The sequence below is a fragment of the Macaca fascicularis genome, chromosome 4 (genome assembly GCF_037993035.2).
Source record: "Macaca fascicularis isolate 582-1 chromosome 4, T2T-MFA8v1.1".
Taxonomy (NCBI): Eukaryota; Metazoa; Chordata; class Mammalia; order Primates; family Cercopithecidae; genus Macaca; species Macaca fascicularis.
This window is the reverse complement of record NC_088378.1, coordinates 7,532,479-7,810,390: the sequence shown is the minus strand read 5'-3', so window position 1 is coordinate 7,810,390 and position 277,912 is coordinate 7,532,479. Positions and strand designations below refer to the sequence as shown.

General features: G+C 40.4%; 1 protein-coding gene, 2 long non-coding RNA genes and 1 pseudogene across 21 annotated transcripts; 2 read left to right on the top strand and 2 right to left on the bottom strand.

The window, feature by feature from the left end:
* The first annotated feature begins 36,351 nt into the window (after positions 1 to 36,351).
* LOC123573120 (uncharacterized) lies at positions 36,352 to 40,983 on the top strand (annotated as a pseudogene).
* A 17,020-nt stretch (positions 40,984 to 58,003) lies between these two features.
* LOC135970503 (uncharacterized) lies at positions 58,004 to 62,235 on the bottom strand. Its single transcript, XR_010586173.2, has 2 exons — positions 62,095 to 62,235; positions 58,004 to 59,614 (listed from the first exon to the last, which is right to left on the bottom strand). It is a non-coding gene; the product is annotated as an uncharacterized lncRNA (long non-coding RNA).
* A 13,905-nt stretch (positions 62,236 to 76,140) lies between these two features.
* Positions 76,141 to 79,336, bottom strand: LOC135970502 (uncharacterized). 2 transcript variants are annotated; one of them, XR_012433283.1, is made up of 3 exons: positions 79,071 to 79,336; positions 78,563 to 78,647; positions 76,141 to 76,507 (listed from the first exon to the last, which is right to left on the bottom strand). It is a non-coding gene; the product is annotated as an uncharacterized lncRNA (long non-coding RNA). The 2 variants fall into 2 exon arrangements; XR_010586172.2 differs by lacking the exon at positions 79,071 to 79,336 and having other exon boundaries at positions 78,563 to 78,698.
* A 14,431-nt stretch (positions 79,337 to 93,767) lies between these two features.
* On the top strand, positions 93,768 to 256,348 carry QKI (QKI, KH domain containing RNA binding). Of its 18 annotated transcripts, none has more exons than XR_012433282.1 (8): positions 93,768 to 94,388; positions 133,026 to 133,168; positions 156,574 to 156,690; positions 214,069 to 214,212; positions 244,420 to 244,507; positions 245,896 to 246,171; positions 247,114 to 249,252; positions 253,172 to 254,275. XR_012433282.1 is itself a non-coding variant. In XM_045390386.3 (8 exons), the coding sequence occupies exons 1-8, from the start codon at positions 94,247 to 94,249 to the stop codon at positions 253,186 to 253,188; spliced, it is 1,002 nt and encodes a 333-aa protein (XP_045246321.1). In that variant the 5' UTR covers positions 93,768 to 94,246; the 3' UTR covers positions 253,189 to 256,348. The 18 variants fall into 18 exon arrangements, 16 of the variants coding, with proteins under 16 accessions (XP_045246321.1, XP_045246319.1, XP_045246320.1 ...); XR_012433281.1 differs by having other exon boundaries at positions 245,872 to 246,171; positions 248,402 to 249,252; XM_045390386.3 differs by having other exon boundaries at positions 249,178 to 249,252; positions 253,172 to 256,348.
* The last annotated feature ends 21,564 nt before the right edge of the window (positions 256,349 to 277,912 follow it).

Below are 277,912 nucleotides of genomic sequence, written 5' to 3'. Positions count from 1 at the left end.
CATGAAAGCAACCTACAGCCAAAAGTATGTCCACATACAGCAAACCCACATGCCACTTGATTTCATTAAATGCATAATAGGGGCATTCTAGAACCAGAGCTTTAAATGGCCTTTTTGTCTCCTTCCTCATACATCTGGGGCAGTGAACATGACATTAAAATGCAGCCAGAAAAATGTCCCATAAAGAACTTTATTGACAAAAAGGTAAATTTTTAATAACCCTTCAGTAGGCTTCATTCAAGAGGGGGTAATATGTCATATGAGTAGGATTTTTACAGCTCTCGTAGGAATTCCCTGTATTAAAAGAATGTTTGCAGTTTAGAGAGAACCCAACTGCAAAACATTCCTGAACGGTGACAATATTTGTCTCCATCTAATATTATGTGGTGGATCTTTGTTTGTGGAGAGTGGAGAGGCTATGTCCTGCTAGAGTGATTTTTCCCTCAATTCAGGACTCAGCAAATATGACCCAAACAAACAACCCAATTGATTAAAATGCTTTATTGGGAAGGAGGAGATTGAGTCTTGGGGACATGCTTCAATAGCTACTCCCGTCACCAAGACGGCAAAGGCCGCATCGCTGACAAATACCACCACGACTCACGGAAGAGGCTGAGGAGTCCTGGCCGAATAATGCTTTATTCTGGAAAAGATCTGTACGAATCTGCACAGCAGTGAAAATGTGTGGACGGCTTCTGTCTCTTCAGCCGCAAGGGAGGCCGCCCTTCATCGCAGGAGGGAGGCCCGCCCTCCCCGCTGTGGTTGCTGTGGAGCTCAGAGGGGTGAAGGCATGTGGAAATTCACAGCACCATGCCAGCCTGCAGGACTGGGAGTGTAGTTCCCACTAAAGAGCAAATACTGTACTGTTTTTCCAAAAAAAAAAAAAAATTAAAATCTGAATCCCAATGTTTGTTCACAGCAGGGCTGTAAAACAAGTAGACAAAGATCTCAGGGGGCTTTGTGACAGCATGGTGGATTGGAGTTAAAAGAGGTGGTGTCATTTGGATGCACAGATAGTCTAGGCGAGCCTTGTGAGCAGAGAAACAGGACTCCAATCTAAAACACAAAATGAGGGCTAGAGACGGGTTCAAGGCGGAGAGTAAAACCCTTTGGTTAGGATTCCAGGCCAACTAAACTGCAGCTCTGCCTCTTACTCTCCAGCCTCACTTTCTCCATCTGAAAAATGGGAGGGAGGCATTGGAGGTATTTTGTGAAAATCACTTAATACTGTGCTGACACTTAATCTTTCAATAGAAGATATGCGAAACGTATGAATATAAAATACGATATAAACAGAGAATAAACAAGATGAACAGAGGCCAGGCACAGTGGCTCATGCCTGTAATCCCAGCACTTTGGGAGGCCAAGGCGAGTGGCTAGCTTGAGGCCAGGAGTTCGAGACCAGCCTGGTCAACAGGGTGAAATCCCCGTCTCTACTAAAAATACAAAAATTAACCGGGAATGGTGGCACGCACCTGTAATCCCAGCTACTTGGGAGGCTGAGGCACAAGAATTACTTGAACCCAGGAGGCAGAGGTTGCAGTGAGCACTCTAGCCTGGGCGACAGAGCAAGACTCCATCTCAAACAAAAACAGAAACAAAACAATGTGAACAGACACCTATACACACCACTCTGAAATCCCAGACAAGCTCATCTTAGACGATGTGGCCATTCGGATCATCCGGGGGAACAATGCTGTGACCAGCCTGCCTTCTGTGACATGGCGCCAGTTTCCAGTGTCATGCAGTTGTCACAGCCCTGACCAGGTCCCATGCACACCATGGTGGCCAGGCCCGTTTGTTTATGGCTCTGAAAACCAAGGCATGAAACTTTATGTTTTCCACATTACACACCTGAGAAGAGATGTTGGGTGTTAGTACAGAATACCAGAAAGCATTTCGTTTTAGCCACAGTGAACGTAGACTCTATTACTTTGAAGTTTGTTTCCTCCGCATTTTATTGATGAAAATGTCAGCTTGGTTCAGTCCACCCTTCAAAGACGTGTGACTTCTTTTATTCACAAACACCCCCCATCTCCTTGCTGCCGTCAGCCACACTGACTATCTTCTGTTTCCTGTGTTCCAATGTTACATTCTTTTTTCAGAGACCTCTCAGTTCCTCCTGGTTTTTAAAACCTGATTGATCGTCAGTGGCTGGACAAACACTTTTTAATTTCCCAAGAACCACAGACAAAAACCAGGGTGAGAGGTCACTGGGATTTAATCACAGATGAGATTTAATCTGTTTATTTTTAGCTTCTTTATGAAAGTTGTCATTTTTTTTCCTTCAAAGCTACACAAGGAACCCTACCTGTGTGGTTGGAGTGTGTTGAGAATGCCACTTGTCCTGTGCTTAGAGGGTTATGATGAGGTTGGCTCACATTTCCTTGACCTGACTCGGGATAGAAGCTCACCATGGCCATGCCAGCCATCTTCCCCTCCCCAGAAGTGAGGTGATATCATTTGGAGATTTATCCCCACCCAGTCTCATGTTGAGATATAACCCCCAGTGTTGGAGGCGGGGCCTGGTGGGAGGTGCTTGCATCACAGGGGCGGATCCTTCATGGCTTGGTGCTGTCCTCACCATGGTGAGTGAGTTCTGGAAAGATCTGGTCCTTTAAGTGTGTAGCCCCTCCCTGTCTTGCACCTGCCCCCACCATGTGACCTGCCTGCTCCCACTTCCCCTCCTGCTGTGAGTAAAAGCTCCCTGAGGCCTCCCCAGAAGCCCAGCAGATGCCGGCGCCATACTTCCTGCACAGCCTGCAGAACCGCAAGCCAATTAAACCTCTTCTCTTTGTAAATTAGCCTGTTTCAGGTGTTTCTGTACAGCAGTGTGAGATAGGTGCAACATATGAGGACACCCTCCTGAGCAGTGCCCTCAGGGAGGGAAGGACACAGGGAGTGCCCAGCCTGTGCACCCTACCCACAGGCCACAGTCATGGCTCTGTCATGGCGGCCTCTTTGTGGTTGGGTATCTGGGTCTTCCTTGCTCTCCCATTTCCTCTTCTGCTGGGTTTGAGCCTCCTGGTTGCTCGCAGGGCCACTGCCCCAAGGCAGTGGGAGAGGAGCCTAAAGCAGCCTCAGGAGCAACCAAGGGCCTGGGACATGTGGGTGGACAGGGTGAGCAGAGGCCAGAGGCCAACATGAAGCTCTGGGCTCTCTGTGGAGATTGTTATGGCTGCTCACAACAGCCTGTTGAAGCAGCTACGTTGTCTGGGGTAAATACCCGGGGTTCATTGTCTCACACCAGGAAAACTGAGGACACAGACACACATGAGGAGTTTAGGAATGGAGGTTTAATAGGCAAAGGAGAGAGAAAGAAAGAGAAAGGAAAACAGCTTTCTCTCTAGTGAGAGAGAGGGGACTTCTCAGAGGAAAAGGCTGGCCAGCAGATGCTCTGGATTTTACAGTCAGGTTTGAGGAGGTGGTGTCTGGTTTACACTAGGGCTTACAGATGGGTCCCATCAGGTATGACGTTTATATAGCACAGGGGTAAGGCTGGCCACCCCACCCTAATCTTATGCAAATGAACTTTCCCGTTGGCCAGGCCATCTTGTCTGCCCCTTACTGTACACATGGCTGACAAAGAGAAGGGAAGATGGAGCCACCATCTCAAATGTGATTGGCACAACTGCAGGCATCTATGTCTGCAGCTCGATTTTACAGGCTGCTCTTATTAGAAAGGAAAAGAATTTGGGCCTGCTTTTCATGAAAAGGAAAACCATACTGAGGACTTCCGTACCCTCACTATCTGCCTAAGTAATTTCTTCTTCACTCCTGTATCACTGTAAGGCAGACATCACTTCCATCCTAGAAGAGAAAGCCTGCATGCGGGGAAGTGAAGTACTTTGCCCGCTCCATCTGTCCGCCACACACCAGCCTAGAGCTGGTGCAGCAAGGCCAGGCATGTTCTGCGGGCTCCAGGAACAGAATCCCACCCGCAGCTGCAGGGCGCACACCCAAGGTCCTGTGTGACAGTGAAGCCCGACTCAGGGCTGCTTCAGTGCCTAGGACCAGGGAGACGTTCCTGCTCTCCAGAAGCTTCAAGAGGAGTGAATGGCCACAGTCAGAAATGCTCAGGGACTTCCATACTGGGCAGGAAGTTGGCCCACCCAACCCCAGAGTCCCTTACAACCCTAACATTCCCTGAGTGCACGCAAGCAAATCGAACAGTTCAATAAGTTGGCTGAACTGCACCAGGCGCAGTGGCTCACACCTGTAATCCCAGCACTTCGGGAGGCCAAGGTGGGTGGATCACTTGAGGTCAGGAGTTTGAGACCAGCCTAGCCAACATGGCAAAATCCCATCTCTACAAAAAATACAAAAATTAGCCAAGCATGGTGGCGCATGACTGTAATCCCAGCTACTCAGGAGGCTGAGGCATGGGAATTACTTAAGCCGGAGAGGCAGAGATTACAATGAGCCAAGATGGCACCACTGCACTCCAGCCTGGGCAACAGCGTGAGACTCTGTCTCAAAAGAAAAAAAAAAAAAGTTAGCAAAACTGTAAAGAGCAGTTTATCCAAAGGCCGAAGCACAGGGAGGCAAGGACACCTTCAGCTCCCACTCCCCCTGAAGTCAGCATACCCCGTCGCCACGCCATCCAGCACTCTGCATCCCTCCCCTACTCCACCCTGCAGTCAGCATCCATCCCCACTCCCCTGCAGCCAGAATCCCTCCCCACTCCCCCTGCAGTCAGCATCCCCCTCCCCCTGCACTCAGCATCCCTCCCCCACTCCCCCTGCACTCAGCATCCCTCCCCGACTCCCCCTTTCAGTCAGCATCCCGCCTCCACTCCCCCTTTCAGTCAGCATCCCGCCTCCACTCCCCCTGCAGTCTGCATCCCTCCCCCACTCCGCCCTTCAGTCAACATCCCTCCTTGGCACTTTCCTTTCTCCCTTTCCCCACCATTCCCAGAAAAGCAGGACAGCACTGTCCTGGCTCAGAAGTGTCCCCTGGTTCCCATCTCTCTGTGTCCCTTTCCTTCCAGGTGGTGTGAGGGTCCCACTCTGAGCTAGGATCTAGGAAGCAAGAGTTTCCAGACAGGCACTGCCACCGAACAGCTGGGAGGTCTTGGCCAAGTAACTTCGACTCTCTGGGCCCCTGTTTCCCCGTCTGTAAAATGAATAGTGGGGCCAGGCTTGATCTCTGAAGTTTCCCCCAAGTGCTGGAGTTCGGACTCTGATCTGTGATCTAGAGAATCGGATGCTACTTCTCCCACGTAGCATTTTACTACCATCTGCCTCCGCGGGCCTTTGGAGAGGAGGAAACACAGCCAAGGCGACTCCAAATCTGGGGCACTCTCCGCAGGGGAGGGAGCTGACTCCTGGAGTGGGATCGCCCCGCTGAGATGCTGCAGGTCGCCTCCCTCCCCTGGCTAAAGCCTTTCTCAGGGAGGAAATGGGATTTGGCCCAAGGTTGTCCGCGGGGGCCTGGGAATGAGTCACTCCAGAGTGTGGCCCTTGTGGAGAGAACCTGTGCCAGCCTCGCCCCCTCCCAGTGTTCTGGGCCCCTCTGTCAAGGCGGCTTTCTCCCAGGCTGAAAGGGCCCTGGCACTTTCTCACAGCTCCTCTCTGCTGGGAGCCCCGCTTGCCATGGCCACCACGCCAGGAGGCTTTCCATGTTTACTCGCTTTCTAGCCCAGGAGACCTTTCTCTTCTCCCTCTAATCCTTTCTGGCCTATGCAGGCATCCCTGAGAGGCCTCAGCTCTGTCCTTAACGACCCTGCAGTGTGGGACCCCATGCTGGCTCTGTCACACTGAGTGGCCTCCCATCTTCCTCATTATTTTCCTTGCATTTTCCAACTTATTTTCTCCGGAAAATCTTAAAATTTGAAATGCTGCTTTGTGGGGACAGTTTCAAGTTTGGGTCAGGCAGGAGCAGAGCACCTTATTCTTATTTGAATATGATAAATCTTTATTATGACTTTTATTTTAGTGTCGGGGTACCTGTGCAGGTTTGCTCTGTTGGTTAACTGCATGGCACAGGGGTTTGGTGCACAGGTAATTTCATCATCCAGGTAATAAGCCTAGTACCCAATAGATAGCTCTTCTGATCCTCTCCCCTCTTCCCACTCTCTGCCCTAAAGTAGCCCTGGTGTCTGCTATTCCCATCTCCACGTCCATGTGTTCTCATCATTTAGCTCCCACTTATAAGTGAGAACATGTGGTATTTGGTTTCTGTTCCTGCATTAGTTTGCTAAGAATAATGGCCTCCAGCTCCATCCACGTCCCTGCAAAAGGCACCATCTCATTTTTTTATGACTGGTAAGGATTCCATGGCATATGTAAACCACATTTTCTTTATCCAAGTCTACCACTGATGGCCATTTAGGTTCATTCCCTGTCTTTGACGGCACCTGATTCTAAAGGAATAAGGAGAGTAGTTTGATCCAGTGAGAAATGAGACAAATGTGGGGGACATTTTTTCCACATGTTGTCCCCGCCGCATAAGCAGAGCTGTGCTGCAAGAGATCTCTTTGGATTGTAAGTTCCTGTTTTCATCGTATCCCCTCACGTGCTGACCAGGTGCTGCCTGCCCGGCATGCTGTGAACCTGCACTGAGAGGGAAGGCGTTGTCTCCAGGGAGTGGGAAGCAGCAGCTTCACTTTGCTCGCAGGGTCCTGAGCACCTAACCCAGGGAGGAGCGCCTAACCCAGGGAGGAGCGCCTAACCCAGGGAGGAGCGCCTAAACCAAGAGGGAGCACGTAAACCAGGGAGGAGCGCCTAACCTAGGGAAGAGTGCCTAACCTGGGAGGAGAACCTAACCCAGGAAGGAGCACCTCACCCGGGGGGAGCACCTAACCCAGCGGTGGAAGCAGACGCCTCTCACGGGTGCTACCCCAAACTCTGCAGAAATCATCTGAGCCCCTTTCTTCCTCGCCTTCTCATTCACCCCTTCTTCCTGACCCTTTTCTTAATCCAGCTTCTTTTTATCTCCTTTTCCTCTTTCTCTGTCTCCATGGCCTAGTCCAAGGATTTCTAGTGAAATTCCGGGGCAGCTATCGGTCCACAGAAACAGAGCAGTGAAGTCCTCCAACAATGCAATGAGTTGCTGCAAATGAAGTGAAGCGCGTGGGTGGGAACAGGCAGGGGCGACCCAGGGAAGGATAGAAATGGGGTTGATAAAGGAAGAAGAAGGCCACGCGTGGTGGCTCATGCCTGTAATCCCAGCACTTTGGGAGGCTGAGATGGGCAGATCACTTGAGTACAGGAGTTTGAGACCAGCCTGGGCAACATGGCGAAACCTTGTCTTTACAAAAAATACATAAAATTAGCCAGGCGTGGCGATGTGCACCTGTGGTTCTAGCTACTTGGAGGCCAAGGTGGAAGGATCACTTGAGCCTGGGAGGCAAAGGCTGTAGTGAGCTGAAATCACATCACTATACTGTAGCCTGGGCAACAGAGCAAGACTCTGTCTCGAAAATTTGTTTTCAAATAATAATAATAATAGAAACTGAGTCTGAGTGTCCATAAGCACTGTGAAGTGGCATTGCACTTAGTCAAACAGGCATTCAACACATGAATTGAATTTCTTCTCCTCCCTAGGGCAGGGAGAGGGGACGCAGGGCCAGGCCATGCTGAACCCAGGCCATGAATGCCCCTGGGTACCTGGTGGCTCTGCATGGTTGTCTTGTAAACCATCTGAGCTGGCTCAAAGGAGCCTCTGCTAAGTGGGGTGACAAATGTCATTCTCCATTGAAAGAACAAGATCCTCTGCCTGACACCTAAAGAAGCTCCCTGGCGTCACGATTTCCCTGTAGCCACTAATCCAACTCTGGAGGCCACTAATCCAACTCTGGAGGCTGTGCTTCATTTCCTCCCTGGCCTCAGCTGTGATCCCCGCACTTCCACTCCCTTCCCCACCAAAACCCATAAGCTGAGCTCTTTAGAGCAAAGGGCTATTTTTTGCCCTTTCCCCCACGTCCAGTATGCCCATCCCCTGATGCATCAGCATCCCCCCAACCTTACTTAGAGGACATCGTGCACACTGCACAGGCCAGCAGCGCCTCACCGCCTGGCCTCCCACATCTGCTTCATGATGAGGCTACCAGCGTCCCAGAGAGTGGAACTCAGGTATGACATGATCAAGGGGCCTGACTCAGCTTTTTCTCAAAGAGTTCTCTTTGTATTGGTTTGCATATCTTGGACAGTCTTCACTGAAAGGTAAGGATGGGGAAGAAATTCAATTCATGTGTTAAATGCCTATTTGCCTAAGTGCAATGCCACTTCACAGTGCTTATTAAGGAAGAGAAATAAAAATTAATTTTAAAAAGTTAGGGTCACAAAAGAATATATACAAATGACCAAAAAGCATACTAAACAAGTTCTTGTTTTCATAATTCATCAGGAAAATGCAAGTCAACCACATTAACATACACCACACGTTCACCAGAAAGGCAACAAATAGACTAGGTCACACCAGGACTCAGACGTTGTCGTGGGGGAGTGAAAGGCTACAACCATTTCAACTATGACCCACTCATTTCACTCCTGGATATTTACCCAAGAGAAAGGAAAACATTCATACACAAAATTACTTGTGCAAAAATGTTCAAACAGCCAAAGTGTCCGTCAATAGGAGAATGAATGAAGAAACCACAGTATGTCCCCACAATAAAGGAATAAAAGGCAGCAAGCTAGGCCAGGGGTGCAGTGGCTCACGCCTGTAATCCCAGCACTTTGAGACTGAAGAGCTCGGATAATTTGAGGTCAGGAGTTCGAGACCAGCCTGATCAACATGGTGAAACATCGTCTCTACTAAAATTACAAAATTAGCCGGGTATGGTGGTGCGTGCCTGTAGTCCCAGCCACTTGGAAGGCTGAGGCAGGAGAATCGCTTGAACCAAGGAGGCAGAGGTTACAGTGAGCCAAGATTGCACCATTGCACTTCAGCCTGGGCAACAAGAGCGAAACTCCATCTCAAAAAAAAAAAACAAAAAAAAAAACGAAAGAAAGAAAAAGAAAGGTGGCAAGCTATGGACATCTGCACCACTGTGGATGAAACCCAGAACTTCACTGAGTAAGACAGCGTGCTGCAGATTCCATCTACACAAAGTTCTAGAAAAGACAAAATAGTCTATGGTGGAAGAAAACAGGAACGGTGATGATGTTGCTTCTGCATGGTCAGAGATTGACTGGGGAGGGGCCCCCGGGAACTTTATGGAGTGATAACTTTATGGGGTGATGGGAATGTTCTAGATCTTGACAGAAGTTTGGGTTATAAAAGTGTTTGCATTTGTCAAATCATCAGCAAATATACACATGAAATTTGTGTTTCTTCATAAATTGTTCCTCCAACGAAAAATAAACCATAAAATGTTGGATTAAAAAAGTCATGGTCCTTCCCGGAAGCGGTGTAGGAGGGAAGACAGGCGAGTGTGCAGCTGATCCCATGTGATCGCAGCCTGTGGTGTTTGAGACACAGGTACAGTGAGGAAAGCACGTGCCCCTCACTCCACATTTGTGGACAAAATGTCAGGAATCCAAGGAACGCGCTTCTGAGAACTGGACATCTTGGGACAGCCCCTCGGTGTAATCCTCAAGGGCAGTAGCGTGGGCCGATCCACAGACCCTGCCACGCCCCCTCTCCCAGTGCTGCTGCCACCAGAAAAGACAACTATCAGAAACTTCCGAGCTGCAAAACCTCAGTGTTGCCAGGGCCAGTCGAGGTCATCTTGTCCCACTTCCCACCCAGTGCAGGAACGCCCGGACCTGGCAAAACCCTGACACAGGTCAACCAGATGTTTCGTGTCTTCTGGCCCGCAGCAAGTAGAAGTCCCTGCAATGCTTTCTGTCCAGCAACATTTAACTCGAGGCCATTAGGTTTAGCTATGAGCCCCAGTTTACAGGCAACCCAGCGGTTGTGCAGCACAGTTGGCCCAAAATAAGCCAATACCATGAAAAGAGGACTTCAGGGACACAACCACCAGTTAACGAGCATGTCCCCGGACTGGTTATTGGTTTGAATGAGGCTGCTAGAAAGAACACACAATTTGAACACAGACCAGGTTCTAAATTTGGCAAACTAGAAAGATGGAGATCGTTGTGTAAAGCAGGCTACCCAACAGGATACACATTCTGTCGCATTCTGAGACACGGTTTTTTTCAGGAGGATGTGCCCTGAGCTAGTCACAGTGATGATCTCTGAGCCGTAGAAACGTAGAGTTTTTACTCCTTCGTTTTCTGATCATCTCTATTTTCTAAGTTTCAACCATCCATATGCGCCACATCTGTCGTAGGTTGAACTGTGTCCCCCAAATTCATATGTTGATGTCCTAACTCCCAGGACCCCATAAGGTGACCCAATTGGGAAAGAGGGTTGTCGCAGGTGTAATTAGTCGAGTTAGGATGAGGTCATACAGTAGGGGGGGCCCCTAATCCGATATACCTGGTGTCTCTATAGAAAGAAGGAATGTGGACACAGACCCGCATGCAGGGAGATGCTGTGTGAAGAGGAAGGCAGAGACCAGGATGATGCTTCTGTGAGCCAAGGAAAGCCGAAGATCACCGGCCACCTCCAGGTGTCTGGCAGAGGCCTGGGCCCCGCCTCCCTCGGGGCCTCAGCAGGACCCAGCCCCACCCTCACCTTGGCCTACGACTTCCAGCCTCCAGACCCTGCGCGGTGCATTCTTGTTACTTAAGCACCCAGTCTGTGGTAATTTATGTTGACCCAGCAAATTAATACAAACTAACACTAATATCTATAATCATAAAAATTACTTGAATTTTAAAAATGAAGTGGCCTGAGTGGGGCCTGCATGGGGGGCCTGGAAGACAGAGAGCAAACCCTCCCCTGCCAGGGGCTCCTACCTCCCAGGACAGTGGCTGCCACACCAGTCACCAGAACCTTCTTCCTCCCACACTGGGAAGCTGTGGCCCGGCTCTCCCCACATGGCTTTCCCAGGTCAGTCTCCTGGGAGTTGCTTTTTTCTGGGAGCTGCGTGAGGAGCTGCAGTTCATGGAGGGCCCTGGGGTGTGGCAGGGACACGGAAGGGGCGCTCATGGGGCACTCCAGGTCCTGTGGGACACTGAGCCAGGGTGGCCCAATGTCCTCAAGGAGCCGCCAGCCTGGCCCAGGGAGCCTGAGTCTATTATTATAAAGCAAAGCCTCGCCCTCCCATGACGTGACCGGCCCGGGCGCAGAAACCTGAGCTGCTCTGGGCCCAGCAGATGGAAATAACCTCCAAGAATAACCGGCCCGCACCGCACGCCTCTCCTGCCACCACGGCCGGGCCTGCACTTCCTTCCTAAACTCCCCGGGACAGCAATCCCGCCTCACAGACTGAAATGCCATCAGCGGGAACAATGGGAGGAAGTGTGGCGCTTTCTCCACGCAGGGAGTGAAACGGGGACCCCGCTTATCAAAATGACAAGATTTATTCAGTTGCTACAAACTACCAAAGACTTCCTTTCCCAAAAGAAAGGCCGGTGGGGAAGGTCATGTCCTTCGGCCACCTCCATTGAGCCAAGAGCACCATCTGCTTTGCTTCAAGCACATCGCGGGCTGACTCCCCGTCCCCCAGCTCTGCCTGCCTGGAGGCAGGTTTGCAGTCTCTCAAAGCAGGGCTGTGCAGGAAGGAGCAGCCAGCTCTCAGACCCCGAGCACGGGAGGCCAGCACCACAGGAGCCCAACACGCCTGGGAAGGGCAGGGAGAGAGGGAAAGGAGGGGAGGGAGGCCTGGCCAGGGAGGGGGAGTTCCGCAGCAGCCCTCACCTGAGGTCCTGGTGGCCTCTGGTATGAACCCCCAGCATGGAGCCAGCACCCTCAACCCAAGAGTCACCCCCTTCTGGATGGTTCTCTGCCTCTCTGGATTCCCTCCTCTCCCACCCATCCCCAGCAGCCACAGGAGTCTTCCTAAAGTCTCATTTTCCTCAAGTCCTCAACCTCCTCCTCCCCTTCCCTACATCTCACCCCTGAGTAGAACGCAGACCCTCGGCCGGGCAAATGATGCCTTGGTCACCAGGCCCCAAGCAGGCCCTACATCCTGCCTTTCTTTCAGGCCACTCCCCTTACTTGGGGTTCCTTCCCCTTTCCTGTCCCCAAATGGCCAGGCAGAGCCACCCACCAAACCCTTCTAGGCCCAGTCCTGTCCTTCTCCAAGCGAGCCTCTGCTTCTTGGCTCTGCAGACGGCACTCTTCATTTTGTGATGTTTATCCTGTGTGCACCCAACAGAGTCCAGGTGGGCAGAGAGCATTCCTAGGCCCAGAGGGATTAAAGGAAACCATTCCCTAATCAGAACCAGCAACTCCACAGCACGTGCAGCAGATCTGCAGGGGGCCCTTCATTCTGCATGGGAGACGTGGGTCCCAAGACAGCGTTCCCCAGGGTCACGGCACCACGTCTGTGCACCTGGCCCTGTGCCATGCTCTGCATGCATTAGGCTGAGGAGCCAAGTGCCAAGCAGAAAGGTCACACTCTTCCTCACGGGATCCAAAAAAGGAGACGTGTCTGAGATTGCTCACCACCATCCAAGGAAGAGCTGAGGGTCCATCGAGTGCCCAGGAGACCAGCTGGTGTTCCTGGCACCAGCTTGTTAGTTGACAGAGGGAGACAGCTTCGGATAGCACCACTCATCCTCAGAGGGTGCCTGTCCTCAGCCTCAGAGACCTATTTATTTAGTTATTTAGTTATTTATGATTCTTTATTATTATTATCTTTTTTTTTTTTTGAGACGGAGTCTCGCTCTGTCGCCCAGGCTGGAGTGCAGTGGCGCGATCTCAGCTCACTGCAAGCTCCGCCTCCCGGGTTTACGCCATTCTCCTGCCTCAGCCTCCCGAGTAGCTGGGACTACAGGTGTCCGCCACCTCGCCCGGCTAGTTTTTTTGTATTTTTTAGTAGAGACGGGCTTTCACCATGTTCGCCAGGATGGTCTCGATCTCCTGACCTCGTGATCCACCCGTCTCGGCCTCCCAAATTATCATTATTTTTTTTAACAAAACCTCACTCTGTCATCCAGGCTGGAGTGCAAGTGGCATGATCTCAGCTCACTGCAGCCTTGACCTCCGGGGCCAGGTGATCCTTCCACCTCAGCCTCCCAAGTAGCTGGGACTACAGGCTTGTACTACCATACCTGACTAATTGTTTTTAGTTTTTTGTAGTGACAAGGGTCTCACCATATTGCCCAGGCTGGTCTCAAACTCCTGGGCTGAAGGGATCCGCCTGTCTCAACCTCCCAAAGTGCTGGAATTAGAGGCGTGAGCCACTGTGCTCAGTCAGAAGACATTTTTGAGCAGAACAGTCTATCAGAGGGAGTGGGGCATTTTTCAGGAGACAGATGAACCCACTTTTGAAGTGGGTCTCTACTCTGAAGGGGCTCCCTGAGTCTCCCGATCTAAAAAGCCGAGAACCAGACCCTAGACAGGGGGGATGAATCACTGGCATGAATGCCTCAGTTCTTTCCATTTGTATCCATGGGACACTTAACTAATAATCAAGGCACAGTTTCCAGCTAAATATGGACACAGCTTCAGAATCCTTCTTAACACCACAGCTCAGCCAGAGTGGGTGCAAAAGCTTAAGTCCATCTACTCTACAGGCCCTTGATGAAGAGGATTCTCTCCTGTCTACCGAGTGAAGCAACACCCACACAAACAGCCAGCTGATCCCCTCTCGGGAGTCTCCCTGAGCATGACACTCTCAAGACCTCGCTTGGTGTAACATCCAGCCCTCTCTGAGTTGCTCTCCCACGCCTGGCAGCACTGGGCAGTGGACTTGAGTGGGAGAACAACACACCCCAGTTGGCCAACCTCCTCTAGACAAGCCTGGCAAGCTCCCTTGGCACCTGGATGACTCAGAGGCACTTCCAGCGATTCTCTGTGTGCCAATCAACCAATCCACATTTAATTGGGCACCTTTTATGGGCATCCTTAAGCCTGAGAAGAGACTCGGGTCCTGTGGAACACCTGATGAGACTCTAAAATGCTGCACTCATGTTAAAAGTGCCTTAAGAAATAGGACATTTATTATATCATGTAACTAGAAGCGAACAAATCAGGACTGGTTAGGACAGTGCTTGGTCAAAGAGGAAGGCCTAGATGCTCCTCACTTCTTCCTCCACCCTCTTGTCCCATTATCAGCCTTGGCCTCTGGTCCTGGAAGGGCTGTGTCTGCTCTAGGCAGCATTCATGTGAGAGCCGTGGCGTTTGATGAAAAAGAGGGCTCCCTACCAAATCAGAAGAAGAGCCCTCCTTCCCAGAAATGCCCAGCAAACTTCCCTTTGGATCCCATGGTCTGCACCATGTTGAGCCAAAGCCGAAACTAATCACTCTAGAGGGAAGGAGACTGCCATGATTCACTCAAATCCGCAGGAGGCTTCTAGAAGAAAGCAGCCGCAGAGTCCCCGCTGTCAACAGGCAACGGCGCACACAAATTTTGCCTACAATTTTGGGGATTCATATACCTGCTAAAGTCTCTCCACAGACCACCCATTAAAATCCCCTGAGGGCCTGTGGGGCAGGCATTGTTAACATGATGAACTTAGCCCATGGAGAAGCTGCATCCAGCTGGGCGCGGTGGCTCAAGCTTGTAATCCCAGCACTTTGGGAGGCCGAGACGGGCGGATCACGAGGTCAGGAGATCGAGACCATCCTGGCTAACATGGTGAAACCCTGTCTCTACTAAAAAATACAAAAAACTAGCCGGGCGAGGTGGCGGGCACCTGTGGTCCCAGCTACTCGGGAGGCTGAGGCAGGAGAATGGCGTGAACCCGGGAGGCGGAGCTTGCAGTGAGCTGAGATCCGGCCACTGCACTCCAGCCTGGGCGACAGAGCCAGACTCCGTCTCAACAAAAAAAAAAAAAAAAAGAAGCTACATCCACCTAGGGAAAGACATCACACAGGTGCCGGTCGATTCTGTAGAAGCTGACCCGCTAAACATGATCACGGTGTAAAAGCACAAAGAGCCAGCCCACCACTGCCATGCAGATCAGGCGGAGGTATGAGGCCTGGAAGATGCGGAAAAACTGAGTTGACTGAAAGGATGGGCACGATTCCAGGAGGAGGAAAGGCAGGCGGAGCTGGGACCAACAGGCACTCCACACCCGGAAAAAGCCCAAAGGTTTTCACATGACAGAAGAGTTTGCAGCTGCGGTCACAGCTAAGCCATGGCAGGCTGGCTGCAGTGTTTGTATTGAGTCCTTTTGATGACAGCATGAATTCTGAGAACAAAGCTTCCAGGCTGTGGATGTGTAACTGGAACCCAGAGACAAAAATAGCTTCTCTTCTCATGCATATGTGAGGTCTGATCTGTAACTTTGAGAAAGAGTTTTTGCCATTTATAAAACTTAGAAGATTCCTCAACAACCGCAAATCCCATGAATGACTGAACATTTTTATTTGGCTGGATCCATCAGATTTAATATTCTTTCAGCTATTTGGTAGCTGCCTAACTTTTCCTTCTCATTGAAAAATCCAGTGACTTTTGAAGCTGTTTTTGAGATATAAGAATAATAGAGAGTGATTTAGCAGATTAAAAGATTAGAGTTCTTATAATAACATTAAAGAGAGTATCAGGGAACCAAGTAGTCTGGAGAGAATAAAGCTTTCCTCAAAGAGACGACTCTACATGCTCAGCTGATATTTCTAAATTGAGTCAGGAAATGTTCCAGGGAGGACACAGCTAGCTTGTGCCTTGATTCAGTGCCTGATTTAGATTTGTATACCCTCGTATAGGTCAGTACAAAATGAATCACGAGGAGTCATGTATTCATAACTAGTGACAGAGAAATTAAGATAATTTAGTTACATGTCTTTTAATATACTTATTAATAAAATGACACACATAGTTGTATCTAAGTTCCTCTACCTACATCAAATAAATTGCATTAACTGATAGCTTCATCTCATCTTTAACCACATATTTTAAAAATACCTGTCATTAATTATTTCAATAAATTGTATTGCACTTAACATTATTTTATATACACCTTCATTTTAATCACCATGTAATATGTTATAGAATTAGGATTCTTATGACAAAGTAACCATTTCTGTATTATGGGGTGCTAACCTATTTTTATTCTCATAATTCTAACTACATGTCTCATTATAAGTATAGCTTTCTCTTAATTTGAATTATTTCATTCTCAGGAAGAGAATGATGGGATCAAAGTGTGGCATATTATGGCTTTGGATGAGAATTACCAAATGGTCTTCCAAAGTAATCAGACACATTTGCACTATCGTCAGGAACTCCTACCGTCAGGATACTCCTGCTTAACCACCAGAGCCAGCGTCAGTCTTTACAATGTTTCTCAATTCTCGATTTCTCAAGCGTTGTCAAAATGGTGTTGGATACTTGCATTTCTTTGTGCTTCGTCACTAGTTAGTAACGGTTTTCTTCCCCTAATATTCATTGAATTCATTCATTTCCTTTTTTCCCATTTCTGTGAACTGTGAACCCTTCGCCATTTGTCTTTTAGGGACTTTTATGTGCTTGGAGATTTGTAAGAACCCTTTCTATACTTTTCACATTGAGTCTCTGTCCCTTCTCACAATGATGTCCACTGTTACCATATTATTATTATCCACCACTCATTATGACCACATGCCAAGCTCTGTGCCAAGTAACTTCATACCACAACCCTGTAAGGAAGTACTGTCACCCCCATTTTACAGTAGAGAACATAGAGGCTCACCACTCACACATTTTGCTGGCATCACAAGGCTAATGGCCTTGGACCTGACTCGATGGCTCCTCCCGCCCTCCAGTCCCACTCCACAACCGCCCCAGCATTGTCTGTATGGCTGCTGTCTACGCTGATGCATTCTGTGTCCTGGGGTTTTATGACATGGTGGGTTTTCAATCTATGTAACCATATATGTTCATATTGTTTTAAGTTTTCTCTTTCTCTGCAACCATAATTACCACTAAGTATATATTTGTTGACTTTTCTTAGTGTGGCATTTTCATGAGCCCTATTGGTTCCTATTCTTTTTTTATAGAGCGATTTTGACGTTCTTGGCGTCACTCAAAGTAGACCGTCACCTCAGACATGGAGACCCTTTTGTCACAGGCAGAATTTTGCTGTATGGGGATTTTTTCATCAATCTATCTATCGTCATTTTTAAATTTAAGCAATATGATTTTCCACGTGGGAGAAGAAAAATGAGGCTTTAAACAGTGGTGCTTTGGTCAAAAGAGTCGAAGTGAGGCAAATGTGAGGGGACCTGGGCTGCTTCTCCCTGCCTATAGTGCTAGGTGGCTGCTGCCAACGCCAGACAGAAAGCCCTGCCTTGGAAGCTGATGCTCTTGGGGGTCGGTCCTCCAATATTGCTGTTCATAGGAATGAGACACTCTTGCCCTCTTGTGCTCCAGGATTTTGTCTGCTGTTTACCTCCTGTCAAATTCGGACACTACCCTGAGACAGTGACTGGGGTTTGTCCTGCCCATTGGAACTGTGCCATCTCATCCCTACTGGGCCACTGGCTCCATCCACTCTTGCCACATGAACCCCATCCTGGTGTCCTGCGCCCCTCTTAGCTGCCCGCCAAGCCTCTCTTTTAGCTACATTCTGTAGCCCTAGGCCTGGCAACCCAACCAACCACAAGCGATGAGAGCCATGGCTCTTGGCTGCCATGTCTCCAAGGTGACCAAGAGTACTGTCGCTGTGGAATGCAGACTGTTGGATTTTCAACCTCGCTGCTGCTCCCACTGCTGCAGCTGTTATCATTTGAACAATTCTAATGAGGGAGGTGCTCATTAAAAAGTCGGTTCTTTCAGTCAGCCAACAGGTGAGAAAAAAAAAAAAAGTCAGTTCCTACAATTATCCTAAATAAGACACCAGATTCCGAACAGCTGGTTCGAAGAAGGAGGTGACCGAGGATGCTGACACTCCTCAGGTCCCCCTTGCCCCGCATGATGCTGCCTCTGGAGACTTCTGGCCACTCCCTGCGGTCTTCGGGAGCCCAGCACACACAGTGCCCGCGCTCTCATATCCTGCTTCAACTTCTTGGACCCCAAGCCTGAGCCTGCCTTTTATTTCAGACTTCGCTACTTTTCAGGAGCTCTCGCATCTGCTGATTTACAGGCCTTGTGCGCTCTTTTCTTTTATTGCTGCCGGCATTTCCCTGGCCATCCACGTTGGTCATTTCCACTGCAAGTCTATTTATTTCCCAGTGGTGCACATACGTGTCCAGCTCCAGGCAATTTCACTTTGTCTGCCTACCTGGTTCTGCAGTCTCTGACTGGCACAGCCAGCCCCTCCTGGGGACCTCATATGAATGTTCTTTTTCTGGCCTGCAGTTTATTCTGTGGCTGTTAAGATCTCCAGCACATCCAATATATGACAGTCATCATCTATGATATTTATCATAATGAGTGAAACTGGCAAGGGCTTCCTAGGGCTGCCTTTACAATGTACTATAAGCTGGAGGGCTTAAAACAATAGACAATTATTCTCTCACCGTTTAGGGGCTACAGGTCTGAAATCAAGGTGTTGACAGAGCCATACTCTCTCCAAAGCCTTTAGGGGATGGCCCCTCCTCACCTCTTCCAGTTCCTGGTAACCCCGGTGTTCCTTGGCCTGTGGTAGCGTCGCTCCAGCTTCTGCCTCCTTCATCACGTGGCCTTCTCCCATGTGTCCCTGTCTTCTCTTCTTAAAAGGACATCAATCCTATTACATTAAGGCTCACACTAGTGACCTCATCGTGACTTGATTCCATCTGCAAAAACTCTATTCCCAAATAAGGTCACATTCACAGGCAGCTGGGGTTAGGACTCCCTATCTTTTGTGGGAACACAGTTCAGCCCATCCTACAGACAAAGGTGGTCCTTGGCCTCCTTTCCCGTCACCCCACCTGACATCTCCCTCCCCAGCTTCCTGGAACCCTTCCTTTCTCTGACTCCTTTCCCTGCTCCCAATCCTATTTAAAATCTACCCCAGTATGAGGCCAGGGAAGAACCAGTACCAGCTCCTGTTGGGGTGGAATGAAACGCTACTGATGGAGCTGCAGGCATCAGTGGAGAAGGCTGGAGGGGGAGGTAGGCGTTTGGGGGGACCTGGAGACCATTTCGGGGAGGCATTTTCTTGGTTTGCTGACACAAAGGCCGGCTTCTACCGGAAAGCCCAAAGACCTCCAGGATCTGGGCTGGGGTTGCCCCTCCTTGCGTGATCAGCTCCCAAGGCAGCATCATCTCCCCTCCCGACAGTGGCTCACCCCTCCAGAGGGAATCGATCATCAGGGGTAGAAGATATCTGAGCAGGAAATGACCCCAGACTTGGGGAGCACAGGTGATGGGGAGGTCAAAGGTCACTGAAGGACCAGTGGCAGGCCCAGATGGCGTCGCCCCCATGCTCCCAGAGGAACACACTGGGGCTGCAGTGCAGACAGGAAGTGAGAGGGTCCCAGCCAGGAGGACGACAGAGGATGCTCCTGCGCTTCGGGTCCCCCCAGCACCACGGCTGAAGTGACTGATGCATCCATCAGGGGTGGCCGGGGGCAGCCTTGAAATCCTCCCCCGACAGTGCTCAGGGTAGCACCTGCGGTCAAAAGACGATGCAGGAATGAAATCTGTGCCATCCCTTCTCTGGACCTGGAAGGATAAACATCCGCACATTCTCAACAGAGCTGCCTTTGACCTCCATGGCCGACCTGACTGACAGATCTCCTGTCCTTCCCACTTCCGGTGACTGGGGTGAGAATGACTCCGAGAAGCGCCTGAACCACACTACTCTGGGCATGTGGAAACCTTCCTGAGCCTCCTGCAGATGGGGTCAGTGAGGCCGGCCAAGGGCAGGCTGGATGGCATCATTCCATGGCCTTTGTCCTCTCCTTACAGTTAAAATAAAATTCTGTTGGTTTGAAGTCTTGGCTTGAAAGGCTACTGGCCAGAGGAGGAAGTTGGGAGCTCTCACAGGACCATTTGGGAAGTATTTATCATTGGAGGATGTCATCATACCTGCAATATTTTGGAATATGCCATCTCTCTCCAAATTACATGTGCATCCTGTCTTTAAAAATATGTTGCATCAGGCCAGGTGCAGTGGCTCATGGCTGTAATCCCAGCACTTTGGGAGGCCAAGGTGAGTGGATAACCTAAGGTCAGGAGTCCAAGACCAGCCTGGCTAACATGGTGAAAACCCGTCTCTATAAAAATACAAAAATTAGCCAGGCATGATGGTGGGTGCCTGTAATCCTAGCTACTCAGGAGGCTGAGGCAGGAGAATCGCTTGAACCTGGGAGGCAGAAGTTGCAGTGAGCCAGGAGGCAGAATTTGCAGTGAGCCGAGATTGCACCACTGCACTCCAGGCTGGGCAACAGAGCAAGACTCCCCCTCAAAAAAAAAAAAAAAAAAAAAATGCTGCATCAAAATTCAAAGTTTTGATGCCTCCTTCAGAATTTTACTTTCTAAAAAGAATCACTGTTTGTCTTTAAATAACTATCTTCCAGCACATCTGTAAAGTGTATTGATAGCTGCTGGTTACTACACAAGTTGCACAGAGTAAGCAACACCTGCATACGAGGCCATCGGGTGTATACAGAAATAACATCGCTTGCCATATCGAGGAAATTGTTTGCTCTTCTGTATTAATCACGCACCATTTATCAGACATAGAAAGAAACATGTGATGACTAAAAATAAAGCTGTGCCTAGGCATAGTCTACGTGCAGCCTCCTGGACCTGCCGCCAGCCCCAGCTCCTCCAAATGCCTGCCCCTGCTGGCACTACCCCTCCAGGCAGAGCTCCTGGAGCAAACTCAGCAACTGCCTGGTTGACTTGCGTCCCCAAAGCCAGGTGGGAAATAGAGCAGCCCACTGCATATTCAGACCCCCGGCTTGAACATATGTTTGGAAAAAAGGCAGGGAAAGTTTCCCCGCGTTTGGTGTTTGGGTTTCTTCAGGTTCCAGCCTGGGGCCGGCTGATTGCTCCCCACCTCCTCTGTGGGGCAAGACGGCCTCTTTCCTTGTGGGCCCAGCCGCCCACCTCCCATCCCAAGGTCGGGCCTGGAGTTCCATAGAGAATTCAGAAGCTTTCTCCATCTGTAATACACTCAGGGCCCAGAAATCACTCTGGTCATTTAGAATTTCCAAGCTCATTCCCACCTGCATTGGCGTGTCCATCAAAGGACAGCGTGGGAAGCGGCTGCCCGTGCAGAAGGGGAGGGCAAGAGACTTCCTGGGGGACAACACCTGTAAGAGACGAAGGGGAGGATCGGGCAAGGAAAGCCTAAAAGTGCGGTGCAGATCCGACCAAGCCTCGGCCAACCCAGTGAGGGGACCTGGAGCAAGATGGCCCATCGGAGGAATCCAGGGATGAGCTGGGGCATCCAGGTCCCCAGACCTCGTGGCTCCACTGAGCTCCATCTGACAGGGGCAGCCCAGGAAGAGTGTGGCCATGGCCTAGAGCTGAGCAGGTTGTAGAGGTGCCAGCAGCATTTTGAAGGATGACGGGGCCATCCCAGGGGCGTAGGTCCACAGTCGCCACAGCCAAGACACTTTGGTGGGGGTGTGCTTGTGTTTTGTTTTGCTGCTTTTTAAGCTTCTTTCTAAAAAGGAACCATCTTCTGCCCTCCTTGCCTTTGGCCATTAATGGGAGCCAATGCAACCCAGGTGTCCCTCCTCGGGGGCATCCAGTCGGTGCCACTTCTGCTTCAAAGTACAGACAGGATCAAACTACGTTGAAAATTAGGCTCAAAGCCAGGTGTGGTGGCTCATGCCTGTAATCCCAGCACTTTGGGAGGCCAAGGCGGGTGGACTGCCTGAGCTTAAGAGTTCGAGACCAGCCTGGCCAACATGGCGAAACCCTGTCTATATTAAAAATACAAAAACTTAGCCAGGCGTGGTGGCGGGTGCCTGTAATCTCAGCTACTCGGGAGGCTGAGGCACGAAAATTGCTTGAACCCAGGAGGAAGAGGTTTCAGTGAGCCGAGAATGCGCCACTACACTCCAGCCTGGGCGACTGAGTGAGACTCTGTCTCAAAAAAATAAAAAAGAAAGAAAGAAAAGTAAGTTCAACTTCTAATTGCATCCAGGGAGAGAATCCCAGTCAGCTTCAGAGGTGATGGGCTCCTCCCCAGTGGACAAAAGCCCCTACGTCAGCCCAGACGATAGAAAGGAGAGGAGAGCAGGAACTCTGGGAATCTTTCTTAGTGTGCAAAAGGGGCCACCTCCATGCAATTCAGGCATGGGCGCCAGGCCACGTCCACAAAGCCTTGGCTTCCTGTGAAGACTAGAAGCCCTGGCCTCGCTGGGGCCACTGAGCCAGACTCATGGCCCTTGCCCCATTCCCCTCCAGCAGCCCTGTGGCTCCACCTCCAGCCCGCCATTGTTGAGCCACAAGGACAGGGATCCACACCATGAATCGGCTCAAGGGCTTCTTGGCTGCACAGGCCGAACCCTCAGGTCTGAACATCCCTGAAAATAAGGGCTGGCAGAGAGAAACCCTGACATGGACACAGAAAGGAAAAGCACAGCCCAGGAGCCCTGGTCACATCAAAGCTTCTTTTTCTGGGGACGCCGAGGAACAGAGTACAAGCAAACGGTGCCCTTCACCTTCAGAAATACCCTGATATGCCTACTTTCCAGTTCAGATGACACAGCAGGAAACTTTGGTTTCTTCCCATTGGAAGGCTCCTCCCGGCCTCACACCCGCCCTCCAGTTCCCACTCCCTCAGTGCTAGGTGGTCCAGAGGCTCCGGGGGTTCGGCTCAGACATAACCAGAGTTCCTCTGACACCCCAGGCAAGCACTCTGTCATTATCTTCCAGACTGTTCTCACAGATGCCCCGCGAAGGAGCACAAAAGCAGCCGCCAGAGGTCTGGAGCCCCGCCGAGAGGACCGGGCCCCTGGGACAGAGGGACAGAGGGGGGTTGTGACCAGGTGGCCCCGAAGCTGCTCCTGCCGCTCACTGGCTCCTGCCGCTCCGTCCACACAGCAGACAGAGAAGCTTCCAGTCCGCAAAGGCCTGGGAATGCTGCAGCGCCAGCGCTCGGAATATTTTGATTTTCTGAATGTTAACACACTGGAAGCTCCTAAGGCAGCCAAGAGGCCATGAGCTCAAAAGCTTTGTGAGAGCTTTTCTCTGAGGGCTCGTGAATGTGGTCATTTAATGACATAGTCCCTAATCCGAATCCTTAACTGGAGCTTTAAATAGGACTGATAAGTGCTCCACAGGCTTTGGGGAAGCGGATCGGGTCCGTGTGCCCTCCTCGTCCAGGGGCGCTGTTTGCAAAGACCGCAGGTGGGGCTGGGGCGCAGGAGGAGGAGACCCACAGGCCAGGGCTGGGCAATGCGGATCTTGGCATTAAAAGCACAGGCCTAGTGGGATGACTCCGTGTCCAGAGAGCAGCTTAATGGAGTGGTAAGAGGCACATTCCGATTGCCTCGCTCCCTGGGGCTGCCTCCAGCACTACCATTAACTTGGATAAATCCCATAAATTCACCCGACCATGAGCACACGCGCTGCCCAACCCACCCAGCCACCCCACCCGAAGGCCAAAAATACGCGGCAGCACTTGCCTGGTGACTCACATCCTCTGCCTGGGCCCCGCCCCTCCTGCCTATAGTCCTGTTTCGTGCGACCTTCAGGGAATATATAGAGTTGGGGGAGATTTCTCGGGATATATTTGGGAGACAGCTGTTTGTGATTCAACTTGACAGTTATGCGTGGCTATAGCAAAAATGGGGCTGGGCGCGGGAAATAGAGCTGGTGAACGTGGACAGGGAACCTGTGGACATGGAATTCCCAGTATAATGTTGCCTTATACACACTTACTAAGCGCATGGACGGGTGAATGAATAAGTGAGGGACTGACTTCTCTATCTGCCTTGGAGGGTGCAATTGAGGTCAACCAAATCCTACTTAGAAATTTCAGACATGAAATATCGGATCCTAAATGAAGAATTCCTCTTCCCCAGTGCTCACCGCACCGCACCGCACGGCACGTGGTGGCCAGGGGAGGACGATTCTCCCCTGTAATCTGTTTCATCCCCAAACCTTGGTGAGATGTAAACCTGCTCCTCCAGGCCTCGACTTCCACAGTGGGGCCAAAATGTGTTCCCTGAGACTGTGTCCCCACTCGATCCTGAAATGTCTGTTGGTTTCACGGGGGGAAATGAAGGAGGGGGGGATCTTGTTCAAACAAGATTGGGAAAAACTATATACTCCGTTTCCCTCTTGGATTTTATAACATTCATTAACACTGAAAACTAAAAAGTCCTGCAGTGAAGAAACCTGGTTTGTTTGTTTGTTTTTTATTTAACCCAACATGTTCAAAATTCACTTGTCCAAGAAGAATATGTTTTTGCAAAGTGTCGGTGTGGTAGAGAGAACAATGTCCCCTCCTCCACCAAAGACGTCCACGTCCTAATCCCCAGAACCTGTGAATATGTTACCTTACTTGGCAAAAGGAATTTTGTTGGCTTGATTCCGTTAAGGATTTGGGGATAGAGGGATTGTCCTAGATGATTCCGATGGGCCTAATCTACTCACAAGGATCTTTAAGAGAGAGGCGTGAAGATTAAAGTCAAAAAAGACAGGACAATGACTACAGGATGAGTTTTGAAGGTGGAGAAAGAGGCCACAAGTCAAAGAATGTGGGTGGCCTCCAGAAGCTGGAGAAATCAGGGAAATGGGTTCTCCTTTGGCATCTCTGTGAGGAACACAGCCCTGCTGACACCTTGATTTTAGGACCTGTTTTAGAGTTCTGGCCTCCAGAACGCTAAGAAAACCCATTTGTGTTGGTCTGAGCTGCTATGTTTGTGGCGATTTGTTACGGCAGCCATAGGAAATACGTATTGATTACTAGAATTTGGGAAGTGAGGACACCCCTGCTTAATGATCACACACCGTGAATATGTGTCCTAAGCAGCCCATCTGCTTCTCAGCTTCAGGGCCTCCTGGTGTTGGTGTTTGTGGATACGGTAAAAGCTGTTGAAGGATCGCATCCTTGAATAAACCAGTGTCTATTATTACCTCTTTTTCTCAAACGCTCGTCCCATAGAGCTGAGACTAAGGGGCTGAGCTCTTGTTTTCATGGCTGGCCCAAAACAAAACTATGAAAAGTCTTCTCCCAGGGGACACAGCTGGGAAGAGCACGTGCCAGTGTTCTGCCCAGGAGTGATGAATCTCTAAGAGGTAAGGGCCCTGCCGTGAACATCCTGGCCTTCTCATAGTTCAGGGGCAAATCTAATTAAAGAGACACTGTCACACTTCTCAGCCTTCTCCAGACAATCCTTTGGGAAACCAGTTCTGTGTCGGTGTTTGGGGCCAAGAATCAAAGTGACCAAGATTCTCAGAACAAGCCCCTGATGGCTGTTTTCATGTAAAGGTCAGAGAGGTTGAAAAATAAATGTAAGAAGCATAAAACCATCCTGCCAAAAGTTCTGCAAAGGAGACCTGCATCAGAAATGAAATTGCTGAGTCAGAATACCTCCACGTTCTTTATTCTTCACCTGTTGGGTCTTTAATACAGAAATTCAGCAGTTTGTTGAAACCCATAGTTCACTTGCTTTGGAAGCAGTTACAATGTACTGTTCTGCAGGGACCATCCACCCGAGTGACACAGTGCGCAGTGTCACACACTGGCCCCATTGTGCGCCTGCCCCCAAGTCTCTGGGCTCATTGTTCCCTTTGGAACACTCGCCCCAACCTCCCCCCATCCAAGGCCTGCCGTCTCCAACGCCTGTGCCTCCAACAGGCCGCCCCGGCTCAACCAGTAACAATCTTTGGTTCCCTGGAGCAGTGAGTCACCACAGGCCCTGGTCTCTCTGGGGGTGCCTCAGTTACGTGCATGCCCTGCCTCCTTCCTCCGGTCCTATGTCCAGGGAGGGTTTGTCCTCATCAGGGTCCTTTGCATTGCGCCTGCCAGGAACACAGTCTACCTTACGAAGGAAACATGCTCAAAGCATTCCGGTTCTTTCCGAGGCCCAGCGTGGACTTCACTGCCTGGTTGCGCAGCGTCTCTCATGCTTGTCTTCCTGAGTGCATTGGTTTCCTGGGGCTGTCCTAGCAAAGTACCCTGGACTCAGTGGTTTAAATGACAGAACTCTCCCGGGTCTGGAGGCTGGAAGCCCCAGGCCAAAGTGCAAGTGGGGCTGGCACCTGCTGAGGCCCCGAGGAAGGTGCGGCCCAGGCCTCCGCCTGGCTCCTAGGGGTGACCAGCAGTCTTCGGCATTCCTTGGCTCATAGAAGCGTCACCCTGGGGTCTGTCTTTCTTTTCACACATCATCTCCCCGCATGCGGATCTGTGTCCACATTTCTTCTTTCTATAGGACACCAGGCATAGTGGATTAGGGGCCCACCCTACTCCTGCATGACCTCATCCTAACTTAACTAATTACACCTGCAGCAGCCCTAGATCCCCATAAGGTCACCATTTGAGGTACTGGGGGTTAGGACAACATGCGCATTTGGCAGAGGGCAGGAAGCGGAACATAATTCAATCCGTGACACTTTGTAACAGAACCTTCTTTTTGATTGAGGTGGCATTGTGGCCACCCAGAAATGCTTCTCAAAACTCAGCTCTGGCTGGGCATCGTGGTTCATGCCTGTAATCTCAGCACTTTGGGAGGCCAAGGCAGGCGGATCACTTGAAGCCAGGAGTTCGAGACCAGCCTGGGCAACATGACAAAACCCCATGGTTTACAAGAACTGGCCAGACATCATGGCCACACGCCTGTGGTCCTAGCTACTTAGAGGCTGAAGTGGGATAATTGCTTGAGCCCAGGAGGGTGAGGCTGCAATGAGCTGTAATTTCACCACTACGCTGCAGCCTGGGTGACAGAGTGAGACCCTGTCTCAAAAAAAAAATAAAATAAAATAAAAAAGAACCCAGCTCTAACAAATGAGATGTAAGTGAAATGCTATTGGGTGGGGCTTCTGGATAAAAAAAAAACTCGTGTACCTCTTCCCCTTGCCCCTTCCTCCCTCCCCAGCATGGATGTGAGACAGGAGGCAGAGCAGCCACAATGAGGCTGAAGCCACAAGCTATAAATGGAAGCGAAGCCAGAAGGAATCCAGGCTCAGGATGACTTTTTTGAGCCACTACACTATCTCTAAACTAATTCCTTTTCACCTGAGAAGAATAAACTGTTCTTCATTTAAGTCAGTGGTTGTCAACCAGGAACAATCTCCCGCCCCCAGGAGATATGTGGAATGTATGGAGACATTTTTGGTTGTCACTATCAGGGACGGTCCTACTGGTATCTAGTAGGTGGAGGCAGGGATGCTCCTTAATGCCCTGTGGCACACAGGACAGCCCCCAGAACAAAGAATTATCCAGCCCCACATGCAATCGTGCTGCGGTGGGGAGACCCTGGCTGAAGTCACCGCTGACAGGTTTTTATACATGAAATCCAAACAGGGAGAGGGAGTACAGCAGGGCCAAAAGAAGAAGTGGCAGCAGGAGCTGGAGGCATTGGGAATGAAACTGGATTTTCTCCTGTTCTCCAGGGTCATCCAGCCTCCCCTTTTCATTTCTCTCTGCAAGCCTATGCTATTCTTTTCTCTGCTGACCAGGGCTCTTTGCTCCTCAGTAAGTCCGTAGCCAAATGCAATGTTCCTGCATCCCTTGAGTGTATGTGTCCTCCGTTGAAACTGCAGTTGAAACTGACTTGTATCTCTGAATCCAGATGCCTAAATCCTGGAATACAGAGTTTGATTGGCTCATCTTGAGTCAGGCAAATTAACTTTGCTTGGGGAAGCAGGTCATGTAGCTAAATGTGACTGCTATGTCCCTGGCTTAGGGGATGGAAGGAGAGGCTAGGAGAAGGAGTTTGCTAAACATGGGGGTCACTGGCTGAGAAGGCTGCCCAGTAGGTGTCTTGTTCAAGGGGGGACACATTTTCTCCGTTTTTATTCTTCCTAGCACCCAGCACAGTGCCTTGCAAACTGTAAGTGCTCAGTGAACAATTGAGGGGTGGTTAAGATGAGGAGAAAATAGCAAAATGCTCTGTATCTGAGGACCTGTGACATCATATCATTTATCCAGGAGCCCCAGGTGCTGGATGGTTAGCAAGGCCCCTCTTCCCTATCAATCTACAAATATCGGTCCAGTACCATATGGTAAGTGCCTTCCACTCACACCTGCTCTAGACATATTTACTACTTTTTCTTTTCTGGGTTTCCAGAATTATTTGACACCTGTAGCATATTTACTGTACTTTTTTTTTTTTCACGCTAACATTTGGACCTATTGCTTCAAATGTAAATTTCCTTACCTAGAAAGTTATCAGAAGTTAAATAAAAATACAGGCTGAGCTCAGTGACTTTCGCCTGTAATCCCAGCACTTTCAGAGGCCAAGGCGGGTGGATCACTTGATCAGGAGTTCAGCCTACGTAAAAACTATGTCTCTACAAAAAATACAAAAATTAGCTGGGTGTGGTGGTGCATGCCTGTAATCCCAGCTACTCGGGAGGCTGAGGCAGGAGGATTGCTCAAACCCAGGAGGCTGAGGTTGCACAGTGCAACCAGGAGGTTGCACTGACCCAGATCAGCCACTGCACTCCCGTCTGGGTGACAGAGCAAGATCCTGACTCCAAAAGCGAAGAATACAATGATCTTATTATTTGCAAACAACTGACATTGTTTAAAGATAAACGTGTCCCCTGTCTCTCAGCTCTTTGGGCACTGTATTTTGTAATTTAGTATTTAAAACCCTACCCCCTGCTCACTTCCACCTGCCCAGCCCATGCCGGGCCAGGCCTCTTCCTTTCTGTTCTCACACCACCCCTCCAAACTGGTCTGTCAGTCTGTCCAGTTGTCAGGGCTGACTGGCTGACTTGATAAACTTGTTCCACCAAAGGCCTTTCCCCCCGGGCAATTCGTTTCTTTCCCGGCCCTCTCCCCCCAGCCCCTGGAGGATGGTTTGTGTCTTAACAGGAGCATTCCTAGGACAAAATCTAATGACCCAGTGGTGGCAGGAGTTTCCTTCACGGACACAGGTCAGTGGGGAAGATCGTTTTAATATGGGGCCTTGGCCGGGCGCGGTGGCTCACGCCTGTAATCCCAGCACTTTGGGAGGCCGAGATGGGTGGATCACGAGGTCAGGAGATCGAGACCATCCTGACTAACACGGTGAAACCCCGTCTCTACTAAAAATACAAAAAAAAAAAAAAAAAAAAAATAGCCGGGCGCGGTGGCGGGCGCCTGTAGTCCCAGCCACACGGGAGGCTGAGGCAGGAGAATGGCGTGAACCCGGGAGGCGGAGCTTGCAGTGAGCCGAGATCGCGCCACTGCACTCCAGCCTAGGCGACAGTGTGAGACTCTGTCTCAAAAAAAAAAAAACAAAAACAAAAACAAAAAAGAAATATGGGGCCTTACCCAGGACTCACCAAATCTTCATAGTAATCCCCACGTGTTGAGCACCTCTGTGTGCCAGACCCCATGATATGCATGTACAGTGGCACAGCCTCACAAAGACCCTAAAAGATGGACATTAGCATCTGCATTTTGCAAATTAGGAGCAGAGGGTCACAGAAGTTAAACAATTTTCTTCCTCAAGGCAGCAAAACAAACAAGAACCAGCCCTGAGGTCCAAACCTGGAGTCTCCTCTTTTACCCCATGCAACCTCCCTACCCCTCCTTATATCCTACTGGCCTCTCACCATGTTCTAGGGGACCACAGCCCTTGGAGAGTAGACATGCATGTCCCCAGCCAGCCCAGGAGGAGATCACAGTAGCTACTTCCAGGTTGCGGAAGAAGGGCCCTGTCAGCCACAGGCCCCCCTTCTGCAGTCTCCCTCCTTGTCTCTCATGGACAGTCCCTGGAGGAAATGCTGCGTCCGTAGCCACATCCCAATGTCCCAGCTGCAGTTACTAAGAGAAGACTTGCTAAGATGTTCAGGGAAGAAAGGACACCATTCAGTGCTAGAACAGATTCGCCAGCACCACAGCTCTTCTGCCTCTACATCTCAACATTCAGACTGAAACTCTGAGTTCTGCAGCCCAGGAAGAGGCTCCAGGAAACTAGGGGACCACTGTGCCTGCAGGCTCCTTTTCAGTCCCACCCCTCAGCCCTCCCAAGAAAATCCATAGAGAGTATCCTTCAGCATTTGTGACAGGGGAACCAGGGGACCCTCAGAATCAAAAACCCGTGGCCAGGCTGTAACCTCACGCTTCACTTTCCCTAGAAATATCTACAGTGAAAGAAGTTTTGCAAATCAAATCATAAGTACATTGGAATTAATGATATACTCTTAAGTCCACTGTGGTGTCAAACTCTTGGAAAATGAACTTTGTGTAATTTTTAAAAACACACTTCAGCTCACCTCTTTCTTTTCTTTCTTTTTTTTTATCTTTTTTTTTTTTTTTTAAACAGTGTCTTGCTGTCATCCAAGCTGCAGTGCACTGACACAATCTCATCTCACTGCAACCTCTACCGCCCGGGTTCAAGCAATTCTCCTGCCTCATCCTCCCCAGTAGCTGGGATTACAGGCGCACGCCACCACGCCTGGCTAATTTTTGTATTTTTAATAGAGAGGGTTTTGCCACGTTGGCCAGGCTGATCTTGAACTCCTGACCTCAGGTGATCTGCCCACCGTGGCCTCCCAAAGTGCTTGGATTACAGGCATGAACCACTGCACCGGGCCCTCACCTCATTCTCCATGCTTTCTGTACCATCCTTTGAATGTTTGAAGGTGAGGCACATTCTCAGACCAAAAATCTTTGCCAAACCCAAATTTTAAAAAATCTAAGAAAAATCTGGTAAACTGGAATTCCTGACCTTTCCTAAACATCGTCGGCAACGAGTCTCAGCCCTTATTTTTCTGCCTGAAGAACTCAGGGCTCTTCAGGGTCAGGAGTGAGGAAACCGGAAGAGGATGAAGCATGTGGGGTGCTAATGAGATCATCTCTGTCCTGTAGTTGGAAATCCAGCAAGAGTCAGAGGATCTGGGGCAAGAAATGAACCGAAGTCTTCACTGAGTGCGGCAGCAACAAGCTTGACGACAGAGCCCGTGCATTTCACTCCAAGGCTGCACGTGTCTGTAAGAACGGGCCTCGCCAAGCTTGACGACAGAGCCTGTGCATTTCACTCCAAGGCTGCACGTGTCTGTAAGAACGGGCCTCGCCAAGCTTGACGACAGAGCCCGTGCATTTCACTCCAAGGCTGCACGTGTCTGTAAGAACGGGCCTCGCCAAGCTTGACGACAGAGCCTGTGCATTTCACTCCAAGGCTGCACGTGTCTGTCTGTAAGAACGGGCCTCGCCAAGCTTGACGACAGAGCCCGTGCATTTCACTCCAAGGCTGCACGTGTCTGTAAGAACGGGCCTCGCCAAGCTTGACGACAGAGCCCGTGCATTTCACTCCAAGGCTGCACGTGTCTGTAAGAACGGGCCTCGCCAAGCTTGACGACAGAGCCTGTGCATTTCACTCCAAGGCTGCACGTGTCTGTCTGTAAGAACGGGCCTCGCCAAGCTTGACGACAGAGCCTGTGCATTTCACTCCAAGGCTGCACGTGTCTGTCTGTAAGAACGGGCCTCGCCAAGCTTGACGACAGAGCCCGTGCATTTCACTCCAAGGCTGCACGTGTCTGTAAGAACGGGCCTCGCCAAGCTTGACGACAGAGCCCGTGCATTTCACTCCAAGGCTGCACGTGTCTGTAAGAACGGGCCTCGCCCATCTTATACAACTTGCATAGGAATCTAAGGAATATCAGCAACTCCATACAATAACTAAGGAATTTTTTTTCAGAGTAAAAATGTGTTGTGGAGCTTAAGTAAAGACTGACAAAACATTGCATTCCCTTTTCCTTGAATTTCTTTCAGACTAGTAGGCATCGACATGTAGAATAATGGAGCTCTCTTTGGAAAATGGTGACGAGGCTGAGGTTTCTGATTATAGCTACACATGCTTTAAATAGAGATCATAATTAATTATTAAGACACGTAGTCTTCCTTTACGTGTAGAGACTAAAACCATAAGGAAAAAAATAGGAGATGTCGGTGCGTGATATCTTCTAAGGCACTGGAGCTTTAAATGGGATTAATGTCGGTCAGCGTTTTAGGAATGGAGATGTCACTTTTGAGGAAGTGTCTCCAGGAGACGTTGTTGCTCTCACAAAGTCATGAAGAAGGAAATGCTGTGCTTTTCTTTGAACTGGTGCTGCCCAATGCTGGGGGAAGAGGAGGAAGATCAGACACTTGCTCCGTGTATCTCCTCACTGTGGTTTGCAGAAAACATGTGCCAGACACGGGAGAAACTGTCTCCTCATTAGCAGAGACGCTAAAGGGTCTAGACGGTGCCCAAAAGGGGTGGCATGCGGTGTATGAAGGGGTGAAGAAAGGAATGCAGCTTGCTAGATTCATTTCCCTTTTTGATTTTCGGCAGGCCGACTCTCATTTCCCCAAAGGACATGCAGAGTTGGCATGGAGGTTCCCGGCCTGGCCAGCCCCTGGCAGGAGCTGTGGACAAAACTCTGAGATTTGGGGCTAAATGTGCAGAAACAGCAAATGCTGATAACTCCTCCAGACCTGCTGGCATTCTGCCTCCCGGCCACTCACTCCAACAGCGTGAGAGGACCGGGTCGGGGATAGACTGAAGGAAGCCCGTGCGGGCATGCATGTGTGCAGAAGTGCTGGGCGTGTGGCTGTGTAAGCCGTGCTCTGTGAGCAAGAAGAAAGAAGATCACGGAGAGCATTCAGATGCCCTTCAGCCGGATATGCAGCTTTTTCTTTTTCTTTTTCTTCTTCTTCGTGTTCTTCTTCTTCTTCTTTTTTGCCTGCTTGGCTACAAAAGTCCAGAGGAAGTGAATCCACACTTGCTGATGACCTCATTTCCACCGCTTCCCAGCAACTCGGCCGGCCTCTCAGGGGGAGGCTTACTCAGCCAGCCACTGGGGACTGATGGGAATGGAGAGTGGGGAGAGCAGGCCTGCAGCTGCACCCCAATTCCACTCTGCCAACACCCACTCCCACCTCTCCCATCACGGACTGCAGCTGCCCTCGTCATTCTTAAGACGAGAGACTCAGGTGATAGTCAGCCCGAGTAATGAGGGGCCTAAGCAGAGAGGATCCAGCCAACAGGCTGGGGTCGTAAGTTCTATGCAGGGAGACTGGACTGTGACGGGAACAAGTTCCCCGTGAGCATGCCATGGAAATTAGTCACCCAACAGAATCAGCAAAACATCTATTACTGATGACATTCGCCAAACTGGAGATAAATTGAGTGCTTTGTCCTGAACCAGGGACGATGATATGTGACTTTTATTAAATCAATAGATCAATTTAAAGCCAGTAAGTGAACTTCCAGAGATTGATCAAAGCCATGGATAACCCAGGGAGCTGAAAGGTCAACTCCCCACGAAACGGCAGCTTGCGACCAGCGGGGGCAGCCTGTGAATTTGCAGAAAGTTAAACACCACATTCTTTTCCTTTCTCCTCTCATTCCTTCAGTTTCAGAGAAACGTAGAAACACGCTGTATTGTGCAGCTAACTATGTGCACATCCGTTGTTTAAAGATGTCATAGGCACTGCTGGATCCTGGGGAGAGAAGCTCTCCATGAAGTTCAAGTGCTTTACACCAGCAACGCCCCTCCAGGCACATTCCCACCTCCTTCAATATTCACATTTGTGATTTGTCACCCTTATACAGATTAGAAAGTTGAGGATCCTGGAGGGGCTAAGTGACCATACTTGAAATGGGAGGAAGAAACGTGAAGCACAAATGTGGGCATGAATCACAAACTTCCAGCCAAGGAAGGCCGCAGTGTTGCACGCAGGCAGGAGTAACCCACCGCGCCGCACTGGATCGGAAGCTGCAGACTCAGAATCGCCTCCGGGTTGGCCCCGCCACCTCCCGCTCCCCGCCTGGTGCCACCCTCCTCCCCAGGCCTCTAGGGTAGAGCCAGCTGGGAACTGTTTCTCTACATACACACAGCACATGTGTGCACACACACAGAAACACACGCTCACACACACATAGACGTACACACATGCACACACACAAACACACACTCCCACACGTAATCACACGCTCACATGCATCATCACACACTCCCATACATAATGTGATCCATACATAATCACACACACACACACAAAACCACATAAAAACACACACACACACACAAAACACATAAAAACACACACACACACAAAACCACATAAAAACACACATACACACACACACAAAACCACATAAAAACACACATACACACACACACAAATCATATTCACACACCACAGACATATACACTAACACACACACAAATACATAACGCACAATCATACATTCACAGACATCATCACACACATACACACTAACATATACATAAACACGCACACATACACACACACATAAAAACATACACTCACACATACATAAACATACACACAGAGACACTCATAGACACATAAACACACACTCACAGACACACACAAACACACACAGAGACACACTCATACACTCACACAAACACAGACACTCATGCACACTCACAATAAACACGCCCATACACACAGACACGGACACACTCTCTCACACACAGAGGACACAGGGCCATTCCAGCAGCACTCAGTGAAGGCTGCGGGGCTGCATCCCGCTCCTCAGCTCACCCCATCCCGCCCTCCTGCGCAGCAGTCTCAGGTCACAATGCAGAGATTGAAAAACGCCATTTTCATGTGAACATGCAGAGAGGAACAGAGAATGTTAGTACAGGATACACAGTGGCAATATTGAAATAAGAAAAAGTACTAGATTCTGCTGGGCGTGGTGGCTCATGCCTGTAATCCCAGCCCTTTGGAAGGCCGAGGTGGGTGGATCACTTCAGGTCAGGAGTTCGAGAGCAGCCTGGCCAACATGGAAAAACCCCAGGCGAGGTGGCGCATGCCTGTAATCCCAGCTACTAGGGAGGCTGAGGCAGGAGAATCGCTTGAACCCGGGGGGTGGAGGTTGCAGTGAGCCGAGATTACACCGCTGCACCCCAGCCTGGGTGACAGGAGCGAGATACCGTTTCAAAAATAAATAAATAAATAGATAAATAAATAAATAAATAAATAAATAAATAAATGAAAAAGTACTAGATTCTGAGAATGGCCTTTCTGTGTATTAAAGGAAAAGACATTGCTTGAGGGAGCTTGGTAAGAGTGGTGACCAATCGTCAAGAAGAAAAGGAAATACCATGACAGCTTCTTTTTTCGAGACAGAGTCTCGTTCTGTCACCCAGGCTGGAGTGCAGTGGCGCCATCTCGGCTCACTGCAACTTCTGCCTCCCGGGTTCTAGCGATTCTCCTGCCTCACCCTCCTGAGTAGCTGGGATTACAGGTGCCCGCCACCATACCCGACTAATTTTTGTATTTTTAGTAGAGACGAGATTTCACCATGTTGACCTGGCTGGTCTTGAACTCCTGACCTCAGGCGATCCACCCACCTCGGCCTTCCAAAGTGCTAGGATTACAGGCATGAACCACTGTGCCCGGCCAGACAGTTTCTTTTAAAGCTTGTATCTGGAGAAGGGTAGATCTTTGAAGTGTGGATTGGGTTTACCAAGCACAAACTGTGCTCTGAAAACTTAAAGGCTTTTTTGATAGTGTTATAGAATTCACAGATCAAGGGAACAATGTCGATATTCTATTTTATACTTCTTCATCAGGGCCTCTCCTATAGGACCTTGTGGGGCTCCCTTTGCACAGTTAGCTCACATTGGCTTAGGTGCATCTCAGGCTGGTGGATCAGGCCCTCAGGTGAGAGGAGGTCACGTGGCTGTTGATCACACAGATGGTGTGAGTCCTGGTATCCTAAAGAGGTGGCTCCAGGGGCACCGCCGGGTCTGCGTTTGAAACTGTCAACTGTAGAGAAAGATCAAATCCTGATTAGGCAGCGCCAACTTTCAGTTAGTCCACCGTGAAGGTTGCACGTTTAACAAACTGAAAAGCTAACATCTTTAACTGGACACTCATTGTGTTCAAGTAACACTTTATCAAGCCTTGTGTTTAGAAAAAAAGTTGTTCAAATAACACTTTACCAAACTCCATGTGTAGAAATAAGGAGCTGGTAGAGGATGCAAAGCCTGAACTCAAAAAGCTTACATTCAAATAAGGTACTGAAAACAAGAATTACAGAAACAGAAGAAATATATTCTTTATGGCTGTTCAGAAATGTCAAGGAGTCGCTAAAATAGCTGGGGTGACGTGGAGGCCTCAAGACAATTTGAATCAAAAGCCTCTTCAAGGAGTGTGAAGAAGAGTGGGAGGGATGTGGGTTTGTGTCCAGAAAGGAGGGAATGCCAAATAGAACATCTTGCATGAAGCAAGCTGAGAGGCAAGAGTGGCCAGGGCCCCATGACAGGACGCGTTTGGGGAGAAGACAGAAGAGCGAGCTTGGACTTCATCTGCACCTTAGGCGGGAAGGGAACCCAGTGGAAAGTTGTGGAGGTCTGGGCCAAGAGCTGCAGGTTTTATTTCAGTGGAAATGACAGACATTGAGGCTTCCAAGGAAAATGGTCCAAGGGCCAGGGAAGTTCTGTGGACACAGGATGGGGGAGGGCGTCACCTTCGGAAGTTCTGGAAGTGGAATCACCTGCTGTGCGAATGGGAGATGGAAACAGGTGACAGGAAGCAGCTTCACAGGTGGGTCAGAGATGGGCTGAATCCTGGGGACAAAAGAAACTCGCAGATAGCCCGGAAGTTATTAATCCAGACTTCGGGGGTGGCAGGAGTCTGGTAACAGGGACACAGAGAAAAGATGGGCACACGAAGGCAGCCTAATGTGGATCTTGGATTTAGATGTGTATAGCTTGAAATGCGAATGGATTTCTAAGTGGAGATTTCCTACCCACCCCTGCAAAAAAAAAAAAAAAGTTATAAATTACGGCTGGGCTCAATGTAGATGAGTAGAGTAGAAACCAAGGCCTTGGAAGTACCAGGCTCTGGCACTGCATTTGCCCTCACACTGTGGCAAAAGAGACTTGGGTACCCAAGACACAGCTTCGACAGCTGGAGAAGCCCAGCCTGGGGGGTTGTCTAGCCCACAAGTAGGAAGATCCATGGTTGGTCCAATTCAGTGGAAGAATGCTGATTATTGCATTGATCCCTACTGACAGAGGTCACTAGTAGAATTCCACTGGATTCTTGCTCTTGTCCTACGGGACACTTTTTGTGGGGAAAAAATTTATATATATGTATATGCTCTTTATGCTCCCTTCTCTCTCTCTCTCTCTTTTTGAGGCAGGGTCTCACTCTGTTGTCCAGGCTGGAGTGCAATGGCACCATCTCGGCTCACTGTAACCTCAAACTCCTGGGCTCAAGTGATCCTCCCACCTCAGCCTCCCAAGTAGTTGGGACTACAGGTGTGCATCACTACACCTGGCTAATTTTTTAAATTGTTGTAGAGACAGGGTCTCCCTGTGTGGCCCACACTCGAACCCTTGGGCTCAAGTGATCTTTCCACCTCAGCCTCCCAAAGTGCTGGGATTATACACATGAGCCACTGCACCCAGCTTCTTTTTATTTTTAATCATTTTGGGGGGAATAATCTTAGATATACAGAATAATCATGAACATTCATTTGTTGTCATGTTTCCATAGTCTCCCCTGCTCTGTGACTTCTCAACTGCCCTTGTTTTTGATGACTTTGACAGTCTTGAGCACTACTGGTCAGTTACCGTGTAGAATGTGCCTCAACTTGTTTTTCTTTTCTGATGTTTTTCTCATGAATAGACTGCAGGAAATGGGTTTGGGGGAAGATGCAGAGGTAAAGTGTCATTCTTGTCAAGTCACACCAAGGGTACATGCTCTCTGTGTGGTTGGCCACTGATGACATGGGCCTTGGTCCTCTGGCTGAGGAAGTGTTTGCCAGGTTTGTCCAGAGTAGCCGCTTTCTTCCTCCTCCCTCCGCTATCTTTGGAAGCAAGTCACTAAGTCCAGCCACCCTCAGGACACAGGTAAGATGGCGGGTGAAATCACACTCCACAACTTGGACAGGGAAATATCTATGTAAATAATTTGGAATTCTATTATAAGAAATATGTGTTCCTTCTCTCCCATTTATGTATTCAATCATGTATTTATGTCAATGTGAGCTCATGTATTTGTTGTATTCTTTACGTTACGACACAGTACTACGTTAGTTACCTTTGTGCTCAAATTCTTAGTGTTGGCCATAGGGAGATTTTTCAGGTTGGCTCTTGCGCCCCTGTGACGTGCCCCCATCCTCGTATTATTTGAGGGCTTTCTTGCTTTTTGCCACTTCAAGATCCTGCAGGCTCATTCTGTATTTTCCCTGACCCAGCCCTAGAATGAGCCATTTCTCCAAACAACCCTGGTTCCTTTCACTGGAGAATTGTGTTTGGAAACCAAGATGTGGACTCAAGATGTGCTTGAAGCGGCTGCAGCTTCTTTGCTTCCAGGCCCTCTGGGCAGACAGAGCTGGACATCGATTCTGCACACCCATCGGTGTATACACACCGCTTCAACTATTTGTGTGTTCTTCCCTGGCGTCTATACTAAGATACACTTGAGTTCACCCTGATGTCTCTGACTTCAATCCAGCAGCCTCTCCCCTTCTGCATCTGTAACTTCCCTCTCCAGTGGGGAGAAACTGGCTTCCAGCATCTGCCACTCACTTACTTCTTTGCTTGACCTCAGTGTATATGTCAAGCTGACGCGGAATTGCTAACCTGTACCCCATTGAGCACTTTCATCTGCGCTTTTGACACACAAAATGTTCACATATTAATTTGTACACAATAAAAGCGTGAAGTCAGCATAAATGCACATGAAAGAATCAGGATTCAAAAGAATTCCAGTGATCGGCTAGAATAATGAATCCAAGTAAAAATACAAATAAACACAAGATGCAAGAGTTCAAAAATAACTAAATGACACAGGCAGAAGAGAATAGAGACCAAGCGAAAGGGGGAGAAGGGTGGAGGAATTTTGTTGACCCCAAGCTCAAGGTATGAGTTACTGCTAAAGACAGCCAAGGATCTGAGTCTGCACTGATGAAAATAGAATATTCCAGTAAAGGAAAGAAAATGCCCCACTGGCCTGCGTACAGGTCAGACAACATCTCTACCGATACATTTATATCCATCCTTTGAAAGAGTGCGTAGGAGGCCAGGCGCGGTGGCTCACGTCTATAATCCCAGCATTTTCGGAGGCCGGGGAGGGCAGATCCCCTGAGGTCAGGAGTTCGAGACCAGCCTGGCTAACATGATGAAACCCCATCTCTACCAAAAAAAAAAAAAAATTAGCCAGATGTAGTGGTGGGTGCCTGTAGTCCCAGTTACTCGGGAGGCTGAGGCAGGAGAATTGCTTGAATCTGGGAAGTGAGGATTGCAGTGAGCCAAGATCACACCACTGCACTCCAGCCTGGACTACAGAGTGAGACCCTGTCTCAAAAGAAAAGAAAAGAAAAGAAAAGAAAAGAAAAGAAAAGAAAAGAGAAAAGAAAAGAAAAGAGAAAAGAAAAGAAAAAAGAAAGGGTGTGTAGGAGAGAGCGAAGAACCGTCAGGAGGGACAGGACCACACTCTGAAAAGACTAGCAGTGGTGAGATGTACCCTACCTCGCTCCAGAGAACAGAACTGAGGCCAGCGAGCCGAAGGGTCACTCCCTACCTGATGGGGCTGAGCAAGGATGTGGCAACTGACCAGTCCCATTCACTCCTGATTGCGGGGACAGCCCACTGTCTGCACAATTAAGATTCACAAGACCAGAGGGCAACACTGGGAGTCATACCCTAGAGAAAGCTTCAAGAAAAAGCTACAGAAGACAGTCCATCGAGGTGGTGAATGACAAAGTTTCAGTGACAATGCAAATGAAGTGAGGAACCAAAATAAGGCAGGTCAAGGGACTAGGAAAGCTGAGATCAAGGGTCAGGGGGAGAAGTGGCCAGGAGGAGATGCCTGAGGATAAAAATCCCACCTTCTGTTCAATGCCAGTTATAGTTTGCCCTCGAGCTGTGTCTGCTTGAAGGGCACAGAGCAAAATGGGCATAATGAGGATGATGAGAAGACAGAGCTTGTTTGATTAGAAGATAAATTTTCTAACAAGTACAGTTGTCAAAAACTAAAATCTAACCCCTATCCAGAGAGCGTTTCAAACGGAGTGGGACAGGCAGCGCTAGCAGTGGTGACGGCCAGTGACTGTCTGGTGCAGACACGGCGTGACTGTAAGAGATCAGCACATCCTGGCTGGAGCCACTCTGGGCTTTGTTGGGTTTAGAGGGCAACTAAAACAGGCTGAACAGAGAGGGTCCCCCGAGGAAGTAAATAATAATAGAGATTCAAGATGCCTGGGATGAATTAGCATGCTCAGATGCCATACGACACTGGAAACATGTATGATTTGACTTGACGTTAGAAGTTGCTTTTGTTCTTTCTTTGACATACACATTTTTAATTTAAAAAGATAACCTTGGCCGGGCGCGGTGGCTCAAGCCTGTAATCTCAGCACTTTGGGAGGCCGAGACGGGCGGGTCACGAGGTCAGGAGATGGAGACCATCCTGGCTAACCCGGTGAAACCCTGGCTCTACTAAAAAAATACAAAAAAAGCTAGCTGGGCGAGGTGGCGGGCACCTGTTGTCCCAGCTACTCGGGAGGCTGAGGCAGGAGAATGGCGTGAACCCGGGAGATGGAGCTTGCAGTGAACTGAGATCCGGCCACTGCACTCCAGCCTGGGCGACAGAGCGAGACTCTGTCTCAAAAAAAAAAAAAAAAAAAAGATAACCTCAGCTCTCCGGGTTCGAACCTAGTTGGCCGTAACATAGTTGAATGCACCAAGAGAGTTGGAATGGTTGGTAAATACGGGACCTGCTAGAGTGCCTCCCTCCGGAAGACGGCGAAGAAAATTGAAATCAGCCAGCACGCCAAGTACACTTGCTCTTTCCGTGATAAAACTGAGATGAAGAGATGAGCTGTGGGGATCTGCACTGTGGTCCCTGCATGAAGACAGCAGCTGGCAGTGCCTGGACTTCTAACACCACTTCTGCTGTCACAAGAAAATCCACCATCAGATGACTAAAGGATAAAAGACCAGTAGACGCTCCTCTCCTCTTTGAGGCATCACTAGCCTATAATAAATGGGTTAATTTATGTGAATAAATAAGTAACTGGCTGGGCACTGTGGCTCATGCCTGTAATCCCAGCACGTTGGGAGGCTGAGACAGTGGATCACCTGAGGTCAGGAGTTCAAGACCAGCCTGGCCAACATGGTGAAACCCTGTCTCTACTAAAAACACAAAAAATTAGCTGGGCATGGTAGTGTGCAGCTGTAATCCCAGCTACTCGGAAGGTTGAGGCAAGAGAATTGCTTGAAACCAGCAGGTGGAGGTTGCAGTGAGCCGAGATGAAGCAGTTGCACTCTAGCCTGGGCAACAAGAGTGAAACTCCATCTCAAAAAACAAACAAACAACAAAAACCCTATAAAAACCCACACACTAAGTTGAGGCCAGGAGCCTAGAATTCTTTTTATTTATTATGTTTTTAGTTTTTATTTTGAGAGACAGGCCTTGCTGTGTCACCCAGGCTGGACTGCAGTGGCACCATCACAGCTCACTGTAGCCTGGAACTCCTTGCCTCAAGCAATCCTCCCACCTCAGCCTCCTGAGTAGCTAGGACTACAGGTGTGCGACACCGTGCCCAGTTAATTTTTTTTATTTTTATTTTTGTAGAGCCAGGGTCTCACTATGTTGCCCAGGCTGGTGATTCAAACTCCTGGCCTCAAGCAGTCCTCCCACCTCAACCTCCCGAAGTGTCAGGATTATAGGCATGAGCCACCTCGCCCAATTAGGAGTCCAGAATTATAATTCTGACTCAGGATTAGACTCCTCTTGAGATCTCAAGCCAATTGCTTGCTTCTCTGAACCTTGACTTCTTACGCTGTAAACTAAAGGGCCTGGACCAGGAGATTTCTAAGGTCTCATCTTGTTTTGAAATTTTTTGAGGAGACAGTCCGCCACCCAAGACAAGACTACATCGTGTTATTTTCCTAGAATGTAATGGAGCCCCTTTTCCAACCCTGGCTATAGTTCCTTAAATATCTTTTTTAGCAAAAGGAAAAGGGATTGAAAAACACAAGACAGCCGTCCACATCTGACTCCCCACCAGGGACAGAGTTCAAATAGCGATGAGGAGAAAAAATATGAATGGATTCAAAGCTTACAAATAAAGGAGCCAAAAAAGTCACCTTAGATCTCTCACAGTCCTTCACAGTGTGTGCCATAAAGAGGCCGGGATGGACGAGAGGTGAGACTAGACATGATGTCAGTGTGCATTTAGAAAGGAACATGGCACACAGAGGCTGGTGCTATTTTGGTTTGCACGTGGAGAGACATCCTGTCACGGGATATTATATTCTGTGTGGGCACCTCTGAGTGCAGGAGCCAGAAGGACTCCTGAGGGGTGACAAAAGGACAGAAAGCCAAGAACCAGCACAGGGGCTGACGTATGAGGAGGGTGAGCCCAAGCCTGGCGCTTCAGAGGTGTGCAGCCAGAATAAGTAACTCAGAATGAACGGTGGACAGGAGTGACTGGCAGGTGAGGAAATGCTTACTTTGTGAAATGTGACTACACATATGTCCAGGGTGAGACCAGCCCGGTCAACAGAAACACATTAGTCACTGGGAAACTGTAAGGCCAACTCCTGGACCAAGATTCTGAACAAAAGATTTTAGATCGGCCAGGCGTGGTGGCTCAAGCCTGTAATCCCAGCACTTTGGGAGGCCGAGACGGGCGGATCACGAGGTCAGGAGATCGAGGCCATCCTGGCTAACCCAGTGAAACCCCGTCTCTCCTAAAAAATACAAAAAACTAGCTGGGCGAGGTGGCGGGTGCCTGTAGTCCCAGCTACTCGGGAGGCTGAGGCAGGAGAATGGCGTAGACCCGGGAGGCGGAGCTTGCAGTGAGCTGAGATCCGGCCACTTCACTCCAGCCTGGGCGACAGAGCGAGACTCCGTCTCAAAAAAAAAAAAAAAAAAAGATTTTAGATAAAAGTAAATGTATCCAGAATCACAAACAGAAAGAGCACACTGGTTACCGGGGAATGGTGAGATGATCTGCCAGAAGGATTACCAACAGCACCATCAAAAACCATTCCATTTGCACGTGGTGGGAATCATCCTTCTCAAACCCAGGAGTTTGGCCAGAGCTGCTTCGTGGTCCTTCCTGGTCTCCATAGGTCTATGATGTTGACCTCTGTGTGATCAGGCTGTGGCAATGAGCAAGGAGGCGTTGGTGACCTCAACAGCTCCTTCCTGACCTTGCAACTCTAGCATTTGGGGAAGGAGTGAAAGGAAAGGCTTAGGTTTGGGAAATTTTGATCATTCTGTTAGTCTGTCAGCAAACTTCTTGAGCTTTTAAGGTGGACAAAATACTGAATTAATGAAGGGGTTGAAAAAAGAAAAGTCATGTTCTTTTGAAACTCAAATCACAACATAATTAGTTAAAATGATAAAACAAAGCGATATACAGAACTGATTTGCAAACATGGTACATGCTTATTGGACATTCTGGGGTGCCCAGGGTGAGTTCAAACACAATGGAAGAGTTTTCATTGGGAAGGAATTTGGAAGCAGGGCTTTGTCAAGCACCTTGCAAGACCAGATGTCCTGTGTGTGATCTTTTATAACCCCAGGAGTCCTGGAAGCAAGGTAAGTAGGATCAGTCCTGGTTTGCAGATGAGGGAGCAGTCCAGAGAAGTTAGCCACTTGCTCACATTACAGCTAATGAGTGAAGGGGCACAGATTCAAATCCAGACTGGCTTCTCAGGGCAAGCCCCTCCCACCAATCTCCATGGCCACATGATGCACCTAAATGATGGGGTCAAATAGAAACCGATTTCAGAATGTGCCAGCTGTGGACAATGGTAAATGAGAAGCTGTGAGATGTAACCTAAGAAAGCTTCCCATGGGAAGTCGATTTCAAATGCAGCATTCGGGGAGCTCTGCCCATGGGCTGCGAGTTCACTGGCAGATTAGCCCTGATTCTTTTTAATTTTAATTTTTAAAAATTTGACAAATAATCCTTGTACATATTCATGGGGGGACATAGTGGTATTTCAATACCTCTCATGCATAGTGATCAGATCAGGGTAATTAGCGTATGCACCATCTCAAACTTTTATCTTTTTTTGTGTTGAGAGTGGTCAATATTCTTCTTCCAGCTGCTTGCAAGTACATAATATATTATTGTTGACTCTAGTCATCCTGCAGTAAGACAGAGCACTAGCCCTGGTCTGCAGGAGGGCTTTCTTTTACTGCAGCGTCCTCAAGCAAGATCCACCTGAGGACCCAGGGGAAGCCTGGTGGGAAACACTGCAGGTGCACTGGTCACAATGGGTTTGAACAGGGAAGACAGCACACCCTGGGGGGTTCCTCCTATTCCACTTTCCAAAGATTCTGCCCATGAATCGGAGATTGGAATCCCAGAAGCAAAAATGTTTTAAAGGCTTTCTTTACTCTGTTAATTTGGGACTAAAACAGTTGTCAGAACCCAAGGGCTATTGCCTGGTGTCCCTGCTCCCAGAGAGGGAAAGTCTGAGGCTTCTGGTAGACCTGTTTTCCTCTCTCCGGCTCCATTTTGGTTTCCATTGCCATTTCTCCTTTCCCAAGGAGAACAGGGCAGCCTGGGTTATTAGTTCCAGAGATGAAAATTTGTATCTTCTCCCAGTGAGAACTTGCTGCAGGAAGGGTTCAACTGGAGTTGATTCTGAATGCGAAAGTCATGTTTAAGAGTCTTGAAGGTTCTGCTAACACTATATATTTCCACATTGTAATATCAAATTCTAGAAGTAAAAAATGGGTCAAAATGCAACTCTTCAATATCATGATTCCCACGGGAACCCTATACTTTAGGCCCTCGAGCCTTTCACAGGCCTTGACTCACCAGCCCTAACCTGGCCGGGGGTGCCAGGTCTGACTGCCAGCCTCGACTGTATGTCACAATGTGACATGGGAAAAGTCACTTAGCCTCTCTGTGCCTCTCAGTTCCAGATCTAAAATCTGGAAATTCCGTTAGCCAACCTCCAGAGCTCCAGCTACAATGCTTTAAATATGGCATTCTGCATTAGACATGGACATGGGTAATGAAACACCTCATTACATATCTGTAGAAAGAAAGAAAGAAAGAAAGAAAGAAAGAAAGAAAGAAAGAAAGAAAGAAAGCCAGTCAAGGCTCCAAAAACCATTCCCTTTCCTTGAAAACTTTGAAAGAACAATCAGAGGCAAAGTTCAGCAACTAAAAGCTGGAGACTTTGATTTGCAGTCACTGAACAAGTCGAAAAATCTTAGTAAGAGACACTCGAACATTTTAAGTATCATCTTGTGGTAATAATGACCTCTCATGCATATTTATGTACTTAGCTTTATAATAACCACTTGAAAGACTAGGTTTCTCCCCCCCAGGGAATGAAGCTATGTGAAGTGTAACAAAATATTTCAAGTTCAAAGGTCCAAATATGTAAAATGTAAAATGCTAGAATTCCTTCCTCAAGTAGAAAGCACCTTGGTGCTCAAGCCAGCCCAAGGACTTGTTGATTCGGGGAGCGTGTGGACACTCAACTAAGCCTGGAAAGTCCTCAAACGCATGTCTCCCTCCACACCCAGTGTTCTTCGTAAGGAGCACTGGCCGGCCTTGCCGACGTGTGTGCCCTTAGTCTGAGTCAAGACAGGGGAGGTTTGCATGGGAGAAACCTGGTTCTCAGTCAGGCGTTCAACAGAGAATTCCAAACAGGTTCCACCGCCACAGCGGCTCTGCAAAACCCTACTGTTACAGTTACTCAATGTCATCCATTACCCTCCCAAAGTAAAATCATATGACCCCATTTCCTCAGTAAGTTAATTATTTTATTCCTTCGTATGAGGCAAAACACTACTTTTATCGTTAATTAATATACTAAAATTAGGTTATACCATTCTGGACATGTGAAATTGAGTTTAGTACTTTCGAATATATTTTTTTAAAGGCGGCTAAAAATAAATGGCTTAGATGTCTTTTCTTTTTCCAACTGAGCATAAATTTCCTTCCTGTGAAACCCCATCTCTTCCTGCTGTTATAAATGACATAATGCCGTTTATTTTTCAAAGGGAGGGGAAATCATAATAATGAGACCTTCAGTTCACATTTCAAAATTCAGATATTTACTAGTTGAGAAAAAATAAAAAACAAAAACTACAACGAAAGAGCATCATCCATAGGTCTCAGGAACAAAATCATTAAATGGAAAAATGAGAAGAATTCTTTATATTTGGACTAAGTGTAGGCACTTAAGATTTTTCTTTTCTTCTTTTCCCCTTGATCAAAGTGAAGATATGATAGGGAATTCAGAAATTTCTCTTCTTGAAGAAAAGCAGAGATAGCGTGTCCATCCTAGCAGAAGAAAGCACGAACGGTTCGTCTGACAGTGGACACAAAATGATTTCTTGATTCTCTCAGTTCTTTCTGCTATAATGAAATTCCACCTGATACATCCAGCCATAGCACACGGTTAATTACTTTTCTGTTTATTCAGTAGCTCTACAAGTGGAAAGCAATCTATTGCCAGGGAATTGTTTGACTCTTATGTTAAGTAGAAGGCATTCCGATCCTAGGAGGTTGAAGACAGCCAAAGCCTAACTTTATCCCATTGCCAGGTCAAATTAGCACCTAGCAGGCCCTAAGGGATTTTTTTTTTTTTCCTTCACTGCAAAAGACCAATAGTCCTTAGAAGTCAATAAACTGACCCTGGGCCTTCTCTGCTTGTGATGGAAGGAAGGAGTAAATGTAGAGTTACCTGGCGTGGGTGAGGGCTTTATGCTAGATCTAATGGTAAGGTATTAGCCTTTCAATCCGAGATGCAAGATGCACTTTAAAAAAAAATGTGCTGTTTCTCCCAGAGATGAACAAAAGCGTGAGTTCACATCCAAATAACTAGGAGGTTTACAAGTCCGCAATATGACTTTATTCCTTTGCACCAGGTTTTCATCAAGCAAATGTGTGAATCTGTGGCCACACTAATAGGAGCCTGATGTGTCTTCTTCACTCTGGGCTCATGTGGTGGTCAACTCAAAGGAAAACTGAGGCAGAGATAAGACTTATCTTTGCAACCCCCTTAGGGTTTTCCAGGAGCTGGAGAAGCAGCAGCAGACGCTGCGGAAGTCCAGCTAAAGGCAGTTACTTAAGCTAAGAGGAAGAAGCACAAATCTGATGACAATGAAAGAGTAACCCACATTTCTCTTCCCTCTAACAACAGGGTGAGGTCTTTTAGGTGTGGGTGTCTCACTCTACAGAGTAGAAAAGAAGACCCCGTCTCCATGTCAGTCTTCTCTCATCTTGCTCTGCTTTTTCTGTTTTGTTTGTTGTTTGTTTTCCAGGAAGATTGCGAGACACCTGGTCTTTTTCCGGAAGAGTAAAATAAGCCCTGAGAAGAGGGGCAGGTATAGGAGAGCAAGAGAAACACAAGCTAGCATCGAACACTCCACTTCTCGTTTCCACCTTTTGGTTAGACTCACTCCTTTATTTGAGTCATCGGGTCCACCGAGTGCCTGTTTTATACAAATGACGACCTAAGCATACAGGGACCTCTCTAATGGAAGCCTAGAAGTTCAGGGGTGCCCTCACCCTGGCCATCTAGGGCCTGCCTCAGTCCAGCTCTGTCCCCCCTCCAAGCCTTCTGGAACCCGCCCAGCCTCTGAGCCCCAGCTATGGCCCTATCGCTGTGTGGCAGTGGCTTCCCTGCCACGTGCTCACACAAGGCCTCCATTCCCTCCAGCCTGCTAGGTGATGCCCTTGCTCCTCTGCCTTGAGAAAGGCCTGCCCTGCCATCGTTCCTAGCATGTGTCTGGTCTCCTGCCAGACCTGGTGTGACACCCTGTGACCCATAACCTCAGCAAGAGAAAGGGGGGCCAGGGGACTCGTTCTCTCTTTAAGCTCCCTGTCACCAGATGTCAAGCCCTCACCCCATCCCACTGCTCTGTGGATTCCCTTTCTATTTCCTTCCACTTGCTATGTGGCGGGGAACCTTCCTGTCCTCTTTCTTTCTTCTTCCTTCCACTTCCTGTATGGTGGGGACCTTCCTGTCCTCTTTCTTTCCTCTTCCTTCCACTTCCTGTATGGTGGGGACCTTCCTGTCCTCTTTCTTTCCTCTTCCTTCCACTTCCTGTATGGTGGGAACCTTCCTGTCCTCTTTCTTTCCTCTTCCTTCCACTTCCTGTATGGTGGGGACCTTCCTGTCCTCTTTCTTTCCTCTTCCTTCCACTTCCTGTATGGTGGGGACCTTCCTGTCCTCTTTCTTTCCTATTCCTAGCTCCCTTGCTCCCTGCTGTGGAACTGGATCCCATCCAGTTCTGCAATAAAGCCTATCTTTTAGGGTGTCCACTGAAGCCTCTAAATGATGGGACATGTCCCATCGACTTTCTCAGACTCCCTTCCCCGGGGCTGACTCCTCATCCGTCTCCCCTTCTCTCCTGACTTGGTGGTGCTAGCCATTCTCCCCTATCCCTGACTCAGTCAATATGAACAGACACCATCTCTTTATGGGAATGTTACTTTTGCCAGGGCTACGATTAGACTCTCTTTCTCTCTCTTTTTTTTTTTTTTTTTTCCTCCTGGTGGGAGAGTCAATTATGCATCAGAGTCTATTAATCTTATAAACAGTTATGGAGCTGAAGAGGCTGAATCAAACAGCTGAGGCTTTCAAGAAGTTGGAGTACCAGGGCCATTATTATAATGAAGTTGGGTGATGTATAATCATGTCTCTGGGTGACCAGGCACAATTCTTTAAGTTTGAGAAATTGTAAATGATATGAATTTTTTACAAAGTTTACAAAGCAGCCTCTTCAAAGCTTGTGCGGCATGACCCCCAGGTCCCCTCTCTGCGGGGAGTACTTCCCTAAGCCTGATCATCCAGTCTCTGGCACTCTTATCCCTGACGGGCTGGCAAATTCCATGGACTACAAGGCACTTCCTCCTCCTCCTCTTCCTCCTCCTCCTCCTCCTGTCCTGCGCACACAGGGACTGGGAAAGAGGACAGCTGGGCTGTGGATGTGATGCTATCCTCTTCCACTGAGACCTGTTTGTTTGTCTGTCTCTTAAATTTGGTTCAGTGGCATAAAAAAAGGGAATTTATCTTTCTCCCCAGATGCAACAAACAGATGCTGGGGAGCAGAGACCTTGCATAGTCAATAAAAGATAAGTTATAAAATCTATAAAACTGCTGAAAGAAATCAGAATTTCAGCAAATTCTGGTTTTTTTTCAGGCTACTCCTTTTGATCAACAATGGGGAGAGGGGGAAAAGCTAGTCGTGCATAAACTTCCATCTGTTATTACAGCATGGAATGAATGTGGTTAGAAGAGGAACAGAGGACAGAGTGATATTTGAGCTGTGATATTGACAGAGTGGAAATGGAGAATGGTGCCAGTGATAAAGACAAAGCTGTCATAATCAATTAGCATTTAACTTTTTGTAAGGATCTTGGAGGAGATGGGTTCTTTAGATTTTAATGTGCATCTTCAAAGTAATTTTGTAAGCTATTTAAATGATGCTCCCTTTTTACAACTCTACATAATTTGATTATACAAACCATCCTGCAATCCTTGGATATGCAAATGCGACATCAAAATGATTTTTTCCCATATTTTGATAGAATTTTATGTGCGTTGCAGTGATAAGAAGTGACACAAATTGCAGCAAAGCATCAGTAACCCATTCATCTGGCACATTTTGGACATTCAGATTTTCAATGCCTGCTTGTTGAGAATCATCCTTAAGAATAAAAATTTAAGCCAGGCGCCGTGGCTCATGCCTGTAATCCCAGCACTTTGGTAGGCCAAGGCAGGCAGATCACTAGGTCAGGAAATCGAGACCATCCTGGCCAACATGGTGAAATCCCATCTCTACTAAAAATACAAAAATCAGCTGGGTGTGGTGGCACGTGCCTGTAATCTCAGCTACTCAGAAGGCTGAGGCAGGAGAATCTCTTGAACCAGGGAGTAGGAGGTTGCAGTGAGCCGAGACAGCGCCACTGCACTCCAGCCTGAAGAAAGAGTGAGTCTCCGTCTCAAAAATAAATAAATAAATACATACATAAATAAATAAAAAGAATAAAAGTTTAGAAACCGAAGGCAGGGTGGTAACTTGTGTTTGGAGAAAATTGCCTTCCATTCTGATCCAAAGGCTACCAAAATGCTGAGCTTGTAAATGAGACTCTCAGAGCCTCCGTTTCCCCACCTGTAAAATGGAAGTAATAAGCTGTAGCTCACAGAAGAGTGGTGAGGATTAGCAGTTAGAGTGAAAACACCTGGCAGGATACGGCAAAGACGCTCATATGGCCCCCGCGGCTGTTGTTACTCTAACACTACTACTATGCTTACAACCACTAATAAAAATCTGGGTTATTTCCTTGGAAATTCCTTGGCAAAGTTAGGTTTCTTTTTTTTCTTCTTTTTTTTTTCAAGCAGAGTTTCACTCTCATTGCCCAGGCTGGAGTGCAGTGGCGCGATCTCGGCTCACTGCAACCTTCGCCTCCTGGGTTCGAGCGATTCTCCTGTCTCAGCCTCCCAAGTAGCTGAGATTACACGCCTGAGCCACCACACCCAGCTAATTTTTGTATTTTTAGTAGAGACAGGGTTTCACCATGTTGGCCAGGCTGGTCTTGAACTCCTGACCTCAGGTGATCCACCCGCCTCAGCCTCCCAAAGTGCTGGGATTACAGGCGTGAGCCACTGCACCTGGCCAGCAAAGTTAGGTTTCAAATAAGTATCACGTGGTGTAGTGATGCTGAGATTATGACAGTGGCTGAACTCTTGGGTGATCTGAGAGGACGGGACAATCGTGATGCTTCTTTGAGGAGCCCTCGCTGGGAGAATCCCAGCCTCCAATGGCCGATCACCCATTCACCCATTCTTTCTGCATTTCCTCAGCTCCTTCAGTGGATCAGACAGTGTGCCAAGTGCTGAGGATGGAAGCATGTACAATTGCAGGCATACTCCTTGACCTCTAGGCATTCATAATCTAATGGGGGTGGACAAACAAATTACGTTCCCATGAACAAGCACCAAATGGGTGCAAACCAATCAAGTTCCATAGCTGGCAGGGCGAGGACAATTAACCTGTCTGGGGCAGTCACAGAAAACCTGACAGGGGAGGTGATGTTTGCGCTGAGGCATAAAAGAGGAGTCAGGTCACTAGACAGAGAGCCTCAAGAAGCCTGTCCCCACCCGAGCAGGGCTAGAGACAGGGGCAGTTTGACCACAGGGGACATTTGGCATTGTCTACAGACATTTTTGATTGTCCCGACTTGGGGGTGCTACTGGCCTCTAGTGAGTCAAGGCCAGTCAGGGACATGGCTGCAATGCACAGGACGGCCCCTGTGCGAGAAGAGTCATCCAGCCCCAATGTCAACAGTGCCCAGGCAGAGACACCCTGAGTTACAGAAGCCAGGCGTGCAGGAGCCAAGCCGCAGGTCCGAGGGCGCACAGGACATCTCAGGGACTCAGTGTGGCCCCGAGGCCTTCCAGTGCAGGGAGAGGAGGCTGTGCCAGGCGTGCAGGAGCCGCAGGTCCGAGGGCACACAGGACATCTCAGGGACTCAGTGTGGCCCCGAGGCCTTCCAGTGCAGGGAGAGGAGGCTGTGCATGTGGCAAGGTCAAACCTTGGAGGGCCTGGAGGCCATCAGGAGTGAAGGTTTTGTCCTGTTTCTCCTTACACTTCCCCTAAAGGAACCCCATTGTTAGAGGATACTAAACTTGGTCCCCCTTAACGGTTAGCAATAACACGAAGAGCCAGAGTTCCTGTATTATCCTAGAATTCAAGGACATTTTGCTTTTTTCATAATTAAAATGAAAACGGTGTAGTCTTTTTCCACTAGAAGTTTAAATAAAATCCACCTTTCAGGAAGACAAGTGCTCACGTGGAACCCAGGATGAGATGCGTGAACAGGCACAGAAAAGCCCAGAAGGGTTTGGAACAAGGGGCTGGCCTGAGCAGATGTGTGGGTTCGTGTCCTTCTTCCCACAGGCGGCACCAGAGTGGGCCAGCTCAGGAGAGCTGACAAAACCCATGTCCCCCAAGGACTGACTCGTGGTTGGGCGCCTTTGAGATCCATGGTCACAGCTCCACCCTTGAGCTGTTCCCAGCAGCAGTGGGACCATAGGAGTGGGTGCATTTCTAGAAAGAACACTGTGCTGAGATGCCGGGAGCTCTGAAGACCTGGGTGCGGAGGACCCCGAGGCTCCTGGTTCTGAGCCTTTCCGGTAGGTGGTCACATGATGGTGTCAGCTCGGGAGTCCACCGAGCCCTGGCCGGCACACCAACAGCACAGTTCTGGGCTGGAAGGAGGTCTGGTGGAATTGAACAGCAGTGAGTTTGACTTTCCACTTCCTCAAGTTCATTCCTTTGAGTCTTGGCAGCTGTTTTGGCCTTCAAGAATCCCTTATGATACAGACCTCCCAAATCCCTTATCAGGCAACATTTTAGGCCTCAGAGAACCCTCTAATATGGGTTAACAAAAATGAACCTAGAACAGAAGAGAAAAGGCAGTTTGCTTTACAAAAGTACAAATACCATTAGTATCTCTACAAATATCTTTATTTACCTATTTATTCAGGTAAGGCTTTTTCTCTGGGCTTCTAAGGCATTTTACTTGATGAGAAGTAGATCTTTGTTACCTGTCCGCAGAGCTACAGGGTTGAGCAGAAGGCACTGGGAGAGAGAAGAGGCATGGAGTCATGTGCCTGTGTTCCTCCTGAAGAGGTTCAGAAACGTCTTCCTTGCTGTCCACATAATAGTCACAGAGTCCTTCACTCTTTCCAGCCTACTTCCTCAACTCTATATCCAGGAGTTGAAAGCGGTGACCTGTACAGCTCCTTCAGCTCTAAATTTCTTTCTTTCTTTCTTTCTTTTTTTTTTTTTGAGATGGAGTCTCGCTCTGTCGCTCAGGCTGGAGTGGTCTTGGCTCACGGCATGCTCTGCCTTCCGGGTTCACACTATTCTCCTGCCTCAGCCTCCCGAGTAGCTGGGACTACAGGCGCCCGCCACCATGCCCGGCTAATTTTTTGTTTTTGTATTTTTTAGTAGAGATGGGGTTTCACCGTGTTTGCCAGGATGGTCTTGATCTCCTGACCTTGTGATCCGCCCACCTCGGCCTCCCAAAGTGCTGGGATTACAGGCGTGAGCCACCGTGCCCGGCCTAAATTTCGAAGACTGTAAGAGGCGAGTCAGTGGCTGAGAACTGGCTCTATGGTTAAAAACTGGGGGGCGGGCCTCAATCCACCCAGAATGTCACTCTGGTTAGCAAAAGCAATGCTGATGTAGCAGGAAAATTAGACTCAGGGCTGCTCCCCGGGCATCTCTGGGTGAAAGAGCTGCCAGTGCTCAGGAAATATGTGCCCATAGCACTGGGGTGATGAAGAGGAAGGATGGCCCCATACTGAACATTACAGCATTGCGGGAGGCTGAGGCAGGAGAATCGCTGGAACCCGGGAGGCAGAGGTTGCAGTGAGCCCAGATTGTGCCACAGCACTCCAGCCTGGCGACAGAGTGAGATTTTGTCTCAAAAAAGAAAAGAAAAGAAAATTACGGCATTAAAGAAAGAAACCCAGAGTGCCCTGTGTGGGAGTGGGCGGAGTCCCAGGAGGAACAGTGAGGAGAAGACTGAGGCCCCAGGGTGGCTTGAGAAGACAACCTCTTTACATCCGGGTTGCCCCTTGCACTCACAACCATTCTGTCCCCAGGAGAGTTTTGTAAAATGCGTTCTTCTCTTTTCATCCAAGTGTTGCTGTGGTTATTCTTCAAGTAAGCAACGCCTGATCACATTAAGGCAGTTTTCAAGGGCGGCGCATACAGGCTGAGTGCGTGGTTTGGTGTCCTCCATGTGTGCATCAACGCATCTAGCATTGCTCCTTTAATTGGATCTGCTGGTAAGTTGGTCCTACACACCCCAACCTCAGAACAGCCCTGGATGGATGAGCCCGATCGGCTCTTAGTGGAAGGAAGCCAGGTCCACGCGTCCCCGTTAGCTGGCCCTGGAGCTGGCCCCTGAGGAGATGTGTGCACTGCCGGTTGCAGAGCTGCCCCTGGGTTCTGGGGACTCCAATTGAACTGATGCCAGAGAGAGATTCAAGTCAAATGCATATTGATGGACTTTTGATCTTTTTTTCTTCTTCTTTTTCTTTTTTTTTTTTGAGACGGAGTCTTGTTCTATCACCCAGGCTGTAGTGCAGTGGCACAGTCTTGACTCACTGCAACCTCTGCCTCCCGGGTTTAAGTGATTCTCCTGCCTCAGCCTCCCGAGTAGCTGGGGACTACAGGTGTACACCACCACGCCCAGCTAATTTTTGTATTTTTAGTAGAGACAGGGTTTCACCATGTTGACCAGGCTGGTCTTGAACTCCTGACCTCAGGTGATCCACTTGCCTCAGCATCTCAAAGTACTAGGATTACAGGCATAAGCCACCATGCCTGGCCACTTTTGATCATTTTTGAGCATTAACAACTTGGATTTATTATATATGAAATATTCATAGATTGGCTTAATTTCACATTTTTATTGATTGATGCAGAGAAAGATGTATCTCAGCAATACCAGTTATTTTTCCCATTAAAAAGATATTTTTCTGATAATCATCTTTGCTGAGCTACCAGACTGCATCGCATTCCACGGACTGTTACCTCAGCAGCTCCTGAGAACAAAGCCCACGGAGCCCCCCAGCAGCACAGCCCAGCCAGCTCAGGCCCCTCCCAGTGGGGGTAATTCAGTTTTAGTCCCCCTCATGGAGCCAGAGCCTTAGTGGGGAGCTCTGGGTCCTGGGGACAGTCCCAGGCAGGTCCTGTCCAGCTGCCACACCTGGGATCCGGTGCCCGCGGGCTTCTCCTGGCAGCGTGCTGTGTGCATCATCCTGGAAGTGTTTTGACTACATACTACCTGCGAGGCCCTGTTCTAGGAACAAGGAGAAGGAGAAAGAGGGATTGTCTGTTTCATCCTCCCAGTGGCTCAATGAGGAAGACACTATTATCACTTCATTTTCAGCTGAAGATGTGGAGGCACCAAATAAGAGACCTGCGGGACTGGCCACAGTAGAACAAGTTTTAAACTTAGGCAGTCTTGCTCTCAAGCACAGGTTCCGGGCCACCATGCCAACAGTTCCCCAGGTGTGGTGTGGGGAGCCTAGGCACGGCCCTTTTAGAGGGTCTTCAAGGTCAAAACAACTGCTAAGTCACACTACAATGTCACTTGCCATCTATCTTCATTCAATACTCTCAGGGGTAGCCTGGCATCTCCCCAGCTGCTAGAAGAATGGTCACATGCAACAAATAACAGAATGTGTGCTTGTGTGTTCTTGTATCTTTAAAATGTCTCAGTCTTCATTTCGAATGAGGTGAATATTGATAGATATTCACCTACCACCTTGGGGTCCTCAGTAATTTTTAAGAGTGTAAAGAGGTCCCTCGACAGAGAGGTTTGAGAGCCGAGGCTCTGTGCTGCTCACCTCTGGACCTGCTCCTTCTCTGGCCCATGTCACCCGTCCCAGCCTTCCTGCCTCCAGGCCCTGCAGCCTGAAGCCCAGTTCCCAGTCCCAGGCCTTTGCTGAAGCCCTGTGCCCTTGGGTCACCTCCTGCCCACCTGACTCTTGAGAACGCTGTCCTTGACCCCAGTTGGGGGTGATGTCTGCAGCTTCCAGATACGTCCAAAGTGTCCATATCTATGCCAGGCTGATCAGTCCTGAGCCAATCACAGTTCCTCTCTTAGGAATCTGCACCTTGAATGGGGAGAGAGCCTGGACATCCTTGGCGGCAGCACGGTAACGGCAGCACCGCCGAAAGCAGCAGAATCCAGCCTACCTCACAGCTAGCTCACCTCATATCTGGCTCTGGCTTCTGTGTTGGTTCCTGCAGTGGACTGTGCAGCTCTGCTGTGAATTCTCTGAGCTACCCCGTTAGTTTCACATTATCCTTTTATCACTTCAGGTTGCTGGGGGGAAAAAAGGGGGAGGGAAGCTTAACTAATAGGAAAAAATTAGTATACGTTCCCATTCTCTCTCCTTATAATCTACGAATTTACTGTTGGACCCTGTCACCTGCCAAATCCCTCATCTCCCGCCCGGAAGCACCGTGTGTCTCTGTCACTGGCACTACCCACACGGCCACAAGTCCCGCACTAGCCTCGCGGCACGTCAGGCCTGCCCGCCCTCGCGGTGGTTGGCCTCCTCCTCCTCCTTGCCCATCCCACATGTCCTGAAAGGAAACATGAGGCCACCTGCAAGGGTGTTAGGATGAGACCGGGAAGCCTTCGATATGACTGATCTACGTGACCCTTAGAATAATGTATTCATTTGGCCCAACCTCCCACCAAGAAAACTGAGCACCTCCTTCCTGGAGCAGCGCAGGTGACTGGCACAAAATCCTCCCCTAGAAACAAGCTGGTCCTTATGCAGCAAGAGAAAGATTTTTTTTTTTTTTTTTTGAGACAGAGTCTTGCTCTGTAGCCCAGGCTGGAGTGCGGTGGCACAATCTCGGCTCACCGCAAACTCCGCCTCCCAGGTTCACGCCATTCTCCTGCCTCGGCTTCTCGAGTAGCTGGGACTACAGGTGACTGCCGCCACGCCCAGCTATTTTTTCTATTTTTAGTAGAGACAGGGTTTCACCTTGTTAGCCAGGGTGGTCTCGATCTCCTGACCTCGTGATCCGCCCATCTCGGCCTCCCAAAGTGCTGGGATTACAGGCATGAGCCATCGCGCCTGGCTGAGTTTTGCTCTTGCTGCCTAGGCTGGAGCCAATGGCGTCATCTTGGCTCACTGCAACCTCCGCCTCCCGGGTTCATGTGATTCTCCTGCCTCAGCCTCCGGAGTAGCTGGGATTACAGGCACCTCCACCACGCCTGGCTAACATTTTGTATTTTTAGCACAGATGGGGTTTCACCATGTTGGCCAGGCTGGTCTCAAACTCCTGGCCTCAAGTGATCTGTCATGAGTGCTCCCTTCCTGCTCTTTACTGTGGAGGGTGGGAGCTGTTGAATGGTGACTCCCCAAAGATTCCATTTCCTCATCTCAGGAGCCTGTGAATATGGCCTTATTTGGAAAAAGTGCCTTTGCAGACGTAATGAAATTAAGGGTGATGAAATCATGGTGGGTTACCCAGGTGGGCTCTAAATCCAATGACCAGTGTCCTTATCAGAGGCACACAGAGGACAGACAGAAGAGGAGAAGCCCATGTGAAGATGGAGACAGCCTGGAGTGGGGTGGCCACAACACAGGAAACGCTTGCAGCCCCAGAAGTGAGAAGAGGCAGGAACGGAATCTCTGTTAGAGCCTCTGAGGGAAGCTCAGCCCCACCGACACCTTAATTTCAGACTTCTGCCTTCCAGAACTGTGAGAAGCTAGATTGCTGTTGTCTAGGCCTAACACAGTGGCTCACACCGGTAAGCCCAGCATTTTAGGAGGCCGAGGAGAGAAGGACTGCTTGAGCCCAGCATTTCCAGACCAGCCTGGGTGACACAGTGAGACTCCATCTCTACAAATAAATTATTTTTTTTGATTAGCTGGGCATTGTGGCAGGTGCCTGTGGTCCCGGCTACTTGAGAGGCTGAGGTTGGCAGGATGACTTCAGCCTGGGAAGTTGAGGCTGCAGTGAGCTGAGATCATACCACTGCACTCCAGTCTGGGTGACAGAGTGAGACTCTGTATCTAAATAAACAAACAAACAAATAAATAAATACATTTCTGTTGTTTTAAACCACCAAGTTTGTAGTGTTAGTTACGGCAGCCCAAGGAAATAATGCACCCTCTGAGATTGGTGGAGGCTTGTGACTCCAGGCACGCCCCGCCTGCTGGTCGACCCTCTGCTTCTACGCGGCGCCCCCACACAGCCGTGCAGTGCTCTGGGCAACCCTGGCCATTCCACTGCAGCACTCCCTCACTGACACAGGATGGTCCCATCCCCTTCCTTCCTCATAGCTGCTAAGAGGACAAACCCTGCCATGTGGTCACCTTCTCCTGATGAACATAAAACTCCTCTCCATTTCACTGCTTTCTGCAATGCTCTGGAGTTGCCCAGTGATGCCCACAGATTTGTTAGTTAGAATGACTATCTAACCTTTGCTTTCAGTATTATTATTATCATTATTTGGGTACAACTATCACGAGCCATGTGAGTTTCAGCAAAGAACAAAGGGGAATTTATTCTTGAGATAAACAGGAGCTGAGGGCCGGAAGCCCCACCAGGCCTTCCAAGGCCGGAGAGCCAACAGGGAGGCGCCTCCCAGGCCCAGTCCCTGGGTTCCCCTCAGAGCACCGTTCCCTCTCTGTAGCCCAGCTTCCCTATCCTCTGTCCCACAGGTAACGACGGCCACCCCACCACATCCCAATTTCCCCTCGGCTCAATTAAGCATTAGGGAGTCAGCACCTGGAAATTCCAATTCCAAAATGGTGGAGACATTCCCACTGGGAGAGGCCCCAGATGAGGCCAAATGGTCAGAGACATGTGGTATAAACATGGCTCCTGGGGCATATTGGTGGGGGAGCAGGGTGGCTCTCAGAAAGGGGATCTGTGGAAGTGTTAGACGTAACAAAATTGTGCCAAGGGACAGGATGGTGATGGCGATGTTTCTAGAAGCTGCAACCCTTGAATATGGGGCCTCATCAAGGACCTCCTTGCCTTGAACCTCTGCACACAGAGGCCAACCTGGAAGCGTCCATCTCTGACCACACAGTGTCATTCCTCACTTTCCAGTCCCTCTGAGTTGTTCCCTGCTAGGTACATGCATAAGAAATTGTTGAAGAAACTGCCCTTGGCTTCCTTAACTTCTTCCAACCCTGCATCCTCCCAGCAGCCCCAGATCAGGCTGAGCATCTGTTAGTCGAGAGTCCCCGAAAAAGCACGTGTGCTCACCAGCCCTGCCCCCTGTGCCCCCACCAGTGCCCTGCAATTCATCTCGTCAGACAGGTACAAACAAGGAAAACACCAACGTGCTAAGCCACCACGCTCCTCCCCATCCCAGGGGCATCAGTTAGTTCATCAGTCTTGGACAGAAGGGACAGCCTCAAAGTTAAAATCTCTGGAGCGAGCAGAAGTTTCAGTTTCCCAGATGTGTATGACGAGCTAAGCAAAACTGAGCTAGAAAAACTGAAGTCATGCATCCTTACAAAGCTGCCAGGAGAAACGGAAAGGCAAAATACATGATCGGGCTGGGCGCAGTGGCGCACGCCTATGATCCCAATAATCTGGGAGGCCAAGGCGGGTGGATCACTTAAGGTCAGGAGTTTGAGACCAGCCTGGCCAATATGGTGAAATCCCCATCTCTACTAAAAAAAATACAGCCGGGCATGGTGGCTCACACCTGTAATCCCAACACTTTGGGAGGCCAAGGCAGGCAGATCACCTGAGGTCAGGAGTTCGAGACCAGTCTGATCAACATGGTGAAACCCTGTCTCTACTAAAAATACAAAATTAGCCAGGCATGGTGGAGCATGCCTATAATCCCAGCTACTTGGGAGGCTGAGGCAGGAGAATCGCTTGAACCCGGGAGGCGGAGGTTGCAGTGAACAGAGGCACCATTGCACTCCAGCCTGGGGAACAAGAGCAAAATTCTGTCAACAAACAAACAAAACCCGCAAATTAGCCGGGTGTGGTGGCAGGCGCCTATAATCCCAGCTATGCGGGAGGAGGCTGAGGCAGGAGAATCACTTGAACTTGGGAGGCAGAGGTTGCAGTGAGCTGAGATAGCTCCGCTGTGCTCCAGCCTGGGTGACAGAGCAAGACTCCATCTAAAAAAAAAAAAAAAAAAAAAAAACATGAATGAAGATTGATTTGTTAATATACATGTAATGTCTTTGTGTAAAGTGATTTTTACTGCCATACTATAATTTGATAAATAATTAAAATGCTAAGAAATATTTTTATTAGAAAGAAAGAGGGTTCTCATTCTAAGCTGATTTCTAGGTACACATGCCTGGAGACTCCTGTTCATACCCCCTCAATATGAGCACAGAGGGGCTCAGAGCCCCGGGCTCCGCCTTAGCCGACCGGAGGTCACTGACGTGGATGTTCTTTCATTCCTCTGAACTGTAAAGACGAAAACGATCCTGGCTTTGTGCGTAGCATAGGTGTGCAGTTAAACACACAGCACAAAAATAAAAGCCCAAGTTCCCAATGAAGGGAGAGAAGCAAAAATAGTCAAGGGGGAAATGGGAAGCACTGTGCCTGTGGCAACTCAGGTGGGACTCCCGCATTTCCCTCCACGCCTTGGGCGCCACGCTCCGCTGCTCCTGCTTAATGGAATTGGAGAGGGCTTCCCAGCCAAAGGGCAGAGCACCCTGTTAGGTGCGAAAGTGAATAATGATGAACCCCAGGCTTAGTCCTAGTTGGATAAGGATAAATAAAATTAAAATTCGGAAATTTGCTTTAAATGGGTTGTTAATTGCTGTTGAGCTTTAAATATTTGAGTTTATTAATTTCTCCCTCACCCCCTGAATTATATTTCAGCAGCATTCCCCTGCTATTAGGCTATTAAATCAGACGTATCAAAAAGGAAGCATTTATTTATATCTTCAGAGACATGTACATCTAATTAAGATAGTGTTCCTGTGCATATTTTATATTAGGCAAATGCTGCCTGTGATTTCAGTTTAATCAGCTCTGAAGGGCCTTAGTAAGTGTTTGGAAGATGTGACTGGGGCTGGAGGAGGAGGACAGCCTGTATCTTCTGAACATTGATGTCTTGAGGGCCTGCACCGTGAAGATGACGCTGTTCCTAGACACCTTAAAGCCTCCTCTTGAAGTCAAAGAATTCATAATGGAAACCTCCAGGAAACAAAAGATTTAGAAATTGGCTGCACTACCAGAATGCTTGTGTTCATAAAGATAAACTAACTAGGCCGGGTGTGGTGGCTCACGCCTGTAATCCCAGCACTTTGGGAGGCCAAGGCAGGCGGATCACGAGGTCAGGAAATCGAGACCATCCTGGCTAACACGGTGAAACCCCGTTCCTACCAAAAATACAAAAAATTAGCCGGGCGTGGTGGTGGGCGCCTGTAGTCCCAGGTACGCGGGAGGCTGAGGCAGGAGAATGGCGTGAACCCGGGAGACGGAGCTTGCAGTGAGCCAAGATCACGCCACTGCACTCCAGCCTAGGCGACAGAGCGAGACTTCGTCTCAAAAAAAAAAAAAATAATAATAATAATAAATTAACTAGCCAACATTAGAGACCACCGACTTCTAGATGGATTTATTACCTCATGTCATCCTCAAAACAAGCCAAATGGGAGGGTGGTATTTTTGTTGTTGTTGTTGTTGTTGTTGAGATGGAGTTTTGCTCTTGTTGCCCAGGCTGGAGTGCAGTGATGTGATCTCAGCTCACCTGCAACCTCCGCCTCCTGGGTTCAAGTGATTCTCCTGCCTCAGCCTCCTGAGTAGCTGGGATTATAGGTGTTAGCCACCATGTCCAGCTAATTTTTTTTTTTCAGATGGAGTTTCACTTTTGTTGCCCAGGCTGGAGTGCAATGGCGTGATCTCGGCTCACTGTAAACTTTGCCTCCCGAGTTCAAGCGATTCTCCTGCCTCAGCCTCCTGAGTAGCTGGGATTACAGGCATGTACCACCACGCCCAGCTAATTTTGTATGTTTAGTAGAGATGGGGTTTCTCCCTGTTGGTCAGGCCGTCTTGAACTCCTGAACTCAGGTAATCCGCCTGCCTCAGCCTCTCAAAGCACTGGGATTACAGGTGTGAGCCTCTGTGCCCAGCCAAGGGGGATATTTTTATCCCCATTTTGCAGATGAGCAAAACAGGCTTACAGAGTTGAAGTCCTTTGCCTAAGAGGCAGGGCCAGGACTCACATTGAAGCCTGCCTGATGGGGGCACCCACTTTTTCCATTTTGTCCCTATTCATTGCCAAGAAGAGTCCATCCATGCTAGAACATCCTCAATCTCTCCCTAGATGGTGCTCCCTTCCCCCTCAAGGTGATGAAAATTGGTTCTTTGGGAGCAAAAAAGTCACATTCTTTTTATGTATAAAGCACAGGTATACGTAACAGATGTACACAAAGGATATGTGATATAGTATTAAAACTTCAAGAGAGGGGGCGTTTAGAAAAAGACATTGGGGGCTGGGTGCGGTGACTCATGCCAGCACTCCCAACACTTTGTGAGGCTGAGGTGGGAGGATCACTTGAGCCCAGGAGTTTAAGACCAGCCTGGCAACATAGTGAGACTTTACATCTACAAAACAATCAAAAAAAAAAAAAATTACCTGGGCATGGTGGTGTGTGCCTATGTTCCCAGCTTCTTGGGAGGCTGAGGCAGGAGGATGTCTTGAGCCTGGGAGGTCGAGGTTGCAGTGAGCCATGATCATGCTACTGCAGTCCATCCTGGGCCACCGAGTGAGACCCTGTCTCAAAAAGAAGACAAAAATAAAAAAATGTCTGAAAAGGCACCTTGGGAAGCTGCCCATGAGAAAGGCTGGGAAACACTGTTCTAGAGCATCTGCAGTGGCACGCTGCCCCTGCACTCACTCGCTCATCCTCAGGCACAGCAGCAGGCATCACCATCCTGCATTCCCGTTCCTGCTATTATTTTATATTTACAGCTCAGACACGTGAGATGTGATACAATTTGGCCGTGTCCCCACCCAAATCTCATCTCGCACTGTAGCTCCCATAATTCCCTTCTGTTGTGGGAAGGACCTGGTGGGAGATAATTGAATCATGGGGGCGGTTTCCCCCATACTGTTCTCATGGTAGTGAATGAGTCTCACGAGATCTGATGGTTTTATCAGGGGTTTGCCCCATCTCCTGGCTCTCTCATTCTCTCCCTTGTCTGCCGCCATGTAAGATGTGCCTTTCACCTTCCACCATGATTGTGAGGTCTCCCCAGCCACATGGAACTGTAAGTCCATTACATCTCTTTTTCTTTATAAATTACCCAGTCTTGGGTATGTCTTTATCAGCAGTGTGAAAATTGATTAATACAGAATGTGAACTAATTGTTAGCACCCAATGATAGTAGCACTGAGTGCCAGTGCTGGTCTGCAAATTTTATTGGACTGTGGAAAGTTTCTTATCCGGCAGACCTTTGTCAAAAGGCAGTAGATTCCCTCCTCTAAAGGGCGGTCAAATTCCCCACATGATATCATCTCAAATCGTGGAAATGACCATTTGATACTTCCATTTGTTTATGTTTTAGGGCTTCTTTAGCCAAGGTTCTTGACCCTTTTTTCTGTAATGTGGTACAGGAAGAAGGTGGAGAAAGTATGAATTTGGGTTACATCAGCAGAAGTCAGGGCTGAATCGTGGGTCCACGCCTTTCAGTGCATGACTCCTTGGGCAAGGTATTGAATTTCAAAGAGTCTGTTTTTTTTCAGTAGTAAATCCAAATGCCTACTTCATGTCCAGCATTCTACACCTATTTGACCCTTGACCCAGCATTCTACACCTATTTGGCCCTAGGTCCACACCGTTCCGTTATGGTAATCACAAGTCACATGTTGCTATTTATATGAACGGTCATTAAAATTAAATGAAATTTAAAATGTAGTTCCTCAGGCATCCTAAACACATTTCGGGTACTCAATAGCCACAGGTGGATGGTGGGTACCAGTGGGACAGTGCAGAAAAAGAATTTTCTCTCAACACAGAACATTTAAAGCACGGATTTAAAGACTGGAAGCCCCAAGAACACATGGGCCATGTCGGCAAGTGGGGGGCTATTCTCCATTGAACAGACTTTGAATGAGAACGAACTATGTGCAAGTCCTGATCTAAGCACAAGAGAGGATTTGTAATCAAAACAAAATTCTTACCCTTAAGGATGTGTTGCTATTAATATTTCAGGTCTTCGTGAGTTTTCTAATGAATGAGGACGTAGAGTACGTTGCTCAAGGATGTTAGCATTGAGTCAGAGCCACGTGTCTTTGAGTCTGATTTGAATGATATGGGTAAATGTACCTACTCACTCTGAGTCTTAGTTTCCTCATCTGTAAAATGGATACGCTAGCAACTTCACAGGACTGCAAAAACTTAATGAGGAAATTGACGTAAAGGGCGTAACACAATGCCTGGCACAGTAGGTGTTCAAAAAGCTAGGCTCTCCTTATTAAGATAAGAATCAGTTCACCAATTGCTAGTTTGTTCATATGCTAGGATATGTCCCCTGCTGTCTGGAATTTATTGATTTGCTATTAAGTTACCATCTCAGGATGTTCCTAGAGGTGATTTGGTAAGATGCTACTAGTCATGCTCAAGGTGCCATAGGAATTCATGCCTTAATTCACATTTTAGCATTAACTGCTCACATAATAATTTTAACATTCTTGCTGGTGTTGATTGCTATAATTACAGAGTCTTGGAGTTTGAAGAAATAGGGGAAAAAATAGTTGAATTCACCTCTTATAAAGAAAGTGACACTCAGGGAGAGGGAGTGATTTGCCTAAAGTCACACAGCTATTTAGTGGCACAAGGACTAGAACCCGGGTCTCCAAACACCAAACACAAAGTCTTAGCATTTCAACAAAGTCTCTTCACTCTCTAGCTGCTTGGCAGCTGCTCTGCCTCCCAAAGGAACGTTACAATAAACTCTTGGTCATCCATAAGGCAAATAAAGCTTCTGGATGCCAAAGCGGGTGTTCATTTAAAACAACACAGAAGAGGGCCGGGTACGGCAGCTCTGCCTGTAACCCCAGCACTTTGGGAGGCAGAGGTGGGCGGATCGCTTGAGCTCAGGAGTTAGAGACCAGCCTGGGTATAACATGGTGAAATCCCATCTCTACAAAAAATCAAAAAAATTCACCAGGCATAGTGGTACGCCCCTGTGTCCCAGCTACTTGGGAGGCTGAGGTCGGAGAATCACTTGAACCTAGCAGGCAGAGGCTGTAGTGAGCTGTGATTGCACCACTGCACTCCAGCCTGGGTCCAGCCTAGGCAGCTGAGCAAGACTCTGTCTCAAAAACACAAAACATCAAAATAGCATAGAAGGCAATTCCTGGGAAAGCACTTGGGTTTACTGCATGAATCCTGCTAACTGTGACAGCCCCGCGGCCCACATGCCATTCACATCCCCTGTTTTGGTCTGTTACCTCTTTTCTCTCTAAAGTCACATCCTGGAAGGATAGTTTTCCCCTTTCTGTTATTCCATCTGGAGAGGGTTTGGTGTCATCTAAAAGAAGATGAAGTAGACAGTCTCCTTTTTTTTCTGGTCATTGGATAGAAAAGAATCTTGTGCTTCACCCACATTTTTAGTGAAATTTTTGACACGTTCAAATTTTGATAGAAAGGGAATTGACCTTAAGAGAAATCACATTTGGGTACAAAGGAGGGAATAAAATCCTCAACTGTGTTTGAACTTTCCTACTAGAAAATAAAAGGTTTTACAAAAGTGATACATTTTACTCAATGGAAAATGAGGTTGTGAATAAAGAAAGCCTTTTTTTCCCCTTAAAAAAGGACTTTTTCTTGCTTTCCTCTCCTTCGGAGTCCAAAACTTTCTTTATATTCCCATTAGAAAGCACAGAGAATGAAAATTACAGCCGACTCTGGATTAGTCATAGGCCGCCTGGATCTTCTTCAACCCCTGACATCTCCCGAGTCTCCATCCAGTTGCAGAGCTCAGGCCTGGGAGAGATAAGGTTCCCTCTCCTCGCCCCCATCCTTCTCTGGCAGAGGAAGGGAGGGAGGAGAAACATGAACAGCGGGAAGGACATTTCCCCCTGAACTGTGGCATTTCAAAGCCTACTAACAGAGAAACAGTCCCTCAATCACCAATCGATCGAAATTACTACTGTGTGCAAATCTCAGATAGCCATACACATATTCAATTTATCTGTCAGAAATTGTTTTTTAAGAATTAAACAATCTAGTGTGTGAGTAGCAGGCAGCAATACAGTTCTGCCTCTGTAGGAGTCAGGCATGCAGTTACAGACCAACAGCTTCGTAGAAGTGAGTGGAGTCATACTTGGGTTTGAAATGTTGCATTTTTTTTAAGTGTACAGTTAATTTCTTTTCTTTTCTTTTCCTTTCTTTTCTTTTCTTTTCTTTTCCTTTCTTTTCTTTCTTTTCCTTTCTTTTCTTTTCTTTTCCTTTCTTTTCTTTTCTTTTGTAAGATGGAGCCTCGCTCTGTTGCTCAGGCTTGAGTGCAGTGGCACGGTCTTGGCTCACTGCAACCTCTCTCTCCTGGGTTCAAGTGATTCTTTTGCCTCAGCCTCCAGAGTAGCTGGGATTATAGGCACGTGCCACCATGCCTGGCTAATTTTTGTATTTTTAGTAGAGATGGGGTTTCACCACATTGGCTAGGCTGGTCTTGAACTCCTGACCTTGTGATCTGCCCACCTCAGCCTCCCAAAGTGCTGGGATTACAGGTGAGAGCCACTGCACCCAGCCAAATGTATGATTAATTTCTAAACTGTGATTGAATTGGTAACAGAAAGCCCAGCCCTGCAACTGGACTCTGATTTAGACAATCATAAAGGACTCGTATTTCCTTTGGAATCTTATGGCATGTGGCATGTACAAAAATGTCCCAACAGGAAGAGGAGGGAAGAGGAGGAAGTGTATGGATAGTTAGATAAAGTATGGAAATTGTCATAAACTCGCCTCCCATCCCTTCCCACTCCATACACACACAGAGTGACCAACTTCTTTTTCCCATATGATGATAGCACTCGTAACTGCTGGGGCTTTGCTCTGTGCTGAAGCACTCTGGATGTTCTGCAGGCTATACAAAAATGGGAATTGATTTCTACTTGGATAAAGGTAACACGATTAAACCTGAAATTGACTCTGTGAGTATCATGACTTGTTTGGGATTAGGATAACTAAAGAGTAGAATTTCCTCCCTGTTTGTGACGAGCTTTAAATTAGAGGACAGAATTAACCTGGGGAATCCCTGGGGACCTGTGGACTGATCTAGCACACGAGCAGCCAAGCTTTCCCCAGCTGTGTCTGAGGGGCCCAGCTCCCTTCTGGCCCCAGCAGGCCCAGCTGCCTGCAAGACCATGAAGGGAAGGCCCTGGAAGACCTTGGGCAGCATGGCCGGTGGCACCGGCTACCTCTGGACACTCGTGGCTCTCCCCATGGCTCCACACCACTGATTTTGGCTTCATGAAGTCAGCTCCCAGTTTCTGAGAGTTGCATTGATTTATGAGATGGTTTGGACTCACTCACTGGCCATGACCTTGGCCCTCACCCCAGGATATTATTTTCAGCATGTATCCTCTGGATGTCCCATTGCAACTACGGGCAGGAGGCACCCATCCTTTCACAGCCCCACACCCAGCCCAGAGAGACAAAGGCCAGGGCAAATGGATTCCAGTTCCTGGACCCCAATTTCCAGTGAGGTCAGGGACCCGGGTGGGAAGTGGGCAGCGGGATGAAGTTGCCAGGGTGTTTCTGCTGTGTGTCCCACTTTTACCATGATGTTCTGCATGCTTTTCCTCTGGAAGCACCAAAGGTCACAGCCCGCTTCTGCAGAGAAACTTGGTGCTTACTCAGGTTTTAATCCTTTGGAGGGACAAACGTACACATGTAGCAATTTGAGAAGATGCACAAAGCTATGCGTGAGAAGTGTCTGTGAATGCAGTCAGATCACATAGTCACACACAATACAAACAGGCTCCACAAAGGAACAAGGCCAGAGGAACTGATGTCCTACAGCAGTGGGCTTCAACCGGTCTTAAAGGGTACAATGGACCTGGATGGGCAGTGAGACAAATGGAGATGCACTGCAGGTAGGTGGCACCACATGAACCAGCGCAGAGCAGCTAGATCTAGCTGACACACTGAAGTAACCACGTACAGAATGGAAGTCCCCCATGATAGGGCCACAAAGAACTCTGCACAATGGGCACAGACATTGTCAAACAGACACAGGTTTCACAGTAGAGTAGAGTCACCCCAGAGAAAATTGCTCAAGAATGGAAGACTCGGCAAACAGACCTGAAAGGAGGAAGCAGGACATGTATACTAGTATAGTATCAAAGAGTCTATATTTGTGTTGTTATTCTTCTGTGGTTTCTTTAGGTGATATTCTAAAACATAGTCAACCGTGTGTGCATTATAAATAATGTATTGTGTAATTTACATTTTTCTAATTGAAAAAATTTCAGGGATCGCCCCAAGCAAATCTCATGCATGATTTAACAGGTGATGGATAAAATTTTAACTATAAAAAAAAATCTCTGAAATAGTGCGGTTTCTCGACCAAATAGAGCTAGAGAGCGGTGTTAATCCTCACTTCTGAACTTTGATGAGATTATAACCTAGAATGGTTTGTGTTACAGGAACTGACCAAATGCAGGGAGAGAACCAGAATAACTTAGTTTACTTTTCATTGGTATCGCACTTTAGACTTTGAAAGGCCACTTGAAATCTGTTCTGTAATCTATTCCTCACATCACCACACAAGGCAGGGGTAGGCTGTATTTTTCCCGCTTGACACAGAGCTTAATCAATTTGCTAAGGGCACCCTCACTAGAGAGTGGCAAGAAGAAGGCCACACCTTGGGTCAACCCTCTTTTGCGTGAGCATTTATTGCTTTCACAACCTTGGACCTTTCCTCTTTTCCGAGGACACCACCTCTCTTCTTCAGGAAAACTGCTTCTCGCACATTCTAACCATCCGGTGCAAATGATGGCTGCCAATCCTCCACTCCCATCCAGGGCCTCTGACCCGGGCTAAGCCAGCTGGCCTTCTCCTGGGACTCTTCAGCTGGCATCAAGCTTGGGGTGAGGAGGGGGGCAATTTTAGCCAAGATGTTTTGTGTTTTCTTGTAGCAAAGTTGTGAGATGTGAGGGCAGGAGTAGCTGGTGGCAATGCATCCAGCCATGTGCAGGGAGTTTGTCTGAGAAAAATGAAATAACATGCAGGGAGAAGAGAAAAGAGAAAGTCTTGTTAGCACTCCAGCCTCTGGTTCCAGTGGTTTCTAAGGCCCAGTTGCTTCCTTGCCCTTTCCATGGTTATTTGAGACTTTCAATAAAAACCTTTCTTTCTTTGCTTAAGCTATTTCAAGTTGACATTGTGGGAGGCTGAAGCGGGCAGATCACCTGAGGTCAGGAGTTTGAGACTAGCCTGGCTAACACGGCGAAACCCCCATCTCTATTAAAAATACAAAAATCAGCCCACCATGGTGGTGGGTGCCTGTTTTAATCCCAGCTACTTGGGAGGCTGAGGCAGGAGAATCACCTGAACCCTAGAGGTGGAGGTTGCAGTGAGCCAAGATCGTGCCACTGCACTCCAGCCTGGCCGACAGAGAAAAACAAACAAACAAACAAAAAACACTATTTCAAGTTGAATTTTGGTTACTTAAGAAAACAAAAGGCTGGGTGCAGTGGCTCACCCCTGTAATCTTAGCACTTTGGGAGGCTGAGACGGGTGGATCACCTGAGGTCGGGAGTTCGAGACCAGCCTGACCAACATGGAGAAACCCTGTCTCTACTAAAAATACAAAATTAGCTGGGCGTGGTGGTGCATGCCTATAGTCCCAGTTACTCAGGAGGCTGAGGCAGGAAAAGCACTTGAACCTGGGAGGTGGAGGTTGTGGTGAGCCGAGATCACGCCATTGCACTCCAACCTGGGCAACAAGAGTGAAACTCCGTCTCAAAAAAAAAAAAAAAAAAAAAAAAAAGAAAAGAAAAGAAGAGAGCTGTAAGAAATCTATCTGTCCTCAAGGTTATGCTGTATTATCACTTCTATCCACTTCAATACCATTTTCATATGTGAAGAAACATAGGCTCATTAAAGACAAACAGGTCACCGCAACTCCTATGTTGAGTTATTGGTATAATTATGTTATTCACCACTACATGTTATTTGGATCCTATATATGTAATTAGTAAAATTTCACATCCACTACCTCCTTTGATTTTTATGACAAAATGGAAACAGATGGAACAAGCATTGTTAGCTGTAATTCTAGGTGAGAAAAGAAAGGTTCCGAGAAGTGAGGTGACTTCCCCACTGTCAATCAGTGGGGTGAAGAAACAGGGCTTGAAGCAATGTTCATTCTAACCATACCTCACTATACGTCTGTACACACACACAAACACACATAGACACGTGTGCACACAGAGGTTCATTTCAATTGAGAATAAAAATAAAGGCCAGGCGTGGTGGCTCATGACTGTAATCCCAGCACTTTGGGAGGCCGAGGCAGGTGGATCACAAGCTCAGGAATTTGAGACCAGCCTGGACAATATGGTGAAACCCCGTCTCTACTAAAAATACAAAAATTAGCCAGGTGTGGTGGTGGGCACCTGTAGCCCCAGCTACTCAGGAGGCTGATGCAAAAGAATCGCTTGAACCCAGAAGGCGGAGGTTGCAGTGAGCCGAGACCGTGCTACTGCACTCCAGCCTGTGTGACAGAGCGAGACTCTGTCTCAAAAAAAAAAAAAAAAAAGAATAAAAATAAAATTTATTGAAATCACTATCCTTCTCAAGATTATGTTTAATAAGTGTTTTAAGGTATCGCCCGTAATTATTTGTTCTTTCGCATCCTGCCAAAATATTGGTATAGGAATCACCTGGCTCCTCTGCAGTACTAACTGGTATAAAATATTTTCCATTATCTTGAGACTTGATAAAATATAAATAGCTTGTACTTTGTCTCTCTTGGTTTTGATACCTAATGGAATGTGAAAAAGCAAGATGACACATAAAAAGAGAGCGAAAGATAACTAACGCAAAGATTAATTTTGGGAAAGCTCCAGAATTAGACCATGTAATTAGTTCATAGTTTAGAAGCCTTTGGTGGAATTCCATTTATGCAAACAAATTCCATTCACATAGTTCAGGGAAACTGAATGATTTTATAGATGAATTATCCTTAAAATGTAAGGTTATGTAAGTCTTACTCCTCATTTTCTTCCTGCTATCAATAAGCTTAAACAGTAAAGAAAAGCCAAGATCTGGCACTCGTTTTTTTTATGGAAAAATCGATGGCAGATACTGAAATGGTGGAAAGAAGGCTGCCACTAAGCTAAAGTACAGCAACTCTTTAAACGACATAAATGCTCCTTGAAGGCAAGTAGCCAAGGTTGGTAGTCTCCAAATGTGACCTGTGCTGGTTTCCAAGTCTTTGTGCAATGCTGTACAGGGGTGAACTGAGTAAAAGGCTAGAATGGATCTGTGGTTTTCAAGTTGCATTTTTGTTGTTGTTTTAGGGAGTGACACACACAAAACTATTAAAGGTGGACTGGCGGCCACTGTAGGAGTCAGGGAGGGAATGCGGAAGCCCAGGAATCTGCCATAGCCTCCAGGTGAAATGAGTTCTGTGACTCACTTGAAGTGTTTATGACACAATATTAGCTGCATTTACCATACGCTTAGATATTGATTACAGTAAAATGATTGTAACGTAAAACATCACTCAGTGGGACTCCTTCTTTAGGTTATGAAAATTCACATTTAAGATTCAACTATGTAGACAACACAATTAACCAAAAATAATTAAGTGAACTCATTACAAATTTGGAAAAGAAAATGTTTGTTTGTTTCCTCCTGCTGAATTGACTGGTTGTTTGTCAGCATGGACAAAATAAAATGATTATTTCATTGTGAGAATACTTCTTGGATAGCTTCTCCCCTGTTTACAAGCCAGCTCTTTTCAGACGAGCTTGTACACGCACACACTGTCAGAGAACAGAGGAAGACAGGTCAGGGCACTTTTGAATTCGGCGCTTAGCCAGTAAACTTTTAATTTCATTTTGGATTCAGGCTTAGCTGTGAAACATGTATGTCTCAGTGTAAGGCAGTAACAGTTTTAGGCTGGAGAAATCTCACAATGTGTAACTGCCGCTCCCAGTGTCTCCATGGAAACAGCTGGGGGCTGGTCTGCCCGTTCCTATCATGTTTGAGAACCATGTGTAATCACTGTGTAATAGGCAGTATTTTTAAACTTTGCAGTGAGTTGGGCGAAAACTTCAAGGATCAAATATTTGAAAATGTCTGAGGAGCAAAAATCATGCCATAAGATAAAGCTTTGTGAGAAAGAGACAATGCAAAACGGTCACTTTTAATATTTCAGTTTTGAATTAAGACGTCATATAGATATTTTCATTTTAATGAAATGACATGCTAATGAAAATGCTATTTTAATACAGATTCGGATAGGTTCTGGTTTGAGAAGAGGTTCTGCAAAGCTTTTCCACTTACATGAAACTCCATGGTAATGATGCTGTATTAGAAAAAAGAGTGGTTAGATAAAAGATGAAGTCTCCCAGTTATAGAGTGAAAATGCTAAATGTTGCTTATATTTTGTGTGTATTTAGTTGTGCTTATAAAGGTAAATGGGAAACCATTTGTATACTGGTTTCTGAAAGACGTATTTGAATTTATGAAAACTTTCAGATTTTGTGTGCTTTACTCAATGCATGACTATTTCACTGAAATCCTCATGTTCTGTTTTGGTGTCAGGAGAGGCAGTGTTTTTCACAGTATTCGCACATGGGATTTACGGCCATCCTTGGATGGATTTCTGTGGCACTGGAGTAGTGTCCATGAAGGTCCTGGGAGGGAAATTTTCAATCAACAAACACCAAAGGAGCCCGCTGACCATGGGCACACTTTTTTTCTTAACAAATATTATTGCTGATGTCTCATCACATAATCAATTCATTATAGAAATTATAGCTAAGCAAAATAAAATGAAATAACATTAATAAATAAAAATTCTACATTTTTCTATTTAAAATAAAAATATTGCTATAACTTTACCCTTTCATGATTATTTCTACAAAATAAATTCCCAGAAGTGAAATTATAGCCCCCCAACACAACCTAAATCTCTTGATAACTATTACCAAACTGCCTTGCAGAAACCTTCTATCAATTTATAGTATTATCATCAGTATATGAGAATGTCTGTTTCCTCTCCTTGTTAACCATGGATAATATAATTAAAACATACTTTTCAATTATATATGTAAAAAAAAAAGTTTTTGTGTTAGTTTCATTTTCCTGGATAAACTTCGACACTGAACAAAGTTTGTCCCCAGCTCCCTCTGTCCTGCTGGTCCTTTCTCTTGTGTGCTACCTCACACCTCCGCACCCCTTCAAAAAAAACCTGTATTTTGGCTTTCAGGGAACCCTATTCCAGTACATTCTAGTGTGTGCCTCCACAGAACACTGTTGCAAGGGCCTGACCTTTTCCTTCCTTTGTGGATTCTGTGTTTTAAAATAGAGCTGGGCTGGGCGCGGTGGCTCACGCCTGTAATTCCGGCACTTTGGGAGGCCGAGGCAGGCAGGTCGCTTGACCTCAGGAGTTCCAGACCAGCCTGGGCAACATGGCAAAACTGTGACTCTACAAAAATTAGCCAGGTTTGGTGATGTGTGCCTGCAGGGGGATCACCTGAGCCTGGGAGGCAGCGGCTGCAGTAAACCATGATTGCGCCACTGCACTCCAGTCTGGAGAACAGAGCAAGACTCTGTCTCAAAAACAAACAAACAAACAAAAGTGAAAAACAAAAAATAGCCTTCTTTTTTCTTTCCTGCTCAGGTTATTCCAACATGCTAATTTTAGTCAGAGGTTAGCACTTGATAATGCCATTTACCCAGAAGATATATATATCTATATATACATATAGATATATTATCTATATATTAAAGGTTAGTAACTTTAACTCAGCAAAATTAAACTCTAATTTTCTTCTTAAAATTTCCATGACTAATATTTTTGTTAAAAGAAGTAAAGTCCACTGGCTCGGAACATATTTTTAGCAAAGAAACCCTTCTTGGAGACCCTCAGCTTACTCCACGCAGATCAGGACCATCCACTGGGCACGGTTAAAAGGCCAGCTCCACCGTTTTCTGTTGAGTGTCAGCCGGGAGGGAGCCAGTCTCTGTCTAGACCTGGCGATGGATGTGGGGTGATCCCTTCACACCAGGCAGCAATGCCTCCCCAGAGACCGGGACCCATTTGAAGTGTGGGACACAGCTGAGTTCAGTAATCCACCATCAGTAGAGGTAATAGTTCTGTTTGTGTATAGGTATTTATTTACACATAAAATGATGACTAAGTGTGTGCGTGTGCATTTAATTTACTTGGTCAAAGCCATCCAACATTCACTCAAAAATATTTACTGAATACCCACACTGATTCCCAGGGTTTTCTACAAAACGCCCTTCTGAAATAGCTTCCAAGCAATGCACTTCCTCCCCCAGGAGGAATCTGGAACAATTTTTTGAACTCTTTCACTAAATTTTTCTTTAAAAAACGTAGATACAATTTTCTTTAAACTTAGATAGAGCCAGGTACCTATTAATTCAGACAAGTCAGTAATAAATGACTAGGAAATAATGCTGAGTATGATAATTCCTTGTCAGTGTAGCAGATGAAAGACTGAACGCTTTCCGCGTGAACTTTCCATCTTAGTTTTTATTGATGAAACAGAAAGACACCCTGGTTATAAGCTAAGAATGTGTAATGCTGATTACAACAATAGACCAGGGTTGGTTATTTATGTGGACTTCAAATAACCAGATTCTGTTTGGGGTGGGGGCTGGGATGGAAAATAGAGTATGTTCTGTGCTTTCATGTGAAAGAAATACTATCAACAACTAATTTTCAGTCTGTCACAAAATGCACAGGGAAGCTTTCCGTATGCTTCAGGGAAGTTGGAGATTTGTCTCTGCTTTGCGTCCCTTCAGCTAGAGAAGCAGTGTGGGCCTGAAGCAGGATTTACCCATCTTTTTGTACCCTGTGAGGATGGATGAAGAGAATTACGCTAATTATTTGTTGCTTGAATCCAGAAGGAATTTTTGAAAATAACAAAATCTTTATATTTTAGTATATTAAAATCTACAAATGAAAACCAGTATCCGTTGATGGGTTACATTAGAAACACACACACAGAAAAAATACACTTTTCAACCTACTGTCCTGATACACAAGTGTGAAAGATAGTGACAGAGCCCCCGGGCCCTTCCGGACCAGGGTCTGATGGGCTGCTTGGCCATTCTGTGATCACTAAGAACAGAAAGGAAGGGGCAGGCGAGGGAGATGATTAAAGGTTGAAAAGATGACTGTTTCTGGCAGTGTGATATTAAGGCCATTAATATGTCTGCACCTCAGTTCCAGTGTGCTAATATATTATCCTATCTGTTAAAATATCATAAAGATTACCTATAATTAAAGATGATTTACACTCTAAGCCATAACTCGATATAATTTCATGCAAACACATTTAGGGTGAATTCATCTTAAAGTGGAATTTAGCTAGCCTAATGAAAACAGCATCTAAAAGCCACAGAAGAGACAGGAAAAAAAAAAGACAGCACAAAGGGCAGTATTATATAAACCCTAATAACTCCTTCTGGGATCCAGACTCACGATCTGTGGTGAAGGAATTTGCATAAAGCCCTGCTTAAAGAAACTATTGATGAGTTCTTTGTTTTCAAATTTACAACTTATTTCCAACATTTAAACTCTGTCCTTAACTTTTTCTTCTCCACTGGGAAGAGCCAGGCCAGCTAGTTCTGCTTCTGCAATGGCCTTGTCTTATTTTACACTGGGACTGACTGGAAACAAGAGTTACATTTGCAACTCCAGAAAGCAAAGATGAAACTTTGTTCTTTCCTTTGTATCAAGCTGTACCATTTATTTCTCCCCTGGCAACAGATTTTAAATCTCTCCTCCTCCCCCTCTCTCCTTTCCTCCTTTTCATGGGAACTGTTTGGTGAGTGCCCAAGGAGGATCTGACAAAGCTGATTGTGTGTGTGTTTGTGTGTGTGTGTGTGCATGCGCGTGTGTGTGTGCATGCGCGTGTGTGTGTGCATGTGCGTGTGTGTGTGCATGTGCGTGCCTGGTTTCTGTGTCGGTGTGTGCAGGCACGCATTCATTAACGTAATTCCTCAACACCCAACAAGAGCGCATCAGAAACCCGGGAGAAAAAACCTCATGCATATTTAGTTGAGCCTTCTACCTTCCAACCAGCGTGAAAAGAGTATTTAGAGAGGAGTTGGTCTGGGCTAATCTGCATGTGAATCAGAAGGGGGACAAAAGGATGAAAAGGTGGTGGAAACTCGAACACAAACCCTGCGGTCTCCAGGGGGTCATTCATCTTTCCCTTGTCGACATCCTCGCTGCCTGGCTTCCTTCTGCGCATGAGCGAACACAGCCTTTTCCCAAAGACAGTTGGCAAAGGGTGCGTATGCTTTGTTCTGTCGGGCATTTTTTTAAGAAACAAAATTTCTTTACCCGTTCAATTTTAACTGACTTCTTCAGGCTTCTTAGCTGCTGCCCTCCATATGAGTGATGCAACTAGATTTAGTAATTTATACAAATATACAAGACAGAAAGCATGAAGATATTTTCATTGTGATAAAATATATTTTAAAATTACCATGTAACCATTTTAAAATGTACAATTCATTGGCATTAGCCACATACACAATGTTGTGTAATCACCAACGATTTCCAGAACTTTGTCATTATCCCCAGCAGAAATTCTGAATACTTTAAACAGGAACTCCCAGTCCACCCCTCCCCGCAACATGAACAATATTGATGAGAACTCCATTCTTAGAGACTCTTCACGGGGTTAGTCTCCTGACATTTGATTTCGGAGGAGCTGGGGTGTGCAGAGCAAGGGAGAGTGAAGGAAGCCAAAGTTCAACAGATGAGAGGAGGGTAAAAAGTCTTTTTTCCTTAGTATGGTTTCACTGGAATAATGAACTCAGAGCCTGGAAATGAATATGGAGAAAGAAAACCTGAATGTAAAATGGTCAGGCTGGTTTTCACCAGAATGAAAGGCGACGAGAGTGACAAAGTTAAGCAACTTTTGAAAATTCTCTATTTTGATAAGGGATTGGTTTATACAAGTAAGAATTTCAAAATAAAATCCAAAATAAAATTCAAAAATACAAGCCTGGCATTCTAGTGTTTGAGATACAAATGGAATATACATGTTACAGAACTATCCCATCAAATATTTGGGGATAGCCTGTATTTAATCAAAAGACTAAAGCGAAGGCTGGGAGGATAGTCTGTATAACTGATGGTAAGAATTAATTTATATTTCTGATTTTGTAAATCTCTGGGGTTGCAACTATGTTGCTTTAAATGAAAAACAGATAAAAGTATCATTAATTAAATTCTAGTACAAGGAAACACATTGTGAAGGAAATTTGCAAAGATTTCCAAACTCCTGAAATTCACCATTTACTTTTAAAAATCTTTAATAGGACAAAAGTTCAGCACAATAAAACAAAGGGGCAGTTCTACTGAGTTGGTGCTAATGGGACCTTGTTTGTTCCAGTGTATATAGCAAGACTGCCTTCCTAAGAAGGAGTATTATCCATGGAGACCACATGTGAGTGACTAATACTCTTCTCCCCTCAGTGGAAGCCGTGCCTGTTACAGTCACTGATTATTTAAGGAATTGTAATATTTATGTAATGTGAAGATGAGATTATCAAGACAGCTCTCAAGGCAGGTGTTAGAGGCAGCGGGGCTGAGGTCCAGGGAACTGGAGGTAATGGGCAAAGCTGGTAAGTTGGGAAAACTGGCTTTAATCAGCTTAAACACAAAGGAGGCTTATTACCCAGGTAACTGAGGAAGGTGAATCAAATGTTAATGGATGCTGGAGTTGAAACGACGCCCTAAGGCATACACATCGGAGTCCACATGGGCTCTGCTTCCCCTGTGAGGGCTTCTTTCTTTGAAAGGATCCCTAGGATATCTACATCCTCTAAAGCCAGCAATCTCACCCAAAAGGAGAGATCCACTTCTCCTGAACCCTTTGGCAATAACTGATTAGGCCACAATAACTGTGGGTCAAGAGGCTGCCCCAGAACTGATCATGCAGCCAAGGGCTCGGAGCCTGGGCTGTGTGTGCACTGCCTGCCGACTTGGTGGTGCAGAAATTAAGCCACAGTAAATCATGTTGTAAATTCTCACATAAGAGAGGGAGTTTCTTACTGGGAGGAGGAGGAGGAAGTAGAACCTGCTGGGCAGACCACAGCTGTATCTCCCACAGTGCACTGCAAGGCTGGCCCTTCCCTGAGCTCTGGACACACATGTGTTAGTAGAAGCTGGCTAGGCTGCTCATCAAGTGTGTGAAGGCTTCTTATTTAGAAAACGGAACTGTGCAGTGGACAAGCCTGAAGGATGACCTTCTCCATGCCTTCATTTTGGGATTCACATCTTCAACACATCTCCCTTCCCACTGGCCTGAATGAGACAGCCGATGGTGAATGCAGGGGCCGGATTTGTAGGCCAGGCTGGAAGGAGTACAGCTCCCATTCCGTTGGCTGACACTCAGGCGCATGGCCATATGGGAGGTGGGAAACGGAAATTAGTTATGTGCCTAAGAGCAAGAGAAAACCAATTTCGAACTGTTGTCAATCTTTGCCTCTTCCCACTACTCTGCAAATGGGTCAAAAATCTAGAGGCACTTGGCCAGGCGTGGTGGCTCACGCCTGTAATCTCAACACTTTGGGAGGCTGAGGCAGGCTGATCACCTGAGGTCAGGAGTTCGGGACCAGCTTGACAAATATGGTGAAACTTTGTCGGTACTAAAAATACAAAAATTGGGCCAGTGTGGTGGTGGGCACCTATAGCTACTCGGGAGACTGAGGCAGAAGGATTGGTTGAACCCAAGAGTCGGAGGCTGCAGTGAGCCGAGACCGCACCACTGCACACCAGCCTGGGTGACAGAGCGAGACTCCATCTCAAACAAGCAAAAAACCCTAGAGGCACATGCAGTGGCACAGGAATAGCAGTTACTGAGTTCTTACCATGTGCTGGTGACTGTTCTAAGGGCTCTGCTTACATTAACTCCTATCGCCGCCTTGTCAACCTGTGAGGTGGGCTGGGCATCCCCTTTGGAAGAGGAAGAAACAGAGGCAAAGTGAGGTTACTTGCCCAAGGGCCAGCGTAGAAACTGTTTGGAGCCGGGATTTGACACGGGACGAGATGACCACACAGGGTAGCTTTGGAGAGGACTGCATGAGATGATGTTTGAAAGGCCCAGATCGTGCAGAGCACATGGAAAGCGCTCAAACAGTGCGAGTCATATTATTAATATGTTCCTCAGGTGAAACACCGTGCTGCGAAGGAAGGCTCGTCTGGAGGTAGCGCTTTGAAACTGAGAGATGGATGTTCACAGAAGCAGGCTCCAGAACGTTGTTCTCTACTGAGTCTGCATGGTTACTAAGGAGACTGGATCCACAGATTAAATGAGAACAACTGTTGTACCAGCCCAGGGCCATGGAGGGCAGGACCAGCCATCCCTGCTGACTGTACCTCGGTTTCCCCAGGCAGGACCTTCCTTCCTCCTTCCGGCTGTGGCAATTCCCTTCTGGTCTTGTTCAGTCTGACTCTCGTCAGCTCCTCTAGGAGGTCTTCTCTGCACAGCCTCTCCCTGTTCTAGTCCTCAGGCAGAGTTAGTTGCTTCTCATCCAACATTCCCACAGGAGACCGAGGATATTCCCATTGCAAGACCTAGCTCATTGCTCTGTAATTGTTGGTATTTGTCCTCTTTACCACTCTGCAGAATTCCTGGAAGGCAGAGACAGTTACTTCCCGTTGTACCCCCAATGCCTCACATTGTGCCTGACGAAAGGAGGCAGTCTAAAGGTGGTCTATTTTTTTTTTTTTAAGTAAAGAAAGAATAAAAATCAGTGAGCAAATTGATTTTAAAAAAGACATTAATAAAAATTATAATCAGAACCAGTGTTTATTGAGCAATCACCATATTCCAGGTACAGGTCAGGGGCTTATGATTGCCCAATGTCATCCTCACGGTAGCATGATAAAGTGGGATTATGTAAACCAAAAAATTTTGGAGACAGGTCTCAATCAATTTAGAAGTTGATTTTCTCAAGGTTAAGGACGTGCCCAGAAGCAATTAACATGGAATCACAGAAACAATCTGTGGTCTGTGCCTTTCTCCAATCACGAATTTTGAGGGCTTCAATATTTAAAGCGGAAAAGAGAAAAGGGGCAGGTAGGGCAATCGTCGTTACGTATTCCTCTCTACTCAGTAAATCGTGCTCAGTAAATTGGCAATTCATGTAACATAAGGTGAACACGGAGAATTTACCTGTGGAGAGGTTGAAGCTTTTATCTGTAGATCTCTGCTTAGGAACAAAAGGAAAGGCCGCATCTTGCATGATTCAGCTTTCGGCTTAATTTTTCTTTTGGCAGAGTAAATTGTGATCCCAATTTTTAATTTCCCTTTCACAATTGGCAACCCCATTTTGCAGCTGAGAAGACTGAGGACCGCTGAGCTCAAGCTGCCTGCCGGATGGTACCCCGTCGAGACACACCTTTTCCTCATTGTGTTGTATTGCCTCACTGGGCCAGTTTTAATTCAATGAGAGAGACCCGCATGGTGCTGTATGCCAGAGGCACACAGCCTCTGGGAGGAACACGGAAGACAACTGCAAGGGAACAATGGCCCGGAGGGGATGTCTTTGTGGGGGAGGGGTAGGAGGGCAGATTCCTAAGACTTCAACCAAGAGCCCTCCATGATGGACCCTGGTGGCAAACTGAAGGTCAAAACAAGTAGCCTAAAGCCCAAGGGAGAGGCCTTTGTAGGGGAGAAGGAGAAGTGTGTTCTTCATTAAAGGGTCAGGGATTGGGCCTGGACCCAAGAGCTAGGCACAGCTTGGTAACAGCGAAGGTGCCCACAAGACCAACCTCTAGCTCCACAAAAGATTAATAGGAATGCTTGGGAAATATTCAGAGCAGTTGACCCCGGTCTCCATTGAAACATAAATGAGGTCAGGCTCTGGGAACCGCTGCTGGTAGTTTTTTCAGATTCTTTAGCAACCTTGTAATTTTCCCAATGTCGGTAATTTTTAAAACTCTTTGACCTTTCTAGAACCAAAACTCCTTTGTCCTTTTTCTAATGTGTGTTTGTTTTGGAGGCAGCAGGGATGAGGAGAGATTGGGGAAGCTGTGCCTGGCTCTGCAGTGGGCCCTGGAAGAGTCTGGCAGAGACACTGTGGGAGCAGTGGGCACCTCCACGCTGGGGGCTGGCTGAGGAGAAAAGAGACAGGTGGGAGGGGGCTGGGAGGATGGCAGCTCCCTGGAGACACCATGGGACACAGGGGATGGACACGGTTCTTTTTAGACTCCCAGCACTTCACTCTCAGCCCCAAGGAGGATCTGTGTCATACAGAAATTCGTGGTAGCATTAGGGAGAAGCCGCGCACTTACCTCTTTATCACAAGTGCAGTTTAAATTAAATTAGGAAGGAGAGACTACAAGCTTTGCAAAGCTCCCTTGTAAGAATCTGAGGATCAGAGACACTTGACAGCTGAAATCACCCGAGGCTTGTTATTGCCAAGGGTGAGCATAGGTTCCTGAAATACTTGGTTGAAACTGCTAGGCCCAGGAAGCTTCTGGTTACTGTGCAGGTCAGGCCCAGGTAGAACAAACAGTGAGGTTCACTTAGCTGGAAGATTTTTCCCCCAGCCGTGGGGCTTCCTTTTGATTCTTAAAGGGGGAAAAGATAATGGTGAATGACAGAGGTTTTTACTTTTGTGATGCTGACCAGTAATTTAATTCAATTCCAATAAAAAATAAATAACAGATCCAAGGACTCTCTTATTTTGAAATGTTTTCTAATATTTTCCAGTGGTTAGCATTACTCAGAAGCCAGCATATTTTCTTTAACAATTCAGATCTTGCGAATGATTTCAAACGGGGCACAGAATCTGAAGCTGCCTGGCACCAACACGAACTCTAGGACATAAAGGAGGGCTGGACCTGCCTGACACTGTGGGGTGGAAAAACAAGCTAGACCTTGAGCCAGCAGGCAAGAAGTGGTGCACAGGCCATGAAATACTGTGTTTGTGTGTGTGTGTGTGTGTGTGCGCGCGCGCGCGTGTGTGTGTTTAGAAAACTGTTTTGAAAAGCAAAAACACTTTTAGGTCCACTTTCCAGCAAAGGAGAATTTTTGTTTTGGAGGTGGGGGAAAGGGAACACGATTTCCTTTATTGAAATTTTTTCCTTGCTCTCTTTTTCCTCATGCAATCCCCATTTCCTTTCTTGAATGAATGCTGTAAAGATGAAGTTGAGACTATGGAATACAATGTCAAATGAAGGGTAAATAACAATGAGAAATTGTATGTTAGCAATATATATATTTTTTTGACATGAGGCCTCACTCTGTTGCTCAGGCTAGAGTGCAGTGGCGTGATCTCGGCTCACTGCAGCCACCGCCCACTTGGTTTAAACGATTCTTCTGTCTCAGCTTCCTGCGTAGCTGGGATTACAGGCACCCGCCACCCAGGCCCAGCTAATTTTTGTATTTGTAGTAGAGATGGGTTTTGCCATCTTGGCCAGGCTGGTCTCGAACTCCTGACCTCAGGTGATCCGCCTGCCTTGTCCTCCCAAAGGGCTGGGATTACAGGTGTGAGCTACCATGCCCAGCCGGTATGTTGGCAATTTTTTTAAAAGCTGTATTAAGATGCTAGGAAAGTCTTACCTCCAGGAAGTTTACGGTAGACATCAAGAACAAGGTTATGGGGTGTTCATGTTGCACTCATATGCATATGTTGTACTATACATAAGAAATTCTATCACATCACACAGCAGGTTTCAAGCTTCGTGTAACTCAGGGCCCCTCAGAAACTCTGCATGGAGAGGCTGTGGGGAGGATGGGAAAGGACCCACAGGCCATGATGAGGACAGAGGGAATGGGAGAGGGCTGAGTCAGGAGCTGCTCAACTTGAGGCTTGAGGCAGGGGGAAGCACGAAGAGGGAAGGCTTTGTGCTGAATTCAGATTTGTGCGGCTTACTGAGTGAACGGCAGCCCAGTGATGTGATGGTGATCTTGCTTTGGAGAAATCTGGTGTAAAAACACATCATCTAAGTTTTTGCTGTGGTCTCTGGCATTACCCTTACTTAGTGCATTATCACCGCATACAAGGTACACAATAAGTCACTTTTGTAAAAATAGATTTCAAGAGGAAAATTCTCACCAAGTTCCTTATAATGTCAGGGATTCAATTATAGTTCAGACTGAATCACGTCCCCAGGTATCTACTGGTAACGTGTCGCCCTTTCGGTGAGCAAGAAAACATATGATGCAAATAGAAATGTTGTTCGAGATTAGTATTACAATAGGGTATGTGATTCGCAGTGAAGCAAGACTCATACTTGAATCTCAGAAATGTTTATTTGAAAGCTCCTTTTTCCCTTTCAACTGCCTTGATTTAATTGTGTGTGTCCTGGCCTTCATTTGGAGATGAGGCTCTGAAAATCATGTTGTTACCTTGAAAACCACTGAGAAGGTCCTGACCCCATTGATAAGCTTTCTGGAGGCTACAGGTGTGGCCCAGTGGCTGGGAGGCGGTGACAATACTAGCAGGTGAAGAAGTCTTTAGGAACCAAGTCTCGTTGAAGCAAAATTTCTAGGGGGTTACCAGGAGAGATGAAGCTCATTTCAAGGCAGGTGCAGGGAAGACAGAAGGAGCCACTGCTGTCTAGCTGCTTCCTGTGTGATCTAGTAAAACAAACTTGCAGAAGCCACTAGTGAAGTACGTCTAGTTTTGTCTCTCCACTTTCAGACTTTAAGTGCTTCAAAACAAGGGCTATGTTTTCCCATGGTATCTGATTAAAGCTTGTTGCTATTGCTTTCCAAGTGTCTAGTGAAATAAGCCAAAACATGGTCTGCTGAGTGGGCAGGTGGAGCAGACCCCCTTCCGGCTCCTTCACTCTCCTACACTTGCTGCTGTGGCCACCTCGGGGCAGGGATTGGAGAAAGCCCTTGAGCTGGCATAATGCAGCCCAACAGTTGCTTGGAAATCACAGTTTAAACCCTGGGTCAGCCCACAACTCTCTGTGCTAGAATATCATCATGGAAATCTAGCAGGCATGGTGAGCTCCTGGGCCTTCCAGAAGATGGGATCCCCTAAGCTCCCCCAGCTAACTGCCAGGCCCATTGTTTCTAGGGCAGGGGCAGGAGGGAGGCAGCCTCTCCTTTTCCACTCGGTCCCACAATGACACTGTGGCTTTCAACACTGGGTCTTGGAGGGTGTGGTGACCCCTGGCCAGCTTGAGAGCAAGTGTTGTTGCTGCTGACTGACAATAGGGCCAGCCTAAGACTGAGGCTCCTTTTCATCAGGCTGTCTGTCCCTTTACTTCCTAGTGTCAGCAGTCCTGGGAACAGGAAATGGTTTGTGTAACAGGAAGCAGCAGAAAACTGATGACTAAATGCTTTTGAGCTCTGTAGAGAAAATTTCAATGTAGAGAGATTGCACAGATTCCAAAATACGTGTGCATGAACTGGGGCCCTATCCAGGCCTCCTTTTCAATTCTTAAAATGATGCTATTTATTGAAAGTTTACTGTGTGCCAGGCATGCAGCGAGGCGCTCATGCCATTATGCTGCACCACCTTACCTTACAGGCAAGGAAAGAGAGGTGCAGAGAGTTTACGTTGCTTTTGGTAAGTGACAGGGTCGAGATTCGAACCTGGGACCTCTTCAGTGACTTTTTTGGATCTCCTGCTCTGCAGCTGCCTCGGAGGACCAGCAAATTCTTCGGGAAAACTGTTTCAGGACTTTCCGTCCTTGCTCAGGATTTAAGGACTGTTCCTCTGCATTATCTGTGAGAGCGTTTCTATAGACTTGGCACATGGTTATGCTGTGGGGCTAAGGTATTATTATTTCATATTTCAGTGCAGAAGGAAGTACTTATTAAAAGGCCCCAACCAGTTGTCTGAGCCTAGAGATGAAAGGCCTCCTTCCCGCACCGGCCTGGGTGCTGAGTGGCCCTGACGCCAGGCCAGCTTGCCTCTTACAGCCTGAGACTTGTGTCTGCTCCCTCTTCCCAAACACAGAGGCAGGGCCTGGTTGGGGCCATCTGATGAAGTGCCAGTGCGCCTTCATGCAATCAGGCATGGGACCAACTGAAATGTTGAAATCTGGTCAGCTGAGGGACAGGAGAGGGTCAAGTCTGGCTGTCGGTCTACAGAGGTCAAGGACCTGGCACAGAGCAGGGCCTGCTGCCTCTGCCACCAACAGCCAGGCACCCAGAGAGGAACTGGAGGAGAAGACGGCTGGCTGCTGGCAGGTCAGCTGATGGGAGAGTTTACAAGACTGTCTCTGAACTCCTTGCATGCAAGCCCTTCTTCTCCTTCTTGATTCACATTTCAGTTTGCTTTCCTGATCCCCTCACATTCTTTCTGCTCTTTTAATAGCTTCACCTGGACAGAGAAAGGACAGAGGCAGGAGCAGAGCCATGTCCCTCTGTCGATCACAGCTTCAGCTTTCAGTTTCTCACGGCTGCTTAATTCCCAGCTCACACTATCAATATAGGGCACGCATTTTAGAATTGTTAAACAAAAAGGGCTACTCATTTTACTATGCCACATTTTTTTCCAACTAAAGAGGATGCTCACTACCAATGGATACCGAGAAAAACACAGTGTCATTAATGTCAGTTAATCAAGTTGGTGGCCCTTGAAGATCTATAAAATGTAACTGTAACACATTTTACAGATTGGCTTAGGCAGAATAACTAGGAAATAATAAATGCTAGCATCATCAGTATTACTTGTACGGCTCAGCAAAGGAACGTGAATGGCTGCACAGCACTGGGGAAGAACAGAACAGAGATATTTCTTTGTGTGAAATACAGAGTTTATCATAAGGAGGAGAATGAATCACTTTTCAGCTCCGGCAGCATCCTGTTTTTTTTTTAACATATTATTTAGGGAAAATAGAAAGCAAAACTGAAGCCTTTGGTATTTCATTGTCACTGGATAAATGTCATTTGTATAAACCTTTCTAAATTTGGATATATACCCAAAGAACCTATACGTATCTTAGAAAAAAAGTATCCACTTTCATTACATTTAGTAAAAACTCATAAGCCCAGAGTTTAATGGACATAAAGAAATGAAATAAAATAACTTTCTAAATATGCAAAGAAGCCCACACAAACAGAAGTAACAATCAAAAGGTTGTAACAATTGGCCCAGCACAGGCATAAATGATCCGTGTTTGCCAGCCCTGACGGGGGCCGGGTGCCAGGCATCTTGCCTTTGGTTGCTAGGTTGGGGGGTCCCAGGGGCTCCGGAAGAGGGCCTGGGTAGTATGGCTGAGAGCAGTGATGGCTCACTGAGTGGTGTGGGAATCTTTCAAAATTTAAAAACTGAAAAGGCTGTACTAGTGTGTACTGCTTGAATCTCAGTGCTACAAAGAATTGCTTTTAATCTTTTTTTTTTTTTTTTTTTTTTGAGACAGGGTCTCGCTCTGTTGCCCAGGCTGGCGTGCAGTGGTTGTGATCTCAGCTCACTGCAACCTCCATCTCCTGGGTTCAAGCCATTCTTGTGCCTCAGCTTCCCGAGTAGCTGGGATTACAGGTGTGCACCCCACCGCACCCGGCTAATTTTTGTATTTTTTGGTAGAGATGGGGTTTCGCCATATTGGCCAGGCTGGTCTCAAACTCCTGACCTCAAGTGACCCACTGGACTCGGCCTCCCAAAGTGCTGGGATTACAGGCGTGAGCCACTGTGCCCTGCCTGCTTTTAATCTTATATCTGAATAAGTAGTGAACGATTCTGATAAAATATCATTGCTATGCAAACTCTTTAATGTTAAAACCAGAGGTGCTCATTTTCTAACCTGTGACAGAGTCAGAGGACTATGGATTCCCTGGCCTAGTTGCCACAAATGCTATGTTTCCTGCTGAGTAAGACATCGCTTACACTCCAAAATACTTCGCAAGAATCACTGAATTACATTGCAAAATATGAACACACAGCATCAAACACTACCTGTCATGGAAGGCAAAGAAATCTTTTGGATTTTCAGATGCTATGAGCAGCTTACAGGGCTGCTTCCTCTCCTTAGAGTCCAAGTATGTCTCTGTGTTTCTTCCTTTTTTCTTTTGTTCATTCAAAGGAGTAATTATTTAAAGTAGACTACTTGTAAAGCATTTTAAGAGCAGAAAGAGGAATAAGACCTGAATTCTACCTTCAAGGAATTTTTATGCTCTACTTGTAGTAAGTTTCTTCATGAAGAGCTCTAGATGAAATTTTTTAGTGCTCCACTTTCTATTAAGTTGTAGTATGTTTAAAAAAAAAGATGTGATTTTAATTCTTTGGAAATTACAAAAATGTAACATTTTCAGCCCAATATATTGTGTTGCCTAAGGGAAATAAAAATTCTTAGTGTGCATATATATATAATTATATATTATATATTATATAAAATATATATAATTATATATAATACATATTATATAAAATATATACATATATAATATGTATATATAATATATATTTTATATAAAATACATTATATATAAAAATATATTTTATACATATATACATATTACTTATTTCAACAAGTTGTGCAAAATTGGACACCTAAAGGTTTTTATATTAATTTCTTATTGCTATTACATGACCATTCATCTGTATACGGGGTTATCCTGGGTGCAGAAATAAAATTACAACAAGATCAATTAGCTAATCTTGATGAGGATATTTTATTTGGAATCACAGAATTTTAGACCTTTGAACGACTTTGGAGATCACTTAGTTCAACTCTGATTCAGGGTTACTTACGCAGTGCTACACAACTTATTAGCATAGAACGAATAAGGTTTTTTATACCTAGCACACCAATCCTTTCTCTATATACCATCAGCTAGAATACTGGAAAAAAGAGAATCAAACGCCACAGGTATTTTACTTATTAAATTACAGCTCCTGAGGTACCCAAGTTTAACTTACAGAAAGGTCAACAGTGTGCCTTCCATCACTCAGGACTCCGAACGTCTGCCTTGAATCCTGTCCTGAATTCAGTAGCTGCCACATGAGTCACATTATGTAGTTAACCCTCTCAGCCTCTGCTTCTTCAGCAGTAAAATGAGGATAATTATTAACTCAGAGTTGCCGTGTACTCAGTAACTGAAGTGCCCGAAGGTTGATCGGGACTCTAAATGTCAGTCCTTCTTTTGGTCTTTCCTTGGTCTCACTGGGAACTCAGTTAAGGATGCATGAATATACAGAAATTACTGGAAAAGTACATTTAGACTCTTAAGTTAAATTTTAGTAAAGGATAATGGCATTTGATTAAATGTCTGGGACATGAATAGTTATTTCCCTTGGTGGTAAAATGGTCACCCATATCAACTTTTAAAACTAACTCACAGACTATGAATCCAAGAGTATCCATTTAGTATGTCAAAAAAAATCGAATCACAGATTCATCCTAAAGGGTCCCGATCCTGAAGGAAAAAAAAAAAAAAACAATAACGATTAACCCAATCCAGGAGAGCACCTCTGAAATTGTCTTGCAATCATAAAAACAAGCATCAATCTGGGAGCAGATCAAAACAAAATGCATTTGTAACTCACTCTCACCTTCCTGTATCTGACAGTTATTTTTTAGGTGGTTTCTGTTTAAATATGGAATGAAGTTTGGATTATATAGCACAAGGACCTGCATCCTGGCTGAGAACGTTTTTACCTCTCAAGTTTCATTTAGGGTCAAATGAGTAGAAACCTTACACTGTCAGTTAGCGTTCAACCGTTGTGAGGTAGTTTAAGCTAAAGGTTAGTACTCATGTCAGTGGTTTAGAAAAGCAGCAAATTAACATTAGAACAGCTGTGAAGAGCAATGCCTTTCATTTTACAAATGTTGTATTCGTACTGGTAGATACAAATAAACTTCACTGAGAGGAATCTATGTTACTAACTGATTTGTTCATTTCCTTATATTAAAAAAATTCCTTTTGAGACCAGCCTGGGCAACAACACAGGGAGACCACCTTCCTCCCGACCGCCCCCGACCCCGGCCACCATCTCCGCCCCACTCCCCACCCCAACACACACACAAATCCCAAGGCTCTTCCCCTACAAACCCTCTAGCTTGATGTTCGAGACCAACCAAAATCTGGCATCAAATATACTCTGTGGAAACTCCTACCCTAACACCTGGTACTTTTCCACTCCCCAAGTTCTGTCACTGCTCTCCGCCAACACCCTTTACTCCCATCAAACCCACCTCCCCGGTGTGGTCCTGCAACGGCTTTCGGGCAGGCAATGTTGGTGCTCACTGGTATTTTCACAGCATTTTTGTCTTTAGCCTTTACTTGGCAGTTATTAGTTAACTTTTTAAATGTACCTGCACATGCTATTAACTCCCAAATCAGCCTGTAAATGCCTTAGGGTTAATGATATGCATTTACATGTAACAGGTACTGGAAATATTTAAGATATTCTCACTTGAAATGTTTCATTTTCAATCTTTTAAACAGTGCCTGATAAGCCATCTCGCACCTTAAAAGTAAAAAAAAGGTAAAAAAACAAAAAGTCATCTCACAATTTAAAAGGATGCTCAAATCTATTAAGACAATAAACAATTATTTGTGAAGATACCAAGAATGCCCCAATCCCTTTTAGAAAAATCTAAAGACTAAGATTTTTTTTTTTTTTTTTTTTGAGACGGAGTCTCGCTCTGTCGCCCAGGCTGGAGTGCAGTGGCACGATCTCGGCTCACTGCAAGCTCCGCCTCCCGGGTTCACGCCATTCTCCTGCCTCAGCCTCCCGAGTAGCTGGGACTACAGGTGCCCACAAGCGCGCCCGGCTAATTTTTTGTATTTTTAGTAGAGACGGGGTTTCACCGTGGTCTCGATCTCCTGACCTTGTGATCCGCCCGCCTCGGCCTCCCAAAGTGCTGGGATTACAGGCGTGAGCCACCGCGCCCGGCCAAGACTAAGATTTTTAAAAAGAACATTGGGACAAAAAGCCATAAAACCCTGAATCTTATATCCAAGGAACATTTTAGTGCTTTCAAGAACTCTATGGTGATAAAGAAAGGTTTGGAATACTGCAAATTTCTATTTTAAATGTCAAGAATAGCAATAAGCAAATAGAGCCAATCAAATTTAAGAGAACAGAAAATATGTTTCCACTCTTGGTTAATTACTGATGTTAGAATGTGGAACCATTTTTAGTGTCAACATATTAGATGACAAATTTTAAGAGTGAAAAAACCTATTTTAGGGATCTTCAAGTGGAAGCTCATTCTGTATATATATTCAGTACATGTTGTAATTTATTTTGAATGCTGTATTAAGATAACATTTTTGTAATAATGTAATTGTTACAAAGTTAGTCTTTCTACATTAATTTTTTTTTTTTTTTTGAGACAGGGTCTTGCTCTGTCGCCCAGGCTGGAGTGCAGTGGTGTGATCACAGCTCACTGAAACCTCTGCCTCCCTGATCCTCCCACCTCAACCTCACAAGTAGCTGGGTCTACAGGTATGTGGCACCAGACTCTGTTAATTTTTGTATTTTCTGTAGAGACAGCGTCTATGTTGCCTAGACTGGTTTCAAAATCCCGGGCTCAAGTGATCCACCTGCCTTGGCCTCCCAAAATGCTAGGATTACTGTCACAAGCACAGCACCCGACCCTCTGCAGCTACTTACTACTCCTAAGCATCAGCCCTCTCATCTCTGAAATATGATTCTTCCTGCCTACCTCAAATATTGGCTGTACGGATGAAAATAAACAATGAAGATAAGGGTTTTGCAGAGCTTCTGGTCCATAACAAGTACTTAATATTTCATTTGGACACATATTTAATAAATGCCTACATGTACCATATGCTGACGTAGGTGCTGGAAATCCCTAATAGAAGAAACTCCTATTTCTCATGGGGCTTACAATCTTGCTGCCAGTGGCAAACAAGTTTACCCATAGTTATGTCAGGTGGAAACAAATGGTATGAAAAGAACCCGGGGTAAGCAGATGGAAGAAGGGAGGAGGTGTGTGCGTGCACAAAAGTGCCATTTTACATAGGGTGTTAAGGGACACCTTCTAAAGATAAATAGGAGCAGGGGTCACCGATGCATGGGGAAAAGCTTTCCGAGGAGAGCAAACACCAAGGGCAGAGTCCTGGGGAGGGTAAGCATACTTGGAATGTTTAAGGATCCAGCGAGATTCCACGGGGGTGCAGCCAAGTGGGCTGTGGGAGGACAGGAAGGACATAAGGTCAGCGATGCACCAGGGGCCACACCTGTCGTCTTGCAGGCCTTGGTAAGCTCTTCGGATTTTTTTTCTTTTTTGAGAGAAGAAACCATTGAGGAACTGTCAGTTAGTGAAGTGATCTACATAGATTTGAAAAGGTAACCTGCTGGGCACGGTGGCTCACGCCTGTAATCCCAGCACTTTGGGAGGCTGAGGCGGGCAGATCACTTGAGGTCGGGAGTTCAAGACCAGCTTGAACAACATGGAGAAACCCCTGTCTCTACTAAAAATACAAAATTAGCTAGACGTGGTGACGCATGCCTGTAATCCCAGCTACTAGGAAGGATGGGGCAGGCGAATCGCTTGAACCCGGGAGGCTGAGGTTGCAGTGAGCCGAGATCGCACCATTGCACTCCAGCCTGGGCGACGAGCGAAATTCCGTTTCACCAAAAAAAAAAAAAAAAAAAAAGTAACACACAGTAGCTATTATCTAATACACAGGAAATGAAAATTGCCTATCATTGTTCTTTAATCTGGTTTAAGTGGTTGAGCCTTATGACACTGCCGTTTCTACGGGTCAAAAATGGTGGAATATTGTCATAAAATTCAACCTGACTTAAAGGATAGGGCGAGGAAAAAAAGAAAAAAAACATAAGCTTTACAATAAAATATAATTGTATTATAATCCCAGACACAGGACTCATAAGCTGTATTCTTGCACAAGGCACTTAGCTTCATCTTTCTTGGGTTTCCCCTTATTTGTAAAATTGGGATAACAGTCTAACCTAAGCCCAACTTGTACTGATGATTAAATGAGATATGTATGTAGAACATTCGGCATAGTGCCTAGGAGCTTAAGAAATAAGCAGGCCATTAAGAAGGGGGTTGCATTTTATACTAGCAGCATCAAAACCTTGTGTAACTATTTTTCTAGGTACTGAAACAGCATTCATTACTCAGAGACCAGAGCTTTTTTTCAAGTTACTATTCCCTGCATTTAGAAAGTTCATCTTTAAATAGGCAATTCAGTAAGTAAATATTCTATGGCTCTAAAACAGATACTGCTGTTGGAGAATTTAAAATATCTGAGAGTTACATTTTTAACGTTGTCTACCAAGGCTATTACATTTCCTCTGTCAAAGTAACTTAATTTTACAAACGAACTCTGTGCTTGTTAAATGAAAAGGCCAGAAGCTACTGGCCACTCAGCGTTCGTTTGAAATTCTTGTAGTGCCTTCAGTACAACTCAAACTTAGAGGTGATTCTCAGAATTCGTGTGAAGCAACATTTCACAAAAAAAATCACCTACGTTCACTATTAAGTCAGAAGACAGAATGATTAACAGTAAATTTCAGCCGCGAATTACTCAGTATCAACTGGATATTAAATAACTGCATTATTTTAATGGAATGTTATAAAGGATTTGCAACAAAATGCAGATGCAGATGTAGATTTAGGGACTGTCGACTTCTATAGATCAAGGAGGACTTCATTGTTGCAGCTCAGAACATTCTTCCAAACAAATCTAAATGTTGGAAATCCACCACACTGCAGAGAAAGACCTCTTGCCTCCGTATTCTTTCTTCATCTGTAAAAATGTTGACTTCTGCTTTTCAGACTACGCGCACAGGCTCTTTCCTACTGCGGCTTCATTCCCTCACGGAACACTGATGCCATCGCGAAAGAAGCATTTCGAGCACGACTAACGCTCCCCTTATAATTTGCTAAGCCGCTGCGCTCGGGTCTCGCTACGATTTGCTTTCAGAATAACGAGAAGGTGCAACAAGATCGCTTCCCTGGCGGCGCGTCAACCGCTTGGCCCAGACCCCCCACGCCCGCCCACCGCCCCGTGGGTGCGCACGCGTGTCCGCGCACGCTTCCCCGCCTGGCGAGCGCGAGGCTTCTCTCCGCCGTGCTGCTTTCCAGCCTCTCAGCAAATCACGAACACGGAAGGGAGCCACGGCGGCGACGGGAGGGGCGTCGCGCGTGGTTCCCTCGGCGACAAAGCGGGAGCCCGGCGCGACGGGCGCCCTACCCCGCAGAGGCGGACGCCGCCGCACGCGCCTCAGAAAGCCTCAAACTCCAGTCCTCGGCTCCCCCGCCACACCCCCGCCCCGCAGCCAAGACCCGCGAGGTGGCGGGCCCGACGGCCAGGGCAAGCCCACCAGCCCTCCGCACCGTGGGCGACTGGCCAGCGCCCGGCCCTAAACGGGCAGCCCCAGCCCCTAGGCGGCTGCCGCCCCCAGCCCCGCCCACGCCCCACGCAGGCGCGCTCCGGGCCCCTTCCCTCCCCCACCGCGCGCTCGCGGGGCCCGGCGGGGGCGGAGCGACCCTCGGAAGGGGCGTGGCCACGGGGCACGACGCGCGCACGCGCTCTGGAGCCCCATGGCTACGTGTCGGGCCACGTGATGCCCACCCCGAAAGTCCCCCGTGAAGCAACAGGACGTTAAAAAAAATTTCTTTTCTGCGGGGTGGATGAGAGGTTCTGAAAAAACTATAGTAACGGGAGGCGAGGCGGAGGCAGCGCTGGCGCGTCCCGCTGGAATTCCTCCCGCCTGCCGCGCCAGCCCCAACCGCGCCCGAGCCCCGCGCCCCCCCGCGGCCGTCAGCCCCGCAACCCACACCCACCCGCCCCGGGCGCCCCGCACGGCGGCGACCCAGTCCCTGCGCCCAGGCCCGGGGCCGCCGAGCGCCGCCGCCCGTCACGCTCCCGTCGCCCCCGCCGCCCGCCCCGCCAGGGAGGCAGGGAGGAGGGGGCACGGCGCCGGCTGCTGCCCGGGTCGGGGGGCGTCGGGCAGCGGGAGCGCGCCGGCCGGGCCCCGCTAACGGCCGCCCTGCGCGGCCCCGCCCGCCGCCCGCCCCCGGCCCTCCCCGCGCCTTCGCCCCTCCCCCCCCGCCGCTGCTGCCGCCGCCGCTGGCAGCGCCGCCTGAACTGAGGCGAACTCCGCCGCCAAGTGAGTGAGGAGGAGGAGGAGAAGGAGGAGGAGGAAGAGGAGGAGCGCAGTCAGAGCGCGGCGGCAGCGGCAGCGGCAGAGGCGCCGCGGCGGGGACCAGCCCAGAGAGACCCCCCGAGCCCGCGGCACAGGCGGCGGCGGCGCTGAGCGGGCGCGACCAGCCGAGCGAGCGGCGGCCCCGGCTCCTCCTCGTCCGGCGCCAGCGGCCCGCGCCCTGCGCCCGCACTCGGCCAGCCGAGACCCGCCTCCCGCCCGCCCGCCGGCCTCGTGAGGGACGCGCCGAGCCGGGCGGCCGAGAGCGGCGGCGGCTGGGAGCGCGTCGGGCCCGGGCGGAAAGTGCCTGCGGGGGGCGGGCGAGCGCGCGGTGCCGGCCGCCCCGGGGCTCGGCGCGGGAGCCAGAGCGGGAGCCGGCGCGGAGCGGGACGCCGGGTCCCGAGCGGCCCGCGGCCGGGGCTCGCCCCCGCCCCTCCCTCCTCTCCGGCGGCGGCGGCGGCGGCGGGCGGAGTGAGCTGCGGAGCCTGGAATATGGTCGGGGAAATGGAAACGAAGGAGAAGCCGAAGCCCACCCCAGATTACCTGATGCAGCTGATGAACGACAAGAAGCTCATGAGCAGCCTGCCCAACTTCTGCGGGATCTTCAACCACCTCGAGCGGCTGCTGGACGAAGGTGAGCGTCTCCGGGGCCCCGGCCCCGGCCCGATCCCCGCCGGGGCGGCCCCTTTCCCTGCTTGGGATGGTGGGGAGGGCGGGAAGGTCACGGCCGGGCGGGACCGCGCGCCGGGGGGACTGGGAGGCCAGGAGGGCGCACAAAGGAGGCGCCGGGCCGGGCTTGCGGCGGCGGCGGGCGGGCGGGCGGGCCGGGGTGGACCCGCCGGGGCCGGACGCCCCCTGCCCGGCCCGGGACCCCGCGCCGCTGGCGCCCAAGTTTGTGCGCTGCGGAGGGCTGCGGGGCGAACCCTGCGGCCCCTCTGGCTTTGGCGGTCACATTTCCGAGAGGCCAGCGGGGGCTGCGCGGGCTCGGTGGTCCTCGCCAAGCCCTCCCGAGAGCAGGCCCACGCCGCGCCGCCGGCCTGGAGGACGCGCGTGTCCCCGGCGCGGGCCCCGCTCCTCTCCTCGACCTCCTGAGCTTGCTCTGCGCGGACCCCCGCTGCCCCGCGTTCGGGAGCTCTCTCCCTCCCATGAGGACTAAAGCGGGGTTTCGTGCTTGGGGAGTTGGTGCAGCTGGTAAATACTAAGTGGAAGTCAGAGTGGGGCTCGTTAGTTTAAAGAAATTCCATAGGAGACCGAAATTATGCTGGCGTAGCCGACAAGGAGGACGAAGTGACGGCGAAAAGCACTTTTTTCCCTTTTGTTTGGGGAAGCGAGAACTGTTAGGGAGTTGAACTTCACTTTTCGGGGGTGGGGGGGGGGGTGGAGTGCGAAATAACGCGATGACAGATCGGAGCGCAGCCTGAGTTAGGAAGAACTTGGGCGGAGGGTTTGCTCCCGGAGACGCAGCCGCCCGAGTTTGTAGGACAGGGAATCGAGACGTTTGGAAAGGGCGAAATAAAATTGAGCCGAAGTTTTCAAAAAGCTTTATGGAGCGCTGTGGGGAGCGAAGAATGACAAGAAGATTAATGTTGACCAACTCTGGAATTTCCTTAAGAAGTTCTCATAGCAGTATCTGGAGTATTAATTTCTAGTAGCTGTGGGTTTCTGTGGACGCCTAGAGACAAAAATAAATGACCACAAAAAAGTGTTTCGAAAATCGACTAGCCAGGAGTTTTTTTTTTTTTTTTTTTTTTTTTTTCCTGCTCAGAGGCATCACCGGAGGACTGTGTAAAGGAAACTGAAAACTTTAGGTTGAAGAGATGAGCAATGGAGTTTAGATTTTTCGCAAGAATTTCGAGATTTTAAAAATAGAGTCGGGGAACAGGAGTTTGAAGCTTGGGGAGTTGGAATGTCATTAGAGAACAAAAGGCCGGAAATGTTTCCATGATAAAAAGATGATTAAAGAAAAATCCCTGGAGTTTTATTGTCTTGAAAGTCAAAGAAACAACTTAAAAGTAGAAAATGGTTAGGTGTTACGGCTTTCTCGTCGTTTTGCTTCCATATGTTAAACATACAGCACTCACCAGCATTGAAATGGGCATTTTCCACTGTTGGAACAGCAAATCTGTTAATTTCAAGTTGCTCCAGAGAAAACTTGAGCTGTCCCTTTAAAGGGTTCTGCTTTTCCTGTTTGTGTTGGCATTTGAAAGATTGTGGAGGCAGAAAACTTTCTGGAATGTCAAAAAAAAAAAAAAAAAAAAATTGCTGGAACTCTTAAATTGAGTATTTCCAAATGTGAGCGCTAAGGGGCGCCAGTTATTTTTTAACCATGGAAATGGTTGGAACCAAATGTGTAACATACTCAGTAATCTGACCTATATTAAATTTAGTTGAAACTTAAATTATAGATTATTTGATTTGTCATGTGTTTATATAGTGTTTTCGAACATTGAAAACACTTTCCTTAAAATTATTAGCACAACTTCATGACGTTTCAAAAGTAACACTCTTAATATTTTCTCCTTGGCATATTTCGGTTAAGTTAAAGTTTTAGTAGTATTAGTAACAATTTCTGGTGAAAGTTTTTTTTCTTGAGTGCAGTTGTTTAGAAGGAATCCTTTATCGACGATAAAATGAAAATAGGCCTTGACAATATTTAGGGTTAATTAAAATTAAATTGTATTCTTGAAATGTTGAATTCAAAGACTATAGGAGATTCCAAAAATGTGAAAATACTTTCACCTTATGTATACTATTTAAAAAACTGCATACTTTTGAGTTTCTTTAGTTTTAAAAGGCTTCTTGTGCTTTTGTGTTGATCTAAAATCTCTAAATTTAGAGCTGATTCCTTGTTATCAAGTTTCCAACCTTAGGCTTTAATAATTTTTAATCTTTCAAATCCAGAAATGTTAATTATGTCATTATCTCTAACAAAGGCTTATTTCTCTCTGGTTGGAAATAGTTCTCATTTGCGTTTTAAATGTAGGAGATCACTATGATATCGCTTAGATAATGTTTGTTTCCCCTTCCCCTTTTAATGTGGTTTACTCCATCTCTCATCTTACTCTGTCTTTAGTTTTTGCCTTGTCAACTCCCCAGTGTAAAGATTGCTTCTGTATGACATATAGTATGTTTAAAATGGGCAATATAATGACAAGGAAGCTTGATTGTTTTTTATCAGACCAGTACAAACATGCAGGAAAAAGGGCTATTCCTTAGTGTGGAATAAGCTGCTTCCTGTAATTGTTAGTCTTATTATAAACTTAATTTGATTTAAGAAAAATATTGGTTTCTGAAGTCCATCACATTTTTTTTTTCTAGATGATTTAATTGTGAAATTTGGCATCTTGTGCTTTACCCCTTTGTGGTTTGTCATTGTTCAAAACAAATTAATCATGACTTTTGTTTCTGGTTAGGCATTACTTTTTTGTTTTTGTTTTTTTTTGCCTATAATGCTTGGTCGAAAAATTACTTTTAAATCTAGATAAAATTTACTAAAAATTTTACTTTAGGGATTGGTTTAATGAAGTTAACATCGTATTTAGGGTAGATGTATTTTCTGATAATTAGGAATTTTAAATGAGATTTTAAATTTTTTATTTTAAAATATTTTTCAAAGAATACGGTTTTAAAAAATTAACTTGTCAGCCTAAGAATTTCCATTTGGCTAGTTGCAAATTTGAGGATTAAGTGTGCTGGTTTTCCTAGTTAATCGATTAAGACTTGGATGTTTTAGAATAAGTATTTTAATTCCTTGCCAAGTTAACCTTTAGCCTGTATCTTGATTGTGGACAGTCCTTTTGTTTTACTGCTTGTTTTTGTTTTTGTTTTGTTTTTTGCTGTTGCTGGTGGTGGGGGTGTGTGTGCCAGCTCTTCCACTCAAGTATCTTCAGCACGGTTGTTTGTTAAAGTTATGAATACGTATTGGGTTGGGCCCGTCATATAAAGGACATAAACTTGAGTTTGAAACTTTTTATTGAAGATAGAGATGATCATAGGATTACACATAAAACCTAGGTCTTAAACTGCTCTACCTTTAGAGAGAAATTTTTGACTGAACCCTTAGAGCAGTCAGTATATAGTTTTTTAAAAAACAAACTTTTTTTGTCATGAAAATGAAACAACAGTAGTTGAATGCAAATTGTTTTAATAAAGTTTTGTAATTTAGAATTGAGAAGGTGAAGAGTACAGTCAGACTTAGCAATCCTGTATTAGGGAAAAATGGAGAACTAGTATTTTTAAAGCAGATTTTGAGTTTTCAGTTTTTTAGATGGAGGAGGGGTTAAAGCTGCTGATATGGAAATAAAAAATGTATAATGAGGAAGGACAGTCTAAATCTTTTTATTGTGGATATCAGAAAAATTAGTGTGTGGCTTAGAAAAAGAGCAGATGCATTAGAATGCCTTATTACTGATTTGAAAAATACATTTTCATTTTCTGATGATCTTTTTGTGTTTATAATAAACTTTCTGTCTGACCTCAGTTTAGTTTGTACCCTGCCTGCTCCCTCTCCTTTAAATATATGAGTAAAAATATTTTGTTAAAACTTGCTTAAATAGTTGATATTTTTTCATGTTAATGTTTATTTTCACTTTGTTTGCCTTTGTTATTGGATGTATCATAAGATTTTCTTGCCATCATTTTTTTTTTTCCTGAGAATTCATTTACAAAAGCTTTGACTTAAGAATTATGTGGTTGTTGGTATTGAGAGAACTTTTGCTATAGAGATTTCTTAAAAAAAGTTTTTCTTTTTGTCTGAAGAAGCAATTATTGTTGTCAGTAATCATCATCTGTAACAAACAGATTTTAAGGTGAAATAATCTCCTCTTTAGGATTTTGCTTTTGTACACAGCCCTTGAATTAGTTGTAGTAAGAAGGAAGCTACTATTTATAATCACTTCTTTCCATTATCTTTTCTCACCCAGGAGGTGTCAGCAGCTATATATTGGCAGTCATGGGAAAGATCAGTTGTATCATTATGGGTCATTTATTAGACATTCATTCTGTACTTTTAAAGCTAAATTTCCCTGTAGGTGGAAGGTGTTTCCTTTGTAAACTGTATCCAGTTTGCATGTTTTGTAGTAAAAGTATCCGACTGTAACACAGTTGAGTTGATGGAAATAGGTCTCTTTGCTAGTCACATTGACTAGCGTATTTGGGATGAACACTTTTTCTTAAATGACTGAGAATGTCAAGTTAAATCAAGTTAATTTGACTTCTTAAATGCTTTATGCACATTATATTTCTGTTAATGCTTCACTAGTCACTGTCACTGTCCTGGAGCTGATTGAAATTGGTCAGTTTCTCATAAGAGCAAATGGTTTTTGGTTTCCTTTTTCAGGGAAATAGATTTCTGTGATGAAAGAAGTGAAGTATAATAAAATCCTCTTGCTTTGACCTGGCCTTCACTGAAGCATGATTCAGATTCTTTTTTTTTTTTGAGGCCAATATACTTAGACATGTAAGGGCTTTTTTGTGTGTGTGGTTTTTTTTTCCCTTTTTTTTACAGTTTGGTTTGGTTTTTATATCAAGGGAATTACACCAGTGTGATCATAGGAGCAATTTTTATAAACTGACTGGAACTACAGTTTAATTTACTTGAGAAATTCAGTGTAGCTAATACATGTGTTTGATTTATTTGTTTGATGTTGCAGTTGTAAGCAAAACTTGCTCTTCTCTGTTGGAGATGGAAAATGCTATGACATTGTGGGTTTTTGTTTGTTGATAACTTAAAAGGCAGCCCACTGAGCAAGTTTCTGCTATTGGTATGTCAGCTGTTATGAACATATCCAAGGTTCTATTTTAAGGCCATGGGATGGGGAGTGGTGAGTGGGCCTGTGTTAGGAGGTCACAGAGATATATACTAGCTTTTTATTTACATGATCAACGGGACTTCATTTTTTTCCTCCAATCCCTCCTCTATTTGACATTAAGACAGCTTAATGTGAATTTTAAGTGCAATAATGTGTTGTTTACCCTTAATGATAACTTTTAGGGAATATTTATACCCCTTTTGAAAATTGGCATATCAATTTTGGGCCCAAAATAGCTAGATTATTTGATGTTTTACAGTTATATTTTTACTTAACAGGAGAAGCACAACTAACAATAAACTTTTATAGTGAATATAGTTTGTTATGTTAGTGGGACTGTTAAGAAATTTGTTTATAACCTGAGTCTGTGTTAGGTACTCCCTTCTGTGGAGTGATCATTATAGTTAGCATTGGAATATTATTGCCTGTCTGCCCTCTTAAAATTACTTTCTTGAAGGTGCCTACCTTAGAGCCTGGCATACACTTCTCAGATGCTTGTTGAATTAAACATGTTACATCTTACCTCTTTTTTTGATTTCTAGTTTCTTAAAGATAGGGTATGTGCACATGGTTTGAAAAAATGAAAATCCAGAGGTGACATTAGAAATAGTGTCTAATAATTTTAGGAAATGAAGCAGTTGTGTGATTGTTGATAGTTTTATGCCCTTAGAAGAAAAGACATTTGTATTTTTTCTTAAAAATAACTTTAAAAAATGTCATGTTATTTGTAGTACTTGCTGTCAAGGTGCTTAATGTTACTTTACTGTTATTATTGGGAAGGAGATTTAGAAAGATAAAATTGCTTTGCTTAAGCAGTATAGTTTCTTGTCAGTCCTTATACCAAAGGGTATCAGTTCATAAGCAGAGAAAAACTACCAGTGCTTATCTTAGCTCTTGGAAAATTTTGGCATTTATGGAATTACTTAGGTAAACTTTCCCCACCCTGTTAGTTACCCTTTTAAAAGTCCATATATATCTATATAGTTCTTGTACTCCATGCAGGGCACAATAGATAGGAATGATTTCTTGTCCCTAGGTGCTGCTTTGGTGTGTTCAGGATAGACTGTATTTGAGTGACTTCAGTTTAAAAGGAAGCTGAGTATAATCATACGTAGCTGATTGTCATTTAACACAAATAGCTGTGTTTTTAAACATAGGTGTGTCTTTAATTTAAACAGTGCCATCACTTAGAAAACTGATAAATTGAAGCTTTCACTTAGCTGAAACTTAGTTCTTTTATTTCTTTTTTTCTTTTTCTTTTCTTTTTTTCCTTTTTTTTTTTTTTTTTTTTTAGTCGGAGTTTCACTCTGTCACCCAGGCTGGAGTGCAATGGCGTGCTCTCGGCTCATTGCAACCTCCCCCTCCTGGGTTCAAGCAGTTCTCCTCCCTCAGCCTCCTGAGTAGCTGAGATTACAGGCGCCCGCCAATTTTTTGTATTTTTAGTAGAGACAGGGTTTCATCATGTTGGCCAGACTGGTCTTGAACTCTTGACCCTGTGATCTGACCACCTCGGCCTCCCAGAGTGTTGGGATTACAGGCGTGAGCCACCACGTGTGGCCAGCTCTTTTATTTCTAAAATGTCTATTACTGTGCTTTAGCAGTAACAGTGTTTGAAAGTCTGATGAATTTTTAAAAAATATATTGCAGAATTGATTTATCTAGAATTCTTGTAATTAGCAAGAAAAGGACTGCACTTAATGTTTTCATCTTCAGTTTCTTGATGTGGAAACTAGTTTGAAAATCCAGCAATCCTATCAAGTCTAACAAAATATGTTCAAAAAGTTGCTTCATGTATTAGTCTCATATTTTTATAGAACTAAATTTTGAGGTTGGGGAAATGAATTGATTGTAAGATTTCGATCACATTATTTATTATAAGCAGAATGTGTCATACTCTGCTTAGCAGATAAACAGATATTGAAGTATCAGAAAGAACATCATTAGTCGGGTGTGGTGGCTTGTGCTTGTAACCCCAGCTACTTGGGAGGCTAAGGTGCGAGGATTGCTTGAGCCTGGAAGGTCAAGGCTGCAGTGTTATGATCGTGCCACTGCACTCCACTTTGGGCAACGGTGGGACCCTCTCTTAAAAAAATAAAATAGAATAAAACATTGAAGTGCAGTTACATCCTTAAGTGGCTCCACATTATGGCCACAATGTAAGTAAAGGGCATGTGTGTGTAGGCATTTATATCTGTAAGTGGAGACATGCGGTGAATGTGAGCTGGGCTTTGTGAGTACTGGGGCTGGTTAAGTTCCAGCTGAGAAAGGTTTTCAAAATGATGAAATATCTGGTTGGCCCGGGGATTGAATAAGTAGCAGGCCTTAAGTAAGCACCTTGCTTTTGCTTTAGTGCAGGAGAGGTCATTGTGGAAACTGGACCTGATCTGGTCAGTAGCAAATCACTGGGGAGCCCTTGGCTTTTAAGCTGATTTTAGTTTGAAATACATAGGAAAAAGCAACAAAATAATAGTACATTTTAAGAGTAGAAGTAGGAAAATGCGTGGTAAAAAAACAAACATACAATTTTAAAATTTGAAACCGAGCCAGGCGAGGTGGCTCACGCCTGTAATCCCAGCACTTTGGGAGGCCGAGACAGGCAGATCACGAGGTCAGGATTTCGAAACCAGCCTGGCCAGTATGGTGAAACCCTGTCTCTACTAAAAATTAGCCAGGCATGGTAGTGTGTGCCTGTAGTCCCAGCTACTTGGGAGGCTGAAGCAGAAGAATTGCTTGAACCTGGGAGGCGGCGGTTGCAGGGAGGAGATTGTGTCACTGCACTCCAGCCTGAGCGACAGAGTGAGATTCCATCTCAAAAACAAATAAAATTTGGGACCTTTTCGTAAACTCTTCAATGTCATAGTTTTACAGGGTCTCAAAATTACCTTGCAGATTGTATCAGAGAATTGTGTTTTAGAGCTGCAGGTTTCCTGAGAGTTGGGGGCTTCTCATAGGTGCAGAGACTAAGACTTGAAGCGGTTGTGACTTGCCTGTGTCTCAGGACAAGTTAGCAGCAGAGCTGGAGCGAGACACTCACTTCTCCCCTCTGTTCCATTGTATGGCCTCTCCACAAGGGGAACTGGAGGGAAAAACCTGGAATATTTCCATGTGCTAAAAAGCTGCTGCTGTTGCCTCAAGTTGTGAAGGTAAAGAAGAAAAAGCAAATGGTTTTTTGCTAATTCTGTGATATGCTGGTTTTGAACAAATGATGGTCAAATTCTTAGAACTAGAATTTATTTTTAATGATAACTAATTAAAAGGCTAAAAGCGAGAAAGGCATTTTTAGAGAATTTCAGCTCATTCACTTCTTTGTAAGCAAAGACTAGAGCCTCAGTTTTTTGAATAATGTAGTAAAAATTGTTGCTGCTATTATTTTTACTAACTACTGAAGAGGAAACATTTTTGATTCGGTGATTTAATAGAGAAGTATACTATTGCTAAGTGATTCAAGTCAGGAGTGTATACTTGTATCAGTTTTAGATCAGCCTGGGGTAAACAGCCCGGTAATATATCTGGTAGATAACTGGAGAGTGACACCCATGAGGTGGATGGTTATGAATTGAATGGAAACGGTGCTGCACCAAGTAGCCACCACATCATATTCCTGATGCCAGCATCTGGAGGATGATTGCTCATTTCAAATAATTCAAACAAATTAAACGTAATCCACAGTTCTTTGCTGTGTTACAGTAATTGTATCCCTTTGATATAGTTGTTACATGGCAGGTGAATACATTTTTTTAAGAAAAAAATTTCAAACTGGGATCGAAAAAATTACCCTGAAACTGCACCTAATTGTCTATTGTCGCTGATTCTACCGTGGTTGCAGTGATGCCCTGTTATCATGAGAGTATTCAAGTTTTAACTCTGTGTGTGTGCGCATGCACATGGGTGAGCCAGCATAAAGATGAAATTTATGTTTTTGTGCATATGCTAATGAGACCCTGTGGTGAAGTGGTAAGCATTCTTGGACTGTAGACCTGGGATCTAATCATGACTCTGCAATTAACTAGTTTGGCGATCTTGGGCGAGATAACTAATCTCTCTGAACCTCAAGCTTCTTCATCTGTGAATGAAATTATTAACTGCCCTGCCAACCTGAAATCCAAATACTCTGAAGTTGATGGGTATTCAGAAGAGCCTCTCATACTATAAAGTAGCAGCATCACCTGCTTGCTTTTTTTTTTTTTTTTTTTAAAGTCTTGCTCTGTCGCCCGGGCGCTGGATCTTGGCTCACTACAACCTCTGTCTCCCAGGTTCAAGCGATTCTCCTGCGTCAGCCTCCCCAGTAGCTGGGATTATAGGTGCACACCTCCACACCTGGCTAATTGCTGTATTTTTAGTAGAGACAGGGTTTCACCATGTTATCCAGGATGGTCTCAAACTCCTGACTTCAGGTAATATGCCTGCCTCAGCCTCCCAAAGAGCTGGGATTACAGGTGTTAGCCACTGCCCCCGGCCTGTATCATCTGCTGTCTATCAACATTTTAGAATTGTTTATGATAGGGTAAACAATTAGATAAGCAAAGCAGCTTTTAGAGGATGAGAAAAGAAAAAGAAAGGTAATGTATCCATGTAGGTTCAGCTAGTTTTTATGTGCATGAGAATCACTACTAACACTCTGGTAGTTTAGAGGATGTCACTTTGAGCTGAACTATCTAGTTATGTTTATTTGAGAAGTGGAACCTGAGTTGGTATTAACAGTTGGTATGATTTAATGAGGTGAATGGGAAGGTGGAGGATGTTCCAGGAGAAGGGAAGGTACAGCAGTGCCAGCACCATGGTGATGGGCAAGGCTTAGGAAATAGGTACAGATTTAGTTAGTTGAAATGGCAAATGCATAGATAGAAGTAGTGGGAATTAAGAGAGACTACAGAAAGCAGACCAGGTTAGGGCTAGATTGTGATGGGCCTTGAAGGCCAGAATACGTAGTCTGAATTTTATTCTGAAGGTTGTAGGGAATCTTTAAGGCTTGGATTATTTGGGGGTGTCAGAATGAACTCTTTGTGCATAAACTGAGAATGTGTAGAATATATATGGGTTTAAAATAGACATTGGATGAAGTGTGAAGAGTCAAACTATTATATATGTGGTTAACCCATTAGGAAAATTTTTTGAATAGTGATATTTTCTCAAAATAGTATTAATAAAAATATTTATATTGAGTGTTCTGTATTTTAAACTCTAAAGATTTTTTAAAGTGTGTTTTCACTAGAAACAAGTCTTTCTTTTCCTTACCTACAGATTAGTGTATTCATTCTGAAAGATGGAGAACATGTGGGGCTCATTTGTTTAGCTGTCAGCCCAATTTTTAGTTAGAGAATTGAGCTTTCATTTCTATATGAGCTAAAGACAATTGAAGAGACTCTTAGAGAGAATCTTTGGAGTTCTTGAATTAATTTGCCTTGAAGAAAATTTTGTCCCAGTGTCAGAGATCGATTAAATATGTTTTACCAAGTTCGATGTGGACTTAAAATTTAATTGTATTAATTTTTGTATTTAGTTATTTTAAGTAAATGAGAGATATCTTGACATTCTATCCGAAGAGAGATACATATTTGTGTATCTTTAAAAATTAACACTTTACTACATAATGACATTACACTGAACAGGATGGGTTAATCCTACAGATGATGTAATAACCAGTCCATATTCAGATTTCTCTAGTGGATCCACAGATATTCTTTATAGCTGGATTGTCCAAACCAGAATCTTACTCAACACCACTCGTTAAATCTGGTGGTTACACTTTTTAAAATCTAGAACCATCTCTTTTTTTTTTTTTTTAAATGGCATTGATTTAACTTGTTTAGGACTTTTTCCTTTATGCGCTATGTATCTATTACATTGGGAGCTAGATCTAAAGTAGGTTCAAGTATAGCATCTTCCACTAGAGGACGTCATAGGTGCTGCTGTGTACTTTATGTTATATCACATCAGGAGGCACAGTAACTGGTTCTGCCTTCAGAGAAGGAAAGATTGATAGCTGGATTAGAGTGGTGATAGATGAATCCTTGTACTTTAAAGGTCGTTTTTTTGTTTTTTTTCCTCTTGGAACCAGAAGGTGCCCCATCAACGAAGGGTGCCCCATCAACATTCACACCATGGTTTTAACCAGTTTTTTGCCTGAATCAGTTTCATTAGAGCTTGCACCATGATGATATTTTAATTCGGCCATTCTTTCTGCAATTACTTGGCATCCTTTGAAAGGTACAGCTTTCTCACACCAACACGGAAATACATTGCTGTTTTGGAGTAAGTTTCTAATAGGGCAAGCCGGATATATGCTGCTGTTTATTATTATTTGGTTCTCAAAGTAAAGTGTTGGTTTGCTGGCTGCCTCAAATGGAGACCAATGAATTTTTTCTCTTTTTTCTAGTCATCATTGTAGACTCATGGATTTCATAGATTCAATGTACTTAAGTCAACTATAATTAATTTTGATGTTAAAATTATTACAGCTTTAGCCATTGATAATTAAACTGGCTTCTGTGTCTGTTGAACTCCTACTTGCTTTCTGGGGCAACGTTATGCCCCAGGCTCCCCTTGTGCCTTGCCTGCCTTGCCTGTTCTGGAGCTAGACTTGGCCATTTCTCCAATAGGATTGGTATGAAATACTTGAATTTAGATGTTAAACATGTTCATTACTCTCAGAATGTGATTACTTCTGAGCCATTTTCTATGGACAATATTGATTTTAAAATTCGTTCATTTTTATATTTTCAATTCAATTTTAACATTGTTAATTTTATAGTCATGTCTTTATTTTTTTTTGCCGACCACAGCTAAACTAATGTTGTTCTTGATGGTGACATACTTATTTGTTTTATTCTACGATATTAAGGAAAATACTTTCAAAATAACAAAATTAATAATATTACTAATAGTAAAACTATCTTAAAATTTTTTTTTTAAATTTGTTTTAGACATGTTACCAATAATAGATATAGCCAGTGACCCATTCTTCTGGTTGATGACAATTATTTTCCTTTTTTTTGGTGGGGGGACCCTCATTCTGTGTATACCAAGTTTTAATTTCTACTAAATCTTATTTTTGACTTTTTGATGCTGTCATTTATTAGCTGTGTTCTTTTGTGGTACTTACTGCTTCTACTAGCTTTTACCTTATGCTCAGCAGAAATGGAAAATACAAATATGTTTTAAAGTCAGGTGCATGCGTGTGTGTGTGTGTGTTATGGCAATGTGATCCAGAAAGATAACTTATAAGGAGATGGTTGTTTATACTAATGCTTTGTATCTTAAGCACGAAGGGTAGGGAAAAAAGAATATGATGACAGGCAAGATGTTTCAATTGAGCGAATTCTTCTGAATAGTATCAGTAAAAGAATATAGATAGATATTTAAAGCTTTTAAAGTCATATGAAGTGGGGGAGACCTCATAGGTAGAACCTAAGTCTTAAAATTGTATTTCTTAGTAGTTGCAAAATCTCTACTGCAAACTTGTTGTCATTAAGAACTTTTAGTAGTAAGGAACTTATGTTCCAGCAGATGGGGATATTAGTACACAAAAGAGAGCACTTAGTGATTAAAATGTGTTGAGAAATAACCCTTTTGCCAGAATAGGAAAATGTTCTTTAAATTGTAGGGGAAGAGTTGCTCAGGAATATGACAAATAACAGTTACTGAATGGAATATTTTGATTGGCATGTGAAAAAGTTGTGACAGTTCTTTAAAGAACGTGTCTCTTTAAGAGACTATATGTTGGTATGTTGACCGTATTAAATGTAACTAGTTTAGGACATCAGATTCATTGCAGCTATTTTCCGAAATAGTTTCTGCCTTTACAGCTCAGTTGTTTGAAAGGTTTTTATTTTGGTGGGTGACTGAGTCACTTACATTGAGAGGTATCCTGTTTGTACGTTTTCTGTGTAATTATAAAGTCTTTAACCAGGCAGTTTATTTGTTTATTAAAATAAATCAAGAAAATGTGTCATAGTTTACTGTATGTTATATGAAGAGAAAGTTCTTTTGGGGATCATAGTTTTATCATAGTAATAAAAAATTATCAGCAGTAGAAAGATAATCTTATCTCACTTTTTATTATAGTTTATAGCATTACGACATACTTTGTTAGTTTTTTTGGTAGGTAAATACTACATAGATTGCTTTAACATATGCTTTGCAATTGTTGAAGAAATACTGCTCGTTTAAGTTCCTTCTTAGATGTGATTCAGACGTGTACTTTTATTTAGTGTATTTAAGTTATATTTTCCTAGTTCAGTTATGTTGAGCTTCTTTTTTTTTTGCAACTGTCAAGGCAATTTAAAATACTCTTGCCTTCAATGACTTGAAATTGAACTCTGTACAGGAGAGAATTTGTCTTGTTTCTATATAGAGAACCAGGGAGGAAGAGATTGACTTTGCCACCTTTGTAACTGATAATAATTTGCATTTTAGTCCCTGCTCTCTAGCCCCACGTTTTTCCTTTTCTGTTATTCCCAAAATGTAGAGAATTGGAGATTGAGCCACACATTTTCAGTTCATCTTTGGTGGTAGCATGATTTGTAACTTCTTTCAGTCCTGGGAGAGGCAGTGGTGAGGGCACAGAGATAGTGTATAGCACCTTGTCTTTGAACCTTAATGGGAATTACTTCTTTTCAGGGAAATATAGTGATGGCCAATTTTGTTTGTACATTTTAAGATTGTTTCTTATAGTTGTTAGAGAGTATGAGAAGCTTGAATTTCTTTCAGTAATCCTAAAAAACTGTTATAAATAACTTCACATTTATCGTAAGACATATTCCTTATCTCATTGGGAAAAACTAAAATGTATCAATTAAAAAGTTAAAAGTGCTCATCATTCACTGATAGCTGCTCTTAGTATTTCCTTCTGGTCCCCCCAACCAGTGTTTATGGATGTAGCAAAATTGAAATTACGGGTTTTTAAAAAAAATTACATCATGAGCATTTTTCCTTGCCCTTTGATATTCTTTGCAGATATAATGTTTATAGTAATATATTTCATGCTGTCGGAGGTATATTATAGTTTACTTAACTAATCTGTTGGACATGCCACTTTGCTTTCAGGAAATGTGTGTAATGATAGCATTAAGTGGCTTCAGAAGTTACTTTTTTAAAAGCCTTGAGTTACAAAGTATTGTAATTGGGCATTATGAATACCAAACTCTTATTTTTGCAATGCAGTTAATCTGAAATAAGCATTTTATGTTGCATTGCAGTAGAAAATGGTTGTTAGGATGCAACATGTGATTTTTGAATAATGTTAGAATTGCATATTTCACATATTAGTTTTTAGTGATTTAACATACTTAATTGAAACTTTTCTAGGCTATTTGGTTGTATGCTATTAATATGTGTGGGATGTTATGAGGGGTACACTAAAGCTTCAAGTTCATTTCTTCAAGTTATGTCAGTAGTTGTAAAGAATGTAAAAGTAAAAGTAACAAAGGAAATATAAACATACCAAGAAGACTAAAGACTGGTGCTGAAGAGGGTGCTTTAGGCTGAGGAGGCTATGGAAAGTTTCAGTAGAAGAAGTAAAATGTCACCTGGCTCTTGAAGGACAGATAGGATTGAAGTAGAGAACAGGTAAGGGAGTGGTGCTCTAGACACAGGGAACAGTGTTCTTGAATGTGGGAACATTCTGATAGGGAGGTAAATAATTCTCTGTTAGAGCTTTTTATACCTTTTGTCTTAGCGTTTTCCTTTATCTGCCTCCATATTTTTGTTTTTAGTCCAGGTTTTCTTATCTCTGCCCTGTACAGGCATTACATTATAGAGTGGTGTAGTAATGCGGGAGATTGCTGTGTTTGCTGCTGTCCTTCCCTTCCCTTCCCTTCCCTTCCCTTCAGATGTTACTTTTTCTTGACTTTGACTCTCTTGCTTCTTTAGTTTTTTGGAGAAGAGGGGTATCTTACTGCCTAACTTTTTATTTTAGCTATTGTTTATCTATAGGCTTAATTTGGCTTTTTATTTTTTTGTTTGCCTAGTGCATTTGGATTTTACTTAGCTTTTATTATGAAGCCATGTGTTTCAGTTTTTTTCTGTATGTGTAGGTGATTGTATGGTCTTATGAACTGATCCAGGAGCATGGAGGAAGAGGTACATCTGGATTAGTGAGTGTGTGAATTCTTGAGCTGATGGGTCTAAGCTCTAAAGGATAGATTAGTTGCCAGCATATTCTGGTCTAGATAGTATGGCATAGTTTTTACCAGTATGCCTTCTTTTCTCCGTCGTCCCAGTTTGCTTTTTACTCTGATGGCTTGAAAAAGCATAGGTTAGGTTGGAAGTGAGAGAACAAAACCTGCTAATTTAACTCTGAACAAGGGAGGCTTGAGGTTAATGTTTGAAAAGTGTGTTCCATGGAATACTGGTTTCCTGAGGTAGTCTGAGAAAAGAAGGGTTCTGTAGTCCAGGAAGTTCTGTACACTCCTTCCATGAATTCAGAATGTGTTGCCATGTTAGGTCTCCAGGATTTGCAGTCAAGAAAGTTAACTTGGTTTAACTGAGCATTTTCTGAAATTACTTGGTTTTTCTTTCTTTTCTTCTTGGTACTAGTTTTGAGGATACGTTATGGGAAATTTTAGGGGATTGTTAAAGACCTGTGGATCCTTGGGTCTTATTAATTTAATTCTGTTTTGTTGCTTGAAATATCTACCCAGGGTATTTTAAACTCTTCCTCCAAATAAGAATATAATCAAGCATCTAATGCACAGTCATATTATCAGTAAATTGAGGTTAAACTAAAGAGAGTCTCTCCTAGGTAGTGTCCATTAGCATTTTCCAGCAGGGTGAATCTAGATTTAGGAACAGTTCACTGTATATTTGCCTAAGGTTTTCACTGTCCGTGTTTTACACAATATGAATAATTTAAAATCCTTTTTTTTTTTTTTTAAAGAGATGGGGTTTCACCCTTTCTAGACTAGAGTACAGTGGTGCTATCATAGCTCACTGCATCCTCTAACTCCTGGGCAAAAGCGACCCTCCTGCCTCAGCCTCCAGAGAGGTAGGATTGCAGGGGTGAGCCACCACACCTGGATAATTAAAACAGTGGTTTTTTTTTGTTTGTTTGTTTGTTTTTTTTTTTTTTTTGTTTTTGTTTTTGTAAGAGACAGGGTCTCCTGATACTGCCCAGCCTGGTCTTAAACTTAAGTCCTCAAGTGATCCTCCTGTGTCAGGTGTCAGCCAGTAATTTAAAATGTTTTGTTGGAGTAGTCTCTTTATTTCCCCACTTCCTTATAGATCTGAGTCATTTGCTTTGGAATAGTATGATAAAAGTGTAAGATAAAGGATTGCTAGACTAATATTTAGACATATTTGTGTTGATGTTCTGTACAGGTTGTAGTTTTATAGGCTAGAATAGACTAAATTTTGATTGGTGATTAGTTGACAAGTGTCTGAAAAGACTTTATGTTGTTCTTTTGTAAATCTTGAGTAAAAGAAAATAACCAAATGGGGTAGTGAGTAGAGAGATAAATGAATCTCTTAAGAGAATGATAGTAATAAACGCAGGTGGAAGTAAGATCAGAGTCAGAAAATCTTAGATTTGTTTTAGGTTATAGGAAAATTGATTTATTTTACACGTTGGTAAAAGGCACAAGAGGCTTCTTTTTCACATTTTACTTTCATCAAAGTGAAACTTTTTTATTTGATTTTTAAATTGGACCACATTAACTGAATGTCATAGGATATGTCATAGTGACATTGTTTAGTTACATGGTAACTGCAGATAGGTCTCAAGTTGACCACATTTGAATATTACATATTACTTTGTGGCTATTTAAAGACAGATGGCTTGAAGCCTGAGACGGGGGAAAGAGTGAAAGTATAGGAGCAAGTGGTGGTAATTTAAGAAGATCCTCAAGTAGAAGTCTGATTTTGTGATTTCAGAGTCTCTTTGATTGTTAATGTTACTATTATTAAATAACAGGTACATATATTCTAACAGTATAAATATGAACCAGAAAAATAAGAATGAACCACAGGCTGGGCGCGGTGGCTCACACCTGTAATCCCAGCATTTTGGGAGACTGAGGTGGGCGGATCATGAGGTCAGGAGTTTGAGGCCAACTTGGCCAACATAGTGAAACCCTGTTTCTACTAAAAACACAAAAATTAGGTGGCGGGCACCTGTAGTCCCAGCTACTGGGGAGGCTGAGGCGGGAGAATCACTTGAACCCGGGAGGTGGAGGTTGCAGTGAGCTGAGACCACGCCATTCCACTCCAGCCTGGGCAACAGAGTGAGGCTCCGTCTCAAAAATAAAGAATGAACCACAAAAGGTAGCATGTCTTGAACTTTTGAAATGCTATCTATGAGGATAAACATTTTGTTATGAACTTAAAACATGTACGTACACATTTATGTAACTCTACAATTCAAAGTTTCGTGAAATAATACTTGTCTGTACTACCTATTATGCAGTATAGTATTTTTCTATTCTATTTCATTTTTAAAAAGGTTGGTTGTGATTGATAATGTTGATTTAGTGGCTTGTGTGCTGTATAGTCTTAGCAAAACTGATGTTGACTCCTGCTGTAATTTAGTTTTCAATAAACTTTTTTTTTTTTTTTTTTTTTAATCCAGCACTTCGCTGGGTGCTAAGGGGATACAGAGATGAGTAAGACATACTCTAGTGTTCAAGGAGCCTCACAATGGTATGGAGAGTGATGAAAATAAGAAGCTGCAGTGTTGTAACTGCTCTAACAGAGGCATGCCCAGCCTGAGAATGGAAGGGACCACATCATTTCCTAGCAGGAAGATGGCAGTTTCTTCTAGGTTCGCAGATTACCACATATAATCTGATAATCCCTCTTATGACGGGCTTACCTTGTTGGGAAAGTTAGTTTTTTACCTAGATTTTGTAAAAACTAAACAAATCAGGTTTACTTGAAAATAAAATATGTTTGAACTTTTAGCTTACTGGACAAGTTTGTTAAAAAATAAATATTAATCCTGGCACTTTGGGAGGCTGAGGCAGGCGGATCATGAGGTCAGGAGATAGAGACCATCCTGACTAACACAGTGAAACCCCATCTCTACTAAAAATATAAAAAATTAGCCAGGCGTGGTGGCAGGCACCTGTAGTCCCAGCTACTCGGGAGGTTGAGGCAGGAGAATGGCATGAACCCAGGAGGTGGAGCTTGCAGTGAGCCGAGATCACGCCACTGCGCTCTAGCCTGGGCAACAGTGTGAAACTCCATCTCCAGTCAATCAATCAATCAATCAATAAAATGTTAATTATATAGGTAATCTTTAATAAAATTAAATTTTACAAATGAGTAATATTTTCCTAAATATGTCATAGGAACTAGCTTTAATATTATTATTGGAGAAGTACTTTTTTCCTGACTTTTCCCCCCCTCAGTATTGTGACTTGTTAAGAAAGGTAAAGTCAGATAGAAGTTTAATATAAAAATGTATTTGATTATTTACACAGATGGTAAATTAAACTGTAAAATAAACCATTAACTTTTAAATAATGGAATAAAAGATGGATACTTCATTATCCAACACTTAAAAATGATTTTTTTTAAAAATTGCAACTTGAGTATATTCTGTACATTGATTTATCCCCCCACGGCAAATTCACAATAATACTGAATCTAGAATTTAGTAAATTAGTTGCATATTATCCCAAAAACATAAAGCATGACATTTCTATAGAATTTAGTTTCTGTAAGTTACACAATTGTTACAGATTTCTCCTGTGAAGGTTAGGTTACTACATCAGGTTGAAGAAGCTAATGTCGGAGTGAATGTGGTGGCTGCCTTAGAATGATTTTGTCAGTAGCAGTGAAAAATGTTTTCCTTATAGTTCTTGTGCAGCAGGCCATGGAGTAAAGCACATTTTTATAATAAAGGTGATGAATTTAATCGCAAACTGGCAGCCAAATGGAAATTGCAGACCTTGATACTGGGAGAAAATTGCCTATAAAGCAACTCTTGAGAGAACAGGCTTTAAATTTATCCACCCATTTCGACATTGAGGAGAACATTGGAATCATAGGATATTTTGCTTGGCCTGCTTAGTTCAGATGAATGACACTTGAGTATTCTATTTAAGTGTTAGAGATGGTTTAAAGTTAAATTTTATACATATTAAAGCCTTTAGCACATGCATTTTGTATTTTATAAAGTATTTAAAAATTTGCTGGTTTTTAATATTTTAGTAGATGATATGCCTAATGAAATCCATTTGCCACGTTTCTAGTCACATGCCATGTATTTCATGTTTCTGCTGTGTATATGAGGAACTGCATTCTTAAAATGTGGGCTTATAATTAACACACTAGTGACAGAATGTTTGTCATATAAATGATCAGTCTTTACTATTTTCTATTGTATTTAAGCCATTTATATTATAATATTTAAACACAGAATGGTAGAAAATTTCTATTATGGGAAAATCTGGATTTTTGTCATTTTTTACTCCAAGTGACTAATGTTTGTAATTTCTTAGGAATAACCAAACCCTTGATTCAGTACACACTATTTAAAGTGTTTAATCCAGAATTTAGGTGCATTGTTGTGTGTATTTTGAGATGCCTGTTCTCTCCCACAGTATACATGCTTGTTAACAGCTGATGTCCAAATTCAGAGAATTATTTGTGGCTATTGGAAACATTTACCCATCCAAGCAAGGTAAATGTTTAAAATGTAAAAATGCTGATGTAAAATATAAAAATAACATTTCTCATTATACTTATTGAAACTACTTGGGTTTAAAGGGCAAGAAGTGTTACTTCTAGAAGGTTATTAGATTTTGCTTCCATACATAACCCTGATTCCTTTGACTGTATTTTTGGGCAACATGGTACATTACGTAAAAAGGGTATAGCTGTGGTAAATCTTTGTTCTCTTTAGGTATAGAATTGTGGAAGTGTTTAGTTTAAAGCAAGTATGAAAGCTTAGTATTTTGATGGAGGAAGCAAGAAAAACGTTTTACAAATTCTCTATTCAGGGAACAACTTATTGAGGTGGTCATGAGACTGAAGGTATGAAAAGGAAGAAGAGGCCAGGTGCGGTGACTGACACCTGTAATCCCAGCACTTTGGGAGGCCGAGGTGGGCAGATCACTTGAGGCTAGGAGTTCAAGACCAGCCAGGCCAACATGGTGAAACTCCATCTCTACTAAAACTACAGAAATTAGCTGGGCGTGGTGGTGCGTGCCTGTAGCAGGAGAATCTTTTGAACCTGGGAGGCCAAGGTTGCAGTGAGCCAAGATCATGCCATTGCTTTCCAGCCTGGGCGACAGAGCCAGACTCCATCTCCATTTAAAAAAAAAAAAAAAGGAAGAAGAAATAGAAGTGTTCCTTTTCTTGCTAAAGCAAGAACCAGTAAATTGTATCTTTTTCATTGAAAGTAGTTCCATCTAAATTACTTTAAGAGCTAGACTTTGGAGAATGATTACATTCATAGGAGAAGAGCATGTAATGTGGAAGATACATTTGAATGTTTAGCCATCTCTAAATTTGCATCAAAAGGAGAGTTCAAAATAAATCAACTCTTTTATTCCCTTATTGGTGACATAGATACTTGGTCATTTGTTTTATTTGGCTAAAGGAAGCTGTGGCAAGTTGAGAATTCAGAGGTAAAACCTTTGTGAGAGAGATGTAGTTTAATTATTTTAACTCTTAATTCTCCTGATCCAGGAAAGCTTTATTTTTACTTTCAGATGAAAACTAAAATTTGTTATAACATGAAGCTTATTCTATATATTCTATATAAGCTAGAATACATATTTTACATATTCTATATAAGCTAGAATAAGCTTCATGTTACGCATTATATACATTGTATATGTAAGCTATATATGTATATAATTTAAATGATATAAGTGGTGTATGTGTATGTATAGTACTTATATTAAAATTTTACTGTTTTTCTAGTGTATTGATTATGAAAGTATAATTAGCTGAATAATTTATTTATGAGATGATACTAAATTCAGTTCCCATAGATACTGGTGGTGATTTACTTTTTAGAAAGAGTTTTTCTTGTTACATGCTTAAATCCACACCCGAAATGTAGCCATAATTTAGTTCAAGATTGTTTATGCCAGAGTCTGAAAAACACCTGAATTGAGATTTTTGAGTGGTTGTGAATGGATTTTAGAATCGTGTGTTGAACAGTTCCATCACTAAATTAGCCATAGTAATGTTGCTGTTTCACATTGACAGTTTCAGATGTGCTGCTTTTCAAATTTTTGTTTTTGTTTAGATAACTATTTTAGGGTTTGAGTTACAGTTATGCGAGTTTACATTACAGTAATGCAAATATACATTCTGAATTTATGCCAATATGTATTAGAAGCTAAAATGCCCTCCCCTCCCATCTCTGTTCCCATCTCTGTATCCCTCAAATTATTCATTTGAGGTTAAACTAATTTTAAACTCCGGAAAAGTGGTTAAGCCAAAAAAGGTCAGATCCTGGAAGCAAAAGTTCTGACCTTTTAAAAAGAGTGTTGGAAAAGTATTTGACGGTCATTTTCATAAGCTAAATGTACTGTGAGGTTTGTGTTTGAGTAGCTTTTAAGGTTTTCTGGATTATATGGTCGAATTTTAAGGAGGAACTTAGGAAAAATGAGTTGGAAAAGTTAAGCTGTTACATTCTACCTTCCTTTTACTATGTATAGTAAATCTACACGTGAGAAGTAATTTGCAAACAGCATTTGTTAAGTGTCTTTTCTAAGTATTCTTTATGCCTACAAAGTCTGGGAAAAGACCATTTTCAGATTTCAGATAAATAATTATCAGATCAGTAGATATTATCTTTCAGATCTGTCAGAACACAGTATTTCCAGAATATATAATTTTACATCACTATCATCATTTATAATGATACTGATGACCAGTACTATTATTTTAAAGAGAAAGATATGTATACACACACACACACACACACACACACACAGAGTCATGCGTTGCTTAAAGACAGTGATAGATTCTGATAAATGCATCATTATGCTATTTCCTTCTTTTGCGAACGTCATAGGGTGTACTTGCATAAATCTAGATGGTATAGCCTACTACACACCTCAGCTATATGGTACAGCCTTTTTTGTTCCCAGGCTGCAAACCTGTACAGCATGCTACTGTACTGAATACTGTAGGCAGTTATAACACAATGGTATTTGTGTAAACATAGAAACATTCTGAAGATAGAAAAGGTACAGTAAAAATATGGTATAAAAGATGAAAAATGGTATACTTGTATAAAGCACTTACCATAAATGGGGCTTGCAGGACTGGAAGTTGCTCTGGGTGAGTCAGTGAGTGAGTGGTGAGTGAATGTGTGAAAGTCCTAGGATACTACTGTGGATGTAATAAACATTGTATTCTTAGGCTGCACTGAATTTATACAAGATATTTTTCTTCAGTAATAAATTAACCTTAGCTTACTATAACTTTATAAACTTTTAAAATTTTTAAACGTTTGACTACAATTACAGCTTAAAACAAAAATACATTATACAATTGTACAAAAATATTTTCTTTATATCCTTATTCTATAAGCTCTTTTCTGTTTTTAAAGTTTTCTATTTAATTTTTACTTCTTAGACCTTTCTGTTGAAGACAAACATGCACAATAACCTAGGCCTACACGGGTTCAGATCATCAGTTTCATCTTCTTTCACCTCTACAGCTTGGCCCACTTCCAGGTCTTCATGGACAAGGGCCATGTTGGTTACCAGTGTGTCTCCAGTACAGTGTCTGATACCATAGAAAGATAGGAACAGTTGTATTAATAATAACCGATTCTTGAGCATCTATTATGTGCCAGACACCTACAAATATTTGTTGTTCAAGTGAAAGAGTTAATTTTATCAAACTCAGAAGTTTCACTCTAGAATAATCCTTTTTAACTGCTGACTTCAGTTGGTCCACCTGTTTTGGCCTCCCAAAGTGTTGGGATTACAGGCGTGAGCCACCACGCCCTGCTGAATAATCCTTTTTTTTTTTTGAAACAGAGTTTCACTCTGTTGCCCAGGCTGTAGTACAGTGACTTGGCTCACTGCAACCTCTGTCTCCAGGGTGCAAGCAATTCTCATGTCTCAGCCTCCTGAGTAGCAGGTATTACGAGTGTGTGCCACCATGCCCAGCTAATTTGTGTATTTTTGGTAAAGATGGGGTTTTGCCATGTTGGCTGGGCTGATCTCAAACTCCTGACCTCAAGTGATCTGCCTGCTTTGGCCTCCCAAAGTGCTGGAATTACAGATGTGAGCTACTGCGCCTGGCCTAGAATAATCTTAGAAGTCCTCATGGATGAGTAAATATGGATGGTGAAAAGCTTAAATGAGAATGTCTTGTCTGATTTTCATTCCACTTTTAATTTGAATATACCATTTCCTTTCCCCCCTCATTGTATATGTCTCTACTTTTTTGTTCTTTTCTTTATTCATAGTTCTAATTTCTACTCACTGCCCCATCTTTTCCCTTTTCTCTATCTAGCTCTTACCATCTGTCATCACTGTTTTTCCCACTATCATGATCACTCACTCTAGCAGCAACCAAATTTAACTTTGGGGATGGAGCAGTAGTACTGGAGAGGCCAAATGGTATGAGTAAAATAATACAGCTTTTGGAGTCAGAGCTAGATTTTCATCTTTATGTGGTCTTTGGTGAAAGTACTTAATCCCCAAATCTGTCTTTCCTAACTATGAAATGAAGGTGAAAATACTACTTACCTGTAAGGGAATCTACCTGATCATACTGTAATAAAATGCTGACTTCCACCACAGAGTTCTTGGGGAGGCTCTTTACGTGGAAAGATGTTAGACTTCATTATTCTGAATTCTGGATTTGTATCTCCTAGCCATATAGACTGAATGACCATAGAATCCAACATAATGCTTTTAATATTGGCATAACTTCCTTATTTTAAGTTATAGGATGATTATGAGATATAGAAACTCAATAAAAGGTAAAATTATTCTTTGTGTTGTAAAGTATGTTTAGAGGTTTCTTTTAAGAGGTCATATTTTGCTACTCTGCTTCAACGATAGTTTTTGTTCATTTAGTTGTTATAGAACTGGGACCATGTCTGTATTTGCACATGACTATATTCCTAGGGCCTTGGCCAGTGCCTAGTACATAGTAGGTGTAAAATACATAGTTGTTGAATGCATATATGAAAAAATCATTATATTGTATCATTGATAAGACAGTCTTTTTTAAACACAGGTTATACTTTCTTCAGGTCAGTTCGATTTTGTTAAGTTTTTCTTTTAGGAAATTAAAAAGCTTTTATTATATTCTGAACGTATTTTTACTAAATATACTTTGAGTACAGGGTTAATCAGGACTGTGCTGGCTGTGAGTATAGGGTTATGATAAAGCTCAGTACGAGTGGATGATTGCAGTCCTTTTGTGCAATCCTGGCAGGAGCAGCCTTTTCCTTATTGGCTAGGTTTTTTTTCTTAAAGTCAAGACTAATCATATATTTAGATGCCTGTACATTTTATTTTCTCATCTGAGGTAAGATACACTAGAAGAATGTAGCATTGATGTAATGAACATGTTATTAGCAAAGTGTTCTAAACTTCACGTGTCCAGAATAGAGAGGCCAAGCCATTTGCAGAAGAGCACTGTGCATTTATATTACTTTAAAGGGAAGAGGAGGAGTAAGCTAGCTAGAATTGTCGAGCAGATGCCATATTGGTGCTTGAGTGAAGTTATAAGAAATGTTTTTGTAGCTTTGCATGTTTTTGTGCTAATAGTCCTAATATTTGTTCAAAAGGTGTTTTTAATCCAATGATGTAGATGTTACATATATAGCAAAGGGCAAAAACAGCTATCTGCCCTCTCAGTTAACATTCTGATGTCAACAGGCAATAATCAATAAACAAGTACAGTAACGTATTCAGAAATATGAATTATAGAAATAAATTGAAGGATAAAGGGGATCTGGAGTGTTCCTATGGATTGAGGCAAGTTGCCATTTAAAATAGGAAGATCAAGGTTGGACTCTTTGAAAAATTGGAGCAGAGATCTGACGGAGGTGTTAGTGTGAGCCATACTGCTTTCTGGGGAAGAGCTTTCCAAGGCAGGGAAAATGGTAGTGCAAAACCTTGAGGGCAGGACTAGCAATTCCTTGTGTGGACTGTAGCCAGGGACAGAGGTTAGGTTGGTTAAGGAGACTAGAGGTGAGGACAAGGGAGGGGAGCCTGTGTGGATGCTGTCGGCTATTGTTTATCTTTGTGAGGACCTGGGCTTTTATACCAACTGAGATGGGAAATTATTAGAGCAGTGGGTCTGGGCATCCTTTTAGGGAATCGGTGAAATCAGACTATCTTTGTGATAATAAGATGTTATTTGCCATTTTCACCAGCATTTACATATGAATGTACAGTGGAGTTTTCCAGAGACTGCATGCTATGTGATATTGCAACAGATTGAATTCAAGAGATAAGAGAATCTAGCTGTCTTTAATAAACAGACATTTAAAAGATTGCAAAAGTATAAAATTGACTTTTTCAGTAATTTCTTTTGTTTAGTTGGAAAATATGTTATTTTCTGTAAAATGTGCGTTTCTGGTTAATATGTAATAAGTTTACTCATGTTTTAAAATGAATAAAAATAATTTAAACATTTTTAGCTTTTATTTCTAGTACGGTAAGTTTTATTAGATACAACTTTCATGAACAAGGATCTCTTTGGACTCCTCCAATTAATTTTTAGAGAGTGAAGTCCTGAAACCAAAAAGTTTGAGCAGAAGAGTGACATTTCACTTGGATTTCAGCAGGCTAACTCCAAAGAATGAAGAATAGACTGACCAAGGTGGTGGTGGAAGCAGGTAGATCAGTTAGGTTAAGATTAGGTAGGAAATGATTGTGATTGGAGCTGTGATGTTAGGGGTTGTGGTGGTGAAGTGAAATTGGGGATATAGTCTGAAAGTTGAGTACACCGTATTTGCTAGTGGATGGAGTATGAAGTGTGAGAATGGACTTGACATTGTGCCATTGTCCAAGATCAGGAGGAACAAGTTTTTGGGAAGGCCTAGGAGTTTGGTCTTGAATGTGTCAAATAGGTTGAGAAGGGAGTTGGTGATAGGATTTCAGTGTGGAGGGTTGGTCTGGAATGTCCTTTACCAGGGTTTTTGTTGGATTGTATTAGTAATATATGTATTTTAAATACAGTATTTAGCTTCTATTCTAATCAGTTATACTTTTATAATCTCAACACAGAGTGCTGCTTTCTCCATTGAAAAACTGATTAAATTTGCTTTCCAAGAATGTTACATGATAGAATGTACACTCGAAGAGGCAGTAAAAAAGTAGTAAATGTAGATTTGCCAGTAGCATGACATAACTTAGATTTTCTGAATCTTTGTAAAGTAAACCAACTGTGGTTTAATTAAAGGAGATCATATTGCTTACCATATTAAAATACTGTTTTCAATACCAATTACTTTGACATTTGAAGGCACTGTAATATGTTGCTCTTGTTACAGACCAAGATATTTTTGCTGAAGTTTTATTTTTCTTTCTAATTCAATGTCAGTGATTGCTGTAGAGGTTCTTTTGGAATATTGTGTAGATTGTTTCTTAAGCCTTTAAAAAACTCTTCTTTGCTGGGTGTGGTGGCTCACGCCTGTAATCCCAGCATGTTGGGAGGCCAAGGCAGGTGGATTACGAGGTCGGGAGTTCAAGACCAGCCTGGCCAAGATGGTGAAACCCTGTCTCTACTAAAAATACAAAAATTAGTTGGCGTGATGGCGGGTGACTGTATTCCCAGCTACTTGGGAGACTGAGGCAGATAATTCCTTGAACCTAGGAGGCAGAGGTTACAGTGAGCCAAGATTGCGCCACTGCACTCCAGCCTGGGCTACAGTGCAAGACTTTGTCTCAAAACAACAGCAGCAGCAACAACAGCTCCTCTTGGCTTTTTCATAGTATGAGAGAATTCTCTTACAACACCTGTGAATGTCTTTTGACATGTATTTTCTTTCCTAAAAATGTCATGAAGTGACAGACATGTATTTGCTTTGTTATGGAATTAAGGTGATACTAAGGTAAACCTATGCTACATGATTATAAACTTTAGGTTCTTGCTGTATTGAACTTAGGTGAAATTTTGAATACAATCGAAAAGGTTAATTAAAAATCAAATGAATTATTACCTAGGAAAAACCAGTTTACCCCTACCTCCTACACAGACGTAACTCCTTCAGAATTTTTGGAGCATCTGTTTCTTTTTCACTCTGATTTACCAAATTCCTTTTAAAGCCCTAAGGGATTTGGAGCTTCAAGAGGGCAAAATACATAGGTACAGACCTTTCCCCACTTCTTCAAGAACAAGTGTGGAGGAATCTGATCACATGAGGATTTGATGCTTTACGAGGATGTAATTTAAAGTAAATTTTGGTGGCCAGTAGTAGTTTAAGACATTTTAGAATATGTAGTTCTGGCAGGAGTAGGATTGACTGGCCTGGCATTCTCAACCAGTCATTGAGTATATACAGCCCTTGCCTGTGGGAGGCCAGTACAGAAGGAGCACAAAATGGACTTCTCTGTAAGAAGACAAGGAGATGCATTTTAGGGTAGATACAAGCTATAAATATGATGTGGTCTAACGTGCTTATTTTGCAGATGAAGAAAATGAGACCCAGAAGGTTCAGTTCGAAGGCACACAGCTCAGCTAAATCATGCCTGGGAAACAGGAGTAAAATCCAGGTTGTGTAAACTCAAGGCCAGTGCTTTTTGCCTTACCGCATGTATTAGGAAGATAGGCTTTTTATGGAAAGGTCATTGTTTATGGATTGTAATCTTTCTCTACCTTCTTTAAGGAAGGTTTAAAGTGTGTGTGTTTTCTTTTAAAGCAGTATATTAAAGAAAATCTAATTAAAATTTATAGATAAAATTTACAAAGCTTTTGCAAGAAAAGTCATCTGTAGTTGAGGTTAAACATTAGATCTTTTATCTGTGGATATTTGGAGAAGAATAACGAACATATTAAGGACTTACATTTAACGTATATTTTGGATGATTAGTAATGATTGCTTATTTGAAGAAAGCAAATATGTATAATTAAATTTTTAGCATTGTTTCAACCGTGGAAGATACTATTTTGAGTGATTTTTTTTCCCTTAGGTTTCTTTATCTTTTTTCACGGCTTTCATACTTTGTCACAATTATTTCCCCCCTTCCCTCATTAGAATAAATAACCCCAAAGTCCAAAGCAAACACTTTTTAATTATTATTATTATTATTATTTTTGCAACAGGGTCCTGCTCTGTCACCCAGGCGAGTGCAGTGGGGTGATCATGGACCACTGCAGCCTCTACTTCCTGGGCTCAAGTGATCTTCCTACCTCAGTCTTGAGTAGCTGGGACTACAGGCATACCACCACACTTGGTTAATTTTTGTAGAGATGGAGTTTGCCATGTTGCCCAGGATCACTGTTTAAATTTTAATTCTTTATTTTAAAATAAATTTAGTCTTACATAATAGTGGAAAAAAATAATATGGGCATTAACAACTCATAAAATCATATAGTTATGGGAAGCAGGAAATGCGTATTGATACAGTACTATCACTAATATGCAAATCGTACTCAAATTTTACCTGTTTTCCTACTCATTTGGTTTTTCTGGTCCAGGATTCCACATTGCATTTAGTAGCAATGTCTGTTTTGTTTCCTCCAATCTGTTTCCATTTCACATTCTTTCATGACCTTGATACTTTTGAAGAATGCTAGTTATTTTATAAAAATGTTCTTGAATTTGGGTGTGTTTGGTGTGTTCTCATGATTAGAATGAGGATCATTTTTGGCAAAACAATCACACACAAGCGCTGTTGTGTGCATCTCAGTGGATCATGCTGTGGGGTATATGTCATAATACTGGTGATATTAACTTTGATTAGTTGGTTAAGGTGATGTCTGTCAGATTTCTCCACTGTAGTTTCTCCTTTTTCCTTAGTCATTAATGAATGCCTTCAAGGGGAGATACTCTGAAACTGTACAGCTATCCTTTCATATTTTTGCTCACTAATTTAGCATTCATTGAATGATTTTTGTCTGCATTGATTGTTACTAATTAAAATTCTTTAAGGAAGATCTGTCCCCTTTCCCCATTGTATTTATTTATTCAGTTATTTATATCTTTTCTTATGGGTTGTAATTCATTATTATCACTATATAAGTAAACACTTTTAAGAAAAGTTCCTGAAAAGTTAATACATTGAGATAATTCAAAATTCAGAGACTTGTAAGAGTACATTTTCTTATATCCCTGTTATCTTGGGTACCCATTTCCATTGCTAAGAGTTTATTTTTATTCTTTCAGAAATATGAAAAGGATTGGGAAAAGAGTTGTTAATAATAATTGCTAGATTCTCAGATATTTCTTTTTACCTGGATGCTGATGATATTGAACCAGCTTACTGTTGCATCTTCTTCTGATATTCATTAAAATGTTTCTTAACTAGTTCGCCATTAGATTTAAATTTACATTTTAATACAGTGACTATGTAGATAGGGACTGGCTTCCTCTGAGTATTCTAAGAAACAACATGACCAGAAGACAACATTTTCTATTAAATAAATAATAGTTAAATATTAACGTGTAAAGCTAAACAGGTTTAAAAGTAAACTCTTTTTTGGTAAGTTGAAACAAAAGTCAATTTAAATGAGAAAGGCTGCCTATCCAATTAACTAACGGGTTTTTCAAAAGTGAATGAAGGACCTCCCCACCAAGTCCCACACTCTGTTCTGTTCTTTTCAGTGACCTATTTTACTTTCTCTGTCTACCGGCAGTATCCATTTATTCATTCAGGATGTCACTTTAGGAACCTAGACCTGGAGTTCATCCACAGAACTGTGTTTTGTTAAAATGGAGTGAAAGAAAGGGCTGAAAAGACTTTTTTTCACTCACTATTAAAACAGTGAACATACTGGTCTACACTTATTATAGTACAGCCAGCAGTACATCAAAAGGTGACTTGTTCCATTTTATTTCCATTCTCTAATTACTGTTTCTTAAAATGAATTTTAAGAGTTTCTTGTGCCAGGAAATCCTCTATGAAACTCTAAGTAAAGCGGGTTAGACTAGCTGTGACTTGGTCCAATTTCTTTTATTTTTTTGATTTACCTTTTCTTTATTTTTATTGATACATATTTTACATCTTACGAGGTACATGTGATTTTTTTCCTACATAGCGTGTATAATGATTAAGTCAGAGTGTTTGAGGTCTCCATCACATTGAGTATTTATTATATTCTGTGTGTTGGGAATAATTCAAGTTCTCTCTTCTAGCTACTTTGAAATATACAATATATTAGTTAACTATAGTCACTCTAATCTGCTGTTGAACAGTAGAATTCATACCTTTATCTAATTGTATGTTTGTACCTATTAACGTTCTTCTCTTCATCTCTTCTCCCACTCATTCATCCTTCCCAGCCTCTGGTATCTATAATTCTACTCTGCCTTTATGAGCTAACTTTTTTAGCTCCCATGTATGAGTGAGAACATAACGATATTTGTAATTCTTTAATCACTGAGCATTAGTTGTTTTTTCTTTTTATTTTGGGAGGACAGTAAAAAGGGTATTGTAATATATCCTCCTTCAGATTCTGGTGAAGACCAGTTGAGTCATGTAAAAAAGAACTAGATCGCTTTATTTTTAGAGTTGGGAGGCACTGAATTATAACGTCTTTATTATGCTGTTTTTATATAGGCAATCCCATGCTTGCAGTGTTTTGACATAAGCTTTCTGCTTTCTACTCTCCTAATAGGTGATTATTGTAAGAAAAATTTGTATAATATGAAAGCTAAATAGTCCTTGTAAATTCATCTCCCAGAGATGATTACTGTTAATAGTTGTATCTTTTTCGACTTTGTTGTGTTTACCAAAAAAATGTATACTTAAGTATAAATTTGATCGGTATGATAGAGGTTCTTTTCTATAACCCCTGGAACATGTGCAACTTACTGTTAGGTACTTCTGTAATACAGAACTGCTGCTGAGAACAATCAGGGAAATCGAATTAACATTGTTAAGGTTTTTGCTGTTTCGAATTTTTGCATGTGAAATTTATTGACAATTTTGGACCATTGTTAATTTTGGTAATACAAAGAGGAGTTATGATTAATTTAATTTTGTAGTTTTTGTTTTTGAACTTAGAATTGTGAAGTACAGAGTACAATTTAACTCCTGGAATAAGGTTCCATCTAGAGAGTTACTGATAGCTTGGGTTTTTTTGTTTTTTTTTTTCTTGCCAGTTTGAAAGCGGTTGCTTTGAAATTAAATCGGATTTATTTGGTTGTTAGAGTAAGCAAAACACATTTCACTTAATAGTGCATACTCTAGGCCTGGTGCAGTGGCTCATGCCTGTAATCCCAGCACTTTGTGAGGTCGAGGCGGGTGGATCACCTGAGGTCAGGAGTTCGAGACCAGCCTGGCCGACATGGTGAAACCCCATGTTTACTTAAAAAAAAAAAAAAAAATTAGCTGGCTGTGGTGGTGGGCACCTGTAATCCCAGCCACTGGGGAGGCTGAGGCAGGAGAATTGCTTGAACCCAGGGGGCGGAGGTTGCAGTGAGCTGAGATTGTGCCATTGCACTCTAGCCTTTGTGAAAAGAGTGAAACTTTGTCTTATAAATAAATAAGTAATATATACTCTAGTAACTTGCTTTTTAATCTAGTTGCTCTCTGTACCTTGTGAATTTGGCCTCTTAAAAAGAGCACAGTGAAGGTAAATTCCATGGGTTCTTAGCTCAAAAATTACTTTAAAACTTTCTCTGTACTTAGTCAACCCTTAATTAAAGTTTGTTTCTTTTTACAGAAGAGATCGTTGTTAATCCTAAATACGTGAGGTTACATAACAGCCACCTTTTTATGAAGTGGCAGTTGTTCTTCAGTTTTAAATAAATTACTAATATTATTGTTTTAAGATTTAATGAGTATTATATAAATAAAAACAAGTATTTGTTATTAAGACCTAAAATAACTAAATCTTACTTTGCTCTTTGTGTTAGTGTACTGCTTTAATGTCTAGCAAGAGGTAGGGATTGCAGACAGTGTGGAAATACTGGAGCCTATTTAAGCTTCAGATGAAAGCAGTCATTTTAAGCTACCTCATAAAATTTATACTATGTATATCAAATTATATATGTGTTTATATATAGTTGTCATTTTACTGACAACTAGGATTTTCCATAAGTTAATGGAAAATGTAAAATTTGAAAAGCACATTTATGGTCAGACGACACAGTAACCTTTTTATTCCTTTATTAGCTCCTGTTCTAATACAATGATAAGGCAAATTTTGTTGATGGATTCAAATGTAATGTACAAAGAAACAGCGGATAGATACCCAGTGAAAAAATATATGTGTCTATAACATCAGCATTGCAGGCTGAGCAGTTGAATCAGCTACCACAACACTAAGTGTAAGATGCATTTTATGTGAGGTTTTCTTCAGTGTTTTAAAACTGTTTCGTTTTTTTACAAATCCTGAAAGTAATTCTTTGATGCATTTTGGTTTTGAATTTTACTTTTCATTAATATTTTGTTGCTTATGATTGAGTTAGTAAATATTTTTCATGTTTCATTTCCTAATTTTCATTTTCTTAGTTTAAATTTGCTGAAAAATTTATAAACCAGAAAGTAACGTAGAGCTGTATTTGATTCTTTGGCTCTCCAACATTGCAGTATTGATTTTATACACAGCCTTAGCTATGTATTTATATATTTCGGGAAATGACTGCTAAATGCTGTAAGATTTCTCATGCCATATTTTTTTATTCTCTTAACAGTTTTTCCTGTTGTCCTTAATTCCAGTGTTCTAGTTTTTCAGAGTGATTGATCTGTTAGTTAAATCCAATAATTCATATATATATATATATATATATATATATATATTTTGAGATGGAGTCTCACTCTGTCACCCAGACTGTAGTGTGGTGGCACATTCTCAACTCACTGCAGCCTCTGCCTCCCAAGTTTAAGCAATTCTCCTTTCTCAGCCTCCTGAGTAGCTGGGATGACAGGTGCATGCCACCACACCTGGCTAATTTTTGTATTTTTAGTAGAGATGGGGTTTCGCCATGTTGGCCAGGCTGGTCTTGAACTCCTGACTTCAAGTGATCTGGCCACCTCGGCCTCCCAAATTGCTGGGATTACAGGGGTGACTCACCACGCCCGGCCCAGTAATTCAGATATTAAAAGGATGTGTACAAAAGTGGCAGTGTACATGTACAATAATTTGGATGCAATAAAAGAGTAGTGGTGATGGAAAAGCCAAAGACAAACGTGAGCTGAGGCTGTTGAAACATAAGAATGACTTTAAAACCTTTTAGCAAAATCCATAGTTGGGTGAATTAAGGGGAAAGAAAAAGGAGTAAAGGTCACATGAAACAGAACTGTGCAGTGACATCGGAGCAGAATTAACTGACAGTTGAACCTTAGTTTGGAAAAGAAAAAAATCAAGATAATTAAAGCAGAGAAATGTGATGAGACAGTAAGTAGTAACATGTTTTCAGGCCTACACAATAGTTTTCAGCATAGTGAAATTTGAAAAAAAAAAAAAAAAAAAAGGTAAATTCAAAAGATTGTAGAAAATGGGAAGAGCCTAAGTTCTGTAAAGGCAAGTACTCCCAAAACTTGAAAAATGTATATTCTGAACTTGATGGCATAACCTGTAGATTCCTAAACAGATGATTTCCTATTTAAACTGGTGGCTCCACAAGGAGGTTCTGGTCCCGTTGTAGCTTTGGATTTCATCAAGTAGTTGATGAAAAAAAGTTATTTTTGAGCTAAGAACAACCCATGGAATTTAACTTCACTGTGCTCTTTTTAAGAGGCCAAATTCGCAAGGTACAGAGAGCAACTAGATTAAAAAGCAAGTTACTAGAGTATGTATTATTTATTCATTTATTTTTGAAACGATGTTTCACTCTTCACCAAGGTGTGCCTGTATTTTGGGATCTGGGCCAAAGAAATGTGTGCTCTATAAAGTTGCAGTTAGTTGGATTCTTGACTCGGAGACTATTCATGCTTAAAGAGTATCAGCTGATAGATTAGTGTCAGTCTGCTGAAGGGGTATGTGTTGCAGAAAATATCCAGGAAAAAAAAATTGAAATCTTCTGTTGGTGTCTAAAAAACAGATGTAGAATTATGGAATGGTAGAGACTTGTCTTAACACCATTAGCAAAATGTCAGCAAAGATATTCTTAAGCATCATCAGCTCTTAAACAGTGATTATGGACAGGGCAGGGTTTGGGACTAGAAGTTGATAACCTCAGTTGCCTTACCCGTTGATCATTATGGAATGTTGTGTACAATGTAGGGTTTTACATATTAAAAGGGACCTAGACAAATCAGAGTTCGTCTAAACAGAGTTCGTCTAAACAGCCTCCCATGTCGTTGGTTTAGGGAAGAGGACACTTAGATATTTTAGAATTTTTCTTTTCTTTTTTTTTTTTTTTTTTTTTTTTTGAGGCGGAGTCTCGCTCTGTCGCCCAGGCTGGAGTGCAGTGGTGCGATCTCGGCTCACTGCAAGCTCCGCCTCCCGGGTTTACGCCATTCTCCTGCCTCAGCCTCCCGAGTAGCTGGGACTACAGGCGCCCGCCACCTCGCCCGGCTAATTTTTTTGTATTTTTAGTGGAGACGGGGTTTCATTCTGTTAGCCAGGATGGTCTCGATCTCCTGACCTCGTGATCCGCCCGTCTCGGCCTCCCAAAGTGCTGGGATTACAGGCTTGAGCCACCGCGCCCGGCCTAGAATTTTTCAAATGTTTGTGGGGCTGCTGAGTGGTGGCCAGTGGTAGAAATTTTAGGAGAGCAGATTTTGGTTTATTAAAACAAATTTATAATATTTAAGATCTTTAGAGATACCTAAAAATTTATCTTGATATTGGGGATATTTAGATAGAAAATACATGCCTGGAGTTCATGTTGGGAGAGTTTTTGTACTACGTGTGATTAAGCAAACTGTTCCGAATGTTTAGTTCTCTGAACAACTGCTGCGGGTTGTAGCACGGTGGTGGGGCATTTGAGTGTCATAATGTTTGATACAGCAAAATAATGTGTACAACATATTAAGAATTCCTATGTTTCATGAGAACACCTGTGAAGCTGTTACTTACAAAAGGACTAAAGCATTTCCCAAACCCATACTTGTTGCATGTTTCTGTAGTAGTTTGGCTATAATTGTATCCTCCTGCTAGGATAACATTCGCAGAAGCCCTGATTGCCAGGACTTACAAATGGAAAGCTTTAAAGACAAAACTTTTAAAAACAGGATTACGGAGGAAAAGAATAAATGGGCTCTTGCATACTTAGATTGGAAACCAATGGATTCAGTTCATTTATTGAGTAAGCATATGAAGCACAGGCACAGAGAGGTTGTAAGAAAGGGACTTGTCTAAAATCACAGTTACTGTTAGAACTGGAATCAGAACTTGTTCTGAGTAACACAGAGGAAGTGCTGGTGATTTTCTACCTTTTTTTTTTTTCCTGTTTATAATAATTGGCCAAACTCAACAGTGAATAAGATTATAAAGCCCTTGAGGACCGGAACTATGTCTTGGTCACCTTTTCATTCCCATCATTACTACCTTGTACATTAATTGGTGTTCTGTTATGAAATTGAGTGATATATCTTAGAGACTGAAAAAAAGATGGTAAAAAGACTTATCTGTCTTCCTTATTAGAGTAAGTTCTTTGAGAGCTGGAACCATGACTTGTTTAACTTTAATGCTGCAGAAACCCAGCATTCTTCCCTTTGTTTACCTCCACCAGGTATTTATTGAGGGCCAGCTGTGTTCCAGGCACCTGGGGACACACTGGTTAATAGAGTCTCATGGAACTTTGTGTTATTAATCAGAGTAGCATAGGTATTTATAAACGTACAACTTAAGTGGTAAATGAATTGTATTCTCTAACCAGATAGATGCTCATGTATGAGGACTGTTGGTTTTATGCTTTATTTATTTATTTATTTATTTATAGACAGTTTTTTGCTCTTGTTGCCCAGGCTGGAGTGCAGTGGCACCATTTTGGCTCACTGAAACCTCTACCTCCTGAGTACAAGTGATTCTCCTGCCTCAGCCTCCCAAGTAGCTGGGATTACAGGCGTCCGCCACTATGCCCAGCTAATTTTTATATTTTTGGTAGAGACGGGGTTTCACTATGTTGGCTAGGCAGGTCTTGAACTCCTCACCTCAAGTGATCTGCCTGCCTCGGCCTCCCAAAGTGCTGGGATTACAGGCATGGGCCACTGCACCTGGCACATTTATATATTTTTTAATCTAGTCATCTTATATGAATTTTTTGATAACTTGCAATAGATTCTTTTTTTTAAGTTTGATAAATTTGTTTACCTGGAAAGTCACTGTTCTTCCCTAGATTTATTATATTACTATGGTTACTTATAATAGTAGATTCTTCAATATTGAACTATTCTTGCACTCAGTATATAAATTCTACTATGTCTTAGTGCATTTTTATTTTTCTATTTCTTTCAGATGTTTGCATCTATATTTTTAGGCAAATTTTATCTATAGTTTTCTTTCCTGCTGTTGTTCTCAGGCTTTGATATTGGCGTGATGCTAACTATATAGTAAGAATAGGTAGTTTCTGAAGAAGATATTTAAATGATAATTATACGCAAAGTGCTTTATTGGTCCAGAGACCTGGCTAAAGGATATATGTGTGATTTTAATTAGATTAAATTTTTCTAATGCCCCTTGGTTAATTACTTGCTGTAGTTATATAAATTATGTAAATGAGCATTTGTGTTTAAATTATTATTTGGTTGTTGAAAACTTGATTTGAGAATTGCTGTCATATGCTAATTTAAGATAAACACCAATTTGATACTGGACATTTTTAGGAAAGATTTAATTATAAAGCTAGAAGTATAAAAAGAACCTTAGGAAATAATAAAATTCTGCCCGTATCATGTAGTCAAATCCAAGGTAATCTCTTGATTTTTGTTGATTTTATTTGCTATTCAGAGAAAAGCATTTGGTAAGCTTTAATAAGCAAATTGTTATTTAAGAGATAAAATTTGTTATAAAATGAATATTGGTATCACTGAAGCAGAAAATGTATTACAGTGCCTTTTTTAATTGATTAAGATTTTATAACTAAGAATAGCTTTGATCTTGCCTTTTTGCTGTGTTGCATTTTATTTAACCAAAACTGATTTAAATAACTAGTTAGAAAAATTAAAGAGTGCCTTCATATTTGATAGTTCCTAAGGAACTGTCAATAGATTGAACTTCCCCATGTTTGGAAAGCATACAAAATACATTTAAAAAATAAAAGACATTTTATTTTTAAATACTAATGGATGCAAGCCTTTCTCCCAAGGAGGACACAGTCTGTAGGATAGAGAGACATTACATATGCATCCGGCTAACCTTCATAATGACAGCTCTTACTAGGCAGTATGTTCCAATGGACAGGAGCCTGTCTTCTGGTGCATACTAGAAGCTTAGTAATTTTTGAAAGGATCCGCTTTCTTTATAGTACTCGGCTCATTAAAATAGAATTCGCCTACTTAAAAAAAAATGTATATGTATATCCAAGAACAGTAATACAGGTTTTTAAAAACAGGTCATTGATTTTAGGTATCACTACTTCCTCTTTTTATATTTAATATTTCAGTTATTAACCCAGTGTAGTTTGATCTGTTACTATCTCTTTCCCTTGAAACTTCTCTGATCACCAGTGGCTTATAGTCAAATCCAAGGTACCATCTTTTGCTGTTTATCTTACATTCTTTTGTAGTATTTGATACTGTTGATCACCCTGTCCTTGAATCTGTCATTTCTTAGCTTCTCTAACACCCCTCTTCTCTAGTTCTCCTTCCTACCTCCATTTCTTCTTGGTTTGGATCTTCTTTTCCTTACCCCTTCCTTTTTCTCAAGTGCATTCCGTCCTTCTTTCTCCCGTTACTTGCTCTAAGACGTCTCTTCTGATAGCTTTAACCATTAGATTTGTATATGAAACTCAGACTTCTGCTGAACTTGCAGTCTGTTGTCTTTTGAACATCTCTGTTTGGGTATTCTAAAGATATCTAAAAATAATCGAAGTGGTCCCATTTAAATGTCCTTCAGACAGATTAGTTCTGAAGTACAAAAGAGGCTTTGGTATTAGTTTTGTCTGACAGGCATTCTTATAGTTGTTTACTGAAGCTATCATTTGGAATGACTGGCCTCATTTAGATTTGGAAAAATTAGATAAACTAACAAGTCCATATTATACCGGTTAGGAAGGAGCTTGGGCTTTGAAGTTGATTTAATAAGATATGTTATTTGATTGGTATAAAAATTGGTTTGTGGTAGAAATTAATTAAGGCTGTAGTCCTGTTAAACATGGGCTTAATCCAGAGAATGACAGAATAGGCCAGGAGCTCTTTATTTGAGTTTTAACGCTTTATCAATGAAACCTCCCCTGCCCTCTCTTTTTCCCCTGGACTAGCAAGAATATTTTTTTTGTCTAACACATTTAAAATTTTTACTTTTAACAGAAATTAGCAGAGTACGGAAAGACATGTACAATGACACATTAAATGGCAGTACAGAGAAAAGGAGTGCAGAATTGCCTGATGCTGTGGGACCTATTGTTCAGTTACAAGAGAAACTTTATGTGCCTGTAAAAGAATACCCAGATGTAAGTATATTTTGTTGTTTTATTCAATTTTGTTCTGCTTCACATATTTTGGGAAGAGATATATTTGGTGGTAAATACTTAAGCATTATTAGCCACTTTAAAAAAATGCAGTCATCAACTGAAGTGTGAATAATTTGGCATGGATAATTTAAAAAGTTTCTTTCTAAATATGTTTCCATTTGATTGCTGCTATGTCACTTTGGAAATGCACATGGTATAGACTCTTGGGTTTCAAAACTGAATGAGGAATTGTGGAAAGCACTCTGGCCTGATTGTCACAGAGCACCAACCACAACTCTGCTCATCTTTAATCTGACCTTCAAGAAGCCACAGCTTGGGCCACAGCATTCTTTCTGTAAAATGAAGGTGTTGGACTACAAGGTTCCTTTCAGCTCTAAAATTTTTATTGAAACCACTGTTTGTAATCTGATTTCCCCCCATCTTAGTCCATTGTTCAACTATTCTCTATAAACATCTTGCAAATAGCCTCCTTTTCCTATATCTGTTAATTTCTAAATAAATCCAGATTCTTTGCTTTTTGTTACAAAACCCTATGTGATACCGTCCATTCTATTTCTCTGACCTCATCTAAAATGATTTTCCCTCTTCTTTACCACACTGTAGTCACATTGGCCCTCTTTTGGCTTTTAGAGCAAGTCAAGTCTGTTCCCAGTCCTAGGGACCTTTATGTTAGCTGTGCTCTGATCTCTGGCTGGCTGCTTCTTGTCATTAAGAATTTAGCTCAAATGTCACTTCAGAGAGGCTTCCCCTGACCTTTTTATTTAAAAGCCATCTGTCTAGCTACTCACTGTTTCACATTGTCTTTTTTTTTTTTCTTTGCAATAGCACTTATAATCGGGCATTTCTCTGGTTTATTTTCTCTCTCTCTCTGTCTCCCCAGAAGAATGTAAGGTGTACATAAAACAAGAATCTTGTCTTTGTTATTCACTGCTGTATCCCTCGTAATATTGGCACATAATAGGTAACAATAGTTGTTGAATAAACCAAGAAAAGATGGTGGCTTTTTGCTAAATTTCAGAGGACTTTTATGAAAGCAGATGAAAAAAGGAGTTATTATAATGTCAGAAATACGATGTTGTGCTCTATGATGCATTGGTTATATGGACAGAACACTAGTCTCTAGATGAGAAATGTCTTAAGTTGAATTAATAGGAAAAAGCTTTGATACTTTGCGGTTACATTACAATTTGCAAAAATTGATCTATATAACCTTTTTTTTTTTAATTATTTATTCTGGTTTTATAGGTATTTGGTTGCAAATACACAAATAGTCTTGGATAATGTAGGAAAAGAGGAGTTGGTTGGAAGATTATTGAGTAACACAGAGGATTAAAGGAATAGCTGGAAAACAAAGTGCCATGTTAGGCTAGGAACGAGGGCATCTGAGAACTTGAGCAGCAGGAGTTTGTGGAGCTTCTCGGTTGAGAGCCTTGCTGACATAACTTGGCATCGGTGCCTCCCAGACTTTATCTTTAAAATTCTTAGAAGAGTGAATGTGTTCTGGGCCTTTCTGACTGGGGAAGTGAAGTTACCTACCATTACCTAGACACGACCACTGTGAGCCTACCCTGGGTATTAGGATTATTTGTAGAGATGGGAAATTGTGATTTGGGCAGCTGTTCCAATTGGGGTCTACTGCTGTTAGGTTTTTCACTATCCCAGAAAGGTTAGCAACTGTCTGTTTTGCTTATTTAAACCTTAAGGGATAATGTTTCTGCAGTGGGCATTAACATAGAATATGTAAGACCTTGATAGAGAATACAATGTTGATCTGTCTGGTTCCATCTCTTAAAAAAGGAAATCCTATTCAAGGAAGGGATAGTTATGCATTATTTAAAAGACATATGTTTCATATAGTCTTCTAAGTCAGGACTTGAGTCTAGAGGGCAACTCTTCACTATATTCCTTTCCTTCCTCCTCCAGTTGTGACTTCTTGCCACAGTGAACTACTGTTACTGACAGGTGTGTTGGAGCATGATATTTGTCTTGATCGGTGATTCTCAAAACACACTCCTTGGACCATAGTTTCTATGCTTTCTGGGAACTGTAAATATTCAAGCCCCTTTCCATACTTATTGAATCAGAAACTCTGGGGTAAGGGTGAGGCCTAGCAATCTGCCTGTTAAGCCCTGTAGATAATTCTGATGCTTGCTGAAGTGTGAGAATCACTCCTCTAAGTTTTTTGGGTTTTTTTTTTTTTTGGAGCGGGGGCAGGGTCAGCCAGGCTGAGAGGTAGGTGATCATGTACCTGGTTATTTTGCCAAGCATCATCATTTCAGGAGGCCTGAAACGGTAAGTGGTGAAGTGATGAATTAAACAGTGTCACTGGTCTCGTGGAGTGGACATCTCAGTGGCAAAGACAAACAGTAAACAAATGAATCTATAGCTGTAATCAGTGTTATGGAGGAACATAAAGTGGGGTAGACAGATGAATAGTGACTGTGTATGGAAGGAGGTATTCATTTTTAAGGGTAATCAGGGAAGAAATCTCTTATAATATGATGGGAATGGAGAGACAGGAACAGAATGATGGGAGGAAGGCATGAAAACCATCTGGGAGAAAAACATTCCAGGCAGAGTGAACAGCAAGTACAGCTGACTCAGGCAGGAACGTGCTTGGGAAGTGTAAGACGTGAGGTTAGAGAGTTAGCAGAGGGGCAGTGTCATGCCGTGGTCAAAAGTAGGAACTCAGAGTCAAGACTTCTAGCTAGTTTTGCTGCTTGTTTTGTGGCTTTGGTGTTACACTTGATCTTAACCAAAAGCCTGGGAAGTGATGTTGTTTTGTGACTTTTCATTCCTGGTGTTCAGTTTTCTCATTTCTGTAATGGAGATATTAAACTTCTCACAAGATAATGAAGACGAAAGAGTTAATATGAGTGAAGCACTTGGAAAATGTCTTTATGCTGTGTGTCACAAGAATGGAAGCTCTATCAGGGCAGGAATCTTTTTGTCTTTCAGTACCGTATTTCCAGTGCTTAGAATGTGTCTGGTAGATGGTGTATGCACAGTAAGTATTTGTGCATATTTGTATGAAACTCACTCTTTCAGATATTGTTCAACTTTTCTTTTTCTTTAAACCTGTTGTCTTTTGCATTTGCACATAGCACGTTACCTACAGAAGTCAGTGTTAAGTTAGAGATAGTGTTTTGAACTTAGCTGTGCAGAGCTCTGAAACTGATAGGAGAAGAAAGTCTCAGACTCAAGGTCTGAGAAATGAAGCAGTGCTGTAGTGCCCTATGCAACGTTTTTGAAGTTTGACCTCATGATGTAAGAATGAGAAGCTGATATGAATAGGCCACTGAAAATGTATTAAAATTTTTACAGAATTAATACTTATGAATAAAGCAGACTTCTGTTGCATCTCTACTGTGTACCAAGCACATTCTGGGTGAGAATATTTAATTCTTTTGAAAAAACTCTTTGATACAGTAAAGACAGTAGGTTTTTTAGTCAGATAAGCCTAGCTTTTGAATTCTGGCTTCTCCCCTTATAGGCTGTATTTGTCAACAATTGCCACAATAATGCTCCATGATAAAACACCCTAAAACTGGGTGGCTTAAAATAATAATCATTTATTTCTGTGCTCATGGGTCTGTATGTTGGCTGAGGGTATACTGATTAAGGTGGAGCCTAGCTTGATTGAGGCTAACTGTGGGTGGGTTTAGGTTTTCTCCATTCATGTTCCTGCTGGACCCAGGCTAAAGCGGGCAGTGGCTGCTTAGGGCATGCTGTTATGTCAGGCCACTGGAATGCAAGATCCAAGCCAAATTGCATAAGCATGTATAAGGCCTCTGCTCTTGTTCCTTTCCATTAGCCCAGTGATTCCCAGCTGGTGGCAGTTTTACCTATGGGGACATTTGGCAATGGCTAGAGATACTTTCAGTGTCTAAACTTGGGAGAGGGGGTACTATTGGCATCTAGTGGGTAGAGTCCAGGGATACTGTTAAACATCCTATAATGCACAGGACAGTCAGCCTCTGTGCACCTCCAGCCCCCCAACTAAGAATTACCTGACCCCAAATGTCAGTAGTGCTGACGTTGAGAAACCTCAAAGTCAGCACTACTGACATTCACTTCATTTACAGTGAGAAGGGGACTGAAATAAATATTTGCCGAACAATAAATGAGATGATCACATTGGCTTTGAGCGTATGGCTGCTTTTTAGAATCTGTTTGTCTATGAAGTTATAAGGTTCACTTCATAGGATTGTTTGGAGGAGTGAAGGTAACAAATATGTGACACCTGATAGAGCAGGCACTCTGTGGTTTTTGTGATTACACATAAGAAAAATAATCCTGTTCTTGAAGGAGCTCAGTCTTGTATGAAAGATAAAAGATTAAATTATTTAAGACTTTAAGTTTCTTGTGCATTCATAAAACTACAGACATGAAAGAGCATTGAAGTTATATTTAGACCATCAAACTGTTTATCTGGCTGGTCAAGTTTTCTTGTTTGAATCCATGGAAATGTTATAAATGATTATGAATAGAGTTAACTGATTTACATAAGTAAAAAGTGTTATATTTTGAATGAGCCAGTAATAATTTTGTCATTAAATTTGCCTAGTTATCAATTTCAAGTTGCTGGAAATTGTTCTATAGGATCTGCCAGAGTAGTAGATTTGATAAATATTGGCGAGGTCTAGCTGTTGACGATACTAGTCGTCCTGTTAAATGCATGAACAGTTTAGATTGGTAAACTGCTTCCTTTGGACATGATTTGATGATTAAATTGTAGTGAGACTTCTTGGAGTTATGTGAATATAGTTCTGATTTTCTGATGTTTTTAAAATGGGCTTTAATTTCGAATAATAGCTTTTGAAAGGCATCTCTTGGGTCTAGGCCATCATGAATACCCATATTGTCAAAGGTTTTGTAAGATAGACAATGTCTCTTCAAGGATTGTGTTTTCAGCCTGTAGGATCCCAGCCTGGTTGCTGTTGTGAGTAGTTTAGATTCATAATGTTATTCACAGTACACTCTTATAATAATATATGTTGATGATGGAACATGAGTTGTAAGTTCTCCTTCTGTTTCATTTTCCTGGGTTTGCAAATCAGCTTAGGCTAGTCATAGCTTCTGAGTTAGTTAGCATAGGGTTGTTATTTGTCACCAGTCTTGAGAAGCTGGTGTCAAATTGGGTGTTGAGCTGGCATTTGTTTTAGAGGGATTATGGGGAGAGGGGCCAATTCAGTAAGTTATCTTTCCTTAAAGGCTTTGTTCCTTTGACGAAGGATGAATCAAGAACCTCAGGAGTCTTGATGTACTCTACTTTCACTTTCATTCTTCTGAATAACAAATGATATTAAATCAAAATTTAATGATATTCAAAGTCTCCTTTTTCAGTACCCAGGTTAACACTTTATTTTTGCCTGAATATGATCATAATTTTATGAGTGAAAATAATCTTTAAAAGTAAGATCTGCATGTCTCTCTTTGATAGTTTGTACAGGAATCTATTTAAAGGTAGTTTTTCTCATTAGTATATATTTTTATTCAGTGGAGTTGTGAAGTGATTCAGATTACATATTAACCTGTTAAAGTTTTAATTTAGCAGTGTGATTTGATAATGTAGGGCATATCTTTACATTTTAGGTGGGGAAACTTACTGTTGATGTATAATTTCAACTAGATTGGTTTAGTAAAAGTCAATTTATGACTCTTCATTGTGTTTTGAAGTTTCCTCTTTATTTCACTCTGTAAGGGTATATTTAGGGCCTGTTGTGTACCAAATATTTCATAGGCTTTTTATGGTTTGGGATATACTACATTTCTTAGGATGTTAGTAAATAATTACAGAAAGGGTTACAAGACAGTCTGAAAACAATACATAGCTGATATTTTCCCAAAGTTTAACATTTCTTTAATAAGGCCTTTCCGAGTTTTAAAAATGCAGGCACTTTCTTTTGTAAGTAATATGTTTTAATATTTGATAGGAACTAGTGCTTAGAAGAACAAAAGAAAAGATGGGGTTATTAGGGAAGAATTATTCAGATTAGACAGAAACGTTTGTCTATGATTTATCTAAAGAGTTAGAATCTACTCTGTTAAAATTACTGCTACAAAGGACTTATGTATAATTTGATAATAATTTGATATCTACTCATAGATATTCAATCTCCATATCTCTGGGATTCTTGCTGAAATAGCCAAAGTATATAATATAGAAATCGAGGAGAAATCTGCTTCTCAGTGCTATGCATATTCCAGGAACATTGAACTATTTCTGATAAAGATTAAAGGAACGCTCAAGGTGATGGTCTCCTTTCATCACAATTTGAGAGAGCAGTGTCTCCGGGAGTAAAATGGCTAATAACAGAATCTTCCTCCTCCTAACCCCTCATATTGTCACACATGAAATGGGCTGTGAAGCAGTCAAAGGTTATACTGCTTGAACTCTTCCACGCATTTCAGTTCCTGTTTATAAGTAGGTGACCTAAATTTATTTTCTAAGTTAATGAGATTATGTTTTCTTTTGATTTCAATTTGGGCAGAAAAGTACCTGAGTTTTTGAGATCACTTGCCTTTACTTTAGGGATGTTGAGGTTGAGCTTTTCAGCTACTAGCTTTTGAGCTAAATTCAGTTAATCATTTCATTGGGAAAAAATACATATATATTTAAGTGATTTTTGTTTTGTTTTATCTTAGAGACAAGGTCTCACTGTGTTGCCCAGGCTGGTCTTGAACTCCTGGGCTCAAGCAGTCTTCCTGCCTCAGCCTCCCAAAGTGCTGGGATTACAGGTGGGAGCCATCACGCCCAGCCAGAAAACATATTTTATATCTTAACCCAGGATTTACAACAAGGTAGCTTCCAAATAAATTGGGGATTTCTTGAAATCTTGTTTTGTCTACCATAGAACACTGCTTTTCCCAAGTCCAAAATCAGTGTCATCAATAAGCAGCCTGTCCGTCATAAACTTGAGCATCTCCTTGTTTCATATTGTTAAATATTTTCTTTATTATCTGGTAGGGAATTGATTGACTTTGAAAACTTCAATGCTGTATTGTTTGAGGTTATAGAACAATGATTGTTTTGATAGTTTCTTTCCTTTGTACTTTTAAGATAGTATATAAGTAGTATAAATTTGCCATGTTAAGGACAGATTAAAACAAACCTCTTAAAATTTGAAAAGTAATTAGAACTTGAACACTAAAAATGATATCTGAATATAAAACAGCAAAATCTTAGTATCATTTCTTCATCCTAGAAATGTTAGTATGTGTTCCATGCTAGGTAACAGGGCACAGGAATATGAAAAGACATAATTGCTCTCATGGTACTGATATAGCCACAATCCAGGTATGGAATAATGAGAGCTTGAACTCAGGCAGTGGCAGTTGAAATGAAGAGCACAGATTAAATAGGGAAAATCTTAAGATTTCTTTATCTTTCACATGTGAAGGCTAAGAATGAGGGAAGGGCCTTGCTGATATTGCCATTCATTGAGAATAAAGATATATGTGATGATTGTTAAAGTGGTGACAATCAGCAAAAGATATGAAAATATTGAGAAACCAAGATGTGATGATCTGAAATGATATAGTAATGATATGTTTGGTATGTATGTAGTTGGGGAAGAAATTATAAAAACACAACTGGACTAATTCTGAAAGTAAACTTGGATTTGAATAGAGGTTCTGTAAACTGAGTACTAGACATTTTGAAAGATTAACAACAATGAGAAAACTAACCATGAATTTTTGTTGTTATCAGGGTATATGTTAAGGTCTTTAGAAGAGAGGCTGTATTAAGTGTCTGAACTCTAGAAGAATCAATCTAGGTGTTCTAGGATTTGGGCTACTGATGTTACCTCTCATGTATTAGATGTAGGTGGTAGTGGTAAGCACTGTACAGTGTTGTTTTGAGGATTAAGTGACTTAATGCATGTAGAATACCCAGGCCAGAAGTTGGCTCATACTTCAACACTCAAAACATACTGCAGCATACTCAACGCCTAAGAAATGTTGAATGACGTAGTCCTTGCACTCGTGATACTCCCATTTGACACCAGCAGCAAAGGGGAAAAATTAATAACCAGTTAAAACCAAAATTTGAAATCTGTGGTATGCTCATTTGGATATCCTAAATTACAGTGTATCATTCTTTGAGTACTGATATAACTGGATAATAAGCTGAAACCATTCAAAACAAATTCAGGTGAAGAAGACAGATTATCACTCCAGATGTTAAGTAACAATTAGAAAAAAGATTATTTAACCAATTAATAACAATATGAAGGCAATACAAGTCAACAAGTGTTTTATGACAAGAGCAGAAGACAGTATTTGTGAGAATATGAGGTCCAATGCACAAGGCCTTTTAAAAGATACCAAACTACTTTTCAAGCTTTATTTGCTGCTACCCATGTTTCCCAGCCACCTAAGCAATTCACTCTTCTGTAAAAATGGCAGGTACTTTTTAATTTTTTTTCTCTGTGACACCTCTTTCTTATTTCTTCCTTCCCACCAAACATGCCCAGCTCTCCCTCATCCCACAGTATTGAGCTCTAGTGCTCCTTTTGCTATGTGTGTGTGCTTTGACTCCTACAGACAGTTGGTTCCCCTTAGAACACTTTGTACCCACCTTTTAAACTCTTATCACATGGTATGCAGTGATCTGCATGACTCTTGCATGTCATTCCTGAAGTCAGAAACTCACTGTTAGTGTTTTATTTTTTTTAAATCTATGATATCTCACACAATACATAGTCCGTAGAAGAAACTGTGTAGTGAAATTACATAGTGAGTTTTCATTCTCACAGTAAAAATTTCCTGGGATTTTTTTTTTTTTTAATGGGTGGGAAACTACCTGGAAATAGTGGGTGCCAGAGGCTTAAACAGAAGGAATGAAATAATAAAGATCAGAGCAGAAATAAATGAAATAGAGGCCAGGAATACAACTGAAAAGGTCAACAAAACTGAGAGTTGGTTTTTGAAAAGGTAAACAAAATTGCCACACCTTTAGCTGGACTAACCCAAGAGAAAAAAAGTCAAAATAAATGAAGGAGGAGACATTACAACTGATACCATAGAAATAATAAGATCATAAAAGACTACTGTGCATAAATACATGCCAAAAAATTGAGTAAACTAGAAGAAATGGATAAATTCCTAAAACATACAACCTATCAGGACCACATGATGAAGGAACAGAAAATCTGCACAGCCCCATAATGAGTAAGGAGATTGAATCATTAAGTGAAAACCTCCCAACAAATAAAAGCCCAAGAGCTGATGGCTTCACTGTCAAATTCCTCCGAACATTTCAAGACGAATTACCACCAATGCTTCTCAAACTGAGCAGGAGAGAACACTTCCCAGATTCATTTTATGAGGCCAGCATTGCCCTTAACCAAAGCCAGATAAGGACATTATAAGAAAATAAAGTTATAGGCCAGTATCCTTGTTGAAAAGATGCAAAAATCCTCAACAAAATACTAGCAAACTGAATTGAATAGCACATTAAAAGGAGCATACACCATGATCAAGTGAGATTTTCCCCGAGTGTAAAAATGGTTCAACATATGCGAATCATTAACTGAGCTACACCAAATTAACAGAATGAAAGATAAAACCCATAAGATCATCTTAAAAGATGCAGAAAAGGCATTTGACAAAATGTAACATCCTTTCACGATAAACCAAATAAGGTGTAGAAGCACTATGCCTCAACATAATAAAGGCTATGTGTGACAAGCCCACAGCTAACATCGTACTTAATGGTGAAAAGCTGAAAGCTTTTCCTCTAAGATCAGGAAGCAGACATGGATGCCCACCCTTGCCTCTTCCATTAAATATAGTAAGTTGCTAGCCAGAGCAGTTAGGCCAAGGGCAAAAAAATAAAGGCAGCTAGGAGTGGTGGCTCATGCCTCTGATTCCCAGCACTTTGGGAGGCTGAGGTGGGCGGATCACTTGAGGTCAAGAGTTGGATACCAGCCTGGCCAACATGAAACCCTGTCTCTACAAAAAAATACAAAAATTAGCCGGGCATGGTGATGCATGCCTGTAATCCCGGCTTACTCAGCAGGCTGAGGCAGGAGAATCACTTGAGTCCAAGAGGTGGAGGTTGCAGTGAGCTGAGATTGCACCATTGCACTCCAGCCAGGGCAACAGAGCAAGACTGTCTCAAAAAAAAAAAGTAAAAGACACCTAAATCATAAAGGAAGGAGTAAAATTATCTCTGTTTGCAATGGCATAATCTTGTATATAGAAAAACCCAAGACACCATCAAAAAAATCTGTTCAATTAGTAAAGTTCTGGGATATAAAAATCAACATGCAAAAATCAGTCTTCTGTCTATACAGTAACAACAAACTATTCAAAAAAGAGATTAAGAGGTCAGGTATGGTGGTTCATGCCTGTAATCCCAGAACTTTGGGAGGCCGAAGCGGGAGAATCACCTGAGGTCAGGAGTTTGAGACCAGCCTGGCCAACATGGTGAAACCCCGTCTCTACAAAAAATACAAAAAAGTCAACTGGGTGTGGTGGCCCAGGCCTGTAATACCAGCTACTTGGAAGGCTGAGGCAGGAGAATCACTGGAGCCTGGGTGACGGTTGGTGCAGTGAGCTGAGATCGTGTCACTGCACTCCAGCCTGGGTGACAAGAGCGAAACTGCATCTCAAAAAAAAAAAAAAAAAAAAATTGGCACTCTCATTTACAGTAGCATCAGAAAGAGTAATATAATTAGAAATAGGCCAAGCGCGGTGGCTCACGCCTATAATCCCAGCACTTTGGGAGGCCAAGGCGGGCGGATCATGAGGTCAGGAGATCAAGACCATCCTGGCTAACACGGTGAAACTCCGTCTCTACTGAAAATACGAAAAATTAGCCGGGCGTGGTTGTGGGTGCCTGTAGTCCCAGCTACTCTGGAGGCTGAGGCAGGAGAATGGCGGGAACTGGGGAGGTGGAGCTTGCAGTGAGCTGAGGTTGCGCCACTGCACTCCAATGTGGGCCACAGAGCGAGACTCTGTCTCAAAAAAAAAAAAAAAGAATAATATAATTAGAAATAATACCAAGGAGGTAAAAAATGTCTGCTCACTGAAAACTATAACACTAATCAAATAAATTAAAGATTCAAATAAATGGAAAAATATTCCATGTTCATGGATTGGAAGATTATTGTTAAAATTTCCATACTTCCCAAAGCAATCTATAGATTCAATACAATTCCTGTCAAAATTCCAATGACATTTTTCATAGAAATAGGAAAAAACAATCCTAAAATGCATGTGGAACCACAAAAAACACCTAACACCAAAACAATCTTGAGAAAGAACAAAGCTGAGGCATTGCAGTTCCTGATTTCAAATTCTATTCAAAACAATTTGCTTCTGGCATGAAAAGAGACACACAGCCCAGTGAAACAGAACAGAATCTCAGAAATAAATCTATGAATGTATGGTCAACTAATCTTTGACAAGGGTACCAGGACTACACAATGGAGAAAGAATCGTCTCTTAAACAATTGGTGCTGGGAAAACTGGATATTCACATTCCAAAGATGAAAGTGGACCCTTATCTTACACCATACGTAAAAATTTAGTCAAAATGGATTAAAGACCTAAATGAATTTCCTGAAACTGTAAAACGTAGGAAAAAAACACTGAAATATAAAGGTATTTGATACTGGTCTTGGTAATAATTTTTCTAGATATTACACCCATAAAACACAAGCAACAAAAGCAAAAATAAACAGGACTACATCAAATTAACATGCTTCTGCACAGCAAAGAAACAATCAACAAAATGAAAAGGCAACCTACAGAATGGGAGGAAGTATCTGCAAACCTTATATCTGATAAGGGTTTAATATCCAAAAGATATCAGAATATTAACTCAGCCCAAAACAGCAAAACAAACAAAAAAATCACATAACCCAATTTAAAAATAGGCAACTTGAATAGACATTTTTTCAAAAGAAAATATACAGATGTCCAAAAGGCTTATGAAAAGGTGCTTAACATGACACACACACACGCGTGCATGTGCATGTCTGAGCGCAGTAGCTGTGTGGGTGATGTGTTAATCAGCTTGATTCTGGTAACCATTTCACAATGTATACCCAAATTAAATCATCACAAGTTAAACCTTGTTCATTATATCTCAATAAAGCTGGAGGGAGGGATTCAGTCACTGAATTGTAACTTGTATGCAGCACTGGAACTCATACGTTTAGAAATTTCTCATATAATAAGCCTAACTGGCTGTTCTCAGGATAAATCCCAAAGGACAAAGTCAGTAATAAAAACAAAACAGTTGTTATTTCCACTTTCTATTTCAGCATGGAAGTATGCAGTTTTAAATTTTTGTTTTGTTTTTACAGAGCCTTGTAAGAAAACTTTTTTACACAGCACTTGTACATAACATGTGCCATGAACAAAAATGTTTATAAAGGCCCAATATGTGAAAGGTTTTGCCAGATGTTTCCTGTAATGTTAATTATGTTTTATAAATTAGCTATTTCTCCAGCAGATGTATTTGGCCACTTATTAATTTATAAGAATTAATATGAAGGTAGCAAGGCATAAGATGCTCATTTTCCCTCAAAACACAAGACACTTTGATCTATAGTCTCCAACTTACAATGGTCTGACTTAGGATTGTTTACAGTGGTTCGAAAGTGATATGTTTTCAGTATGCATCTCAATTTATGGTGGGGCCATCTCCAGATAAAACCATTGGAATTGAAAATATCATAAATTTAAAACTGCACTTTCAACTCAATGGTGGGTTTATTGGGACTTAACTCCATTGTAAGTCAAGGAGCATCTGTATTCATTCTGTATTTTTAATTAAAAACAGTTGTGCTGTTAATATATAGCCACAACTCTTCTCTCGTCTCACATACTTGTATAAGATAGGTCCACTAGTGTTGACTAGATTGGGTGTGGTCCATTTTTTGTCTTCTGCTAAGTGAAAGACTTTAACAAATACACATATACGCTTCTGTGACTGTATTTGTTTCATACCCAGTGTGTTGCTTATGTGATATAATGGAAGATGTATAAGGCATCTAGCTAAAATCACCCTAGAAATTAGAACTAGACACAATATTTAAAAACAGATTATCAATCTGTTGTGCAAGAAGCAATCCAAAAAAGTGCATTTTTAAAATGAAATCTTGGTTTCTCCCATCGCCCCCACATTTTAGGCAGAGATTACACTTTATGAGTTCTTAGAAGTGTTTCACTTGAGGTGCTTTTGGAAATCCATTTTTTATTATCTATTTTGATAATGTGTCGCAGGAGTTTATGGAATTTTAAAAAGGTTAATGGAAGGGTTTTCTATAATGCTTTACATTTTGTCATTGGGAAAAATCTATCATTTCCATTTAAAATGAAGTGTGAGCAGCAATGAGTAACATTAGACATAATTGTTGGTAAACCTCTTCTTTGTAAATTAACGTGCCACTTGGCAGAAATATAATTGGTGAGCCACAGAGAAGGTCTGTATTTAAACAGTAGGGTTAATGAACATCTTTTTTTCCCCTTTTTCTTTCCCTTCTTTTGGCCTTGAAAGTTGCACTTAGCTCAGGCTGTTTGAAATGATTTTCTTTGAAAGTGTTGTGACATTGTTTTAATTGAATGAAGCTGCAGAACTGGCGTGATAAATCAACACAGAATGAATTTTAATGCAAGGCAAACGATATTAACTTGGAAATTGGTTGCAGTAGACAAAGCAGCTGCTATGATTAGTTTTTTTTTTTTTCATTCTCTACTTACAACATTTTGAGAAGGATGACCTTGACAATTTCAGCTGTACCAGAGTCCTGATGGCATGCAACTTAACATCCTTGAGCTGTTTCTTGGGGCAATAGTGATTGTTTCATTTTTAAGGTTAGTAAAATTTTGTGTCACAGATTTAATGCTGTGATTGTAACTGTTTTACAAACATTTTTAATTTAGTAAATAATTGTGAAGGTTAAGTAGCTGTGGTAGAAGCCCTTTTCTATGTAATCTTGATGTGGTTCCAGCCAAGGAGGTTTAAGGCATGAAAAGGGTGAGGTACGCCAAACAGGGCTCTGTATGTGGTCACAGAGTGTAGGGCAACTGGCTTCACAAAGGGTATGGGTCGAAACCAGTTACATATTAGTTATTTGTACTAAAGTATCTCTGTTCATAATGCATTTTTCCAGACATTTTTGGGCCATATGTGAAGTATAGATGTGTATCTAGTATGTGACAATTTGGAACAAGATCTGTATAGAGTACTACTATTATTGAAGAGTAGCTGACAAGGTTACTTATTTAAAGAATAGCCAAGGTAACAAATACAGTACAGGCATTTTCACAGACTTCTTGAGAGCAGAGTTTCTTTATTCTCAATCCTTCACATTTACTTCACTCCTTGCCACATAATAAGCTTTAAGTAAATGTTTTGTTGAATTGAATTTGAAAATGAAAGGCTGTTCTCTATTTTACTGAAAAACAAAGTGGGTGAGTGATGGGGTATAAAGATTGTTATCTCCGTCCAGGTTGTTTGGAGGAGCGGGGAAGTGAAATTTGATGGAATCTGTGACTTACATAAACTGGTTAAGTGATGATGTTGTAGAAAAGTAGGAAGAACTTATTGGAGATGAACATAAGACCAGGCATGTTGATAGATTTTTCTGTTATGTTTTTTTTTCCTTCAGATCCTCATTTCAACACATTGTTACACCATACTACCTTATGTCAGTTCTAGACCTCTTTAGATTAAAAAGCAACTGCTCAAAAAATGCCAGTAGACTTGTGTTTGTTAAGGACTGACAAGGTAATGCAGACCAGCTGAGCAATTCTAGTAAAATAGGATAGAAGAGGAAAAAAAAAAAAAAAAACTGAACACATCAGAGACCCAGCAAGATTGTAAAGAATTACTAGTTCAGGGTCTTCAGGAGGTGAGACGATCAAGGATATAAGCCTGTTTTAGGGGATCTCTTTTTCTGCTGAGCATGTTTGCAGAATCTGGAGAGGGCAGATGAAAGGCTGAGCTTTGGGGGACAGCATTTGGAGTCTATAATTTGTCTATGTCAATTTCTGTTGCCATGCCCAGCCTAGTCTTTGCTTGGGGGTAGGGACACTGATGGATATGTACTTTAGGAGTAAGAATGAACCAGGAGGTTACAGGTCCTCACAGAGACAATATCTCAGATCAAAATTGTCTATCTCAGTAAGTGAAATTGCATTGATCCTGGGTTGCTTGTAAAAGTAGGTGCAAGTGTATTGTCTGACACACACTAGAAAATAACTAAGCACACAAGGAGACAAGATGACATTAACAAAAATCTGAAGAAACAATCTGACAAACAATAGAAACAAATGCACGGAGACTCTAGATTTTAGAATTTCAGACCCAGACTTTGTAAGATCTGTAAGTTTTCAGTGTGGAAGGAGACAGAAGAAAAGGAAGAGAAATGGAAGCTATAAGAGAAAAACTAAGCCAGAAAATTACTTACCTACTATTAACTCAACAGGTGGGTTTAACAGAAGATTGGAAGCATTTGAAGAGAGAATTAGTAAACTGGAAGATAGCTCAGAAGAAAATTTTCAGCATGGAGATGCAGAGGGATGGAAAAAAGTAGAAGGGAGTGTGAAAAGTGAAAGGAATATAGTGAGAAAATTTAATATATGTAGTTGTGGTATTAGAAGAAGAGGAGACATGGAATGGGACAGAAGCAGAGTTTGGGAGAAGTGTGTTTCAGAACTATAAAACCATAGAAGGAAAGAAAGTCACAGATTTGTGAAACTGTGGTTTTCTTTCTATTTATCATACTTACTGATAAACATGATAAAGGAAACCACACCTTGGCATATCATAATAAAACTACTGAAAAGTAATGATGAGGAAATCTTAAAGCAGCTAGAAGAGAGAAAAGATCACGTTCAAAGGAGCAATGGGAAGACTCAGTTCACTTCTGTTAGTAACAGTGGAATGAATCCAGGAGACAGTGTATAAACCTTTAAGGTGCCCTTCAAAAATAAGACATTTTCAGATAAGGAAAAATGGAGAGAGTTCATTACTAGAAGATGTTCACTAAAGGAAATGCTGAAGGTTGTTTTTCAGGCAGAAGAATGATGACTTTGAAAAGTTGAAGATGCATAAAGGAATAAAGAGCAACAAAAATGGTAAAATATGTTGATAAACCTAAATGCATATTTGTACAAAGTGAAAATAATGGCCTGTTGAGTTTAAAATATATAGAATTTGAAAAACACAGGCATATAAACTGGATTGAGGATAAATATTACACTTTCTGAGGTCCTTGTATTTATATGGGAAAAGGGTAAAAGTACAAGTGCATATTAATGTTTGATAAGTCAAGGAAGCATGTTGTAAATACTAGGGTGAACAAGCATATAAATTCCAAACTGATAGAAGAAAAGAACCAAGAAAATACATTCATATGCAACCCTCCCTCTGCCCACATCCAGGAAAAAGAGGCAAGAAAGAAAAGAAAAAGAAAAGAAGTAGAGTACATAGAAAACACTTAGTAAAAAGATTTAGTAAACCATGTAGTATAAGTGGGCTGTGCCTATTAAAGTTCAATGAAGAAGCAACTCATTTAGATGATTTTTACAGGAGTCCTGTTTAAAATAAGGATAACAAAAGTTTGAAAGTAATAGATAGGATCAAGAAAAGACACATAAGAAAAATTAACAGAAAATTCTGTATTAGTATCAGTGTAAGCTTAATGGCAAAAAGGCATCTCTAGAGATGAAGAAGGCCACTTCATAATGACAGGAAGATACACACTTAACCCTTAAACAACATAGGGGTGAGGGGCACTGACCCCCTTTGCAGTAAAAAATTCCACGTATAACTTTTAACTACCGCCAAACTTAACTACTGATAGCCTGCTGTCGACTGGAAGCCTTACTGATAACATAAACAGTTGATCAACACATTTTGTATGTTACATATATTAACACTGTATTCTTACAATAAAATAAGCCATAGAGAAGAAAATGTTTTTAAGAAATCATAAGGAAAAAAAACTATATTTATTATTCATTAAGCAGAAGTAGATCACCGTAAAGGTCTTCATCCTGGTGGTCTTTACATTGAGTAGGCTGAGGAAGAGGAGGAAGATTTGGGTTTGGTCTTACTGTCTCAAGGGTGGCAGAGGCAGAAGAAGTGGTGGAGGTGGGAGGGGTGTCATGCGTGATGTAATATTTATGGAAAAAAAATCTGTGTGTAAGTAGACCCACATAGTTCAGACCTCTTGTTTAAGGGTTGGTTGTAATAGCCTTTACACATATACAGCAAAATTAGAAGTAAAAGGCGAAACAGATAAAATTTAATCACACCAGACTTTGCATTCTTTTTAAGCACCTATGGAATATTTACAAAAATTGACCATGTACTATGCTGAAAAGCAAGTTTGAACAAATATTAAGGATGGCTATTACATGTAGTATGTTTGCTGATTACACTGTAGAAAGCTAGAAATCAAAAAATATAACTAGGAAATTATTATATGTTGAAATGAGAATAATATATTTAAATATTTAGTAGATGCCAGATTACCTTGACTTTGAATGAAAATGAAACTGCTCCCTATCTGAATTTGTGGGATACAACTAAAACCAGCTTAGAGAGGTATATGTAAAGCTTTAGATGTTTATGTTAGAAAAGAAGGAATACAATAAGCAAAATATTCATTTCAAAAATTTGGAAAAAGAACAGCAGATTAAACGAAGGAAGTAGAAGGAAGGAAGTAGTTAATGAAGAGTAGAAATCAATTGAAGATAAACACAGAATGAAATAATTCAGTATTTCAGCTAGCTATCTCTTTATTATAATGAATTTCTCCAGAAACTTACACCACTTGTTGAGCTCCTGAGTCCGTCGTTCAGTCAGCTGTAAGGTCAGCCAGGTGGTTGTGCTTCTGGGAGTTGCCTGGTTGCAGACATTGATGATGACTGGATCACTGTCTTTCATTCCCCAACAAGTTTTAGTCCAAGCTTATTTACATGGGGGAAGGGGGCTCTAAGAGAGTAGAACCATGTAAGACTGACACTGAGGCATATCATTCTTACCACTACATTGTATTGGCTAAAGCAAGTCACAATGCTAGGCTAGATTCAGGAGGTAGGAGGAGGTGCAGATTCCCTTTGCAGATGGCATGGACACAATGAGGGGCAGAGAATTGTGGCCATTTTTGAAATCAGTCTACCTCCGTCAACAAAAGCAGTTCTTTTAAAACACTTTTGAAGACTGATCAAGAAAAAAGGAAAATAGAGGTAACCAGTCAAGAATAAAAAAATGGGACATCATTTCCAATCTTATAGGTATTAAAAATAATTAAATTAGACATCTACTTTAAATCAACAAATTTGAAAATTTAGACAAAATGGACACAACTTAAAAATTGACATACGAAGGAGCAGAAAATCTGAATCCATAATTTAAAACCTATAGAAAAATATCTAGGCTCAAGTAGCTTCACCAGTGAATTTTATTCATTATTTAAGGAAGAAATAACAGCCATATACAAGCTTATCTGGAGAGTAGAAAAAGAAGGAATACATTCCAACATGTTTTGTGACCAGAATAACTTTGATACCAAAACCTGAGACACGAGAAAGAGAAATTACAGGCCAGTTCTATTTATGAATGGACATTTCTTTAAAAAAAAATCACCAAAATGCCAGGAAACAATTTGCTCGAGTTTGCTTTACATTGGTTTAACATTTGACAATTAGTTGAAATCCACTGCTATAACAGAATTAAGGAGAAATATTGTTGTTTTAATAGATAGTGAAAAATGATAAATTTAGATATCCACTTGTAGTTGAAAACTCTTAGCAAACTAAGAAATAGAAGGGAGTTTTAATGTGATAAAGTGTATCTTCAAAAAGTTTAAGATTACTTTAAACTTTATGGTGAACTGTTGAAACCTTTAGTCTTGAAATTTGGAACAAGTCAAGGATGATACACTTTTATTTGGCTTTGAACTCAGGGTGTGCTGACCAGTACTGTAAGGATAGCAAGAAAAAGAAATAAAAATATATGATAGGAAAGGAAGAGAAATAGAGAACTGTCATTATTTGTGATGTAATTGTTTAGCATCCAAAAGAATCTACAAAAAATTCGTGAGAGTCAGTAATGAAGAAATGCTGGTTATAAGGTTGATAGAAAACAAAAACCAATTATATGTTCATATACCAGAAACAGAAAATGAAAACTTAAAATTATGACATACAATAGCAGAAAAAGCCCTGTGAATTTCTAGGAATGAATCTAACAACAACAAAAGTAAAAACAAGTAAAGGCACAATAAAAAAAACTCTACATTTTGGAGACTGGACATGGTGTCTCCAGCCTGTAATCCTAGCTCTTTGGAAGGCTTAGGCACTGGGGTGGGGTTGGGGTGAGGATGACTTGAGTCCAGGGGTTTGAGATCAGCCTGGGCAACATAGCGAGACCCGAAGTCTACAAAAAAGTTAAAAAATAAAAAATTAAAAAGCCAGGCATGGTGAGGCTGAGGTGGGAGGATTGCTTGAGGCCAAGAATTCAAGGCTACAGTGAGCTATGATTGTGCCACTTGCACTTCAGCCTAAACAAAAATAAACTTGACGTTACTGAGAGAGATGAGAGATAACCTAACCAAATGGAAAAATTGTACAGTGTTTATGGTTTTGAAGAGTCTATATTATAATATGATCTCAGTGAAAATTCTTGCAAGTATTGTTTTAGAAATTGACCAACTTGTTCTAAAATATGTGGAAATGTAAAGGGCCAGGAATAGCTAAGACACTCTTGAGGAACAGCAAGAAGGAAGAACTTGGTGTACCATATAATTTACCATAATTAATACCGTGTGATATTAAAGCAAAGATAAATAAGTGGAATAAACTAGAGAGCTCCAAAACAGACCTAAGTACTGTCAGCTCTTTGTATCCTCAGGTTCCACATCCGTGGATTCAACTAACCTAGGATCAAAATATTTAGGGGGAATATTTCAACTGGTTGCATTTGTACTGAAATATACAATTTTTTTTCCCTAAGCAATGCAGCATAACAGTGATTTACATAGTATTTACATTGTATTAGGTATTTTGAGTAATCCGAAGATGATATAAATTATATTGGAGGTTGTGCATAGGTTATGTGCAAATGTGACACCGTTTTATATAAGGGAGTTGAGCATCTGTGGATTTTGATATTTGTGTGGGGACCTGTAACCAATCCCCCCCACCCCAGATACTAAGGGACGATTGTGTAGATCAACATTTATGACAGTAATGACACTGTGGAGCAATTGGAAACGGGTAGTCTTTTCAATAACATTTGTATTCAGTAACATTCGGATATTTAATAACATTTGGATATTCATGTGAGAGAAAAAAAGAAAATTATCTCATGCACAGACATCAATTCCTGGTACACTGTAGATGTAAATTCGAAAGACTTAACAATAAAGCTTCTAGAAGATAACACCAGAGGGTATCTTGGTGACCTTAGGGTGGGGAGAGGCTTCTTTTAAACAGGACACAAAACGCTAACCATGAAGATAAGGTTGAAAATTTGAACTACGTTAAAATTAAAAACTTTCAGTCATCATAAGACACCATTGAAGAGGGAGAAGACAAGCCACAGATGGGAAAAATACCTGCCAGCTGTGTAACCCCAAAGTAGAAATCAGTAAGGAAAAGATAACACAATAGAAAAACACAGGAAACTTCAAATGTCCTTCAAAAAAATGCTTATCCAAATGGCCAACAAATATGAAAAAATGCGTAGCTTCATGAGTAGTCAGAGGAATGCTAATTGAAACATTTAATACATACACTAGAATGGTTAACGCATAAAAACACTGATAATAAATATTGGAAAGGAAGTGGATCAAAAGAAATTTTTATACTATATGGAGGGATAAAATTATGTACAACCATTTTAGAAAATAATTTAACACTACATACTAAAAGTTTTTTTTTTTTTAAATCATCTTTGTCCTGTAGTCTTTTTTTCCTCCAGGTTCAGTCTCTTGTCCTGCTTCTTTATCTTGTCCTGTGTCTCTCATGATAGAGCCCTTCATGAACCTTTGGTGAACATTGTTTAAGTGTGAAACAATGAAAATTTGAATTAGGAGCTTGTGTTCAGGAACAGAGCTGTCCACTGCCTACCTTAATTTGGGGTGACCACCTAAAGTTCCAGTCTTTGAGATGGAAGCCATATAATGGAACACAGAATTCTTTTCATGGGTTATTTCAATTTTTCTAGAGAAAAAACTAGCCTATTACCTACAAGTCAGAAGCCTGGCTTTTGGTGTTCTGTGGGCAGTGATGGTCGCTTGTTCTATATATTAGTTCCACCTTTTCATTCTTGTTTTCTGCAAAACTCAAGTCTCTGAGCGTCAAGTCTCTCTGGAGTTCTGTAGGCCAAAATTTGCTACTGATCACACCTCCTTCTAGAAATGACATTCCAAGCTTAATTAAGAGTAAGAGCCTGAGGTTTTAAGAAAAGGATTTGCATTAGACTTGGTAGGCTCTTGTCAACTATATGGCACACTTTTTAATGGACCTTGTGTATGTATGATGTAGCTATACACACACATATCTGTACATGCCATCACTGTAGCTCTATCAGATAGTATTGTCCCCATTCTGTAATTGAGGCTTATTTGATGTGATTTTCAGATTCCCTTTTTTTTTTTTTTTTTGGAGACAGAGTCCCTCTTTGTCACCTAGGCTGGAGTGCAGTGGCATGATTTCAGCTCACGGCAACCTCCACCTCCTGGGTTCAAGCGATTCTCATGCCTCGGCCACCCAAGTAGCTAGAATTACAGGCATGCACCACCAAGCCCGGCTAATTTTTGTATTTTTAGTGGAGATAGGGTTTCACCATGTTGGCCAGGCTGGTCTTGAACGCCTGACCTAAAGTGATCCACCCGCCTCAGCCTCCCAAAGTGTTGGGATTACAGGCCTGAACCGCTGCGCCAGGTCAGTTTTCAGATTCCTAATTACTATTTTCGTATTTGAACTTGGATACCAGCTGGAATCTGTGTGCTTTCAGAGTTTAAGCACATTACTGTCGTATACTACTTGAGTTTATTTAAATTGGAGATGTGGGGAGGTTAAGTTGATGAGTTTCTAAATTGGAAGTCCTTTGTTAAAGTGGATCATGGTGGGGGTTTAGGTTGGGTAAAGAGGTAAAATTACTATATACTGAAGCACTGGGCAAAGATAAGGGACTTTCTTTGAATATAAAGAGCTATTAGCAGATTTCAGAATCTAGGATCTTGAAGAGCTAAATTAAGTGCTTATAGATCAGTCTGTGAGTCTCAACATAGGGTGAAAGAAGATGTATGAAAATCCCCTCGGAGACTTTCTTCTAATGATATAGGCATACTACCTACCACCTTTCATCTGAGAATCACGTTTCTAAGGTGTGGCAATGCAAAATAAGAGCCAGTGGAGTACAGAAGATACCAGAAGTACCCAGCTTCTAAAGCCCTGATGGCAGTGGGTTTTCTAGCATGTTACTTTTATGTAATGGTATACTAACAGTTGGATAAATGCCAGAAAAAATAGGAGACCATATACATAAGAATCAGTACCTATTTGATTGAATAAATAAATGAAAACCACCGGTGGAATTTTGTGGAACTGATAGCAAACTCTTATATTTTGGTCTTTTATGCAGATGACATGCAAATGAGGAAAATTTACTTTTCACGATTTAACTCGTTTTTCCTATTGGCCTTAAAAAAATAACTTGTATATATGAATACTAGGAATTTCTGTTGAGGGATGGTAATTTTTTATTGTACAATTTTTTATTTATACAGTTATTGATATCACTGTCCTGTTTAGTGATATTCAGAGTTTAGGTTTCTTACCAGTTAAAGGTAGAAAGGAATATGTACTCTTAAGACACATTTAGCATAGCCAACCTATAATTTTCGGTAACATATTTCTGAACAGTTGCTTTGGAGAAAGTATAATTTTTCTTAGGTAAATCGAAGAGGACTTTCCCCCAAGGATTTTGGTAGAAAGGGCAGTCCCTAACAATTTCTTCAACACTGTCATTGCAAAGAGAAGTTGGACATTTTGTGGAAGGGACTTGCATTCTTGGCTGGCATCTAATATTTTGTCAAACTCTTTAATACTGTCTGTTTTAGGTTATATGTTGATGGACAGTTGTACCTGTTCTAGCTGTATACTGTTCCCAGTTCATAGTTTGTGTTAATACTTGTGAAAATGTAATGCTAAACGATGAGCTGTTGTAATTAAATCTGAGACTTAGCAAGAAATTCATAAGGGCTATAGATTTTATTTCAACTTAGTATTAAAAAGACATTTAACTTGAGTAAGTAAATGTAGATATACTTTATATTTTAAGAGCTGCAAGTTCCAGCAAGTGAATAATATATTGTGACCCTTATTTTTTTGTTTTTCAGTTTAATTTTGTTGGGAGAATCCTTGGACCTAGAGGACTTACAGCCAAACAACTTGAAGCAGAAACCGGATGTAAAATCATGGTCCGAGGCAAAGGCTCAATGAGGGATAAAAAAAAGGTAAGTCCTTGAAAATGGCTTGAGTCTTTATGTGAGTAACTTACTATACTTTTACATCTCAATAATAAAATTTCCAGATGTTTTTGTGCTTAAAACACTATATTCCAGGCCGGGCACGGCAGCTCATGCCTGTAATCCCAGCACTTTGGGAGGCCGGGGCAGGCGGATCATCTGAGGTCAGGAGTTTGAGACCAGCCTAGCGAACATGGTGAAACCCTGTCTTTACTAAAAAAAATACAAAAATTAGCTAGGTGTGGTGGCGGGTGCCTGTAATCTCAGCTACTCAGGAGGCTGAGGCAGGAGAATCGCTTGAACCTGGGAGGCAGAGGTTGCAGATTGTGCCACTGCACTCCAGCCTGGGCGACAGGAGTAAAACTCCGTCTCAAAAACGAACAAACAAACCCACTATGTTCCATGTCAGGAACTTTTAAAACTTTTCAAAGGTGGTGTCATGATTTTCCCTTGTTTTTCTTTTTTGTTTGTTTGTTATTTTTGAGATGGAGTCTCGCTCTGTCGCCCAGGCTGGAGTGCAGTGGTGCAGTCTTGGCTCACTGCAGCCTCCGCCTTCTGGGTTCAAGTGATTCTCCTGCTTCAGCCTCCTGAGTAGCTGGGATTACAGGTGCTCGCCACCATGCCCAGCTAATTTTTGTATTTTTAGTAGAGATGGAGTTTCACCATGTTGGTCAGTCTGGTCTTGAACTCATGACCTTGTGATCCACCCACCTCAGCCTCCCAAAGACCTGGGATTATAGGCATGAAACACCACGCCTGGCAATTTTCCCTTGTTCATTATCATTTTTTTACTTAGCAAATTAAAATATCAGTTCATCATGTTACTTTCCTTTGTTATTTACTTTTGGGAAGCTGCCATTTTGGAAATTAGTCAGACTGTAATGTGTGTAAAAGTATGTAAGTAAAAGTTTGAAAAATCTGAAATATTTCTTTTGATGAGATTTAAGTAAGAATGGTCAGATAACTTTGGATGTATGTCACATCACTGGGAGAGTTAGAAGACAGAACTCTATTGAAAGGAAGGCGGTCACTAGCCATGTGAGATACATTGTGGGTTTCATCCACATTTTGTGTTGATTTTACGTTTTAAAGTATTTTGTTTCTGTTTCTGTGGGTTTTTTTCTCCTGCCATTTCTTCTTTTGCTGGTTTAACTAGTAAAGACCCAACTATCTAAATATTATTTTTAGGAAGATTTTATTAACCTAGTTTGTTTTATCCAGCAATACTGCGAGGTAGGATAGTTTTGAATTTCTATTCTTGTAAAAATTGGCGGATTTAAAAAACTAGATTTTGATGGCCAAAGATTAAAAGTATTTTAGGAGGTTTTGTCTATCTGTCTTTCTGTCTGTCTCTCTCTCTCTCTTTTTCTTTCTTCCTTCCTTTCTTCCTTTCTTTCCATTGACTTGAAGGGGCTATCTAGGAATGGTGCGTGGTTAACTGTGTTAGACCATGTCCACTGAATCGCTTTGTGGAATTTACGGAATGAACGCCAGACCCACAGGGTATCTGATAAACTTGTTTTCTGAGCCCTCTGCCTCATGTCTTTTAAGCCCTCACATAAGCTGACTGGGTCTCATTCATTTTTGCTCCTCATCAGTGATTTAGTAGCCAAGAAATTTGGGCAAAAAGTTCTCATAATATTGATTATTTAAAAATCTTATAATGTATTCTTTGTCAGCTGTGTTTAAAGATATTTTCATGGGAGTCTGTGAGTTCTTGAGCATTTTTAGATGTATTAAATTTTTTTATTAGAATCTTAAAAAAATTGTGCGTATTTCGAATCAGTTGAGTGATAACCTTTTCAGATGAATGTTGCCATAAAGTTTTGGTTCTCATGTTTGGACTTAGGATTATGTGGGCATTAAGTAATACTATTTAATTGCCTATGGACAGTGAATGAAGTCTTGACAACTGACAGATATATAAGTCTGTACAAAAAGGTTAGTATATATTCATCAGTTAAGCTGTTCTGTCAGCCAGTTAACGAAACCCCTTTCCCCCTCTTCTGAGTTTCTGTGAATTCTGTAGTAATGGCCCTCCACTCACCTTGCTCACTCTTTCAAACCCTCCCAAACAGTGAGCATTAGAGCTTGTAATTGTGTGATTATACTGTTGCATTCTTATAAGTGTTTATAATAAAAGTAAAGTCAGAATGGAATGCTTGACCATTTGGTAAAGAACATGAAAAGAGATGGAAACAAAAAGAAGTATTGATGTAAGTAATAAAGATAGCTCATTGAGTTGTATTTCAGGAGTTCAAGAGAAAAAGCCGTTTGCTTTAAACTTTTCTACAGAGTTTTCCATATATATAGACGTATGTGCATATATATATGTGTATATATAATGTGTGTATAGATATATGTATGTCTACACACACTAAGAAAGCTAGAAAATCTTAATTTACTGATTGCCTGTTTTACTTTTAACAAAAAAGGTTATGATGGGAATGTTGTGTGCTGGTCTGAATCCTTCCCTACACTGGTAAACTCAGTGAGAGCCTACCATGGCTATTTTATGGAGTATCAATTTCCTTGGTGTTTGGTGAGTACCTGACACAGAGTGCAGGCCTTGAAAAAATATCTGTGAAAGGAGTGACTAGTTCAGGTAATAAATGAAAGGCTTAGGTGCACCTTCCCTCATGTTCCCTGAAAAGGTTTGGTAAATAAAGGAAATTGTAAATGCTGTGTACTTCTAATGCTTTGGGGAAGATAGTACTATATTATTCTAAGCTGCTGGTTTTAAGCAAATAAGTTAATATGCCACTTTAATTTTCATTTTCTTGGATTGTTATTTCAGCATTATTGATGGGCTCAACAGCATTGGTTTAGTGCATAAATACCCAGTGGACTGGTACTGGTTAAGATCACAGAACCAGGGCTTGAAAACTATTACGAACTTCTTGTCTGTATTGGCTAAGTTTTTTATTCCTATTTTGTAAATGAAGAGACCAAAGCTTCGGGGAAGTTGAGTAATTTGCCAAAGGTCACACACCAAAATGTGGCAGTCAAATTTGAAACTAGGCTGGGTGCAGTGGCTCACACCTGTAATCTCAGCACTTTGGGAGGCTGAGGCAGGAGGATCCCAGGAGTTGAAGACCAACCTGGGCAACATAGTGAGACCCCCATCTCTACAATAAAACTTAAAAAAAAATTAGCCAGGTGTGGTGATGTGCACCTGTAGTCCCAGCTGCTAGGTAGGCTGAGGTGGGAGGATGCTTGAGCCCAGGAGCTGAGGAACAGTGAGCTATGATTGTGTGCCGGTGCACTCCAGCTTGGGCTACAGAACGAGACTCTGTCTTGGAAGAAAAAAAACAAAAACACTGAAGTCTAAGTTCTATGCTGTTGTACATTATTTTCTAATTATAAACCATTTCTAAGAGTGATAACTTCAGACATATTAGAACAACTTGAATATTGAGTATTATAAACTTTGACTACCATTTCATACACACCACTCAGTACACTTCTGACACCAGATGCTGTGTGACACCAGAAGCTCCCCACAAACCAAACAAATCTCCAGGAAACACCATCTGGATGTCCTCTAATTCAATTCAAAACTGGGAATGATGTCACATACCACAGGTTGAGGGCTCAGTCCCATAAGACTGTCTCCACTTCAGATGCCATTTGCAAGCCCCAGTGATGACCTGTGCTTTTGACCGACCAGCTATAAATGTGTTTTTTTGCAAGTCCCTCCTCAGGTTCAATTAATTTGCTAGAGTGGTTCACCGAACTCAGGGAAACACTTTACTTACTTATTATAAAGGATATTACAAAGGATACCGATGAACAGCAGATGGAAAAGATGAATAGGGCAAGACATGTGGAAAGGGGCTCAGAACTTCCATCCCTTCTCCAGTGTGCCACCCTCTATGTTCCTCCATGTGTTCAGCTATTTGGAATCTCTCCAAACCCTGTCCTTCTGTTTTTTTTTTTTATGGAGGTTGCATTATGTAGGCATGACTGATGTTCATCATTGGCCATTGGTGTTCAACTCAACATTCAGCCTTTCTCCTTTCCTTAGAGGTTGGGGAATGAGGCTGAAAGTCTCAGCCCTCTATTTTATTTGGTTGGGGTTTCTCTGGCAATCAGCCTTGATCTTGAGACTATCCAGGACCCCCACCCATTTGTTACCTCATTATACAAAAAGACACAAACACGTTCCAGACCACCACAATAAGGGAATATTGCAATAAAGCTAGTCACACATTTTTTTAGTTTCCTAGTGCATATACAAGTTATGTTTCTACCATACTATAGTCTATTAAGTGTGTAACAGCATTTTGTCTTAAAAATATACATGTACCTTAGTTTAAAAATAGTTTATTGCTAAAAAATGCTAATGATCATCTGAGCCTTCAGGGAGTTTTACTCTTTTGCTGGTGGAAGACCTTGCCTGGATGTTGATGGCCGCTGACTGATCAGGGTGGTGGTTGCCAATGGTTGGGGTGAGTGTGATGATGGCTTAAAATAAGAACAACGAAGTTTGCCTCATAGATTTACTCTTCCTTTCCCAAAAGATGTCTGTGTAGCGTGCAGTGCTCTTTGATAGCATTTTACCCACAGAACTTTTGCTGTTGCTTTATCAACTAAGTTTATGTAATATTCTAAATTTTTTTATTGTCTTCAACAGTGTTCACAGTATCTTCACCACAAATACATTTCATCTCAAGAAATCACTTCCTCTGCTCATCCATAAGAAGCAGCTCCTGATCAAGTTTGATCATGCCATTGCAGCAATTCAGTCACATCTTCAGGCTCCACTTCCAATTCTAGTTCTCTTGCTCTTTCCACCACATCTGCAGTTTCTTCCCCCATCATACTCCTGAACCCCTCAGAGTCTTTCTTGAGGGTTGTAGTCAACTTTTTCCAGACTCCTGCTAATGTTGATATTTTGGCCTCTCTCCATGAATCATGAATGTTCTCAGTGGCATTAAGAATGGTAATTCCTTTCCAGAAGATTTTCAATATACTTTGCCCAGATTTATCAGAGGAATCACTATCTGTGGCAGCTGTAGGCCTATGAAAGACAGTTCTTAAATAATAAGGCTTGAAAGTCTAAATTACCCCTTGATCCATGGGCTACAGAATGAATGCTGTGTTAGCAGGCATGAAACAACATCTATCTCCTTGTATGTCTCTACCGGAGATTTTGGGTTACCAGGTGCATTGACAATGAGCAGTGATATTTGGAAAGAAATCTCTCTTTCTGAACAATATGTCTCAACAGTAGGCTTAAAATATTCAGTAAACCTTTCTCTGCTGACATCCTGGCTTTGTTGTTCCAGTTATGGAGCACAGGCAGGGTACCTCAGCTTTTTTTTTTTTTTTCCCCCCAAAGACAGAGTCTCGCTGTACCACCCAGACTGGTGTGCAGTGGTGCAATCTCAGGTCACTGCAACCTCCGCCTTCTGGATTCAAGCGATTGTGCCTCAGCCTGCTGAGTAGGTGGAGTTACAAGCATGCACCACCACACCCAGCTAATTTTTTTGTATTTTTAGTAGAGATGAGGTTTCGCTGTGTTGGCCAGGCTAGTCTCGAACTCCTGGCCTCAAGTGATCTGCCCACCTCGGCCTTCCAAAATGCTGGGATTACAGGTGTGAGCCACTGCACCTGTCCCATTTAGCATAATTTTTAAGTGCCGTAGTATTTTTGGAATGGTAAATCAGCATTGGCTTCAACATAAAGTCACCAGTTGCATTAGCCCCTAACAAGAGAATCAGCCTGTCTTTGGAAGGTTTGAAGCCAGGCATTGACTTCTCTCTAGCTATGAAAGTTTTAGATGTCATTTTCTTCCAGTAGTAGTCCAGACACACACACTACTTATCACTTAAGTTCACTGTCTTATATGGGCATGGTTGGTGTACCCCAGAACAATTACAGTAATAATTTCAGAGATTACTGTCTACGGGTCACCATGGCAGACATAATAATAATAGTAATGTAAGAGTTTGAAATATTGTGAGAATTACCAAAATGCTGCTTGGAGACACGAATTGAGCACATGCTGTTGGAAAAATGGTGCCACAAGATTTGTTTGATGCAGGGTTGCCATAAGACCTCAATCTGTAAAACTGCAGTGTATGTGAAATACAATAAAAGGAGGTATGCCTGTATTACTTGGGAGATTCAAGGGTTTTAGGAGATTTGTGCCAGGAAACAAAGACCAATTATATTTATTTTATCATAAATCACAATATCATACTATCATTCCTTTGATGTTTCAGGAATTCTCCCTAGAGGTTTTAATCCCATGTTCTTAATGGAAATCTATATACTTGAGCAGATTACAAATGCTAGAGGAGTAATTTTAGATGAGACTGGGTGCATTCAGGGTGGTATGGCAGACTAGAGGAGTAATTTTAGGAAAAGAAAGTAATTTTGGTGTTTCGCTTGAGTTGCAGAGGCCGTATCCAGGGCTGTGAAAGAAATGTATTCATGCTAGGAGGCGTGGTCCGCCTTTAGAAACAGGTGGGAGTCAGCTGGTTCTAATGTAGCAAATGAGAATATGTAAGCCATTAAAACAGAACAGTGTTTTGCACATCATTAGGTACTTGGCAAATTGTTGTGGAGTGACAAGTAGTACCTTGAAGTTCACGCTTCGGGAATACATATGCATTGTCATTGTAGGTGATGCCATTTATGGATTTGTCTTATCAGTCTGCAATTTGTCAGCTCTTCTGAGATCTCGCTTCTCATAAACAAGAGGAGACTAAGTAGCAATGCTTGTGGGTTCCTCCTTCTCACCTCCTTTTTCTCTCCTCCCTTCTCTCCCAATGTGTTGATTGGTGAAATGTGTGCAGTTTATCAAAAGCCATGTCAGGCCAGATGTTGCATCATCTGGAAATGTGCAAAGACTCAGCAATTCCAGTTCAAATTCTTTGCTCAAAATGAAGGGATGTGCACTCTTCTTCTAGCCATTCTAGGGCTGCTGATGCAGTGGTTAGAGCAGGGGTGTCCGATCTTCTGGCTTCTCTGGACCACATTGGAAGATGACAAATTGTCATGGGCCACACATGAAATACACTAACAATAGCTGATGAGCTGAAAAAAAACAAAGAAACAAAAAACAAAACAAAAAAACCATAATGTTTTAAGAAAGTTTACGAATTTGTGTGGGGCCACACTCAAAGCCTTCCTGGGCTGCATGCGGCCCTTGGACCGGGGGTTGGACAAGGTTGGGCTGGATGGTATCAGCCACTTTTACTATCTGTGCCACATCATGTTCAGACCATGGGACAACCTTGGAAAAGAGTCACACTCTTCCAACAGAAATGGAGCCTTAAAGAAGTGAAGTATGCCACCTGGTTCCTCATTTCTACCTAGAGAGTACACAAAATAGAAACTTCTGTCTCTCACTGGATATTCAAATTCAGTTGTGTAAATCATTCTTATCAGAATGTGGGCTTTGAAATCAATTGGTAGTAGTTTTTAACTTAATACTTGTTTCCCAAATATATTTGGCCGTGGTCTCTCCTTTTTTAAAGATGTCTCTAGAACTTCCTGAAGAACTACAGTGTTTTGTGGAACATGACTTAGGAAATGTTACTAGAGTCATATTGTAGAGTTGCAGACATAGGTGGAATTTTTGAATTTTGTTTTACAGAACTTATTTAGGTAGAGCAATTAATAACTTTTTTCACATGATACTTTTCATATACGTTACAAATTGTTAAGTATCTCTTAATAGCAGAGATTTCTTAGCCCTATTTGTTGTGCTTAAAATATATTTTAATTGGTCAATGTGTTACATTTTTAGAAAAGTGAGAAAGTAGGCTGGGCACGGTGGCTCGTACCTGTAATCCCAGCACTTTGAGAGGCTGAGACAGGTGGATCACCTGAGGTCAGGAGTTCGAGACCAACCTGACCAACATGTGGAAACCCTGTCTCTACTAAAAATACAAAATTAGCCAGGCATGCCTGTAATCTCACCTACTCTGGAGGCCGAGGCAGGAGAATCGCTTGAACCCAGGGGGTGGAGGTTGGGGTGAGCTGAGATTACGCCATTGCACTCCAGCCTAGGCAAGGAGAGCGAAACTCCATCTCAAAAAAAAAAAAAAAAAAAAAAGAAAGAAAAGAAAAGTGAGGAAGTCCCAGAGGGTCTCAAGAAAAATAAAGGCTCCTGACATTCCATTAGTTTAGACATTACCCTTGTTTATAGTTTGGTATGTCTTGTAGATTGTTCTTCATGCAGTTATACATATGTACACATGTGGTGTATTAAGTGGATCGTATTATATTTGCTGCTTTATAATCAGCATTTTTTCCTGCAACTCTATATCCTGTCCTATGTCAGTTCACCAAATAGTAGAGCTTTATGCCTAAGACTTTGTGCTAGGTGATAGGAACGTGCACTTAAAGGACATTTCAAGGCAGCCTTCATAGTGATATGCAAAAATAAATTTCCTTGAATTTTTGGGTGGGGGAACTTGCAAGTTTTTTTTATGAAATATGTTACTGCTGTGTCAACACTTTGAAAGAGATAAATTAATTCAGTCTTGTGATTGATACACCAGAGTGGCTTTGGCAGTTGGTAGCATAACATCAAGTACAAGTAGGAAAGTAGGGTTCCAAACAGCCTGTTTTATCGATCTTGTTGAATACTTAGCTCTCTGACAAGCTGTAGCATGGGTATGGTTTTTTGTTTTTTGTTTTAACTTTTCATTATGCATAATTTTAAGCAATGGAAAGACAAGTAGAGTAGTGAACCCTCATTTACCCATCACCCACGGTCAGCGGTCAGCATTGCCTCTCTCTTTTGAAGAGGGAACTCTCTCGTTCCCCATTGCCTCTCTCCACCTTTTGCCTCACAGATTATTTTGGAAGCAAATTCAGACGTATAATTTCAACTGTAAATGTTTTATTAGCTATCTCTGAAATAGAAGAACTCTAATGATAATGTGTTTGTGTTTTAATCTCTAGAAAATTCTTTATCATCAAATATGTAGTCAGTGTTAATAGCTTCCCTGGTGTCTCATAAATATGCTTTTAAAATGATTTGTTTTAATGAGCATACAAATGAGGGTCATCTACATTGTAATTGATAGATCTCTTAAGCCACTTTCCAGACGGCCATTTCTCCCTCTTGGCGTCACTGGGTGATTTGTCTTGAATTCCCGTGGATTTTGCTGGTGGCATTTTCATGGTGGTGTTTAACATTTATCTCTGTTCGCCATATTTCTTGTAAATTGGTAGTGACAAAGGTTTAATTAGATTCAGCTCTCCCACCTTCTCTTCCTCATTTCTATTCTTTTTTGAAGGAATATTTCATAACTAGTGTTGTGATAGTAGTACATAAAGTCTCATTTCCTCTCTGTGATTTTAGCAATCATTGTTGATTGTTTTCTAGGTCCTTTTTTTTCCTCAGTGGGAGTTGCAGAATAGCTATATTCTATTTCTTCATTCATATTAGCTAGATACAGTTTTTATCAGAAAGGTAGAATAAATGTTTAATTATTTGCTAGTTTTTAAATAGTGAATTGGTTCCGAGAAATCCTACAGACTGAAAGAATGAGTGTTTTTCTTCCCCCACTTTGGGTATCACTATGAATGCATTTAAACAGTTGTATATGTTTCGTTCATTGAAGTTATTATTTTTCACTGGTGCTCAAGTTGTTTGGCCATTGGAGGGACTTCTTCGCATTGACTTCTAAATCTTTTCAATATAAACCTAGTAAATGTGAATAGTAACTTTGCTTTCTAGTGTAGTGTGATACGATACCCTGCACTCTTCTTGTAAGAATTCTTCCTTAGACTTGGCATCAGCCAGTTTTTCAGGGAAGCTTTGTTAACAAAAAACACTGAAGACAAAACAAAACAAAAACAGAGAGAAATAGTGCAGAGATTATAATCTGGGCTCTAGTGATGCTCATTATTGTAGGCTTTTCACAGCTGTGAAATACACACGAATATTTTCACAAATTCATTCTCATTAAATTTAGGACTATAATGTTATTTAATCTTCTATCTGTATCTTCTTTCTTACTGAAAATTCTGGTTCCTAATGACACAAAATAATGGTTCATTTGCTTTATTTCAAAAAGGAATCTACTACCAATTATATAGTTGGTGACAACAATTTTACACTGAGCTCTTACTATTTTGAGGGTATATCCACTAGATACAAGTTACCATCTTTTAAAGCACTTGGAATAATTTTTATATGTAACAGTTATGCTAGTATACAGATCCATGGTTAGGTTCGTTTGTTGCACTTGATTTTCTAGTTGTGGAAATTGCATAAAATATTTTCCTGTTTTCTACTTTAAAATATTTACATGGCTCCAAAGCAAAATATACAAAGCAGAGAATTTTTATGAAGTATGACTTTTATCTCTGGCCCATTTGTTTACCTAGTCCTCTCTTTCTGTTTGGGTAGATTTTTTGTTTTTAGTTTTTGGTTTATCCTTCCATTTCTTTCTTTCTTTCTTTTTTTTTTTTTTTAAACATAAGCAGTTATGTAACAGTTTTTTCTGTATGTATGTGTGTGTGTAATTTCTCCTTTCATAGATTATTATACTCTCAGCACTTTTTCATACCTTTATTATTTGTTTCACTTAACAGTATATTGTGATCATTTAATGGGAGTATATAAAGAACAGCCTTTATTCCTTTTTTTGCCGTTACAAATAGGAATAGTGCTGTGTTGACAAGTGTTTCTTGAAGTTGCTAGTTTATATTTGGGATAGAATTGTAGAAGTAGGATTGTGGTGTGTGATTTTGTTAGTTAGTGCTAAATTCCACTGTCTTGGGGTGGTGGTTTGCATTACCATCAGCAGTGTATGAGAGTAGCAGTTTCCCCACAGCTTCACAAAACTTTGCTCTGTTTTGCAATAGATTGAGCATCTGTTAAAGGCACTTTCAAAGAAGTTATGCTGTGTGTGTGTGTGTGTGTGTGTGTGTGTGTGTGTGTGTGTGTGTGTAAAAGTCATTACTGTTATGAACACTGTTACCATCTTCAGTTTCCCAACTATTGTTTGTAGTGTTTTTTTAAATTTTCTGACTGAAGCAGTTTATAAATAATGGTTAGGCTTACTTGAAATGGTACCATTACAGCATGTCTTAAGGCACATTGTAATTGTAATAACTTCTGATTGGGCTTAATAAACTACTTACTATTTAAATGTTTTTAAGTGGAAATATGCTTTGATTTTCCATAAGCTTACAAGCTTTTCTCAGCTAGGGTTCCTCATCTGAACCACAGAACGTAGGAGTTATTTCATTTTATTAAGGATGATTCATCAAGAGAGCCATTACTGTTATTGTTACACAGGAGATAAGTTAACCACATATAATTTATGTCTTGGGCTGGGCATTGAAATTTGATTCTCATGTGGAATTCTTAGTTGAGAAAGGTGTCCCCTGTGAGAAATGGTTTTTTCTTGCATTTTATATTACTGCCTCACCATCAAACCATATATATATCCCCCTCTTCCTTCAGTCTCCCTTATTGGTACCATTTGATGAGATGAATTAGGGAGTAGAAACTGTTACAGATTCTTTGTTAAAGGGTTAATCTTACAAATTGCCTCTTTACCAACTTTCATGAATCCAATTGAATAGTAGAATTAGCTATGAAAACAGATGAGTTGCTTTAGAGAAGTGGCAGTGAAATGTGTACTCTTATATAACGTGGTCTAGAGGGAACCTTATTAAGTCACGAAGTCTAAACCATCTTTGTGATACTTAATTCTGTGATATTTCAGTAAGTAGTACTACAAATGACTGTTAGTCAGTTTTCATTACTTTCTGCCATAGTTAATTTAATACAATCTGAGGCAGCAGTTATTTTTTTGAATGCCTATGATTTTTTGCCCTCAAGGAACTTTCACCCCTGGGAGACTAATAATATTGACAGTGAACTAATACAACGGAGATGATATATACGTCATGCCACAGGAAGTCAAGAAGTAATGTGTTCTTTGAAAGTTGAAGGTTTTTTAAGGAAGCTAGAGAAGATTGACTGAAGTAGGAGTTTACCAGTCAAATAAGTAAAATGGTATTCTAGACATCAGAAATAGAATCAACCAGGGTATGTTGCTATGTGGATGCTCGGTGTGTCTCAGTGGAAGATATGGGGCACAGTGGAGTGTTGGTATTGGAGATAAAGCTGAGGTCTGAGGATAAAGGACCGTGAACCTTATATCCAAATTGATTTCATTTTGAAAGCCATGCACTGACACTCTTTTCTTTTAAAGATGAGAAGTTATATGACATATTAATTGTTTTGGAAAGGTAACTTGACAGTAGTGGAAGAGATGGACAGAAGTGGGCAGAAGACAAATGATCAAGTCTCAGACAACTCTGCCTTAGAAAGTTCTTTCTTGTGTTAGGATAAAATCTTTGAAACTTCAATCCTCTGATCTTAATCTACTTTGAATTCAAAACAAATATAATAAACTTAAGAGACTTTGACATGTTTAATTACAGTGCTTGTCTTACAGGTGTTCTGCCCTAGCTAAAAGTTTATTGCCTAGTAGCCTTAGTTCTCTTTTTTGTTAAGATGTCATGTGATATATGGTGTTGAATTCAACTTCAAAAGTGGTAGATTGGTTTGTTTTTAAAGAGAAAAGAAGACCTGCCATTCTTTCAGTGCTTTTCAAACTGTCTATGGTAAGAGACCCACTAAAAAAATTCAATCCATTATATCTTTTGGTGAAATATAATAAAATGAGTTATCAGAGAAGTCAAATTTCAAAAAGACATATATTTAACCTCATTTAAAACTTTCTTTTATCAAGAGACATAAAATTATCCTGTCAGAATGCTCAAAGAGTTTCTGAACAGGCTTGATTTCTGTACTTGTCGGCTGCACTTCTGGCGGCACTGGTTTAAATGCCAGCTGTGACGTGGTGTGTTTGTTTCAGGATTGTAAACTAGCTCCCTGGTGCCCCTCCTCCTCTACTTTTGTTCTCCTCACCCCTTCATTTTTTTATTTTTATTTTTTTGCTCTGTGTTTATAAAATAAAATTCATTTTAGATTATTGACTAGATTGTTTTTAAATTTGATTTCTGGTTACATGTTCATTAAGGACTCAAATGACTTAGCTTTGTTTTAAGATACAAGAGTACAAAACAGTGCAATAAAAATTAAATGTTTATTTCTGATTGGATAATATCTCAATACATTTATAGAGTGGAGTCACTGCTTTTTGCTCATTGTTAAGAAAGATTGGGAAGACTTGAAATAAAAAATTTAATTTATTTGAAAATACATTTATTAAAATTTGTGAGACACCTTTTGAGAGGTAAAAAGATGGACCCAATGAGAGTAAACCTTTGTTTTTTTTAGTAAAGTAATACTTTAACCTGTAAAACTTCATCTAATTCCTCAGCCATAGATATAACTCCAGGATGAGTTAATTGTCCATGTCTAATGAAATGAGACGTGAGTTGCAGTGAAAAGGGAGAGTCCATTTTATCACTAGATGCTCTTAATGAGCCTTTTAAAATTAAGTCTTGATTGGATTGCAGTCAATTTAGTTAAGGAATATTTGAGCATCTTGTAGTTGTGTCTTATGTAACAAATTTTCTTTTTAGAGGATTCAGCTCTCTGTTGACAGAATGAGTAGTGGAATGTTGTTGATTTGTATTTATGCTGCAGCAATTGATTTTTTGAAAACGCTTTGACAAACCTTAGTTGGAAATGCTTTTCCAGTCACATTAACAAATTATTAGGCAGTTTCATAAGCCTAGGGAGCCATCCTATTCTATCCCACTAGTTTTAGTTTTCTGTTTATTTCTTCAGTTATGAGAGACCACTATTAAATTATTTTGTTCTTTAGATTTTAAAACATATAATTGTTAACTCTTGATTTTAAAGACATATAATTTTTAATTTGGTGTTTTTAAATCACAGGTTGTTATAGGACACAGTTTGTGGGGTTGTGTTTAATGTTTAACAATTAAATTGTGAATCTCAGACTATTGAAATTACTCTTCATTTTGTGAATTGTTATATGTTTAATTATTTTAAAAAACAGTAATAGAAATTGTAGCAGATAGTGAAGAATGTTTTTTTAAAGGTCTGCTTTTTAACTTAAGATTTTTGGTGAATTAAAATAACTATAAGGTAGTCTAAATGTAGAGGACTAGTCACTTCAAATAGAAAAAGATTTTCTTAAGAAATCTAATATGAAGAAAATTTTGAGTGATTTTATCTTTGTAACTAATAAGATTGATGTTTGAATAATAATTTGTGTTATCTAAGTGAGATTATTGAATAATAAGAAAATGAGTAAACGGATGTCTATATGGATGCTTCAGAATGTGTAATATGATCAAGTGTTACAATAGCACATTGTTTAGAATGTTTTAAGATTTAAGCCAAGTAAGTACTTTAAAAGGAGTCAAAAGAAGTGAAAGCAAATACCAAAGCTCATCTTTTATAACATAAAAATGAATTTTTCTTAATTATGAAAGCCTTTCATGTTTAATGTAGAAAAAAATCAGACAATTCTGGTATTTTAAAAATGTAATCTTCCCCATTTAGCATTGTTACTTGTGTGTTAATACATATTTCGACACCCTGTGTATTTGTGACCCGATATATTTTATGTATATTACTTACTAAAAACTTATCTACAATACCTTTTTTTTTTTTTTGAGATGGAGTTTTGCTCTTGTCGCTCAGGCTGGAGTGCAATGGTGCGATCTCGGCCCACTGCAACCTTCGCCTCCTGGGTTCAAGCGAGTCTCCTGCCTCAGCCTCCTGAGTAGCTGGGATTACAGGCGCCTCTTACTACTCCCAGCTAATTTTTTGCATTTGTAATAGAGATGGGGTTTTAATGTTGGTCAGGCTGTTCTTGAACTCCTGACCTCAGGTGATCCACCTGCCTCAGCCTCCCAAAGTGCCGGGATTACAGGCGTGAGCCACAGCGCCCGGCCTACAATACTTTTTAATGGTTATAAGTAGCATTTAATTGTACATATGTGTATTGAGGTATATTGTTTATTGAAGTTTTAAAATAATTGTTTTTACTATGAAAATGCTGTGAAGAATATCTGTACATTATCATTAAGATAAATGTGACTGGGCGCCATCACCATGGCTCATGCTTGTAATTCCAGTACTGTAGGTGGGATTCCACCACTGAGGTGGGAGGATCACTTGAGCTTAGGAGTTCGAGACCACCCTGCACCCTTCTCTAACTTAAAAGTACGACCAAAAAAAGGTAAATGTGTAGAATTGATTGGTTGAAAATGCATTTCAAAATTGCCTTTCAACTTCACTGTTTGAAATCGTAAGCTCCCTCAGAAAATGAAAATGCTTATGTAATGAATCTTTAAAAAATCACTTTTTTTAGAGGGACAGGAATATAGACAAAAATATAACAGAAACATACCTCTGGTTAACAAAGTTAAAGCTTATCTATTAGGATATATTAATGTTCACTTTTTTATTGCCTGACGTTGCTGCCAACTCTAAACCCACACTTTGTATTTCCTTTTAATCTGCATTTTGAAAAAATAAATAATTATACATACGTACAGAGTAATTACAAGGCTAGCAAAGTGAATTCATGTATACCCTCAACCTAGATTTGCCATATACCTTGGACCTCCATACTGCAGGCCCCGCATCCTCTAATTCAGCCAAGCACAGATCAAAAATATTCCGAGGAGGGGAATAATAAAAAATAATACAACAATAGAAAATAAAACAAATAAAAAACATGGTACAACGATTTACATAGTCTTTACATTGTATTCAGTGTTATAAGTAATTAGTGATTATTTAAAGTGTATGGAGGGTGCGCCTGAGTTCTGTGCAAATACTGCACCTTCCTATATCAGTGACTTGAGCACTGGTAGGGAGGCGGTCCTGGAACCAATCCCGCAGGGATACTAAGGGACAACTGTATTAATGTTTTGTTCATTTGTGTGTACACACAGTGTTGATTTTGTATTTGGAAGTTCACCTACTTGCTGAAACTTATCTGTAACCCTCAAATCATTACTGGTGACACTTTCACGGTCATTCATGGACACGCACACAGTGGCAATAAAAATCTGAGTCATCCAAATGCTCTTGTGTGATGTTGAGATAGAGCAAGATGACACATTACCACCTTTTTACTTGAGTTCATATACTATAAAAAAAAAAAGTTCTTTTTATGGTCTGCTTAGTGTCACCTTTTTTTTGGGGGGGGGGCGTTTTTCGACTTTTTATTACGATTTTGCTGTTTAAAATGTCCCTCAAACATAGTGCTGAGGTGCTGTCTAGGATTTAGGATTCCTAACAGCAAGAAGACTGTGTGTGTTGTGCCTTATGGAGAAAATACTTGTGTTAGAGAAGCTTAGCTCAGGCATGAATTAGTGCTGTTGGCTGTTGAATGTTAAAGAATCAACAGTTACGTATTAAATAACGTGTCTTTTTTATTATTTATTCTTATTGAGACAGAGTCACACTCTGTCGTCCAGGCTGAAGTACAGTGGTGTGATCTTGGCTCACGTTAACCTCTGCCTCCTGGGTTCAAACCATTCTCCTGTCTCAGCCTCCCAAGTATCTGGGATTATGAGCGAGTCAAAACACCTGGCTAATTTTTCTGTTTTTAGTAAAGACAAGGTTTCACTATGTTGGCCACGCTGGTCTCAAACTCCTGACCTCAAGTGATCTGCCTGCCTCGCCCTCCCAAAGTGCTGGGATTACAGTTGTGAGCCACTGCGCCTGGCCTAAATAAGGTGTCTTTGAACAGAAACCCCATATAAAACGAAATTATGCATTGATTGTTGATGAAAATGTAACCAAAGGCTTGTGGCAACCAACCCTGTGTTTCCCTGAGGAGCAGTATTGGCTCATTCAGTGTTCCTGGTGACTTTACCACAAATAATGAGAGTTGGCTTGCGTGTGTGTGTGTGTGTGTGTGTGTGTGTGTGTGTGTGTGTGTGTGTGTATAAGATAATTATTACTGTTTGCTGAATCATTTGAGAGCAACTTGCAGACATTATGATCCTTCATCCCTGTCTTAGACTGCATTTCCTAAAACCAAGGACATTCTTTTACATAAAATTACTTTATCAAATTCTGAAAATTAAGTATTATTACAATATTGTTATTTGGTGGTCATCCTAATTCAAATTTTTCCAATGTTTCATTCGTTGTGAGTTCTTTCTGATTCAGAATCTAGTCCAGATCACAGATTACATTTATCTGCCCTGTCTCTTACCATGTAATTTGGAACAGTTCCTCAGACTTTCATTATCTTTTATAATTTGGATGTGTCTTGTTTCTTCATGACTAGATTCAGGCCATGCATTTTTGGCAAGAATGTTTCAAAAAGTGATGTGTCCTCAGGCATCACATTAGCAATTAGATGATGTTAATTTGCCTCATTTTTGATGTCGGTAGCTGATCATTTGGTTAAAATAGCATGAGTTATGTATTGTCATTGTAAAGGTAACTTTACCCCCTTTTAAATCATAACTAATCTAAGGAGAAATACTTTGAAACTTTGTAAATATTCTTTCCTAACAAATTTAGGATTGCAATGTCTCTTGTCCAATTTTCCTGTCATTCCCTTTACATTTGTTAGTTAACATTTAATTGTAATGAATATATTGCCTGTCATTTCTAATAGGTTAAGAGCTCTTTCTATATTATATGTATTCTTCCATATCCCTTTCGTTTGTTGATTTTAGAGTCTCTCTTCTGACTTTTACGCTGCTTGATACCTTTACTTGGTTAGATGGTGGTAGTAATGGTTGTGGTGACGAGAAGTTGATATTGTTATTGTTAAGGGCTTGAACACACTGAGCTGTGATTTAGCCATTGTTATCAGTCCATGTGAATTAACTCATTGAATCCTCTGAAAGCCCTATGAGGCAGTTATTGTTTTAATTTTATAGATGAGGAAATGAAGCGTTAAGGAGGTAAAGTACCTTCTGTGGCTAGTGAGTTGCTTGGTCCCAAGATATGAACCCAGGCCGGCTTGAGTTTAACTACTACATTGTGTCTTTCCTCTAAGTAGTCTTCTGATTTCCTTATTTCCATTCTTCTGCTCTTTTCTCTTTTCAGCAACCAGAATGAATTTAAAGAATAATCTTCAAGCATATTTTCACGTATTCAGTTGGAGTCAGGTCTTTACTGTGGCTAAAGGCCCTACGTGGCCTTGTAGCTTGCTCCTCCCTAGACTTTTCTACTCTTTGCCTCCTCTTTGTGTATTCTTCAAACATACACATTCTCTCATCATATTGCTTTGGTGTTGCTACTCCCTCTGCCTGGAATACTCTGCCCTTATATATATGTAAACTTTATTTGTCCCTTCATTTCAGATGTTGAATCTCACTTTTCAGAGAGACTTTCCATAACCACTTGGCCCCCATAGAGTAAACCTTCTTGCCCTTTTGCTGTCTTGTATTTTTTCATCTTACCATCAACAGCCCTGACATGTTCTACATATATGTTACTACCACCCTCACTTAAGGGAATATGTTCACTGAGAGCAGAATTGTCTCTTTTATTCATTGTTCTGTCCTCAGTAATAGAGTTGTACATACCTGCCGTGTAGTTGGTACTCAGTAAATATGTGTTGAAGAAAGGAGTAGTTTGTCTTTTAGTTTTGCTTGTAATTATTTTGCATAAAGACATTATTAATTGAATAATTTTAAAGTATATTTTATTGTGATTTTGTGGATTCTGTCTTCAGTGTCGTGCTTTAAGGCCTTTACCTTGTTCAGTAGTTTATATGGATATTTGCCATTTTGTGCCGTCATTAGTTTTGTTCTAGCGTTTGTTCAATTAAATCTTAAATTCTTTTGGAAATTCATTTATCTAAGGGAAGATAGGAAATTTCGCTGTTTATCAATTATTTTCCTTTTTAAAACAATTTTATTGACTTAAAATTTTTAAAATTGCTTTTAATGATTGTATAGTTTACTTTTTTCTGTATGTTAAAAATGAAAAATTCACACTTGAAATTCTTAATTTAGTAGGAAATTTTTTTTAACTTCTTAAAGAATTTTTTGGTGCAGTGTTTTAGTCTTTGGGGGAATTTGCTCTTACTGTATAAGTAAGAATTTATTCAGTCTATTAGTTTTATTTTATCTAGATGTCCTATATTTATTACCTAATGGCCTGGGAAGAAATAAGAGTAGATATTGTTTGTTAAAAAAAGAAAAATCCATGTTTTTTTAAAAACCCTATTACCTTCATATTTTGAAAGCATGCTAAATTTTTCTTCTCAGTATAGCTTTTTGGAAGAGTGACATTAAGTTTTGATTTGCTTAGGATAGTTTTAGCTATATTTATTGTCTAGTTGTAATTACTAGTAGCATCTCCATTCACGTTCAAAACATTCTGGTTGGGGTGAAAACTTATGTAGTCTCTTCAGATTTGGGTGTTGTTTTAGTGTTTGTGACTTCTACAAAACACTAGTGTCATTCTTAAATCTACTTTTGTTACTAGCTATCATGGGATTTGTTAAGGAGTGATACTGTGGCCTTATGAAGTTTTTGATAGAAAATTAAAATACTACTATAAAAATTTCTGTTACTGTGTTGCTGTTAGAATAAGAACTAAATTTTGTATGATCCTTGAAGAAAATAAATTACGGAAAATTATGTAAATCCGTGGATCTTTTTGTCCTCCAGTAGTCTTGTTTGCTTACAGAATTTAATTCATGTTCTTCATTAGTTTGCTCCTACTGCAGCCGTGGTAAAAAAATATATATGTGGGACGCATCCTCAACTCCTTTCTTCCCTCAGTCGTTCAACAAGTTTGCACAGTTGTGCAGCTCAAGACCCTCTGGTGCTCTCACTGCTTCCCCACCAGCATTGGCTGAATTTGTGTGGGGATTATTTTTTGCCTATACTTTCTATAGTCGTCTCTTACTTGCTCTCTTTGTCACCACACCCCAAATAATTTGCACAATTTTAATGTATTTTTCAGTTAGTTTATTTTTTTTTGTTTCTACACAGAAAGGTTAGTATCTTATTGGTATATTTGTTTGTGAGTGTCTGTCTGTTTAGGTATGTGTAAGTTTGTAGTCCTCTGTTCTGGGAAATAAAACAATGGTTTCTTCTCATTGCCAAGCGGTTAAATGACTTGTTTCTATTACCTGATTTGTCTTAGTCACTTTCAGTTCTTTAATTATTTAAGCTGTATAGATAATTTATAAAATAAACATAATTTCACTTATCAGCTTTTGGACTATCCATTATGTAGAGGGCGGTTTTCTTTTACTTGTTGATATAAAACAGCCTAAAAGTTTTGTATCAAGGCTGTTTTAACCCTTGTTCAGAACTTTGCATGTATCTTAAAACTTTAGTAGGAACTTGTAGCTATTTAGAAACATCTCAGACCACATTGCTTTAGAGTTTAAAATTTTTTTAAAATGTAGTTTTTATAGCTCATTGTAATTATCAACAGAAGATAATGAAGTCACCATCGAGAACAGTACATGAATTTATGTTTAGAGCATTATACATGTATTAAACTAACTAGTGGAAGAGCTTTTAAATAAAAAATACATTCTGTATACTTGACATGATGGCAGAAATCATTTGGCAGGAATTAAACACTGATTATTGTCCTAATCAGATCTTTGATAGAAATTTTTCAAAGTGCAGCATTCTGCATGGTGAAGGCTGAAGTGCATATAAATACTCTGATTTCAATCAGAGTATTTCAATGATTTCAATGTCCTTTGTCTCCGGTAGTTAGAGGATTCCTTATGGGAATCTCTGGGACTAAGTTCAGGACACTTGCCATCCCTAACCTCTTTCACCTCAACCCAAGCCTTGAGCCCTGGGTTTGTTTAACTGAAACTGCTTTAAGCATACCCAAAAGGTATGAGAAAGAGTATTATCATTTCCCAATAAACTAGTCTTAGCATTTCTTGTCTAAGTGAAATATTTGGACCTGTGCTGTCAATTAGAGTACTGTATTAGTTCGTTTGTTCTGCTCTACCAATATCTGAGATTGGGTAATTTATAAAGAGCAGAAATACATTTCTTACAGCCCTGGAGTCTGGGAAGTCCCAAGATCATGGTGTCACTGACAGGTCTTACCTGGTGAGAACTCAGCCTCCCGTTGCACAATGGTGCCTTACTTCTGCATCCTCCAGAGGGAGGCAATTCTGTGTCCTTAAGGGACAGAAGGGACAGAGGGGCAAGGAAGGGACCAAACTGTCCCCATCAAGCCCTTTCTGTCAAAGCATTAATTCATACAAGAGGGCTCTGCTTCATGACCTGAAGGCTTCCCAAAAGGCCCTGGCTGCCAACACTGTTGCATTGGGGGGTTAAGTTTCTAACACATGAATTTTCGGGGACACATTGAGGCCATAGCAGGTCACCACGACAATATATAGATATTTAAATGAAAACTGAATAAAAGAAAAAAGTCACTCAGTCACATAGTGACATTGACATCCTCAATACTGACATGTGGTTTTAGCTACCGTTTTGTGCAGCACAGATAAAGACCATTCCCATTGTTAAAGAAAGTTGTATTGGACAATGTTGGTTTAGGCAGAGCACATTTATACAGAAAATTTGAAGAAATAAAAGTTTGTGGACAAATAATTCCTGTTTCAAATTTCATGTTTTGAAATAATTTTAAACTTGCAGAATTATAAAAATAGTACAAAGCTCTCCTACACACCTTTCACCTCACTTACCCATGTGTAGCATTTTACCATATGTGGCTCCTGGTGCATTGGCCGCCATGTTTGTGTCCCTCATTCCCCTTCACTTTCAGGCCCTCCCTTCCTCTTGTTCTTATGTCTGTCTCCCTCTTTCCCTCCTCTCCCCTTTTAAGTTGGAGTAATTCCCCAGACTTAGTTTGTTTTTTTCCTCACATTGTTTTGAAGAATATTACACTAGTTTTTAGAAATAATTTCTTAAGATTAAGAACACTTAAAAACTGATTCTAGGTATTTGACAGATTTGTACGTGTATCTGCTGTTAGAATATAACACTAGATTCTAAGTGTGCTCATTTTATTTTTCCATTGCCTTTGATATCATATGAATTTAGTTATACAGATGGAGCATCCGAAATGCTTGGGATCAGGAATGTTTCGGAGTTTGGGTTTTTTTGGATTTTGAAATATTTGCATATATACAATGAGATATCTGGTGGATGAGACCGAATACTAAACACGAAATTCTTTCATGTGCACATAGCCTGAAAGTAATTTCATACAATATTTTAAATTTTGTGCATGAAACAGTTTTATGTGTATTGAAGTATCAGAGAACAAGGTTGTCAGATACGCAGTTTTGCACTGCGGCATCATGTCAGTCCTCAAAATGTGTCATTTTGGAGCATTTTGTTTTTTTGGATTAAGGATGCTCAATCTGGGCTGTTAGTCACTGGTTTCAACGTGTTTTCTCTTTCCGTAAAACTCTTGTAGTATTAAAAATAATTCAGGAGTAGTGATGATTGAACTTGTTTGGCTTTTATTCATATTTATCTACATATATGACATATCTTGGACCAGTTTGTAATATTTAGATAGGCCACTGATAAACCAAACCTAATTTAGACACAGCAAGTGAGTTTTTTGGTGATAAAGAGATGAAGATGGTCGTTGACTCATCACTTTTGAGGAATTCTCCTTTGATGATATGATTAAATGAAAAAGAAGAACATTTTATCAAATTGGCAAGGAAGACTAGGACACATTGTAACATTGTGCTAGACTTGATTAAATATATGCTAAAACATGTGAATTTGTTTCATTAGCATCACTGACAGTGTACGTTCAGTTTAACATTAAATGGCAAAATAATTCAGCCAAGTCCCTTGTGTCTCTCATACAATATTTCCAGTACCCTGTGTTGTCAATCCTGTCTTCACGTTCTAAAAAATCAAGCTATCTTTATTCTTTTCACATGTCCTACCCACCCTCCACCCCCAGACTGTTTTTCTTCTACTTTTCAAAGTTTGTTAAATAGTTTAGTAAGTATTTTTTATTTCCTGCTCTGGACTAGACACAAAACTGGGAGGTTCTTGCTCTCATGGAGCATAATTTAGGAAGACAGAAGCTACACAATTAAATGAACGAGATAGTTTCAGATAGGGATAAGTGCCATGAAATAATAATGCCAGGCAATATAAGTGTGGGCTAGGTGGAAGGCTTTTAACTAGGAGGGCCGGTGAAGGACTCTGAGGAAGTTACATCTAAACAGAGACTCTGATGGGTGGTTGACATGGGAAGATCTGCAGACTGAATGTTTCTGGGTGAAGTTAGAGCAAAAGCACTCAGTTGTGAATGTGGTGGAACTGTCTAAGGAATAGCAAAGTCAGCATGGGTGGAAAGTGGGAAGAGAGGACGTTTGTGTCCCTGTCCATATGCTTCTCTATAGGCTTGGTAAAATTTTATTGCAAGTACCAGGAAGTCAGTTGATGGTTTTAAGCAGAGGAGTGACATGATATTTATTTTTAGCAAGAGTTGTCTTTAGCAATTAGAGACATGTATGTGTGCAGGGAGTTGGGGAAGAGTTGAAGGAAGGGGATTCATTAGTTGGCTGTTGTAGTTGTTGAGGCAAGAGATGGTGGCGTGGACTAGGAATCTTCTTCAGATTCATTTTATTTCCATGCTGTTAGAGTTCTTCAACATTTGCTCATCTTGGCAGAATTTCCAAAGCACTTGTTCTCTAAATATGCAACGTAATGTTTGTATTTATTGTTTGCTTTTGTTTCCTTACCCAGGCTGTCTTCAGGATGAGTAATTTATATTTCTGATTTCCTCAATGAAGTGTGGACATAATTGGTGCCTACTAAAAAAAATTATGTTCTTCTTACTACAGAATTTTACAGGAAATTTATTTTCTGAAGTATAGGAGCATCAAATAATGAAGAAATTTAAATTTTAGAAATTTAAATACCTGAATAAGACTTAAATTACGGAAGAGAGAAAAAACCAACAAATACTTTATGAATTAGTTGGAGTCGAAGTTAAGAAGGAAAGTTGAAATGTAAAACCTAAAACTAAAATTAATTGCTAAACTAGAGACAATATGTGAGCATATTTTGCAAAGACTGTTGGTGGCCGTATTAGGTTTTCAAGCCACACCCTCACACATAACTGACAATTTTTGATACTTTTGAAGTACAAATTCTTCCCTCCAATATGTGCATGATTCTCCACAGTAACACCCACATGTAGCTTCTGATATAAACCCATAAAGTAAGATGAAAATAGCTTCTCAGTCAAATGGTTGGAATATTTAGTAATACTTGGCAGTATTTTTTATTTTGTTAATAATAGATGTCATTTAATACAGTGACTTTTAAATTATATATTAAAAGAAATTTTTAAAAGCTTTATGGCAAGCTGTGAAATACTCAAACTTAAATGGATAATGTGAATTAAGGCGTGTTCTTTGGCCACTCAAAGTGCTCCCCACCCAACATTGGCATGGACTGCTCACTAGGTGGCCAAAAGAGATTTCGTTTATGGGTGTGTTTTGAATGTTTTAACATTTAAAAAAAAAAAAAAACCCAAAGCATTTGAGGCAGAGATTTTTTTAGACAATAGTTGTTTAATGAGCTGCTTGTATATACAAGAGAAGAGAATGGGCCTGATTGCTCACAATCTGATGTTTGAAAAGTATTTTTCTGGATCTTGTGCATTTACATATCTAATTGCTATGTAATCAAAACTAAGTGAACTGTAGCTACTTGAAACTCTAACATGAAAGGCAATCATCTTATGGGGAGGAGGGGGAACCCCATTCCATGCAAGCTAGCCTGAATATTAGCATTATAGTCTTCTTGTGTTTAATTATAGGTGTCTGACTGAGCAGTAAATTTATGCTTGTGTAATAAAGAAGTGAATGTGACCCTGAAACACCAGCTCAGCTTTGTTGTAACTGAGCATTGGCTTTGAGAGAAGTTAGCATCCATTGTGTATTTTGGTGATAAGGGATTGTGCCAGAATGGCTGTTAATTATCTACTTTGTGTGATAAGGAAAGTAGTGGTTCTGCACTTTCTTTCCACCAGTGACAGCACTCAATTAAAACTTGTATTAAGCAGCTATAATGCCTTTATTTATCTGTTTGGAAGACATGAGGTGAAGAAAATTAACTTTGTTTTTTCCAGCTGTTTGTTGGCAGCTTTGTTTTTGGTAAATCCTTTGAGGATTAAAAACTGTTTGTTATAAGATGTGTCCTGTATGCTTTCATAGACTTTAAATATTTTATTTATTTTTGCTGCCTCACAAAAAGGTTATTAAGAAATATTTTATATTCTTGCTAGGCATGGTGCCTCACACCTGTAATCCCAGCACTTTGGGAGGTTGAGGTGGGTGGATCATTTGAGCTCAGGAGTTGAAGACCAGACTGGGCAACACGGCAAAACCCCATCTCTACAAAAAATACAAAAATTAGCCAGGCATCGTGGCATGTGCTTGTGGTCCCAGCTACTTGGGAGGCTGAGGAGGGAGGATCGCTTGAACTGGGGAAGTGGAGATTGCAGTGAGCTGAGATCGCGCCACTGCCCTCCAGCCTGGGTGAAAGAGTGAGACCCTGTCTCAAAAAAAAAAAAAAATTTATATTCTTAATATTTGTTAAATGTCATTTAGAAGCCTTGTAGACTAGTTAAAGCTTTTTCTGTGTTTTGAACCTAATGTTGAGTCTGTAAGCACTTCTTGATGATTTAAACTCTGAGAGAGCAGACTGGACCAAAATTAAGATAAAGCGAATGTTCCCTGCTACAATTTTCATGCTTCAAAAAGGGGCTCCATTGTAGGTTGAATCTAAGAGAAAAATAGCGATTGTGTTTATGATGAACTTGAAATTTATATTATCATTTTGAACTTATTTTATACACAAATTCACTAATTTCCACACGCTCTTTATTTATTTCGTGGTATTCCATGGTGTGTATTTGCTGCATTTTCTTCATCCACTTCACTGTTTATGGTCACCTTGGTGGTTCCATGTCTTTGCTGTTGTCAGTAGTGCTGTGATGAACATGCAGGTTGCATGTGTCTTTTTGGTAGGGTGATTTGTTTTCTTTTGAATGTATACCCAGTAATGGGATTGCTGGGTCAAGTGGTAGTTCTGTTTTAAGTTCTTGGAGAAATCTCCAAACTCTTTTCCACAGTGACTGAACTAATTTACATTCCCACCAACAGTATATAAGTGTTCTCTTTTCCTCATAGCCTCAATAGCATCTATGTTTGTGGGGTTTTTTTTGCCTTTTTTATAATAGCCATTCTGACTTGTGTGAGATGGTATCTAATTGTGGTTTTGATTTGCATTTCTGTGATGATTAGTAATGTTGAGCATTTTTTCATGTTTCTTGGCTCCTTGTATGTTTTCTTTTGAGAAGACACTTCTCAAAAGAAACGGGATGAGGTTGGTCTTCAACTCACGAGCTCAGGCAGTCTGCCTGCCTCTGCCTCCCAAAGTGCTAGGATTACAGGCGTGAGCCACCACGCCCGGCTGTTAATTTTTGTATATAGTGAAAGATGTGGGTCTAATTTCATTTTTCTGCCTGTGGCTAGCTGTGTCTCCCAGCACCATTTATTGAATGGGGGTCTTTTCTCCATTGCTTTGACCCAGTTTTTAATGGAGTTGTTTTTTGCTTGTTGAATTAAGTTCCTTATAGATTCAAGATATTAGACCCTTGTTGGATGCGTAGCTTGTGAATATTTTCTCCCATTCTGTAGGTTGTCTGTTTACTGTCTTGATAGTTTCTTTTATTATGCAGAAGCTCTTTAGTTTAATTAAGTCTCACTTGTCAATTTTTGTTTTTGTTGCATTTGCTTTTGAGGGTTTAGCTATAAATTCTTTCCCAAGGCTGATGTCCAGAATGATGGTTTCTAGGTTTTCTTCTAGGATTCTTACAGTTTGAGGTCTTACATTTTAATCTTTAATCTGTCTTGAGTTTTTTTTAATTGTTATTATTTTTTAGAGACAGAGTTTCACTCTGTCACTCAGGCTGGAGTACAGTGGCTCGATGTTGGCTCACTGCAGCTTCCGCCTCCTGGGTTCAAGCAATTCTCCTGGCTCAGCCTCCTGAGTAGCTGGGACTACAGGCACCCACCACCACGCCTGGCTAATTTTTTTTTTTTTTTTTTGTATTTTAGGAGAGATGGGGTTTTACCATGTTGCCCAGGCTGGTCTCGAACTCGTGAGCTCAGGCAGTCTGCCTGCCTCTGCCTCCCAGAGTGCTAGGATTACAGGTGTGAGCCACCGCCTCCAGCAGTTAATTTTTGTATATAGTGAAAGATGTGGTTCTAATTTCATTCTTCTGTGTGTGGCTAGCCAGCTCTCCCAGCACTATTTATTGAATGGGGGGGTCTTTTCCCCATTGCTTATTTCTGTCACAATTCAGATGGCTGTAGATGTTCTGATTCTGTATTCTGTTCCGTTGGTCTTTATGTCTGTTTTTATATCATAATGTTTTGGTTACTGTAGCCTTGTATTATAGTTTGAAGGTGGGTAATGTAATACTTCTAGGTTTGTTCTTTTTGCTTAGGGTTGCTTTTCCTATTTGAGCTCTGTTTTGGTTACATGTGAATTTTAAAATAGTTTTTTCTAATTCTGTGATAAGTGGTGTTGGTAGTTTGATAGAAATAGCGTTCAATCTGTAGATTACTTTGGGCAGTATGGTCATTTTAATGATACTGATTTTTCCAGTCCATGAGCATGGGATGTTTTTTCGTTTGTTTGTGTCATCTCTGATTTCTTTTGGCAGTGTTTTGTTTTGTAGTTCTCCTTACAGAGATCTTTTATGTTCTTGGCTAGATGTATTTCTAGGTTTTGAGGGTGTGAGTGTGGCTGTTATAAATGGGATGCATTGGCTGTCAGCTTGAATGTTACTGGTGTATAGAAATGCTACTGATTTTTGTACATTGGTTTTGATCCTGAAACTTTACTGAAGTCATTTATCAGTTCCAGGAGCCTTTTGGCAGAGTAGTGTTTTCTAGGTATCAAATCATATTGTTAGCAAAGAGAGATAGTTCGACTTCTTTTCCTATTTGGATGCTTTTTCTTTCTTTTACCTGATTCATCTGGGTGGGACTTGCTCCTCTTCTTTTTAAAAATGTTTATTAGCTCTGAATCCAAGCATACTATTAATCCCATTTTAAAAACATTGCTTACATTTCTTTGCCTTCTGAATATGTTTCCTAATATTTTTAGGAAAAAATGGTGCCCTGCATCCCAGCATCTCCAGTTCCAGCTGTAGCTTAAAGGGCCCAAAGTACAGCTTGGGCTGTTACTTCAGAGGACACAAGCCCCAAGCCTTGGGAGCTTCCAGGTGGTGTTGGGCTCGCGGCTGCACAGAACACAAGAGTTGAGTTTGAGAATCTCTGCCTAGATTTCGGGGAATGTATGGAAATGCCTGGATGTCCAGGCAGAAGTCTGCTGCAGGGGTGGACCCCTCATGGAGAACCTCTGCCAGGGCACTGCAGAAGGGAAATGTAGGGTTGAAACCCCCACACAGTCCCCACTGGGGCATGGCCTAATAGAGCTGTGAGAACAGGGCCACCATCCTCCAGACCCCAGAAAAGTAGATCCACCGATCCAGCAGCTTGCACCATGTTCTTAGAAAAGCTGCAGGCACTCATGGTCAGCCCATGAAAGCAGCCAAGAGGGCTGAACCTTGGAGAGCCACAGGGACAGTGCTGCCCAGTGCTGTGGGAGCTGCTCCACCCCTTGCAACAGCGTGTCCTGGATGTGAGACATGGAGTCAAAGATTTTGGAGCTTTAAGATCTTACGACTGCCTAGCCGAGTTTTGGACTTGCATAGGCCTTGTGGCCCCTTTGTTTTGGCCAATTTCTCCCATTTGGAATGGGAACATTTACCCAATGCCTGTACGCCCATTCTGTCTTGGAAATAACTAACCTGTTTTTGATTCTACAGGTTCATAGGAGAAGGAATTTTCCTTATCTCGGATGAGACTTTTTACTTTGACTTTTGGGTTAATGCTGGAATGAGTTAAGACTTTGGGGAACTAAATAGTGGTATGTTATGGTTGGTTATGAAAGGACGTGAAATTTGGGAGGCTCAGGGGTGGAGTAATATGGATTGGCTCTGTGTCTCCACCCAAATCTCATCTTGAATTGTAATTCCCATGTGTTGAGGGAGGGACCTGGTGGGAGGTGACTGGATCATAGGGGCCATTTTCCCCATGCTGTTCTTGTGAAAGTGGGTGTGTTCTCACGAGATCTGGTGGTTTAAAAAGTGTTTGGCAGATGTGTTCCCACCCCGCCCGCCCCATCACCTTGTGAAGAAGGTGCCCTTTTCCCTTCCACCATGATTGTAAGGTTTCTGAGGCCTCTCCAGCCTGCAGAACTGTGAATCAATTAAACTACTCTTGTTTTTAAATTACCCAGTCTCAGATGGTATCTTTATAGCAGTGTGAGAGCTGACTAATTGAGGTATCAGAGAGATTTTCATTATTCTTGTGAGAGTTTCCCAATTGAATTGACATTTCAGTTGTTGGTCTGTTGAATAATGAATGCACTATAAAAATGGTTGTTAAAATAAAAATATAAGGGATCAAGATCAGTCAGTAAAATCCATGTATGGGAGTTTTATGATTAGGAATATTTCTGTATTTTGTAACCACAGGAAATTTCATTGTACAAATGAAGAAGAATACCCTTTTACATCACATGATTTGTGATCTCTGGAAAATCTCCCAAGCACCTGATTTCTGGATTTTATTTAGATTTTTCAGTGTATTTTCTAGGTCTTAGGCAATATTTTCAGAAAAGTTAGTTCTTTCCTATTCCTTTGATCCCATAACATAATCACATCATTACGTAAGCAGTTAGTCTACTACAGTGGGTTACAGAGTTCTTTAAGAGTAGTAACTGTATCTTAACCTCTATAATGTGCATAGTGCCTGGCACATTGTAGACACTTAGGAATGCTTAATATGATCCTTAGTATTGTATATTTGAGTTAATTGCTGGAATTTTTAGTATCTACTATTGAATTTGTTAATACTATTTTCATACATAAGTACACCCCTTTCAGTGTTGTGTTTTAAGATTATATTACCCATATCATTCCTCCCATCCCTCACCCTCACCCTCATCCACCAATGGTAACTTTGGTGAACATGTTTGTGTATAGTAATCCTTTGGCCACAAACACATCGCTGTAAGCAAGGACTGAATTAGAAGACCAACTTGATTCTGGAATGATTAAGGGAAAAATGGCTAGGAAATGGACTGACTTTGAACATGAGTAATGGCCACTGAAGCCAGTCTCACAGGAGTAAACTATGCTTTGGGTGTGCTGTATCACCTGTGAATGTAGCCTAAAAGTTTGCCTGTCACCTAGGGAATGTTTCTGGTTGCAGGAGGACTGGAGATAGTATTGTAACTAGAACTAAGGCCAAGCCTCCAGATGGCCTGAATACTGGATTATTGATATTTCCATGGAAGAATGGGCTTTGAACTGCCAAAATAAGAACTTGAGGGTTTCTGTTTCCAGTAATGAATGAGTAAATTTCTATCATACTTAATCCCCTGCAATAAGCAGCTCTAAAATATGCACAATAAAAACCAGCTACTCCAAGGAACTCTGTAGGATGAATATGAGCAGAGTCTGAAATAGAGTTGGTCCTTGGAGGAAGGAAGTTAGTACACTGAATACTAGTTTTCCTGGCTTTTAGCCTGAGGCAAAGCACATTAGGTGGCACTAATTCCGACCCAGGGAAATCTTTGCTGATGGAGAAAGGTAAAAAGAAGGGAAAGAGAAGAGAACAGGAATCCCCGAACTTGTAGCTGACTCCAGGATTATACGTGCAGAGTGGACGTAAAGCATCTCATTTAAAGATGTGAACTGAGACCAGAGTTGGCACCTGAGTAACAAAGTTTGCAGCCCTCAATTGAATCAAGATATTGCCTACTACAAAACAAAACAAAAACAAAACCAGAACCAAAAACAAAAGAAAAAAATCCGTCAAAATAATCTAGAATCAGGATGCAGTTTAAAATTAAACTCTGAAAGTAAATCATACTCTCAAAAGAAAATCAGCTGATACCAACCATTACATTTTGGAACTGAGACAGATTTTTTTTTTTTTAATAGCAGCTGTTAACGATTCTCATAAGGACAAAATACAAAAAGACAATTCTTACAGAGAAATAGAAGTAATCAAAGGAACCAATGGAAAATGTAAAACTGAAAAATAGAATATCTGATATAAAAAATTCACTAGATGACACAATTGCTGAAGAAAGAGTATGTGAATATGAAGAAAGAGCAATAGAAATGTTCCATTGTAAAGAACAAAGAGAAAAAAATTGAGAGGTAGGAATAGCATGTGAAGTGGTCTGACGTATGTATAATTGGAGTCTCAGAAAAATAGTAAATAAGACTGAAAAGGTACTTGAAGAACTAATGGCTGAAAAATCTTACAAATTTGATGAAAGACATACATGTACAAATTCAAGATGCTTAAGAAACAGCAAGTAGAATGAACACAAGGAAGCCTACACTGAGTTACATCAGAGAGTAAAACTTAAAAGCTAAAGATTGAAAGAACCAGTCATGAAAGTAGCAAGAGAAAATTACACATCATGTATAGGGGAACAATGATATTAATGGCCCACTTCTTATCAGAACATAGTAAAGAGCCAGAAGAGAGTAAAATATCCTTTTTTCCTTTCCTTTTTCTTTTCCTTTTCCTCTCCTCTTCGTTTCCTTTTCTTTTTCCTTTCCTTTCCTTGTTTTGAGATGACGTTTCACTCTTGTTGCCCAAGCTAGAGTGCAGTGGTGCAATCTTGGCTTACTGCAACCTCACCTCCTGGGCTCAAGTGATTCTCCTTCCTCAGCCTCCCGAGTAGCTGGGATTATAGACGTGCACCACCAGGCCCAGCTAATTTTTGTATTTTAGTAGACATTGGGTTTCACCATGTTGCCCAGGCTGGTCTCAAACTCCTGACCTCAGGTGATACACCCACCTCGGCCTCCCAGAGTGCTGGGATTATAGGCATGAGCCATCGCGCTTGGGCACTTTTATCTTTTAAAAGATGTTTCACTGGCTGGGCGCGGTGGCTCATACCTGTAATCCCAGCACTTTGGGAGGCCGAGGTGGGTGAATCACCTGAGGTCAGGAGTTCGAGACCAGCCCGGCCAACATGGAGAAACTCCAACTCTACTAAAAATAGAAAAATTAACCAGATGAGGTGGCGAGTGGCTGTAATCCTAGCTTCTTAGGAGGCTGAGCCACGAGAATCGCTTGAATCTGGGAGACAGAGTTACAGTGAGCCGAGATTGTGCTACTGCACTCCAACCTGGGTGACAGAGTGAGACTCCATCTCAGTCAATCAATCAATCAATCAACCAGTCAATGGTAAAAGTAAGAAATTGTGAACCCTTCTCAAAAAAAAAAAAAAAAAAAAAAGAAGAAATTGTGAACCCTGAATTCTATAACCAGTAAAAATGTCTTAAAAATGAAGACAAAGTAAAGCCATTTTGAAATGAAAGATAACAAAGAGAACTAATTGCCAGCAGATAAGCACACCAGGTAATGCTAAAGGGAATTTTACAGGCTAGAGAGAAATGAGAGGAGATGGAAAGTTCATTACATATAAATTTTTACCCTGATACTGGTAAATATCTTCATAAAGAGGAAAATAACTTTTTTTTTGCTCTTTCTGCTTTCTTAATTTCTTTATATTACATATGACCATTTAATAAAGTGGGGGAAGTAGTATTGTCCTGTGGAGTTTTTGACTCTTGTATGTGTATATGTGGACCTATAAGGTTACAGGTTTCTTCATATTATGTGAAACGGTGTAATATTAATTTTAAGTAGACCTTGAAAAGTTAAAGATTTGTATTGTATCCCCCATAGCAATAACTGAAAAAGCAATGCCAGAAGGTGTATCTAAAGAGCCTTTAAGTATAACTTAAAAACTAAAATGGAATTATAAAATATATTGAAATAATGTATATATAGATATATTTTTCAAAGTCTGGAAGGGAAGCTAAGGAACAAAATACAGAGGCTATAAATAGAAAAACCGTAGTAAAAATGGTAGATACACACCTAATCATACAAAAATTGCATTGAATAGAAATGGAAGAACTACTTCAATTAAATGACAGAGATTGTCAGATTGTCATCATGGATTAAAAATAAAAAGCAAGCTGGCCGTGGTGGCTCACGCCTATAATCCTAGCACTTCCGGAGGCTAAGATGGGCCAATTGCCCTGAGCTCAGGAGTTTGAAACCAGCCTGGGCAATATGTTGAAACCCCATGTCTACTAAAAATAAAAAAATTAGCTGGATGTGGTGATGCGCATCTGTAGTGCCAGCTACTCAGGAGGCTGAAGCAGGAAAATCACTTGAACCTGGGAGGCGGAGGTTGCAGTGAGCCAAGATCATGCTCCTGCACTCGAGCCTGAGCAACAGAGCAAGATTCTATCTCAAAATAATAATAATAAGTAAAATAAAAAGCAGGCCAGGGCGGTGGTTCACACCCATAATCCCAACACTTTGGGAGGCTGAGGGAAGTGGATCGCTTGAGGTCAGGAGTTTGAGACCAGCCTGGCCAACTTGGTGAAACCCTGCCTCTACTTAAAAAATACAAAAATTATCCAGGCATGGTGATGCATCCATATAACCCCAGCTACTTGGGAGGCAGGAGAATTGCTTCAACCTGGGAGGTGTAGGATGTAGTGAGCCAAGATCATGCCACTGCACTCTAGCCTGAGTGACAGAGCCAGACTCGTCTCAAAAAAATAAAAAATAAAAAAAAGCAGGCCCAACTATGTACAGTTTACAGAGAAATATTAGACACAGGTAAGTTGAAAATAAATAGATTGAAAAGCATATTTTTAAGAAAACAGTAAAAGATTGAATGACTATATTAATATCAGGTAAAATAGATTGCAACAGAAAAATTTTATATCAGGTAATGTGGATTCTTCATAGTAACAAAAGTTCATCAGGAGGACATATTAATCATAAATATGTATGTATTTAATGCAGAGTGACTTAATATGTGACTAAAGGCAGAAATAGTTCCACAATCAGATTGAGATTTTAATGTAACTCAGCAACTAATAAAAAATCAGTTACTCAGAAGATTTTAACTTTATTATCAGCCATTCTTGACCTTGCTGATGTTTATAAAACATTATACCTTAGAGCTAGAGAATTCTCATTCTTTTCACATGCATATGATACATTCACCAAAACAGAGCACATGCTGGGCCATAAGGTACAAAAGATTAAGATTATATAGAATGTGAACTTCGACCGCAGTGGAATTAAATTCCAAGTATTTGGAAAGTGACACACTGTTTTGTAATCAGTTGGTCAAGATATGTCAAAGGGAAATCAGAAAATATTTTGGACCCAGTGATTGTGGAAATGCAAGATAACAATTTATGAGATGAAGCTAAAGCAGTGTTTGGAGGAAATTTATATACATAAATGTTTATGTTGGAATAAAACTACAATTATCTAATTTCCTACCTAATTTACACGTGTAAAGAAAACAAGGTAAACCCAATATAATGTAAAAAAAGGAAATAATAATAATAAATTATTGAAATAGAATATGGACAAGTAGAGAAAAATAATGAAACTACAAAGAGTTTTTGGAAAAGATAATTAAGATAAAGCTCTAATTAGACTAATCCAGAACAAGAGAGAAGACACTAATTACCAGCATCTATAATAAAATAGGAGACATCACTGTCGATCATATGGACATTAAAAGGCTTTTTAAAAGAATATCATAAACAGCTTTAAGCCAGTAAATTAGACAACTTAGTTGAAAAGAATAAGTTCTTTGGAAAACAGAAATTATTACCAAGGAGTAATAATAAGTTTTAGTATCCCTATATCGATTAGAGAACTTGAATTTGCAGTTAAAAATTATTCCACCAGGAAAATGTAAAGCCTAAATGACCACACTAATAAATGTTATCAAACTTCAAGAAAGAAATATTGTGAATCTTATGTAAAGTCTTCCATTAAGACAAAAAAAATGAGAGTACTTCTTAACTCATTATCACAAATTGATAACTACCATTGTTACTGTTATGCCAAAATTCAACAAAGATAACAGCAAAACAAAGAATCAGTATTCTTCATGGATATAGATGTAAAAGTTTTAAACAAAATTTGAGCAAATTAAATTAACGATAAATAAGATACTGCATTACTAAGAGAGGTATATTTTGAGAATGCAAGTTTAACATCTTGAAACTAATCAGTGCAGTTCATCGTACCAATAGAATAAAGGTGAAAAACTGCATGATTATATATAGGAGCATCAAAAAGTATTTGACAAAATTCAATACATATATATTATAAAACCTCCCAGCAAACTAAGAATAGAAGGAAACTTCCTCAGTTTGATAAATTCAATTTATGAAAAGACATATACTCAGCAGTAAAATTCTCAGTGTGTTCCTCCTGAGGTCACAAACAAGCCAAGGATGTTTGATTTTACCCTTTCTATTCCAACTTATACTAAAGGTCCTAGCAAGTGCACTAAAGCAATAAAACAAAAGGCATACAGAATGGAAAGGAAGAAGACTTTCTTATTTTTTAATATAGAAAGTTCTAAAGTATTTAAAAAGGTCATTCCAGCAGGAAGAGATCATGATCCTAAGTCTCTGTGTATCAAGTAACATAACTTGAAAATATATAAAGCAAAAATTACCAGAACTAAAAGTAGAAACTCACAAGTCCACAGTCAATACTGTTCACACAACTCCTAATAACTGATAAAACAAGCAGACAGAAACTCAGTAAGGATAAAGATGGTCTGAACTACACAAGTAGCATACTTCATTTATCTAATTATCAAAAAGAACATTGCATCCAACGATGACACAATTTACATTCTTTTAAAGTATACATGGAACATGTTGTCCAGTTGACCATGTGCTGGTCCATAAAGCTTCAGGAAATTTCAGATACCTGAAATTATTCACAATATATTCTTTAATCATAGTGGAATGGAGCTGGAAATTAAAAACTAAGAGTTGGCCATAAAGGATGTATGTTTTAACTTAAGAATCTGGAAAGAACAGTAGAGTAGATTAAAAGCAAAGAGGAAAAATTAATAAATAGAAAATGTATTGAAAATTATATAGTAGTCCTTCCTTATCCACAGTTTTGCTTTTCATGGTTTGAATTACCTGTGGTAGGGTACAAGATATTTTGAGAGATCACGTTCACACAACTTTCATTACAGTGTATTGTTATTCTCTATTTTATTGTTGTTCATCTCTTACTGTGCTTAATTTATAAATCAAACTTTATCATAGGCATGTGTTTATAGGAAAAAATGTAGCATATATAGTGTTTGGTACTGTCCACGGCTTCAAGCCTCCACTGCAGGTCTTGGAACATATCGCTTGTGGATAAGAGGAGGACGACTATGATAAGAGGAGGACGATTAACTAAAATGAAGGAAGTTTCTTTGAAAATTTACAAATGAGACAACCTTTATAAAACTGATAAGAAAAAGCAAGTAGAACTAAACTTGATGATACGTAAAACACACAAAACAAAAAAGCAGATAAATTGACAGAGAACTTGCAGTTCACAGAGTTTTTATTTATATATGAAATAGACTTTTTCTAAACTTATTTAGTCCTGTCATTTCATTGTATCCCATGGTATACATTAAAAGAAAAATGTAAGTGAAATTAGTGAATGCCTAAGACTTTTTCGCAGAGTTCAGTATCAATTTTTAGTCATGTTCTTCATAACATACAGCAATCTATACTACCAGGAATGTTTGATGATGCAGCATTTTTAAGAGAGTGACTTACTATTCTCCTCCAGAATTTCGTCCCAGGCCATTGCAAGTTTTCATACACATTGTCGTCAAGAAATGTGAAGCGGTTGAGATTTTTGTCTTACTTGTAAGATAAACTAGCTTGCCACCACAGTTTCATGGATGCTGGCAGAAGACCCAGGACTCCTGAATCAGAAGCCATGTTTTATTATTTACAGCAAAAGTAGTAGCAGAGTGTCAGCATACTCGTACTGATGCCCTGAGCCCCGGTGTGCACAGGGTAATGCAGAAGCCAGACAACACCTGCTCTTGGTGGGCTGGATTTCAGAAGAGGAGCCCAGGACCAAGGTCCTGCACTTTCTGAGCAAGAAGCAGACAAGACAGTCCTATACCCTTGACCTCCTCAAAGTTGCCTGTGTCACTGCAGAAACTGCTCAGCCAGAGGAGATGGATAACCCTTGCACTCTGGCACACTCAGTGGGAACATTGAGGGCTGCTCAGAGCTCACCCATCAGTGGTTAGACAGGAACACCTGTGGCCTACTGCTGCCTAACTTATGGCATTAGTGAGACATATCAGGTTTCAAGAAAACCTTAAAATACTTTTTAAGAAATGTCTTAGAATAGGTGACACACTGTAAGTAAGTGAAATCAAGGGCCAAATTTTTGAAATACTGTAAGTATTTAAAAAATCATGGAAAATGCAACAAACAGCTTTTGAGCTATAAATTTGAAAACTGATATAACTTTTTATCTTAAAGATACATATTTTCGAATCTATGTAGTAAAATCTAGTTAGAAATCCTAACTTTTTTTCTGGTGGAATTTAATAAATTGATTACAGAATTCTTAAGATAGTAAAATTGCCCATTGGTAATTGGGACAGTTCTAAAAGAAAAATGGAGGAGTGCTTTCAGAGCATTTAATTCCTATCAGTTTCATAATTGTCTATATGACTGAGGGATAAGCATGTTGACCAATGGAATTAGACTAAGCTATTTTACTAGGATATGTATGTGTATATTGTGAAAGAGGTAGATGGAGAGAAATGTACATGAGAAGTGGGAAGCATGAGTTTAATAAATGATACTAGGGTAGCTGAATTTGGATATGCAAAAATCTTTTGATGGATCACACACCCAAAAATGAAGAGCAAAAAACTCAACCACTGGAAGAAAACATAGGAGATACATTTGTGACTTCAGCGTAAAGCAGGATTACTGACTAGAAAATTTACAAAGGAATATCAGTAGCTATAACTACATTGAAATATATTTAAAAAATCCTTTTTATGCAAAAGTCACCATATCCCATTTAAAAGACAAGCCACAGAGTGGAAGTGTATTTGCAATATATGTAACAAAATGTGTGTATTTAGACTACATTAAAAATTCAAAAACAATTTTAAAAGATCACAAATTCAATTACAAATGAACAAAGTATGTGAATAGGCAATTCACAGGACAGAAAACCTGAATTAACAATGAACATTTGAAAAGATGCTTTACCTTATTAATACTCAAGGGAATGCACATTTATATTTAATGAGAATAATGTACCATTTGATGCTTTCAATGTTACATTATCAAAGCTATGTCTAGGATATGGAGAAATATGAACTCCCACACAGTGAGGTCAGTGTAAATAGACATAGCCATGTTGGAAAGCAGTTTGGCACTGTCTGCTAATAGTGTGTTTGTTTTTTTAAGAAGGTCCTGTTTGTGGAAATTTCATTGTGTGTCAGTTTCTTAAACTCTTGTCACATGTGTTTTGGAAGATGGGTATGAGGATATTCACTGCAGGATTGTTTATAATAATAAATTGGAATCAATATAAATGGCCATAAATGGAGAGATGGAAGTATAAGTTGTGGTTCTTCGTGTAGTGGAATATTTTGGGGCAATGGAAATGATTAAATTTGATCAAATACACTTGATTTAATGCATGCTACATCTTGATACTATAACATTCATAAAAATAGTTTTAAATTATTCTATATATTTTTGATCAGTGATAAAAATGTATTGATGTGTTATAACAATAGGGAAACTTAGACATAATGATAATGGTAATAGGTCATTCTATATGTGAAGTGGAATTTCAAGTGATCTTCTTTCTAGTTTATTAAACTTTCAGAAAGCACTTTAAATATTGAATATTTGACTTTTTCTGGCATAGGTAATTAACGACTGTTTTCTATATAAGGTGCAAAATAAGTCCAGGAATTGACATTTACTGTGTAATCAAAGCTTTTCACTTTTTATTTTTATCGCAAATCTGTCACCTCTTTGTGATACAATCTGATTATTTATCTTTCAAATCTGTCACCTCATTGTGATGTAATCTGATTATTTTTAAAGAGAATACCTTTTGATGGGGTAGTAACTAAATGTGGTTATATTCTAGGGTGTTAAGGTAAACTAAGATTAATATTGTTCTATGGGTCCTTTATTAACGTCTTTCCTTAGGAGTGCAGGCTATTTTTAGAAAATCTAAAATACATATGTGCACACATGACTCTCAACGACATACATACGTTGTACCCCTCAGTGTCTACCTGTTGCTTGCAACTCAATTATGGGGCCTTTTTTGGGAAAAATGTAGAGTTTCTAAAGCTTATTTTATTATTTTTTTGAGACGGAGTCTGGCTCTGTCGCCCAGACTGGAGTGTAGTAGTGTCATCTTTGGTCACTGCAACTTCCACCTGCTGGGTTCAAGTGATTCTCCTGCCTCAGCCTCCCGAGTAGCTGGGACTACAGGCATGCGCCACCATGCCCTGCTGATTTTTGTATTTTTAGTAGAGACAGGGTTTCACCATGTTGGCCAGGATGGTCTTGATCTCTTGACCTCATGATCCACCCGCCTTGGCCTCCCAAAGTGCTGGGATTATGGGCATTGAGCCATCACGCCCGGCCTAAAGCTTCATTTCAAATTAAGCTTGAGGGCTTTTATGGTCTTTCAATATACCTTTAATACATTGATGACTTACTTCAAGAATGCTTTTTATTTTTCTGGTCTTAACTATTTTCCATCATATTTATTGGATTAATATGTTTATTAAATAAAATATGTTTTCATACTGAAATGAATATTACTTGCGTTCTTACTAGTGTAGAGGTGTAGGCTAGAGTATTTGACATTCTGGAATAGATTTTAACTTACTTGGCTTAAAAATACTCCGTACTATAACTTTTGAAACACATATCATAAGGTTAGCCTCTTGGGTTCATGCCATGAGCTGTAATTATGATGTTAGTGGCTTAATGGGGTGTTTTAAGTTTTATTTTAGAATTTTTATGAAGGTGAAGCTTTAAAGAAAAGCTTATCAAGTTTCAACCAGAGAAGCAGTAGGAGACATACACACACACACACATACGCACACACTCACTCAAGCTCTCTCTCGCTCTGTCTCCCTCATTATGAGGAATTTGCTTGCATACTTCATGCTGACTAGTCTAGAGTCCACAAAGCAGGCAGTAAGGAAGGAAGATCCAGAGGGCACAGTTGGTGTTTGTAATATCTGAGCTTAGAAAAGACCAAAGCCCTCTTTTAAAGACTTCTAACGGAATAAGTCAGGTTAGCCCAGGGTAATCTCCTTGTTGATTAACTTAAATTCAGTTGATTACTTTTCTTAATTACATCTGCAGAATTTCTCACAACAGTATCTAGATTTTTTTTTTTTGGTGGGGGGCGGGGTTTGAGACATTCTCTAGCTCTTTGGCTCAGGCTGGAGTGCAGTGGCTTGATCTTGGTTCATTGCAACCTCTGCCTCCCAGCATCAAGTGGAGAAGGTATGTGTATGCTACCAAATGACCACGGTTTCCCATTTATAGTCCACCTCTTGAAAAAGTATACCTCATAGACCATCCCAACTGGAAACATACAAGAAACTCTAGTTTAGCCTAGCTAAGCTGACACACCGTGAAGCCATCACACTAGATAACTAACTAACTCTTTTTCCTAAATAGTATCTCCCTTTATTTTGTTGATTGGTATTAAAGGATATTTTCATTGATGAGTGAGGGATATAAATTTAGGTGTTATTAGATGATACACAGCTATTTCTAGAAGGTTAAGGTCAATCCGGTAACCTGGTCCTTTTTTGACCAACATTTAGCTTATGTTTACTAAATGGGTTTACCTGCCCCTGCCCTACATGTTCTTTGATTTCCTCCCTGGCACCAATTTTATATGTTTAGTGTATAAACTCCTTTTAATATTTATTGTGAAGGAAAGTGGTAATTCAGGAGGTTTTTGCCAAAGTAAGATTCTAGTTTATTAGAAATTGTGTAATCTGAGAGATGTCTGATTCTTATCTTAAATGGAAAAAAGCTATAGAAGCTGGTTAGGGAAATCTTGTTTTTCAGGAAAAACTCACATCAACGGAAGATAGTTGAGTTCATTTCTTTATTTCTTTATTCAACAGACTTATAAAATTTTGCCTTTGTGGTAGGCCGTGTGCTGTGTTTGAATATCCAGTCAGATATAAGATACAATCAGTGCCTGCCCTTTTGTAGTCAGGATGGACAGACACAAATTTTAGCTAGAAGGGGCCGAGATAAGCAAAGTTGGAAATCATGTGTTTTACATAGATACCGTTTTTTTGTGGGTCACGTGCTCTTAGTTTTTTCCAGTAATGGGTATAATTGAGAAGAGCCACAGACTCATTTCTAAAGTAATTCAGGCTTCTTGCATATAATTTTCAAAATTCTTAAAAACCTTATGAACATTTTAAGAGAGTATTTTCTACCTTTTTGTGAAGAAAGCTTTATTTTGGCTGTTGATATTAAATAATATTATATTTCACTGATGAGCAAGAGATACAAATTTAGGTGTTACTAACTGTTGTCATTAAGGTCAAGTTTTATACATGTAAGTAAATTGTAGTTTATGAACTGCAGACATTGAGGTTGAGGTTTCATTTATTCTGTAGTAGATTGTAGTAACTACTCTTTCAGCATGATTTGCAAAGAAAATAAAACTAATTCAATTTATAGATTGCCCTTTTCCATAGAATGTCAATTTTGTATTTTGGCAAGAGTACCTGTGAGGTAAGCCTAGGAAGGCACATAACAATTCTGCCATTTCCAACTCTTCCAAAATGTAAATAGGTATTTAGAGTTACACACCTTGTATGGCTACATGAATTTATTTGTAGTCTTTAGAGTAGCATAGTGACAAAAGTAGTCACTGGGCTTTCTGTTCAGTGTGAAGATCTGTTGATATGTGTTCTGCTTTATTAATAAACCTACAGAGCTGAGCTAGAGAGCTGATATTCATTGAACATGATACGTCCTCTCCCTTTCCCCAATCAGATTCTTTTTATTTCACTGAATAAACACCTGAGTATGAAGGTTATTTCAAGAAGTGCTGGGCAGGAATCCTAACCCTAAGTAGCACATAGTACTATGAAATGAAAAGATATGTAGACATACAAAGTTCCTTATAAAAATATGTCATTAATAAGAACACATGAGTAGGACTGTTAGAGAAATTCAGGACAAAAGAGCTCTTAAGACAGCTTGACAAAAGGGGACCTCAGAGATCATGCCAGATTTCCTGTGGGCCTTGAAAAGAATGGGTGTGATGATATTTTTATGTGGCATAGTGGCGACAGAGATGAAATAAGGAGTCAGATTTGAGTTCAGGTTCTGGGCCTTCTACTTACTGATTGAAGGACTTAAGACAAATTACTTTTGCTGTCGAAATTTTCACATCTGTAAAATAAGTTAATATCTACCATTCAGGGTTACTAGATATTAAAGGTATTAATTTTAGTATTCTTTAATACTATTTTAGAAAGCAGGCAGTTGATAGATCCTGAGGTATCTATGGTCATTTTCAAAAAGATGTTTTCTCCAATTATAATGATTACGATTAACATTTAAATTAACCCTTGCTCTCAAAATTAACCACAATAATTATTAATGATAGCTTTTTAAGCATTACAGGGATTTTATATGGTGGTTATATAAAATGTGTTTAATATCTCAGAAAATGTTTTTCATTGCATTCACATTTTAGTGTTGAGAATGGCATGTTACATCTGTTTCTTAATTAAGGGCAAGTGGGCCAAAGATACTCTGAAAGAGTAGACTTACTTTTTGTCTTAGGAAAGATGTCTTTAATCACTAGTGGACAAGTAACGTACCCTTTGAAAATACTTTCTTGTCACCAGTGAAACATTTAGAGCTATTATCAAAGACTGAAGCAAATAATTTCTGATTTTATAATGGGTTGATAACAGGGAGAGAAGTTGAAGAATTTCAATTTAGTTCCATATCTCTGAAACTTGAACATACTTGAAATGATTTCTAATGAAGGAAACAAAACATGGATTCTCTGAACTTTTATTTTGTATTCCTCTGAGAGATTACTGTTTTCTTGGCTGATGTAGTTGAATTCTTAGGTATTTACAGTAAAGTATAAGATAATAAAATGGTTAACATTTAACAAGCTCATCATCATAACACTAGATAATGTATAGACTATGTAAAAAGTGGCATTTAGTAAAAAAATCATGAGTCTAACAGTCTAGGTTTTAGCTAGCAGGAATTTTTTTAAAATAGTGTTCGGGGAAATTATAAATGTCAGTTGCTTAATTGTAACTCATGAAGGAAGACATTCATACAGCTATTTTTTTACCTGTTTTCAAAACTATAGAATAAAAAAGGTGGTACGATAGGATAATTTTTAGGACAGTCTCGTTTTAGCTTGACTGCCACCTATTAGCTACAAGGCTTTGCAGTGGTGCTGTTAGCTAGGTTCGTATGACCTATGTCCAAATCATGCTGGCAACATCATTGAAGATTTTTTTTTTTAATGCTTTCAAGTTATTAACATATTTGAATGTACATATCAGTCTTACCCAAAGGAAGTGAAGATATCAGTATCTTCAAGAAAATAGAAAAACTACATTATTTAATATACTCTGCTACATTATCACTTTTTGTAGTTTTGCTAATCAAATTATGATGAAGGGTTATAAGAAATATATCAGTTTTTATAGTTATCTTGTTAGTCAAACTTTAATAAAGGATTGGAAGAAAAGTCTAGGATTATTATGGGTTTTGGATGACAGAGGTGGTGTAAGTGTAGGAGAAATGTATGCCTAGAGGACCTAAAGTCACTTAGTTTTTCTAATGATGTAAAATTACCCTTGCTTTTTTTCTGCTGAGAAGAATGGGTGTGTGAGATACATGTTAACACTTTGGAATTTAAGTGAAGAAAGAACTCCATTTAATACACTAAGCATTTGCACCATCTAGTATTAGATTTTTAATCTGCATCAGACATTATGTCATCCAGATATCAGCCCATGAGTATAGAGGCATGCTCTTCTTAGTAGCTATACCTGCTGTCACCTGACTGTGCACAAGGAATACCATGCTTTGGATCCATCCCTATGAGAATCATGGGATGTGTTGTAGGTACCTGTCTATATATTTTTCAATTGAAATTAGAAGGATAATCTTTCAGATATTTAAATGTGTTAAACCTTAAATGTAACAAATATTTTAGATAAACATATGTAGACTATTAACATTGTGTTTGATTCGCTCTTACTACTCTAATCTTAATTCTAGAACTTTCAAAGGTTGAAAGTCATTACCAAGAAAAAAATTATGACATCCCAAATAATTTCGGGCAGGCACTTACATATCTATTTTTTGAGACAGAGTCTCACTCTTTCACCCAGGCTGGGGTGCAGTGGCACGATCTCAGCTCACTGCAACCTCTGCCTCCTGGATTCAAGGGATTCTCCTGCCTCAGCCTCCCAGGTAGCTGGGATTACAGGGGCACACTACAATGCCCAGCTAATTTTTGTACTTTTAGTGGAGACAGGATTTTACCATGTTGGCCAGGCTGGTCTTGAACTCCTGACCTCAAGTGGTCTGCCCACGTCAGCCTCCCAAAGTGCTGGGATTACAGGTGTGAGCCACCGTGTCAGGCCTGTATATTTTTTAACCCAAAGGGATCATTGATTAATTGCTAATTTCTTTTTTACTATGGCTTTGATTTTGAGGCTTCTTAATTGAGGAAGCAGGATGTGCTTATGCTTGATTATGTTAATATAATGACAGAAAGGACATCCTGCAGTGGAATTAAGGGGAATCCCTGTTAGCTAAAAAGCCATCTTTTAAGGAAGATACTGGAAAGAACAGGGATGGGAGTTACATAGTAAAAGTGTTAAGTATTATGAACTAGTCACTGTCTTCAACATACTTTCTTTAATCCCTGCAACCTTGTAACCTTTACAAATGAGAAAATAAGATTTCAAAAAATAGTTAACATTTTGTCATATAACCTTGATCAGTCAGCTCTCATATGTGCTTTTATATAACAGTGAACTTTGGTGTCACTCCCTCAATTGCAAATAAATAGTTACTAGTCTGTAGGCTCCTTGAGAGCTTGCATGTCTGTTCACTTGCCTGTCATAAACCTTGTTCACTCACAGGATGTAGTAGAAACTCAATTATTATTTATATATTTATTAAATAATGAGTGAGTTGCTCAAGATTACAGGGGCACTGAAATAAGACTGGCATTTGAGTCCGTGTTCTTTCCCCCACTCTATTTTCTACTCGTCTGATTTTTGGGGAGTATGGAGTGTGGGGAGAGACCTTTTTGTGTGTGTGTTTGTGAGTAACCAATTCTTTTCATTTTGTCTCTGTTCTCCAGTGAGCAAATGAAAATTCAGGGTTTGGAGCAAACTTTTGACATTCCGCTTATCAGTCAGCAAATATGAGTACTGGATAAGTGTTTAGCACTGTGGTAAGCCCCGTGGAATTATAAATTATGTGCCTATTTCCTTGCCGAGGATCTCCAAGTTCATTTATGCCAACATAGCTCTTCCATACACACATACATATTCCTGGACATTGTCATAAGCTAGAGTCATTATTCTACACGGTTGTGTTTCTGTCACTGCTTTTCACTGATGTGTGCACGATTACATGAAGACAGCTGTGAATTAATATTTGGGCAGTACGAACACTACAGATATCCACAGTGCCGCTAGGTTGAATAGGACATTGCAACCTACCAACTACAAATAATGGAAAGAGCTCCTGTTAGTCATCTATCTTAACATTCCAAGGATGAAACACCTTTTGTAACGTAATGAGCTATGCGCTGTTGCTCTGTTACATTTTGGAAATCTTGATATATAACATTAGGCTGTGATCTTTTGCTTGAGGAGGAAGTAGGGCAGACGGTATGTGGATCCTTCAGCATAATTCTTACTTTGCTTGTGGTGGTAGATCATGGGACTCTGGTTCAGTTCTTTAGTTGTGTGTTTTTCATTTTAATTTCACAGAAGGCAGGTAAAATACTCTCTTTCAGTATTGCCTGAGTTTTTAAAGTAAATCTTGAATTTTTCTGGTATTTATTTTCCCTAACTAATGTAGAAAAATACATATGTAGAATGCACGAGAAAGCATCATATGGCTTAGGAGCATAGTAATCATGTAATCAGTATATTTTATGTTACTTGCTATTTTCAGTTTATGTTCTAGAAATTTAATAACAAATAACAAATTAAATAGAAATTTAATAACAAATGGTGGATATTTTAGGGAAATGGTTCCTAATATAGAAGGACAGTTTAGCATTTGTTGAATAAATGCGTAATTACAGAAACCATGGATTCTATAGTTCTTTTTAAATGAGTTTGTAGTATGTTAATTATGGTAGTATGCATATATGTTGAGAAACTAGTATATTTGTATTTGACATGATTTCATTTGTAGAATTCAGAGCTACTTTGTTTATACAAAAATGAGACAAATACAGAAATTAATATTTTAAAAACTGATGAAAATATAAAAAGTGCAGGTTCAGATCTGTGCCGGACAGAAGAGAAATAGCTACTGGTTATGTACCAAACTTTTCTTTTTTAATGCCTTGTGAATAATACAAAAAATTAAAAGGAGCAGTATTTGCTTTCTAGAGCTTACTGTTATGTACACTGGAATATTAAGGTATGATCGTAAGTATCATTTTAGAGCCATAAGATTCAATGGAAGCAAAGCGGGGCTTAGGGAGAATGAATTTGGATAGAGTAGGGTAGTGGAAAACAGTTAAGGAATAGGTAGTATTTGAACTCATCCTTCAATTTCATTAAGTTTTTATAAATTCCCTTTACTATTCGTTGTGTACTGCTTGTGACATAATAAAAGTCACGGTTTATCCCACTTTCCAGGAAACTGTAGCGGTCCTCCTTTATGTGTCATTTCTGATCCAAACCCTTCATGGAGGGCAGTTTAGTGCTTTGATCAACCGAGCTCTCTTCCAGTCTAAAACCCCAAAGATTACAGTTGTGTCCTTATTAAGCTTTTTTTATATTTAAAAATAATTTTATTTTCATGTAATGGTTAATATAGTTTTATTAACTAAGTTGGTTAAAAAATAAATTAAGCTAGCACTTTTTATTCTGAAAGTGCATTTCCAGTTTTCTTTTTCTAAATTATAACCACTAGTCATGTCATGTCATTTGTTGTTCAGTCATCCCTTCCCAGTGTTTCTGTTTAATTTTCTACAATCATCTATTCTAGATTCCAGCCTGTCCATACCATAGTTACATTATGGGAATATTAATTTCAGAGCTCTTATATAATGGGTACTACTCTATGTGCTATCCGAACACTTAAAACTCATCGTAGCTCTGAGATGTTAGTACTATATTTGTCTCTCTTTTGTAGATGAGGACAGTGAGGCATAGATGAGTTCAAGCATTTTGCTTAACACTAAACAGCTATTAAGTGATTAGTAAGTGTGGTATCATAAATTCCTTAGAGTATCAGAAAATGAATATTAAACATTCGCATTTTTAAAATACTACTGTAAAACAGTTGTTTTGTGTTGAATCTCTGTGGGATTTATACCTAAATAAAATTCCCTCTGAAAAATGGAGCATTTGCACAGTGAACCATGTGCTGCCATTCTCACTCTCTCCTTAAAACGTCAGTACGTGAACCTGTTAATGACCTTTGCTTGAGACAGGCTGTATCTGGATTTTTCAAAACATCTTGTTTCCTTTTTTTTTTCCTTTTCTCTCTCCCTCCCCCTCCTTCTTCCCTCTTCCTCCCTCTTTCTCTCTCTCTCTCCTTTCCCTCCTTTCCCTTCCTTTCTTTCTTGACGGAGTCTTGCTCTTGTCGCCCAGGCTGGAGTGCAGTGGCACAGCTCACTGCAGCCTCTGCCTCCCGAATTCAAGCAGTTCTCCTGCCTCAGCCTCCCGAGTAGCTGGAATTACAGGCGCCTGCCACCACGCCTGGCTAATTTTTGTATTTTTGATAGAAATGGGGTTTTGCCATGTTGGCCAGGCTGGTCTCAAACTCCTGACCTCGTGATCCCCCCGCCTCAGCCACCGAAAGTGCTGGGATTACAGACGTGAGCCACCGCGCCTGGCCATCTTGTTTCTTTTTATCATTTTCAATGAAATAGTTATAATCTTCATTATGTTGGCTTTTAAGTATTGTATTTAGCCTTTCTTCTTAATAGGTAGTTGTCAGGTCTTCAAAGGCAGACAGTGTCATCTGAAGTCAGTTTAACTGAGTACATTGCATTAGGTTTCTGCCCATTAGTTTATCTCATTTTTAAATGAGAAATAGGTGATTATAATAATGCCTACCTCTAAGATTGTTGAAAGGATTAGTTATTTTATGAATATCAAGTGCTGAGTGTAAAGCCCTATATGTTTTTTGTTTTGGTTGATATTGACTGCACTAACTTTATTTTTGTATCTCATGCTGTGCTCTAGGGAGCACTTATTAAAAAGTCTGTGCTAAAGGATATGGAGAGGAGTCTGATTCCATACTTCTTGAAACTTTTTAGGAATCATACATACCATACTGATTATGTTAAAAGAAAAAATAATAGAATGGGAGTATTCAGGGAACATCCTGTCTGGGAGAACCTGGAAGGGGTAAATTTGATTGAAAGATGATTATTGAAACTGGGATTTTGATGATTTAGGGAGGAAAATGAGTATAGGTAGAAATGTTAGTCTTTTATTTATGTATTTTTCCCCTGGTATACTATCAGTAAATATTCAGTTGAGTATTTTAAAACATCACATTCTAAAAGTTATTTCATTTTTCTGTGCCTTTTAATTACCTTGTGTCCCTAGATGATAGTGAGAATAAGACCTAGTGTACAAAATCTCACATATGAATTAGTGAAAGGATTATTTTAATGCTGTGAGGAAATATTTTGTGCTTTGATGGACAGTAACTAATTTTATATGGGTGCTTGTTAGCAACAGGAACTCAGCCCAAAGTTTCTATTATAAAAGGATTTCCCAACAATCATTTATTTCTATCATCACTATTTTTGTTAAATATTAGTCAGCTTTAAAGTTGTTGGGAAATAACAAATCACTTGATGATTTTTGTCTTTTTATGGGAAACTTTTTGTATATATTTAATTCACTCTTCTCAGCCTTAACTGTGTTTCATCAAGATCATACTCAACTTTTCAACTGATCTTGTCCAGTTTCGGCATGCTAAAACTAGCTCATATCAGAGAAATCTCGCTCATTTTGGTCATCGTGGGGCCAGAATAGTATTATTTGGCTAGTACTGGGGTTACATAAATTTAGTTTAGACATAAAATAATTAACAATTAAATTAGAAGAATTAATGTATGAAAATTGGAAAACAGACCTGGCAGTCAATAAGTACTGTGTCTGTAGGAGATAGATGTTACAGTCCTGTTGTTTTTAACTTGGAAATTATTTGGCTTAACACAATAAAAGTTACTTGAATTTAGCAACTTGTTCCTTTGTGCTTCATTTAATAAGTATTTGTTGAATGCCTGCTGAATGACTTTCCTAGATGATGATTTCAACGGACTGAATATAAAATTATCCTAATTTTCATATTTTATTAAAAAATAATTTGCTTTGAAAATGTAGGTTTTGTTGGACTCATGTTCAAGTTTTTAAAAGTTTTTTGAGGTCTACTTTTGTAACTGAGTCAGTGAGGAATTAAATTGTGTGAAATCTACTTTATGCCCAGTTTCTCAATGAACATTTCTTCAACTAATCTAAGATTATATGTACAACTGGACATGGTAATATGTCTAAGCTTTAATATGTATCTTAAAATGTATATATTCACAACAAGCATGTTATTGGAACCTTGGTTTGCGTCAGTATGTAACACTTTTGAATTCTGTTTGGAGAAGTTTTGGCGTGTGAACTTTCACAAGAGCACAGTAGGAGCAGCAGTCTTATGCTCATTTGCTTGACTACAAATGCATAACTAAAAGAGTTTGTCAGCAGGGGTGGGACAGTCAGTATGCTCTAATCCTTCATGTTATAGAATCCCGTTGTTCAAACAGATACTGTAATTAGAGCATACTTTTAAACTTCATAGAGCAGTGACTGAAAGTTTTTCAAAAATCCAAAACAAAAGTGGTTTCTCAAATATTGAGATTATTTTTTTACTTCGTAGTTTTACATCACTGTATACAGTGGCTTCAAAAATGAAATGGAAGCTATTTTATTGAAAAGTAGTAAAATTTAGTTATAAACAATGGGGTTAATTAGTCCTAACTTAGTAATAATGTTGGAAATATGCATTGTATATTAAGATCTAATTTTAGTTTTAACAACCTCACCTATTTAAAACTTTAAAGACTAGAGGAATTTTATGTAAGTGAAATAGCTACAGATTTATCCTTTTTGTATGTATGTATCATTGTAATTTGATAGGTGAATCTCTCATTTAGGGAGAAAACATTTTTGTAGGTGCAAAGAGATCTGTTATAGCAGATGTTTCTCCCAGTTCTTGACATTATTGTGGATGTGACTTACTCAGAAATTCATTTATGGAGAAAGAATACTTGGCATGAAGTTAGGAGATAGGACGAATACAGAAAGACAAAACCAAATCTACTAAATAATCTCATCTACCCCTTTATCTGCCTTCAAAGTCCCCACCAGCTCTAGAATTCTGTGAGGACAAGATGTGCTTAGAATTCTACACAAAAATATTTAAAGGTAAAAAGGTAAAGTAAAAAATTCTAGAGATTCCACTATTCTGTGTTCTGTTTCTGATTTTTCACTATTTTATGATGCTGTTTTAGGACAATTTCTCATGTAGGTGATATGTTGTGCTAGGAATTAGTTGTTGAGGGTGCATGCTCTAAAGTTACTCTAGCTAGGTATGGTAGCTTGGTGGTACAACACTTACTGCCTGACTTGACTAAATCATGTGAAATGTTGGTAAGACCGATAGTCCCATGTTCATGTAACTTACGAGGATTGAATGAGGTGATGTATTTATATTGCTTAGCATTGTCCTTGGCAAACAGTAAGTGTTTGATAAAAGCTTAATTGCGATCATCATTTTCATTTTTAAGTTTGTTTATCATCACCTTAGGCTAATTTATCTCACCATAGTATACTTGTCAAGAATATAGACCATAATAAAGAATCATTAATAATTGTGACTATCTGCTCTGCCATCAAGTGTGAATGAATTATAAAGTTGCTTAATATGCTACTAAATTTTAATTTGCTGTATAAATAAAGCTATTTTCCATTTCCTTGGAACCTCTCTTGTTATTGCACCCTAAAAAGATGGAAGATTAATGGTTTTGAGCTCTGAACATATTTATACATATAGTATTTGTATGTAATTTGCCTTTGCTGTCACTTTGCTGTTATATTGAGATAGAACTTGAGTCTTGCAGTTTTAAAAATACTTTTGACCCATCTTGTTTCCTGTTCTTCTGATACGTCAAAACAAGGTAGCACTGAGGTTTTAGAGTAAAAGAAAAGCAGTCTTTGATGGGGTGTGAAAACCGGACCTCGTAAGCGTTATTGTAGAAAATCTGGGAGAATTGACTAGAAGTAAGAGAACAAGAAATGGAGTAAAAATTGTCATGTACAACTGGTCACCAAGGAGAAAGAAAGAAGCAGTCCCAGAAACCAAGATACATGAGCAAGGGCGAATATATGAAGGATTATCTAAACAGACACAATAATCATGAGTACAGCAGAGCACTATGGGAAAGCTGCAGCATATTCATGCACAGTTCGATATTTGATTTTAATGATGCTCTTCAATCATAAAAGTTCAGTTATTCAATTCAGTAAATACTTGTTTAGAGCCAGATATGTGTAAAATGAATGTGTACCTACTGTCAAGAGTATGAAAATCAATGAGACGATTCTGATATTCAACTTGGAGCAGACTTTCTAATAGCTAGAAAAAGACAATGCACAGATAACTAAGTTACTATATGATACAGAAAAAAAAAAGATAAGTATTAAAGAAGGGGAAAGGAGGCATTGTAGATGTAGGTGATAGCTTCCATAAACTTATGGGTATCAAAATCCATGTTTGGGGAATGGCCAATATACAGCATGGAGCAAATCTGAGCCTGTCATGGGAAGTGAATGAACACAGCACTTCAAGTTAGTGTGGATAGACATGAATGGGTGCATGTGCAGCAGCCAGTCTCTGTCAAAGCACAAGTAAGCCATGACTATGTTTCAGAGATTTCCTATAAAGCCGCAAGTTCTAAAAATCCACGCTGATTCAGAAAATTCATTCAGGATGAGTAATAGCTAAGACATAATTGTGGACAGATTTGAAGCAGGGAGGTATGAACCCCAGTTTGGACATGTGGAGTTCAGGCTGCTTTAGAGATTGAAGTACACATTTCTAGTTGGCAGTTGAATTGGAGGTTCAGAAATCAGGGGACAGTACTGTGCTGGAAAATGTAAATTTGGTATTATATTGATGCAAAACTGTGTTCTTCTATATTGCTGAAGATTTAGTGTCACATATATTATGAAATGATACTGCTTTTTAGTAACTGTAAAACAGACATTATGGTAGTCATGAGCTATTTTTTTCCACATCAATATCTCAGCTGTTAACCCCTGAAAGATGATTTGAAACATAATTGTAAAAAGAAACGAATGCCTCATAGAACACAGTTACTGATAAATACAGCATTTTTGGTGTGCGTCCATATTGTCATCCCTCCTGTCTGCTTATTTCAACCTTTTCTGTGTCCTGATTTATTTATTAAAGTGAGAAAATGGGTTTTGCGAGTGGATTGTTACTATGGATATTTTGAGTTCAGAAGTAACCATCCTATAATTGTATCTATACTTACTTTATGACTAAAAGAGGACCTTTTGGGGTGTGTTTTATTGATTTCTCTATAAAATTTGCCAATTCCAGATTGCCTTTATAATCTGCTTAAGAAACAGAATGAAATCACAGGGAAAAATAGTGTTTGTATTAAATAATTACTAAACTCCAAATTCACTGAAGGAATTTACTTTAACTCTTCTTGAGCTGGAATGGACTACAGTAGAATAAATGTGGCTTCTGGGTAGCATGACCTCAAAGCCTTTTTTTGTGTGACACTTGCATGCATGAAAGATTTTCTGAGGCCTGATTTGGAAAACAGGGGTTGGTCAGTCTCTCTCTTCACACCTCACACCCTCCAAAACACTAAAAGAGGTGCTTTTAGTGTTTACTTTCAGTTGCTACATTGTTTGATTTTGAAGTGTCCACTTCATTTATTCCTTGTGGTGAAAACTCGGGGTCCTTTTCGTCTGGAAGCTCAGATCCCTCAGTTTTGCGTAAAATGTGTAACATTGATGATTTTTCTCCCTCTGCTTTCTTTTTCTTTATATTGGTAGTTGGACATCTGTCATTTCAGTTTCTGAACCTCTTGGACTAGTCTTCTACTATTACACAGTTCTGCACCATTTTTTTTCTCTGTGTCTTTTGCTACTTAGAGGGAGAGTTCCTAAGTTTGTCTTCCAACTTTCTATCAAGTGTTTCATCTTTTCTCCCATATTTTTAGTTACAGGAGTTTCTATTTGTATTCAGAATTTTTAAATAGAGCATTCTTTACTTGTTTCAGCATTGTAGTGTTTTTTCTTAACTCTCTGAAGCCAGGGTCAGTTGTTCAAGTCTCCTGTCCCCAAGATGTGGGCCTGGGTTCCCTTGCTCTGCATGTGGAGCAGGGGAGATGGCCGGCCAGCCCAGCCGTCAGTGTGGAAGTTACCCTGTCAACTGTTCTTCTAATGCAGTTTCAGCAAGTGTTTTACTTCCTTTTGGAATCAGTTTCTGGTCTGTTGCTGGGAATTAGGGGGTGCTTGATAGCTAGCCATTTGTGGATAGGGGATATGGGGATTGAGCTGCTGTTTCAATGAGAGTTCATCTAGTCCTGCAATCTCAGCCCCACCCTCACCCCGATTTTCACTGCTGCCCATTTCCTCCATATTTTTGGGGGGGATTGGGGGATTGCAAGGAAATAAGTTTCTTAACTAAAGTCTGCTAAATTTTAAGTTAACCATCTGCTTTCTAGATTCTTAATTTTTAAATGGTTTCCTTTCCCATTTTCTTATTTCTTATGAATTTGGACATCTTATTTATTTATAATAGACACAGGGTCTCACTGTGTTTCCCAGGCTGGCCTTGAACTCCTGGGCTCAAGCAGTCCTCCTGCCTCAGCCCCGCAAAGTGCTGGGATTACAGGCATGAGCCACCGTTCCTGGCCGAGTTTGTACATATTAAACTCTACAGTGTTGTAGAAAAATTTTTGGTGGGAGTGGAAGTACACAATTCCCATTAATTTCTCCATCTTTGAAAGTTTTTGCTCTTTCAATTGTTTTTAAAAGTGTAAGCAAAAATGTTTAGTTTGAAGCCAACAGGGTAGATGTAGCTTTCTCCTGTTTTTATATTTTTAATTATCATTTAAGTTGTTGAGTTAATAAGAGTATGCATTGGCCAAGGTGTTTTACACCTTAAAAATGTATTCCTGCAATAAAGCAAAATGGCAAATACTGCAACTTTGTTTCTATCATGAAAATATTATTCCTTTTAAATTCTCTGGCTTTTCTCCATGTATAAAGGTTTCTGTGGCAAGTCACAATTTTAGTTTTTATTCTTAAGTTTTTCTCAAATATATTTTATTATAAATGTTCCTCCATTTTCATTGTATTAGTGTTTATATGCATCAGTGTTTGACACACACATAGAGCTTTTAATGTCTTTGTAATAACATCTGTATCACTTCTAGATTGGTTTGAGTGGCTTGATTGGTGGGGGGGACGGTCTCATTATGTATTGCATTTTTCTTGCTGCTTTGCATGCCTGTTAATTTCTAATTGTATGCCAGACTTTTACATTGTTGGATGGATATTTTTATATTCGTATAAATATCTTTGAGCTTTGTCCTGGGACACATTTAAGTTAGTTGGAAATAATTTGAGGCATTTGGTCTTACTTTTAAAATGTATTTAGTTGTACTGGAACAATGCTCAGATTAGGTTTAGTTACTTCCTACCACTGAGGCAAGACCTTTCTGTGTGCCTTACCCCCGGGGAATCATTGACGTCTTTCAGTCTGTTCTTTTCTAGAGCCAGGCACTTTGACCTGGAATCCTTTTGGGTGGTTCCTTCCCTGGCCTCTGGAATTTCCTCTTGAGTATGCAATGATCAGTGTTCAGCTGAATATTTGAGTGGCAGCTCTTCCAGGACCCTGTGAGCTCTGGCTGCCTCGGTTTCCCCCTCTTGTTTAGTCTCCTCATGGAGTTGTCTGGAGACTCTCAAGCCAGTGAGTGGGGGCAGTCGTAGACTTACATCAGTTTTTCCCAACTCTTTGCATCATTTGTCCTTAGTTGTCTGATGTCCAGTGGCTTGAAATTTGTTTATGTGTTTTGCCAGTTTTTTGGTTGTTTCAGCAGGAAGGTGAATCTGGTTCCTGTTACTGTATCTTGCCTGGAAGCAGGAGTCCCTCATACATATGCATTTAGGCAGATAGGTGCACTTCTAGGCCCACCAAATAATGCCAGACTAGTAGCTTTTGTAGGTCTCTCTCCAAAAAAAAAAAAAAAAACATAATAATAAAATAAATAAATAAATAGAAATACGAATTTTGGTGAGAAAATAGTTAGCATTCTTGAACATAACAATTGAAATCTGGATAACAAAACTAATTTTTCTTGCCACAGTAGAGATATTAATACACATTTTATTTCTTGCCATACAGATAACCCCAAGGTTTCCAATTTCTTGATTCATTGACTCCTTGGTTTCCCCGTTAGTTTGCATGGTGTACCCTAGTCAAAAATAAATATTTCAGAATTATGTTTATTAAATATTTACAAACAATTAGTATTTATATTAAATAGTGAGTTGAAACACACTATACATTTTTTTGGTAAATAACCACATTTTTACTAATAGCATTTGTATTTTCTTGAGTGCTGTTTAAATTCTCAAACTTTGGAATCAGATTTTTATACTGCCACCCTCTTTTCTTATTCCACATGGATTTTTGTATGGACTTGATTTTTATTACAGCAACCGCTAAAACCTAGCTTTGTAAAGATACGACATCATCAAAAAGAATGTAATGTGACCTTATGTTGAAACAGTCAGATATTCTGAGCTGGTAGTTCACATAGTGTTGGACAGATGGTACCCCTGTAAAATACTGTGCTGACTCAGAGTTCACTCTTTGGAAATACATAGACGGCCCAGCATAGGATTGTGTCTGATTTTTTTTTTTTTTCTGTATTCCCTTAAAATATGTGGATACATTTTCATCCTAAAGATGTATTAATTAAAAATAAAGCAGAAGCATTTACTGTTAAAATCTATGTGAATTGTTGCAGAAAGCAGTTTTATTATGCCTGCTTTATTTTCTTTTATTGGAATCTAGCAATTAGGTAAATGGTAACTTCTAAAATAAAGGTCCAACAACAGCAGATATTTATTGTTTGCCTGGTACCTTGCTCTGTGCCAGGTGCATTTATATATGCCATTTATATACTACTTATATTCTTATTTTATTTAAAAACACTTTCTCTTGAAACAGCGATTCTGAAATTATGACCAACTCTATTTAACCTCCCTGTAGCTTGACCAGGTTTTCAACATGGGGATATTTCTTACTAGAAGGCATTAAGGAAATGAAATACAGATATTCTCTATGAAACTAGTGTTTATGACTTGATATAATTAAAGAGTAGCCTTACAGTTAATTTTAAAGTATGGTCTGATGGGAATGTAGATAAAACTATTTCATAATTACCATATGAAGTACTTAAAACAAGTGGCAGTCATCTTACACAATAACATCTATACGCAAAATACCTTTTCTAATGCTGAAGACAGCCAATATCATTAAAAACAGTTGTAATGAAGTGGAAAGATCACTGAATTGGAGAATGAAAACTTTGATTCAGCTCCTAAATTGACAGCCTGTTAGCTGTGTGACATTGAGAAGTAACCCCCCTAACCTTGATGACCTTCTGTTTACTCATAAGTAAAATGCAGAAATAATGATATGTTTCTCAAAGTGTTTTTCATGGTAATGTAAGGACAGTATCAGATCTATGTTTCTTAGTGCATAGGAGCATGCTAGGGGCTGATCTTGTAGCATTTGGTTCTGTGCCTGGTAGAAAGTACGTGCTCAGCAAATACTTGTTGAATTAATTATCATTTGACCCAGTAGTATCACATTCAACCAAGCTTTGAGGACCCAGGAAAATAATTCCAAGACTTGTAATGCCGTCATAGCAAAATAATGCAAACACAGCTTAAATAATTGACAACAGGTTAGTATTATGAAAGATGTACTCTCTTTAAAGAGAAAAATTTTAATTGTGTACTCTGTAAATTTTTTAGGAGGAGCAAAATAGAGGCAAGCCCAATTGGGAGCATCTAAATGAAGATTTACATGTACTAATCACTGTGGAAGATGCTCAGAACAGAGCAGAAATCAAATTGAAGAGAGCAGTTGAAGAAGTGAAGAAATTATTGGTACCTGCAGTAAGTAATTTCCAGACCTTAGATTTGGGCCTTGTCCTTTTTTGTCAGTTTATTTTAAGTTATTGTGATGTTTATGAGGAATAGGTTATTGGTTGTTAGAAATTTTATTTAAGCATAAAATTAAAAACACCTAACTGATATTTCTAAGATAATAAAAACGTAAAGTTCATATTTAGGGGTCCTTAGACATTAAAAGGGATTTTGGAGGGTGACATCTCATAAGAAATTATCCAGACGCTTTTGTGTTCTCAGTTCTCCTTCCCTCCCGGTTTCTCTTTCCCCATCTCTTCCCTCTGCCCCCCTTCCTTGGGTTGGCTCCTTATTGTTACTTAACCCTTTAATATTTTTAGCAATAATAATTGCACTACTCCTAGAGTTTTTTTGTTTGTTTGTTTGTTTGTTTTTAACGGGAAATGAAAAATAAATTACTGGTTTTCTGGGCCATTAATTTTTTTTTTCTTATATTAGTAAAACTATATGGAAATGTGGACCCTAATTTGCTATTGAAAAAGCTAGGGCTGGGCGCGGTGACTCATGCCTGTAATCCCAACACTTTGGGAGGCTGAGGTGGGTGAATCACCTGAGGTCAGGAGTTTAAGACCAGCCTGGCCAACATGGTGAAACTGCATCTCTACTAAAAATACAAAAAATTAGTTGGGAATGTGCAGTCACCTGTAATCCCAGCTACTTGGGAGGCTGAGGCATGAGAATCGAGCCTGGGAGGCAGAAGTTGCAGTGAGCTGAGATCGCGCCACTGCACTCCAGCCTGGGTGACAGAGTGAGACCGTGTCTCAAAAACGAAAAGAAAAAACTAGGAATACTGTTAGTATTGTGTCCAACAAAAAGTATTGGCATTTTGTTAAGGTACCTGCTGCTTTTTATTTCCCAGATAGCCTATTCTTTATTACCCTAGTCATTTATTCAACAAGTAAACTCAGAGATCATAAACATTTCCCATTAACTTGATGAAATTAATTCCTTGGAATAAAAGTTTTGTGTAAATTCTGTTGATAGATTTTATTTTTAAAAAATGAGCAGGTTAAACATAAACTAAAATCTATATTTGTGTAATATTAAACCATGGAATCTTTCTCATTTTCCTTAATTGTGTGGTATTGAAAAACTGTACAGAAAAGGAGATTTTTGAAAGTATACTGGGCTATTAGTGTCATGATCAGAAAAAGTTAACATTGACTTTTATTGCTAAGTGTATCCAATAATATTCAGCTCATTTTATACTAAGCAAATGAGTTCATCTAATATAGCAAATAGATCAGTGTGCAGTATTGAAACTTTTACTGACCTATTAGATTTATTCTGATCATTCTGTAAGCCACTTTAGTTCTGAAAAGGTATTAAACTGGGAAAGAGCACTGAGTTAGAAGCTGTGTTTTTCAGAAAGTTAGTTCTGACCTCTCTGTATCTATTACCACACTTACAAAACCAGGGAGTTAGTGTAAATGACCTAAGGATCCTTTTGTTTTAAAAATTGTTTGTCTTTGAATACATATCTTGAGGTTGATTTGTTTTTGCTTTTTTTGCTAGAAATATTTATAGGATTAATCTTCATAGTTTGATGTGTGTATTCAGTAGTAGTATTCAGTATTCAGTAGTATCAGTGTATTCAGTAGTATTATCAAATTATCTTAATTTAAGTTCTTTTTATGAGAATACCATGGTAGGCTAGTTGACTGAAAAGACCAATCTTAACCACCCACAACACATGTTCTTCCAAAGTACACTTTTGCCCTGATCATAGCACATACTACACAGATTTGAACTGTGCAGGTCCACTTTTTGAAGTGGATTTTTTTCAAAAATAAATCTATTGGAAAATTTTTTGGAGATTTGCAACAATTTGAAAAAATGCACAGATGAACCATGTAGCCTGAAATGTTGAAAAAAATTGGAAAAATTAGATACAATGCAAAAAATGTATGTATATGCTAGCCTGTTTTCTCATTTACTACCATAAAATATAGCAAAAAAATTATAAGTTAAAATGTATCAGACATTATACTTGAAAACACTTATTGTACATGGTGCCATTCACAGTCGAGAAGTGTCATCAGATGTCAAGATTCAGTATATTAAACCTTAACTGTAATACATAGTGCACTACTGCAGTAATTTCATAGCTGCCTCCTGTTACTATTATGGTGAGCTCAAGTGTTGCGAGTATTCACTTTAAATGCATTGTGACTCTCATCATCTCAAATGAGCTTTTCGTGTCTTTGGTAAATTGCATTATTGCGGTAAAAAGTGATCTCTCACAGTTCTTGAGTATTTTTAATCGTGTTTAGTATGAACTGTAAACCTTGAGTAGTACCAGGGAACCCATGGGAATTCCACTAGTGATGATGGAAGTGCTTCCAAGAAACAGAGATAAGTCATGACATTATGAGAAAAAGTTGAATTGCTTCATATGTAGATTGAGGTTCTGCAGTTGTGGTTACCACCATTTCAAGATAAGTGAAATCATTGGGGGTCGGGTACAGGGAAAGGAAAGAAGTAAAGGAAATTGGTGAAGCCACCTCTGCAGCTATGCCACAAAAACCTTGCACCTTTTGCAAATTATCTGTTTATCACCTGTTGAAGTTGCAGCTTTTATGTGGGTGCAGGATTACTATGAGAAAGGCATACCTATAAACTCTAATATGATTTGAGTAAAAGCGAAGTCAGTATATGACAACTTAAAGCAAGAGGAAAGTGAAAGATCTAAAGCTGGAGAATTTATTACCAGCAAAGGATGGTTTGATAGTTTAAGAAAAAGGTTTGGCTTTAAAAAGTGTCAAGATAACAGGAAAAACAGCTGCTAAGCAAGAGGCAACAGATGAGTTCCCAGATGCCATTAAGAAAATCATTGAGGAGAAAGTTCATCTGTGTGAACAGGTCTTTAATGCGGATGAAAGCACCCTATTCTGGGAGGGGAAAATGCCATAAAGGACATTTATTAGTAAGGAAAAGAAGTGAGCACCAGCATTTAAGGCATGGATAGGCTAACTCTACTGTTTTATGCAAATATAAATCAGGTTTCTGATCAGGACTGCCCATATCTATAAACCTGCTAATCCCTGAGTCTTGAAAAGATAAACACCAGCTTCCAGTCTTTCAGTTGTACAGCAAGATGGCCTGGACAATGAGAACCCTTTTTCTAGTTTGGTTTGATCGATGCTTTGTCCCTGAAGTCAGCGTACTATTGTCAGTAAGGGGCTATCTTTTAAAGTTCTTTTGAATTTTGGGCAATTCCCCTGGCCACCCAGAGCCTCATGAATTCAACAGTGAAGGCATCGAAGTGGTGTACTTGCCCCTAAACACATCTCTAATTCAGCTTCCAGCTCAGGGGGTCATAGGGACCTTTGAGGCTCTTTACATATCGTACTCTATGGAAAGGATTGCTAGGGAAGAGAACCCATATAGAACATCATGAATGTCTGGAAGGATTACATTGTTGAAGACGCCATTATTATTACAGAAAAAGCCATGAAAGACGTCAAGGTCGAAACAATAAATTCCTAGCGGGGGGGCAAAATTGTGTCCAGTGTTGGCGCATGACTTCACTGGATTTGGTGCAGAGCCAGTCAAGGAAGTCCTGAAAGAGATTGTGGATGTGGCAGAAAAGGTGGTGGGTGAAGGATTTTAAGATGTGGATCTTGGAGAAATCTTAAGAGCTAATAGATGCCACACCAGAGGAATTAATAGAAGACGATTTGATGAAGATAAGTGCTTCTTAACCAGTGCCAGACAGTGAGGAAGATATAGAGGAAACAGTACCAGAAAACAGGTGGACGTTAGACTGTCTGGCAGAAGGGTTCCGATTATATAAGACTGCTTTGGATTCTTTTACGACATGGGTGATATGGGCATTGAAACTAAAGTAAGTGGTGGAAAAAGGATTGGTATTGTATAGAAATGCTTTTAGAGATATGAAAAAGATAAAAGGCAGAAATTATTATGTATTTCTGTAAACTTACATCAATTGTGTCTGCCTCTCCTGCCTCCCCTTCCACCTCCCGACCTCTTCTGCCTCTACCACTGATGAGACAGCAATACTAACAACTCCTCCTCCTCTTCAGTGTGAAGGCTACAAAGATAAAGACATTATGGTGATCCATTTTATGAATAGTAAATGTATTTTCTCTTCCTTATGATTTTCTTAACATTTTCTTTTTAAATTTAATTTTTTTTTTTTTTTTTTATTTTGTAGAGAGAGGGTCTCCCTACGTTGCCCAGGCTGGTCTCAAACTCCTGAGCTCAAGTGATCCTCCTGCCTCTGGCTCCCAAAGTGCTTGGATTACAGGTGTGAGCAACCACACCCCGCTTTAATAACATTTTCTTTTCTGTAGCTTACTTTATTGTAAGAATACAGTATATAACACATACAAAACATGCAAAATATATGTTGATCAGCTGTCAGGCTTCCAGACAACAGTGGACTATTAGTAGTTACATTTGGGGAGAGCTGAAAGTTACACAAGGATTTTTGATGCGGTCTGTGTCCCTAACAACCTAACCCTCCCTTGTTGTTTGAGGATCAACTGGGTATTGTTAGTATCTTTAAAATTTTCTATTTACCCAGTCACCTATAATCTCTTGTCTTGCTTACCATTTTTATTTCTAGTGTTTAGCATAGTGCCCAGCACATAGCAATAACCTAGTAAACTGAAAAATAAATGATTGAATCTTGTCATAAGGTAAAATCAGTTCCTTCATCTTCACTATAGAAATGCATAAAATAACTGAATTTTCCTGAAGCATCAAGCGATTTGGTTTTTTACTTAAATAAATGTGGGAGACAGAATACATTGTATTTTTGAGAACTCACTTCCTGGTTTTTGAATCCCAGCTTTGTGACTTTTAACCGTCTTAATTGTCTCATCTATGAGATTGGAACATGGCCAGGCATGGTGGCTCATGCCTGTAATCCCAACACTTTGGGAGGCTGTGGTGGGAGGATCATTTGAGGTTAGGAATTCTAGACCAACCTGGGCAACATAGCAAGACCCCTTTATACAAAAAAATTTACAAAGTAGCTGGGCTTGGTAGCACATGCCTGTGGTCCCAACTACTTGGGAGGCTAATGTGGAAGGATCACTGAGGCCAGGAAGTTGAGCTATGATAGCACCACTATACTACAGCCTGGGTGACAGAATAAGACCCTGTCCCTTAGCGGGGAAAAAAGAAGATTGGAGCATTATAAACCCCTGCAGTTCTTGTGAAGATTAAATGAGGTGATACATGGAGAATACTTAGCATAATACCTAGCACATACTTGCTTTATAAAAGTTTGTTGTTTCTTTGTGATGTTGTCTAATACTGCTTTGCAATTGTATTCTTTAAAAATGCTGATTATAAAATGAATGCATTAATTCAAGTTGGAGAGAAAATGTACAGAAATAGCAGTTCCTTGCCAACTCAATGTTACTGTTTTTACAGAAGTTGCTTGGACTTCTATAAAAATGCAACATAAGGCTCATTAGTTTATCATTGCCTAAATATTTTCAAAGGCGGATATTTTATCTTGAAATTTACCTTTAATAGTGATGCTCATAATTTTGTATTGTTGACAGTTTAAGTAGCAGATGCTCAGTTACCTTGTGGATTAACAGAAATTACAGGTCTTTTGTTTTGGAATTCTCAGTTACACTTTTCTTGTTCCTTCAGTATTCTGTTGGGCAGTTTAGACTTTGTAACTTGTTACCATGGTCCCGAAAAAACACCAAGTTCAGTCAGGTTACTTCCTGTCTCTCTCAGATTTGCTTACCTTCCTTCATCCCCATTGCCTTTACCTACTTCAAACCATGTCTGTATCAGAACCCCACAACTGGTATTCCTTCTTCTGTGGCCTCTCAAACCCATCTTTATTTTGTAGTCTGTCATTACCTTTCCCTGCTTGAAGATTTTTTAGTGATTCCTCCTTACTCTGAGAAAAAAATACAGAACTCCTTAGCACGGCCTACAAGTTTCTTTGTGATTTGCCATAGCTTACCTTTCAGGTTTCATTTTTTTTTTTTTTTTTACTTTTTGCTATACCTGAAGCACACACTTATATGTACACATCTTCCGCATCCTACCACAGCTTGAGTCGTTCTGTATTTATTGGAATTTCTTAAACCTTCAGTCTTCTCACCTCTGGGCCTTTGTAGTTCATTCAGCAAATGTTAATTGAATGCCTGCTATAGGTTAGACACTGGGACAGCTGTGGAGGATACACCAATGATAAATAAAAGCTGACCAGCAAAGTGCCTGCCATCCTGAAGTTTACCTTCTGATTGGGGTTGGATTACTGACAATGAGGAAAACAAATACAAGCAATATTCTGTTGTAACAAAGTGCTGTGAGGAAAAATAAAGCAGAATAAGGGAATAGAGAACTGAGATTAGGGAACTACTATTTTATATGGGCTGGTTAGAGAAGGTGACATCTAAGAAAAAACCTAACCGAAAAGTGCGGTGGCCCTGAGGCATGTTCAGAGAGTATCGGGGTCCAGTGAGGAGCTTAATGAGCAGGCTGAAGAGCAGTGGGAGTTGAAGTCAGTGGGGACGGGAGGCACTGGCAGATCCAAGGCCTGTAGGCCTGGTAAGGAGATTGGGTTTTAGTCTGAGATGAGAAGATGTTTATTGGAGGAATTTGAGGAAAGGAGGGACAAAGTATAATTTGCATTTCAAAGGATCATTCCAGCTGCTGGCCTTAGAACAGACTTTGAGGGCAGTGGGGAAAGCAGAGATTCCAGTAAGCAAGTCTTTGCAGTTGAGTTAGAGATGAAAGTGACTTGGAGTAGTGTTGAAGGTGCTGAGTAGTCAGATCATAGATTTTTTTTGAAGGTAAAACAGATAGGAATTTTGACAGACTTGGCATGATATGATATGTGATAACTTCAAGCAATTGGAGTTGTCATTTATTTACACTTTTACAGAAGCAGGTTTGGGAAGAAAGTCAAAAAATTGGATTTGGAAGTATAAAAGTTGATAGCAAATGTTGAATGGGCATTTGGTTGTAACAGTCAGGAATTAGGTGAGAAAGTGGAACCTAGAATATATAGAATTAAGAATTGTCATTAGATCAAAAGCTTTCTGAGCTATGAGACTGGATGTATCATCAAGAAATTGAATATAAGTGTAAAAGAAAAATTGAGGACTAAGCGTGGGGTGCTTCACCATGTAACAGGAAGAGGAGGAGGATCCAGCAAGGGAGAGCAAAGCGGGGAGCCCCTGGATTTGGAGGAGAGTTGGGAGCCAGTCCTGGAAGTCACGCTTAGACCTTATAGGTGGGAGCAGGAAATCATCAGCCATTGGATTTGGCAAGTAGTGGTCATTGGTGACCTTGCCAGTCAATTTGCTTTTTTTTTTGGAACAGTGGGGTTAAAAGTGTCACAGGCATGGGTTCAAGAAAGAATGGCACAAAAGGAAAAAGAACCGAAATTTCCACCTCCCCTCCAAAGATTTTAATGTGTTTATAAATAATCCTTCCAGTACTTTGGCCTCTCGGCTCTTTTATATTGCTTCACCTCCAGTGATCGTATCTTCCACTCCAACTCAGTCACTCAACCTCCTGGTAGTTCCTGAGACCTGTTCATTACCACTAAAGGCACCTTCCTAAATAGGCAGCGGCAGAATGTCCAGCAATGAACGTTTCCCGTCTCCTCAGTGGAAGAGATGCTGCATCAGTTTGTCAGTTAATTAACTTGTGCGTATGTACTTGAAGGATCAGTCTCTTGAAGTAGAATTACTAGGTTAAAGGGTAAGTGCATTTTAAATTTTATTATTTTGTTCATGTTAAAATTTCTAAGTTGCCTTCCAGAAAGTTTGTACCAATTTACTGTCCTGCCAGTATTGCACGAAAATGCCTATTTCTCAACACACTCTCAAACCCTGGATATTATCAAACTTTGATCTTTGCTTTTTCTAATAGGCTTTTTTTTTTTTTTAAGCCCTTTAATTTAAAAAAATGTGAGTAAAATCTCTTGGTTCTTACAACTATTTGTTATTTAGGTCAGTTTTTATATTAAGGAGCTTTGTGGTACTTACGTAACATGAGATACTTTTGTAACGTAAGAACTTTATCTTTAATGTTCACATCTTGAACTGTTTTTTTTTTTTAATGGGAAATATTCCATTTACATTATCATATAAAGAATGAGTAAGTTCTTTTTTGGAAAGATAGAGTAAATTCTTTTTTAGAAAGACAGAGTTTTGTGTATTTTAATGGTTTTTTGCCCATTTTGTTAGGTATTGTATAGCAAAAAACATCTAGTCCAGGCTTGAGGGTCCTAGCGGGGTGGAGAGTAGAGAGGTGTAGACTTTTTGCTTCATATACTTTCATAAGGAAATGTAATAAATATTTTGTATTTTTTCATCTGCTGAAAAGGCTAATAAATCTGATTAAAGATTGTACTTCCTTCTCTTTGTGATACAGTTCTAATTTTTAAAATAATTTTGAAGATTTTAATGTTTCATCAATTTGCATAACTTTACATGTAACTAAATGTTTAGCAAATGAGTTCAAATCTTTTCAATTCGTATTTGGGTTTCCAAACAGTATGGTAGACTTTTCTTTGTTTTTTTACCAACAAGTGTGCAAAAACCCAGAGAAGCTTGAACATTATAAGGGCAATTATACTTGTTTCTTTTCAGAGAACAGTTCAGTATTGTAATTATACTGCAAAAGTAATAAGGGTTTTGAGATAATCACACACCATTTATTATTAGAGTCAAATAATATTTTACCTGGAGAACATGTTTACTCTGAAAATGACACCAGTTTAGTTTTAGATGTTTCTTTGATTTTGATAGTTTACTTTTATCCCTTTTGTTTCCTGGTGACAAAACATTCAATAACTGGGCAAGAGTTGTTTCTCTAGTTATATGTAGGTTTTTATCTGGTCTAAATTGGTTGACTTCAAATAATCTACTTTTTTTTTCTTCTTGATTCAATCTGGTTCTAGAGTTTTATCAGTTTTATCAACCTTTTTGTAAGTATCAGCTTTTGGTTTTGTTGATTTTTCTCATTTTTTTCCTGTTTTATTGATATCTGCTTTTATATCTTTATTCTACTAAGGTTTAATTTTACTTGGGGGCACCTTAAAGGTAGAAGATCAGTGATTTGAGACCTGTCTTTTGTACTTGTGAGACTATTCTTTTAAGGATATACATTCCTCTCTGAGTAATGCTTTAGCTATAGCCAACAAATATTATTATGCTGTATTTTCATTATCATTCAGTACAAAAGTTTTTTCCAGTTTTCTTTGTAATTTCTTCTTTGATCTGTGTTTTATTTCCAAATGTTTCCAAATATTTGAGACTTTTCTATTTATCATATTGTTGTAGATTTCTAATTTATTATGCTCAGTATGTATATGGTAAGATGGTAGTCTTTTTTTAATCTAGTAATAACTTTTTGATAGCCCAGCATATGGTCTGTTTTGATGAATGTTTCACATACACTTAAAAGAATGTGTATTCTGCAGTAGTTGGGTGTATATTCTGTATTGTTTATAGATGAAGATAGTTGAAAACACTCAGATCTTCTCCCGTGTCTACCCTTTTTTTTTTTTCCTTTTCTCTAGTTTTGTCAGTTTCGGAAAGAGGTGTGCAAAAATCTCCATTCATTCATTGTAAAGATATACATACCAGTGTATTCTTCTTGATGGCACTGAAAGGGCAAAAGAATCTGGTGTACATGTACATGCATGCGTATCTATGTATGTAATCCGTCTATTATAGCTTATACAACCTGTATGAACATGGTTTGGCATCATTAAAAAAGTTTTACTCTATTTCATTTCTTATGGTATTAACTTTTTCCTTGTTTTAATTTTGAGGTCTTTATTTTTTTCTCCCCAAATACCAGTTATTTCATGCAGCATGTTTTCTGTAAAGACAGTACTAAACAGTATGGCCTACTTACCTTAGAGAGACTTTGTAAAGGTAGTAATTATTATTTTAATTATGTGGACTTGCAGGGCACATACACGTTCCTTCTTCCTCTTTTTGCATTTTATGTGTTTAACCATGTATGGGCTGGTTACTTGCAACTGCATGTCATTTGCAAATTCAATTTGTGATCCCAAGAGGCACCATACCAAAAGAGAGTACTTCTGTTCCCTCCCTACAAAATGTACCCTGTTTGCTAGTCGTCATCTTGTCAATATAGGCTTTTATTTACAAGGAATAGTAGCCCCCCAAAAATTACGTAATTATTTATATAACATTACTAAAAAAATAATATGTATAAAACTGTCTCTCCACACACGAGCACACATTATGGGAATGCTTCTCAGGTATCGGATCCCATCCTTCCTCCTTCCATTAATCCTCATTCATCTAGTTGGAAAGTAATACATGATATTTCTTAGTCAAGACTTTATATGGATACATATTCTATTATCTTTTGTGATCTTCTCAGAAGAGACCTAAAAACACAAGAAGGGTCTGGGCACGGTGGCTCACGCCTGTAATCCCAGCACTTTGGGAGGCCGAGGCAGGCGGATCACAAGGTCAGGAGATCAAGACCATCCTGGCTAACATGGTGAAACCCCGTCTCTACTAAGAATACAAAAAAATTAGCCAGGCGTGGTGGCAGGCACCTGTAGTCCCAGCTACTCGGAGGCTGAAGCAGGAGAATGGCGTGAACCCGGGAGGCGGAGCTTGCAGTGAGCTGAGATCCTGCCACTGCACTCCAGCCTGGGTGACAGAGCGAGACTCCGTCTCAAAAAAAAAAAAAAAAAAAAAGCGAAATTGGAGGAATATTATGCTGATATTAAAATTGAGAAAGTAGAGATGAGGGATCCTGTATCTTATTTTCACTATAACTTGCCCACAGTTTTAATAGGAAGTGGGGAAGTAAAAGATTTCCACTGGGGAGATAGGATACTAATCTGAAAGGGCTAGACTGAGGAGCAGTTTACCTGTATTACAGAAATTAAGTGATTTCAGGCAACTGAAGTTCATTGATGTTGTCTCATAATTTAAAACAAACTTTGGCACACAATATGCCTGCAGACCTAGACATTTCATAAAGTGTTGAAATAACAGGTCTTCCTTATGGTGAGTAAAATTGTGTGCTTGTTTTCTCTGTATGTTTACTTTATAGGTATTTGAGAGCTTGAATATAGATCAATTTTTAACATATAGCTGATCTCTTTATATATGTGGAGGTCAGTACTATAAAAGTAAATGATCTAATAGATGAAGACAGATTTCCACCTGCGGGTTTTGAAATTTAACGTTGTCAGGAATATTATGACATTTGAAAGTATTCATCAAAACAAAAGTAATTTTAATTCATTTTCAAATAACACTACATGTTATAGAAATTTAGGATAATAGAAAGGCATCTGTCACAAAATGCACTTTTTAAAAGTTTGCATTTCATGTTCCCCAAAGGTTCTTTTCTGTCTGCCATATGTATTTGAGTCATAATTAGCTGAGTATTAATTATAACCTGGAAATGTTAAGAGTTAATGAATGAGAAGGTAACAGACATCGTGACTATAGAGATATAGTAATTTTATCTTTGATTTAGTTCTTTAACCAAATTTGGTGGCACTGCATTTATTTAGTTCTTGATCAAATATTAATTGAAATTTATGGTATTGTTGGCCTCCTTTTCATTTTATTGGGAGAGAAGGAGAGGTATTAAAAGATATATTAAAAGACATCTAGAGGTAATGTACTGGCTCCTTGATAGAGCTGTAATGGGAAAGAACATCTCTCATGTAAAGAAAGGTGTTGTTACTGGTTTCTACCTTGCACAGCTGTTTTAATCTGAATGGGAAATCTGTCTGGGGACCCAGAGTGCGGTAATTAGCAGTCTCTTCAGAGTGTCAGAGCAGAATTACCATTGTAATGGTTTAGCTGCAGGATAAAAGGATTGAATTTGGGACTGCCTGTCTGCCAACCTAAATTAGTTGCCATGGGAATTTTCAAATGTGAGAGGCGTTTACTTAAAGCATTTTGGCGGGTTTGAATAAACTCATAAATTATAGGTTTGAAAGAAGCCAGTCCTTGCTTTCTCTCATATAGGCAAAACTGTATAGAAGGCTGATAGCTTCTTAAATTCTTAATGAGAATGAGTTGATCCATGTTCCCATGCAGGCGATCAGCTTGTTCAGGCTTGTTTTTTCACTAAATATGGTACAATAAGCACATTTGAGGAAAGACATTTTGTTCCAAGTCTCTAGAGGAAAAAAGTGACAACTCTAGACGTAAATTTCCCATCTTAATTTAAATATATTTTCAGATAATGCTATTATACTGATTCTTTGTTTTGCTTTAACAAACATTAGCCAGATACTGACTTTAATTTTACTCACTGCATGTAATACATATATATTTTTTCCTTTGTCATAGTTTTTCTCTCAAAGTAAGAACATTTAAAGCCCTTTTGGAAAATAAGATACTTAGGTTTATAAACTGGATTATTCAGGTTGCATGTAAATACAACCTGCATATACATGGGTTCCGCACCCATGGATTCAGCCAATGAGGAAATTCCACAGAGTTCCAAAGAGAGCAAAACTTAAATTTGCATCCTTCAAGCACTACATTGAATCCAAATGAATGAAGTGATATGTGGGCATTGCATTAGGTATTACAAGTAGTCTAGAGATGATTTAAAGTAGACTGGAGCATGTGCGTAGGTTATATACAAATACTATGCCATTTTATATCATGGACTTGAGCATTCATGGATTTTTGGTATCTGTAGATTTTGTTGTTCTGGAACCAATTCCCCACAGATAATGAGGGACAACTGTACTTTCAGAGAGAGCTTCAGCTCTCCCTTATCTCTCAAAAGAATTAAATTTTGGTGTAGTGACTTTTTAGTGAGAAAATGTTCCTGCACATGTCTAAGGTGATGAATATCACTACGCTTTGTGTGACCTCACTCATCCTCAAGATATCAGTAATAGTAGTTCTTACATTGGTGGTTTGTGTCTACCCTTCAGAAAAACACCCGAAGTACAGTTTATGCCAGAAATTTCGAGACCGTAAAATACTTTTAACAAAATAAACAAGGTCTTTTTGGAGGTCTTAACATTGTCAAGCCACTAGGGTACAGTTTCATAAAGCAAATAATAATTTGGTTGTTGCTAACCCTAGTGGCCTGAAAATGTGGATGTGTCTTTCAAAAATGTTTCACCAGGGAAATGTGGGTATTTTGGGGGGAGAGAACAGTTGCTCAATTCAGGTGAGAAAGAGTAAAATATTTTTTAAAGTACAGTTTTTTTTTGTTTATATATTAATCTTTACTGGTCAGTGTGTAATCACACATCAGTGTAATCTGATTAAAATCCTATAGCTCTAAGATAACTGTTGAACCATTAATAAAACTTGACTCATTGACAGATAATATCCTAAAATCTCATTTAAGTGTAGAATACAAAGACCGATGTAGTCCTTACCAGAGAGCTCTGTAATTTCTGCAGAGCTCCTTGGAATCACAGCCATCACTTGTGTGCTGCGTATAAGGTAGTCTCATGGGTGTATGCTGCTTTGGGAAAAATGATGGTGGAGAAAAGCACTGCGGAAATTTAAATGTGCTGATTTTCTTTCTTGTGAAGAGGGACAATTCTGAGTAAAATCCAGTTCTAGATCAGGGTCACAATTTTTATATTCTATCTCCATGTTTTAGGTGTGTGGCTTTTTCTGCCTTAGGACAGCAGGCACATTGTCCTAACTAGAATTTTCACAAATAATTAAAAGTACCTTTATTTGGGTGCCAGTCCATACAGACAGATTAAGAAGTTTGCCAAGGTACAGGTTTTAAGACTTCCCTCAACATCATACCGTAATTACCTAAATCACTGAGCAGCTATATAAAGCTTTGCTTACTGTCTGCCCAGCCGTAATGTTGCCTGGCAGTGACTCTGGCTTCTTAAACACAACAGAGAGCTTTTCCTTAAACTTGGAGGTTTAGTTTGATCGGGCTTCTTGGTGATAAAAAATACGTCTTGTTTCCGGTAACTGTGAACAAGCTTTCCCAAAAGGAGACTCTGTATGAATAACATCCTCCTCCTGATTCTTGTAAGGATTCATTGAGGAACCGCTTCTTTCAACACAAGGTTTTGTTCAGGTTGACAAAAGGTTTAGACATCTTGTAATTCTAAATTTTAGGTGTTGCAAATATAAAAAAAAAAGGGACCCTGGGCATAGAATAATAGGACCTAGGAAATATTTATTAAATTAAATATTTATCCCCAGGAAATACTTTTGCATTTATAAAGGAAGTCCTTTTACTTTAACTTGGTATTCCATGCACCCTCAGAATTTGCATGTTTAGTTTATAACATTTTATAATTGCTTATACCTGTTAATTTTAATGTTAACTATTTTATGATATAAATATATAATTCTATATTTATATAATTATATAAAATATTAATATTTATATCCCATACAGTTCTCATTGGTTGGGATAATGCATTGGTTGGGGTTTTTTTTTTAATTTCTTTATTAAATGTATGATATTCTACACAGATACTGTAAAATTAATTTCAATACATATTTTTAAATAACGATCATTTATTAGAAAAATAGGCGAGTGAGTTCTCAGTATATTTTCTTTAGTTCAATTATTTTCATACGCCCCTTTAATTTGTTTGCATGCCCTTCTGATGGTGGGTAAGTAGCATCATGTTCCTTATACATAGGCAAAGTATTTGTAATCATTCACTTTATATTAGTGTGCGTTGAACTTGAATTAATAAAAACCTTAAGAAAATCACGTCCCCTACTATATTTAATGTGCCTGTATTTTAACTCATATTTAATTTTTCTTTACCACATTTCAAATGTTTTAGTGTTTTGATATTTATAGGTAAAATTAGGATAGTAACCATTGTGATGTTTTAATAGTATATTAAATGATTCAAAAATCCCATGTCCCTTACTATATTTAATTTGCTTGTATTTTAACTCATATTTAATTTTTCTTTACGTTTCAAATGTTTTAGTGTTTTGATATTTATAAGTAAAATTAAGATAGTTACCATTGTGACATTTTAATAGTATATTAAATGATTCAAATAAGCATTTTAGTATTAAGATTATTTCAGGTAAGCTTTTGGTAGCTCATTATAGCTTGATTTTTGTTTGTATTTTTAATAAGCGTATTTTGAAAATTTTGAAAGTGACTATTAAATTATCCTGCTTATTCATCACAAGGCTCCTTTATGGGAATTAACTCTGAAACCATATTGCCAAATTATATAAATAAGTAGATGTGTTTTAATTCTCTTAACCTTTAAAACCTTTGTGGAGAAAAACTTAATCTTTAAGGTATAAATAAAATATAAAGGTATTTATCAAAGGATTTTTAGTTATACCTTTAAACTGACATAGCCTCAGCTTATTTTTAGTAACCACCTTTGTAGAATATATTTCTGAGAAAGTTCGCTAGTTTAGGAATTAGCTTACTTTGTGACAGTAATTTATTTTATGAATACTTCTGTCAATTTAAATAAAAATACTTTGATTTTTTAATTTAGCATTTGTGGTATTATAACATACCTGGGAATATTTCTGTTAAGCATTGAACGACAGACAAAAGAAATTCATGTCACAAACTTCTAATGAAAAACTGCCATTTACAAGGCTAGAAAACAAGATTTCAACATATACAGAGACTTAGATTTCGTAATGTAAATGAGAATAGAACAAAATTACTGTGTTCTTAATTGCTTTTTTGATCACTTAATGTCTGCTCTTCAGAAGTGTCATGCTCTCACTAGAATTAAACTATCTCATTTCCAATTTGTTCTTCCTGGACAGTCTCTTCTATAACCATGCCTCCAGTTACCACTGCAGTGGTGATTATTTTTCAGTGTGCTCCTAATCTGGAATTCCAAATCAACCAGCCATTCAACACCTCCATCTGGATGCCACGTAGGCATCTCATACATAACATTTTGAAAACTAAAATCACATTCTTCCTTGCCCTCCCCGTATCCCAGTTCTTCCCTTCTTTTCTCTGTAGAGTGATACTTGTTGCCTAGGATTCACCCACCTTCCTTCCACCTTTTTCTCTCCTGCCCTGACTCCTTCCCATCTATATCATCACCAAGTTCTGTCTGATTCTACCTCCAAATAGCACATATCTTTTCTTTTGTCACAGATGGAATACGTCTGTTACTGGTGGTGCTCCCTCCTATCCATTTTCTCCTATCTTTTTAATATATAGAAATGTCATCACACTCCTTGTTTTAGGTTTTCAGTGGCTTTCTGTCACCGCATGGTAAAAATGCATGGCATTCACCGCTTAGCTTCATCTAACATGTGCCTGCCTTTCCAACTTTGTTTTGTGTCGTTGCTCCTTTACACTTACACCCACACATATTAAATAACTCGCAGTTTTCAGAACACCCTTTGTTTACGTCGTGTATTTTGGCAATATCCAGAAAGACCTCCATGATTTGTATTCTGTACTAGTATTATAGTAGAATGCGTTGTCTGCGATAGTATAGAATTATTAGAACTGAATTTTTGTTTGTTTGTTTGTTTATCCCCTTGCCCCTGATTGGGCATTTCAGTGACATGCATGAAGTCTGTTTCATCTTAGTATCTCTCCCTCACTGCCCTCTACATACATAGAAAGTGATCAGTGTTCGTTGAATTAATGATTGAATATTAGTCCTTTAACAAAGCACTTGTTGTTTGCTTTTCACAGTGAAAATGAAACCTAAAAACACATTCATGTAAAATCTTCCACAAGTCGCTTACCCCTTTTTGCCTCATTTTAAAAATCACCTTATTAGGTTGCTCTGTTCTAAATCAATTAATATCTATATATGTGTGATGGTCATACACATATGTAAGCATACCCAAAACTATTAAATTTTACACTTTAAGCAGGTAAATATTGTGGTGTATAAATTATGGCAGTAAAGCTGTTTTTTAAAAGATTATAAGAGAACATGGTCAGTTTGATAAGGAACTGAAAGAAGGTATGTGTGGCCAAAGTGCAGAGAGTGAGAGAAAGATTGAGGTAAGGTACCCAATGAGTAGACCTAGCATGTTTAAGCATATTGATCTTATCTGAAGAGCACTGGGCAGTACTGAAGAGTTGTAAGAAGTGAGCCAGGTTTATTTTCATTTTGTCAGTATCACTGTGGCTACGAGGTATGAGAACATCTAACATCTTAATGGGCCAGAGTGGATGTGTGAAAGGAGACCCAGAGGGTGAGAGTTGAGTTAGAACTGGGTGAAATAAGCAGCTATTTAAGAGGTAATGTAGACAGGATGTGGTGAATGGTGATTGACTAGAAGGTATCGTTTGTAACTCCAGAATTCTGACTTGTATAACTGGATGGATAGTGCTGTATTCGCTGAAATTATAGAATATGGTTGCTGACTGGGTAATTTATAAAGAAAAGAGGTTTAATTGACTCATAGTTCCACATGACTGTGGAGGCCTTAGGAAACTTACAATCATGGCGGAAGGCATGTCTCCCCAGGGCAGCAGGAAAGAGAGTGAGTGCCGACTGAAGAAGATTTGACCAGAGAAATGTGGGAGGAGAGGCCAGAGAGGTTGAGGGGGGACTTGAGGTTGGCGATGATGAAATTTGAGCAGAACCAATGTCTCATTTTCCTTAGCAGTCCTGGAAAGGATATGCAGGAGATGGACGGGAAAGGGTAGGAAAAGGCTTGGGAACATCCCAGAGAAAGTGTTCTCCTGCACTCCAGTGCTGTGAATAACTGAAGACTCCGTAAAAGACCAGCAGCTAGAAAACTTACTTCCTGAAAACACTACACTGGGCATGGTGGCTCACACCTGTAATCCCAGCACTTTGGGAGGCTGAGGCGGGTGGATCTCTTGAAGCCAGGAGTTTGATACCAGCCTGGGCAGCATAGTAAATCCCCATCTCTACAAAAAATACAAAAAATTAGTTGGGTATGGTGACACACACCTGTAATCCCAGCTACTCCGAAAGCTGAGGCACAATAATCATTTGAACCCGGGAGGTGGAGGTTGCAGTGAGCCGAGATCGTGCCACAGCACTCCAGCCTGGGTGACACAGTGAGAACCTGTCTCAAAAAAACAAGCAAAACAAAAACGTACTACATGGTGTTCTTTACTTGTCTGTGGTTTTTTAAATGAACATATATTAATATGCAATTATAGTAATGTGTCACTTTGTTATTCTCTACCTCTTAAAGAAAAAATTACCTTCTTTTACAATCTAACACACTACTGTTTTAACAGGTGTTTTAAGCATCTGTTTGTATTTGTTGAACAGATATTTCTTAACATTATATATACCAGGAACCTAATTGTATACTTTTCAGAGTTAAACTGTGCAATCTGTTCTTCAATAAATGAAGAGGTGTAGTCCTAATACCATGCAGTCAAATCCATTAAAAGTTCTTCTGTGGGAAATTAGGAGAGTTTCAAACTCACAGTGTCTTAGTTTGATTTCTGTTCCTTGTAACAATACCTGAAACTGGATAATTAATAAAGAAAAGGAATTTATTTCTTAGTTACGGGGGCTGAGAAGTCCAAGGTCAAAGGGCAGCATCTGGTGAGAGCCTTCTTGCTGGTGGAGACTCTGTAGTGTCCTGCCTGCGCCGCCTCAGGACACTACATGGTAAGGGGGAAAGTGAGCTAATGTGTTCGCCCAGGTCTGTCTTCCTCACCTTATGAAGCCACCAGTTCTCCTCCTGTAATAATCCGTTAATCCACTAATCAATTGAGGGACTGATGGCAGAGCTCTCATGATCCACATTGAGCATTAAGTTTCAACGTGAGTTTTGGAGGGGAGATTTGAACCATAGCACATAGTAACAAAGCTACTTTTTCCTATAGGAATTTCAGTAATCAAAGATTTGGGGGGAAGCTCTATGGCTATTACTATAAAACTGAATTCTAACAGGGCAAATCCCGAGTTGAATTACTTCTAACTCTGGTCCCAGAGCAGTTGCCTTTTTTTCACCACCAACAAACTGTTTCTTAAATATTTGTACAAAATATTTAAAGCATCAGCCACCTCAACAAATAGCTGCTTATGGTTGGGTGCGGTGACTCACGCCTGTAATCCCAGCACTTTGGGAGGCCGAGGTGGGCGGATCACGAGGTCAGGCGATCGAGACCATCCTGGCAAACACGGTGAAACCCTGTCTATACTAAAAATACAAAAAATTAGCCAGTCATGGTGGCGGGTGCCTGTAGTCCCAGCTACTCGGGAGACTGAGGCAGGAGAATGGTGTGAACCCGGGAGGTGGAGCTTACAGTGAGCTGAGATTGCACCACTGCATTCCAGCCTGGGCGACAGAGCAAGACTCTGTCTCAAAAAAAAAAAAAAAAGGCTGCTTATGTTGGAGGACAGGGACAGCAATCAAATTTTAACCAATAACGGCCAGCCAATGTGAATGTTACCTAATTCATTGATTCCTGATTCCATTTCTTATGAAAACTCATATGTTAGAAAAATACCAGTGTTTGCATATCTATGTGTATAAGGATATAGGAAAACACAAAATCAGTTTCTCCTACTATACTCTCACGACACCGAGTACTTCTGTGGTCTGTGGTCATCAAAATGTGTAGGGATTTCTCCCCACCACCAGCAACCCGTCGGTTCTGACACCAGATTCCTCAGCAGACACCAGCTGGGTGTCCTCTAATTTAATCCTGTTGACGCTGTCCACCTGGAGATAGCGTTAGGTCCCACAGGTTGAGGGCTCCAGTTCCACAAGACATCTCCCTTTTCAGGCACCAGTCACAAGTAGTAGGTGGTAGCCTATACTTCTTCCTTACCTTTTTCTAGCTTAGCCTAACTCTGAGGTCCAAGATTTTAGCCAGTAATTTATATTGACGATATCGTTAGACATCCGATGAAACAAAAAAGAAAAAGAAGTTAAGATGGGCAGCAACCAAAATTAATTACCTCCTCTGGTGTTACCACCATGACTACATCTGAAAATAGTTTGGGTATAAGTGAAAGTAGCAGCCGTGACATAAAATTGCTTTAAATGCCAGGTAGTTTTCTACCTCTACTCTTCTGTGAGGTTGTCAAGATTGTGCTTGATAGCTTGGAAGTCTCATGAATATCTCCTGGTGAAAAGCGTTTACTTTGAGGAGTCAGAGTCACTTTGAAAAGTACTTCATTACTGTGATGAATACATTACACAGCATTACCTTGGAAGTCTTGCAAGAGCAGTTGGAGTGAATTAACAGTTTGATCACAGATCTTCAGGGATAAGCTTAATACTCACAGTTAACTCCCTAAAATTGTATGCAACAGTTTTTGCTTACACAGTTGACTCTTGAACATAGTAGGGGTTAGGGGAACCACCCCCACATGCAGTGGAAAATCCACGTCTAATTTTGACTCCCCAAAATTAGCCTGCTGTTGACTGGAAGCATTACTGGTAACCATTGATCAACACATATTTTATTTGTTAGGTATATTATATACTGTATTCTTAAAATAAGCTACAGAAAAGAAAATGTTACTAAGAAAATCAGAAGAGAAAATATATTTGCTATTGAAGCAGAAGTGGATCATCATAAAGTTCTTTTCTTCTTCTTCTTCTTCTTCTTCTTCTTCTTCTTTTATTTATTTATATTTTTTTTGAGACAGAGTCTCGCTTTGTTGCCCAGGCTGGAGTACAGTGGTGCGATCTCAGCTCACTGCAAGCTCTGCCTACCGGGTTTGCACCATTCTGCTGCCTCAGCCTCCTGAGTAGCTGGGACTACAGGCGCCTGCCACCATGCCTGGCTAATTTTTTGTATTTTTTTAGTAGAGACGGAGTTTTACCGTGTTAGCCAGGATGGTCTCGATCTCCTGACCTAGTGATCCGCCCGCCTCGGCCTCCCAAAGTGCTGGGATTACAGGCATGAGCCACCGTGCCCAGCCTCATAAAGTTCTTTATCCTCATCATCTTCATACTGAGTAAGCGGAGGAGGGGGAGGGGTTGGTCTTGCTGTTTCAGGGCTGGCAGAGGCAGAAAAATTTCCATATAAAAGTGAACCTGCATGGTTCAAGCCCATATTGTTGAAAGGTTCAGCTGCCTTACTCGTGTGTGTTTTTTAGAGAAGGAATCTGTAATTATCATAAGATCCTTAAAGCTGTTGTGATTATTTCCCCAGGTCTTTTCATTTGGTCTTCCACCGCGGCCTGTGCAAACTCCCATCATAGTCCCAGTTACACATCATTTAACTTATTTTACCTTTCTATCTCAGTGCTCATTCTGAATATGTATGAGTTTAATTTATTTTCACTTTCAGAACTTTCTGTCAGGCAATCATTACGACATCTTTTAGGTTCTGCCTGCCCACCTCTAAGCCCCTCCTCACCACTCTCACCACAGTAGGTATACTTTTCTTAGTTTTTGCCTCTCTGTCCCACCTCTCAAAACTAAGAGATTTTTAGATAGTCATAATTTTCAGGTTCCTTTTTTTTTGAGATGGAGTTTCACTCTTGTTGCTTAGGCTGGAGTGCAGTGGCACGATCTCGGCTCACTGCAACTTACACCTCCCGGGTTCAAGCGATTTTCCTTCCTCAGCCTCCCAAGTAGCTAGGATTACAGGCGTGCACCACTGTGCCCAGCTAATTTTGTATTTTTAGTAGAGATAGGGTTTCACCATGTTGGTCAGGCAAGCCTCAAACTCCTGACCTCAAGTGATCCACCCACCCTGGCCTCCCAAAGTGCTGGAATTACAGGCGTGAGCCACTATGCCCAACTCAGGTTCCTATTTATTATCTTCTCTTGTAGAACAAGGCTATATTAAACTCCCAATTGGTATTTATATATCCCACCTTCCAGCCCAACCATATCATCTAATAATATCCATCTGAAATAACAATCAACTTTGGAGGTTTTTTTTTAATCTATAAAATGATGTGGCCCTACTAATGCTAGTATGTAGCCCGAGTTGTGAATCATATAAATCTTTCAAAAGTTTATCATGCCTATTAAGATTACTATTAATTACTATTAATAAAATCACAAATTGTATCATATTGTATTTAGCATTAGAAGAAGTAAGTACTTATTATTGAGACTTGGCTTTTGTTTTTCTGAGATTATTACTACTTTTAAATGGATCTGTTTATACCTTGTTGAAGAGAGGCAGAACATATTGTCCTAAGGTAAAAATCTTTGTTTTATATAGTTTTAATGGAGGAGGAGCATCATATTTGTGTGTGTTGGAGTGTTTTAAGCTTTTCTGGTTAAATAGAGTGCCTGACACTTTCTCTCTACCTTGCTTTATCTGTGGAAAGTTGTTGATTGGTTACACAGTTATTGAGAACTGAAAAAGGAGAAAGACAGGCTGTAATACAGATTTAGAGACTGCAAAGAAGCATATTTTACCCCAGGACTGGAATAAAAGAGAAGAAAGCCTGTGTAATGATGGAACCAAGACCCTGACTTGGTGTCTCTCAGCTAATTCAAGAACCTCAGCAGCTCAGAGGAGAGAACCCTGGCTGGCTGCTTCTGGTATGCATGGAGGGAAGAGGGCTGCACAATGAGACTGGTTCTAGAGGTGCTGGGAAAGAATCATGGAGCCAGGAGACAGCTGCCTCTGGCACGTGCATAGCTGAAAAGAACATCTCTCACCTTCATCCAGCTCTTCAGGGCGGTCCGCTTTAACACCCACACCATGCCTCAGTTCTGAGAACCTCACAGAAAACCAGCTGGCAACGAAGTAGTAGTTATAGATCCCTACATTAAGCATTGGAAGGCATATGGCAGGTCAGTTTGGAACTTAGTAACTGCCACATCATCTTGGAGAAAAATTCAGAAAATTATATGAAAGCGTATTTTTCTACCAGCTGTATAGGATAAGTTAGAGTAAGTTGATCAACCAGACGAATATTCAGCTATCTATCTGACATCTCCACTTAGGTGTTTAAGATAAGTATTTCAGATGTAACCTTTCAAGAGAGAACTTCTGATTCTATATTCCTCAACTTTTATCTCATTACATGGAGCCACCATCTACTTTATTGCTTAAATCAAGAACCCAAACAACATTGTTTAATTTCTCCTTTTCCCTTACCCTCTATGTCCAACTGATCATCAGGCCCTGTCAGGTTAACATAACTCTTTTCATCTCTGTTATGACCTCTACCCAAGTCCAGTTCATCCTCTCTGTTGCCTGGACCATATTAAAGCTCATGACCCATCTCAGTAATCACGCTGGCACCCCCAGCAGTTCATCCACAAAATAGCAGAGTGAGGCTTTAAAGACAAATCCTTTTTTGTCACTTCCCTCTCATAAACCCCTTTGTTTAAATTAAGTCAATCAAATTCTTTGTCATGTTCTGTCTGCCAAAGCCGTCAGAGCAGATCAAGGTGGTAATTGGCATCAAAATTCACTATAAAATGTGGTCACTCTTCCTTTTTTCTTTTCTCTGATATTTGTTATTCTCCAAGTAAATTAGTCATATATTTTTTTGTTCGGAAAACCTTTTCTACCCATTATTTCAAATTTTTAGAAAACTAATTCATTTTTTAAAATATATTGAGCACATTCATTTTTGCAAGGCTTTGGGGACTACAGGGAGCATGGGTTTAATTGGTTATTGGTTAATTTATGGATACAATTCATGAGAAATTTCTTAAAAACATCAAAAAATAGAAAAACTGAGGTAGCACCTGGCTACATATGATTGATCTCCCCAAAAATAAGCAGCATGAATTTATAAAAGCAAGACCAGTATGCATGAGAGTGCTTAGAAAAGCCTGCACTCAGGAGAATCGCTTGAACCAGGGAGTCGGAGGTTGCAGTGAGCCAAGATCGTGTCACGGCACTCAAGCCTAGCAACAGAGCGAGACTCCATCTCAAAAAAAAAAAAAAAACAACAACAACAAAAACAGCCTGCACTCTGGGAGAAGACAGTGATCTGTGTTATTGAGGAACACATAGGATGCTTCTAGTAGGAGCCTAACTTGGAGAGGAAAGTACCAGGTCTACTCTGGGGAATTGTGGACAGATGATTTTGACTAATGCAGAACATTTGCAAGCAAGGTTGCTCATATAAACTGTTCAATGCCCTGAATGCTAGAGTGTTTGGGCCTTTGTGATAGGCAGTGGTTCGAATTATTTTTTTAGTTGATGTAGTTTTAATGATTTGGAAATATACATTTGTTTCATCTCTCTGGTGATTACTTTGTTGTAGTTTTTTTTAAAAGTATATAGATCTAAAAATACTAAATAAACATGATTTTCTTTCTAACATGAGGTCTGATGAATTCAAGATACTTCCACTTAAAGGCATCCTAAGACTGGAGAAGGTATAATGTAACGGTTAAAACATAAGGACTTTGAATCAGGTATTCTGGGTTGGAAGCCAGTTTTGCAGTGTGAACTTTTGTAACTTTGGATAAGCTGCCTACCCTGCCTGAGCCTCAGGGATAATGCACTGCCAATACCACAGATTTGTTAGGAAGCATAAATGATTAGATAATGAAGATCTAGTGTCTAAATCTAGAAAAGTTGAACAATATATAAATTGCATTAAACATGACCTGTTTGTATCCTTTTAACATAGCTGTTAAACATAGTTGATGATGGCCGGGCGTGGTGGCTCACGCCTGTAATCCCAGCACTTTGGGAGGCTGAGGCGGGTGAATCACCTGAGGTCAGGAGTTCGAGACCAGCCTGACCAACATGGTGAAACCCCATCTCTACTAAATACAAAAAGTTAGCCGGGCGTGGTGACATAAGCCTGTAATCCCAGCTACTTGGGAGGCTGAGGCAGGAGAATCCCTGGAACCCAGGAGGTGGAGGTTGCAGTGAGCCAAGATTGCACCATTGCCTTCTAGCCTGGGCAACAAAAGCAAAGCTCCATCTCAAAAAAAAATCAAAAACAAACAACAACAAAAAAAACATAGTTGATGATACATCTGTATCTTACTTAATATGCATAAATTTTAAAATATATATTTATAAATACCTATAATTCATCATCCTTAATTGCAAGCCTCCAGAAGTTTGGAAAACTGTGTTTATAGTCTCTTCACCCCACTTAGTGTATTTTTCTTTTTGTTACAGATTGGATTATAGGAGTATCCCCCAGACTCTGGTGGGTGTTACAGAATCTATAGTGTCTAATCTTTCTATAAATCTGAAAAATTCTGAAATTCTCAAGGCACTTCCCTGATACCACAGGTTTTAGCTATTAGCAGAAGTGTATTGTATTTTTGAGCTTTTACATTTCAAAAGTAAAGGCATTCTTTGTTGTGCTTTAATAGTCTTTCCATAATATTTTCCATACAAATACAAGGGAAATATTCATCTGCCCTATGACCCAGCAACTCTACTGATAGGTATTTATGCAAGATAAATGAAAACTTATATTCGCAAGGAAGCTTTGTATGAGAATTTTCAGAGTGGCTCTGTTCACATATCCAAAAGGTAGAAACAATCAAATGTCTGTAGCAGAAGAATAGATAAATAACATACCAAGCCACTAAAACAGATGAACTACAGCAACATGCAGCAGTGTGGATGAGTCTGACAGCTGTTATACTGAGGGAAAGAAATTGAACACAAAAAAGTATATATGCCTTCATTATGTGAAAATCTAGGCAAGTAAAATCAGATGGATGGTTAGGGCTTGCAGTACAAGGAGACTTTCTGGGTTTGTGGAAATGTCCTGTGTCTTCAATGGAGTGCTATTTAGCCATAAAAAAGAATAAGACCCTGTCATTTGCAGCAACGTGGATGAAATTGGAGGTCATTATGTTAAGTGAAATAAGTCAGGCAAAGAAAGAATCTGCACATGTTCTCACTTTTTTTGTGGGAGGTAAAATAAGACAATTGAACTCATGGAGATAGAGTGTGGAGTGATGGTTCCAGAGGCTGGGAAGAGTGGTTGGGAGGGCGCAGTGGGAATGGTTGATGGGTACAATAATGTAGTTAGAATGAGTGAGATCTAGTGTTTGATAGCAAAACAGGGTGACTACAGTCAACAATGATTTATCGTACATTTAAGAATAAGTGTAATTGGATTGTTTATAATACAAAGAAAAGATAAATGCTTGAGTTGATGGGTACTCCATTTACCCTGATGTGATTAATATGCATTGTATGCCTGTATCAAAATATCGCATGTACTTTATAAATACATACACCTACTATGTGCCCACAAAAACTTTAAAAAAAAGGAAGAAATATCCGATTTGATATTGCAATTAAAATCTTGAGAGTCCACTGCATGTGAATTTAGCTTCCATTTTTTAAATGTTTCTTGAATATAGGGCAAATACTTAGGAAATCAGAAGCTGTGAGATTCCAGATAATCACTTGAGTTCAGTATTACAAAATACGATTTTAATGCCCCATGTTACAAATGTAAAAGTTAGTGTTCTGTCTCTGTAGGGTTGCTCATTTCCGATCAAGATGCTGCAGGTACTTTGTGAACTATCTGGAGTTGACATGTACAACATCAGGATGTCCCGTTTGATCAGTTGTAATTTTTGAGAAAAAGGTCAGACAAATTGGTCTGAAGACTGGCTCATAGAAGCTCTAGAGCCTCTAGACTGTAGAAGAAACTTAGTTTTCTCATCTGAACTTACATTTGAAAAAGAGGTGACATACACCTTCAACAGTGTTTAGGCAGGTACACACTACTAAATCTCATTGTCAAAACCAGGACAGTAAGGTTGAAATAACCACTTCCATGTGAAAGTAATTCTATAATTAACCCTGTTGTCTCTCTTTTTTTTTTTTTTCCTTTGGAGACAGAGTCTCGCCCTGTTGTCCAGGCTAGAGTGCAGTGGCACGATCTTGGCTCACTGCAGCCTCCGCCTTCCAGGTTCAAGCGATTCTTCTGCCTCAACCTCCCAAGTAGCTGGGATTACAGGCGCCTGCTACCACGCCCAGCTAATTTTTGTATTTTTAGTAGAGACAGAGTTTCACCATGTTGACCAGGCTGGTCTCGAACTCCTAACCTCATGATCTGCCTGCCTTAGCCTCACAAAGTGCTGGGATTACAGGTGTGAGCCACCGCGCCCAGCCAGTGAACCCTGTTGTCTCTTAAGACACACAAAGTGTGAATACAGAGTGGTGGGGAGTGGTCAGGACATGAGGGTGAAGCCTATCCTGGGCTGAGACCACCTAGGGTCAAATTCCAGCTCTGCCAACTAAATCCTGTGCATTTCTGGGAGGCATTAGTGTACCCTGCCATAATATGGCTGTGATCTGGTGTAACATACCATCATCTCCAACAATACCATATGACAGTCTACACCAGGATCTCCTCCTATGCCACTCTTATTTTTATTCTCTTGGGGTGATCTCTCCTCTGTTTTCATTATCCTGTACCCTGCAGATTACACAAGTGTGCACACACAGTGGTGATCACACGCATTTCTTCTATCTTTTTTCTCTGTGGCTTTCTCTCATGTTTGACACTCCATTGCCAAATAGTGAATAGTTATTTTGCTATCCAAAAGGAGCAGTTCAATGCCAACATGTTTTTAAGCACCTGTTCCTTCTGCAAGAAAGTCCTCTTCGATCTTTATTTCCTTTTTGTTGGAAGTAAATTTGCCCTCTTATTTGCTGACATTTTCAAACTTGTACCACTTCTTTCTCACTATGGTAGATGACTGGAGGTAAACCTACTGCTCTTCTTGTCTTTTTTTAATGTATCATATAATTTATAATACTTTTGGTATTCCATTTTTATATATAAATTTAAATTTGAAACTTTTGCTAAGTTTCAACTTTCAGATGACTAGTTTTTAGCAAATAAGCTTAAAAAGTTTTATTATAATGGATTTGATTCTTCTCTTCCAATAGTAGCTTACTGATTTAGTTTTTAACAAATTATTTCTGTCTTTCAAAGATCATACTTATTTTTTGTTCATCTTTGTGCAAGTTGATAGGAGTAAAATTCCACAGGCATGCAAGTATCTACTCCCTGTAATCTGCTGCAAAGCAGGTTTTTAAAAATTTGACAGTAGCACATCAAAACATTGTCTTTATGTTTCACTCATCTTTTTCTTTAATTCTTGTGATTTACTAAAAGCTCACTGAACAGTTCTGTTTACTATATATTATAGTACACCATTCACCATTGTAATGCCAAAAACAGAATTTTGTGTATCATTACAGCTATAATGGAAAGGAGCACTGAGAAGCTTGTGTCCTGTTCATCCTTACCCTTTTATGAATCAGCGAGGAACAAAACTATATCAGAAAATTGTTTCATTGGGTTACTTTCATTGTAAATATCACAAAGTCATGTAAAGTTATTGGGATTAGATGATACATAAAAGTGGGGGGCACTTAGTTCTGTCTCTACACAGACTTTGATTGATGGACCGTCATCTACTGCTTGCTTTGACTGTGGTTAAAGTTTGTGTCGGACTTAGACATTTGGGATTTGGAAATAAAGTTAGAGACTTCTCATACCAGTCACTTATAAGTTCTAGCAAATAACTTGGGGGTGGCTGTAGGAACATGGGGTTAGGCAGTGGTAACAAAGAAATAAGCCCTATTCTCATGCGAGTGGTGATACTCAGCAGACTGTAATTTGAAGTAGAAATAATTACCTTTGTCGATAGGTTCTTGGAGATACAACTTTAAACGAAATGAGTATATTGCAGCCTTTTTTTCCCATCAATGTTATAATGAAATCATGTTGAAAGCAATGGCATTATTTCAGGACCTACTATCCATTGTTTCACTTAAAGTTAGTTTTGAAGAACGTATTGACCACATTGAGGATATACTGTAATCTAGGGATGGCCCCTGGAAAAGGAAGGTAGCATTTAGGTTCAAGTTTGTGGGGATGCGGATAGGCAGGATTTGGAAAGAGAGAGGGACAGAGCAGTACACAGGGGAGCACTTGGGATGGAGGAAGTGGGAATATGCACAGAGATGAATGGTGGAGAGCAATCTGGTTTGACTTAGGATGTTACTTACATATGTGTGTAAAGTAGTAGGTTAATGGGCTTAACTTGAGAAGATATCTTGGGACCAGATTATAGGCAACTAAAATTTTTTGTATTTTTAGATAGTAAGAAACCATGAAAGTGTTTTGAGACAGAATGTTGAGAAACATGAAAATTGTAATTTGGGCAATTAATCTGGCCTTTGTGTATAGATTGATTGGAGAACAGACACCATTAGCAACTTGTTTTGGTAGTTTGGATGCTTTGCCAAAAATGACTGGAACAGTAAATGGAAAGAGTGGGACGAATTCAAGGTGAATGGGGTGGCCAAACATTTTGATGATTAGAGACTATCCTGATTTACGTTTGAAGCATGGTTATTACTAATGCCCCTTTTTGCTTTTAAATGTTTCTTGCTTTGGACAATAAATCATATGGTGACCCTAATAGATTGCTGTGGCATTGATAGCACTCGCTAATTAGACTGAAAGCAGACAGGGATGGTGTAAGAGAGCAGAATATACAGTTTTTTAGAAGTTCTTATTTCACTGAGTTTTCCTTTTTTGAAGAATTAAGCATAAGATTTCCTTACCTAAATTCTGCAATCCAGTCTTTTATGTTTAAAATTCTTTGTGTGCGTGCGTGTGTGTGTGTGTGTGTGTGTTTAACGAACACATCTGAGTTTTGGAATATTCAGCAAAATGATAGTTGCTGGCTGGGTGCAGTGGCTCTCACTTGTAATCTTAGCACTTTGGGAGGCTGAGGCAGGAGGATCACTTTAAGCCAGGAGTTTGAGACCAGCCTGGGCTACAAAACGAGACCTTGTCTCTACAAAAAATTTTAAAAAGCCAGGCATGGTGGTGCATGCCTCTAGTCCCGGCTATTTGGGAGGCTGAGGTGGAAGGATGGCTTGAACCTGGGAATTCCAGGTGGCTGTGAGCTAGGATCATGCCACAGCACTCCAGCCTGGGTAACAGCTAGACCCTATATCTAAAAAAAAAAAAGAAATTAATTAAAATAATTTTAAAATGATAGATGCCAAAGAGAATATACTATGTTTAGTCTTAACCTCAGGTTTTCATTCATTTCTATTTAAAAGCAGAGCTTTTTAGGAGAACTTTAATAAATTGGTGTAGCTGACATAAAAATTTACAAATAGAATATCCTGTATATCAACACGCCATCACTGAGAAAACAGGCTCCATTATGTTAGCACGTTTTAGTTCCTGATCTTTTTTTCCCCGTATTGAAACAAGTGACTGTAGTCACATGATACTTTAAGGTTTTTGTGTGGATATAGCTATTGTATTTGTGGATAGTCTCAAATGCTTTTATCTCGTGTGTTTTCCGTGTATAGGCAGAAGGAGAAGACAGCCTGAAGAAGATGCAGCTGATGGAGCTTGCGATTCTGAATGGCACCTACAGAGATGCCAACATTAAATCACGTAAGAATGAACCCTGAGGCCAGGGTTACTGCTGTCTCTGTTGTTTTTGTCTACAGACTTTTCCTTTTGGCAACACAACACAATAACAGTTTATACAAAGTGAACAGTTGAAGTAATTCTGTCACTTGATATAGTAATTCTGTCACTTTGAGAGTCCTATTTTTAATGCTTTCATGAATTGAGGACACTCCTGATTTTATTTTATGTCAGCATGTTGAAGTTTTGGGTTGACAGACTTACATTATTTTAACGAAATCTCCATCTCTAAATTCAAGCGTTTAAGAAATTTTCTGTTTGGTTAAATACAGATGTAAGGCTTCCAGCTTATCTTGTTAAATGTATGCAAAAGACAGCATATTGAAAGCTTACTTTGACAAAGTGAATTTGAAGTGTATCTGAATAAAATGACCCTCTGTTGAGTTCTGTCCTTTCACTCTGCTTGCATGTTTTCCCTCCAGTATTTTTCCCTGTTGATTTCATATGTGAGTTCACAGAGATCAGTGGGTGGTAACTCTTTTTCCGTCCTAATTTTGTTTGTATATGTATCTGTGCATGTTTTTATAAGCCATAAGAGGATAGCTTTTTTATGTTTAAAATGAAATAATGTGAAATTTTTGTTTTGAAACAATTTAAGATTCATACATATCATTTATATGAACATACCATATTTAAATTAGTGATTATTTAAAACACATAGAATTTTAAAGTTCTAGGCAGCTTTACAAAATGTAGGCAACCTACTGGGTTTAAAAGTAGTTACTTTACAAATTGTTAACATTAATTTACTCATGAAAATGTGAATATATCATTATAGGAATTTAGAAATAGGGCTTTTTAAGATTTTCTGTGATGATAGTTCCTAAAGATGCAGGAAATGTACATATATACCTAGTGGTTACTTGGCTAAATGCAATAAAAATTATTCTTACTTTACTTTGAAACTAAAGCTGTACTTTAGAAATATACCAAACTGAGTTTCTGTGGACTCCAGTTACAAATTATTTTTTAACATCTGTTAATGCAAGTGTTTCATTGTGCTTCTGCATGTACTTTAGTCTTATGAAATCTTAAAAACAGGTATATCAAATGTATGAACTAAATATAACCTATTTAATGGTGGCATTCATTTTTTTACAATGGCTTTTTAATTTTTGCACATTCTTAATCACATTGGGAAAGGGAAAGCTGTTTGCATTTGATTGGTGTGCTTTGGCATTTTTGTGTGATCAGCGCATGTACTAATGATTTCCTTTTATTTTTCTTCTTTCCTGCTTTTTCCTTTCTTTTTCCTACTCCCCTCTCATTTTCCCGTATTTTATACTGCTGTCTCTATACTTCTTTCTAAATTTCTTTGCTTACTGTAGCAGCCCTTGCCTTTTCTCTTGCAGCAACAGCCCAGGCTGCTCCAAGGATCATTACTGGGCCTGCGCCGGTTCTCCCACCAGCTGCCCTGCGTACTCCAACGCCAGCTGGCCCTACCATAATGCCTTTGATCAGACAAATACAGACCGCTGTCATGCCAAACGGAACTCCTCACCCAACTGCTGCAATAGTTCCTCCAGGGCCCGAAGCTGGTTTAATCTATACACCCTATGAGTACCCCTACACATTGGCACCAGCTACATCAATCCTTGAGTATCCTATTGAACCTAGTGGTGTATTAGGTAAGTTCTTCTCCCCATGGGGTTAACAACATTCTCTTTATAAATATTTTTGCTCCCCCAGATTTTGAAATGGTTTTATCAGTTTTAGAGAGGCAAGACAAGTTTCCATTAGGAAAGCCTGAACCCTAAATTTTATTGCAGCCTCTCATAAGGGTTCCCCTTTGAAATAATTGCACCTTAAGTTTATTCAGATCCACTTTGGTAACTCAGGTTCAGTTTGGTTGGGTAAATCTGTTGTGTGCGTTTTAACAAATACTTTTACATTTTACATGACTGAGGCCATTCTGAGTTTTAGGTCCCACCCCACTGGCCCGTCACTTCCATCAGCTCCACTTCTCAAACTTAGATTCATTTTATCTCACAGATTTGTGTAATTGTTGGAAAAACTTTAAACTTCTATGTGAAAGTAGTTTGAGATCTTTATGAAATTCATATTATTGTATGTGTTTTATAATATTTGTGATCACTTAAAATATGAAAGAGACCAGATAAATACAGTCATGCATCGCTTAACAACAGGAATACCTTCTAAGAATTGCCTTGTCCGGCAATTTCATCATTTGGTGTACATCATAAAGTGTACTTACACAGACATACATGATACTGTTTACTACACACCTAGGCTGTGTGGTATAGCCATTATAATCTTATGGGACCACCGTAGTATATGTGGTCCGTTGTTGACCAAAATGTTGTTATGCAGGCATGACTGTAGTTGTATTCTTAAGATTTTTCAGTTCTTGGCTTTTGGAGTCCTAGTCATATTAAACATGAGAGATACTCTTAATTTCAGTAGTACAGTATGGAATAGTTAAATATCAAATCACTGAATTCAGAATCTCACTTAAGGCAAAAATTAAAATCATAATCTAAACGCTTGGTTTTACATGAACAAAAAGTGGTGTGCTCGAAAAAGACATTACTGATGCCTTTTTTTTATAGAGTGGATTGAAATGCCAGTCATGCCTGATATTTCAGCCCATTGACTTGCTGGATGAAGGACTAGAATACAGCAGCTGTTATAACACGACCAGTCAATGTGGAACAAACTGTTTCTGTGCAACCCCTTTGTTTTACCAGACAAAATTTGAATACTTTTTTTCCTGAATTGTATACGACCTTGGTGCTGCATGCATGCTGTTGACTTTTAGGACTTTGATCTCTTAAGGTTTTTTTTTTTTCCAGCATTAATATTGATTTATAAGGATATGAAAATCTTTACTGAACTGGAGGACACTAAGATTTAAACTCGAAAATTCATTGTTCAAGTAAAGAAAGCCATGATGCTCTGTATGTTATCTGTGTGTGTGCATGCACTCAGGTGCCCTTTGTTTCATGAACAAATACATTTCATTGTACATGTTTTCTGTTTATCTCTAAATCATTGTATAAAGTAATTGCAGGTCAGAATTATACCACAGAACTGTTTATGAGAGGCTTGTCTCTGTTGCACATTTCTTGAAGCATTTTTAAAATAACATGTAACCTGTAACCTTGTTGTTTAAGTTTTCTTTTCTATTAATACTCTGTCCTGTGGTCCCATGCATGCTCCTTTTCCCAGAACTCCTCTCTGCTGCACCCACAGCATCTGTTCCCGAGGAGTTATGACTCTTGACTTCCTGCAGGGCTGGGGCTCTTAGCTACCAGCTGCTGTTCCAGCACTTTCAGTGCAAGATCTCCCTGATTTTGCCACATGGAATTGTACTTGTATATGATTACCTTATCTAAAATGAATAAGGGGTGATGGACCAGTTTACTGCTTAGAAATAGCAAGAGGCACTGCAGTAAAACTTGTTTCTCATTGTAAAGCTTCATGTCTTTTGTTTGTTGAAAAATTTTTACTTATAAAAACTTAATTGTTAGACTGGTAAAATAAAGACCAAAATATGCAGATTTCTAATTGGCATTCATAAGGTGAATAATAATAAGTGCCAAATGAAAAAATCTTACTATGGTTAATTTTATTTCTTGCTTTGCCACCTAAGCAGTAAAACATGATATTGACCACTTGGAGAACTCAGAAAATTATTTTAAATTTCTAAGTTATAATAAATTTGCACACAGATAACATGCATGCTATTTATGTCACATCTCACATTAAATTATTTTAAAATAAGCAGTGCCCTTCAAAACAGATGCAGACATGTGTGTTGGTAGTAGTGAGGAGATTGGTATTAGCATCAAATCTTCATTGATGACTAATTTTTAATTCCCTTCCTTTTATCTTTAGGTATGGCTTTCCCAACGAAAGGCTAAGAATTCAAGAACGGTCTTAACTGAACCCTCATCAGATCTGAATTTAACAAATGCTTAGTCTCAGCAGCCTCCGGGGGAAAAAAGCTTAGCCTAGCAGTCAGTGACTTACTTGCACTTTTTGCACATAGATATAAAGTAAAATTATGTTATTAATTTGGTTTAGTCTGTAATATTACACAGTAATGGTAATTTATAAAGGAGTGTATAGTAGTATACTGACTGCTAAGTGTACTATACTGTTTGCTTTACTAATCACCTAATTCATTGCAGTTCATACTTATTGACTCAGAGTTTAAAACCACAATCTGTAGGCTTTAAGAATTGCTTTTAAACCTTTTTAAGTGATAAACTCTTGAAGTGGTCTTAAGGTTAGCAAATAATTGTCAGTATTAAACATGGCATTATTTAAGTAGTCCTGCTGCGAGAAAGGCACTTCAGTGAATATGTGACTAGTAAAGCTTAAATATGTTTGGATCTAATAGAGTTCATGAAATACTGTAACTTGGGGATTGTAAATGAATGGATAAAATAGGTTAAGGCCCAAGATGTTTGAAATGAATGCAATATTAATAGATGCATATATACATGACATATTGTGGTTAATTTTAAAACTACTGTGCCTTAACGTGTTTCTTAAACTTTTGTAGTAAATGAACATTTGAAATCCATTTTGATAAACCTGCTGTTAATGTTTTTTTCCCCCCTTGTGAATGTTTTCTAACTTTGTCTTGGTAATTGCAATTTAACTAGGTGCGGTGGCTACTAAAGTTCGAAGGCACGATATGCGTGTCCATCCTTACCAAAGGATTGTGACCGCAGACCGAGGTTAGTTTAGTTCTGCAGTTCTTGTCTATAAGAAATGCGTTGGGTGTCCATAAAATTTGCAACACCACACCTGATGGAAAAATGTAATTGCTTACCTGCACACAGTTTTTTTTCCTTTTCTAAATTTGTTTGTGATCACTGACAGATATAAGGGTTGGGTTTTTTGTTTTGGTTTGGTTTTTTCTCCCTTCATATTTTTAACTTATTAAATCTTCTATTATTATGTACTATGATTTATTCCTACTAAAACATAAATTAGTCAATTTGGGGAGCTATTAAATTTTGATGTTGCCTCAGTTATTTTCATTAATAACTTTTGCTAAAATTTACCTTTTAAAAATTCTGAAATTTGGGGTTGGTATTGCAAAATGAATTGAACGGGTGGTGCTTTAATGAGAGAAGTAAAAGAATATATGCCTCCTGTGTACTTTTGGAGAAAACTGAAGATTTAGTTTCCATTTTTCTTTATAATAAAATATTTGAGCCACTGTATAAACGTGAGGGTGCACATGTCAAGTACTTAGCTAAAATCAACAAAGTGAGGACTGTGAAGATAACTTTCATGTAGTTGGATTTTTTTTAATATAAATTAGAGCGTCAATTCCCTTTTATTCTTACATTCTCTTGCCAAAATGGATCCTTTGATTTTTGTCATTTGCTGCTAAAATATATTATCTGAAGGTAAACTGTCTCTTGAATTTCTGTGGTGATATGAGATCCAGCTGTGTGAATATCATTTTTGACTAACCTGTGACTGGAAAATAAGTCTTCATTTTTCTCCTTTACAACTTTTATAATTTGTGTCCTGTATATGCCCTTGGACCCTTTTATAAATTATTTTTGCTTATTGAGGAATGGTATTTTCGGTTTATTGACATTGAATCGTTTTCTAAGTTTTTCCATCACAAGATAGGAATCTCAAGCATGGTAGTAAAAAAGGATTTTTTACAAGTTTCTATTATGGCACATTTGTTTCCTACAAATTAAACTGATCAAAGTCTCAAATATTAGTGGAGGAGAAAGTGCTGGATTTGCACTTCAATTGTACATCTTCTGTGAATTTATGAAGGACCTACCTGCTTCATGTGATTACCTTGAGTACTGATGATAAATACTAGACACAGCTGTTGTCCACATCAGAAATAACATGCCTTTCCCAAAGATACTGTTAATATTTGTTTAGCACAATACATAAAGAATGTCCAAGACTTTCAAACTAATGTATACATCACTTACAGTGATTATTCAGTGAACAGAATAGACCCCAGCTCCGTGGTCATCTATGAAGATGATATTCCTTGTAAGTGTTCTGCACGAACACGTCTCATAGGGATGGGGAAATTTTTTGGAAAGTCACTTTAGTTTTAAAGAAACGGGACAATTCCATGAATAATTTGAGGTTTTATTCATATTGCTTATGTCTACAATTGTTCTAAAGAGTATTTTAAAGTAGTTTTTTCCTCCCAGCTAATCTTTCCCTGTATGCCCCCTTTTAGGAGATTTCTCACCATTTTGCTTTAACACGATAATTATTGGCCTACTTAATACTCCAGTGCCTTGAGATAGTTGGACATATTTGAGGAAGATTTTATTGTATTTGGAAAATTACGACACATTCCATGCATGGATCTTTTGTTGTTATGTGTTTTGATTAGTTCTGTCACTGTTTTTATTTAAAATGCAGTGTCAGCAAACCGAAATGCTCATTTCTTTTTTAGTAACAGAATACTCGTATACTTATCACTGTATGCACTCATTGGGTCTAAGGGAGATGTCTGAAGTCCTTCACTTAAATTATTTTATGATACTACTGTTTTCTCTATTTTTGAGGTTAAAATTATTTTTAAAAACTATTTTGCAGAGAAGTTTATTAGTATAAGCATTCATTTAATGCGAAGAAACTCAGCCCTTGGACATATAACCATGTAATTCTATATGAACGTTTAGAGTCCTACATGGTTGACCAATATCTAGTTCTTTACTAAAAGTAAACTCACCTCTCTATATATATTTCAAAACTGAATTTGAAGCCTATTAGAGACCAACTGATCTTTTAGTTGTAACGAACTGTATGGTCTTGTATGGTGACACACCTGTGTAGGAGGCCAAGACTTGGCAGAGGATGTAGTCTAGGTGTCCTGGTATATATATATGGTCACTCACTTCGTTTATATATTCCACACTCAAAAAAGAAGTCAGAAGTTTTTTTGAGTAATACAAAAACCATCACTTATATAATTTGTATAAGAAACTTTAAACAGTTTTAATCAAAATTATGAATAACATCAAAAATGCTTTAAGATTTTATATTTTGGAATACCTGTGAAGTAGTATGACTACATCATGTTAAATATTTATTTTCTTCTATGATTTTGGGGCAGCAATTTTTATTTTAAATAAAATTCCACTTTTAAGAAATTCAGGGAAGATTTGGTCACATTGAAGATACAATATTTTTGTAGTATTTATAAACTGTTCTAAATGATAGACTATAGAAAGCATTTTTGTCATATGAAGGTAAATCAGTCCATTATTTAGATCATTTAAACTCTGAACATTACACCTTCTGGGCTTTGATTTATGAAGTGGCACAGAATCTAACTTTGCACTGAATATCTTTTCATTCACATCTCCTCTGCCTTAGTCACAATGGCAACAGTACAGAAAATTCTATCAAACCTCAGAATATAGTAGAAATAATTAAGCTGTTGAATGAGTCTTAAAAATTATACTACTGTTAAGTGGACCAAGTTTGGTGAAGCAGAATGTGACAAAGGTTGATTAAGGAAGGAACAACTCAAGGACATTGGGAATGATAACTTTTCCACTTGAGAACTACTTTATGTTTTACTGTAATTTTTAAAAATTTTTTGTCCTTTTTGTTATTTTGCAAAAGAAAATAGTATTTACAGGTGGCTTCTTTTAAAATATAAAAATATAAAGCAGGAATGTATATGAAATGTCAGATTTTATTGTATTTGCAGAGTATTAGCTTTGAAATTGAATAAAGAAAGCTGTTTGTAGTTTTAAAATGCCTTATTGGTATCAATTAGAAATTTCTTCTATTTTTTGATGTACTTAGAGCTTTTTGAGTGTAGAATTTTAAATGGCAGGATTTTACAGTGTTTACATGCAAGTGCATTTTATAAGTGTTCTATATGTGTAAAATAGTATTTTCAACTGGAAAGTGTTGGCTAGTGCAAAAGGCCTGGCCATTTTCTGGTTCCCATGATGTTGCCTACACTGCTAGACTACAGTTTAGTATTGCTTTGTATCATGAGGCCAAGAAATTCCATGTTGTTTGTAAATAGAATAATTGAAAAAGCAATAAACATTTATTGAACAAAAGAAACCTTGTTTGGCCCAGAGTTTATGTTGAACCAAATTGTTCATAGAATTTTGAATTTCTTTAGATTCATTTCTGTTAATCATCAGTTATTAATAATCACATCCATCATTAATAGTTGCTTTAATGCTTGCATCTGAGAGAATACTAATGCTTAATAGCAGTCAGATACTGATAACTGCACTGACTGTTTAAAAATTCTGTATACCGAACCTATTCATTGTTGTTTTTCAATTTCCTTCATTGACTGCTACTAACTATTAGTTGTTAGTTGTATTTTATTTCTATTTTTTCTTGTTAACCAGTTTTTTGTTTTTGTTTTTGTTTTTGTTTTTTTTGTGGGAGTGGGCTCTTCTTCATTTGTTCAAATCATGATATGAAATTGTCATGATTTTAATTGTATTCTGTAGATGGTGTCAATCAGTTTGTCAGAATTAAACATGCTTTTTTTTTTTTATTAGTTGTGATTAGTTTTTCATGTTGTCATTAAGCCGTCACTAGCTGAAACTAATCTCTTCTCTATCTTTTCTTTTCTTTTTTTTGTTTTGTTTTTTTTTGTTTCTAACCACCCAGCCGCCACCGGCAACTAACCTATGACCTTCTGACCTCTGAACTCTTCACCCAATGATGACCTGACCATGCCTGCCTGCTGATCAGTTAACTGGTAATCGCCTTTGCTTGCCTGTCGTCAGTGCAGCGAGCTGAGGCACTTGTCCGTTCGTCTTACCATCTAACCAAACAAAAGACAAAGAAATTGTTGTCCTCCAACTCAGCTTTTTTTTTTTTTTTTCCTGTTTGGGTGAAAGTGGTTCTAGAACCTGCACTGAATAGTAGTAAAGCAATAAGGCCCAATTCATCCCACAGCACTGATCATCTTTTAATATCCCACCCTAAGCGAACGGTAAGAAGGCCTCTCTTAAGAAGGGGAGACAGATGGCCCTTAACTACTCAATGACAGAGGCAGTTACTGTGAGAGACTTCTAGGAATCTTTTTCTTCTCATAGCAAAGTCAAAGCTCTCTCTGAATGTACTGTGTGATGATGCATCATGCATGAACCTTCGGTCAGGGATATCATTGGTGAAGTGATTTCGAAAAGTATTCAAAATTTGATATGCTGTTTAGTCACTACAGTGCCCTCAAAGGGCAGAAGTTGCAGCCTTTTTTATATTGCCTGCCAAAATTTGAAGTATTAGAAGAAAGTGTGCCATGAGAGAAAAACGTAAGGAGTTTTGAAAAGTAATGCAAATAACAAAACTGCAACACTATTTTTAAAAGATAAATATCTAAGTTAAAATTACCGAATCTTTATTTTACACCTTCTAAAAAAATATGAGAACAAGGTACATGCATTATGTGTCACATTACTGGGCAAACTGTTCAAGTATTTTTTTTTAAACCTCCCTGTATAGAAAAAAATCATTAAGGATGTAAAAGCCATGCTTGCCTATTTGCTGTATACATGTAATGAAATTGTAGATAAAGTGTAGTGCATTGAAACAAATGAACAAAAAGTAGATACTTTTACTATACAAGGGTGCTGGTGCAGAAAAAAATATATATATTTTTGGAAATGTAGCATTTTATACTTTCAAGTGTTATAAAAAAAAAAAGAAAAAGAACAAAGAAACCCTTTATTTCATTAAATGATTTTTTCTGGTGGTTGTCAAGAAACAAAAGACCAAAAGAGCCTTTTTGTCTTTCTTTTTTATTTTTTAAGTATTGGAATAAGTCTAAAGAAAAGAAAGTGCCTTATTTTCCTTCATGGTCATTTAGTCAAGTGTCTCATAAAGATCAGCTCCTCCCTCAGAATACAAGTTAATGCATGTTACTCAGTCGCCCAGTATGTGAAAGAAGATATGAGGGAGACAAATGAGTTGATGGTTTGAATTATATGATTTTTGCCACGTTACCTTGATGCAAATTTGCCAAATCTGATACTGTGAAAAGATTTGATAACTTTTCTAATGCCTGACTAGTAAGTTTTAAAACATCATTCTTTAAAAAAATAATTTAATATTTTTGGTTATTCCAATCTTCAGTGTTAACCCAAACGATTCTGAGATAAAAATTATGTGTCATCTGAACTTCAGTTTACAGACAAATTAGAACTTTGTTTTATTTGGAGAAGGGGGATGCATTCATTTGGTTTTGATTTTTATTTTGTTTTTAATTAATTGGAGATGATAGGATACCTAGCAAATGTTTTCAGAAAAGTGAATCTTTGTGATTTTCATTCTGGAAAACAATGTTTTAAATCACCCAAATTTAATCACATGTCTTTATATCATACCAGATAACTGGTGTAGTGTATCCTTTTACTGTTTCAGTAACCTTTGCCTCCCCCACCCCTTAACTTTAAAAGAATGTGAAAAACTAGCATCATAGTGCATATAAATACTCAACCACATTTCACCTTAAGCTTCTAATTTCTCTAGAAGTTGAAACAGTTAGTTATGTAGTTGAAGCAATTTGTGTGCAAAGCCTACATCTAAACACTTGAGTGAATAATCATTAACTGCTCAGTACCAGACGTGGCAAATCTCAAGTGACAGTGGACTCCCCCCGCCCCCCAGCTTATCAACTCGTCCCCTCTTCCACACCTTCCCAGCATCACAGTCAGAGGTCAGCAGGAAGCTGAGTCATGACCTTCTTGGTGACCTCCCCTGCCATCTTGTCTCACTTGGAAACCGTTGTCAGTTTATTTACTATGCAATAGACATTCATTGTTTTGTATCCAGCTAGCTTTGGTTTAATATGCCACTGCTTTGTCTTTCTGTTACACATACAGTTTTGATTTATTTACAATATATGCTGTGCCATTTTGATTTTTATATTGTTTGGTTGCTTTAATAAATTTGCGACACTCAAACACTTGAGGTGATAGTTGTTAAAAAAATACCAGTATTTGATCCAGTTTCATCTCAACTGTGTTATACCTGGACATTTTAGATGTTTATCAAAGGTCTTTTATGGGGAAGAAAGTAAATGTATGAAATAATAAATGTGTGACATTTATGGGTAATGTTGGCTCTGAACAAACTTTTGAAAACTTGGTTGACAAAATTTTGGATCAACTGAAAAAAGCATGACTTTTGAAATCTCTGAATGCCTTGGTTCTCAGTATTATCATTCTTTATTGAATTTATTTCTTATTAAAATATGTAGTTTTTAAGACTTTTTTTCTGACAGTATTATGTAATTTTTTAGTGTGGGTAGATGGGAGTGTCGCTTGTATGTTATCGTACAGCTGACATGTATTTTTGTCTATTCTTTATTATCTTAGTTTCATGCTGTGTATGTACCATAACCAACCTATTGCCTATGAGAAACATGTAAGATAATGTATTTACAGCCATTGTTACAAGTTTATAATGTATTTTTCTATCTTGTTTTATATGTATGTTATATAACATTCAAAAAGAATTTTTTTCTTGATTGAGAAAAGGATACAAAATGCAAAATCCACAATTTTGATAACTGAAAATTGCCAATTGTTTTGCAGTACTTTATTATATTGGGTGTCTTGTCTTTTTTGGGCTTTTAGTTAGCTAATGAATGAATACATTAGACACTTTTGGGTTTTAGTTGGGATTTTACATAGCTTGCATTTTAATTCTTTGGTTCTTTGCTGTTTCTATTAACCCATAGCATTATTTTAATAAATGTTATAATACCAACCTACTAACTCTGGACTATGTCTGTTTATTAACCTTTATATGTTTAATTAAAATAAACAAATAAAGACAAAAGAATGTAAAGTCTTGAGTTACTGGACTAACCCTGAAGAACGTGACCACAGATAACATGGCGTGACTTGTTTTTATGTTGTTTGTCAGCTGACAGTTTTGCACACTACTGTTAAAATGGCTTTGGTTATTCTGGTCTTGTACCTTGTGGGGGGTGCGGGTAGGTGCAGTAGAGATGGGAACAAAGAGGCCTTTGTTGGAGGCATTCTTCTCCTCTTGCCACTTGCCTTTCAGCATCTGCATTACTAATTCCACACCTTATTTTTCCTTCTCCAAAATAATCACTGTCTGCTCACAGCATCAAGAGTAAAAAGATATATTGTAATGGTATATACCTGGAGAAACCAGTTTGATTCTTTGTTGAACCATTTCTTTTAATTTCTGTAAATAAGTAATTTTATGGTCACACTGTAAAGCAGAGAAACTGTTGATATTTTACCTTTATTTAGATTTTTATTTTAACTTGACCTTTTTCCTTTGGAAAGCATTGAACTTGTTTAGCTAACTGCTCCTGTTAGGGGAGCTTAACTTGGGTAAAGCCAAAGGCCCACTGACTGTTTCTCATGGTGGCCTGAAGCCCCACTGCTTTCCAATGAGGAAAAGAACCCTCAGCACATTACTGAGTTTTCCTCAGGTATTTTTTTCCCTGTCACCTACTTTACAAATACAGTCAGACTAAAACGTTAAACAAGAAGTTTAAGGGGGAAGAACACTGGGATTTGAAAAGTTGTATATGATCAATTTCTTGCATGCAAATCAATTTAAGATTTCCTAAATATCTTCATGCTTTTCTTGGCTGGAACTTGGGTAAATTAACCTGTAATTATGAATTACTTAGTTTAACTCAAGGTGCATTTTTATTTCACAGATTGATACTTCCTTCTTTCTGTGAAACAGTTCTCCTAGATAACAAAATCCTCAGGATGAATTTTTGCATTTGTACATAGCAATGTATCTTTGTAAATGATGTTTTATTTATTTATTTAGAGTTGTAGAATTTGGGGCCGAAATGAGTGACATGTAATAGAAGAAAAAAGTGTACCAATACGCCCTTAACCAATCAGACTGTCAAGGTATTCTCATTCATAAATATATATACACACGTACATATACATAATACACAGAGTAGTGATAGCTGATTCGAGTGATAACAGCGAATCACCATTGAGATGGTCACTTGGATCGTGTAAACAAACTGGGTCATTTCTCTGATGGGAGCGGTGGGGCAGTGTACTGTTGTTAGGTAGACAGGTCTTTAACATGCTACTATTTGTAAAAGTTTCCGTTGCCCTAACAGTTCATGTAGTAGTCTGTGAAAATTCGAAGCTGTCTGTCAAGCTGCTAATGTACAAGTTGTCATGGTACCATGTCACTTAAATTGATGAATTTCTATGCAATTTACTATTCTCTAAAGCCTATGAATGCAGCCTCATCTCATTTTCAGTTAAGGGTACTTTATGTATAATTAAGTCATTGCTCCCTTTTATGTAGGAAATGTAAAGTTTTAAAAGGCGAAAATAACATTACAAATTTCATTTTTATACAGGTTACAATATTATTAAACATAAAACTACCAAATTCCTAGAACAGTAAAATTCTAGAGTCAGTTGATTGATTGAAACTATTTGACAAAACAATTGAAAGCTGAGCTTTCAGTCAAGAAGTTGGTGAAATTAATGTACTTAAACATTTTTTTCCTTTCGGCAAAATGTCAGGGAAGACTTAACGTGAGAGTAGTTACTCCCGTACGCCCCAGTGCGGTGGCTCCACGTGTAAGAGGTTGTTAAGGCACCCTGCCCATAAAACCAGGACGTGTATACGTACACACAATTGGTGTCTGGTTACGGTTTTCTCAACACTAGATAAGGTTCTGAATTTGTTAGTGTGCCAAAAACGAATCATAGGTTTAAATGAAATTGCTCACTACCAAACCAAGACTAATAAATATATATACATGTATATATATATATATATATGTCATAGCACTTTCACATGTGACAGCCTAAGGTTTCTTTAGTTTTGGGGTGGAGTGGGAGTGGTTTTGCATGTTTGACCAGGGTGGGATGCCTGTCTTTATTCCTTGATAAGAAGTAGCTGTTAACAGCATTTCAAACAAATTATTTTTGGTAGAATAGGACTTACTGCCAAATGGTAATTTATTTAGCAAAAATTATTCTCCAACTTTTCGAATTCGCAAATTTCCTAAGTGCCTAGAGTAGTGTTTTACATTGTCACGAATCCCTTAATACCTTTATTTAAAATGGAAAAAATATGGACAATATTTTAGAAATATGTGCTACACATCTAATTTTATCTGTAGTTTCTTTTAAATGATCTAAATTGAGATGCCTTTGATAACGAAGAGATTTACCAACATTATATGCACTCGTGCCTTCAATGCGGAATCAAACTGGTTAACCTCGGCACAGTCCTCTCCTTTCTGTGTTTCTGCTGCACTAATTGCCAGGGGGTGGGAGAGAAGGCAGATGAATGAATTCATAGTAGAAGGAGGTGATAGGTGCAGCAAAGAGCAGCCGCAATATTGATTCCACATTACAATTTTGTTGCCCCTTGGCAAAAGACATCACATTGTGGGAAGATCTCAGCTTCCAGGGTAAAAGTTAATTTATAACAAAGTGCTATTAAGTTTTTATTACCAAATATATATTTTATGGTTTATAGTGGTATGTATGAAACATTTAAAATTTTACTGTGGAAATTGTGTATATATATATCTCTATAGAAGTCGAAATAGGTGTTCGCAGATCACATGTGAATGGAGAACTGCATATGACTGTACATGAAATGCAATAAACCAACTGGAAACAGTGCATGTGCTTTATCCTCTCAAGCCAACTCAGCTGAAAAGAGCTGCTTATCCTTCACCCCCAGAAAATGCATGTATCAATATCAGAATAAAGAACGCACACTTTCAGTTTTATTGAGGCTTGCAATACTAATAGAAGAATCTGACATTCTGGAGTTACAATGACATTAGAAAATGAGCATAACATTCACTCTGATTTTAGTCATTAAGGGAGATTAGTAAACAGACTGCTACAGTGTTCCACAGTTGGACTGTGCATCCAAAATAGTTATTTTTTTTTTGTCTTTAATGGTACAATTTTTATGTAGTTTTTAAATGTAAGAAAGAAGAAAGAAATGCTGACCAAAATCTTGATTTCATCAGCTTCGTGAAAAGGACTAGTGTCATTAACTTGTTGAACAAAGAATTGCTTTATTTTAAAAAATCATTTCCAGTAGTGTGAAACCTTTACGATTCTTTAACATCTAAACGTTATGACTCTTTGTGCCTTAAGTTTTCCAGTCTGTCTTATTTATATCATCTCCAAGTAACTCTGGCTCCTTTCCTCTTGCTCACTGGAACCTTAGTTTTCCTCAACAGAATGCTTTGTTAAAGTAGCCCACAGGTGCAGGATCCATAGCACCGTCCTACAGACTAGCAGCCGAAAGGTGTGTTTGGTTTGGCTTATACAGTGTTTTGCCTTTTTAAACTACTTGCCATAATTTAAAGGTGGCAACACTAGACTTAAAAAGTGATTGCCCATGTTAGAATTTTTTAAAAAAAAGTTTCTTCGCAAAATCTGCTCTTCCTGAAAGATCAAAGTGTCTAGAAAGCCCAAACATGTATTCTCATGTAGTAGGCCCCAGCCGAAACTGAGTAATTCAACTGTCCCCTTGAGCCAAGCATTCCCTGGTTAGTCACCACCCCACCACTCCTTCCTGTCTCTGGTGTCACACTTGGGCTGTTGGTTTTCTTACCCTTGTCTTGCTTTAATCCTTCCTCCTCTCCCTGACTCCTGTGGATCTCTCTGCTTGTCTCCTGGTCCAGGATGGTGATCTGACTTTCAAACCAACTTTTCAAAAGGGATGACGTAAAATCGGTTTTGATGTTTTTCCTCCTGAAAAATCAGATGAATATTTTAGTCACTTATTCATGCATATTGTATTTCTTACTGTTTAAAGAAGGACTTCTATTAAGTGAGTGGAAGCACTAGACATTTGGATTTCCTTCCCAATGTAATTTTTAATGATTACCTCTTTTATACAATAATTTGTGGTCTTCTTAGAAAGCAGTTAAACTAATTGACCATCTAATAGTTGTACTATACATATATCTAAAATAATAGTCATGGTAAGTTTGACATCACATCTTCCCCAAAAAATGTTTATTAAAATTAGATTATTCCAGTTTAATGCTATTTTGTGAAGTGTATATCTGAAAGTGCTTATTTTTACATGCTATACAACAGTTTCAATTTTAAAGAATATCTCCTAAAATTGGGATGAAAATCTCTAGTCTTTGTTTCTTAAAGTATGCTATACTATATTCATTGGTTACTTAACTGGATATTAATATTAATAAAGTTATGACAAGAAAAAGATGATTAAGAGCAAAAGGAGAAGAAAATATTTGCAAGTGAATCCACAATTCTTGCAGAACTATTTGAGTTGATTAAAGATTTTATGATCACTCCTTTAACTTAGGACTGTCAAGGTTGGGAGTGATGAAAGTGCCTTGGCTATGCTTGAAACCTGAATTTTAGTGCTTCCCTTATTACATTTATTGTTTTAAGTTGGTTTATAAAATTAAGACATACTGGTAGTACAAGTTGAAAGTTGGTTTGAATACATTTTAATTAAATGATATATGTTAACGAATTATGTTTTTGTTCATTGCTTTGTTTTTGTTCATTGCTCACTGAGGGAAACCAGCATTAAAAAGTTGTCCAGAATTTAAACTGACTCTAGATTTCTAGATTCCTACCTAGGTGGTGGGAAAATGTAAAACTTTAAAGTTCATGGGCGGAATGCAATGCGGGTGAAAACACCTGAAACTAAGAGTTAAATGTGACTCTCAGGGAAGAAAGCTAGATGAGCAAATCAAACATACATATGCCTCATCCAGAACTAGTATTCAGGCATCAGTTTTTGGGCTACTAGCAGTAAAGTTAGTTTAAAATGAAACAAACTGGGAAAGTTGGATACCACATCCAGAAGTGGTCTGTCATCAGTAAGTATTGGTGTTGATTCTAAAATGCATTAGAAACCTCCCATTACTCTTGGAATTAAAGCAACCTGGTATGGAGAGACATGAAAGAAAAAAATGTAGTGTAAGCTTGACGTTATGTCCTTTTCACTGAATTCTCTATCAGTCTATTCGGCAGAGAGATTTTGTACTGTACAAGGAAAACATCACTAATGTGGACACCACCAATAATGTACATCCCGCTAAGCTAATAAATACCGAGATGGCCGTGTGAATACCTTGGATTCTTCAGAGAAGTGTTTTATTCCATTTAGTGTTGCTATAGCAGAACACCTGAGGCTGGGTAATTTATATGAAAAAAGGTTTATTTGGCCCACATTTCTGGTGGCTGGAAAGTTCAAGATCGGGCAGCTGCATCTGGTGAGAGCCTCATGCCGCTTTAACTCATGGTGTAAAGCCAAAGGGGAGTGTGGACCAGGTGCACAGAGATCACAAGGCAAGAGAGAAAGCGAGGAGGCCAGACTCAACCCAGTCTTATAGGAACTCATGCATCCCTGCAAGAGGGAAAACACCCCATCGGGGGGGCGGGCATTAATCTTTCCACGAGGGATCCACCGCAGTAACCCAACTATCAGCCCCCACCTCCCAATACTTCCACAGTGGGGATCAAATTTCAACAGGAGTTTTCCTGGGGACAGACTCCACCCAAACCACAGCAAAATGTGTGACCCAATTTTTCAAAAATGCTTGTTGTATTTTGCTAAAGAATCACCACCACCATCCTTAGCTCCATCCTAGAGAGGTTGTAACAAAGAAAAGTTACTGAACCAGAAAGCAGAGTGTCCCTGATGTAAAAGAAAGAAGTAAGCCAGGTGCAGGGGCTCAGCCAAGGTGGGTGGATCACCTTATTTTTATCTGTGGAACCCCACATTTAAGTACATACGCAATGAACTGGGAAGAGTTCATGTTATTAAGGGGAATATTGGGAAGCTCCTGCTTTCCTTACCACTTTCTCCCGTCAGTTCAAAGAGGAGTACTACTGCCTTCAAAACTGCATTGAACAGAGCTAATGGAAAAGAAAAATAGAGACAAATGTAAATTTAGTCTAAATACAAACTTGAAAAGTGAAGTTGGATACCACACCCCCTCCCATTTCTTAAGTATTTTTTCATTTGTCATTCTTCTAAAGCCAAAGGTGATGAAAGTCATGCCTGCTGTGAGATCTGTATCCACTCCAGCAGGTTGCTTGCCAAGAATTTGGTAATAGTGTCAACATGAGCCTTCTTGCTGAGAGCCCTCAGCAGGCTGTGAGGAATGCCTGAAGAGTTTTATGCACAGGGGGCTCTCATGCCAGTCCTTTTCAGTTTGAATTACTACCTGTTTCTCATATGAATATTTCTTAAAAGTAGAAACTGTGGAATTCTGTAATGGAATTAAAATACAGAAATACCAGAGGAAAAAATTGTAGGCCATATATAGAAAAGGGTTGTTGTGATACCCTGTTGTATATCAGTGGCTATAAAAATCAAATATTAGGGAGAAAAAACCACTAGAAAGCACCCAGCAGAAATCATGCATGCTTTGCACTTGCAGGTTACTCATATTGATGAATTAGCACCACAGTCAAATTTCTGAGTGCTTAATTGGTGTTAATTAAATGATGCAATCAGTATTTCTGTGTATATCAAAATGTACGAAAATCAAACTTGTGCATCAGATTTATGTTAGTCAAATATGATAAAGTTGTGTAATAGAACAGATTAATCTCTTACAATCAGAAACCAAGGGGGATCAATATACCTTGAGTACATGTTCTCAAAAATACTCCCTTAATGACTTACTGGGGAGAAATTGCTATTGTAACTGGCAAGCTTCAAATACATGGTCTGGGTAGACAGTAAAGACAGGATATTTTAATGGAGGGGCATCTTTTATTTTACAATTTTAGCCTCTCTTTTAAACAAAGTGTCCAAGTGTTTTACTCCCACCCGTCTTTATGCTCGTCGACATCTCTAAGGAATTTCAACGTAAAATATTTTTGAGAAGCCACAAGTCAAAAACTTTAACTTGATAAGTATACATAAGTGTGCTGTTTTTGTTTTTGTTTTGTTTTGTTGCTTTGTTTTTTTGTTTTTCTCAGAGCAATATAAGCTTGCTTTCCACAGTTGCACCAAGGACTGACTGTCAAAAGCATCCAGGTGTCTAAATGGTTGGTGTATTGCAAAGCAAACTGGAAGACAGAACCTGCTCTTGAGGAGTGTCTGTGCTTTTCAGTAGGGCTAGAAAACTCTATGGTCACTATCCAAATGAAGATTTCAGTTCCGCATGTGTATTACGCCAGGTTGAATTGGCACATGTGTATTTATGGAGACAAGTTACCTTTAGCAAGGCTGCTGGCCATGTCAGTTTTTTGTCTGTTTTCTTTCATCATAGGAAACATCCCAAACTACTAGATATTATTTTTTTTTGTTATGTTTTTTAAACACTGGTCATTCTGGTGACGTTTTTTGTTATTGTTAAGCTAATTTTTTTTCCATTGTATGTGTGTTTCCACTTTTTGGACATAGAGTAGATTTCACCTAAGTTATTTCATATCACAGAATTTAATAGGGGTTGATGATCAAGGAAGTAGATTAAAAACATATAGGAATTTTGAGACTGAACTGTTAATTACATTGTTTCAATAGACAAATCCAATTTAGAACTCATGCTGATTTTTTAAAATTCCAAATACAAGTCAAAGAACTTTCAAAATAAGAGATTTTATTCATTCAAGCAGTATTTATGTGCTAAAGTGATTGGGCTGAATACCACGCCTGGCCTCTGGGTAGACAAGGGTGATGATACCATTCCTGCTTTAAACAGCTCACAGTCCCAGGTTGGGGAGAGAAATGGAATATAAAAGTAGTATGAGGATTATACAGAAGAATTCCAAGCCCCCGCTTTATGTAGAACATCGAGTCAATGATTCTCTTCTGTGAAGACAGGAGCTAAATGTCTCACAGTATGTTCATTTCAGAATGATGGCTAAACTTTAGTAGAAAGTCTTGCTTCTTGGTATAGCCATATTTGAAGTAATCTTATTCCTTGATATCATATCTTATTGATCTATGACTTTCCAAAAGTATTTTTTGAAAGCCACTATATTTTGGCTGTTGGGTTACCAGGAGGAATTACCGTTTATTTTCACCCACCTTTGGCTGCTGCTGAGAAAGGCATTTCTCCAGCCCTGGTACCTCTCCCTCTAGGCCTTCCTGGGGGCTTTCTTTATCCAAAGCCAAGTCCTAGTGTGATGTATCCCTAAGGGTACAATCCTCATAGTCCTAGTACTAACGCCTTGACCAGTCTCAAAGTCTTTCATACTCCCATGAGATACCATTTAACATTGAAATTCAACCACTGTCCTTTAACCCTTGTACTATGGTCTTGTCTGAGAAGGATTTTATCTAAAAACAGTAGCTTTGCACTTAATCTCCGCAGTCTATATAAATTTAGGATAACATTCCTCTTCCTTCAGACTGTTCGTCCTTTTGTTCGTGTGAAAGTATACAGAGTGCCCCTGAAGGTGGGAGCACCACGGTGTCGCTAATGTTTAATTGCAATTGGAATGGAAGTGCTCAGTAAATATTTGTTGAGTGAATAAATGCCACTATATCCCATTTCCTACCTGTCCCTAGAGAATCGTCAAGTCAACTGATAGACTTAGCCCTGAAATTGGTGTAGAAGCCAACTGACTGGCTGGAAGGCTGGTGAGGGCAGCAAGTCACTCACAGGTTCTAAAGTGCACCAGAGCTGGTTCGTGCATGTTCTCAAGGCCGTGCCGGCGCTAGCTGTCCCATCATCAGCTCTTCCATCTGCAAAAGTGAAACTGAAACTGTACTCCTTACTCGTATTTTAATCTTCAAGACTGTCTTTGATATTCACTTTAAGCATATATCTATATTAAGTTATTGTGGGAGAAGCAGGGTATAGAAAATGGTTTATTCCAGTTTCCGTATCTGAGAGATAACCCAGGATCTTTTTGTAAGCATCCAAAATTAAAAGATGTAGAATTTTAAAATTTGATCAAAAGCCCTTAGAAGTGAGAGCAGTTTTGTTGATCATAAGAACTAACACTCTATTGATTACAGATGAGAAATCAGATGCCCAGAGAGATATATCGGGAAATGATAGTCCTAAGTTCATATACATGGTTGACAAACTGGGAATAGACTCTCTTGTATCAAACCCTTGCCACGTGTTGAGAGTTGGCATCCTCTGAGCAGAACCATCTACACAGAAAGGCACGGCTTTCTCCCTGGGCTCTAGCTTCATTAACATGTGGCTCTCTACTGTACTGCCACCTCCACACTTTATAACTGTTTCAGGCAGTATTTGCTAAAAGAAAGAGAAAAAACACTGCAAACAAAAAGGCACCTTTCCAGCTGGGCGTGGTGGTTCACGCCTGTAATCCCAGCACTTTGGGAGTCCGAGGTGGGTGGATCACAAGGTCAGGAGTTCAAGACCAGCCTGGCCAAGATGGTGAAACCCCGTCTCTACTAAAAATACAAAAATTAGCCGAGCGTGGTGGTGGCACCTGTAATCCCAGCTACTCGGGAGGCTGAGGCAGAGAATTGCTTGAACCCAGGAAGCGGAGGTTGCGGTGAGCCGAGATCACGCCACTGCAGATCTGTCCAGCCTGGGCGACAGAGCGAGACTCTGTCTCAAAAGGCACCTTTCCAAAAATGTGTCTTTTGGAATTGCACTATTTTGGAGGTCGTACGGAATGTGTCTAGCCTCTGCAGGGCAAAGTGAGAGCTCGCTCTTCCCGTTTCTCAAATGTGCTTGGCGTGGGAGAGGTGCCTGATAAATAGCATCGGAGTGAGTGACGAGTGACGGGCCTGCCTGCCCTTCCGTCACTTCCTGTCAATTACTGCGATGGCCTCACCCACATTCCCACCTCTGGTCCCAAGTCCATTCATCTTCATGCTTTCCGCCAAACTCCTGCACAACTGACAAAATTCCCTCCATCATTTTATGACCCTCCCAAATGCCATTTCCATTCTTTTTCTCCACAAAGGAGAAAGGTAAGAAGAAGAAAGGGGTACACTGAGAGTGCTGGCTCCTGCCAAAACTTGGGGTCAGGTGGGCTCCCCAGAAGAGGGCTTCCCAAAGGTTTTCTAATCATGGTACACTTGCAAAATAGTATTTGAATGGGTGGCTGGGGTCAACTGATGAGGCTGCTCATAATGGGAGGCAGCTGCTCAGGGCCTAGCAGCAGACTGAATATTTCAGATGCATTTGGAATCCATACCCTTCAGGCCAGGGCTGGGGAATGGGCAGAGCAGGACCCCCGCCACTCTGTGGAAAGGTAGCATCAGAGGTGACTGCACCGAAGTTGAATATAATTGTAAAACCGGGATTGTTACCCATTTCTGTATAGAACAGCATGACAAATGTCACGTTATTTCATTACTTAAAATTTCGAACCATTTTAGTGAATAGGAAGTGATGCTAATCTGTATCTTTTTTTCCATGAAAACATAAGGTACTATCTACAAGATGTGAGTTTAAGTCTTCTTGGTATCCAACATGTAAGTTCCGTTCATAAATCATCGTTCACCTACTTAATGACTCATAGCAGTAGAACATTTTATCAAGAGTTGACCTCTGGAAAATCGTTTTACACCACTGTACACGTTGATGAGAAAGCTATAGAGTACTGAAGATTTAGAACATTCTGAGTGTAGTAAGACGAGTGTTTTTTCTTCCTTTGGCAGTGATAATGTTCACATTTTCAGGTATCTGAAGGACTATTTAGGTCAGCTAATTATTTGATCCCTACCTACTACAAATCTCCTTTTCAAGGGATATGGATTGTTGACTGGAGATTTCCACTTGGTATCAATGATGCTGAAATAACTAGGTTTTTTCCCCCCACCTAGTAACCTGATTTACCACTGAATTTTGTGGGATTTCAGTTTATTTGAAGCTAGCATTATCTGATTCTCTTCACACAGAATTTAGTTCCCTATGGATTATATGACCCAGCATAGTAATCAAGAGGGTTCTTCTTTCACTCTATTCAATGTTCTGTTGACTGACAATTTAGTCCTAGTGGAGGCATTCATACTAATGCTTCCATCACACAATTGTGACTTCGCTGGGCCTGTGCACTTTAAAATCTCTAACATCCAACGTGGGTTTCTCCAAATAGTGTAGCTGGCTATCTAAACATAACTGAAATTTCTACTATTAGAACACTATATCACATCTAAATTGAGGCCTAGACCACAAACTTTGGTTTATTTAACCCAAAAATCATTCATAACAATAATTACTAGGGAATACAAATGCCTGTTCTCTAAAACAAAATTTTAAAATTACCTTACTGCTAATATTTGAAATTACTTACAGAACACTAAAAAAGCACACTACCAAATACGTGTCTCATAATTTTTGCCTTAAAAAGTTTTCAGGCCAGCGGGAGTCCTACAGTTGTTTTAACAACAACAAAAGTCAATTGATCTTGACTTGCTTTCATTGATAAATCTTTGAAAAGTATAGACTAAGATTAGGGCTGAGAGAATTGAAATACAGTGATCCCTGCTTATATATGGGGGATACATTTTCAGACCCCCAGTGGATGACTGAAACCACAGATAACACAGAACCTGATTACATTATGGCTTTTTTCTGTTTTCTTTCTTTTATTCTGAGACAGAATCTCACTCCTGGCGCAATCTCAGCTCACTGCAACCTCCACCTCCCGAATTCAAGCAACTCTTCGGCCTCAGACCCCCAAATAGCTGGGATTACAGGCACGCGCCACCACACCCAGCTAATTTTTTGTGTTTTTAATACAGACAGGGTTTCACTTTGTTGGCCAGGCTGGTCTCGAACTCCTGGCCTCAAGTGATCCACCTGCCTCAGCCTCCCAAAGTGCTGGAATTACAAGCATATGCAATCACGCCCGGCAATGTTTTCTCTTATATATTTGTACCTATGATAAGCTTTCACTTTTTCACTTGAAGGCAGCACTTACAATCTCTTTGTCCTAAGTTGCAAGCATCACTGCTCTTGCACTTTGGGTCCATTATTAAGTGAAATAAGGATGACTTGAACACAGGAAGTCAATCTGATAACTAAGATGGCTGCCAAGTGACTACTGGGGGCCAGGGTGGTGTCTACAGCAAGGATATGCTGGACGGAGGGATGACTCATGTCCCAGGAGGAATGGTGCAAGATTTCATCACACTACTCAGAATAGTTTGAAATGTGAAACTTAAGAAATGTTTATTTCTGGAACTGTCCATTTAATATTTTTCTAACACAGTTGACCGTAGGTAACCGAAACTTCAGAAAGGGAAATGTGAATAAGGGGGGACTATTATAATCTAGCTTTAACCACCTTTCAGTAATAAAGAGGTGCACAGCATAGACTGAAAGTGCATCGCTCAGCACCAGGCGTCTAGTGAGAAATTGCGCTGATGACATCGATGACTTTACTGCATGTGCTCTCCTGGTAATGATAGTATTGGTTATCACTCAGAAGCGCTAGCAAACGGGGAAGCTAGGATCTTTAAGAAAAGTTGATCCTCACAGTTCCTTTGGGGAGGTTTGTACCATGACTTAGAATCCTGTCTCTCTATATTTGATGTTCGGTTTTCTCCTCTACCTAGGAAGGGGAGAAGTACTTGAAGTTAACTTCTTGAGTTCTCAATTCCTAACTCATTCCTGATAGTGTGCTTTTTTATCTATCAGTGTATGATTTTAAGTATTAGGAGTAAGGCCCCCCACCACCCCAACACACTTTTAAATAACGAGACATTCAGGCCAGGCATGGTGGCTCATGCCTGTCATCCCAAGCACTTTGGGAGACCCGGCCTCACTTGAGGCCAGGAGTTCAAGACTAGCCTGGTCAACATGGCAAAACCCCATCTCTATTAAAAATACAAAAATTAATCGGATGTAGTGGTGGACGCCTGTAATCCCAGCTACTTGGGAGGCTGAGACAAGAGAATTGCCTGAACCTGGGAGGCAGAGGTTGCAGTGAGCCAAGATCACACCACTACACTCCAGTCTGGGCGACAGAGCAAGACTCCGCCTCAAAAAAACAAACAAACAGGAGCTTGCCGTCTAGGCAGCAGCCCACAGAGCAGTGGCTCCCACACTCCAAGCCCCAGACCTGCCTGGCAGGACCTAGGAATAGACCTTGAAGATCTGAGGGTTTACCCTAGTGTGAAACCCCATTCTGTGCCTGGCCACAGTTATGTCTGGAGGCCAGCGTGGCCAAATAGTAACATTTTAACCATGGGGAGTAGAGACAGAAAGGGGGGCTTTCCCTCTGTGCCCCCCTGGCTGCCCTTTCTCCTGTTCAGCAGAACAGGTTTGAGCTTTTATCATTATTCCAAAAAAATTAATACTTTTGAAGAGGTAAGAAAGTACTTGTACTTGTGAAACACTCAGAATTTCCTATTAGTAAGGTGCAAATTTTAAGGTGCTGCATCAATCTTTCTCATGTAGCCATATTTCTCTGTCAGCATAACGTAGCTCTCTGGAATGTGACTGCTTTCTTACTCTGGGGATTTTAGACAGGTGGCTTAACCTCAGGTCTCTCACCTATACAATGGGGATACAGTACCTACGTCCCAGGGCACCTAAGAGGGTCAACTGAGCTAATTAATGTAAATCTCTCAGCACATTGCCTGGAACTGGTGTGTGTTCAGTGAGTATGTGTCATTATTTTCCTCAATTGTTTCCTGTTGCTAAATTCAGAATATGTGTTTAGGCCAGGCACGGCGGCTCACGCCTGTAATCCCAACACTTTGGGAGACCGAGGTGGGTGGATCACTTGAGGCCAGGAGTTTGAGAGCAGCCTGGCCAACATGGTGAAACCCTGTCTCTACTAAAAATACAAAAATTAGCTAGGCATGGCAGCGTGCACCTGTAATCCCAGCCACTGAGGAGGCTGAGGCAGGAGAATTGCTTGAACCCAGGAGGTGGAGGTTGCAGCGGGCCAACATCATGCCACTGCACTCCAGCCTGGGTGACAGAGTGAGACACAGTCTAAAAAAAAAAAAAAAAAAAAAAAGTGTATTAAATCCACCTGGGGACATTGGGAAGTGAATCATTTCCCGCTCTCTTTATAGCCTTGAAAAGATTTCACGTGCCTTCTTAAGAAACTCATGTACTTTGGGATGCCCATGTTACATAGTAACATGTTTTACACATTTTGTACATGATTAAAATAATGTGTGTACTTTATAAGTAAGCTGTAGTTTTCAAATAAAATCTAGCTAAACTCCTACCACAAATGTAACAGGCATGTAAAATTGTGATTACCTAAAAAGTCACTACTATGCAAAGATATTTAAACCTTATATGTCCTCATATTCAATTCTGCTTTGTACATTGAACTGCAGTTTATGTGACCTGAATATTTATTTCAAAGATAAACAATACCTACACATTCCTCCAAGGGTTAGATGAGGGTGTTTATTCCCAGGCATTTTTTTTTTTTCTGTTGTGTTCGGATGAGACACAGACACGTTAGACAATTTCATCAGTAATGAACAGGAAACACGCCAGATGCCAGCCTCGTGCCAAAGACTCCAACTGATCACCAAGAAACATCTGCCAAAATGCTTTTTAAACTCTTAGAGCACAGCTGTGTCTGTGCGCCCTGCCCCCTCGGGTCAAGCTTCCGCTGGCATGACTTGCAATGACCGGCGGGTCCTAATGTCCTTTTTCCCTGATGGTAAAACTTGCTGAAAGTTTCTTCTTGTGTCCCTGTGTCCTGCAAAGCCCTTGAGTCAGGCCACCTGCAAGGGAGAACCTTGATCGGTTCACAAGGATACATTCATCGCTTTCTCAGGAGGTGACTGACGCCACCCTTATTCTCTACGGTCACACTGGTGTGCAACCCACAGACAGCCCTCTTTTGAGAAATGCGCGCGATGACTTAGAAGGCTTGGTGGGCCACTCGTCCCTTTAAATTGAGGGCATGTAGAGTAAGCAATCTCATCTGAACGCCACCCGCTTGGCGGGCTTTTCCTCACCCCCTATTGTAAGGTACCTATTGCTTTACTATTTCCCCGGGGCGCAGGCCAGGATGCAGACAGAGGCTGGCTGTAGTCTTTGAAAGCACCCTTGACTTGGTTCCGGGGTGACTGCACACAGGGCACCATGACCCTGTTGAGCGGATCCTAGGTCTTCGGTTGCCTGTGTGCCCACGGTTTTGCTTTGCAAGGAGTCTAGCCCCTCTGAAGAATGTGACAGAAAATGTAGTAATAACAGTAATACTCCCTGGAATTTTACATAGGCCTGCTTCTTTAAAAGAAGAGAAAGGAGTAAGGATGAGGAGAAAGCCAATGAGTAAGGATGAACAGAAGACAAGAATTGAGATTTGGTCCCTAGGAGAGTCAGAGGATAATTCAGTGAGAAGACTGGGAAGATGAATAGACCAAGAAAACAATCCTCCTAACTGGGCGGCTGGAGGAAAATAAGGAGGAGGTAAAATTGCTGATGTCAGTTTTTTTTACATGTAAACTCTTCCATTCTTGGGCTTTATATAGTATACATTTTTAGTTGAACAAATGCTATAAATACGTATTTTTTTGAGTAGATTAGAATGCTTGTCACAAAGAGACTTGTAATTGGCATGGTAGAAGCTTTCTGGGCTCCTGACTCTAAAATAAGAATTGGCACGAGAGTGGAATTGCGGTGTGGAGGAGGGCCGCTTGTATGAACAGGAAACCACGGTGGAAGTTGCTCAGATGAATGACGTGCTGAGGTTGGAAATCCCATTTCTGAAATAATGGAGGTGTGATAGTGATGCCATAGGTCAGCTGACTAGAATAATACAATTGAGTTGAGAATAAAGCTGGGAAAACTATTGAAAGTCAGCCACAGAATTGTGCCGGGCAACCTTATGTTTTACTCAGGATCTTAGGAAGGCTTTGCGTGACCCAGGATTTAAAAGCATTCATGAAGTTAAAGGACTGCTTCCTCCCTGGTCATGAAGAAACCTTAGGGACAAGAAAGGAATGAGCTTCAGTCTGAAGCTGACATGAACGTAGGCTGGAAAAGAGATCATTACAGTCACAATTGCCAGGTGCATCACCAGAGGCTGTTTCCATGTGACGTTCTTGCCACAATTTAGAATTTAATTTAACATCTTTTCCTCCCCTATAGTGGGTGTGCCCTCAAAGCTCCAAAATTGCTTGAACCCAACAAGCCCAGCACTGAGCTGTCTCTCCATCTAGACTCCCTTCCCTTCAGCTATTTCCTCCCTCTCTTTCCAGTCGCTGGCCAAGGTGGAACCCTGGAAGTCAGCCTTGCCTCCCGCCCCTGTCCCAGCTGCCCTCCCTCTGCCCTGTTGAGAGGTGAGGCCAACTGGACTTCTTGGGTGGAGTGGGGACTTGGGGAACTTTTCTGTCTTACAAGAGGATTGTAAAACGCACCAATCAAGAACTTCCCTGTCTTACAAGAGGATTGTGAAACACACCAATCAGCGCTCTGTAAAACACACCAATCAGCATAAAATGCACCAATCAGCATAAAACACACCAATCAGTGCTCTGTAAAATGCACCAACCAGCAGGATTATAAAAGTAGCCAATAGCAGGGAGGATTGAATAAAAGGGGCACTCTGATAGGTTGGAAATGGAACATGGGCGGGGACAATGGGAATAAAAGCTGGTCACAGCCAGCCGCGCAATCCGCTGGGCTCCTGTTCTAGGCTGTGGAAGCCTTGTCTTTTCGCTCTTCACAATAAACGTTGCTGCCCCTTACTCTTTGGGTCCGTTCTATCTTTAAAAGCTGTAACACTCACCGGGAAGGTCCGTGGCTCCATTCTTCAAGTCAGCCAGACCACGAAACCACCAGAAGGAACCACCTCTGGACACACTGGTTTTTTCTGCTGTTGATCTCTGGGCCTCCCTCTTCTCCACCAGCGCAGCCTGGAATCACTGCAGCCCCTGGGGCTCTACTTCCCGCAGCCTCAGCTGCTCCTCCACGTGGTGGATTCCTGCCAGACTCACCAGGGCTCACGCCTGGGCCTCCCCACTGCTGTCTCTGCTTTCTTTTTGAGTCTGGAGCCTAGAAAGAGCCTGTTTTTTGGATGATCCTGCTTCCTGCAAGGCCCAACATGCCATTCCCCAGCCCCTTTGGGGACAAACGTTGGTACTGAAGGTGCCCACCTGTGCTTGAAGCAGCATTCTTCCGGATGGTCCCTGGGGACACACCCTTTTTCCCACAAAGCCCCTTCAGCGGCACCTTGTCTACCCATCCCCTCTATAGACCCCTCTATTCCAACCTCTCCAGCCGCTCCTCTCCTTCACCTCTCCCCAGACGCCCTCCCTTTATATGATGGTGTGCTTTTCTCCAAATGACCGCGACAAAACAAAAGCACTGCACGGAGACCAATTCTTCCTATCATTGCCCCCCAAAACATACTCTTGGAGGGCTTCAATCAACCAGAGACATGGCCATTTTACCAGAGAATCCCGGCAACGCCTCAACATTCTCCCTGCGTGTCTCTCCATCCTCATATCTCCTCACCTACCCTGCCCTTCACCCTCTAAGCTCCAGTCCTGTTTGAATGATTGTTGCTCAAACCTTTTATTTATTTATTTATTTTTTTGAGTTGGAGCCGAAGTCTCACTGTCCCCCAGGCTGGAGTGCAGTGGCGTGATCTCAGCTCAGTGCAAGCTCTGCCTCCCAGGTTCACGCCATTCTCCTGCCTCAACCTCCCGAGTAGCTGGGACTACAGGCACCCGCCACCACGCCTGGCTAATTTTTGTATCTTTAGTAGAGATGGGGTTTCAACATTGTTGGCCAGGCTGGTATTTTCTTAGGTAAGTTAAACAGAATCCTTTCCACATATCAATTCTAATAATTTGTTAGAGAAAATTTTTTTTTTTTTTTTTTTTTGGAGACGGAGTCTCTGTCACCCAGGCTGGAGTGCAGTGGCACAATCTTGGTTCACTGCAACCTCCACCTCCTGGGTTCAAGGGATTCTCCTGCCTCAGCCTCCGGAGTAGCTGAGATTACAGGCAGGTGCCACTACACCTGGCTAATTTTTGTATTTTTAGTATAGACGGGGTTTCACCACGTTGGTCAGGCTGATCTCGAACTCCTGACCTCGTGATCCACTCACCTCGGCCTCCCAAAGTGCTGGGATTACAGGTGTGAGCCCGCCCAGCCACAAACGTTCTTTTCTCTCCCGCATGCTTTCAGCATGTCACCTAATTCCTCCGAAGACCACTGCTTGCTCCCTCCTTTTGCCTGCCTAACTGATTCTTGTTTTTCAGCACTTAATTGGCAAGTCTTGTCTGAACTGCCACATGGGTTAGTTGCCTCTTCAAGTACCTCATGGCTGTAATGAAGCACTCTGGGAATGTTTGCAGCACTTTGCTTTCTCCACTGTTGCCTGTCCTCATGTCTCTCTCCCCTACCTTGTCATGACGTCTTGGAGATGGGAGCTGTGGGTTATTATTCATCTTCATGTCTCAGCCCTCAGAATAGGTTCTGACACTCTGAAGATCATTAATAAATGTTTGTTCTAAAAGTGAATGAGTGGCTTCTGTTTAGAGTAACATGGCACACTGGGTACTCAGAATATGTTCCCATTGAAAACAGCAAAAAATATTGGATAAAATATGTTGTCAGTTTTGTTGGATAAAATATATTGTCAGTTTTCTAAAAAGCATTAACAAAAGAGCAAGAGAGTAAGAAATCCTCTGGCTAAAAATTCAGATGAAGTCATGAATGCAGAGCAATAACCATAATACTGAGACTGGATTTTGCTAAGGAGGTATTAGCCAACCTGTGTAGCCTGAGCTTCAATTTTTATCATTTTTGAGGCATGGAATATAGGAGCCAATACCTGGGGTCAACCCATGGTGGGGTTCCAGTAAGAGGCCTTCAGCCCATAGTGCTGGGACTCCTCAGAATAAGGGCAAATTAGAAGGGACTTGCCCACCCACAGAGACACACAAAGGACTGCCAGGAAAGTGCCTGTTTGCAGCCTCTAGTCCGAATGGTAGAGAGAGAAAAAAGAAAGCAAACATTGAACAGTTTAACCAGAGCTGCCTTTACACCAATTTGTAGCCAGAGTTCAAACCACCTTGCTGGACTAAAAAATAATCTCAAGCCAAAGATTTAGTTTAAAGAGGTACCTTACTAGCACCTTTCAGAAACAAACACAAATCTGCTCTGGAAAAAAATCCTTCTTCATCCCAGGCCTCGGAATATATTAGCAAATACAGTTCCAGGACAAATGGCATATGGCAATCAGAGTGAATCAACAAACAACAAGGAAATAAGGCACCATGAGTGAAAACTAGGATGTGTGTGGCTATGACTACAGATACAGATACAGATATAGATACAGATACAGAAGTAGATATATAGATTCAGCAGAAGCAGAGTCACAAAGACTTCGTATCAGACACCGATATAAAATTACTGTGTTTAATAAATTTAATGAAATAAAAAGACAAATTTGAAAATATGTATGGAGAACAAGAAGCTATAAAAAATAACCAAGCACATATAAATAACAGGCAAACAGAATGTCTATTAATGACAAATGTAAGAATTGAAAGGAAAGTCCCAATGTATGGGCTTGGTGGAAGATTAGATACAGCTAAAGAGAGAATTGCCCAAATGTAGCACAGATAAATAGGTAGACAACATGAATGAGAGATTTAAAAATATGAGAATAGACTGACTTCCAATATACACCTAGTCAGGCTTCCAGAAGGAAAAAGAGAAATCATTAGTCAAAGCCAATAAGTAGATAGTGACTGAGAAGTTTCCAGAACTAACGAAAAACGCCAAATTATGGTTTCAAGAAGATCAGTGAATAAAGGGAAATCCACATCTGTACTATCAAACTAAATTTTATAGTCGACCAAACTATTTCAAGAATAAGTGCAAAATACATTTTCAGATTAACCAAAAGTAAGACAGCTTGCTAACGGAACCATGCTAAAAAAATGTTGTTGTTCAGACAAGTGATTCTTGATGAAACATCTGATGTGCAAACAGAAGTAAAGATCACAAACAGTCGTAAATACATTTTGGTCATATAAATAATATTTGGGGGTTTACCAAAAGCAAGATAAAATTAAATACCCAATAATAGTGCATACATTAGACAGGGGGGAATGGAATTAAGATATTGAATCATTCAGATTAGGCTGGTTTATTCTCCAGTAAGAAGCAGTCCTGAAGTGTCAGTGGCTGAACACAAGGAAGCTTTATTTTCCCTTGTACTGTATGGCCCATGCAGGTTGCTACAGTGCTCATGTAATCAAACAACCCTCAACGACCCAGAGTGAGAGTATTCATCTCAACACATCTTTCCAAGCTCATCATGGCAAAGAGAAAAGAATAAGATAAATTAATTCATTGGCTCTTAAACACATATGACCCCCTTCACCTCTTATTGGCTAAAGCATGTCACATGGCCATATCTAAATTCAAGGCATCGGGGTGAGGAAGGACAATCCTACCATAAGACCAAAAGGAAGAGCACTGTACTATTTATGAACACCTCTAATGATAAGTTCTTGTTTTTCTTGGGAACAGGTTAACAGGATTTCTCCAAAGAGGATTTGTGTTTATTCTGTAAACATGATAGGACATGATAAGTCAACCACAATTAGAATAATTACAGTGTATAACCTCCATTCTTGAGGAAAGAAAAAATAGGATGAGAAAAATTTTCATCAATCCAAATAAGACAAAAAATTAGAGAGAAATAAAAAGGCAGGAAAAATAAGCGCAAAATAAGGTAGTACATATAAATGCAAACATATCAGTTATAATAAATTTAAGTGAACTAAAAGCTCTAGATAAAACACAAAAAACTTAGACTGGACTTTTAGGAAATCTAACTATATGTTGTTTATAAGAAACATATCCAGGCCAGGCATGGCGGCTCATGCCTGTAATTCCAGCACGTCAGGAGGCCGAAGTGGGCAGATCACTTGAGGTCAGGAGTTCAAGACCAACCTGCTCAACATAGTGAAACCCTGTCTTTACTAAAAATACAAAAATTAGCTGGGTGTAGTGGTGCACACCTGTAATCCCAGCTACTCGGGAGGCTGAAGCAGGAGAATCACTTGAACCTGGGAGGTAGAGGTTGCAGTGAGCCGAGATCACACCACTGCACTCCAGCCTGGGCAACAGAGACAGGCTCCATCTCAAAAAAAAAAAAAAAAAAAAAAAAAAAAAAAAAAAAAAAAATCCAAAAGACCAATATATAAAAAGATTGAAAGTTAGAGGACGGAAAAAATTAGCAGCAAAATTATAAGCAAAAGAAAGCAGAATTTCTACATTAAGATGGAATTAAGACAAAAAGTTACTAGAGATAATGGTAGAAAGTTTAATTTGTCAGTATTTAACTACTTTAAAATTTGAGGCAGTTACATAAAACAAAAAATTATCAGAACTATAAGGAGAATTAAGCCAAACCACTTTCAGTGTGAGAAATTTTAATGTAATTTTTTAGTAATTAATAAAACATGTACACAAATGTGATAAAAAGAGAAGATAGAATATTT

What these genes read in the sequence shown, in the direction of transcription:
- QKI (XM_045390384.3), top strand. Translation starts at nt 94,247, where the DNA reads ATGGTCGGGGAAATGGAAACGAAGGAGAAGCCGAAGCCCACCCCAGAT. An exon ending in CGAGCGGCTGCTGGACGAAG is followed by an intron (nt 94,389 to 133,025) that starts GTGAGCGTCTCC and finishes TACTTTTAACAG; the next exon opens with AAATTAGCAGAGTACGGAAA. An exon ending in AGATGCCAACATTAAATCAC is followed by an intron (nt 244,508 to 245,871) that starts GTAAGAATGAAC and finishes TGCTTACTGTAG; the next exon opens with CAGCCCTTGCCTTTTCTCTT.